This window comes from Tenrec ecaudatus, chromosome 5 (assembly GCF_050624435.1).
Source record: "Tenrec ecaudatus isolate mTenEca1 chromosome 5, mTenEca1.hap1, whole genome shotgun sequence".
Taxonomy (NCBI): domain Eukaryota; kingdom Metazoa; phylum Chordata; class Mammalia; order Afrosoricida; family Tenrecidae; genus Tenrec; species Tenrec ecaudatus.
Window position 1 is genome coordinate 67,362,447 of NC_134534.1, and position 288,358 is coordinate 67,650,804.

At 41.9% G+C, this 288,358-nt stretch overlaps 1 protein-coding gene across 1 annotated transcript; it reads left to right on the top strand.

Annotated features, from left to right (window-relative positions):
- Positions 1-39,356: 39,356 nt before the first annotated feature.
- On the top strand, positions 39,357-198,518 carry EYA1 (EYA transcriptional coactivator and phosphatase 1). The gene is made up of 16 exons (XM_075550654.1): positions 39,357-39,480; positions 64,653-64,730; positions 76,209-76,278; positions 76,593-76,738; positions 81,322-81,459; positions 97,182-97,264; positions 97,715-97,901; positions 126,433-126,572; positions 127,919-128,002; positions 148,751-148,840; positions 176,480-176,538; positions 176,636-176,796; positions 178,377-178,491; positions 178,616-178,737; positions 185,319-185,419; positions 197,371-198,518. Exons 1-16 carry the CDS (start codon positions 39,357-39,359, stop codon positions 197,449-197,451), a joined length of 1,779 nt encoding a protein of 592 aa, XP_075406769.1. The 3' UTR covers positions 197,452-198,518.
- The last annotated feature ends 89,840 nt before the right edge of the window (positions 198,519-288,358 follow it).

Sequence of the window (288,358 nt, forward strand, 5' to 3'; positions counted from 1 at the left end):
GCATGCATATGAAGTAGAATGAACTAAAGAAAGATGGACTGGGCAATTCAGGATGGTTGCTATTGACAGAGTTCTTCAATGGGACGTTGTGCTGTGTACAGGAATCTGTTGGACCACACACCTGCTCCTCCAGGAACTGGGGAAATGGTCTTTCCAGCTTTCTGACTTCATCATTCTTCCATTTGCCTTAGGGATGCTAGGACAAGTGTCAGTCTCTTCTGACCTCCACTTTGATCTTTTCTTTCTTTCCTGTCTTCTCAATGTGCTTCTGCTTTCGTCATGAATGGCGTTCCTGATGGCCTCTCACTGCTCAGCAGCTCTTCTTTCATTAGTGTTCAGGGAGTCTGTGTGCTGGAAATTCAGGTGGAATATACTCAAGGTTGTATTTGGGCTCTCATGGAGTGGCTTTAAAGTTCTTCAGTTTCCATCTGAACTGACATATGAGGAATTGATAGTCTGTTCCACAGATGGCCCCTGCCATAGTTTTCATTGCTGATATCAAACTTTTCCATAGTCACTTCAATTTGATTTCTGTGTTGTATTGTCTCTGGAGAAGTCCATATATAGAGTCACCATTTATGTTGTTGGAAAAAGGTATTTCCTATGAACAAGTCGTTGGTCTTGCAAAATTCTATCACTTGATCTCCAGCTTTGTTTCTATCACCAAGACTGTTCCTTCTTTGTTTTTCTTTCCTTCTTCTTTGTTTCCAACTTTTGCCTTCCAATTCCCAATAATTGCTAATGCATCTTGAATGCATGTTTGATCAATTTCAAACTGAAGGTAAGTGTTAGTAGGGGATTTGCTGAAAGAAAAAAAAAACTACATCTCAAAGCCATTTCTCTGTGTATAAAGAGCCAGTTCAGAAACACAAGTAATTCCTGGGACCGTCGAGGAAGTAAGAGCTCCTGGTGAAGCACGTTGGAGATCTCTATCTGAAGTGATGGAGGCCCCAGAGACTGTGAAGCAGAGGAGCCAGGTTGGGGACCAGAGGCTGAGGCAAGGAAGGAGATCATGAGACTGAACACAGGAGCAGTGGTGATCCTATGAGACTGTGAGGCAGAGGGGCTGTTTTCTGGCCCACAGGGGCAAAGACCAAGGCACCATATGCCTAAGAGTCTGAGGACTAGAGACTTCTCTGCCTGCCTCGGAGAGTTCCTGCTCTGCACCATAACCAGAGCCTTTCTGCTTACTAATCCTGATGTGTGGTGTCCTGTTAACGTCCCAACCTTGGTGGTGGAATGGTTACACATTGGACTGAGACCGGAAGGTTCAAAGTTCGAAACCAAGAGACACTCCTCTCCTTGGGAGAACGATGGGGCTTTCTGCGCCTGTAAATTGTTACAATCTTGAAAACTCACAGGGGCATTTCTACACTGTCCTATAGAGTTGTTATGGGTCGGCATTGACTCGGTGCTAGTGAGTTTGGTTTTCCTTGCTTCCTTAATAAACCCTCTTAATTGTGAGTAAAGTCTGGAAGTTCTGTGTGGCCTCTGCAATGAGTTCTCAAACCCAGAAGAAGTAGAGTGTCTTTGGAGGAATGGTTGGTGTCACAATAGGGAACGACACATGGATGGTGGAAGCTTCTCTGACCTCTGCCTCGTGGCAATAGAGAAGTCAGAGGAAGTCAGCTAGGGTCCCTCCACCAATTTTACACAAAGATAGATCTTAAAATTAATATGTATTGTTTAAACAACTTCTGGAATATCTAGTTTTCTTTTTGAAACCAACTCCAGTAAAAGGCTCTAAGCGGAGCCTCTTTCATAAAAGCTGGTTGAGGAATACAGAATTTACATTACTAGCTGCTTGCTGAAAATCTTGTCACGTGCAGGGCATCGGATGCAACTCATTAAAGAGGATTTAGAATACATTTAAGACCTTAATTAGCATTCTTAAGATGGTGCGTGTGTAATATTAACAGAGGAGAGAACACATATCATAGCTTTTTACCTCTCAAAAGCAGGAATTTGACAATATTACTTGCTGCATTTTTATATGTGTAACATGTTTAAATACTCCAGAGAAAGATAATCGAGTAAAAGCTGTGTGTGGCATGCCAAAGTATACTTTAGTAAAAAGAATGGTCATGTTAAATATAAAAACGACAATGGTATTTTCCTGCCAGGAATTCTTTAATTTTTTTTCTATAAAAGTTAAAAGGGGGTAGGGAAACTTTGTTTCGTTCTCTGTCTTCCTTTGTTGGATTGTTTGGGCCAGGTCCCGTGGTGAAGCGGACAGCAGTGCTGATGTGCAGGAGCGTGAGGGTCCCCGAAGTGGAGCCTTCTCTGTCTCCTGGCCCACAGAGGGCTTGTGTGTGGAAGCTGGCTGGCTCCCCAAATCCCTAAGCACTAGCTGGGTGCTGTGAAGTTATCAGCATGCTGTCTGATAACTTGATTTATATAATTCAATTCACTTTGAAGCTGATTTTTATTATCATTCTCATGCTTATTCAAATGTATTTTCTTTGACCCATGATATTTTGCCAAGAAAGAGCTGCTCATTTCCTCTCTCTAATCAAACATGTGTGAATAGAACTCAAGCATCAGAGAGGGTCACAGGATCTCTGTTTTTCTTTTTGTTTTGTTTTTTAATGTGAGATTGATTGGAGAATATTACCATTCTTTTTAGCTCCTGATCCTGAGTAACGGAGATTGACACTAGCTGCATATGATGAGTAGCCTCGAGGCTAAATTATGCATTTGCCCTCATAGTAACGGGCTCCTTGGGCTGCTAACTGCGAGGTAAGCAGTTTGAAACCACCAGCCACTTCAAGGGAGAAAGACCAAGCTTTTTAGTCCTGTAAAGAGTTTCAGTCTCAGAAACTCACACCCATTGGTGATAGTTCTACCCTGCCCTGTAGTGTCACTCTAGAGTCGGAATTGACTCGATGGCAGTGAGTTTGGGTTGATCAACAACCCCCAATCAAGTTCATTCTACCAACACTTTCATTAACCTTAATCCCCCTCCCACCAGCTGACAGGAGTGTACACTTGACACTTCCCTCTGTCAATGTCCTTGAGCCAGCAACTGGGGTCTCAGGAACCTTACTCTGTCTCTCTTTTCAATCTTTCTTCCATAATTCCCACCAGTATTTTCACAAATTCAAGCCTCTGACTTCTTTAAAAACAAGATAAAACGAGCCCTCCTTGTCTCTCAGATTTTAGTCCATGCCCCTTTCAGCTTTCGTTCTTCATAGCCATGTTTCTTAGGAGAGTGGCATGCATTTGCCAACTCTATTTCCTCACCTGCCACTCATTCCAGTTGAATGCTCCTGCCTGTGATTACCAGTGGTCTTCATATTACAACTCACACGGAGACCTTTAGATCCTTGCCATACTTGACCACGTTGCTGTGTGACCGTGGATGGGCAGCCTGTGAAGTGGAGATTGTTCAGGATTTGAAATGTGACAGGACTAGATTTGTACCTCAAATAGCTTATTCTACAATGACAGTGAGCAAGATAGTTCACCTTTTTAAGTAACCTGGTTTTCTTGACTAGGAAATGAGCCCAGTACAAGCTCAGGTAACTTCTGGGAGTAAAGGCAGTATGTGCAGGTTTATCCCAGTTCCTGATGTGGATAAATTGCCTTCATACTGCATCTTCCCTTCTTATTTTTCTTCCATAATTTTAAAATTAATTTTATTTGGGCTCTTACAACTCTTATCACAACCCATACTTATATCCGTTATGTCAAACACATTTGTACATCTGTTGCCATCATCATTTTCAAAACATTTTCTTTCTACTTGAGCCTTTGGTATCAGTTCCTCATTTTCCCCTCTGCTACCCCCCCTCCCTCATGAACCCTTGATAACTTATAAAATTTGCCCCCATGTCTTACACAGACCGCTGTCTCCTTTCACCCACTTTTCTGTTGTCCGTCCCTCTAGGAAGGGGTTATATGTAGATCATCGTGATCAGTTCCTCCTTGCTCCCCCTACCTTCCCCTTACCTTCCTGGTATCTCTAGTCTCATTATTGGTCCTGAAGGTTTATCTTTCCTGGATTCTTGTGTTTTGATCTCTTGGAAGTGTACATTCTCTGGTCTAGTCAGCTTTGTAAAATAGAATTGAGATCATGATGTGTGTGTGGGCGGGGAGGATCATTAAAGTACTAGAGGAAAGTTGTATGTTTCAATGGTGCTATACTGCACGTTGACTGGCTCGCCTCTTCCTCTGACACTTCTGTAAGAGGATGCCCAATTGCCTATAGATGAGCTTTGGATTTCCACTGGGCATGGTGCCCCTCCATTCACATTGATATGATTTTTTGTTCTGGGTCTTTGCTGCCTGATACCTGATCCTATCTATACTTCATGATCCCACAGGCTGGTATGCTTCTTCCATGTGGACTTTGTTGCTTCTCGACTAGATGGCCGCTTATTTACCTTCAAGCCTTTAAGACCCCAGACGCTATATCTTTTGATAGCTGGACACCTTCAGCTTTCTTCACCGCATTTGCTTATGCACACTCTTTGTCTTCAGTGATCATGTTGGGAAGGTGACTTTCATAAAGTGTCAGTATTCTTGCATTGAGGGAATACTGGAATTGAGGTCCAATGTTCATCTCCTTAATACTTAACATATAAATATAAGTACATAGATCTATCTCCCTGTTGTTATATAAAAATATATTTACATATGTACATGCCTGTTTTCAGACCTCTGTAAATTTCTTTTGTCTCCTAGTTCTTTCCTCTATTTCCTTTTACTTTCCTCTTGTCCCACTATCATGTTCAGCCTTCAAGCAGGTTTCAGTAATTCTTCTCAGTTACGTTGCCCTTGATCTAGCCCTACCAGGCCTCCTACACCCTTCTCATCATTGATTTTAGATCACTTGCTGTTCCCTTGTCCCTAGGTTGGTTGACACCCCCTTCCTTTCTTCTGCCTCCTCCTTTCCCATGTACCACCTGAACTATCAGTCCCGTTGTTTTCTCCTGGGAATTGTTTATCCCACCTATCTTATCTAGTTAGACCTGCAGAGATAATAATAAACACAAAAGCAAGGCAAAGCCGAACAGAACAACAAAGGAGGACAAAACAAAAAAAACCCAGAATAACAACAACTAAAAACAAAAAAAAAGGAAAAACCTATAAATAGTTCCAGGTATTTTTTTGATCGTTAGGAGTGTTTTCCAGTTGAGTCTGGTGGGGTGCCATGCTCTGGTTCCAACGTCTATTTTGGTATTCCCTGGGGACTTCGATGCTTTGCTCCTCTTGCTGCTCTGTTGTTTCACCCCAGTGTGGTGGGGTCAGATCAGGCACAATTCCCTCATTGTGTCTCCAGTGTTAGTCCCTGTGACACTATGGGTCAGTGAGGGATATCTGTGTCTCCTGGTGCCCCCTCCTTACCCCGCCCATGGTCCTCTGTGTGCATTGGCTGCTCTAAGCAGGAATATCATCCTCGGGGCTTGGTGAGCCAGGATGTGTTCCACTCTCTCTCCTTTCCTCTGTGTTTGTGCCTGTGTGCTCTGATCTGATATGCCCCTCTTCCTAGCGGTAGCTTCAGTGCTGTCATCTGAAGTGTATTCTTCTGAGGTGGGGTGGGATGAGTAGTTCATGTAGTTGGGATTGGGACCTCTCTTTTGGTTCCCTGCTATGTGCCAGTGTGATACTGCTACTGCTGATTTTACCTCTCTTACAACTATCCTTCAGGAAAATGTTATTTTTTTCTTAAACTTGTTTATGGATCCTTGCTGTTATATTGACAAGATAACCCATTGCGTCCATTTTCTGTGCCTTTGAAAATAACTGATCTTATAGTCTTGAGTGCCTTTCCCTTTTCCCAGTTAACCTGAATGACTTTTATTTTTTGTTTTTCTTTTTAAATAGTTAAGCAAAGGGTCACTATAAAGAATGAAGAAAAGACTGAAGTAGATGTCTATGAAACTTGTTCTTACAGTGTAGTTGTTACAGTGTAGCTAAAGCAAATGGAAGAAATGACGAAGTCAAAGAGCCAAATAGAACATTTCAAAGGATAGCTCAAGAAGAAAAATTAAAATATTACAGTGAAACATGCAAAGACCTGGAGTTAGAAAGGCAAAAAGGAAGAATACATTTAGCAGATGTTAAGCTGGGAGAACTGGAAAAAATATTTAAGCCTATTGGAATATTGAAGGATTTCATGGGCAAAAGATTAAATAATGCAAGAAACATTAAAAGAAGATAGAAGGAATACACAGTCACTGCATCAAAAAAAAAATGACCATTAACCATGTCAAATTTTACATGTGATGAAGAACCAATAGCATTGTAAGTAAAAATCCAAGGTGTGATGTGCAAGCATTAGCAACAAAGAAGACTCTAGAATATCAACTGAAATGTTTCCAAACTGATGAAGCATTGGAAGCACTCACTGGAAGATTTAGAAGACAGCTACATGGCCAACTGACTTGAAGAGGTTCTAATTTGTGCCCATTGCAAAGAAAGGTAGCCCAACAGGATGTGAATTAGCAAAAAATATCATTAATATCACATGCAAGTAAAATTTGAATGAAGATAATTTTAAAATGTCTGTAGCAGTACATCAATGGGGAGTTGCTAGAAATTCAATTTGGATACAGAAGGACATACAGTAAGGGATATCAACAATGATATCAGATCGTTCTGGGCTGAAGGCAGAGAATACCAGAAGCATATTTACTTGTGTTGTATTGACTAAACAAAGACCTTCAGCTGTGTGGGCCACACGAAACATAGCCTCGAGAAGAATGGGAGTTCGAAAACATGTGATTGTGCTTATGTGGAGCCTGTAAATGGACCAAGAGACAGTGGTGTGAACAGAACAAGGGATGCTGCATGGTTTACAACCAAGAAACGTTTGCATCAGTTTTGTATCCTCATGAATAAGCATACTTATTCAATCTGCATACTAATTAAATAATTGGTAAAACTGGACTATATAAAGACAACTGCAGCACTAGGATTGGAGGAAGATCTTTTAACAACATGGGATACATATAAGGGTTGGAGGAAGATTTTTTAACAACATGGGATATACATAAGGATTGGAGGAAGATTTTTTAACAACATGGGATATACATAGGGATTGGAGGAAGATCTTTTAACAACATGAGACATACATATGACACCACCTTGTATGCTGTAAGTGAGAGGCCATGAAGCGCTGTTGATAAAAATCACATGAGGGGTAGCCCAAAATAACCAGAGCAGAGCTGTGCTGGGCAGAGTTCTGTAGTACACAGTTTTCCTGCTAAGCGAGCATCAAGCGCTTTGCTTTGAGTTAGTACACCCAGTGGCATCACCTGGAAATGTTCTCTTTGGTCGCAGCGAATTTTTTCATAAAAACAATTTCACTCAAACCTCGTTTTTGTGATGGCCAATTTAAGAGAACAGTGTGTGGCTATGAAATTTTGTTTACTGCTCAGGAAAGATGCCGCAGAAACTGTTGTGTTGAACACAGCTGACAAGGATAGTGCTATGGGAAAAACTCAAGTGTACGAATATTTTCTCATTTCAAAAAAGATGAAATGTCTATTGATGACAAACCTCATTCTGAACACCCATCAAGTTCCCGAACATATGAAGATGTTGACAGAATTTGTGCACCTGTGCTCAAAGACCGACAACAGACCACTGAAGAGATGGGGAAGTTGTCTGGACTATCTTGGAACTCGGTTTAGCAAATTTTAACAGATTTGGGAACGAGAAGGGTCACTGTGCCTCAGCTTCTGACTGACCAGGAAAAAGAGCATCAAGTGGAAACATGCTGTGCTTTGAAAGAACAGCTCCAAAGTGAACCAGACTTTCCCCCCAAGGTCATTACTGCTGAGAAGACATGGTGCTAGTCTCATAACCACAAGCAAACATAAATCAAGCCAGTGGACGATGTTATTTTAACTTAACCCCATAAAAAAGCTCATTAAGTGAAATCAAAGATCAAGACAATGCTCATTTAGGGTTTGGTTTTATGTAAGGAGGATAGTGCATTTAGAGTTTGTTCCCCCAGGTCAGACTGTTAATCACGTTTTCTACTTAGAGGTTCTGGAAATATTGTATAATAGTGTGTGACCAAAAAAAGGCCTGATTTGTGGCAGACTGGCAACTGGTTTTGTCACCACCACAATGCACCTGCTCACGCAGCCATCTCAGTGTGTCAGTTTTTGACAAAATATAGCATACCTCCCATGCCCCATACACCTTACTCCGTGTGACTTCTTTTTGTTTCTGAGAATGAGCAGGAACATGAAAAGACAGTGATTTGACAATGTAATGGAGCTACTGGTGGTTTTGAACTGCCAACCTGTGGACCACAGCTCAACTTGTAACCACTACACGACCAGAACTCCATCACAAGAGACTAGTCCCTGGGAAAAAAGCATCATGTTTGGTAAAGTAGAGGGTCAAGAAAAAGAGGAAGACTGAGTAGGATGGTTGATGCAGTGGCTGCAACAGTGGGCTCAAACATAACAATTATTAGGATGGCAGAGGACCAGGTAGTGCTGCTTCATGTTGTGCATAGGGTTACTCTGCATCTTAAAGGGCTCCAGGGCACCTTACCACCATAGCAACAACAGCATCACCTGCACCAGTGATGTAACTCTCTCTCACATTTCTCTTTCCCTGTGCTCCTCAAATAATTGCCTATATTCCCTTGTTGCTATTTTTCTCTGTCAAGTTGATCCTGACTTGTGACCTTGCAGAATAGATCTGCATCTTGGGGTTTTCAAGGTTTTGACCTTTTAGAAACTAATCTCCAGGCCTATCTTTTGAATATATCAGCAAGGGTTTGAAAGGCCAATCTTTTGGCTAGTAGTGAGCCCTTAACCTTGAGTGCCATCCAATAACTCCCCATTCTTCCCTAGCAACCTGAAAGTAAGTCTATCACAGCAGATGTTTCTGTTGTCCACCAGATCGTCAGCGCTAGGATGTAAGGGAGTGTATTCTCAGCACTTAGCACAGTCTGGCCTCCATGAGGGACCAGAAAATGTGTATTGACATGAATTGAACTAACTCCATCTGCTCAATAAATTCCTCGTTAAAAACAATTTCACAAAGCCACTGGTCAGTAAGATGATACTAAGTAGTCTGCTTCAGAATGAAAATTTGTATTTACAGTTATTTTTGCATCTTTATAGAAGACTGTCATCAAATGGGAAAAGCTATAGCGTCTCTTTTTAAAATTTCTTACTCTTGGCTTCTTGTCAGCGTTCACTTATCTTAGTAGGAGCAACACAAAGCCTTCCATATTTATTCTGTAGCTCACTAACCTTGTAATGATGTTGGTGTTATCATAGTTTCTTCTAAATTTGAGTAGGAATGGAACTGTAACCTGTGGAGGAAGACTCTTTTCTCTTGAAATTTGTGCAAACAGCAGGAAGCTTAGAATAAAGACCTGAATCAGTAGCTCTGCCCTCAATGCGATCTTCACTAGGCATTGTTCGCACTAGCCATTCTTGCTTGAAGTATTACTACCAATGATTTGTCTACATTTAAAGATGAGACCATGGATTTCTAGCTTCTCTGAAACATTATAAATATCTTGCAACAGCGAACCATCATTCTTGTATTATAATTAGCTTGAGTTGAAGAGCAAATGGCCCATTTGTGAAGGCATGTGCTCTCTTTTGTCTGTCTCCCGCCCCCCTCCCCACCTTCCCTCTGCCCCACCCCCCGCTGTCTCAGATCTGTCTTTCACACGTCCTTGCCCCTGGAGGCCTTGCCCTTTGCCAACCACATCGCAGTTGTGGACGCTGGTCCTGGAGTCAGTGCTGACCTTAGATACTTACCTAGGAGTTTCAATATTGCTGAGGCTCCAAGATGCAGAAGATGGTACAATTAAAGAAAGTAGGGGAGTGTGACCAAGTAATTGGACCAATGTGAGAAAACGATCATTACTGCAAGACAGAACACATTTCTAAATGGTATGAGGGCAACGCTATCGCGTAGACTTTTCCTACCATACCGAGACAAGCAGAGCTACCTACACCATGACGAGTCAGGCACAGATTGTTCAAAGCACTAAGCGGGAATTTACCCACCTGATCTCTATTAGTGTTAATAAGAACCACCCTCCAAGGTGTTTGTCCATGAATATTTATGCAATCAGAAAGAAAAATGCACAGCCGTGTATAACCCAGCTAGACATTATTTAATTATAGCCGAGTCTCAAGTTTTGCTCAATTGCAGTGCAATGATCGCATTTAGAAACTTCTCTCTCTCGCTCCATTTCTGGGCATTTTTTTTTTTTTGTAAATAAAGGAACATTAACTGAGAAAAGTTACAGCATCACATACTTGAAAGAGAATAAAAAGTAAAAAAATTGTGTTTAGTTTGTCTTCTGGCACTATTTCTTTGCTTTCAGTTTCCTTGAGGCTTGCTTATATATTATTGATTGATTGATTGATTGATTGAGGGTATAAATCTCTCCAAGATTAGAAAATCTCATCTTTGAGGCTTGCTTATTTATTTATTTTTTGAGGCTGTATATTTCTCAAAGATCAGAAAACCTCATCGTTTTTATCATTTTACTCAGGGCTCATAAATCTTATAACAATCCATCATTCAATTGTATTAAGCACACTTGTACATATATTGCCATCAACAAGAAAACCTCATCTTTCTGAGTGGTGGCTGGCTGGTGGGTTTGAAGTACCAACCTTGCTGTTAGAATCCCAATACCTAATCCTCTAGTTCACCGGAGCACCTGTCTTTATCCAAAGAACAGTGTAACACCTAATCTTTTAAGTCTTGGGAATGCCGTGGACCTTCAATGAGATTGTATGTGTTTTCTATGGCGGCTAAAACGAAGCACCACACATTTGAGAATTTAAGATGACCGATTTTATTCTTTCCCAATCGGGACACTAGAAGCCCCAAATCCAGGTCACTGCGATGTTGTGCTCCTTTAGAAGGTGCTGGTGTTTTCTGGATATTATTGCCATCCTTGGGTTTTTAGCCGTATCATTCTACTTTCTGCCTCCCTTGACACATGGCGTTCTTCCCTGCGTCCTAACTACTTCCTTTAAGGGATACATCAATGATTGGATTTAGATCCTGCCTCATCCAGAATTCTCTCATCCTTCAATTATGTCTGCAAAGACCTTTTGCCAAATAAAAATACACTCATGGACAAGCCGAGGTTTTCAGCATGTTTTAATGCAGTTTTTGTGGTACTCAAACATCACAATAATTGTGAGGACGGTGCAGGACCACGTGGTGTCGTGCTCTGTGGTCCATAGGGTCACTGTGAGCCAGAACTGACTCGACAGCCCCTAGAAACCATGCAGGGTATGTGAGGGTCCCATGGAGTGCCCTGGCGTCAGCGTTCGTCTGCTTACCAAATTATCAGTGGTTTGAACCCACCTGTCTTGTCACTCTGTAGGAGAAAGAGGTGGCAGTCGACTGTTGTGATGATGAGAATCAAATGATTACTTTATTATAGGATCTTTCTGAGAACCTAAAAATCCTATACGTTCTGTGAGCTGTTATGTACTCTATTTTATGACACAGGCTGAAGTAGGGATTTACAGTACCCATTTTATGGAATTGTAGAACTGAGGTGACCCTACAGACATAGTCTGGTTCCAGTAGTAATTGGATCAAAAACTTCCAGTCTCGATCTATCTAATTCGATTCTTCTTGGCATGTAGGGTCCTCAGTATACCTACCGTCAGTGCTGCTTTAATTTCTGCTCTGATTTGAGAACTCTAATAGTCAATGAGAGAATGCCCTATTCTTTAAAACATGACATTGCCTATCAATTCCCTGTTAATGAGCATCTCGTATGGTGTTTAAATTGCAACGTTAAAGAACTGAAAAGAAATACGTGGTTTTCTCACTATCTGAAAACAGAGCATTCCTGGGAAACCATTCTTACTGGTGTAAGGTGAAGACAGAATCAGCAGTCATTTCCATGGGAAATGTTTAAAAGTTCCCAGACTCCAGAAGAAAATCCATCAAGCCATACCAAAAACAAAACAAAACAAAACATGGAAAACCTAAAATTGCACGAACCTATAGTGTTTGCAGACACAGTGCAAAATGACAGTGGCTTGATTGAGGCGCTGAATGTAGTTCTTGGGGAAGTGGCTTAGTGATACTGTCACCACTGCTCTGGTTTTAATGGTTTGCAACAAAGCACAAATGCCCCCCCACTAAAAGCAAAACTCCTTTTAGGATTTATTTTGTTGAACAGAAATAGGTACTGAACTAGGGCTTTTGTAAAAGTGAAATGATATAGGCAAAGTTTTGAAAAGTGAGAGATCCCTGAGCCATGTTGAAGCTCATACACTTGTAATGTTGTTGATGTTGACACTACCGTAATGGTACTGTCCAGTAGAGTAGGTTCTGACGACAGTGACCCAAGGCGTAACAGAACAGAAACTACCCAGGCCTGCCACATCCCCAGAGCCGATTGTCCTGGGCTTTCTTTAGTCATTCGGATGACAAATGGGATACTCGCTCCCTTAAGTTGATAAATCTTTTGACTAGAGAGCCTTGAAATATTTCTGTCACAAATTGATGTCTATTTTAGCAACATATCATGCAAATTAGTTCAACATTCTACATACTAATTTGTTAACACTGTGTAAGTACTGCTTCAATTCAATATAATAGAATTTTAATTACATAAATAAAGTTTTTATCTACTGTCATCTGGTTTTGATTTCTTCATTTTTATTATTAGATTCCTTCGTCAATATTATGTAATTCAGCTGTGGCTCTACTAAAATGTCTACTTTTACTCTTAACGAATGGAAGATCAGACGGTAGCCTTAAATATATGCATCCTGCTTCTTTTCATCTGGTATGTCATTAGTTAAAACTAAGGATGGTTGTGATGTGTAATGAAAATGCAGATTCATAACATGATTAGCTTTATGTAAAACAAATTTTAAGTGCCCCAGGGTTTAAATACATTACCCTGGATCTGCGCCATGTTGTGTATATAAAGTGCTTTTTAGATTGGTAAGAGTCTAGAATGGACCTATTAACTGAAATATCAATAAATCCCCAAACGACACATGGAAGGAGACAATTAAAAATGGTGTCTGCATACTCATAGAGCAGTGTGGTGTGTGTGTGTGTGTGTGTGTGTGTGTGTGTGTGTGTGTCTGGGGATGTATGTGAGCATGCACCTAATACAATGGGATATTCTCAAGAAGTTCAAAAAGAGGAAAGACTAAAAAAGGAGTGGAACTATTCAAAGCTATTTCTGAAGTGTCAGCATCATTAGGATCCAAGCCTGTAAATTGTTGGCTTTAGAGGAAATGCTATAAAGATAGCGTTAATAAGTCATGCTCTCCTTCAACTGGTCACCATCAGATCCTTTCCAGTTCGTGGCAGCCACACGTGTGTCAGAGGAGAACTGTGTCACCTGGGGTTTAACATTGTGATCTCATGGAAAGTAATGGAAGTCGAGAACAGAGCTTTTCTTTTCAAGTGCCTCTGGGTGGATTCGAACCTCCAATCTTTTGGTGAGAGGCTGAGCAAGTTGACCGTCTGTGCTACTCACAGACTCCTCATAAAAAATGGATTCTATTTTTCTCTTTCTTTCAAAAACTCAACAGTGCCAATCCAGGTGCCCCTAAGTCATTATAGACCGTGTCCGTTATCCCAGACATGGTTACCTTTTTTTTGTTTAGTCATTTTATTGGGGGCTCTTACAATTCTTATCAGAATCCATACATCCATTGTGTCAAGCACATTTGTACATTTGTACATCATCATTCTCAAAACATTTGCTTTCTACTTGAGCCCTTGATATCAGCTCCTCATTTTCCTCCCCCCTCCCTGATCCCCCTCCCTCATGAACCCTTAATAATTTATAAATTATTATTATTTTTTCATATTTTACATTGTCCATTGTCTCCATTCACCCACTTTTCTGTTGTCCATACCCCAGGGAGGAGGTTATATGTAGATCCTTGTAATTGGTTCCCCCTTTCTACCCCACTTTCCCTCCACCTTCCCAGTATCACCGCTCTCACCACTGGTTCTGAAGGGATCATCTGTCCTGGATTCCCTATGTTTCCAGTTCCTATCTGTACTACTGTATATCCTCTGGTATAGCCAGATGTGTTCGGTAGAATTGGGATCATGGTAGTGGGGGGAGGAAGCATTTAAGAACTAGTGGAAAGTTGTATGCTTCATAGTTGCTACCCTGAGCCCCCTGACTGGCTCATCTCCTCCCTGTGACCCTTCTGTAAGGGGTGTCCAGTTGTCTACAGATGGGTTTTGGGTCTCCACTCTACACACACCCTCACTCAAAATGATATGATGTTTTGTTCTTTGATGCCTGGTACCCGATCCCTTTGACACCTCATGGTCACACAGGCTGGTGTGCTTCTTCCATGTGGGCTTTGTTGCTTCTGAGCTAGATGGCCACTTATTTTTCTTCAAGCCTTTAAGACCCCATGTGCTATATCTTTTACTAGTCGGGCACCATAAGCTTTCTTCACCATATTTGCTTATGCACACATTTGTCTTCAGCGATCATGTCAGGAAGGTTTGCATCATGGAATGCCAGTTTAATAGAACAAAGTGTTCTTGCATTGAGTACTTGAGTGAGATCCAATGTCCATCTACTGCTTTAATATTAAACCTGTAAATATATACATGTAGATCTATTTCCCCACCAACATATATATATATATTTACATATGTACATGCCTGTATTTAGACCGCTATAAATGCCCTTTGCCTCCTAGTTCTTTCTGTTTCCTTTTACTTTCTTTTTGTCCCACTATCATTCTCAGCCTTCATTTGGGTTTCAGTAATTTCTCTCAGTTACATTACCCTTGCTGAATCCCTACCAGGTCTCTCACACCCTCCTTGCCACTTTTTTTGGATCACTTGTTGCTCCCTTGTCCCTGGGTTGGTCAACACCACCTTCTTACCCCCTTTTCCCCTTCTCCCATGTCTCCCCAGAACCATCAGTCCCATTGTTTTCTCTTCCAGACTGTTCATCCAGCCTATCTTATATTGATAAATCTGCAGAGATAATAATATGCACCAAAAAATAAGACAAAGCAACCAAAGAGAACACACTGATGACAACAAAAATGAAAACCAATGACCCAGAGAAGAATAAATTAATTTAAAGGGAAAAAAAGTTCCAAAAATTAAAAAAGAAAGAAAAACCTGTAAATAGACCAAGGTCTGATTTTTTGACCTGTAGGTGTGTCCTCCAGTCGAGTCCCATGGGGTGCCACGCTCTGGCCCAGGTCTGTCCTTTGCATTCCTTCAGGAGCTCCTTGCTCTGCTCCCCCTTGGCTCTGCCGCATGCCTTTAGTGTTTTGCTTCAGGGTCACGAGGTCAGTCCGGGCCAGTCCTGACACTGAGTCTCCAGTGTTGTCCCCCATAGGGCCCTGTGTCAGCGAGGTTATCTTAAACCCTCTTCTCCCACATTTTTTCAAGGTTCTTATAGACAAAATGTCAGAAGGTTGAGGAGAGTTCCTGCTTCTGTTAGGACAGAGAAGACGTGCGTCTGCTTAGAGACTGGGGTGAGGAGATCATTAATAAAAAGACTGAAATTACAGAGGAGAGGTTCATGTGTGTTTGTTCCCATCAAATCGTATCTGATATTAGATCATAGTCCTAGTTTTCCTGCTTTCAGTATGGTTGCTAACTGGCAGTTTCAAGGGTTGGTCAAAAAAAGGACATTCAAACGATGGAGGCAAAAAAGCACAAGCAGTTAGAGAAAAAAAAAACTGGTTTTCATCAAAATTGTGTGTGTGTGTGTGTGTATTCAATTATACTCAACAACAGAAAGATTAACAACCCAGTTATTTTAAAATATGCACAAGGACATGAATAAGTTCTCCAAAGAAGCTATACAAATAGACAATGGACACATGAAAATATATTTAATATATTTAGTCATTGATGAAATGCAAATCAGAGCCACAATAAGATACCACCTCAAATCCATTTGAATGACTATCACCCACAAAAAATGCAACATGAAAACTAGCCATAGTTGTTGAGGATATAGAAAATAAACACCTTCGGGCAGTGCTGGCAAGAATGCAAAATAAACTGTGCAGGACTGTGGAAAACAATTTGGTAGTTCCTTGAAAAGTTAAACAGAACACTACCATATAATTCTCCTGTTCCACTCAAAAGAACTGAGCAGAAATATGAATCATTATATAACAATATTCATGTAACACTGTTATTGCCAAAAAGTAGGCACAACCTCCATGTCAATCAGCAGGTGAAGGGATGAACAAGAGGTGCATGCGTACAGAGGGATATTATTCGCCAGGTCTGGTGTCTATAGGGTACTTATGCCTTGGCACTGATCAAAGGCACCTAACAAATAAAATAGTTTCAAACTAAAAGAAGAAAAAAAAATCCCACAACAAATGGGGCATAACTACCCTACACACACCAGGCCATAGAAAGAAGTAGATTTCTAATCCATGCCCCATAGGGTTGAACCTTGATAGCATTAGGCTGAGTGAGCTAAGTCAAACACAAAAGAACTTATATTCTATTATTTTCCTGGTGCAGCACCTTGTTTAATTTCTGATGCTGCTTCCATGGGTGATGATAGATGCAAGTAAAAAATGAATATTGGACTAAAATCTTTTCTCCATTCATCAACATGATGTAGTTTATTGGTCAGTTGTCAGACTTTTTATTTCCTTTATGCTGAAATATAATGCATACTTGGCAAATATAATGTAGACTTGGCAAAAGGATACTCCTTGACCTACCCCTTTCCTGATTTTAAATTACTCAGCATCACCTAGTCCCGTTGAAACGCCTGTCTCTAAGTCTATGTACTGGTTCCACATAAGCACAGTTAAATGTTATGAGATTCCCAATGGTCTCTCAATATTCTATGATCCACATAGTTGAATGTCTTTGCATAGTTAACCAAGTATAGGTAAAATATTTTCTGTGTTCAACCAACATCTCTTTGACATCAGCTATTATCGTCTTCATTTCATGTACGCTTCTGAATCTGACTTGAAGTCAGATTTCTACCCATTTCCTGTTGATATACTGCTGCAAATATTTTTAATTATTTCAACAAAAATGTTATGTGTATGTGATATTAGTGGTACCATTCAATAATATCTGCTTCCTGTTTGATCACCTTTCTGTGTAAGGTGACCAGATTTTAACATTGGTAAAGTGGAACACCATTGATAAAACTCATATCCTGGTGAAATAGCCACATGGCAGTCGAAAGCCATATGCTCTAGCTTGTCATTCATTCTTTCCAAAAATCGGGACTTTTTAAAAATGCCACGGGGCACAGGACAGTTTAAAATCAGGACTGTCCTGCCCAAAGCGGGACATCTGGTCACCTTAGAACCGGCATGTGTGTGGATATAGCTTCTAATCAGTTTTCCGAATGGTTGTCATCCAAATTTCTTGGCATGGGCATGTGAGTAGCTCATTTGTCTTAACATTTTAATTGGTGCATCTCAATTCCTGGATCCTTGTTTATGGACAATACTTTTAGTGTAGATTGGACTTTTTCCTTCAATACCATGTTTTTAATTTTATATTGCCTTCTGAAGTGATTGAAAGTTGACCAGTACTTTTGATAGAGTGACTCTATTTCTTTTTACCCTTTTGATGCTTCTTGTATCAGTCAATATTTTGTACATATAACCCATTAATATTGAACTCCAGGTTTGAATTTTTGTCTTCAGTTCCTTCAACTTACTTTTTAAAACTCCAAGTCCGTACCCTTCACTATAATAATGTAGTTTGCCTCATCAAACTGCCCTTTGACACCTTCTTATCTTTCAGTCATCTTTTTTCCCCATTTACTTTACAGGAGCAAGTTTCAGAAGTTTTGGAGTATTTTCTGGTCCCCACTAGAGGGCCATGCTGTTGGTGGTGGTGGTAGCTATTGACTTAGCTCTCAGCTTATGGCTTCCCATACACAGGGGAATCAAGACATTTTGATCCACAAGGTTTTCATTGGCTGATTTTCAATGTCGATCTCTAGGCCTTTCTTCCCAGTTCATCTTAGTCTGAAACCTCTGCTGAAATGTGTTCCACATCAAAGCAACACGTAGCCTCCGTGCTCTGCTCTTGGGATGTGTATGGCACCCCCACAATTGTTGCTGTGGTTGAGTCCATTCTTCTTGCCAATGCGTTCGTCTCATTGAGGACCTTCTTTTTTTGTTGACCCTTTACGTTGCCAATTTTGATGTTCTTTACCAGGGACTGACCGCTCTTGATAACATGGTAAAGTATGTGAGACATCATCTTACAATTCTTGCTTCTAAGGTGAATTCTGGCTGTGCTTCCTCCAAGGCAGATTTCTTTCTTCGTCTGACTGCCTGTGCTATTTTCAGTGTGGAAGGAGAGAATTATGCTACTGAAACTCTATTGTCTCCGACCATAATAGCATGGGTTTTGTGTATAGGAAGGAATACCATTTCAAATACAACTATTGCATTCGAATGTATAGCTGCTCATCCCAATTTTAAACTTAAAAGTCAATTTTATTTTACTTACAGATCTGTTTTTTCACAAAATAACAAATATTTTCACTTATTTGATTGATACTTAATAATTTTAGTAGTTAGACCTTTAATTAAAAATTAGCTCCAATAACTCAAATTTCTTTATCTATTTCAAAAATGCTTAAAAATGTATAATATCAGAATGTAATAAAGGTTTTCAGAATCCTCAAAAGTGAACAAAGAATATACAGAGTAACTCAATAATTATAAAATATATCCTCATCGGTCCTAAAACATAAGAGTATTAATAATAATGTTTTGATACAATAATAATTTACAATTTATCAAAGGCTTCAAAGAGTGGGAGGGCGGGAGAGGGAGGGAAAAAAAAGCTGATTCCAAGGGCTCATGTAGAAAGACAATGTCTTGAAAATGATGACGGCAACATATGTACAAATGTGCTTGATACATGGGTGAATGGATTGCTGTAAGAGCTGTGAGAGCCCCCAATAAAATGATTTATTAATTTTTTTAAAATTTGACCTAATGGCACTGAGTGAGTGAGGTCTCAACTTAAATGGCCTCTTTTCCAATAAGCCTTCCTTGCCTAGCTAAAATGCCACCCACCTCACCTCCTTGTTCCTCTCTGCCATAATTTACCTTAAAATTCATCTTGGTACTTTTCATAAGTAGTGAACATGCACGCATAAACACTTGAACAGGAACTTGTTAATCTTAATCAAAACCACAAGTATATAACATAAAATACCAAATGTGCAGAGAGGCATCTTTCTCTCATCTTCATTTCTTACTACTCCAAAACTACTTTTAGCTGTTCAGCTAAATTGTCTGTCAGACTACTTACTTGTAAGTTTCTTAAAAATTTAAATGATCTATTGACATTCTTCTGTGGGAGATGATGATTGGTCTCTTTCTTATAACTCCTGCCCAACATAGACCTATGCTTGCTGTCCATCTTGCCATCCTATGAATTTGGCTATTTTTCATTTTTCTTACATTTATGCCGTTGCATTCTTTATTTGGACATAGGTTCTCTGTAGTGTGCACGCATTTTGGGTTCTGACTAATCACCAATTTCCACGTAATGGTGGTGTTTGTTGCCCTTGATTGGGCTGTAATTCATGGCGACTTTAGGCACAACAGAGCAAAATGACACATGGCCCAACCCTACTCCAGCTTCATGATCACTGGTATGTTTGAGTCCATTGTTTTGCTTACTGTATGAATCTATTTCATTTAGGGTTTCCCTCCTTTTTCTTAACCTTCTATTGTACCAAGCATGATGTCTTTACTTTGTACTTGATCTTCTATCCTGATTACATGTCCAAAAGAAGTGAACCGAAGGCTCACCATTCTCACTTATAAGGAGCATCTTGGTTGTACGTCTTTAAGGCTAACTTGTTCATCCTTTGGGAAATCCACAGGCGAGTCAATCTTATTTTCCAATGCCATCAAACCCATCCATCTTCCTATTGTCTTCCTGTCACTGTCCATCTTTTACATGCATATAAAGAAGTTGATGAGATCATAGGGTGGGTCTAAGACATTATTCATCAATTTGACCTCTTTCCTGTTTGACACATTAAAAAGATCTTTTGAAGCAATTGCCAATGCATTGCATCATCTGATGTATTTGGTCCCATATTATCACCTAATCTCCAACTCTCCCTTCAATATTCAGATTAAACTATTGTGATGAAAACTTTGTACCACCAGGCCTGATGCATAGCTAGAATCTCAGACTGTCTCTTTACCATCGGTTGTGCCAGCACTTGTTTTATTGGTCCTCTTATTTGAGTTACTTATTGCATACAATTGAGTAGTCCCTTATATTTGGTGGAACACATTATCTATTATCTCCCTAATAAAAGCAATACTTGGGAAGTAAAAATATTTTTATCAAACATACAATTAAGTTGCATTGATAATTCCTCTCAATTGGAGGGCAATAATTGGAAGAAAATAGGCAGTGTCAATAGTTGGAAATAATGGTCTTGGTGAAAACATGATAGAATTTTGAAAGACTAATAACATCTTAATTTCAAATACCTTTTTCCAACCACATGTAGAAAGAAAAAAAATTAAGGCTCAATTTTCAATATTGAAGGATTCTGTGTCCAAAATACTAAAGGATACAAGAAACATCAAAAGGACATGGAAGGCATACAAAGACCCACGGTGCCAAAAAAGAGCCCAGTAGTACTGGAGGATGAAGTCAAACTGCACTGAAGACGTTAACAAAACAGAAGGCCCCAGGGATTGACGGGATGCTCATGCATGTGTTTCAACAAGCTTATGAAGTACTGGAAGCATTCCCATATGAATGTCATGAAATGTGGAAGACATCTAGCTGACCAAGTGACGGGAAGAGGTCCATATTTGTTCCCATTCCAAAGAAAGGTGATCCATCAGAATGTGGAAATTATCAAGCAATATCATTAATATCACATGGAATTTCAATTTAAAGATAATTAAATAAATGGCCACAGCAGTAGATTGATGGAGAGCTGCCAGAAATTCAAACCAGACTCAGAAGAGGACGTGACATAAAGAGTCTCTTTGCTGACGTGAGTTGGATCCGGGCTGGAAGCAGAAACATCAGAAAGATGTTCACTTGTGTTGTATTGAACGTGTAAAGGCACTCACTGTGTGGATCAGAGAGAACTCTGGCTCATGCTGACTAGAATGGGAACTCCAGAACACGTGTACGTGGACAACAAGGCAGAGTCTTGAGCGGAACATGAGCATACTGAATGGTTCACCTATGGATTCAATTTGTATGCTGAGCAAATAATCAGAAAAGCTGAGATCCATGAAGAAGAACTCATCATCAGGGTTGGAGGAAGGCTTCTAAACCACCCGGTATGTGAATGACAGACCCTTGCTTGCTGAAAGTGAGGAGGACTTGAAGCCTCTGCTGATGAAGATCAAGGACGACAGCCTTCAGGACAGATTAGAACCCAAGGTAAAGAAGCCAGTACCTTTACAACTAGACTGATATTCAACATCATGAAAGAGAGAGAGGAGTAAGGTGAGGGGGAGGCAATTTCAATAGTCAATCTGAAAATGTTTTAACCCACCTGTTTCCAATATGGCTTCCTTCTGCCCTCAGCATGGGCCAAGGGTTTCTAGGCTACCCCTTGTTTTACAGGCTGTGTAGACTGGGTGAGAGGGTCTTGCTGACCCAGGCCCACGCGTGGGGTCTTGCTTTTGCTTCCATGTTTATAAGGAACCTGATTCTTCCAACTCCTGAGAATCAGAGGCCTCACTGATACTTGCATTGCTTACTTGCTTCCCTCAGGGCCTGGTTTGGACTCATTTGCCAAGATCTGCTAAATTGGTTATTAATGGTCTGCCTGTTTTTTCAGTTCAGAAATTTGTGACTTTTAAAAATACCTGACCTCTTTGTCCTTGAGGTTTTATGCTTTAAAAAAAGAAAGGCTAGGAAGAAATGCATGCCTCCAGTCTGTCTTGCATTTTACTTCCTTCGTTAGAGGCGCAACCAGCACCTGCCACATGATGTTGTAGTCGTTTGGTTGCTGTCTAGTTGATTCTGACTCACTGTGACCTCATGTGTGCAGAATAAATTGTTCCATTTATATATGATATGTACTTGCCAAGCGACTTACTAATTACTGGCCAACAGAAGAATTTATTTTCTTGGTTAGATTACAGGATTGAATTAGTCTAAAATAGTGGTTCTCAACTTTCCTACTGCTGCAACCCTTTAATACAGTTCCCCATGTTGTGGTGATCCCCCTTCAACCATAAAATGATTTTGTTGCTACTTCATCACTGTAATTTTGCTACTGTTATGAATCGGGCAACCCCTGTGAAAGGGTCGTTCGACCCCAAAAGAGGTCATGACCCACAGGTTGAGAAGCACTGGTCTAAAAGGATCACAGAAAATGACAGAGTTGCAGATACATGTGTAATGAAAGATTTGGTAAAGGTAGGAGACTAAGTGGACATTTTAGTAATACCTTCATTCTATGGTGCAACTTTGAAAACATCTTTTTTTACATTTAAATGGGAAGATGTAAACCAATGTCAAATGAGTAGAGGATTCAGGTACGATTATCTGGCAATTTGTAGTACCGTGCTGGCTTGCCTGTTGCTGTAAGGCAAGTGTCTGTGACGTGGTAACTGCAAGGATCAGCGGGGTTGGCCATGGCAAACAATTTCAAGGGCATTTCCAGACTAAGGCAGGTTAAGAAGAAAGACCTGCGGATCTAGTTCTGAAAATTAAACCATGAAAACCCTACAACTCACAATGGAATCATTTTCATCCTCTACGCTGCTGGAAGATGAGTTCCCTGTAGTAGTAGACTCAGAGCTGGCACGATCACAAAGACGGTGCAACAGTAACTCAGCGACAAAGAAGAGCAGCCTACTGGATATCACTAAAGCAGAGTGGGATGTGTTTGTTGTTGTTCTGTAGTTGTTGTTTGGGGAGTGTTTGCATTTTTTACTGAGACTAACATTTCTTAACAGTTTTACTGACATGATTCACATTCCATGCTATTTGATGGCTCCATCATCTTCAGAAGAGTTGTGCAATCATTACCACAATCAACTGGAGAACATCTTTCTTGTACTAATTGTTATTAGCTGTCCACTTTCTCCCAACCTCCCTGCCATACCTCCAAGAAATCATCAATCCAGTTGTTAATCTATAGATTTACCTAACCTGGACTTCATAGACAGAAAAAAATATTTTTAAAAACAAACAAAACAGCAAAAAACAACAAACATAACACAATAAAACAGAAGAAAAACCTCAATCAAAAAGAAAGCAGAAGACAATAAACATTAGGACACATTTCCAATGGGTCAAAGCGGAGATCACTGATATTGTTGAATGTTGACTTAGCTACATCTACAATGATCTGCTCACATTCCAAGTCTTTGGGTAGCTGGGATCACTGGAAGCTAATCCATGTGGGGACGCTGCACATGGATTTTGGGCTTTCACTGGTACCCATAACTTACCGCAAAATGGGTGCTCAGAATTTAAGCTCTAATACCATCCCCTTTTCAGAGTGTGGATTTTATTATTTATAATCCTTGATCTAAGAACAATTAGTTCTTTTGACATGGCCCTACTAGATACTTGTCTTCATGAAGAGAGCACTGAAGATATGGATGCTGGAGAAAAACGTGGTGGAAAAGTCAGATGGTGTCCGGCTATCAGAAAGAATAGCATCTGAGATCTTAAAGGCTTGTCTTAAAACAAACCGCCGACTAAGTGAGGTGTCAGCAAAGTCTCCATGGCGCCACAGGAGCCCGAGTCCTAACTTTTTAACCCATTTTCCTGTCCTCTTCAAACATATCATGTGATCAGTGATTTCAGATCTGTTCCATTTTTCCCTTGTAGTTTTGTATCCTTTACAGTTCAGATAGCAAATTCCTAGTACAGTGTCAGTGACCCAATTTTGTTTCTTAAACTTTCATCTATGTGACCATGAGACTGAAATGAACTCTCCTCAAATGATACTACCCTAGCCAGTTCAACCTTAGCGTTTCAGAGGATGGAGGAATATAAAAATTTGTAAGGAAAATAAAATGGAAAAAAGGGGAACCAGGGAATATTTGGAAAAAAATGTTCTATCAGACATCAGGCCCATATTTCACCAAGTATCTCGGTGTTCATGGAACAATTAATTTCAAAACACATGTGTATTGAGCACCTACTATGGTTTCAAGCTTTGCTCCTTCCATGGCACTTAATTGAATACATTTGAAATTCTGTTTTCTGTTGCCGCATTACTGTTCATGTGATCATAACTACAATCTTAATATTTTTATTCCCATGACATTTTGGTACCGTGTGTAACCTTCCCACATCCAGTTTATAGATTATAAATTAAGAGGAAAAATTACACAATAACAAAGGTCAGAAGGAAAGCCATGGCTGAAACCAGAATTGACGTGAAGCTCCAGAGTGTCTGTTTTCATTCTGGGGGCAGTACTTGCTAGATTGTAATAATCCTGTACATTCAAGGAGAAGAACGGAATTTCAACCTGGAACAGTGATAGACATCCAATCTAAGCATACAGCAAACTAGGGGTGAGGGCACGGATCAGTATTATCATATGTTGTTTCGGGAAGATTTTAATGAGATTTGTCATTGAGAATATTCTTTTCTTTTTTAAGAATAGGTCATTCACAGGTTAGTAATTGGTATGATTTGGGGAAATTCTAAATAGGGAGCTTAGTGATGCTGTTCTTATTTCAGTCTTTAGGAGTAAATCATGAATGAATTTATTTGTGGTGGCTTAAATCATTATTTTTCCCCTTTCAGATCTATCAAATATAAAAATAAATGGGCATACTAGGGATGGTATTTTAAATGTATAAGGTACAAAATCTGCCTATCTAAGAAAATTATTGCGATCCTTTAGAATTTCTAAGTCAAAGATGCGCATTCTTTTTAAAATGCCTTAGATCTATGAGCTGGTTTTCTGACTATTGCCTTGAATTGCTTCTTACCTTTCTTTGCTTTGATTTTGGCCTGCCCCTCTCCTTACCCCTCTCCTCTCACACATTCTCTGCTCAAGGAGAAGAGCTGCGTCCTCGTCCTCCCAGGCAAGGACAGGAAGGAAAGTGAACAGTGCTCCCAGGAGACCTGAGCTAATGGGGGCTTTGTGGATCTTTCAGCAGAGGTGCTCAATGGTAATCGTGCGGTAGAGGGCTCCTCTACGGACACTCTGACCTCTTGGTAAACTATTTGTTTTTCTTGTATTGATTTAAAAAAATTTTTAAAAGCTACCAGCCTGTAACTCCCTCTCAATCAGGACATTGATTTTAAGAAGCTAACACTTTTTCAAATAGACTCGGAAACCATCCAAATACCTTGACTTCGTTCTACTTCATATTTCAGGATAACCTGAAGAAGCAGTGGATCCTTCCAGGCTCCTATGTTTGGAGAGACCGCACACTACAGTATTTAAAATGGAGTATAACACCCCAAATAGTAAGCTACACGAAATAAGCATTTTTCTTAATTATAAGTATCTAAAGACGAAAAAGCGGTCAGCCTTTATTTACATTTGGCCACAGAAGGTATTCTCTGTAAGTTTTTAAACAAACAAACAGAAGCGATGGTTTTCCTTAGCTTGTAGCACACAGCCCATTTCCTCCGTGCTCCACTGCAGCCTAAAATAAAATTCAAGGACCCGAGGCAACCCGATCCCTTGCTAGTATGAATCTAGATAAACTTTACAGTAGGGAGAAACCTCCAGGTTGGATACCTATTGACATTGCTTAATAAAAACATCTAGAATAATAGCGCTTCTGGTTGTGTTTCCAATAGCAAGGTGATTGCAGTGTGCTGTGGATTGGGTTACCGATCCTCTGAATTCTGACCTTCTGTCTAAAGCGGCTGTAGAGGTTATTCTTTTGCTCTGTTTTCCAATTTGGAAGACTGGAGGGGGAAAGTTAATGCTGTTTGAAGGAAGGGGGAAAACCCTATGAGTTATTAGGTTCAGGTTTTTTCCTCTCCCTTCCTCCTGTAGTTTTGTAATAGCAGTATTAGACCTTTTTGGTTTTGAATACTTAATCTTTCAAATATAACAGGAGACTTTGTGTGCATTGTGAATGTAATTATTTCCTTGGTGAACAAATTAAGTGTTGATGATGCAATTGCTAATAAGATCAAAGTACATCACAATGGGTAATTGAAATTAAAGGAATGCAAAAGGGAAGAAATTGATATAACTGTGAAGCAAGTTGTCCATATAATTGCTTGTTGTAAACTTAGATATTGAACATCTCCTGTTCATTATAAGAGAAAATTGGGGAGGAAACTGATTGTGGTAGCAATTGTACAATTCTTCTTGATGTAAACTATGGAATGAAATATGCATGAACTTCCAACTAATAATAAATTATAAAAAAGAATAAGGGGGAATATTTATGAGCCCTACTTCAAAAAGACATTTGCCTGATTTATTTTTGTTTGTTTTTTTTATAAAGCTGAAGATGGGGTGGGTGAGGGAATTTCTCCTGATTGGATCATTTCAAATTTAAAGAGTCACATTTCCCCCCCACCCCCCCAACTGCTTTTCCTTTCTGTCTTTTGGGAGCCTGCAAACAACTTGCAAATATGTTTGTGAGAAGCATATACTCAGGTCCATTTTGACGATGTTATTTCAATTTGCCCTTTTAAAATGTGTGTGTGTGTGCACGCGCGCACACGCACGCAGGCGTACATATGTACACATAGTCTGGGTATTACCATGTTCCAGAACAAGAAGCATTAATGTCAGTGCTCCATCTACTACTGAATGGTGATTTGAAGTAACTGGGGTGGGGGGAAGGGAGCAGATTACAGAACAGATGGGAGATGTGCATGCATATATTTATAAACAAAATTCATAAAGATATACAGCTATGTTGTTAATTAAAATAAACTAAGAATTCATATAAAACACCTAGCACCGTGCCTGCACATAATACGTGCTCAGAAAACACATACATCATTCCTTCTTCCATGCGAAAGCCTTGGTACCTGAAGAATTTAAAAACTGTGAGCTCAGCTGTCATGAAAACCAGAAAACACAAAGCAAATGTCCCGATCCTCTTACGTGGTAGGGGAGGTGCTGACAAGATTGGTTTTGCCCATGGCTTAGGGAAGGAACCTTCAAGAGGAGTCAGCCTAGGCTTTCTAGGTTGCTCCATGTCAGCAGAAATCTACTTTACAACGTGAGAAAACAAAATAGCGATTGCTGAGATTAAACATGTGCTTCCAAGACCAATCATTTTAATATTTCTGGCAGAGGGAAGAAAAAGAAAAGGTCAGTTGATTTTAAAAGAGTCAAACTGGATGTTACATATTTTTTCTTTGATTTATGTCTCTAAAGGCGCTCTCCCTTCTTATTCCCCTTTCTTCAAATATCTGCCTCTGCCCTTGTTATCATTGTTTGCCTCCAGAACTGTTGCTGAAAGTTTCTTCTAGGAATAATAATTTCTTATTTAAAAACTTCCTATAGGTAGTTATTACGACATAAGATAACAAGCTTTCCACCCTACATAAATAAATGGTTCTTATTCCTGTGTAATAACCAGTGTAGTTATTAGTGAGACAGGAAATAGGTTCTATTTTCATATTGTGTTGGTATAAAAACTATAATATTTATGAAAAATAATTTTCCCCGGTACAGTTAATAGTTGGTAATTGCCTTCTTAAATTCACTATTAAATGCTATTCAAGTTGGAGGCTGAATGGAAAACGTTTAGCAAAATACTGGTAGACATTCAGTTTGGCGGATTTCATGTCATTCTGAAAACAAATAGAGGATGTTTTACTTGGTTGCGTTTCAACAGAAGGCACTGGGAGCAGGGCCCTCATTGTGGGTCTCGTGCCAGTGGGAAAGCGTAGGTCATGGAAGTGACCATTCCAAATGCCAGCAAGCATCACAGTATCAGCCACCCAGACACCGCTCCGACAGGTACATAATGGAGCCAGGTGGAGTGTCATGGCACGAAACAAGAGAGAAAGAAACTTTTCTGCAAGGAGGGTGACTGCAGGAGAGCCCATGGGAATACTTTCCTTGCCGTGCTACTTTGAGCAGTTAAATTGCAAGATCTTGACATTTTCCAGATATTCTAGATTTTGATATTGTGGGAGAAATCATCACGAGAATTTTGCGTCTGAAGCAAAAGCATCAGCTTTGACTGCTGATCATATTTTTCAACGGACTGTCCTTTTTATTCTTTGGAAGCAATCATTGTCTCCTAAGCATTGTAGGCACGGAGGGGGAGTCAAGTAGGGAACTGGTGATAGCATTGGCTAGAGGCTTCTTTCTAAAGTTACCCAAATGTGTATTACATGGAAGAAGAACAACCTCTAAGTTCATCTTTTGGTGCACGCTTTACAACCATTCCAGAGAATTCTTAGTGTTAGTGTAATGGAAAAGAGAATGGCAGTCTTGGTGTTGTATTCTTTCGGTGTTTATTTGTTACACTTCATTGGACCCATCCACTGTTTGCTTGTATCGCTGTAGAAAAGTGCCAAGTCACCATTTAAACAAAATTAATTCTTCCTCTCTTTCCTTGTCCTTTTAAAAAATAAGACTTTTGTGATCAGACCATTAAATTAAATTCTTTATTACTCTAAATTCTTTAAGAGGAATACATTCCCCCCCCCCAAATTGCTGATGCCTCTGTGATCATCATAGAGTGACTCAGGTAGCACTTGCTCTGGAATATGAAACCCGCTTGGAGAGCGAGGGTATGACAGAGGTGGTCTCTTTGAAGGTATTTAAACAGTTTGTTAAGAATTGAATAGTTCACATGTTTTCTTTTTCCAGATAAAATTATGTATTCACTTTTGCTTTAGTGGAGCAAAGAGGGGTATCTAGGTTAGCGTTGGGTTGCCAACTGCAAGGTTGGCAGTTCAAACCCACCAGTCCCTCCACAGAAGTAAAACGAGGCTATCTGTTCCTGTGAAGATTTACAAAATCTGGGAAGCCCTAGTAGTGTCGTGGTTATGAGTTGGGCCGGCAGTTGGAAACCACTAGCAGCTCCTCAGGAGAAGCACTGGGTTTTCTACTCCCCCAAACAGTTACAATCTGAGGAACCCACAAGGGTCGCTAGGAGTGAGCAGTGACTCGCTGGCAGTGAGTTTGGTAGGAGAGTTTGGAAAACCCTGTACAAGGTCACTCTGAATTTGAGACAACTCAATAGCAGTAGATTTTTTTTAAGGGGTGGGGAGATAGACAGAGTTATTCATAGTTTCAGATTTTTAGATTTCTGTAGACAATCATCAGCTAGTTTCTTATTCACATCTATCTCAGCTAATGGCAAATGTTCCTAAATTTTATTGTGTTACGTGTGACTTTATTTAGGGGACACATGGGTTTTTAAAGTATGTGATTTATTATGTTATTATGTTTGGTAATTTTTTTAGAAATAGCAAGTTAACAGAACATTGCATACGGGGCCCTGTTGATTAATGGCTTAAATTTTAATCATTTTTGGCTAGACGAGCAGTTCTCAACCTGTGGGTCACGACCCCTTTGGGATTAAATGACCCTTTCACAGGGGTCGTCCGATTCATAACAGTAGCAAAATTACAGCTATGAAGTAGCAACGAAAATAATGTTGTGGTTGGGAGGGGTCACCACAACATGGGGGACTATACTAACGGGTCACGGAATTAGGAAGGTTGACAACCACTGGATTGACCTAAATTGTTGCTAATGGTAATTATTACTAATTATTACTTACTGTTGCTGTTGCTCATGCCATCAAGTTGGCTCTGGTCTGCAGCAGCCCGGTGGGTAAGGGAATGGAGCCTTGCCTGGGCATGCCATCCTCACAGTGCTGCGTATTCAATACTCAGAGCGTTTCCAGAGTTGATGGACAACCAAGAATATTTTAAATTCATCTAAGGTTGCATGAAGATAGGGACACTGTTTAAAAGTGGTATGTATGCCCCTGGGCAGTGCCAGGAGCCGGTGGCTACCGCTCTTTGTTACATGCGTAGTTAGGAAGCGTGAGCTAAATCACATCAATTCACAGTCACGTTGCTCCCAGCATTGTTCTCCTGATTTTCTTCATAATTACAGGCATCATTTCTCTAATGGCACTTTGCTTATACACTGGACAATAATTCCATTTCAATATAAAAACACATGTAATGTGATCCGTTTTATTATAATCTAGGTAAGTAAGCTCTAGAAATGAGTGACATATTTTACCTGATTATTTCTCGTGTTTGACTTCCGACAGTCTGTGGGGTTTGAATTTTGCCAGATACTTTGTGATGAGAAAAGTTGTATTTCATGTTTGTCTAAATAAAATACGTTTTAAACTATGGGAAGCATGAGTCTAATCAGCTAAATGTGAAGGATTAAGAATGTTGAATTTTTCCACCAGCATCTCAAGTTCTATATTTTACTGAGTTTTAATATAAGTATGATAGGAAACACAGTTAACGTGCCTGGTGTTAGAGATTATTGAATTAAATGACATTAGAAAGAAACCTCCACTCCAGGCTGTGTTTTGTTTTCTGCATATAGACTTTGGTATATTGCAACACTGATAGTTCTGCTCTGAGAAAGTGCTGTAGGTGGTACTGTAAGTCTATTTCTGCTGCCTATATGAGCAGATCTAAGAGCGAGCGACTGCTTTTTGACCTGGCTTCCCAAATATGGTAAGATGAATAAATAGCCTATGAGTTTTTGTCGTACTATACAAAATGAAATTCTAGGTGAGGGCACAGTGTAAGCTGCCTCTTAGGGTTGACCTAAGAGAGTCCTTTTCTGAGTAATTTAGACTAGAATCCCTTCAAAGGGGAGGAAGTGATGTGTGCATAGCATTTGGGCCATTAGAAGCTTGTTTCCTTTGTATTGGAGCAGCGGTTAATTTACAAATTAGCAAGGTAAAGGTAAGACTGTCTTTATCTGTTACATTCGTTGATGGTCTGGAAAGATGTCATACAATAATTTATGACATTACAGTGATTTCTAAAATGTGCTTTCACACTATGATCAGAGCCTTAAAAAAAGAGTCTGCTTTGTTCTTGTGTTTATTTTTAAAATAAAAAGTCCAGATAGAGAAGTATCAGTGGCAACAAAGAGATAACTCGAAGGAAAATCCAATAGCTATAAGGATTTAATATGAGAATACAAAATCAGTTATGATGAATAAGTGACATTAAAATAAACACTTGTATTCCAACTATGGCAGAGGAATTGCAGATTCAAGGGTAATGATTAGTCACGCAAGCCATGCCTTCTTTAAATATTTGAAATTAATACAATGGTTAAGTCATCAATCTTATAACTGAAGTAATTTATTTGCATAAAACATAATTGTAAGTAAATATCTTGAACGGAAACTATAATTTAGCTGTAATCTGAGGCGCTCAGTTCTCCAGGTAAGCACTGTACTAACTTCCACCCAGAAATTCCGACTAATGTGAAAAAATGGGAGTCTACATAAATTGAATCTTATCCTCCCCAAATAATTTAAAATATGAGCACTGAGCATTATCTCGCCCATATCCAGAAAATGACTCATGTAAAGACTTGCCATTCTAGACACCACGGAGCAGCATCACCCAGGCGTTGGTTTTCAATGCTAATTGTCGCTAATGCTAATTTACTTTTGTTCCTTTAGCCTTCCCCCACCCCCTCGCTCTGTATTTACTTAATGTAAATGGTCGATCTAGGTTTTATTTCCCCTGGTTCCTTGAGTGGGCACAAGAGGAGATAACTTTTTGGGGAAAAAAAAAAAAGATTCCCCACGTTTCAAGACCTGGGGGTGGGGTGGGAGGTGGGGGTAGGGATGTGTGTGAAGTTTGGAAAAGTGTGAAAGATAACGCAGAACAACGAGTCCCCCAAGATCTTCATTGGGAGCTGCCTTAGCAAGAGGATGTGTGTTGACAGTGCCTGGGAGAAGTTATTCTCACACAGCTGTTTATTCAGAGAGCATGGGGCGCGTTCATTTACATAATATATATATATATATATATATATTGGGGGTAAGCAGCTAGCCTGAGTCAGATAGAGCGGTGCTCCGTTCAATTGTTGCATTTAAACCAATAAGGCCAAGACAAGAGAATAGCTGTGGTTTGCTTCGCAAAAACCAAACACAAAAGCCCCCAGGCTGCCTGGGCAGACCGACAAGGCTGCGCAAACAACTCCGGGATGCGATCGGGCCCTTTCTTTGTCTGGGGCTCTCAGATGCTCTCTGCCGCAGCTCTTTAGTGGCTACACCGAACGGGGGGAGCTGATGGCTCCGAGGTTGGGGCGAGAGAGAAACTCTCCAGTGCCACTTCCGACTCTAAGCCTTCCTGTTGCAGTCCGCCCCGGCGCCTTTCTTGCCGGGGAAAGCCTTTGCCCTCCGTCGCTCCGCCACCCGAGCCTGCAGCGGCGCCCAGAAGGCTGGCTGTCCCTTTAGCCCGGCTCACCCTCCTGAGGCGCTCCGCTCCTAGAAGCGCTGGGCTCCCCGGAGAGCTCCCCAGCCCGCCCGCTCGTCCTTATCCGGGAGCCAAACTATGTCAGGAATGGACGTTTGCTCCAGCAGGCAAGTCGAGGGAGCACGTTAAGCTGGTGGATGCCGCAGATGTAAACGCTGTAAGTAAGTACAAGCTGACTGTTTGGGAAAATTGTAGCGACTGACAACAGCTGCCCTGTGGGCAGAGCCCAAGATAACAGGAGTACTTTGATTATTGTTTGGATTTGTTGTAAAATAAAAACTTCCTGGCAGGGGAGAAACGATGACACTTTGTACCTCGTGCTTTATTTCAGCACGGTGTTCTGTCAGAAGGACAGTATACTTCTTAGCGCCCCCCCCCCCTTTATCTGAGCGATTAGAATCATTGAGAGATAATTACCTATTAATTTTGCTAACAATTACGTGTGATGTCGCGCATATAGAAGCGATGGAATACAGGGCCTTAATCTCGTAGAGAGAATTCTCTATATCTCAGCTGACTGGCTGTACAAATCAAATATTATTTTTGATATTGAATAAAGAGTTAATGGATATATCCATGATAGCACGTCTATAACTTTTTCAGCACATTTCAGGTTGGTGTAGGGAAATGAGGAAGGAATTAACATATCTAAAGGACTACAGAAAACAAAAATAAATCGATGGTACTTTTTAAGGAAGGAAATCTGTTTTTGCTTCAATAAACAAACTTCCCAAATGCTATGTTCAATAGGCTCATCTTCAAAAAGTGGCATAATCAACACTAACCAAAGTAATAAAATTTTTCACTTATTGACACTTTATATGGTTAGAATGGACCTTGACATTAAAAACCAAGACTCTGAAACTTTTGGTGTTATCATTGGTCATTCAAATCAGTATATGAATTGCTAATGATTCTTGGGTTTTTATTTCTTGGGAGGAGTTTTGGAACACATTTAAACATAGCATTTCCAAGAATGCCTATATTTTAAACTGTCATTGAATTTAGTAAACCTTGATGTTATATATATTTTTAATGACCAAAGGGCACAGTATTGGGGTAGGGAAGTCCTTCAGATAGCTTGAGGTTTGGGATTCTCTTTTGTAATGTATCTTTCAGAATAGGTATTATTTTCTTGGTGATTTGCCTGGGTGACTCTTCCCTCCTGCTGCTTGGAGTCTGAGGACATGCTCACATGGATAGTCCTGCTTTTGCATTAGCCAATATTTGGTCTTTGACTCTCTCCCTGCTAGAGTTCTCCGAAGGCCCCGTGTGTTCCATGAGCGAGTGAGCAGCTATGGATTTTCAATCTTGAAAATTCTTTGCGGTGACAGACGTGGAAGTCTCATTGAGCAACTGTTCAGCTTTTCAGGGCCCAGGGAAGCCGACTGCTCTGAGTTTCTTCCACATGATGAATGAATGTTCTCGAAAAGAAAAGTTTCATTTGAATGAGAACGTTTATTTTATAAGACTATATTGGAGAGAAGAAAACAACCACCGGAAGCATAGAACCACTTCTATTTACTTTGGCCCCAAACGCATTTCATCCGACATTTAAGTAAAAGTAAATTTGGAAAGCAAATCATTGATAACTCTGGTTGAATTCGTGTGGCTTAAGTAATTATTCCCCGTTTCCATGGACCATTGTATTACACGAAATTGTGATCATTTTCTTTAACCAAGATCACTTCAAAAAGTGACGTGGTAGGGTACATATAAAAACCAGCAGTACTAACAGAGCATGTGTTTATGGAGTCTTTGTTGAAGAAGGAAATAATACCATTAACATTTAAAAGATGCCACCTTTTTCCTAGAAGGTCAGTTGGACTTTCGGTGTAGGTTTTTATTACAACACTGATCACGTAGTTGGACATTTGATTGAGGGAAAGTTTTAGCAAGACCATATTCTGCTCAAAAAACAGATCTGTGGCTACGGCCTCCCCCCTCCCATAAAATGCATTCTGATTAGAAAATTGCCATTGTCTTTGAGATTTGGGAGTCCCCAGGTTGATCTGTGGTTGGGCAAAACTCACTTGCCTGCCAACTCTATTTATTTAGATAAGTTCAGTACTTTCACTTTGAAAATTTCTTTTCAGTTTTTTTTTAGTTTTAAATTATAGTCATTTTATAAAAATTGCTTCTAGCAGTCCAAAAAGCCTATGGAAAACCCATAATTTAGACAAGTACCTACACTTTATTTGCTCTGTGCTGCGGAGATTTAGAATCCCTTTCCATTTACAGTTTACTTTTCACAGAACGTTATTAACTTTTTGGCTTCATACATGATCTTCTGTCAGATGCTTTTGATTTGTAATTTAGCAAAGTATAATAAACAGTGCAAAAGTCATGAATTTTACTCTGCATCCTGAGCTCTGTGGTAGGGAAAATGTGATAAAATGTGTACCTTAAGTCTTGTTTGATGATCTCTCAAAGCAAGTTTGCCTTCTGGAAATAATTTCTGGGGTTGAAGAGCATGGTATTAACAGATTTAATGTGGCTATTCAATGGATTGGCGAAGTACTATGCAAGGTTTAACAAAATGAGAGAGACAAATTGAACATCAACAAAAGTTACATCTGTGAAGAATTATAAATTTAATTAGAAAAAAGCCGAACTTAAAAGACCTCATTAACTAATCAGAAGTCAAAGTTACTAGTTTAGGAGTCGTGAGTTTAAATTCTAAGAAGTTTTGCTATCTGTGTGTGTGTGTGTGTGTGTGTGTGTGTGTTATTTACAACTGTCAATGTGCTACTATAAGCATTCCATATGCAGAGTTTTTAAAAGTGTTCAAGTCAAATGACTTTATTATAACAGAAGTTGACTGTACATTGAGGAGAAATATATTTTTTTGCATTCATAAATGCATTTGCATTAAAAATACCAGATTCGGGGAAGACACGAAATACACTAACTTTGTGGATATAAAGCAGAAAATGTGAATTTACTGAATGCTTAATAATACTTTTCTGAAAGCCATGAAATTTGTTTCTCTCTTGAATGGAAATGCCTCTAATTGATTAGCTTTGAAATGCTTTATGGTTTTAAACCTTGTAAACAGAAACTTCTATAGAGATTGCCAACATTAGAGAAAATCCACACCAATCAGAAATAGGTGTTCTTTTTAGATCAGTCATTATAAGAGTATGTTTTCTTGCTGCCCTGTAATCTTGTACTACACATAAAAAACTAAAAGCATGTGAAGTGTAGCATTTTGTAAACTGTAACTAATTTTGCTCACATCTGTGTCTAATTGTTGTCTGCATTCGCATTCTTGAGAGTAGATTTATTTTTCCTGGACCATGATGTGGACTCAGCTGACCAGCCTAAGTGAGGATTAGTTGTTTTAAAGTTATTTTGATTAAAGAGTCATTTTTAAATACAGTAACATACAACACATGGTTTAAATAATCATCTAGACACAAAAGAATATATCTGAAGTATACTTAATGAAATGAAGCTCATGGATGTGGACTTTCAAAAATCATAGTGTAGGAAAAATCTCAGTACAGACTGTATCGAACCCAACAGGAAAGAAATGCGTTGTCCTATAAATGTATTGTTTTCCCCAGTGAGGGAAGAAATCATCTTTACTCATTTTGGAGTTTATTATTATATTTATTAACAACTTGACTTTAGATTTTAAATCTGATAAGGTGAACTCTCAAAATAAGCATAACTGGACTTTTCAAAGCATATAGTGAAGATAAAATGTATTTTCAAGATGCTGCTATCTAGCTAATATTAAAATAGGAGGGCATTTGAATATCTTAGAGCAAGTATGCTTTAAGTAATTACACAAATTAAACCAAGGGGTTTTTAAAACCAAGTTGGTTCTCACTGAGAATGTATTCCAGGTGTATGAGATAAAGAAAAGAGAAACCTGCCCTTGAGGTAGATTGCTGGAGTTTTTAAGGGAAATCATTTGACTCTTGAGTGAGAAATTCATTTTAGCAAAAATTGTAGAAACGCGTTATCGCAGTGACATATCTTGCAGGCATTAAAATTAAATTTTCATTAATACTCTAGCATCTTTAAAAAAATTGTCTTCCACCCTGCACACATTATACAAATGCATCCATAGAAATTCCGTGTAACATTACACCAGGACATTTAGACACTGATGATGCTTTAGACTCACCAGAAAGGTAGTGTTTCTAAATTTCATAAATCATCATGAACAAATAGCGAGACTCAACAGTTTCGTTGGATGTCGTTGAGTTGCCTAACCTGAGTGCCGTCGGCGTTGCGTCGGCTCACATCTTTGACCTGGCACCATATTAATGTCAGTTTAAGTTGATAGAAAATGCACACTCCGAATTTGGAACTCACAGTCATTTCAAATGGTCTGCCGAATGTCCTTTCACTGCCGGGGGAGAGGCGTTTAGCCTGACTGTGCAAGCCAGCCATCTCTCTAGCCCACCTGAGTTTTTACTGCCTGCTGGCAGTTAGGGACAGCACTCCCAGAACGACAGCTACAACCGTGAAGTTCCAAAATGTAGATTCTCATAGGGACAAAAGTGACTAATGAGGTGAAGGTGCCACCTTGTTTATTAAACGACCCGTTTCCTTCCCAGGTTTCAAAGTTAGAGAAGTAACAGACAGACAGATAAAGCCACCTTTTCTGTTTTAACAGGGGGTGGGTGGGTGGGGAATGAATAAACTCCGAACTTTAAATGGCATGTGTCTAGAGCACATTGCTCCACGATGTCCCAGAAAACTTGCCTGTGCCAGGACAGCGTGTCCAGAGTTACCTGAAAGCTGCCCAGAAACGGTTTTAGTGCATGTTAAATGACAAATAGTCAATGTAGAAGAAAATCGCTGTGATAAGGATAAGGAACTGTCAGGAGTCAAAGGGGTGGGCGGAGGTCTAGTTCAGCTGGTGATAAGAGAAGATGAAAGATCTTCAGTGGATGTTGTAGCAGTACTGCTGGAACTCCTGTTAAACACACTCATTTTGTTAATACTGATTTTTTTTTTTCTTTCTCCAAACACCTTTTCCGAGCTGCCTGGGCCAGGCTGCTTTACATGTTGATTGGGGGAGGGGTAATCCTGTTTGCAGCTGTCATAGGCCAGTGATGAATCACTATCCCGTCATTTGGCTGCCTACCCCCTGCAACCCCCACCCCCCCTCCTGACAAGGGGAGGAGGATAGACCTGCAGGAGGAAACAACAGTTGAGACCTCAACTTAAAGACAATATGCCTTTCACTGCCGCAGGATCCTCCTTTTCTCTTTTGGTTAAAAGAGAGCATTGTTGTTTGCAGCCATGTGCTCGGTGTAATTAAGACCTGGCAGAGTAACTGAGGCAAAGTAACAACAGCTTCTAATTTTTTGCCCCCTGGTCACAGGTGCAAACATCTCAAACCAGTTCAGATGTTGCTGTTTCCTCCGGTTGCAGGTAAGGATATTATTGATATTTGGCATTTGGGGAGAGTGCCTTTCTTTGACCCATATCTATTTTTGTCTAGAATTTCTTTATTCCTATTAATAGCAACAGACTTGGTTGGAAATTACTTAGCAATTTATCTGTGTGTGTGTGCGCGTGTGTGTGTGTGTGCCCGCTTGTCAAAATAAAGCGCACGTCTGTAGAAAGGGAGTGGTAGCCTTATTTGGAAAATGATTATGGGTTATGGTTTCTGGTGTTAGGAAAATTGTGACTGTGTAATGAGAATTAGGAGAGAGAAATTGCATTTTATACCGTTTGCAGTTTGAATTCAGGAGACCTTGGAGCGAAAAGAACTTACTTTAGAAGTCAAATGGTGCATGTTGAGAACTTTCAAAAAGTTGTGTGTAGTCCTTTGAAGCACTGCCTCCAAATTAAAAATGACTGTAACTCTTATTGATGTGATGAGGTGTGGATCAAACAGCATTAGTAACATAAGCCACCACCCCCCTTTCAAAAACAGGGGGGGGGTATGAAGTTTAAGATAAATTGAAGGAGATTTAGAATTTCAAACAAAAACAAAACTTGGCTGTCACAAAGCAGAACAGCAGTGTGGAGGTGTGTTTGTGGAGACTTTAAGTAAATCCTCTCCTCCCTAAACAGAGCACTGCATATAAGTGGGCAGTGCATGCGTAGAGCTCCGTACCTGTTGGGGAATTTTTAGTTGTGGAGTCTCAGAAGTTCCAGGGGGTGATTTCATTTGTTTGATGGGGTTGGGGAGGGATGGAGAAGAAGATTGTGGGAGTCGAAATGTTCTTATTTCCCTGAGTGACAGCTGAGATATTCCCGTGTGCTAAGGCTCTTAGGGACTCGCTGTAGGTTGGCCTCCTCCCTTTTCAACTGGGCACGCTGTATGTAATCCACAAAACAAACAAGTGAGCCGCCATCCTCATCTTCTAATGCTGCATTTGTTTCAAGGGAAAGAGAGGAACAATTAAGTAGTTTACCAGATAAACACATGCACCAGGACTATCTCATTCCCTGTCACTAGACTACAGGCTTCAAGTGTTTTATTTGGTTTGGCGACCCATTAAATTACAAGTGGGAGGTAAATTCTAAGGAAGGGCCTCGTGCTAATCTATTAGATGAAACTGATTCCCTAGGAAAGTGATTTTTAAATTTCTGTTGTGGGCACATGCTTACATATTTGTCTTTTTGCAAACCAAGGGTGTTAGTTTTCTCATGCGCACAAAGAAAAGCATGACTGTACTTTGAAAATGAAGATGGATGTAACAGACTCACCTTGGATCTTGAGACTTGAGCTGTGGCAGAGGGTGGGTGGGAGGCGTTTATAGAACCCCATGGAAGTTTGTGGCAGAAGGGGTGAGACAAGTGAGCTCTCTTCAGTCTGCAGACGCCCATGTATTTGGCAGATAGGTGAGGCACATGAAAAGAAACCTGGAATCCAAATGCAAGAGGACGGATTTTGAGTCTGGGAAAATGGATACAATGGAACTTTTGTGCAAGCGTATTTCAAAGAAGGTGTCAAGTCGTTAGCACATTAAATAGTGGTGTGATGAATTTGGTACATCTGTCCAACGGAAGGCTTCTTGTCTCTAGGTCTATGGAAATGCAGGATCTAACCAGCCCGCATAGCCGTCTGAGTGGTAGTACTGACTCCCCCAGTGGCCCCAAACTCGATAACTCGCATATCAGTAGTAATTCCATGACTCCAAATGGCACCGAAGGTGAGTGTCTGCCCTCTGACTGTTGACCTTGCACCTTGTTTCTTCATCGTCCCCACTTTGTTGTGAAGTGGGTATGAGTTCACTTGTTAAAATCCGTGAACCTCCTGTGACTCTTACATGTCTTTCTCTTGTAGGTAATGTGATGTATGTGCTAGTATTCGCTTCCGGGTAGATGATGCATGTAACTACATGATTGTAATGTTCCACCAGTATGATGGTTCTATTGGGCACATATGCATGTATATGTTCATGTGTGTGTCTGTGCGTGTAACTGCAGCATTTTAAGCTTCCTGTTGAATCTGCCTTTGGTCATGCTCCAAAGCACAGGATCAATTTGCATTGTCTTGCTACATGAGGAATGAAAATTTTGAATTGTTTCCTTCACTTCGCTCTCCCTTTTGTTGCTAAATAGATCCAAATTTAGTTGCTTAAACACTAGACTGGTTCTAAATGTCAATGACACTATAGTGTTCTTTTGGCTCTCATCAAAATAGAAACAAGAAGGAACTTAGTGTTTACAAAATCCACCTTATTTGGAAGATATACACCAAAGTTATTTATTTTTAAAGGATTAACTAGTCGACTTTGAGCACAATACTATGATTTTTTTAATAAAATTAAGAAATGTGAATTTAATATAAGAAGAAATGCTGGTTTTAATTCACATATTCCTGTCTAGATGTGCCTCTTTCAATGCTGTACCCCAAGCATGGTTGTATGTATTGTTAGCCATTTTGCACACTTTGGTTCTACATGCAGTTTTTAAAAACTTCAACAGATAGAAGACTGTATTTTATATTAGATGGGATTTTTTTCTTTAGGTTTTGGGAGAATTTCTTCTTCGCAGATAATACTTGTGCCTAATTCATTGCTTACTAAACTTGGTCATTACCTTGCTTAATGTGCAACCTTAAGTTTTCCTTGAAGTGCCATGAATTATACACCTGGAAGTCCATCTACAGGCAACACTCTTAAGCATGCTTTCCTGATCCCCATGGTGCACTCTTACCACTTGGTTTTTAAGACAAATCAAGCTAAGTGCTGTTATATCATTGCTTGTGTGGTATCTATCCTATTCCAACATGTATTAATGATGCCTTTTGAAAATATTAAAGTTATAAAATTGATAACCTATCTTCATATTAAATTACTTACTCATGAAAGATCACTTCGCTTTCTTATACCAACAGTGAGAGTTTTGCATGTGTGTTTTTTGTATGTTCCTTTTAGCGTAAACACATTCATTCCTGTTGCTTATGAAAAGAAAGCACTTCTCTGGTCTAGCAAAAGAAGTCATCTCTTAATAATGTACCTTGGCATTGAAAACTCTTTTTCTTCTCACTGAGATAGGCAATTTAAACAGAAATGCAGATTTCTTCCAGAGAAGCAACTTTAGGGTTTCAGTTCACTCCACAGAACAAATCAAATGAACAGTCTTCTTTTTCCCCTTTTGGAATTTCCCTTCAGGAGAAAACCAGACAACTGCACATTGCAGGCGAGGCTGCACACTGTGTCACAGGCCACTGCAGCTCAGTGTAGAGGCGGGTCCCTGCAAGCGTGAGCCTGCAGGCATCCCCGATGGGACTGTAAGAGGGAGCAACCGCCTCAGTCTCTCACATGTCATCTCTATTACTGCCATCTCCAAATAAGGCGACCGTTATAGAAAATTTTGAAATAAAAAAGACAAACGATGATTAATTATTTGGCTTGATGAACTACACTCATACACCTGCTTAGGAATAATTAGGAGATGATGGCCTTCTGCCTGGCTTTTATATGTGCAGACATTAAAGAAGCTTGAAAAAGTCTCATTTTCTCATAATTCTACTGGCAAATCATTTCTTGAAAAATTAAGAATCACGTAGTATTCTCAATTAGAGTATGCTTTAGGGGACTGTCCCCTGGGCTGGGGCTGGGGAGTGATTTTCAGCTTGTTCTTTAAGTAATAATTGATTCCGGAATATTTACATTGAATAACAAGACTGTTTTCATGGTGAGGAGTATTGTACTTGATAAGGTTTGTTTTCATGTCTAAATTAAGTTCAGAATACAAAATACTTTAGATAAGCATGGAATCTGTGAAACCATTCAGTTGGGGAAACAGCAATTATCCCTCATTCTCAAAGCAAACTTAATTATCTTATGTTTGGGAAACTAATACTCTCCGACAGTATTTCATACAAGTATGCAGTTACTCACCCTGGCTTCAGGCATACTTTACCGCTATATTTGGGGAGAGCTGTGGTTCTTAGGAAGTGAAATTAGAAGATATCAATATAAATCATCAACGAATAAATGGAATTTTAAATCAATCTATTGGGATATTTCATGTTATATTATTTGAAAATATGATTTCAAATGCTCTTCATCATCCATGGTGCATGCCTACTTAAATGCAAGTAATCTTAGAGAAGTTGGTGAATCCATTTATACGGGTATATGGTATATTTGAGTGTATATATATACATATATATATATCCCAGAAGGTTTTTATTTTTCTTGAGCACTAAGTTTCAAACTGGCTAATTCATTAACATCTAGCCAGCATTCCTGGGATATAGTCATTATGGATTTAAATTTTTTTCATTTTGTTCATAACTTCCTTCATTGAATTGGAGGAATAGAAAACAAAAAAAATCATTAAAATTTAAAATAGCCTTTTAAAACATCAATTACTTCCTCAAGTCTACAGCAAAGATGACAAGTTGTAAATGCCATGATTTATATTTCAAAAACGTATCTACAACACAACTGGAAGTAGTCTCCTTAATCATGTCAACAAAATTTCCATTTGGTCTTACTTGATGGTTGGCCCTCCCTGCATTTATTCAGGTTGTCTTCTCCAGCGCAGAGCTTTTGTTTTGTTTTAACTTCTTGCCACCACTTGTCCCTATAATGAGGCTAAGAAAACATGAAAATCTCCTGTATCAAAAACCATAACTTCATCTGAAGAACAAACAAGAAGGGAATGGAATGGAGAGGCAGAAAATATTAAGTTTCTTCTTAGGTCTGTTGCCAAATTATCGTAAGACTCAGCGTTTGTCGGTTTTGTGCTCCTAGGGCTAGTGCCTATGTTCATGGTCCATCTGCGGGAGATAGACACACACTGAGCTACAGCCTCAATCAATTACTGGGCTTTATGTTTTTTCTAAGATGAAATGCTTTTCAGTTAGAAGAGTTGTGTGAATGTTTCATATTTCAAAACTTTTAGCTATTCACAAGTCTAGAGTCTTTTTCAAGCTCTCTCTGAATTGTTATCATTGCAGCTTCAGGTTAGTTTTACCTGGTTTATATGTAGCTGAGAAATAGATAAAATAAACGGACAAAACGTAAAACAGTAGCATAAATGAATGCTTGATTTGCGTCGAGAAAGAATTTGCTAGAAGTGACATGATTCCAAAAGAATTACTAAAAATTTTAGTTAGTCGTAAGTAGTTAAAGCGTAGCCTGGGGAAGATTAATGTATGTCTACAAAAACACCAACTGTGGTCTCTCTTTTAGCTGTTTGTCCTGGTCTCTGGGGCGGTTAGCCTTCCAGTGCATGACGGAATAGACACGTCACCTCAAAGAGTGCTCGTATGCTCCTCTCAGACAGAGACATTTTGGTGGTGTCGCTAATGGATGACTGTTAACGGGTTATAAGGGAGAGGATTTCTGATGTTGGGGGATTTTGACAAGCCTCTGTTTAGTAGAGTTTTGGTGTTGATGTTTAGGTTTTTCATGTGTGAGAAGCAGTTGGGAAATGTTCTTTCAGGACAATTCAGGGACACTAGCAGTAAAAGGGTTTTTATTTACGTACCTAATTAAGCCCTTGTTTGCAAAGTAGTAATTCTTTCCACCTTTGTTTTTTCTAGTTGTCTACAGCCCATGGGAGCCCACGGTTGGTCAATTCATAGATGACTCATTTCAGTGTTTATTTTTGGTTGTCTGTGAGGATGCATAGGGGTGAAAAAGAGGTGTGAAGGAACGGAATTGAGAATGCTGGGAGATTTTCCTATTGTAGAGTTAGATTCAAACTCCAGAAAAAAGCCTGAACTTGTCTTAAAACAGGTAACCTTATCTTGGAGTGACTTAAAATCAGATGCAGTTAAACCTTAATACCCCCCCAAAAAAAAGTTTCAGGAATTCTGATGGCATTCAAGTACTAATTTTGAATTGGCAGATCAGATTTCCAAGATGATAATCTTGATAAATCATGAATTAGGTGACTAACCCTTCAGCTTTTAAAATTTTAATTGTATGTTGCATATTTAAAGGTTGTTACCTTAATTCAGTTTTACATGCTTGTGAGGAGCTACTTTCCAGTTCTATCATTTCTATAAGAGAGCGCACAGACAACATTTTTACATTTGTTGTCTTTGTCTCTCAAATTTTAATGTAGAAAAATGTAGTTGTATCCAGTTAGGCTATTTTTAAGGAAGCTTACTTGAATAAAATATCTATCACTGGTGAATGCATATAAAGTTATGGTTTGAGGCTGCATTTTCAAGGCTAAGCTTATATATTTGTGGTCAGATATTCTGCTGTCGACAGAAACAGGGTAATCTAGTTTTATTGTTGTTTACATTCTGCTCATGATTTGGTTTCTGGAACATTAAGGGTCATTGAGATTAAAGAAGTTCCTCAGAGATTTTTTTTAGACTTGATTTGTACCCACAGAATTGGCCTCTTCTGAATTCCCCCTAAGCTAAACACATGAAAGAATGAAGAAAATAATTGGATTTAATATTTGCCATATATACATAAAGTGAACATATAATATGTATAATTGTCACATGCTTCCTATTAATTAATAATGACAATAATGGCTTATGTTTATGAACAACTTATTTTAATCGGTGATGACCAATCTCCATATTTCCTTTCAGTAATCTTCAGAAAATTCTGTTGAGACAGCCTGCATAATCATTAAGAGACTGGATCAGACTATGTGGGCTTTAATACCAGGTCCCTTTTTTAGCTGTCTGAACAAGGAAGCTTCTGTGTGCTGTGCGCTCACCTGTGGAGTGGAGATAGTAACAGACTCCATTAAGCTTGCTTTCAGCATGATACCTAAGATTTGTAGCTTACACAGAACCTAGCGGATGCTCTCTAAAGAGATATAAAGAGCAGTCACCTCTATAGACCCAATCCTATTTAACACACAAAAACACCCATGTCTTGACATATATTTATGGTTTGTATCTGGTACCATGGGCTTCTGAAGTGGTATTTGAATCAAGTCCCAGCTGAGTCCATAGCCTGAGTGTTTAAATCACCGTGTGATTGACGGAGAGAATGTGTGATTCTTAGCTTTAGCTAATGGCTTTTCTGATACCTTTAGACTCAATACTGGCCTCTGACCTGCCATGTTGGCCCCTCAATGAATGGAGTGGGCCAATGCCTAGCTGGCAACCGAGCTGGGTACGAACTTGGCAGAGGCTCTGATGACCACAGGATTTCATTATGAGGATGATTTCCCCGGAGGCAGCCAACCCCCGAGTCCCGGTGTGGGTGAGCGTGTGAGATTTCTTCCTGTGGGCACGCGTGCACAGCACAGTGCATCAAGAGATTAACATTGAGGGGATTGTCTCTTATTAGTTTCCAAAGGTTCAGACTTAATTGTAATTCCATCAGTCGTCTGTCTGCGTTCAAGCCATTCTGGGATCAATCGGAGAGGGAAGTCTCTGCTTTTCATTATAATAGTCATTATTCTGTGCACATTCGGATTGGAGCAGCATTGCTGTGAAATTAAAAAAGCGGTTGCAGTTTTGCTACTGCTCAGAGCCAGTGTTTGGTAACTCGAAAACGGTTTGTAAGTAGATGATAAATTTGGTTACATTTCCCTTGACCTTTAGAAACCATGTTATGTCAACCAAGCAAAATTATCCTGGCATCAGGCAGGGGCCCCACGGAAACTGTCATTTCCAAAGAGCTGGGTTGTGAGCATGTCTAGAACATGCTAATAACCCCCATAGTCTCAGGGGTGAAAACACTTGGTATGTTCTAGAAATAGCAAGAAGGTCTCAGCGGGGCTAGCGATCTTGGTGGTCTAGTGGTTATGTATTGTGTTGCTAACCACAAGGTCAGCAGTTCGAAATCACCAACCTCTCAGTGGGAGAAAGATGGGGATTTCCCCTACCATAAAAATTCAATCTTGGAAACCCACAGAGGCAGTTCTACCCTTGTCCTAACAGTATGACTGGAGGAGAAAGAGTGATAAGGGAGTACAGGAAGGGCAAAGTCAGAAGAGACAAGTAGAGTGTATAGTTTGACAAATATCCTCGGCTCTAGTACACAGAGCTAACTACATAGCATGCTTTGTATACTACGCATGCCAGGGGGCATTCCCCATAACCAGGCTCAACGTTTCTGGAGAGCAATTTTCCGGATAAGCTCTAGTTTGGATGTGGACAGTTGTCACCTACTCTTAACAGTCCAGAAGATAATAGTTCCATAGCCTCTCTCCTTTGGTTGGGAACCTTTGTCTAAGCAGAAGTACATCCCTCTAAAACTGTCCTATCTAATTGGGTAAACCTTTGATCTCTTCCAAAGAGATGTGCGATCCTTTCATGAGTGTGGCATTTAAACCCATCTTATCTCTCTGATCAGGGATTCCCTGCTTTAAGGAATCTTCATTTCTTACAGCACTCATTGGGGTGAGCAGCATGTAGACATTGAGGTGTGTTTGTGTATGTGTGTGTCTGTGTTTTCACATCGTATATTTGGTATAAGGATCGAGAGCAACTTATTCTTTGAGCATATCAGTTAAAATGAAGATATGCCTATTTCACCTTGATGATGGAATCTATCCAAGGTCGGGTTCTGTCTGAGCCTCTGATGAGGCATGCTCAACAGTTTGTAATTCCTATTACTTATTTTATGCTAGCTCCTGCCTTATTCTGGCTGCCCTTTCACGTACATTCTGCTGCCCAGCACGGGCCCTGACTGTCTGCTTCTGGTTGCTGACTCTTTCCTAAAGGCTTCTTTCTAGAATAAGCTGAATACTTTTCATAGAGAAAAAACAAGCAAACATTTAGCAGTGTTTCCAAAGTAGGTCATACGGCCCTCCAAGGGGGTGCTAGAGCAACCCAGGTAGACTGCAGAAGCAGATACCTACACTTTATCTTGGGTCAGAGACTATAGTAGGAAAGTGTTTAATAACCAGGGGGATGCTGAGTAATTGTTTGCCCCTTGAAAGGTGGCACCATGCCAAATAAGTTTGAGGGTCTGGGTGCTATGGTCATAAAGCAGTCTTCAGTTATTTCCACATATTGCCTTCTCTGAAAGAGAAATGAAGTTTTGAGAAGTTAATTAAGGATTTATGTTACATTTTGGAACCCAATATGGTCTATAAATAAAAACCTCTTATGATTATATACACACTAAGTTGCTCATTTTGTGGATTTTTGTAGTTTTTACCTCGTGCCTCCAGTGTCCCATTACACTCAAAAGGCAGGCAAGCTACCAAACTTGTCCCAAAGAGGACCGTTGATGTGCTCCTTGGGACACAGATTGGAAACTTTCTCTCATGTAAAATGAATCAGAATCTAAAGTGCTCAATTGGTCATTGCATGAATTTAGCAGCAAGGGGAATTTTCAGCGGGTAGAAAAGGTTTTTGTTTGTTTGTTTTAATCAGATAAAGGCTATGTTCTGAGTCCTTGCAATGCTTTGGGCACATGGTGATGCCTCGAATGCTTTCTTTGATTCTCCAAAATGATCCTTGGAAGGATGATTTTGTACCGTACTTGAAAGAGTTCGAGTGACTAGTCCAAATTTGCACAGCATTATTAACTTCTAGAGGAGGCTCCAAGTCACAGGTGATTTGGAAGTCTACTTTCTTGGTACTCTAGAACATGGGCTTGATACTTACTGAAATGTTTTGTGAAATGTTTGCTACTTTAACAGGGATATTAACCCAAACTTTTTTAAAAAGGGCATCCTACTTATGTGTGTGCTTTCCCTGGTTGAATGTGTTTCCTAAGAGGCAGACACAGCTATGTTCTCATCACTCCGCAGAAATCTTGGCAGTGTTTAAACCGTCAATATTTGTTGGCTAGCGGGCCCATATTAAATAATAGGAGAAAATAATAGGAGGGATTGCAAGAGAAAAGTATGCATTAATTTTATTTACAAAGCACTAACAGATTCTATTTACCTAAAGCCTATCTTTAATTTTTGAAAATAATCATTTCATGGAATAATTGATATGGCCACTATAGGCAGTCTGTTCTAAGACATCCACACAAAAAACCACGGGCCCTGGCTTTGATATTTAATAGCAATCTTGCATTTGAGCCTCTTCTAGTGAACTGTGTCGTACATGCAAACGTCATCTGTCAGACCTCAAGGTATGTTTGCAGTGATGTTGAAATTCTTTCTTCATAGTTCATCCAAGAAGCAACCCTGTAATATAAAGATCGGGCAGTTAGTACCCTGAAGTTTAATGACCTTGCAAGATGGTTAAAGAATAATCGTTGATAGTTAACATTTTGGAGGCCAGGAACAACTGAGGGAGCAAAGATGTAGATAATATGTGTATATAATAAGATAGCATGATGACATTTCACACTATACATCCAGTCTTGAATGATTAGTTCATTCAAGAAATGTTAAGATGGCCCAAGAGGTCCGCTTATGACCATTAAACTGAAGGCTAGTGTTTTAACCCACATAGTGGCAGCACAGGAAAGAGGCCCAGCAGGGAACCGTCACAAAGACTGCTTCAGTTCGGCTGGGTAACGCAAGGGCCCATCATGAGCCAGAATGGATTCCGAGGCAATAGGGCGCATCTAACAATTTCCCAAACACCATTCTAACCAATCCGTTCCCCGTCTTGTGCGGTGAAGTGACCCCTGACCAGATGATCAGCATCTGTTACTATAAGATCTATATTCCTTAGAGAGTGCGGCGGTGGTCAGTGGCCATGACGTTGATTCTAACTCATGTGCGTGGATGTCAGGGTTGAATTGTGTTCCATTAGCATTTTCACAGCTGTGACCTTTCAGAAGCAGCCTACCAGGCCTGCCTTTCCAGGGCACCACTGAGTGAGTTCAAATCAGCAGCCTTGCAGTTAGCAGTCAAGGACTTAACCATTTGTACATCCACGGGGCTGTCCCACTGCCCCGAGGGGTCACTGTGAGTTGAAATAGACTAGCACGCACCCAACAACGACAAGGACAAGCGTGAGGGGCTGCCAGGAGGGTAAAATGAGTTGGCAAAGCGCTTTACAAGCCCTGCTGTAAATGCTTCCCCAACTCATTTAACTTTAGAGAGAGCCTCCTATCCACTGGCTATTATTATCTGTTATTGCTGAGCCTTTGATTTCGCCGTTGTAAAAAGGAGAGTGCACCTTTGCCATAGGGTGTTTCGACATTTAAAGGAATCCAAACTACTAGCATAAAGTATGTTGTGTGTGTGTGTGTGTATATATATATATATATATATATATATATATATATATATATATATATATATATATATATATAGTCATTCCCTGGTGGTTCCTGATGAAGCGTTCAGCCTGTGAAAGGAAGGTTAGCAGTCTACTTCTGTAAAGATTTACAGTTTGAGAAACCCTAAGGGACAGTTCTATTTTGTCTTGGAGCAGCAGTTCTCAACCTGTGGGTCGCGATCCCTTTGGGGGGTCGAATGACCCTTTCACAGGGGTCACCTAAGACCATCAGAAAACACATATTTCCAATGGTCTTAAGAACCCAGACACCGCTCCTCTATCCGTCTACAGGCGGGTCCGCCCACATGCAGAGACGCCCACATACAAGTACCCGGCGTGAAGACTGTTACCCACGCAACACCGTTCTTCAAGACAAAACTTCATTGATTTGTCATTAGAAATCAATATTTCACAATGTATAATTGCATATGGTTTTTGTGATGAATCACTCTGCTTTCATTATGTTCAATGTGTAACCATGAAAATACATCCTATCAGATATTTACATGACGATTCATCACAGTAGCAAAATGACAGTGATGAAGTAGCAACCAAAATAATGTTATGGTTGGGGGTCCCCACAACCCGAGGAACTGTCTGAAAGGGTGGCACACGGGTCGGTATTGAGAACTCTACGACGCACAGCCCTACACTGACACAGGAGTTAGACTTCATTCAAGAGCTAGTGCAACTGATGGAAGAACATGGAAGTGTCTACTGTAGTGTCTGTGTGCGAGGGCGGCTGTTTCCTTCCTTCGAATTCTTCACATCCCTGAATAGCCTGTACAGCTCCTCGGAGTCCACGAGATTTTCTGTAAGCGCTGTTTGGCTGATACACACGGGGCAAGGGTTTAATGTGTGGATGCTTCCGTGTGTTGGTGAAGATAGAAAGGGAGTAGGATCCAAGATCAAAATTTGGTAGGTTGATTACATTGTAGGCAAGTTAACCATTTTTCCATAGTGATATGATTGAGGTTCTGAGTCTGAGCCAGCTCATCTGCTTCTAATCTTCATCCACGGGTTCGTTTTACCATCAGCTAATTTGCAACATCGACTGATACACTTTTTTTCGGAGGCTTTCCTGTTGCTACGCTGTGCTCTGATTGTGGAGGTCTCCATCTGAGGCACGATTATGGATGATAAAACCCTAATTCGAAAAGGCTTGACTTCTCAGTGGTTTGAGAAAAGATGCGGGGATTAAAGAAATCCAAAGCTAGCTCTGTGCCCCTGGACACACTGTTGAATGTCCTTCAGCTACAGTTTTCTCTTCTTTAAAAGGGGGCAGTCACACTGAATACCTCCTAACGTTTCCGTGGGGAGCGAATGAGTTATTGCTTGTGAAGCGCTTAGCACGTTGCTCCTCACATAGTGTGTTTCTAATAAACATAAACTCTGTTTTTAATAATTTCCCTTCCACTTTAATTGTGCTCCAGTACTGCGCGTGCTATAAATTAAGAACGTTTTTTACCTGAATTCTTAAAATGAGACCATCTTTTTAAACTAGCATGCCTTGCTTTCGTTATTAAAGTAAGATAAGAATGTGCGAGCTTTTCATTGGGTGAAATTCCACTTTGGAATTTACATATAGGAATGTGTTAAAACTCACGGAGTGACACATTTAGGATTTGTGCATTTCCTTCAATGTAAATTCACTTTAAAAAGAGCCAAACGAAAATAGGGACTTGAAAGGAGACGATGCCAAGGCAAAGAGGAAGAAAAAGAATGTTTAGAAACTGACTGTGGTAGCAATTGTACAATTCTGCTTGAGGTAATTGAACTATGGGGCGATATGATATATGCAATAACTCCCAATTAGCAATAAATTGAAAATACAAAGAAAATAGGATGCACATGCTGAAAATGTTTCGGGGAGACGCGCATTGTGCCTGCGACTTCTTTTGCTTCACTTTTGGGTCAAACATTTTGTTTGGAGGCTGAGGAACTTGGCCGCCCCCTTTATATTTCACACTAATTTTTACCTGAGAAAGGTGTCCTTCATTAAATTACGACTTCTCTTGTCTACGCAGAAGTCCACAGCAGGGTTTTGTGATGAAGTTGCTCTCAGTCGACAGATGATAACTGGGCTGTCCTTGGGGCTCTGAAGCATGCTGATGGGAGAGAGAGGCTTTCATTCTCAAGAAGGTGGGAAGCCACGGATACAAACAAAAGTGCTCTCTGAGTTGAGAAGAAAGAACTCCTCCACTTGCTGAGGTCGGCATGGGCTTCAAGGAGGCTGTAGGAGCTGAGCTGAGTGTTGGGAGATGGGTGGAATTGGAATAGGTTGAGAGGAGATGGAATGCGGTCTAAGTGAGGGCGCAATGAAAACACAGTCAGGATCATTTCGGAGACTGAGAGGAGCCCTGGAGCCCAAGAGAGAATCAATACTAGGTAAGGACGGAGGAATCAGCAGGAACCAATCCATGGAGGTCCCTGACTACTAGGTGAGCGAATGTGGACTTGATCTTGCAGCAAGTAGAAAATCCACTGAGTGTTTTGGGCAGGGGTGTGTGATCTGGTGAAAAGTTTTAGGTAATAATTTAGCCGAAATTTAAGAACAAATTGAATGGGAGGTTGGGGGTGAACAGAAGTCCACAAACTCATATCAGTTGCCAGATTTTGTGTATTAGGAACCTGAGCTAGTGTTGTTGGTGTTGTTGTTAGTTGTTGTCGAGTTGTTTCCAACCCATGCCAACCCTGTTTTATGTCCAATAGAACAAAACCCTGTGCAGTCCTCTCATTCTCGCCACTGACCTATAGTTGAGTCCATCTTTCAGCCACTGTCAATCCATCTTGACCAGGGCCTTCCGTTTCTCTGCTGCTCCTCTCCTTTCCCAAGCGTGACGGCCTTTCCCTGGCACTGGTCGCTCCCGATGAACATGTCTAAAGTACACGCGAGAAGATGGCTTGCCATTCTTGCTTCTAAGGAGCCTTCAGGTTATACTTCTTCCTAGACAAACGTTGTTGTTGTTGTTCTTTGGGCAGTTCATGGTACTTTCAATAGTCTTTCCCAGCACCACAGTTCAAATGCGTCAATGCTTCTTCAGGCTTCCATGTGTAATGTCCAGCTTTCACATGCATATGCGGCGGTTGCAACCTATGGCTTACGTACACCCTGAGGTAATGAAGTGGGAATTAAAAAACCTTCCTGCTGTCAAGTCATTTGACTCACAGCGACCCTATGGACAGAGTAAAATGGCCCGTGTGTTTCAGCTGTACAAGAGCAGAAAGCTTCATCTTTCTGACTCAGAGTGGCTGGAGCATTTGAACTGGTTAGCACCAATGGCCCAACCCACTCTGCCACCAGGGTTCCGCCGGTGGGAATGGAAGTTGTGAAAACAGAGTGACAGCAGAAGTACAGTCATTGCTTACCTGAAATTCTTTTGCAGAAGAAGTTAGCTACTCTGGACCTCTGCGTTGTTATTGTTAGGTGCTTTCTAGTTTGCTCTGACTCAGAGCGAACCTGTGTGCCCCAGGAGATACTGCCCAGTGCGGGGGCCAGCCTCAGAGTTGTTATGTTTCAATCCGTTGCTGCAGTCACTGTGTCAGTCCGCCTTGAGGAGGGCCTTTCTCTAGTTTGCTGACCCTTTACCAAGCATGATGCCGTTCTCCAAGGACTGGTGTCTCCTGATAACCTGTCCAAAGAAGGTGAGAGATAGTCTTCCTAGCCCTGCTTCTAAGGAATATTTAGTGGTACTTCTTCCAGGAAAGGTTTGTTTGTTCTTCTGGAAATCCATTGCATATGCGATAGTCTTACCCAACACTACAATTCAAGTGCATCCATTGTTCTGTGGGCTTCCTTACCCATTGTTCAGCTTTCCCATGCTAAGAGGCGACTGAAAATGCCATGGATTGGGTTAGGAACATCAAAGTTCTCCAAGTGCCGTCTAGATAAACAAAACAAACCCAGCTCTCTACCACGGAATCAATCCTACTCAGAGCAACCCTTTGCCAAGCCTGTCAGGAAGACCCTAACTGCTCCATAGCATTGCCAGGACTGGAAATCTTCACAGAAACAGACTTGCTGCTATGTTGTGACTGTTGGATTCAAACTGCTGACCTTTCTGTTAGCAATCTAATCCTTAAACTACTGTACTGCCAGGGCTCCCTGACATCTGCATAGTCTTGTAAAAGTATCCCCTAGTGTGTTCTAATTTCCTGGGATAACATGTTTTGAAATTAACCAACATTTCTCCTTGGCCATGTATACTCTAAGTTCAAGTTTAGTCTATCTGTGTTCATGTGGTTTTCTTAAGGCTATACTATCTTGAAAAGCTAATATTTTTCTACTCTCTTTTAAGAAAAAGATGACTATTTGAACTTTAAAATTTGAAGGGATAATTATCTTCTGCCAGACTATATAACTAATCCAAACATAAGGGGATCCCTCATTTTCCAAATGGGAATTGACCAAAGAAAAAACATTTAGTTCATGTCTACATATACTCTTTTAGATGAAGAGGAAATAGTTAAACAATTACCTATGTTTAATTTATTAATTCAATTATATGCATTTAAAATATTATGTCAAATAAAATATATACATTATAAAATATTGCTGACTTATGCTCTCATATTTCATGGACCGATTTTGCTCATTCTCTTCACATATGTCTTTGGTATCTCTTGATACTGTGTTTAGAGTCATCCGATACAGTTTTTGAAAACATACATTTCCACTTCTGCCTCATGGTTTTAGAGAGGCAGGGAGAGCCTGTAGAATCTGAGTGATATTGTCATTGACTCCAAACCATCCTAGACATGACAGTGGCTTTTCCCTTTGCCTTAGATGTCTGTGTCCTCTGCAGTGTAATCATTCGCCATGCTGCTTCATAAAGGACGCTTACTGCACCCTTACAGGAAGGTTTCGTCTTTTCTGTAAGGAGTAAGACAACACAAATAATAATAACGTCCATGACAGGTTTTTTAAGCAGTTCGATTGGCATTTCACCCACATAGTATACAATTCAGTAGCCCAATGTTTTTACGAGGAGCTGTGCAATGATTACTACAATCAATTTTAGAACATTTTCTTCCTCCTGATACTCATTGTTATTAGTATAATTATTTTTAATTGTGGCAAAAATATACACAACAAATCATTCTCCAATTGAATCATTTCTACATGTATAATTCAGTGGCGTTGATTATACTGTGTTGTGAAACCATTATTGATATCCTTTTCCAAATTATTCTACCCCCGTGAACCTAAACTCAATGCCCCTTCAGCAAAAATCTCTTCCTCCTTCACCTATATTAACCATTAGTCAACTTTAGTTTTTTTGTTTCTTTTTTTTCAGTAGTTTTCTTGAAATAAAATGTAGATATCAGACACTTCCATAGTTAAGTTGCTTTTTATAAATGTTGTATACACATGATCACAATCAGTTTCAGTCCTCCTTTCCCCTCCTGCTTTCATTATTTGTGCCCCAATTCCTCTCCCTCTCCCCCCACCTCCCCTGAGAAATCAATGTATTAGTTGTCGTCTCTAAGCATCCACTCCTTTTGTGCTTCATAAACTGGGAAACCTAACAGAAACAATTAAAAAGAGAAAGGAGAAAATAATCATATAAAGAAAAAAATAAAGACTAAGAAAAAAATGACCGCCAGCAATATCTTAAAAGGCGAGAAGAAGTATTTAAGCCTAGAGCAAATTGAGGTTGTGCCAAGAGGGAGGTCAACAGGCCAAGTATCATGAGACTAGAGAGCTTGGATCCACCCTACTCAAGTCTACAATCATCTCTGTCTGGTAGTAAAGCTTTTCAACTCGTTGCCTTGTGGCTAACGGGGATTTGTCAGTGGCTTCATCTGACTAGATATTCTGCAGACAGATTTTGGAGCCCCACTGCCCTCCGTAGCCTATTACAAATTGGGTTTTCACAGTTTAAGCTCTGATACATTTACCTTCATTATATTTGGATTTGATGTCATCATATTTGGATCACACAGGCTGATGTGTTTCTTTCATGTGGATTTACTTGATGCCTCCCTTAGATGGCAGCTTCGTTGAATACAAGCCTTTAAGACCCAGACACTATTCCGATTGATAGTTGGGCACTGTCTGCTTTATTCACCACCCTTATCTTCAGTGGACTCTTCATAAAAGAAAGTATTGAGCAGGGCCAAGGTACAAGAACTAACTGTTCTTGGATTAGGGATAGACTTCAGTGGGAACCCAGAATCCATCTGCTTCTCCATGGGTTATGAACTACTCTGGTTCACTTTAGTGGTCATATTATGACAAAAACCAACAACAACAATAACAACAACAAAGACAGAGAGAGAGAGACAGACAGAGAGAGAGAGAGAGAGAGAGAGAGAGAGACATTGTCGATCATCCTTCTTAGGTATAAAGCGATTGCATTGATAACATTAATAATTTATCCAATAGCATGAAATTTAAAGTACCACTGACATGAAGAGTTTATTTGAGTATAGTCCAACTGCAAGCGAATCCAGGAGGTGTTCCTTGGTACAGATTGATTTGATTACATTGAGCCTAGCAGTTGGTGCCAGGGGAAAATTTTCTGTAACATTTTTTTACAAGGGCAGATCCTAGCCTGTCAGATGAATAGCTTAGGACAACTTCTAAACACCATCCCTGACTTTCTATATGTTCAGTCTGGGTCCTCTTTAGACCTTCAGAAAGACCAATGATTGGCATTAGTTTAGGCTGTGTCTTCTCCAGAAAGTACTGAGTTGATACTATTATAACTGACACACATTCTCTAAGGGAGAGACTTAGCAACCATAGGCATAGAAAACGAGAGGTAATCTGAGAGTAACAAAGCATTATCTCATGTTTTAGCATGTAGAATGTTTTAGTTACCAATGTATAGTGGTATTAGGTCATTTGCAATATATATTTATTTCTAAGTCGTTTATATATTTCCCTCTCTTCTAATAAATTTTGACTTACCCAGCATTGTGCTAAATTCTGTAGGGAAATAGGCGCAATATAAAAGTATCTGTGTTTTTCCCATAAAGAAATGCATGATGTTAAAATAAATAACACTATAAACTTCTATAAATTGAGGTAGAGAGAGGCAGAGGGAGGGGGAGGGACAGGGGAAAAAGAAGGAAAAATGAGGTAGAATATATTTTTAAATATACTTTTTTTAATAAAACGTGACAACTCACTGTTACAGAGTCAAATCTAATTCAATGACCCTATGAGAAAAAGTAGAAACGCCCCTATGGATTTCTGAGACTATATATCTTTACGGTAACAGAAAACCTCATCTTTTTCTCGCAGAGCTACTGGTTTGCACCTGCTGCCCTTGCAGTTAGCAACTCAGGGGACTACCCAGCCCACCATCGCCATCAAGTTATTTCCAGCTCACCATGAGCCAATTCAGGGTTCCAAGGCTAGGAATCTTGACAGGAACCTATAGCTCCAATGCTTTCCTAGGAAGCAGCTGGTGGATTTGCCTTGCCAGTTTTCCAGTGGGCAGTCTAACACCTTAGTGCCACCTGGGCTATTTAGTGGGTACAAACGTCTATATATGGCTCATGGATGTTAGATTTTCCCTACCTACTGCTACTCGAGGGTAGTAGGTCAAGGAAAACCGAATGAAACAGATGGAATTTGGGTTGCACTTTGAAGGACCTACAGGCCTTAGTCAGGGAGAAATATTGTAGGACGTTTTGTTAGAGAGAAAAGAACCCGAGTGAAATGGCGGGCTTGAGGGAGCATGAAACATCTGGGTGAGCCAATGTGGTTCAAGTGTTTGCTCCTGTAGCACTTGAACTGTCAGATGAGACGAGAATGTTCCATTTCCATGAGACCGTATATTATAAAATGCCCTTGTAAATTCTTAGTTGCTGTACAAAATGTATATGGAAGTAATGAGAATAAGGAGAAGTTTGGTATTGGAGTGGAGAGGACCTTGAAATTATGATAGACGAATGGAAACATCTCAGGCAATAATGGAGAGAATCGACTGAAAAGCTCAGGGCCAGTCATGACTCCCTTGAAGCTAGACAGTGGGAGGACCCCTAGATGCCCTACTAGAAGTGCTCCATAGGGTTTCCAAGACGGAGGGAGAGTCTTTGTAGAAGCAGACTGTCACCTCTGTCTCCTGCAGAGTGGCTGATGGACTTGAGCCACTAGCCTTTTGAATAACAATCCAGGGCTACTTCACTATTCGGATAATGGCGGTGTAATTAGAGAGAAGACAATTATGGAAAAATTGTGGTTGCTGTTGAGTTGACTCCTAGCAAACGTTGTGCCCAGCACAAGGAAATTCTGCACTGTCTTCACAATCTCCGATGTGCTTTAGTCGATTGTTGTGGCCACTGTGTATTTGGAGTGCCTTCTAACATAGAGCTTAATCTATCAGTCCTATGTCAAGCTATAGACTGTTGGGATCAGTTGGGTTTTTATTGGCTGATTTGGAAGTAGAATTCCAGAATTTTCTTAACCTGTAAATTCTGATGAAACCTATTCGCCATGGGTGGTCTGCTGGCATTTGAAATACTGTTGGCATAGCTTTCAGCATCTAAGTAACATGGAAGCAAACAAAGTAGGACCAACTGAAAGGTGTGAGAGATCAGACTGGTAGAAATTACAGATCTGGCAGTAGGATGTAAAACAAAAGAGGAACTGGGAGAAATCAGGACAAAAGGAAATTTCCATCTACTTTTGTGATAGCATAATGAAAAAAGATATGACCACCAGTTGGATAAAAGTAATGATTTTATACTTGAGCAGAGTGAGTGTTTATTTAGACAACTACATTGTCCTGGTGGCATGTGGGAATTGACTTCCTATGTTCAAAGTTGTGGTTGTAGATAGAGATTTTAGGGTTGTCTTGTGCAGGTCATTTTCTTTAAATGATGGCCAGGAAAGACATGGTTGTGAGGCAAAATGAAAACAGGTACGAAGGAAGTGGAATTATGTAATTACAGGAGAAATAAGAAAATTGAGTTCAAAAGACTTATATGAAGGAAAAGGTAGAAATATTGCTTTGCTATGGTGATCAATGATGGGAAATTGGCAAGAAAGGAGCCATACTCTATAGAATTAAAACTTGAATTGAGAAAAATTTGAGTTGAGAAATTAATACAGTCATTTTAGTAAAATGCTAAGCATAAAAAGGTCATGTCAAAGATTCTAGGTGATAAGGATTTTAAGGCCAGTGATAAAAGGAGAGAGGACAAGATTTTTAAAAATGTTGAGATAAAAGAAGAGAGAGAAGACAAGATTTTAAAAAAATGGTTGAGAGAAGACTTAAAACATTAGCGGAGGTCTGTGCATTTGGGTAGGCAGAAAAGAAATCACATCTTGAGATGGAGTGATTGAAGACGTTGAGAGAGCAAACAATGGAGCGTTGTGGAAACCTACGCTAAACCAATGGCCATGGAGCCTGCTCCAATTCACGGCATGTCAGAGTTCAACTGTGCTATGGAGGGCTTTTTAGTGGACTTTTATTTTTAAGTTAGATTGCCAGGCCTCTCTTCTGAAGCACCTCTAGACGGAAAACTGGGAAAATGTCACAGGAGGAAAATGGAAAGATTTAATGCAATTTCAGCATTCTTTGTAAAATAGGAGGAACAAGCATGTGTCCAGAAAATGGGGAATGAGATGTGATGCCGGACTTGAGTCAAGTGGAAATAACTCATTGTGGAAACAGATTTGGCAGTGGACCAAAGATGGCAAAACAGTTTTGTCATGGAATGGGTCAAATGAATGTAGAAAAAATTGATGTCAACATCCTCACTCAGCATCTCCATTATGGCTTTCTCTACTATGCTCAAAGCCAAGAATAGCCACTCACCCAGGCAAATGCCTTCACTGTGGGTTTTCCCGGTGAATTTTTCATAATTCAGAGGCTGGCTCCCAATCTGGCAACTCAGACCTGTCCTTTGAGAGCAAACTTGTTCTCCTCGGCACCCTTTTAATTTATGGCGAGGAATAGAACTAATTAAATGGGCTGAATGCTTCTCTGGTTGGCCCACTATCTCTCTACAGATATAAGAGAGGCTTCAAAAAGTTCAGAGGAAAATGGAATTAAAAGATAATGAAATTCTTCTACCAACTTTTTGAAGCCCTCTAGTACTCGAATATGATCCTACATTTGAAGTCTAACACGACGTTGCTTGGGGAACATGAAATCAGGCTGTGGTATGTTAGCTCAATGGCCGTGGCACCAAGCCCCAATGGTCACGTAGAGTTTTCTTCCCTTCAAATTGTGCTGAAGGAAGAGAGACAGGTTCCTTATTTTCATCAGCGACAGCATAATCACCCAACAGTGCCAGAGCAAGATGGCCACATTTTCTCCTGGCATCCCCAGTGACAATTGCTGTGTACCTCACCTTCCTCTGTTAGCCCTCTTCTTTGGAAGGGATAGGCAATAGCTGTAATTATGGAGGTAAAACTTTCTTAATATAATCATGATTCAGTTCTGCCTTCTTGAGTTCTATCCAAGTTACCTTTATATAAATTTGGGAATGTCCTCATGGTTGATCTAATAAAGTCAGTTAACGATAGATTATTATAAATAATACTAGAGTTAAGAGAATACCAGATCATGTATAGGCTTTTTTCTTTTCAGATATATTAGACAACACAAAAGAAGTCTGTGGTCTTTCACAATTTACAATTCATATATATGTATGTATATATACATACTGTCAATAATTTAAGAGTCCCATTCCAAGCATATATATATATATGTATATATTTATCTGGTCAATAATATATCATATGGGTGTATGTGTAAATGCGCTAGTGTGGGTGGTAAGGTTTTGGTGTATGTGTAAATATGCTAGTGTGGATGGTAAGGTTTTGGTGTATGTGTAAATGTGCTAGTGTGGATGGTAAGGTTTTGGTGTATGTGTAAATGTGCTAGTGTGGGTGGTAAGGTTTTGGTGTGTGTGTAAATGTGCTAGTGTGGATGGTAAGGTTTTGGTGTATGTGTAAATGCGCTAGTGTGGATGGTAAGGTTTTGGTGTATGTGTAAATGCTCTAGTGTGGGTGGTAAGGTTTTGGTGTATGTGTAAATGTGCTAGTGTGGGTGGTAAGGTTTTGGTGTATGTGTAAATGCGCTAGTGTGGGTGGTAAGGTTTTGGTGTATGTGTAAATGCTCTAGTGTGGGTGGTAAGATTTTGGTGTGTGTGTAAATGCGCTAGTGTGGGTGGTAAGGTTTTGGTGTATGTGTAAATGTGCTAGTGTGGGTGGTAAGGTTTTGGTGTATGTGTAAATGTGCTAGTGTGAGTGGTAAGGTTTTGGTGTATGTGTAAATGCGCTAGTGTGGGTGGTAAGGTTTTGGTGTATGTGTAAATGTGCTAGTGTGGGTGGTAAGGTTTTGGTGTATGTGTAAATGCGCTAGTGTGGGTGGTAAGGTTTGGGTGTGTGTGTAAATGTGCTAGTGTGGGTGGTAAGGTTTTGGTGTATGTGTAAATGTGCTAGTGTGGGTGGTAAGGTTTTGGTGTATGTGTAAATGTGCTAGTGTGGGTGGTAAGGTTTTGGTGTATGTGTAAATGTGCTAGTGTGGGTGGTAAGGTTTTGGTGTGTGTGTAAATGTGCTAGTGTGGGTGGTAAGGTTTTGGTGTGTGTGTAAATGCGCTAGTGTGGGTGGTAAGGTTTTGGTGTGTGTGTAAATGTGCTAGTGTGGGTGGTAAGGTTTTGGTGTGTGTGTAAATGTGCTAGTGTGGGTGGTAAGGTTTTGGTGTGTGTGTAAATGTGCTAGTGTGGGTGGTAAGGTTTTGGTGTATGTGTAAATGTGCTAGTGTGGGTGGTAAGGTTTTGGTGTATGTGTAAATGTGCTAGTGTGGGTGGTAAGGTTTTGGTGTGTGTGTAAATGTGCTAGTGTGGGTGGTAAGGTTTTGGTGTGTGTGTAAATGCGCTAGTGTGGATGGTAAGGTTTTGGTGTGTGTGTAAATGCGCTAGTGTGGGTGGTAAGGTTTTGGTGTGTGTGTAAATGTGCTAGTGTGGATGGTAAGGTTTTGGTGTGTGTGTAAATGCGCTAGTGTGGAAGGTAAGGTTTTGGTGTGTGTGTAAATGTGCTAGTGTGGGTGGTAAGGTTTTGGTGTGTGTGTAAATGTGCTAGTGTGGGTGGTAAGGTTTTGGTGTGTGTGTAAATGTGCTAGTGTGGGTGGTAAGGTTTTGGTGTGTGGCGGTTATTCCTGTCCTTTTACCTTGCCCTTGGCTGAGTGCTTGGCAACGACAAGGCCAGAAGTCCTCTCTGCTCTTCTGGCTTTCCTTCAGAAAGTAGTTTGCACCACAATGGGCCACCAGGCTCTTGAGTATCAGGTCCCTGGTGCTCCAAGCATTCAGTTACAGTACCTGATAAAATCACGAATACTCTGGGAGTTAATGTACATCCTCAACAGTGAGGCCTTTTTAAAAACTGGATTCATTGGGAAAGGGGAGTCTTTATTCCTTAGTGTATATATATGGGTCTCTTCGGACAATGCCAAAAGTTATGTGCTTGGGCCGAAAAGAAAAAGTATCCTCCTCTTTTCTCTTCTGCTCTGTTTTTGCCCAATTTTAATGGGATTTCAAGTATAATTGAATGTGCCTCCTGGGAGCGAAAGCTCCATTTGGGTTGGCCTAATCCTATGGAGAATAGCTGAGCTGGGGAAATGTGTGATTTTTTTTTTAAGCCGCTAAGAATAGGAGTAGTCTTGCGAAGTAACCTTATAGCCCACTCTACGGGGTCCACAGGAGACCTTAGGCTTGGCAGAGACTGTGGAATCAAGCTGGGCTAGCATCCTGTACAGCGGAGGAATTGCTTCTCTGTTCTCCCCCCACCTAGTTGTGAAGCACATAGCTGAGATGGTCTAGTGAACTCCTTAGACTTGACTCGCTCTTGCTCTTGGAAAACCCACTGCCATCACATTGATTCTCACGTATTGCAGCCCTGGAGGACACAGTAAAACTGTCTCTCTGGGTTTCTGAGACTTTAAACTTTTATGGAAGCATACAGTCTGAATTTTCCCCTGCAGAGTGACTGGTGGGTTGGAACCACTGACCTTTGGGCTGGTAGCAAAATGTGTAACCCACTGCAGCTCTAGGAGGGCAGGAGCTATACAGGGGCTCTGCTTTGCTCAGCGGTAGAAAGTGCCACTGCTTGCCATGTCTCCAGAGCTTGCTCGTGGACCCTAGAGTCATAACCAAATCAGTTGCCTTCAAGACAACTCTTCGTCAGAGCAACCCTATGGATGTCGGAGTAGAACTACGTTCCCTAAGGCAACCAATGGCTACTTTTTTAAGAAGCAGATTGCCAGGCCTTTTTCCTCCATGCCTCTGGATGGATTCCAACCTTTCGCTTAATAGCTGAGTGTCCTAACCATATGAACCACCTAGAAACCCTTAGAGTTATAAACACCCACACATAAATCCCAGTTCTGTCATTTGCTTTGAGACATTGATTCATTTCCTAACCCCTCTGAGGATCAAATTTTGCATGAGAAACAAGCAGGTGATACCCAATTAAAAGGGTTTCTGGGCTGTGTTCTGAAATCTGTTTGTAGCGTTGTGTAAAGGATTAATCCCATGAAGAGAATCTGACACATCATAGGCACTTTCCATAACATATTGAGCCTAATTCTAGTCTTTTGCTCACCATGTTATGTTTGATTCTAAGTTCAGAACCCATGGTGGTCTGTCTAGTACAAAGTAAAAGGGAAATATTACTTAATTGGTACAACACAGATTATGATTTATTTTGTCTAATTTATAGTTTTGTTTTTCCATTTTGATATGAGTATATGTGTGTATTGTGTGGGTGTTCCTTTTATTCTGGGGTAGGGCAAATGAGTTAAGCGTTGGAGTATTAACTGAAAGGTTTGCTGTTCAAAACTTCACATGAAAGTGTCCTGTGTCCCACTCCATACACATGGGGATGCCATGAATTGACAAATCCGCTTGACAGCAACTAGCCACAACAAAATACATGTAACATAACAGTGACCGCTTTAACCAGTTTTACGCATCCACTGCAGTCACATTAATTGTATTCATATGCAATCTCTCTACTAACTACTCCTAGAACTTTTCCTTCGGCCTCAATAGAAGCTCTGTGCCCATTAAGCAATCACTCCCCATTGCAGACCTTCCACAACCCCAGGTAACCTCTAATTCACTTGCTGTCTCTATGCATTTACATATGAGTTCGTTTACAGGGAGGTGGGCTATGATGTGGATGGCTGGCTGAACAGGAAACTGCAGAACTATGCACCAGCAGTGGCCTACCTGCTTTCCCCAAACTATGCCCGCAATGGTTGGCGGAGAGAGAGATCATCAGGGTGCCTGGTGGCATAAGGGAAAGGGAAACGCAGGCTTATGTCAGACTGTATTAGCATCAGCTAAGATTGTTAACCCAAAACAACTGGCCAAAAGGGAAACTTCAGTTACACTGTTGTTTGGTCCACATTAAGATAATCAAGCAGAATGATTTCCATTAGATTTACTGTTCCTTTTTCTTTTTCTATTTTTCATTCACCCTTGTAAGGAAATAATTGAAATAATTACATTTTTGGTGATAGTCTATGTCTATGAATAATGCTTATTTTTAAGATATTCAGTATATTAATGAAATATTACAAGGCCAGAAGCTGCAGGGAGAATTTGCCCTTCACCAAGTGTTTGTAAGAAATTGGCAACGGTGAAGGAAGAAATGCCCGCATTTTCTCCGGCACCCTTTCTTTGCAGTACGTGGGAGGGGCCTTCGTGGGAGGGGCCTTCGTAGGAAGTAGTCTGTTGGAGTCTTCACTGTAGATTGCACCTTTGTTGGTTTTCGGGTGACTTTTAAGATATTACTGCATATCTTAAAAATGAATGAAGATGAAATGTGTCACCAATATAGGTTTAACAAATTTCAAGAATGTCATCTGAGCACTATTTTTGGGGGGTGAGGGGAGAGAAATGTATCTTGTTCACTTAAAAAGCACTAAAACACATTTTTTGGAATGATCACCAATGCGCTGAGGTGGTTTGGCTTTTCCACTTTGTTGTAGCGCAGTGATACGGAGGTAGAGGTGTCAGGAGAGCTGTTCGTTTAGGAGAAGTGACCATAAACCCACTGTTATGATTGTTCCACATTCCACAGGAACTTTACCAAAGATCTCAGAAATATTCTGCAAACTGCCTATGACTGATAATGTTTTTAGTGGAAATTTTCTGCTTTATTTTCACTGAGTGTATTTTTGTACTAATTATCCTTAAAATATTGACAAATTGATAGGTATGACTCACAGTAATTACTAAATTGAGTACTCTGTTTATCAGCTATGATGGATACTGAGAAAATACAGCTCTCTTCCTCTCTAGGTGTGTATGTATGTTCACACCCGCCCTTGAACGTCATGAAAACCTGCTCATGTAAAGACACTTCCATCTTTCCTTTGAGTCTTTTTGTTCTACTCTTCTAGATCTGATTGGTCAAATAAAAGAAACCTTCTTACCAGCTTTCAGGAAATCATTTTTTAGTCATGTTACTTATACTTTAAGAGAGAAACAATTTAGTAAATATTTAAGTTAACAATTTATTTACTTTAATTTGAAAAAAAATTCTTCTAACAGATGATTCACTTGGGTGGAGGAGGGGGAGGCGGTGGATAGCGTCTTAGACTTAAAAGTAATAATCTACCAGTAATTTTAATTTGATTTATATTCAAATAGGAGATTATCTTTTAAATGATGTTTGTCACTATTGTGCATGTTATATTTTCTTGACTATGCCTTTCCAAGTAAATATCAATTGGATATATGATGTATGTTGTTTATTTTTATAGTTAAAACAGAGCCAATGAGCAGCAGTGAAATAGCTTCGACAACAGCAGACGGGTCTTTAGACAATTTCTCAGGTTCAGGTAAGGAAGAAATACTAGATTTTGACATTATTATTAAGTATGACACCCTCTAGCTTATATGTATTCAGATATGTGTGTAGACATGTAGATAGGTTGTTGTTGGGGGCTGTGGCGCTGGTTCTGACTCACACCTATCATATAGATGGAAGCAATAGCCTCTCCTGTGCTAATCTCACATCCTTTTCTATGTTTGACCTAATATTGCCTATAAAACTATATATAATGTAGCTGTCTGTTCTCGTGAAGATTTAAGGCCTTAGAAACCCAAAGGGGCAGTTCTACTGTGTCCCATAGGGTCATTTTGTGTCAGAGTCATGTGAATCTAGTGAGTTTGACTTCAGTTTTGCTTAGAGTCACATATTGGCAACTGTGCTGTATTTATTCTGTGTTATTGGCAAATGCTGGTTACCTAGATGGGAAACAGGTTAGAAGTTTAACTCTAACTATTCGTTCTACTGAGTTGGCTTTATTGTGTTGGTGGTTCTTCCAAGTTCCCTCTCATTGGCATAGATTTTTCCAACCCTTTCAAGCCATCTTCTTAAGTAAAGGTTATGTTCAACTCTAAAGCTACATGAAATTTACCATTCTGTGAACTAGAGAGTAAATCCTTAAGTCATTTCTCACATTAATAAAGTTGGCTTCCAACAAACCAAATAACCCTCTTTCACATCAGTGATAATGAAGCGAATGAAAATAAAGTGATACTAAGATGTCAGTTATAATTTTTAAAGAAACAAAAACTACAATGACATGATTCTGCTTTTTTTGCCAAATTACCCAGCTTTAGCTATTTTAATTATCAATTATTTCTGCTAGAAAAATTTCTTAAAATTTTAACCCTTTTGACTATATGGCTTGTCACATTTAGAAAAGGTCTTAAATGGAATTGCTATATTTTCACAAGTTCGAGGTCAATTTAATCTAGTCCTCAGGATCATTTCATAAACACCACAACTAACTGGACCTATTAGTAGATATAAAATTATACACAAGATATTCAGTTATGCACAAATGCATAATTTTTATCATAATGATACCACGTAGAGACAAGGAAATCACAAGAAGATTTATATGTATTACTTATATAAAACACTTACTAAAATTTGGCTGATGCTGTGCAATATGCTTAGTACTGTTAGGAATTCTTAGATGTCTGAGAATTTGCCAGCTGAACAATTGACCAAACCATTTTAATGGTTCATTTTCATAATGCCAGTGACAGCCAGGAGGTAATTCAATGAGACCAGGAGAGCCAGGGAAGGTTTCCTGGGGCCAAGGCCTGGATACAAGCTTAACACATGAATGGGATAAAGCCCATATGACTGGAAAGGGGGTTACTGGACAGGGGGCCATTGTGTGGGAGAACACACAGGCAGGGAGGACTTGGAGGAACTGCTCATTGCTCATCATCCCGCGTGTGTAGAGTCTGAGCAGTGCGAAAGGTGGAGAGGGAGGTGGCTAGAATCTAAAGAGACGCGAATGTCCTGCGTGGGATTTGGATTTTCTTCGGAGAGCTGTAGGGTAGTATCAAACAAAGAGTTGCATGATCAAGTTTATAATATAGAAACATGGTGGTGGTGGTGGTGGCGGCGAGATGGGTCGGAAGGGTTGTAAGTGGAAATGGTGAGAGCAGGTACAGGTTTCTGGGTTCATTTGGACAAGAGGTATGGAGGACCTGAAGTATTAGGATGACCATGGGCATGGAAACAATGGATTCGAGAAGTGTTTATGAAGTAACATTGAAAACCAAAAAGTCATGTAGTCAAATGTAAGAAGCCCTGGTGGTATAATAAGTTATGTGTTGGATTCTACCCCCAAGAGGAGCATCTGAAACCACCAGCAGCTCTGCTCCACAGGGGAAATAAGGGGCTTTCTACTCCGGGAAAGTTGGCAGTCTCAGACACACAGCGGGACACTTTTACTCTGTCCCATAGAGTCTCTCTCGGGGAATTGGCTAGATGACTGTGAGTTTGGGGCTTGGGGGTGGATAAAAATTTAACAATGAGATGAAGGATGTCTGAAAAAAATTTAAATGGTCCTTTCAACTTTTCTGCAAGTCTCCAATTATGTTCAAAGAAAAACTACAGAAATGATTGAAGAGTGTCCATGAATTTTGCTCCTGGGAGACCCTTGCCAACACGTTAGGGCCATTTCAGAGGCTGAAGAGTTTTACTTCTGTCCCCAGTGGACCACATACCTCAGTTTTGCTTCTCCAACATAGTTCCCCGTAGATAAGTTATGCTCATCCAGTTTATTTAATAAATGGAGGATTTAATGATTAAGTGGAGGAAGTGGAGACCGAGAAAGGGGGTGGCTTGCAAGCTCCTAAATCGTCAAAGGAGGTCGAGAGAATGGGCAAATGCATTCGAGAGAAGTGGGGCTGAGAGGTGGCATTTAAAAGACTAGGGTGGGTACAGGCTGTGGATGGGAACTTCAGAGCAGTAGAGGTTGGGGTGTTGATGACTCAGGGATTGACTGAGCAGCAGTGGCAGACATCCAAAGCAGAGGCACGTGAGCTGACAGAAGGAATCCTTGTTGGACTAAGCCATCAGGAAAAAGCGTATGGAAAGCAGCACAGATTTATTTCAAGTGGAGAGGGTGGCAATGCGTTGAGGAAATTCCTGTTGTATTCTTCTGTTCAAAACTTCCCGTGGGGCTAAGGGGAAAAGCTACATCCCAACGAGAGCCTGAAAGCCACATGACCTCTTGCACCTCATTCCTGATATCCTCACTTCCTGCCACTCCGCCCACATGCCAGCCTTGCTCCCCAGGGGGGACCTTGGCAGGCACTCTGCTTGACACATTCTTGCCTGCTCAGCTGCCCGACTCCCTTACGTCCTTCAGGTCACTTCTCAGATCTCCCCTTCTCCAGGGGATGCCCACCCTGACCACCCTTCTCAGTGTGGCACCACCCTCTTCCTGTTTTCAGTCACTAAACCATTGGAACAGGTACAGCCAATGACAACTAGAACCCTGGGCAATGAAATGACTTATTTGCACATTATGTCTGTGCTTTGTGCCTCACCCACATCCAAAGAGAAATTCTACAAGGGAACACATTTTTGCCTTGTTTTGTTTACCTCTGTATCTCCAATTGCTGCCCTCCACCCCCCAAGGGACCTAGTACAAATAAAGCACTAAAAAATTTGGCTAGGTTAATTAAAGACCCCAAGAAGGAATGACCGCAGCCAGTTTTCTCTGACATGACTCAGAAATCCAAGTTTGAGGAGGTGAAGATGATTGAGCTGGAGCATTCATGAAGTGGGTTGCTAGGAGACTGTTGAGAGGCGGGCAGTGAGATGAAGGGATGGACCCAGATGGTGGAAGGTCCACACGGGCTGGAATTAATGGCGATGCTGTCTGCTGTATGGCATCACTTTTTCTTGACAAGGGCTCAGCATCCCCGGGATACAGGGCAGATAGCCGTGTTCAGGATTGAGGAAATAGGACATTGGCGAATATCGTAGGCAAAGATAAGAAGGTATCAGTGAGAGAATGGATTACTATAATTTTTCATGTGTGAAGGACAAGCAGAGAAGCGAGTGAAGCCGGAGGCTCATACACAGAAAGTGAATGTCCCGTGGGCCTTGACGTGGTTAGAGAAGATGTCAAAGAAGGCCAATTAACATTCCGGAAAGAAAGGACGTTCCTTCCGTAACCGTGAAACCCAGTACATCCAAGCTACATGTTTCTGTCGTTAGAGCTTTGCACTGCTTTCATGCCTCCCTCATCACTACTTCAACATTTAAAAATGTTTTTCTGCTCTGTGGCAAGAACAGATCAGAGGTACAGCCCCCGCGGCTGTCATAGTGTTGATGAATAGGGGAGGTTCTGTGATGAATGCATACATTGGCCAATATCATTTGGTCTAAGTTTTCGGAACAAGAATGAAATGAGTAGAAACGTCCTAAGATGTGACCGTGAGCTTGATGGTTGAAGCTGATATCTAGAGTTGAGTCACAAGGAGAAGTGTTATATGCACACCCCAACGTAATGTATGGATTTGTCAGAAGATGGTACTAAGCTCTGAAGGTCGTGACAAATGCAAGGCAGGGTGCTGGAGATGGGTTAAAGATCCCCAGGAAAGGACGGGCTGTGTGGGAAAGCAAAACAATAACAGTTTGGAAGGAGCAACTGGGTGATGAAGAGAATGTTTTCCTAATTTGGGGGTATCCGGATGTGAGAGAATGAGCAGCCTCTCTTGTGTGGCGGGGAAACAAATGTGGATGACTCTGAGTTTTGAGAAGGACTTAGTTGAAAGTGGCGATACAGTTTATGGGAGAGGCTGGATCTATAGGCAATTTTGTTTTCCTTGAATTAATGGTGTGGGAGAGACACCAAAGAAAGGTTCCCAGAAAGGGCCTGGGTGTTAGATAAAGGAGCAGGAGGCATACAGAGCGCCATCGAGGTGAGAATTCTTAAGACTCTCTTTGACATTTTTAAAAAATGGGTCGAGAATCACCCAGAAGTGCTTGAAGTCCTGTTTGCTTTCAGGAAGCATGGTGGGGCCAGCTACACGCTGAAAGTTGTATGTGAATCTTAAGCCCGTCCTCACTCCACAATCTTCTTTTAATAGTCCATTTCCTCAACTTGTTCACTCAACAAACTTGGGGAGGCTTAAAAAATACAGATTAAATAGATCTTGCTAGAGGGATCCAAGCCTGACACACAATTAATTTCCTGACTTTAAAGCAGGCCATATTCTCTTGGCCTGTTGAGGCAATTGCCTCTTGGTCTGTGTACGGGTTCCGTATGCGCACAGTGTTCTCAAATTACCATGCTTCATAACAATGCTTATCATGTGTTGTGATCCAGTCAAGTGCCTTTGCAGAACCAATAAAACGTAGGTGAGTGTCTTCCTCATATTTTCTGCTATTAGCCAAGATCCATCTGACAATGCAAAAATAATCCCCATTCCACGAACCTCTGCTCTCACCACCCTATTCCTTAAGAAATCATATGCACTTAAAAGTCTCCATTATGACTATTGTTGGTGCCTTGAGACAATGGACAGCAAGGATAAAAGTAGAAATGGAGCCACTGTCAGTGGTTACAGCTGTCTTCACCTCTGCCCTTCAAGCGATGCTACAATTTAAAGTTATTAACAAAGTGCTAGGTTCATTCTTTCCCAGGTGTGTTGGTGTGGGGCGCCTGGAAGAGAGGGCGTGGCTTCCAAAGCACTTGACAAGATTGAAACGGCAGTGTTGTTTACCATGTTTTAAAAAGTGGCAGTGTTGTTTACCGTGTTTTTAAAATAGAGGCAGCTTCTGCTCTTTTATTACTTGCCATCAAAAAGCAGAATTTTAGTGATTAAAAAGTTAAGAAAACTAGGGGTTGAAGAGAAAGCATTTTTAGAGATTGCAAGAGAACCTTGCCATTACTCCCCCAGTTCAGATGTGTCTTAGTTTCTTCTAAATTTGTTTTTAAATTAGTCATCGATGACGTTGCTCATTTCAAGCTAATATTTGAAAAATTAAAGATACGATCTCGTCTGGAAGAAAATGAAAAGGATCTAGACAGCAGCCCTGAATGATGACATATATGGTTTATGTCTTTGAAAAATTATAACTAAAGCTCCAGCTTTTAGAGTCTTATTAATTCACTTAGCAATTATTTGTCGTGTACCTACTAGGTGCCAACCAATGTCTGACACAGTTGCACATGTAGCGGTGAAGGGTAGAGAGGGCCCCTGCCCGCATGGGGCTTTCCTTCTAACAGGAAAGACAGGGGACAACACAGGCAAGTGCTGCGTGTGAGTGTCCACTGCCTCGCCCGCAATTTGTCCTCCTGTGGTGGTTTGTGTGTTGTTGTGGCCCTGGAAGCTAGTCCAACAGTATTTCCGATTCCAGCAGGGTCACCCATGGTGGACAGGGTTCATCAGAGCGTCCAGGTTAAAACAGATGGAGGGAGGGGTGGGTGGGGGGAACAAAAAATAAGTCCTGGCTATCTACTTCTGAAAAGTAGCCAGTGAGACCCTATCAATAGTATAATGAAGATGACACAACTTCTGGGCAACGTGTCATTGTGTGCTTCCCATGAAGTTGCCATAAGTCAGGGTCAACTTGAAGGCAACCACTAAACAAGGGTTAGTGTATGTAAATGGGCAGTGACAAATGTAGAGAAGAAATTTGAAGATGATAACAGAAGGGAACAAAAGAGTCTATGAGTTTGGGTTGATTTTTTTTGTTTATAAGGAGGGAGGTGCTCTCTGAAGAGAGAACGTTTGGGCAGAGGTCTTCCTGAAATGAGGGAGCAAGTTTGGGTCGATTTAGATAGGATGGTAAGAGAGCGAGAGGACTTTGAGACGAGGGTATGTTTTCTAAAGATCACTGTCTCGGGCTAGATAGTGGGGCAAGAGCTAGTGGAAGCATTTCCCTAGAAGACAGACTATCCCGTGTCCTTCTTTAACTGGCCACTAAGTGTCTATGTCTTTTTTAGGCGAGAGGAGTAGATGAAAGAGAGGGAAGGAAGGGCAGGTTAGATGGAGGTGTCCTAGACCTTTACCCAGTCTAAAGACATGACACCAAGGTCTTCGAGAAGTCCTCCAAGGAAAGTCTGTACTCACTGGAAACCTGCTGCCTTAGGATCCCTGACAACCACAGTGCCACTGGCTGGGAACAACCCTTGAGAACTGCGACCTTGTCACATTTATGTAGATGGGTTGCAAGTTTGGCAGTTGAGACTTTGTCCGATTACACTTTCATCCTGGGAGAACAGAGATGCATTCTCATGGTCTCTGCAGGGATGGTGACGGGACTAAAGCACAGAGAAACCAGAAATGAGAAACTGCCAGATTTGGGATATGTCTTTAAGTGAGCGCTGACTGGACTTATAATAAGAATATATGGAGAATAAGGAAAAGAGGAGAATAAAACATTACACTTACTTCTAGATTTGATCCGTTCATCTGGGCGAATAGTGTTGACATAAATGAGATGGGGGCTTGGTAAAAGAATGAATTGAGACCATGTTTACCTTGAAGTTTCTTCCCCCTCCCATAGGTAGTTAAGCTTGTGAATATTATTTTTCTTGGGTTCATCTTTCTCTCCCTACCGCATGATTGGGGACCTTCCTTAACTTATTGTATGCGAAAAGTCAAGCAATGAACTGAGTAATCCTAAACAAATGTGATCAAGCCCACCTATCAACAGGTCACCGTGGGTAATTCCCACTCACACACATACCCACCCTGCATGTCAGAGTACAAAGAACATTGCTCCATCGTATTTTCAAAGTAATATTTTTATGTATATATAAGTAGATCACCGGGTCTTTTTTCAGAGGTTCCTCTGGGTAGAGTCTAATTATTTACCTTCCAGTGACTAGCCATCCATGTGTGTTAACTACTTGCACCTGCACTACAGAACAAAGGCAGGGAGGCATTACTTGGCTGTATGTTCCCAAGGCCCTGTGGCTTGGTTGATATGGACTTTATTCTCTAAGGCTGATGGCAAGATGACCACTTTTTGACCTTGACAGATGATCTGGAGTCCTTTGTTTTATTATTCTGTTCCCATGAAATTTAGATTAATGTGAATCCCCAATTACCATTTTAAAAGTCAAATGATATTTAGAATATTTAGGGTGAATGTATTTGAGATGTGAGAGAACAGTTTCTTCACTTTGGGCCGCACAGACTTTGCGGAGGTTGGATTTAGAGAAAACAGTCTCAATATTACGTAACTTTAGAAGCACGTGGTACAAAATAGCCAGACACTCTGACAGCATTATGAATTCTTAGTTACACGTATAAGCTGGACAGTGATTAAGGAAGACCAAAGAAGAGTTAATGCACTTGACTGATGGGGTTGGCGAAGAGTATTAAATATGCCACGAAGTGCAAGAAGAACAAATAAACTTGACTTGGAAGAAATATAGCCAGAACCTCCTTGGAAGCAAGATTGGTGAGGCTTCTCACATATTTTGGACATGTTATCAGGAAGGACCAGTCTCGAGAGAGAGACCTAATTCTCGGTCAAACAGAGGTTCAGCAAGCCAGAGGGAGACCCTTAAGGAGTAGATTGATTCGGTGACTGCGACAGCGGACACAAACATCACCACTGTGAGGGTGATGTGGTGCTTTGTTCTGGTTTACATCAGGCCACTCTGAGTCAGAGCCAGTCTGTTGACACCGAACAACAATAGCAACAAATATTGACCGAGAGCTCCACCAAAGTTACTATGTAGGTGTATTTACAAATTGATTATAATACTTTGACCACCACTGATGTCATTGTGGGTTTAAAAAATCTATTTTGCATAGGATTTAAATCTTACATTCTCACTAAGCCACGAATGTCTCCTGATTACTTACCTGGATGTTCTATCGGCCGAGGAAACCAAAGCGAATGAAGAGGCACGTGGCCTCAGAAGCCCGGGGCTAGCAAAGGACACTCACATCTACGCACTAACTGTAATCCGTATGCTCAGTGTTACAATCCTGATATTGACCACCTTCTAAGAACATGCAGAGAAGTAAGGCCTGATCCTAAAGGGGAAGCGAGGCCTTATCCTAAAGTGGTCCCCGTGGAGAAGTAAGTGCCAGGCATCATAAGGAAGAAGGCTCTTGTAGGAACAACCGGACACAGACATGAAAAGACATGGCATATTTGGGCCATCCTGAAGTCCGGGGAGCCAGACGATACTGAACTCAGGAGGGAATTGAAACGGTAATCTCTTTGTATGCCATGCCAAGGAATTTGGAATCGTTCCCAGGGATAATGTGAGCAGTCAAAAGATTTTAAGCTGGAGAATGGATGTGATGAGGTTTGTCATTTGAGAAAGCTCGCCATGGTGGCAGTACTGAGGACTGGAGGGCCCTGGGTGGACATGGCAGAACTCAGTGACAGGACCCATGAGGTCTTATTACAGTAGCCCAGGAGAGAGGACATGAGGATTTGAGCTAGTCCAGGCAGGAAAATTAATGGGCATTTTCTAGATGAGGGATGAGTAGATGACCCGATGGTCATGAAAAGGGGGAATGAGCAGATTTTACATTTTCTGCTTAGGTGGATGGCCAGGAGGTGCAGTACATCACTGCAGACAGAGGCAGACTGGGTTCAAATGCCATCTTTCCTATGTGTGTCTTGGACTGGTTCCTTACAGTCTGCCAGCTCTGATTTCTTTACGTGAGAATTAAGGGCAAAGAATCCTACCTTTAGGGGCTTCTCTGGACAATGGAGTTGCTGTCAGTTGAGAAGAATTAAAAAGACAGGAAGAAGTACAACTTTGAGGGCAATGATAGTGGACCAATCATCTCATTTAATCTTTATGACAGTTCTATGACATGTAGCCCTCTCATTCCCACCACTTCACAGGAGACTGAAACCACATGGAAACATTGGGATTTGAATGTAAGCTGAAGCTAAACTCTGTTTCCAGAACGTGTGCTCATAACTGTCGCACTCGGCAGCCTCTCACATCTCTGTCCTTGAGCACGTGTGCACGAGCACCCATTGCACACACACGCACACACGCACACACAGCGTGCATGTAATCTAAAAGCCTCACAGAACACATCTTTCCTCTGTGTAACAATTCTGATCACTTCTATTCTTTTTTTAAAAGGTACTAAGTATTAAGTGCTTTTTATAGGTCAAGGTTTGAACACCATAACTTGACAAACATAACCTTGGAGCTAGAAAAGAGATAATACCGACTTCCATCCATAGGGGATATGATTTTTGTTGCTATCATGAAAAACAAACAAACAAAAATCAACAACAAAACCAACTATCGTTGTCCTGGAGTAAGATATTGCTCTGCAAATAACTTGCTGCATGATTTTATCGTTGTCTTCCCTTAAGGCTTTAAAAATGAAGATTGAAGAAGTTATCGCCTCACATGATCTGGGCAAATAGTTGCCCTGTACCCCACCTAATCTCATTAAAATCCTGTCCTCCATATCTCATTCTAACTACTGTTTAGTCAGTTCTGACCCATCATGCCTTATAAGACGGGCTAGCCCTGCCTCTGTGGGTTCCTGAGAGTGTCCATCTCTAAGGGAGTAGAACGTCTTCTCTTTCACCCAGGGCTGGGAGCTGCTGGTGGCTGTAAACTGCACACTTGTGGTTAGCAACTCACCTTATAACCCATTACGCCACCGGGTTCCTGCCACAAACCCCTTGAGTGGTGTTTGCGTGTGGGCCTCCCCGTGGGTAAGAGACACAACTTGTCTCTGCATATTTCCATCTGCACTACCTTGCAGCACACGCTTGGACTGAGTAATGAGCTCACGTGTGCCAACTGACAGGGGGAGACCAGCTGGGTTAGCCTGAGCTCTTTTAAGTACAAACTCTGTCCTTGCCAAACCGGCAACCAGATGGTGGAGTCTCCTGGCAGCTTGCAAGAGCAGTGCTAAGACAGATCGATTTGTGTGCCCGTGTGTCGGATGCGCTTGTTTTCAAAGGAAAGGATAGTTCATAGATTTTGAGGTTTCCGTCTAGTGCTACCCACCCCACCCTGGAAAGGCACACTTGAAGAACCTGTAAGGGAGTGATGTGACTTCCTGAGAAATATTAAACTGTTGAGTGGATGGAAGCTAGGAGGGGGTTTGAATGCAATTAAGAAATGGGAAAACCTTTAAAGACATGTTTTTGGTACAAGAGGAAAATGTAATTATTGCACACTAAGATCGTTATACCCAAAGAATATGGTTTTTAGGTAGTTAGAGATTAGAGAGACGGTGAGCAAAAAGACTACAAATCAAGAGAAATATAAATATAAATGTGTGTGTGCATGTACATATAGTCACAAGTTCCCATTGCCTTTCTTCACCATGAAAGAAGCTGAGAACTGGTGGGAGGTTTAAAGTTAAAAAGGACTCTTTGCTGTGTTAGTTCAAAATGACGCTCAGAGAGCATTTGCTAGGAGGCTGGTGCATTTTGGCAAATGTATGTGATTAGAAGGAAATTAAATTCTACTCAAAGACTTCTTAAACACAAACTCACGTGGAGAACATATACCTGACAGGCAAACGGGAACCCCAGATCAACACAAGAAAAAACAGGCTTGGCTTGAAACATGAGAAATTTAAGATACTCCTCGGAATGCATTATTAATTTAAAAAAATAAGTTGCTACATCCATGAAGACAAATGAGGATCTGTCCCTATTTTTACTCACCTGAGAAAAGAGTAGACCATGTTTCTGGGAAATAAAAGCAGCTTTTGGTGTGTGCACTCCCTTGAGGACAGACAATGGGCCACCTGACCTTTGGAGTTCCCGCCCAACCCTGGGATTCCATTCTCTGCCTCCGATAACTAAACACTTTGCTAAGCATTGATTTAAAGTAAGAAATAATTGGCCATTAAAAAAAATAGCTTAACATTCAAATCCTGTGAAGCTGAACTATATAAATTTGCCATTTCTGCATATCGGAAAGGTAAAATATGATCAACGTGTAAACTTTAACTTATAATAGGAAAGCTTTATGCATATTTGGTAGGTTGCTTTAATTTTGTGCTTTTTTTTTTAACAGCAATTGGGAGCAGTAGCTTCAGTCCAAGACCCACTCACCAATTCTCCCCACCACAGATTTATCCTTCCAAGTAAGATGTATTTTCTCTTCATCCACCATCATCTTTCAGTAGCATTCTGTCCCTTATTTCAAGTCATGCCCCTGCCCACATGTTGTAGCTTGATTTAAAATGACAGTGTGGGTCATAAAGATTTACATGTATTAACAACAATGATGTTGAATATCCTCTAGTCGTGACACGGAATTTTCCGGTATTGATGTTTGAAGGTTTTAAATGTGGACAGAGTCTGTAACTGGAATTTTTGATATGCTTGTTAATCAGTTACCTTGCATGTTTCCATCTAATGCATGGGCTTTCTATTTTCTGTCATTTCTGACAAATAGCAGACAATACCCACATATTCTCCCTACCCCTTCCTCACAAACTATGGCTGCGTATGGGCAAACACAGTTTACCACAGGAATGCAGCAAGCGACAGCGTATGCCACGTATCCACAGCCGGGGCAGCCGTATGGAATTTCCTCCTATGGTGAGTAACCGAGTATGTGTGGCATTATCTAGAGGGCATACATGCATTTTTAAAAGTTTCTCAGGAAAGCTGTTTATCCGTTGTCTCCTTGGGGGCCACTTTAGAGAGCATGACCATCTTTCATGTCTAAGTTCTTCATGTGGCCCCTTCTTTTTTAAAATTTTTTTTATTTTAACAATTTATTGGGGCTGATACAATTCTTTTCACAGTTCATACATATACATACATCAATTGTATAAAGCACATCTGTACAGTCTTTGCCCTAATCATTTTTTTCTCTTTTCTTCTTTTACATTTTATTAGGGACTCAAACAACTCTTACCACAATCCATACATATACATACATCAATTGTATAAAGCACATCCATACATTCCCTGCCCCAATCATTCTCAAGGCATTTGCTCTCCACGCTTCTCTGGAGGTCAGAGGCGGCAAATAGTCGGCGTGCTTTCTACGGCCGTTTGCTTTCCTTTTGCTCTGTTTGTATCCCAACTCTTAATTTGCCATTTGAGCCCTTGGCTGTGGAACCCTAAATATTTTTGCACATATTTGTGATAAAACTTCTGTGAATGAAGTCTTTTGGGGTAAAGATCCATTTCCTATTTATCAGATGCCTCGCGGTCGCGAGGAAAGAAGTACAAGCAGAATTCAGCAAACTCTTCTCTTCGCTTGAGCGTGGCACTGGTATCAAATGGCAACACTATCAACCATTAGGAAACGTGATCTCTATATCCGCCGCCTGCGCAGCCTTTAAAGAGGCAAATCAGGAAACTTTGGAAGCTCAGGTCTCCATTTGTTCCTTCCCACCTGGAGATTGTCTTTATCTGGGTATAAGAGGACTCGATTGTTACGGGGTCAATACCTGTAAATTAAAAATCAACTTAGCAAATCTCAACAGCTCATCAAAAAGTGTAGAATCTCAAAGCACCTTTTCATCAGCTGAATTTCTATCTGCCCCTCCACTGTTAAATAAATTGAACTATGCAGTAAAATGGGAATTATTGGCATATTAAGAAAAGGTGAACCTGGTGATCAAGGAAAATGCATGGAGATTCAGAGGAGAGGACTGATGGAACAGATACCCTGGTATGAAAATGCAATTTTTACCAGTTCAGACTGTTCATAATATGCACATGGCAAACGTCTCCTAAACCTGGTTTATTTTCTTAATAATACTTGTAGTTTATTTTTAATTGATAAAAATCAAAACTAAAGAAGAAGATTGTCACAATATCAGCTTTGGCATCTTTTAATTCTTGGAATAATTTTGTGCTTTTTGAAAAGTGTTTTTGTAATGAGTTTATGCTTTTGAGAATATTATTTTTGGTAATACTCTTGTCTGTCATACATTGAAAGAATTGTTCTTTATCAAGCATTTTATTAAAATGTAATTAGTTCGTTCTTTTACATTGTTCATTTTTTATCCAAATCAAATTTATCACATCTAAGTTTCTGAATTACATTAAGAGTAAGTAAGCTCTAAATTGAGCATGACTTCAAACTTTAAAATTTTATTTTACAAAACTATCAGAATTGAATGCCATCTAGCTAAATGTTTTGAAATCAGCCGTTAGAAATAGTCTTAAAATTGACTATAGAATAACCTTTCATTTGCATAACACCTATTCAAGTTTTTTCATAATATTAGATAGAAATCAAATTTGTCTCTATATAAATGTTGCTTTTAAAATATTCCTGAGCTAAAACAAGGTAAAGGGTCTATGATTTGAATTGAATAGCACTGTTTCCATTAGGAGTCAAGGCAGTCCCAGCTCTTATTCTCAAAATATTTTATAATTATTTAAAATCTAAGTGAATTTCCAGTACAAACAATACTGGTGCACTCCAGACAGCCCGGGCTTCCATAGGAAAGTAACCACTTTTGTTCCTGGCTTGTCTTCTGAGGACACACTTTCTCTTTGGTCTTCTTGTCCTTTGCCCAATCCATCACGATGGTGTGATAGGCCCTGGGTCTCCCCATTTCCTGGGTTGTGGGATAGGAACTCTGCCCATTCTAAACCATAAAGGAATACTCACCCACCCCCATCCACTCCCACCCTCCTTTTGGCTCTTTGAAAGAGTTCTCCCTGGGGTGAGGTGGGCAGAGAGCCCCAGAATAGGGTGCTAACTGGTCCGAAGGATGAGGTTTTGAAGGGAGAGATAAAGATCTGGTGAAGCAGAGAAAAGCAAAGCTCCCTGTGAAAGACTTTGGTCTCAGGGCCTCCCATGGTTATAAATCTCCCAGAGTCATTCTGAGTCCTTGGCACTTTCTGGTCCCCTCTTCTTCCTTCTTTCAGGCTTGAGTGTTAGGAGAATGCTCCCAATCCTTCTCATCAGATATCTCTGTGTCTTGGCTCATAGTCTATCATAACACGTTGGCGCCTTCTCTCCCATCTCTGGTCCATGAAGGAAGTGTGCCCAGCCACATAGTGTACATGCTGATAGTCATGGTCCAGGTCTTCAAATTAAGTCTTTCTTCAAGGGCTTGTGCATTCTGTTGCTTAGACCCTATAAGAAAAGAAAGCAATATTGTTTATCGTGGGGAAAATAGAGAGGGAAGGAAGAACATAGTGTTCTTCGCTGGATCAGCTTGGAGGTTCCCATCAGGATGACTTTGCCGTCTTGTGGATAGACACAATGGAGGGGAGCACCGCTAAGGTTGCTTATCACGTCTCCTTCTACTGTTCTTGTCACAAAGGTGCCTTCCCCTAACATCCAGGCCAAGACAAGATACAGATCAAGGATGGAAGAATCTCATTAAACCCTCAAATGCAGCGAGGAGGAGGAAATATTTCTAGAGGTGACAACATAGAAAAAGTCATAAAACCATGTGTTGTGGACAGGTGTTTCCCTTGGGACCATTTCTGTGTCTGGCCTTCGTGGGTCTTGGAAAGCCCGTGTGGTGGGTAGCAGGGGCTTGTTTGAATTCTTTCTTTCGGGAGCGCGGATGTTCAGACGTAAGTGGAGAGGGCATGATGAGGTTCTGCAGAAAAACTCCAGGATTAGAGTCAGCTCCCTCAGCCAAGAGTCGGATTCCTCCACTGCCTTAGGAAAGTTACCTAATTGCATTCTCCTGATGACATTCCCCCAAATGGAAGTGAACAGTAAGACTGCTGTGTGTTTTAGAACCGAAAGATATCGTTTATCTTAAGTGCAAAATAAAATTATTCAAAAATGTGGATTCCCTTGGCAGGAATGTTCTTCCCACTTTTCTGGGGGGAGCTGAGGGCAGTTGTAAGCTTCCATGATGGTCGGTCTTGAATTAGGAGCCAGCGCTGAGCCCTGTGTAACGCTGCTGCCAAGCCTTGTCCTGAACTTAGGGCATCAGCCTGGGGCTCTGGGAAATTCTTTAGGCCCACAAGTGCATTCATTTTATTACCATATGATAAAAGCAAAACATGCCTCGGGCTACATTGAAAGCCCAATATATTTGAATAATGTCCGAAAGTAGAAGAGATAAGCAAAGAAATCTTGGTCAATCTCACTTATTTATCGATTTAGAAATCACTTTATAAATGTGTACATCATTCCGGTGTTTTAGCGTATTCAAGTTCTGTAGTAGTCTACTTCCTCCTTTTTTTCTTTTTCATTCTTTGTTAAAGGCTCTTAAAAACCCCTTTCTTTTTTGAACAGTTTTATTGGCATTTCATTCACCTATCATACAATTCAATAGCTCACTTATATTAAGACGAGGTGTACAACTTCCTCCTTATTTTTTGAGAGACTCTAGATGTTCAGGAGAAGGATATTACTCTATTGCTTTGTTCTGTGCCCAATATGGTTTTCCTCTGACTTCAAAATGAGTTGTACTGAAATCAGCTTTGTATCATGCAAAGAGTCAAAAATGCAAAATGTGCTAGGTCAGGGTTCAGGAACCTGTTTTCTGCCAAGGGCCATTTGGATATGTATAATGTCATTTGTGGGCCATACAAAATAAGCAGCTTAAAATTTAGCCTGCTATATTTGGTCAAATATTCCATTAACTCACCCCCTAAATTGATGGCTAGACTGCTTCTCTTTGGTGAGGCATGCGATGTGTGATGTGAGCTGCTATTGATGGTTTTGGAGGCCTCAGATACCTGCTATGACTCAGAATTGACAAAATGGCATGGATTCTTCCTTCCTTCCCTCCTTCCTTCCTTTCTTTCTTTCTTTCTTTTTCTTTTTTGGAGATATAGCCTGAGGACTGGGCATTTCCAATCCCTGTTCTCATTATCCACATTTTAGGTAATAGGATTTTTATTTTGACACTAAGCAGCGTAGCAACTTTTTGGATGGTGTGCCTAGGATTCAATTATGGTCATGTCTCTGACTATAAAGGAGATAGTTTTAACTCATGCAAAACAGCTCAAAGAAACACACACACACACACACTATCAACAGGAAAACGACAATCAAGAACCCCCTATTCAGATCTGAAATAACAATACAATTTTAACTGGAAGTTGTCATTTATAGTATTTGCTATTAAGTTATTAATTAGGACTCATTTGAGACTAAACAGTGATGGGTGAATATTGTTTTGCATATTTACCAGCTTTTGAAAACGAGCAGATAGATCAGCTATCACTAACTGATTTAGGTGCGTTGTGGGCAGGCATCAAGACTGAAGGCGGATTGCCACAGCCGCAGTCCCCGGGACAGACGGGATTTCTGAGCTATGGCACAAGCTTCGGAACTCCACAACCTGGGCAGGCACCGTACAGCTACCAGATGCCAGGTGTGTATGCCGACTGGTGTTGCGCTTCTCATTAACGCTATGGGCTCTTAGTTAACCGCAGAAGTAGACTCTGATGTTCTGATGCATTTTGATAGAAATGGGGACTGGCCTTGGGGCCACGGCACTTAGTTCTCGGACCGTTTGTCACTTACCGACTGAATTTTCATATTTATAATGTTAGGGGGTTAGGCTGAATGACCTATAAGGTTCTTGTCAACATACTGTGACGTTCTCAGTGAAGCTTCTATATTCCACCTTTGCTTCTCTCAATTTAAAAAAGGATACAAAAACAGAGAAGCAAACACATACGGGGCTATGGTGCCTGTTTACTAAAAACGTGTGTACTTGGTGTTGCAACTTTTCTAGAAATGTTGCCTTTGTTTTCATTTGGGGAAAAATCGCAACTCTAGAAATAGGGTGTATGGTGTATGTGGACTACATCTGAGGACCAGGAGATCACATGCCTTTGATTTTGTTCTTGAAAGTACAGACAAAGCTTAATGCGAGAATCCCTGGGAGCACAATGGCTAACAGAAAAGTCAGACTTTATGTCCTCCTACTGTCCCTGGGGAGAAAAAACTTGGCCATCTACTGCCATGAAGATTGCAGCCTGGAAACATTCCGGGACACTTTCAGAGTCCCTGTGACTTGGGATAGACTCCGTGACGTGCGGCAACGGTGTCAGTGCAAGTGAAATGGAATGAGAACTGAAAGTTGACAAATTTGTGTTTCCAAGAACTCAGAGGGCATCCCTGGTCACTAGCAGATTACCATCATGTCGCTGTGTCCATCATGTTCCTAAGAATAATTCTCACACAACTGAGACATTCTCCTAAACCTCGGTTTGACCACAAAGAAATGTGACAAATCACTTTAGCCTCTTAGTTGAGCAAAACTTTACACACAGTTAAATTTAATCCATTCCTCATCATAAATCTTTGATGGAAGGAATTCTCTTTATAACATTGATGTTTTTCACTGTTTTTAAAACATTATTGCTCATTATTTTAATATGATTAGTTTATTGCAGATAAATTAGAAAAATCACTTGTTATCCCAAAGTTTACTATGGTCATTTTGATAGATATTTTTCTAGATATACAGCATGGGATCATATTTTCTTGTGTGATATTTCTATTTTTCTATATTAAGTAACCTTTCAAATCAGAAATGCTATTTGGTTGAATCATTTTAATGGTTGTATGATATTCATATGTAACATACCTTATTTAACTAATGCTCTGTTACTGGACATCTAGTGCAATGCTTAGAATACCTTATTTTTCAGAATAAGATTTTTTTGAGTGGAGGCGAAGTATGTTTAAATTGGAACTTGCTAGGGAAACTGTTTCATGGTTTGTGTTAGTCTGGGTATACTAGAGAAACAAATTCATAGATACTCATACATGTATAAAAAAGAGCTTTCTATACAAGAGCAATTGAATATTGAAAAAATATCCCAGTCCAGTTCAGATCAAATCTGGAAGTCTGATATTAACCCATATGTCCAATACCAATCCATAAATTCCTCTTCAGACTTACGAAACACATGCAATGACGCTGAATACAGGAAGATCACCGGCCAGTGGGTGGGAAGTCTTGTGGATCCAGTGGTGGTAGAGGCATCTCAGCACTAGCAGGGATCTCCATGTGGCTCCTTCAGCTCTAGGGCTCTAGCATACCCCATGTGTCTTGTCAGCAAGTATGTCTCACAGGGAGTAAGCATGTGCCCCACCTCCAGCGAGCTATTTATCTCCTGAGTGCCTCCAAATAAGGTCATCAAGCTGCAACCTGATTGACAGTCTAAACTCTACACCTTCACTCTTGAATCTCAAGTGACAACAGATTATGTAACTACCACACAGTTACAGTATTTTAGGACTTTATTATGTATTTACATAAGGCAAAGTTGTGAATTAAAAATGCAAGCCCTGGAGATCTTATTTTGAATAAATTGTATTTGGGTAGTTACAAGATTTCGTGATTAACATGCAATCTTATTAATGATGGGTTTTTTCCTGACAACAAACTAGAATTATATGTGACCTGATATGTATAATCTTTCATATGTGGCTTGCTATAGATATAAAATATCTGATTATGAATTTTTGGTGATTCTCGATTAATATTTGGTGGACTGTAGATCCAAAGCCTATGTAGTAAAGACAGTTCTTAAAGGGACTGAGCAGTCATCAGGGTATGCCAGTGGGTGAAAGATGAAGTTTTCTACTCCTGTAAAGAGTTACAGTCAAAAAAGAAAAAGAGAATTACTGTCTTGGAAGCCACGAGGACAGTTTTACTCTGTGCTATAAGGTTGCTATGAATAGGAATGGACTCTTATGGCAGTGAGTTCTAAAGTTTTCTTTAAAGTTATAGAATATGGAAATGAAGGAGGAGAAAAAGAAGTTAATTTGTAGATGGGGATTCTGAATTTTACAAAAATAAGTAGACCGTGTATAGCTATCACCCACAGCGTCATTGCTTGTCCACCCAAGAGTTCATTGCATCTGGCTCAATGGGTATGGCGCCGTTTGTTGTGTGTTTGTGTTTTTGTATATCTCCTGGTTGAGGGGCCATTTCCAGTGGGAATTTAGAACCCAGATATATATTTATTTTTTTACAACTTGAATTTATTTATTTATTTTACAACTTGAATTGTTATTTTTTGTTTCTTTTTTTATTAAATCATTTTATTGGGGCTCATAAAACTCTTATCACAATGCACACATACATCAATTGTGGAAAGCACACTTATACATTCGTTGCCCTCCTCATTCTCAAAATTTGCCTTCTGTTCGGCTTCCTGGAATCAGCTCCTCATTTCTTTTTATCCCGCCCCATCCCTTCCCACTCCCCCCATATTTTATGACTGAGATTAGCTCTAATGAATATTTTGATAAAGGTATTGTACTAAATTTTAGAAGATTAGATATAGTATGAATTCCACATATCTATTCAGAGTAATATGCTGCTGACTTGAAAGTTATCTTGCTAATATGATGATTGATGATGATAAATTATATGCTTTAGAATACTCATAGCTATATTTTGATAAATAATTAAATTCTGGCTAATATTTTTTAAAAATTGAATGCAATATGAAATTTCCTTACCATTAGTAAATGATATGTATGTTTACTTTTGGGAATTCATTTACCTTGCATGACTTTGTTAACCCTTTAAGAAAACACAGTAATTTATATAATATCTAAAATTCCTTTCAAAATTCCCTGAGTTGTCTTAGTCCTTGATAGATAACAATAATCTCTTATTTTTATTGCCTCTTATACCTACTTAAATTCTTAGTCTTAGATCACAGTGCATCTATCTATGTGTGCATATATATGTGTGTGTGTGTCTATGTATATTTACGTATATATGTGTATATGTATGTTTTTATATGTGTGTATGTGTGAGATTTAGAGGTATTATTATCTTTTTCTCCATAAAGATACTTCTAACCATTAAAATATTATATATGGTAATTGGTCATCAGAGATACTTATCTAATGGGAGTTCATAATTCTGAGGGTTCATAATACTAGAATACATATTCTAATAGCATAGATAAGGCAAATAAACTGAATTTCTATGTGAATGCTTAGCTGAGTGTGGTGCTGTTACAGAAAAGTTATCACGGCCTTTTCTTTGGTTCTATTAGACAGAGGAGGAGTTACTAAAGAAGCAGTGGAGTCCTGCACCCTGGTTAACAGCGCAAGGGTGCAGTCAGACAGGCTAGTTAACTACCCTTCCGTTTTTCTCTCTGGGCCTTCATCACCCTGATTATGTGTGTGTGCATTTCTGTTTCCTCTGTGATGGTACTTCAGTGTTTAACAGAGTGGGACAGGACTGTGTTGCAGTAGAAGCTAGAACTTACGATTTAGAAGAATTCTAGGTCTCTTCATTTGGAGCTATGCATACAGAAGTGAGCTTAATGGAGGGCTTTTTAGTAGTTTTATTGACATTTAATTCACATATCATACAGTTCAATTGTCAGTCACATTAATGAGAGGTGTGCAATCATCACCGCAATCAGTTTTAGAACCTTTTCTTCTTGCTTGTCCTCATTGTTATTAGCTCCCCGTCTCCCCACCGACCTCCCTGCCAGGCCCCCAAGAAACCATTAATCCAGCTACTGTCTCTGTAGATTTACTTTTCCTGAATTTCATAGGTAGAAAACATGCAAAAATTACAACAAAATCCAATAACAATAACAAAATGAAACAAAGACATTAATTGAAAAGAAAGTAGAAAATATTAAAACTAGAACAAATTTAAAATGCGTCAAAGGAAATGTATTTTTGTTTTATTTGAAACTGACATCTGTGTCCCAAATTATTTAATTCAGTTTCCGTTTCACTTTCCCTCCTTTTATAACCACCCTGACAGTGTTTTTGTCCAATGAATAAGAAATCAAGAGGGCTTTTAAGCCCGTGCCCTTCCTTGTTTTATTGACTTTAAGTTTATGCATTTTTGTTATTTTTCCCTTTTATTTGAGGAGTACGAACACAATAGAAATCTTGCTTAGTTTAATGTCTAAGTACTCTTAAAATAATCTCAATAGCCCTGGACCGGAGCACCTAGGAAAGCACCAGAGTGCAAGATGCCTTTCTGAGCATTTCATTGCCCCAAAAGAGCAGAGATGGGGAGGACATCCCTGTCGTTCTGCACCTCAGAAGGTGTGAGGAGTTTCCGTGGTAGATAGGAGGATCTACACAGACATATATGTTCTAAAGCCACTGGGCCCCGGAAGCGCTGCTTTTGTTTATTTTCTTGCAGGCTTTATTGCTCTTGAGGTAAATAACACAAATTCAAAATCCCTCTCTGTATGTAATGTTGTTTGTTCAGTTAAAGAGATTGGGGTTCAGACGAGTATAGGCTTGTGTAAAGGGACTCATCCCCCCACCCCCCGACATCGCCCTCGCCTCCACAATCTGGGCCTCATTATGAAGTGGGAATGATGTAGTCACATCACTTTTATTCCCTTAGCTCTGCTTCTGTGTGTGGTTCAGCTTATCAGTCATTGAGCACCTCCAAATTGTGTACCCAATGCACCGTTCCATTCTTCAAGGTTGCTGTTACCTATAGAAATGGTACGTTTCAAAAGAGAGGAACTGCCAAAGATAAGGATTTAGACTCTATCGATTAGGCCTTTTCATAAGAAGCAGAGGGCCCCGCTTTGATAGGCGTGAGTGTTCTGTTCTTGTATAAAGTGACGCGATGCAGTTGTACTGTTGCACTCTAGTGCATGTGCTTCACACGCTGCCAGCCCCTCTTCCCTTTGCGACATTGCAGGATGCTTTTGCCTCGGTTTGGTTTTTGAGAATAATGTTTTTCCAGTTCTCTTTGTCACTTGCTATCTCCTTTGACAAGTGCTGAAAGCTCCGTGGCGCTCTTTTGAAATCCAGACACACCAGCAACGAACTGCTGATCCGCACCAAGGCAGTGGCCCAAGTGGATTTGTTGTTTTTTATTCTTCGGTTTGTGGATTTTGTTTTTTCTTCAGTGAAAGCATATAGAAATATATCAGCAGGGATGAATTCACGGGCTTTGTGATTTTTCTTACCTAAGTTAACATTCTTTGTGGAAATGTAAACAGTTGCAGAGACAAAAAGGGAAAGCTTGATGGGTTAAAATCTGTGTTGGAAGAAAAGGGAAGTCCGCCTTCAGCTAGCCCGTGTGGCCGTCAGAGGCTATTCCCCCGAGAGCGGCTGACTTCTGCCACATAGATCGGGCCGATGACAGACATAGCTCATGGCAAAGAGGCCAGGGAAGGAAAGCAAACAGGCTTCTGTGGAAATACACGAGGGACAACTGCATCCTGCCTGCCGAGTATGTGCTAGGAAACACTCTCCAACATGGGAAGTCCAGACAGGCCCCAGCAGGTTCCAGCAGTCTCACGTTGGCTGGGATCCTGGCTTTTAATGTGAGCCCTTGTTCTCTGTGAAGTAGACCTTTGACCCACGAGGTGCCCTTCCCCACCCCCCTTCTGTTCCTTTTGTAAATTTTTTTGAAGTGCTAGCAATGTTCTCTAGGCTAAATCACACCCCCCAAAAATGTACCTTCATCTTTTCTATTTTATTATAACTCAATATAGCCTATTCTTTTTTGCAGTAGTTGTATTGGTAAATAGTTTACATATTTTTCTGCAATTTAGTAGCTCCATCCTATTGAGAAGAGTTGTGTAGTCAGCACCACGATCACTTGTCAGAACAGTTCCTTTTTTCCCATTCTCATTGTTCTTAGGTCCCATTTGCTCTAGCCGTGTCCCCCTGCCGTGCTCCTGTTCTCAGTGGTGAACAAGAAGTAAATATTGACGAGCTAAATTTGGAGCATTGGCTTCTTTTTAAACGACGGTTGCCTCTCGTCCCTGCAACGGGATGGCCCACGCAGGGTCTCCTACGAAGATGGATTCTTGTTGCTTGCGGTTGGCCAAGCCACCGCCATTTTCTCTGTAGAAACCCCTGACAGTGGCCAGAAGGCTGTGAAAACTTTGTGATACGTGTCCCTGGGTGACTTCGCCTAATTTAAATAACTTTACTTAATTTCAAATGCTTTCCTAGTCTACAAGAGTTGTAATGCAGCCTTTAGAAATGAAATGGACCCTAACGTTTTCCTTGAAATTCCTTAGGCACCCTTGTTTCTCCTCATGGTTTTTCTGGGCCTTTTGGGTAATGAGTGAAGGCCCCCCTTCACAAAGTACAATTCCCACCCAACCTGACTGCATTGGAAAACCTAAAAGGTGGCTTTGGTGTCAAGTGGAGGCAAACGTCACTCCCTCGGGGCAAGACCTTGAATGAGAAAATCACCACCTTCCTTATTCCCCGTTTTCACTTATGGAACATGGAGATCACGTGGTGGCGGAAGAAAGAAGACGCAGTGAGCGTGGAAAGAGAGCACTAATCCTTGGATTGTGAACACATCACATGCGACTGCAATCTGAATGGGAACATTCTCAAGCCTCAAACAAGGCCAGTTGCTGAAGCGATGATTCCCGCTCCTGGGCCCTCCATAGAAACTGGAGTAGAGCCTGGCGCCAGAGCTTTGCAATGGCTGAGATTTTGAATGACACTCACTAGGCCTCGTGTCCCAGGGACTCCGGGTGCACTGGAACGTCCAAACCCTCCAGGTAGCAGCAGAGTATACTGTTTGCAGCACCCATGGACTCACCTTTGAGTTTCAAGAAAACACCTGTGCGGTGCCAGTAGATGAGGTCGTAGCGTCCGGAGCCTAGTCGGAAGCCTGCATCTCTAACAGCAGGTCCGTGCGGCCTCTTGGAATGCTGATTCTTTACTAACAGGGCTCAGGAACACGTCTCACATTCTGGAAGGATGCCCACTGTGCTATAGAAATGAATCGCTAGACCATCTCTGGAGTTCAGCATATTTCAATCTCAGATCAGTGAGTCTTTGTGAAATGCCCCGTATCCATGCCCATGTTAAATGACACTTTGATTCAACAAATTTGATCTTATTTAAAATTCTGATGGACTTTCCTACTGGAGACATGGAGGCATTTTAATTCCTTTCCTAAAGGGAGTGGATGCTGTGCTTAATTTTTACTGTGTGATTATAATCTCAATAATAAAAAAGATACTCCTTTATGTGCTGTCTGGTTTAAACAGAAGGGAGTAAAGAGTTTGTCCTCTTGATAAAATCTGAGTAATAAACCCAATTACCATTTGGTTATTTTTCCTGTCCCATTTTCTTCTTTAGTGCTGAGCAAATAATAAAGTTGAGATCCCCCTCCCTTCATACCTCAGAGTCATTCTTCCAAACTGCCCTCATTCTTCCATGAAAAAAAGCTCTGGGAAGGTTCCGTCCTGCCCCTGTATCTGATTCTTTACAGTGGTCATGCGTTCACTGAATCCTTTTATTATTTAATGCAGGGGAATGGATTGAGCAGGCCACAGTTCCATCTCGTACGAGTCTATCTGAAATGAGGCGTGAGTAAGACATGATTGATTCGTCTCCATGCGAGGCACACAGGATAAATGTGACAAGTGCTTTTAAGAAAACATGATTGGGATTAGCAAAAAACAGGCTCCGGTAATTGAGAGGATACCAATTAAAATGCTTCAAACAATGGAAGTAGCAACGGAGTACTTACTAGCCAATGCCAAGCCATTTGTAAGTCAGCTACCTGGAGAACCGAGTAGAAGAGGTCCCTATTGGTGTCCAGTCCCTACAAAGAGGTGACCCACAGGAGGCCAAGATTATAGAATCATACCACTAAAATCCTATGCAAGTACAATTTTGCTAAGGAGAATGAAAATGACTGCAGCCATACAGAGATAGGGAGCTGCTGGAAAGTCAAGCTGAGTTCAGAAGATGATGTGGAATGAGGGGCATCATTGCTGACGTCAAATGAGTCTTGGCTGAAAGCAGAGAACGTCCATCCAAACACAGGGTCAATGAGTAGGAGCCAATTCAGTGTCACCTAAAAATAATATGATATCAAGTTATTGTGAAGTATAGATAAAATTATAGAATGCCAAATGGCCTAAGCTATATTAAGTACGCAATGAATTAAATCTGTCTTTTTTTATTATACTTCATCCTCAAGGGATATTAATATCCAACTCTTTATGTAAGTACCAAAGTTTGCTTTAGTTTTTTTATTCTGTTTCACAGATAAAGGACTAAATAATTTAAATATAATTAGCATTTTATTCTTATCAGTTTGTTAAATACTTCTTAATTTCATTGGTTACACAGTTTAAATATTGATTAGTAAGCCATATAACACATAATTGCCTATATTTATCTATGACATGTATCTATTGAGAGGTTGAGATCCTGTATGCAGTAGCCCAGGAAGAGGAGGGTGGACATTTAGAGCAGGCTACTCTGGGGAAGAGAGTTTCTGATCCACCTGGAGTCCTGAGGTTCAGTAGAATTTAAGACATGACAGGAGGAAGTAACAGAAGCAAGAGCAGCGTCAAGGGAAGTGCATGCTGGCTTGCTAGTGTTAGGATGGAATGTGGATGTGGATGGGATGGAGCTGGTGTTACTGAGAAAACACCAAAGAAATAAATGAGATAAATTTTGGCCAGGTTAAATAAGACCCAATACCTCAGTCTTGTACATTTTTCAAGCAAGGGATGAATAGAACCAAATATGCACAATAGAAAGATAATTCTACTCCCATGTGTCAAGCAGAATGGCAGAAGGGTAGGCTTAAAACAGTTTATTGTGATCATGGATGCTGGTGTCCTGGACCGTTAGCAGCTCTGATGAGCTAAGTCCCATGTGGATGCAGATGGAGCAGTCCTACAGATACAATTTGGGTGGTGAAAAATTCATGTCACTTGATCCTGACGTTTTAGTACATATACTTCTCCCTAAAGAAAGTTGGATCCTTTGGAAGTTGTATTAAGTCTCTGGGCCACCGGGGTGCTATTAAGTGCCTGCCTCAGAATACTAAACAGAATGGAATCCCAGTCTGCAGGCAGCCAGAAAATGAATGTAACGTATGTTGAATTCCAGCTCATGTACAGTCTTAGAAGTAGCATTAAAAGTCTGGAAGGTCACTTGGGTACCATCGGAGAACTGAACTGTGATTTACCTTGTCAGACCCTAGGGGCTTCTATGTGCTAATGTAGCTTCCACGGTCCTTCCTGCTTTGATCCAGGGAATAACCTTTGGAATGGAAATAGCCACTATTTTAAACATATTTTCCACATCTTACGCATTTTCTTGGTGGATAGGGATTATTGAGGTCAATATTTATAGTTCAAACTGTGTAGTTGAAATGAAAGCAACAAGTCATAAACCAAAGTAATTTTTCCTATTAAATGTATAGTATAGCTAAGGTGGTAGGAAAAAGCTGTATTGATAGTCATGCCCTTATCCAAAATAAATACTTTGTTTTATAAGAAATTTTTAAATACTCATGATTTGTTTTCTATACATTTAATATCAATATAGTTAATTGTTTACTGATATGGAAATATATACAACTTGAGTCATAGTTCCTGAGGTATAATAAAAGAAAGCTAATATTACTCTTTATAACTCCTTTGAGGTCCAAGACGATGTTTTAGTCATCTTTTTACCCTTATTTAGTTATTACCACAAGCCTGGAATTTAACACGTGTTTAATATGTATTTGATTACTACATGCAAATGGACAATATGAGAATGCCCGTTGTGGTTACAGCATTCAAGGAAGGATAAGTGTTAGCAATATGAGAAGTTGGCTTCTCTGAGATAGGTGTTTCGGGAATTTCGTAGAGTTGATACACTGGAAGCACACAAATGAAGAAACCTTGACTCTGAGTTTGTGTGCTAGAAAACAGTTTGAAATCACCACAGGAAACATTCCCCTTCTTAATAAAAGTAACAGATCTTTGCAAGAGGTTTTCAATGCTGGATTAGCAAATGCGAAACTAATGTTAGGTATGTATCCAATTTGGAAATGCAAAAAGAAGAAAAATATACATAGGTGCAGTGCAGAATTTTAGATGATGACATTTAATGTTTGTATGATACAGAAAGGTATTAATGATGTTTTCCAAAACTTTACCTCATTTGAGCCATTGGAAGTAGGGTTTTCTTAGAGTGGTTAGGTGAATGTCCGAAGTGCAGATACGTAATCAATTTATTTTTGGACTTTTGAGTCGTCCGTAAGTACCCAGTGGGATATAAAAGATTAGAATATATTAACGACCACATGTCATGTTCAAGTGCTTCTGGGAAGAACTAGTTCATATGAAAGTCTTCCCTACACTTCTAATATATTTATGTATTGTCTTAGATCCCTCATTTGCCATAAAATTTTTATTTAAAATAGTCATGTATTTCTAATTGCAAAAGCAGCCTAAGTCTCGAGTAGGAAATTTAGAAGTGTATAATTGATTTAATGCAAATTTTGTGATTAAACAGGTTCTCCTCCAGAAGCAATATCTCTTAAGAATTTATGCTTTTAAAAAATGCTTGTACCTTAAACATATTTTAAAGAAAAGAACTAAAATGCTGTTTAATTTTAGTTTACAAACCTATTTGTATTCTTGAGCATAGACATAGAAAAATATATACCAATTTTTACAAGTATAATTTAGTGAGATTATTTACATTATTCAAATTGTGCACGCATTTTACCCACCTTCACTGAGTCATTCCTCCCCGATTATCATAAATGCACTGCCCCCAAAGTTTCCTATCTTATTTTTAAGTTACTAGGTTCCATTTGATCCAATCTAGATAGATATTGAAATAGTGTTATGCTCAAAGTAAACTAACGTTTAAGTGTTTTTCCCCTGAAAATAAGATCTTTAGTTTGTCATCAGGAAAAGTCTGAATTTTAAACAGATTTGTGAACTGGTGGCTCGTAGCCATCAGCTCGTTCCACTCTAGCACCCGTCTCATCAGCTCGTTCCACTCTAGCACCCGTCTCATCAGCTCGTTGCACTCTAGCACCCGTCTCATCATCAGCTTGTTCCACTCTAGCACCCGTCTCATCATCAGCTCATTCCACTCTAGCACCCGTCTCATCAACTCGTTCCACTCTAGCACCCGTCTCATCATCAGCTCGTTCCACTCTAGCACCCGTCTCATCAGTTCGTTCCACTCTAGCACCTGTCTCGTCACCAGTAGCTTTTCCAGAACAACCACCTTCCCATGGAGCTCCAGGAGTTTGTCGAAGCAAACCTGGGCTTCCATAGCATTTTCACCTTTCTGCCGAACACATTGTGGAGAGGACAAATAGAGTGGCAGGCCTTTTCTATGTCCTTTCCAGTGCTGTCTGGAATCCGTTTATTGACGACTTCTTTCTTTTTCATTTTTTCCCCAAACCATTTCATTAGGAGCTAATCCAGACGTTATACGATTCCATGGTTCAATCATATCAATCAATTGTGCAATTTCTACCAAAATCAGTTTCAAAACATTTTCTTATTTCTTGGACTCCTTGATAACAGCCCCCCCTTAGCCCCTCCCCATGTCCGCTGCCATTTCCCCACCCCTCCAGGGAACCCTTATTCTAGCTGGTGTTTCTATAGATTCATCTAGCCTTGGGTTTCAAATACTGAAAAATACATAACAGAGTCAGGAAGAGTACCAACATGATGAAATAAAACAGAGATAAACCCCAATATGGAAAACACACACACACACACAAACACACGCACACACACACAATACAGATCAAGCCCAAGGTATACCAGAAGGGAAATCAAATGACAAGATTTTAACCATTTAAGTCAGATTTATCATTTTAATCTCCTATAGTTTTCTCTCTGTCTGATAATCAGGTTATTCCCATCCTTCAGTTATGATTAGAGAGAAGTCACCAGACGCGTATTCCCTACAAATGGATTTTGGGCTTTCACTGCCATCCATAGCCTTCTGCACCCCAGAATCTCACGTTGTAAGCTTTGACACTATTCCCTCCTCCTGATTTGGATTATATAATGTATAGTCCTTGGATCATCTTCCATGTGGGCTTAGTTGATGTCTCGCTTAGGTGGCTGTTTGTTTGAAAACAAGCCTTTAGGACCATAGACTTTATCCTATTTGATAGCTGGGCACCACCTAATTTCTTCACCACACTTTCCTATAGCACCCATATCTTCTCAATTTCCATCATGAAGGTGAGTCTTCAAGCAGAGCCATATCTTAAGAACAAATTTTTCCTAGATTTTGAGCTAGGATTTAATATTTGTTCAAATCATTTGTCTACTTCTCTGGTCATGATTCCCCTAATTTTCTTTCAGATTTGGTGGATTTGCTGGTACTGAGCATAAGAGGTTTTCCAAATCTGGTTGTTGTGTTTTTCAGTGAACCAATACAAAACAGATGAAGCAGATAGCCATCAGTAGTGTGACATCAGCATGAGTTTCAAACATGGTCTGCCACTTTTTGACCATGAAGCACATTTTTTCAAGAATCGTGTCCTGGAAGTTGGCCAGGCAGTGTCCTTAGTAATTAGCTTGAATTTTCTAAACGAAACTTCATCATTCTACAGATTGGCAGGATAACTTCAACATTTCAACCCCTGAGACCATCAGATACAATGCGGTCCCTTGAGTCCTGGTGACTGGGGTTTTTCCAAAGTGAACAGAGGTGGTACTTTCACAGCACACCAATCTTTCTTAGAAAAATGGATTGACCACTTTCTTCTTGACTCCTTTTTTTTGCCACCATCTGTAATCTTCCCAACCACCATGGTGCTACTCAGAGAGCCAAAAGGTTAATAATCATGCTTGGTTTTCAGAAGCCTCCAGGGAAAAAATTTGGTTTAGAGTTTAAAGATTATCTCAGGTTTACAGTTGTAAGTGTTCATTCACCTTCCTTGACTCCAGAAATTCTAAAGTCCACAAGAAAATGAAAGTATGTTGTAAATTTTCCTCCTTTTGATCAGGAGTTGCTAATAGAATCCTTGATCATAATGTTCTGTAATGGAGGATTAGAGGTCATAGTAGGGGACACCAAGGTCAGTCGGCAAAGCATAGTCTACTTTTGTGCCCAAGTAATACAAATTTAGAAATAAATACTGTATTATGATTGGGGGGGTGGGGAAACAAAGTCTACAAAGACAATGTTTTCCATTGTATTTTAGTCAGCAATAATTGGGATCTTAAAAGCTTGTGAGAGACCAAATATGGCACTACTATTAACCTCTTACTGTCCACGGGTGTGGTGGGGAGTGAAGAAAATTGAAGATGCATAGAAATTATGTGTCCAGTGAACAATGGACCATTATACACATCTGTTCTCCGTGGCATTAGGATGAGAATCACTAGATGGTGCCTGGCTACTATGACCAAGTGCTGTGAAAGGGATCACATTAGACAGGCGTGGATACAATGAGAGCAATCTGTAGAAAATGACAGAAAATCAGAAAGAAAGGGAAAAAAGACCAGCTGTACTTGTCAGTCTTTCAGAACGCTCAAGTTTTAATTGCCCTTTGGGTCTGAAATTGAACTCATCCCCTTGGCTCAATTTTCAGCCAAACAATAGACAAGTCTATGAAGGGAACAAAATGCATACCTTAAAATAACCAACTATGTGTTACCAATGGGCAGCATTTACCCAAGGATAAAGTTCCGATGGAATAGGGGAGGAATGTAAATAGGAAGCACAGGGAGGAAGTGGGATGTAATATTCCATCATGAGGATTGCAGTCAGCAGCGTGAAGCAAAATGTGCATAAATTGTCATCTAAAAAATGGATCTGCTCTGTAACCTCTTTTCAACGCACATTAAAAATTAAAAAACAAAAACAAAAAACAGTTTGGGGTCTCTTGGCAAAGAGGTAATTGTTCCTGGAGGCAGTTAGCCCCATGTCCCATCTCCTCCGGTTTCTGACTCCCATTCCCACATTACTGTGGGCTAATGCAGGCCATTGTGCTTTTCACGGCCACGTCCAAGCCCTGAGGACCTACTGATGAACCCGAAGGGAAGACAGAAACACTGAACACCTCATTCTGCGAACTGGGTGTCCCATGAAGCCCTGGCCCTAAACTGCCAAACCATGAAACCAAATACCAGGAGGTGCTTTGTTGTGCATAAGCAGCCTCGGGTGCTACTATTAAAAAAAAAAAGTTGTTGAAAGTATACCTATTGCACAGCTTTTGCCAGTTGAACTTTTTGTAGCTACCCAACTTCGGGGCAGCCATTGCCGAACCCAGCTGTGCAACCCTACCCATCACGCAATGTTCCCATCACTATTGAAACCTCTAATATTTTGTGTTTGTGTTACTAAATAAAAACACAAAGTCCAAATTCACTGCCATCTAGTCATTTTCCATTAATAGCGACCCTATATGACAAGGTAGAACTGCCCCTGTGGGTTTCTAAAACTAACTCTTTAAGACAGCCGTTCTCAACCTGGGGGTCAAAAGACCCTTTCACAGGGGTCACCCGATGCATAACAGTAGTGAAATTATGGTGGTGAAGTAGCAAAGAAAACAATTTTATGGTTGGGGTCACTGCAACATGAGGACCTATACTGAAGGGTTGAGGCATGAGGGAGGTTCAGAACCACTGCTTTAAGGAATAGAGAGCCTCATCTTTCTACTGTGGAGCAGCTGGTGGTTTCAAACCACTGATTTTGCCGTCAGCAGTCCCACACATAACCATTACACCACCAGTTGACATCTGTCTATTTCAACAGCTTGATAATATTTCTTTTTTTGAATAATACCCATTGAAGACTTGCATACTGTTTATTCTTGAATAAATATTCGAAATTCAACAACTAGAATGTTACCTAGACAGACAGACATGCATGTATTTAATAAAGCAGGAGTCACATTCCTTTTTGATCTTTGTTGTCTCAAGCCTGCAAGTACCGCAATTCACTCTTCTATGAAATGAAATCATTAATTTTCAGTGTGTTCTTATAATGACACAAGTGCAAGTAGAAAGTGCTTGGAAAGAGCAGCATCGATTTAAAGCTAGAAAGAACCTTAAAGATCCTCTAATTTGATCCCATCACTGTCTGCTAGACATGTTTCATATAAGTATCTGAAAAATCCTGGTATAGTTTACAAATTGAAATGGAAAGCTCCACGCCTGATATTTTTACACAAATGCCTTTATGATAATTTTTAACAGTGGGAAATTAGAAGTGTCAAGCATTTTAAAGTAGCAAGCTTTTAGTTGTGATTTTAGCAATGAACACCAACATTGCCCTATCAAAATGATATTTTAAAAAATCCTACAGCCACATTGTTGTATGTTGCTTAGTAAACTCTGTCTTGTTATCATCTCGTTTTAGGTAGCAGTTTTACAACATCATCAGGATTATATACAGGAAATAATTCACTCACAAATTCTTCTGGTTTTAACAGCTCACAGCAGGTAATTTCAAAGTCAATTTACTTGAAAAAATCATTTTATTGGGGGCTCGTCCAATTTACTTCTTTGAACACAGCAGATGGCTGGCTGTCTTTTATAAAGAAATATCTGTTTATTTTACACCGTACGTGAGTTTTCCTGAACTCTTTGATAGTTTTTCAGGGTTTTTGTTTTGTTTTTCTCTTCAGGCAGTCTTATATAGTGGGTGTTTAGTTTTTAGATTGGTTTCGTTTTCCCTAGCAATGCGTCTTGGATAGAAGAGGTGTGAAAAGCTTGTTTAATCTTCCATAAAACTTACGTTTGCAAGTGTGGGGGTTTCAGTCCAGTGTGTCCTTGTGTGACCTCCTGAATGAATTCAGAGTTGTGTGAGCACACACTTTGTACTGCTTCATGTGGATGCCTATAATTAATAAGTGACAGTGTCTGACTGACTTGTGTGGTTTGATTTGCCAGGATTACCCATCGTACCCCAGTTTTGGCCAGGGTCAGTATGCGCAGTATTATAACAGCTCGCCATACCCATCACATTACATGACAGGCAGCAACACCAGCCCAACAACGCCGTCTACAAACGCTACTTACCAGCTTCAAGAACCACCGTCTGGCATCACCAGCCAGGCGGTCACAGATCCCACAGCAGGTAATCATGCGGACTTCGTTAGTCCTGAAGGCTCTATTTCTGCTGGTCTAATTGCATTTTTCTCAAGTCATATGTTCATAGATTGGTTGCATTTTGGAAAGGCTTCATGATTGTGACATTAATTTTCCCTTTATTGAATTTTTGTTTGAGTAATTACAGTGTAAAGTATGTAAACTTAAAGCACTGGAGTCCAAGATTTTGCTTATTTGAAAATGTTCTGTTTTCAAGACTACAAAAATGTTCTGTTTTCTTTTGTGTGTGCATAATTATAAGTATTAAGCTAGAACTATTCATAATTCTAATTGGTCACGGTTAGCTCACAGCAAACACTGACTGTGAATGTAAATTGCATTGCCTACATTTTAATGTTTGTCGTTGTCATGTATTTAATGTTTTCATCCAAGCAATATATGTAGTTTCCAAATCAAGTAGCATCAAAGGGGGCTTGATGAAGAACACTTGTTCTCTGCTCGGTTCCATGTCTGTTCCAGTCATAGCCTTCCATGCATCTCATAACCGTGTTACTAACTGCGGGCAATCTTCCGCTCCTCACAGCTCTGGTGGGCCCTTTGCAGCAAAAACATCCGCATTTCAGGAAATGTTCTCAAATGTTTGATAGATCTTCTCCATCATTTCTTTCCAGAACTTGTAATACCAGATGCTAAATATCCTGAACTTGTCTCTACCTCTAGTTTCTCTCGAGCCTCTCAACTCCTTGTTTCGTTCCCTCTTACTACGGTGTTAGTGTTGTAATGAAGCATTTGGTATTTCAACAGTCTTCAAATGCAGTTGAGTAACCTTCATTTTGTTCCTCGTTTTGTCCAACCGTCAGTCTACCTGCGTTCCGCCTCTCACAGCACTCTCTTCTGTTTCTCTGTAGACTCTCCTTCATTGCAATGACCACACAGAGCTCAGAGACAATAGTCACAGTTAAAGGGTTCATGGAGGAGGTGAACCGTTGGCAATGCAGGTGAGAAATGCTCAGGAGACAGTTGTTCAGAAAGGACCTGTTCACCAAATTCTTTCAGGGCTCCCAATAAATGCCAGACACCATGGCACTCTGCTTGAAGCTTCCACCTGAAGGCATTCAGCTCAAGCTCCATGGGTCAGCCAACCCAGCTCCCTGAATTAAGTGCCCAGATGCCCCCAACTTCAGTAAATCACAACCTGAAGACACTTGGCTCCACCTCCAGCTCCCCCAACGAAGTGCTCAGAGGCACCCCACCTTACAAGCCAACCTCCTGTCCCAAACCACTCGACTTTTCTTGCTCTGTGGGCAGCCAGTCCACCACGATGCCTCATGCTCTGGATCAGGGAAAGGACGTTCACTGTGCAGGAATCTCAGGCTCCGGATGATCCACTCGCCTCCTGGCTCTTATTGGGTACAGAAATCCTTTCCTCTTGCTTCTCAGAGGGCTCGTTTTATATCTACAAGGATGGCAGTCTCCGTGAAGCATGTTGCCATTGCAGGTGAATCCTATCAGTATTTCCCCCACATTCTTACCCAGACCAATGGAGGCAAAGCGTTGTCAGGAGTTAGAGAAACTATGGCTAGAAGAACCATATTAAATAATCCGCTGCCCCTTCACTCTATATGCCCGGATTATATCATCATCGTTCACTGAAGCTGAGCCTCCACTGAGCACTGAGCCCTCCTTTCTCCCGTCTTCCCACCTGCGTCTGGTAACCACTAGGAATGAGAGTCCCTGGACACGTGCCTAGTCCATCGAATATTTGTCCTTCTGTGATTGACCTCTCACTCAGACCTGTAGGAGCAGTGAGTTACTGAATGTGCACTTCTAGCCAAGGTCTCCAACACCCATCAAATGCCCCTTTCCTGCAAGGGTCTGGTCAGAAGGTGAGGGGGAAACAGTGATAGGATTCACTTGTGAGTAAGTAAGGACAGGATTCCCAGGTGTGCTACCCAGCAGCATATAAATGAGCACTCGGAGGAGGAGGGAGAGGGATCTCATTACTCTTAGCAAGAGCTGACAGTGAAGTGTGTTCTCTGGACCTGAGATCCCTGTGCACCTCCTGGTTTCAGCAGACAGCTGTGACATTATAGGAGCAGCAGCAGAACCAGGAGCCAGAGCATGGAGTGATGGACTTCCCAAAGCACGGGGCAAGTCAAGCTGCGTGCTTTTGTGCAGGTAACTGGCTTGTGGAGTGTGGTGCCTCTGGGCACTTAATTGGGGATTCTGGGCTTGCTGGTCCACCAAAGTGGAGCTGAGTGGCAGGCTGAGGCTTACGTAAGGGAGGTGCCTCTGGGCGCTTCAATGAGGAAGTTGGGCTTGCTGACCCAAGGAAGTGGAGCCTCTGGGTCAAGACTTACAGCAGGGTGGTATAGCCCTTTGAGCATTTACTAGCAGGCCTGAAAGAACTTTGTAACATGTCCTGATAAACAACTCAACACTGAGCATTTCTTACTGGCATTATAGCTTGTTAACTTCCTTAATAAACACTTTAATCATGACCCACCCCCCCAACTCTGTAGTCATTGCAATGGATATTAGAACCAGGAGAAGTAAACAAGAGAACATTGATTAACACATATACTCAAGTATAAACCAACCCGAATATCAGCTGAGGCACCTAATTTTACCATAAAAACTACATTAAAAATGTGCTGAAAGACTCAACTTATGCATGAGTATGTGGTAATAGATAATTCCAGAGTGATATTTTAAGGTTCATCTGTGCTGTTGCGCTTGCTAGCGCTGCAGTGTCTTTTTATGGCCATGGTGTTTGGTTTATCCATGCGTCTGTGGGCAGGCAGTTAGACTGGGCTCACTTTGGGGATTGTGAATTGTGCTGCAATGAAACTTACTTTTAATATTTTGTGGCTATATACCTAGGTGTGGGATTGTTGAATCATTTGATAATTTTGTTTGCTGTTTTGAGACGGTATCAAACTGTGCACAATGTATGTACTTTTTTTTTCAATCTATCAGCAATGAATAAAGGTTTGAATTTCTTCACATCCTAGTACCAAGGTTTGTTTAAAATTTATTTTAAAAGTGTCTGTAATTCTAGCCATCCTAATAGATATACAGAAATATCTTAGTGTGGTGTTGGTTGGACTGAGCACTGGGCCACTCATTGCAAAAGTGGTGGTTCAGGCACCCGCCGGCTTGTGGGGATGGTGCCACGCCTTCCATCACGAGCTGAAGCCGCTTGCAGCCTGTGCAGTCACTGGGAGTCTGAATCGACTCCATGGCAGTGGGTGGCGGGGGATAATCGATTCTCGGGAACATCTTTTCATGTGTTTGTTGGCCCTTTATGTATCCTCCTTGGTGAAATGTCTACTCAAGCCCTTTGCTCATTTTTTTGACTGTGTTGTCTTTCTGTTGTTAGGTTGCAAGAGTTATTTGCACATTCTGAATATTAAACCTTTATTTGATGATTTACAAAAATTTTCTCCCAGTCTGGAGGTTGTCTCTTTCCTTTCTTGATAAAGGCCTTTGATCAACCGATATATATATAACAAATAAATGAAATCATATATATATATGATTTCATTTATTTGTCTTTTGGTGCTTGTGTTTTTTGTGTTGGACTTAAGAATCCATTGTTAAAACTAGCTGCCAAGCATGATCTCTGCTTCCTTCTGAGAGCTTTGTGGTCTGTATTCTTCCATGAATTGCAAGTGAGCTCTTATCATTAAATAGTCATTAAATAGCTAAAGCCCACTCTGCTTCGACAGGCCAAGGGAACATGGTCGTACATTTAGAGACTTAAATCTTGAACACTGATCACAGGCTGGTACTTCTAGGTGGTTTTCCCAACTTGTGGTGGGAGGAAAATATTTTATGGAACAGATACTAATTAAAATTTTGACAATAGGTTTATCTTAAATATAAGCGGAAGGCCTGTCTCAAATCCTCTTTACGTTTTTAGTGCTCTGTGTTTTCTCTCTTCTTTCTTGAATGTGTGCAAGCATTATCCTAGTCTAGTGTAGGAAATGATATCATTCCTAAGCTTGTTTTCCAACAAACTTCACATGCTGATCACTTCCTCTTGTACCCTTCAACTGAAAACTTTATTGTTTTGATCAAAATATTCTATTTTCCTTTTCAAGGAAATTCTTGTTATAATTTCCTTAGTTCATAGTTCACCTATGTAAATTGGGTTGCTCATGGAGCATATCTTTCTCTACTAATTAGATTTCATATCTATATAATTAACGCTGAAGATAAACGTTTTAAAAGATGTATTGCATTTGGTGTAGACTATTCTGTAGATATTTCCATTCTATCATAACCTTTATACGGGTGCCAGGAGGAAAGATGATGGCCTGTCCCTACATTTAGGGTAAGCTCGTGTTTTTACATGAACCACCTCTGTTAAAAGATGAAAAGTGTTGACATGAAGGTACCTGTGCGGGTGGGAAGTAGTGAAGAGGTTATTTAGGATCTGTGGAACAATCGAATGAGAAAAGGAGATAGCAGAGGACGTTTACTTCATCTTAGCAGTGCTCTTGTGAAGAGTAGGTAAACTGTACGAACAATCATGCTTCTTAAATGAATACTGATTATAACTTTTATTCTAAAGGCCATCCGCTCACATGATGAGTTTATCTAGTAAACATGATGTGTGGTGATAGGTGAGTTTTATTTTTAAAAGAGAAGCCATGTGAAAGTGTTTGGATGAATTGACACAAAGGTGTGCTACAGTGAGAAACAATACAAAACATAGTTATCACAACGCACTATAATCTTAGCCTTTATTTGAATAAATGTCTGATATTTGAGGTACTTATTTCGATTTCAGTATCTTCACAGCGACAGCATCATGATGGTTTGCACTGAGAAGACAATGCTGTTGCTCAGCATTTTCATACTGGCAGCTCCCCATAAAAGGAGCACTCAAAGGCCGTCTCTTCTTGTGGTGTGTCCTTAGAAGTGGAAAGTTCCATGTGTTTCCACAGTGAAAAAGAAACAGATGACATCAGAAATGAAAGGAAGTGTTGGTCTAGGCTTAATTTACATTTGTGGTAAGACCCTGGATTCAGACTACAATCCATCCCACTGGTTACAATCATCCAGTGTCTGACATCCTCCCAGTGAAATGAATTTCTATCAGAGAATGTGTTCACTGTCTGGGAAGGTTATTCAGATTCCAATATCTAGACAAGAAAAACTTTTCCCTTGTTGAAATCTAAGGCTGGAAGGTCATATAAAGTCTAAATATACTTACACAGTCAATTTTAAATGATGGACTCCACTCATTTGTTCTTTAAATATCATTCTTTGCAAACACCATAGTTTTCTTCGGTGGATAAAATCTTAGATCTAGGAGGGAAAAGAAATATAAGGTGGTTACCTTTCTTTTGTGCTAATATCTGAACTAACATATTATCTTGTTTATTACCTTGCTAAGGAGCCCTGGTGACATAGTGGAACTGCAAGGTCGCAGGTTCGAAACCACCAGCAACTCCAAGGGAGAATGAGGATAGTAACTCCTTTCATGAAGAGATATAGTCTTAGAGTTACAGTTTGACCTTGTCCTTTAGGGTCTCTCAGAGTCAGAATCAACTCGATGGCAGTGATTTTAGAGTTTACCTTGCATCGAATCTTAAAACATAGGACATCTTAACCAAATACAGTATTTTTAAATGAAAAGGAATGCAATGTCTAAGCATAATTTCTAAGAATGAACTATTAAAATCTAGTTACTGAAAGAACACTTCCATGATTTTCAATGTAGTTTTCTTGATTCTCCCTCACTGCCACCAAGTCTGTTCTGACTGCTCATGACCCAGAGGGCAGGGTAGAGTTGCTCCTGTGGGTGCCTGAGACTAGTTCTTCCCTAGAGTAGAAAACCTGGTCTTTCTACCAGGAAGCAGCTAGTGCTTTTGAACTGCTGACCCTTGTGCTTTGCAGTGTGTGACCATTATGCCACCAGGTTTCTTTATTTTCTCATATGTAAATAATCAAAATATAAGCGCTCATTGACAACTCAACCACTGAGTCAGTTTTAAATAATTTGGCTCTCAATGTGCCCAGATCCTTAGGACATTTCATGATTATGAAATCAATCATGGTTCCAACATAAAATAGAATAGAATTGTTATGCTTAGAGCTTTGTGTTTATCATCAGACACTGATGTGTGATCTTTGAACACATTTGCAGGGTAAATACCATTTTTCCCCTTTTTACAGACAATGGAAATAAGGCATGCTGGTCTTAAATGCTCAATAAACATTAGGCATTATTAAGGTAATTAAGAATGTTGAAGCTAAATACATTTGAAAGGACACATATTTTCAAAACATCCCTGACAAAGCCATCAGAAGGAGCGGAGGGGATAAAACAAGTGAAGAGTGAATGATAAACACAACATTGAAAGCTGCGGTGAAAGGGAAGCGGAATAATTCTTTACCAGGGATGCGTTTTATTGTGGATGCCACAGAAAAGCCACATTTTCAAAGGACTTGTTCATTTGAATTTATTACAAAACACCTGATGTTGAAATCCACCTTCACATGCACTGACCACATGCAGAAGATTTACTGGTTAAGGTGATGTACGGGAATCTTGCCAATATTGAATTTCAAGTGACAGAGGAAAAATCAGTATAAGAGGGAATTCAATATGCATGGGAAACCATTTGTTCCCTCTGCTGCTTTGATCCCTGCCAAGGCACAAGAAAGTAGAGCAAAGCTCCCGAAACACAGGGAGACATTCCTGTGCAAAGTTGCAAGGGAGAGCTGAGCCCTCACAGGAATTCAGTGTGACAGGGACAAAGCATAAGCTGTCTGTAGTCTTCCTTATAAAGAAATGCAGGGCTTTGGGGCCCAGGCTCCACTGCCTCACATGCCCAAGGCTGTTCTCTGTGGCTAGGTCCATGGGCTCCAAAGTGTATCCGTGCATCTTGAGTCCTGCATTTGGCCTTGCAAAGGAAGGTCTTGAAAATGTTTGGGCCACACTTGCCCATTCTCACAGATGGCCGGTAGACTTTGGGCAAATGCACAATTTGTTCAGCTCAAAAATAAACTATTTCTGCAAAACATCTTAACTAACATTTTGGAAACATTTGTCAGCAAAACAAATATTTGTATCTAAAATAGCCAGGCAATTAAGATGTGAGAAAACAAAACAGATGTTTGTTTGGGGTTGTCGGGTTTGCTTGGCTGGACTGTTTTCTTTCTTTCCTCCATTTTCCTTTGTTTTCCTGGAGGGCTGGTAGGGCTGATCTTACTGAGATTTTACAAGTCACATAAATAAAGTTCACTCTTGGTTCTACATTGTCAGGAATGTGATAAAAAATAATTTTGTGACCTGTGAGCGGATTATTTCCACTGAAAAGAATAGGTCCTTGAGCATTTATTCATCTTTTTGGGGTCTCCTTTTTTTTGGATCAGTATTCTAGGTAGCAGGCAGTCTTTTTCATTCCACATGGGTTCCATTGTGTAGTTCTGTTTTAAAATTTACATATATCGCATGGTCTGCATATAAATCATTGAAATAGAAATCACCATTCCATTCATTTACGAAGTCTGCCGAGTATTTATTGTTTTATTTTCAGTTGTATCGGATTGATTCATTATTTGAAAAGCTGCAAATTGTTAAGTGTCTCTTGGGACCAATGCAAAGCAATGCAGTAAGTGTCTTGGTTCCAGTTGGAGGTCATAAGCAGTCACTGCATTTTGAACATTGGACAGGGTCTGCAAAGCTCCACCTCACTTAATTAGAATAAGGTGTATCAGGGGATGGGTTTTGGATTAAGTTTTTAATACGATAAGGCCGATGGATTAGGAATACCAGTTTTATTCTTAGATTGGTATGTAAAACATAATTGGATGCATTGAATCGTTTTTAAGTGTACCGAAAATGAAGGTGACGAGGGTTTACAGAGAAAATAAAGCCTTCTTCATTTTCCCCAGAGTTCTGTTTCTTTCCAGGGAGACCATTTGAGTCTAGAAGCATCGTCCGCTTCCCTGCCCCTGGCTAGACTACTTTTTTAAAGAATTCAAGCATATGTTCCTCTTTTTTTGTATGTGTATTAGAATGGCATCTTTAGCGAGTTCTCTGCTCCTTGAGATGGGCAGTGTTGCTTTCATGATCCCCATGCTACCAGCGAGGAAATTAAGGAGAAGGCATTTGCTCCAGTGCTGGGATTCGGTTTCTGCAAGTTTGACTCAAAAACTTTGAGTTCTTAGCCAGTAAATCCCACTGCTTCTTGAAACCACCCAGCATTTCATGCTCATTAACCATGAGCTATGTGTGAGAAATGCAGGTGGGAGGGGGAAGGAAGAACAGGTAGAGAGTGAGGTATTTCGGGGACAGATTGTTCCCAAGCAGCCCCGGGACAGAATGAAGCCCTCAACACTATATAAGACTTGTGGGCCCAGAAGAAACTCAGACGGAAAGTTTCAAACAGGTAGAAAAATGGAAGTCAAATAAAGAGCTATAAAAAGTAGCAGCCGTGTGGTGTTCACTTTCTGTAATCATTCATAGCTCTTAGTCAAGTGAGAGGCATATATTAGGAGGTGTTTAATTAAATAGAAATTGGATATTTGATGAATTCTGGCAGATAAAATACTACAGAGCTAAAATGATGGGGACGTGATGATCTTGTACTATGAGATTTGCCCTGAATTATCGATCCAGGTTTTTGATACCTAGGACAATCCAGTGGCTGACTGCACTTTCCCCGTCCCTTCCACTCACTGTTGCACCCCCACACACACACTTTTGTGCTGCTCAGTTATTACGTGCCTTGGGCCGCTTGGGGAAGAATTTGCCATGAGACCTCTGCTATCTCATTTCCTTCATCGTCTTGCCTTCTCTCCTTCCCTGTCTTCCATTCTCTTCTTCATTCCTCTATCCATAAGTCACAAGGTCAAAGACCCCTAGGTGTAGGCTTAATGATATACATGTATCAAGAAAAAGAGTTTCCTTTGCATTCTTTTGAAAATATTTGTATGTCTTCTTCAGAAACTTCATAAAAGATCATCTTATCAAGTTAAAGTTTCATTTACTTCAGTGACTTTCTTTAAGATAAATCCTACTTATTCCTCATTCTCATTTAACTATGCATATTTAAGAGTCTGTTTTTAAAACCTTTACAGTGCCTAGATGCTGTCTGTTCCCTGGGTTATTGCGGGAGTTGACAGCCATGGTGGGGTTTGGGTATTCTTTCTGCCATTGTTTCTGTAAGGAAGAAATGCATTCTGACTTTTAAAAACTGATTTAAAAGTAAGCTGGGGTATAGTTGATTTGCAAATTGGCAACATGAGTATCTTTAACGCGAAGCAAATGGGCAAGAGAGCAGCTCTAGATTTTAAAGTTAGAAGGATTTAGAGTCCTTGGCCTGAGGCCTTCACTTTTCTGATTAAGAAGAAGGAATCCAGGTTGGGCGAATCTACAGAGACAATAGCTAGAATAGGGGTCCTGGGGGGTGGGGGGTAATGACAGCGGAGAGGGATAATGGGGGCTGATGTCAAGGAGAACAGGAAGGAAGGAGGAAAATGTTTTGAAAATGATTGTGGTAGCTATTGTACAGCACTGCCAGGTATGACTTAGTGAATGGTATGATGTCTGTACGATGTCCTAATAAAATGGCTTGAAGGAAAAAAGAGTAAGGCATCCAGAAAGGTTATATTCTTCAGAGCAGCATAATGTGGCCTGAGTGGTGGCTCTCGGTGGCACCTTGGGAAGAGTGGCAAGGTTGGTTTCGTCCACATGCTCCAAGCACACACTGCCCTGTGGTGGAGGTGGAAGCCATCGTTGACTGCGTTCTAAAGCAGCACCCATAAGGGACACACGTTGCCAAGTTTAAAATTATCAAGGTCCTTCTTTGGCATTTTCTGACCCTTTGACAAGGAATTGTTGGTAGCTGCAGTGGAGTCCACGTGACCTCATGAAAGCTCCGTGTGCAGCAGAAGGAAACATTGTCTGAGCCTGTGCCAGCCTCACAATTGATAGTATGGTCAAGTCCCATTTGCCACCATCGTGGGAAAGGAGCCCTGGTGACATAGTGATCACGTGCTGGGCTGCTAACTGCAGGTCAGCAATTCAAAGCCACCAGACAGGGCTTTCTATTCCATAAAGAATTCATCTCAGAAACTTAGAAGGGGACAGTGGGACAGTTCTACCTTATCCTGTAGGGTCACTGTGTGTCGGCATGGAGTCAATGGCATGAATATGGTTTTAGACTTGGTGTGTTCTGAGAGCCTTCCAACCCAGGTAGCACATCTTCTACACTGTATGGGACAAGAGCATCTTATGGTCCATCGGGTAATTTTGGAAGTAGATTGCCAGGCCTTTCTTCCTAACCTCTTAGTCTTGAAGCTCTGCCCATCACAGGTAGCCCTGCTAACATTTGAAATTCCTATGTCATTGCTGCTTTCCACACCATAGTAAAATGCAAACCACCATGGTGTGAACACCTGACCATACTGTCTGTTTAATCGGGTATTAAAAAGTTAAGTGGATCCTGACTCATGATGAAGCCTGCGTGTCAGAATAGACAGTGGTACTCCTGGGTAGTTCCAGTGTTAGTCTGGGTACTTTAGAGAAACAAATCCACAGAAACACATGTATAAGAGAGGGTTTTATATAAAGGTGAAGTGCGCATCAAGAAAACATCCCAACCCAGTGCTGCCCAAGCCCACAAGTCCAACATTAACCCATTAACCATATGTTCAACACCAATCCACAAAGTCCTCCTCCATCTCACAAAACACACGCAGTGATGCTGACTGCAGGAGGAAAGCCGAGTTAGTGAATGTGTAAGCATCTCAGCACTAGTAGGGGTCTCCACACGGGTGCTCCAGCACCCAGAGCTGATTCGAGGTAGGTCCATGTGGCTTCTCCTTAGGGATGTCTTACAGGAAGTGAACCTTGCCAGCTAAAACAGGGAACTGGCTAAGGCAGTTACACCCTGGTCCGACCATCAGAAAGCAAGAGACCAGAGAACTAGAAAGGCGAGGCTCACTGAGCCATTTATCCTTCTGCCCTTCAATTAACCCCACATGTTTACTGGCCAGGTTGGCACAATAAACTAACCAAGGTATGTCATCCTCCTGAAGCAGATGGCCAGGCTTTCTTCTGTGGTACCTTTGGGTGGTACCTTTGAACAGCTGAACAATCAGTCAGCCTTGCAGAACACTATCTGCCTGTGTCTCACAGACTGGGAAGATCATGGAGGATACCATTATCCTGCACACTCTTTCCAAATCCTATTGGCACTCTCACTTTCACAGGGAATGTCTTCGATCTTCTCTTGGACATTCCTCTTCTTTGAATATAATTTAAAGAAACTGGACCCACGGCGAGGGACGTGGAGTTGGGGTTGCCTACGTCTGCATCCTGGTTCTGTCATTGCCCCTGGCAGGTTATCTAGCTCTCTCAGAACAGCTGTTTTCAATATAATGCGGGGAATATGGAGTGAATAGGAGAAGTGATATGTGCAAATTGACCAGCAAAGTAACAGACACATTCCGGGCCCTCCAGTGCCCACTCTTCCCAGTCAGTTCTCCAGCAGGTATTTATAAATGCTTGTCGTGTGGCAGGCGCTCTGGTGCTGGGGACGAGAAAAGGCAGATTCCTGCCTCAGGGAGTGGATGCTTGGTTGGCTGTACCGTATTATGCTGCTGCTTTGCATTGGGCATTGTGCTTTGTGGGTATTTCAGAAACTGAAAGCTCCAAAGTGTCTCACCAGTTTCCTTCACCTAGAAAAACGGGAGGACCTTCAACCAGTGTGTGAAGTACACAGAGAGGATGATGAGATCCTCGGGGCTTGTTCCCTAGAGTACTGGAGCATGCGTAATGGCCTCACTCCTGGGATAATAAAACTCCCCTAATTTAGTTACCAAATCTTGCCTGAGGAATTAATTTACCTGGGAGACCTCAGTTAATGATGTGTGGAAGAGGGGCAATGGCAGTAGAATGCATACGGAGAAGTCAAAGCAATTCTCCAAACTCAATTCAATTAATAGTTATTGATCTCTGGCTTATCTTACACAAGTTTTTTAGAGGATGGTTCTATGGACTACTAAAGCTGTCAAGGCATCTCATCTTAAGTCTTTTTTTCTGATCCTGGGATAATGTCGTATTTGCTGTGGAGGAAATATGATTTATTCAAAACCTTGCTGAGTTCCTTTTGTGGCCAAGAGCTCAATTAGGGGAAAACAGTCGTCCAGGGTAAAATAATTGCAGTCATCCTCCATGACAACAATTGACAGGCTTTATTTTTATTCTGTGAATCTTCATGGATTCCATGTTTTTGGAGGCCTTCTCCCAGAACTGTGTCCTTCCCCACAGCAGTTTGCCCTGCTTAGACCTCCTGAGCTTCAAACGAGAATGTCACTTCTATTCTTGGAACAGCTAGTGTCGTCAAACTGGGTCTCCACGCCATCGAGCAACCAAGAATAGCTCTCGTGCGACTCCCTGTTTGGTATAACCTCTTATCTCCTTACTGCTTCAAACTCAAATGAGGAACTTGCTTCGTTCTGCAAACCGCCAGAAAGAGACAGGATGGCTTCCCTTTTTAGACATTTTTGGAGCTCGGGAGAGCAACGAGGCTGTCTACTCCCATAAAGAGTTGTAGTCTCAGGAACCCACAGTGCAGTGCTCCCCTGTCCTGTAGGGTCACCACGAGTCGTCATGGACTTGATGGCAATGAGCGTGTTGGTTAGTTTGTTGATGGTGCAGCAGCTACATGTTGGGCTGCTTGCTGCAAGGTCAGCAGTGTGAAACCACCCCCTCTGCTCCGCTGGGGAAAAGTCCAGACTTTCCACTCTTATTAAGTTCGTCTCACCAACCCAACGAGGGCAGTTCTGCCCGGCCCTGTAAGGTCTCTGTGGCAGTGCATTTATAACAAGCAGGACATTTTAGAACCTTACTGTGGTGCGATCCCCATCAAGGCACTTTCTCTGAGCGTTGATGTTCGGGGCTTAGCCTGAGAAGTCAGGTCCTGTGAAAGTTGCTAGTTTGTTATTGAGAGGGGATGTGCTCCCAGCATCCCGCAGCATGCCCGTGTAGCTTGTGTGTCTGGAACATTGGTGGTCTTGCGTGGAGAAAGTGGCTCCCTTCAATGGGAGCCGTGCCCAGCGTTGCCCGCAGGCCTCACCATGAGCACACCTGTCCACACTTCTCTCTCCTTTTTCTTCCCCGGCCCACTGGTCTCCGAACTTGCTCAGGATTGTTGGTTTTTTAAGCATTGCTATGTAGTTGATGTGTTGATTTCTGATAGGCTGCCTTAACGTCTTTTTTAGAGAATGTCGGGTATAAATGATTGACACAGTAAGATTCAGAATGAAAGAAAATGCCTCCTTCCGTGAGCACAGAGCAGAGGGAAGATTCACCACCACCACCCCGGCTCAGAAAGTGCTCCTTTTCCAACTTTGGTTCACATTTGTGCACAAAAATTCCCCTTCAAGAATCGCATATGATTGTAGTCTCCCCAGAACACACACCCTTCCTTGTCTTGTCTTGCATCCCTTTGAAGACCTAGACCGGCCCGGTAATGAACAGGCTGGTTTGAGTGTCCTTTGAGCCAACTGCTCTGAAACCGCGCACTGTCCATTGGAAGACTCGGCCGCAGAAGCGTTCATTTGCTCTGTGGCATCGCTGCCCACGGCTGCAGTGTGTTTCTCGCCCCCCGCAGCTCCTTTCTCCAGGGGGCGCTCCTCTGGGCGCCGCGGGTGGGCAGGAAGTCACAGCCGTTTTCACTGGCCCGTTGGCGATTTCCCTAAAGAATCTGTTTTGGTACACTCGTTTATCTGATGACCTCGCTAGCACTGTTAGCTTTGATAGTGATAAAGGTCGCCAAGAAAGCACAGGTCTCTGGAGATTGACTCCTTCATTGTGCGGGTAAATTGTCTTGCGCTGTCCTATGCTGAGGGGAAGGGAGAAGACCAGGTGGCTTCTGTGGATGCAAATGAAGGGCTGAGGAGGTGCTTCGGCACATCCGTAGCTAGTCTAGGCGATGAGCATCTTGTGCTAAGTCCGGCTGGATCCTGTGTGGTACAGAGAGCGGGAGAGTCATCTTTGTCCTCACAGAGCATTTTTCTACTCAAGACAAGTTTTGGTTGAACAGCCAAACGTCACATTGCTGTTTCTTGTCTTCGAGTTGATTCTGATGCCAGCCTTTGGATTTGAGCACGGGGCATGGCACTAAACACCTGGCGCCACCCAGGGACTCCTGGCCAAATCTAACCAAAAATTGAATTTGGGGAGAAAAAAATGCCATGTTACGGTGCGCAGAAAGAATGGACATTTCTTTGGAAAGTATTTTGGGGGAAATTTAACAAAGAGGTGATATTTATGCTCAACACTGAAAGAAGGGAATGGATCTGAGAGACAGAAGGCATATTTTATTCAAGGCTAGAGGGATAGACCACTTTAAGGGGCTTAATGACAGGGTCCCATTCCCATTAAAAAACACGTCAAAGATATTTGCATTTCACTGAAGAAGCAATACATTTTGGAGCTAGAAAAGTGCTCTATGGCCAACTTTCTAAAGAAAGTGACTGAGTCTAGAGAAGTGACTTTGAATAATGAGCAAGGCTGCATTACTGTGTTTGTATAAAATGTTTGTTTGCATGTTTTAGCATATATACGTGTCCCCACACTAGGACCACCCCCATTTTACCCCCAGGTGACAATTAGAACATTCTGTAACTACAAATTGCTGAGACTGTTCTGGATTGTACACATATTTTAATGCCTTGATCTGTAGTTTATACTGGCCCCATTTCCTATGTTCTGGCCTATGAAGTATAAAGATCAAAAGGGATGATACACCAAAATTTTACACAATGCACTGCCCTTCCAGAGAAGTTCACATTTCCAAAATCGGAGAGGGTTTCCTAATCCATCTGGCCACACGTTGTGTCTGGAGATGTCAGCCTTCCCTGACACCCGCCCTTTAGCAGGTTCTCTTCACTGCCAGAGGGGATCCCAGCTCAGAGAAGTGATGGCTGGCTCGGAAGACAGTCAAGTGGAGTCTTGGAGACAGTTGGCATGGGACTATTTGAGCCGGTGGGTCTGTGTTGAGGGCCTGGCTGCAGACCATGTTAGTTGGTTGACCTAAATAGCTTTTTGGTTTTTTTTTTTTTTAAGCTTAGCCATTCCATCTGCTAGATGGGGACAATAATACATATTTGAAAAGATCTGAGGTCAAATAATCTCCCAAAGCATGCCATAGTCTGCATTCTCTCCAGCCTGTTTCACGGCCATAACATGGTCACGCTTTTCCCCCTTCACTACTTTTGGGTAATAAATCGTCTTAACACTACATTGATGAAGTAAGCTGAACTCAGTGGATGGAGCATCTAGCCAAGTGTGTCTCAGCACTTTCCCTGTCAGGTCCTTTGTGGGTAAGTGAGAACGCATATCGAGTCCTTATACTGATGGGCACTTTCCTTGAGAAAATGATGTGACTAGAAGTTTCTATGTGAGGGGTAATGGGTGATGCTGTGCAATTTGCTGTGGGACCCAGGGAGTGGTGCTTCAGGTGCACGGTGGTTAGTTGGTTTTCTATAAGTGCTTATCGACCGTCTGTTTTGTCCCAGACACTGTCCTAGCTCTTGCGGCCTCACGGGGCACAACATAAACTCCCAGTCCGCAAGGAGCCCTGTTCTACTAGAGTGTCCTGCACCAAGGGAACGTAGGGTCTTGCGCTCACTCAGAGGAACTGGAAAGACACAGGCGAGGCAAGAGGAGCAGAGAGGAGGCTGGGAAGCCATTGGGAGCATGGCCAGGAAGGACCGGTCTGTGAGAGTGACATTGTAGCAAAAGCCCGAGCAAGATCAGGCACGTGTTTCCCAGACATCATCAAGGGATCAGCTGTGGCCGAGACGCAGAGGTGGAACTGTGCTTGCCATTTGCAGGGCCAAGAAAAAAGGCCAGTGGGGTGCGCGGGGTGGGAGGAGAAGAGGTAGATAGGTCATATCCCAGCTACCCTTGTGGGCAATGATGGTGGCGTGGGGGTCCTCTTTGAATAAGATTAGACGCGTTGAAGCAGAGGACGGATGTCTTTTAGTTCATTTGGAAACCATTCTCGCCGGCTGGTGGGTAACGAGCTGGAGCAAAGCAAGGGGAGAAATTGGAGAGGGGCTGCGTCAGTTGGGAGAGGATTCTGATGGTGCAAGTGAGAGGTAGTGATGGCTGCACTAGGGTGGGGGTGGAAGTTTTGAAAGTGGTCGGGTTAGAGATATTAGAACATTGAACTAGCAGGATCTGTCAAGACATCCAAGGAAAGAGGCTGGGGGGCGGCGGGAGGAGGAGGTGATCAGGAAGACTCAAAGCCTTGGGCCTACAGAGCTGGAAAGTGCATTAGCCCCTGACTGAGATGGGAAAGGCTGCAGAGAGAAAATGTTTAAGATTTGTGTTGCTCACTGCACTAAGGTCAACCGTGACTCATAGGGACCCCATAGGATACAGCCTAACTGCCCTTGTCTGCTTCCGAAGCTGTGAATCTTTCTGGGAGAGCAAGCCCCAACGTTTTTCCATGGAATGACTAGTGGATTCAAATTACTGACCTTGTGGTTAGCAGCCAGTACGTAATAAGCCACCACGGCACCATTGGCTCCTTAGATTGTGTTTGGCACATGTTAAGTTGGGGATGGCTATTGGACATGCAAGGGCAGGTGGTGAGTAAGTAGCTGGATAAATAAATCTGATGTTCACAGGATCGTTTAGAGCCTAACTCGGTGAGTCATCCTATTTGAGTATGAATGCTATTTAAAGCCTCTTGACTACATGAGTTCACCAGGGGAGTAAATGTAAATAAAACAGAAGGGAGAGAGCCAACTCTGAGCTCTGAGCCTGACAAAGAGAGGAAGCCTAGATAACATGTATTTGCAATTATTTCCTTCTTACGGCAGGAGGGGCATTTTACAGGGGAATGGAGAAATGGGGTAGGAGGTAGGGGGGGAATGTTAGGACTTTTTAAAAGGAGAGATAGGTCTAACTTTTTGTCCTGGATATGAGTCATGCAGAAGAGAGGGAGTACAGGCTGGAACAGATAAGAGGGGATGGGATCTAGTGTCTAAATGAGGTGTTGACCTAAGAGGTGGCGGGGGAAGCTCATCCATCCTAACAAGACTGCAGTAGACTGTATATGAATATTACCAGTGGACAGTAGGCTGGCAGGCCCATGATGGGACGGTGTAGGAATTGTTTCTATTGTCTCAGAGAATGAGAAGCTAGGTTGCTTGCTTGTGATGATGAACTAAATTTGCTAATGAGAGATGGACAAGCTGTATTGTACCGTTTTTTATGCCTTCCCTGGTCTGTAAAAGACAGGTAGCACTCAGCTTCTTTGAGGACAGAATGTGGGGTTTGCTCAGTTGGGTTCCCAGTGCCTGGCACATCATTGTTATTGGTGGTTAGTGGACACTGACTCCTGGGGGCCAGATGTGTCACAATGAAGCAGTACATAGGCCTTGGTCAGCTTCGTGGTCACTGGGACATTTGAGTCCATTATTGGCAGCTGTTGTATCAATCCAGCTTACAGAAAGCCCTTCATTTTTGCCGACTCTCTACTTTATCAGGAAGCCCTGAGTTACGTGTGGGCCTGATAACCGCAGATCAGCAGTTCAAAATAACCAGCCCTCTGCGGGGGAAAGAGGATGCTTTCTGCTCCCAAGAAAGCCCACAGGGCTCTGCTCCGTTAGAGTTGCTATGAGCCAGAAGGGCACTCGATGGCCATGCTGCTGGGTTTGTGTCTTCGCTCTACTTTACCCCACGTCCTAGTCATTGGTCTTCCCGGCGGCTATGTGTCCTCAGTCAGCTACACTAAGTGTTGATAGCCCTGCCTCTAAAAAGCACTTTTGCTGTGTTGTATTTCTTGTGTTACATAGTTTTCAGTCCTATCCCATAATCTGACGGGAATACTTCCCTTCAGTGCCTCCAATATTTGTGTCAAACACAGACAAGATTAGATGCATAATGTGTGGGAGAAAGGGCACACACACACAACTACAGGGGCCTTTGTTGAAAAAATTGTTTTAAATTCCATATTGGCACAGAGAATTGAGCAGTAGGCCCTTCTGAGTGGTGGTCCCTGTGTACAGGTACTGGTCGAATCTGATCAAACACAAGGGAAGGACGAATCTCAGTGAGCAGTGGCCAGAGAAATGATCTCACTGACCAGAGAGGCAATTGCATATCTCTCCTTCAAAAAGTTTAAGGGAGAGTTCACACAAAAACTGCTTTCTTCACAGAAGAGTACCAGAGAGGCACAGGAATACACTATGAGAGCTCGGGAAATGCGTTAGAGTGATTTAGAAACCATTGAACAAAAGCATCACCTAGCGGTGTCTCCTCAATCAGAGTCCCACAAATCCCTCTGGTGGGGAGGGGAAGGTGCTTGGTGGTGGGAAGCAAAGGACCATCGGCGACTTCACAGGCTGCAGGCTGTTACCAGTGTAGCTGTGGTGCTAAGGATCCTTTTAAAAGACATTTCCAAACCTTCACCATTCATTCCAAAACACCCACAGTGAAGAATTGTATGAAAGAGGTGAGATTGGATACATGGATCAAAGGATGTATTCTGCCTTCAGTTGATTTCTTTCAGAGACTAGAACACCAGTAATGCATATGCGTCTTTATAAAGACAATATTCAACAAACCCCTCTTTTTATTTTAAAAAAAGTTATCAGGGGAAAAAGTTGTATATCCAAACAATCTCTACCATGAGCATATTGACGCCCATGATTCTGTTTTGTCTCGTGTGAATGCAGTCTTAAAATTGAGGACTCTGTTGGAATGGCTTTGGAGCTCTAAGAATAGTAATGTTCACTGTCAACTCAGAGAGCTTGAGTCCAGGCAACCCTTCTCACTTTGTTACAGCTGAGGCACATCCATCTTGTCCAAGCTTGGAAGAGGTCTAGAGGTGGCCCGATAATGAACATTGGACAGATTCGTGGACTAGAACTCATGTGAGGTCAAAGGAAATATAGGTTTTCAGTGTAAAAGATCTGCATTCTCCTCTCCCACGGTCTTAACCTAAATGCCTTAATGTTACCTTAAGGTGAACGGCAATGGTAGGGCCTTTCCATTTCCTCTCTCCTTAGAAACATGGCTTCATCTTTATCTACCATGATGGCTGTGCCAACATGCTCTCGTTCATGTGTATCTGTGCACTGCTAAGAGAGAACCAGTATCCCCAAGGCCTTACTGACACAGCACCCACTTCCATCACTTAATGTCAGGCCGGTGCCTTTCTGTTCCCGATGAGAACACCAAACCACGCTCCAGATGTGTCTGTCTGGGCTTAAAGCCACCCAATGAGATCTTTCATCTCCTGAAGTTCAAGGCCACTACATTATTAAAAGAAAAAAAAAGCATCTTAATATCCGCTTGCCTCATTTGCTTTTTCAAGGTGAACAGGTTGATAGCTCAGTGCCTTTCCTTCCTGGGATGGGATCCTCATACAACACAATGATTTCCTCTTATTTTTAGCCAGTCCCAGAAACTTTAGCACCCATGGCTGGTTCTCCAGCTACCTCAACACATTGTACTTACTCTCTTTACAATTGTAGCACTTGATTGAACTCAACCCTGCAGCAGCGTTGCCCCATAGAAAGATGAGTATATAAAACCACAAGCACGACCTAGGCAGTGGCTGGCTGCGATTCTTCTGGAATTCCAGTGGAACCCTATTATCTTTTTTCATGGAGTCGAGTTCACCTCTCTGCAGTCTGTCTTGTAATCTTCCTGATTTTGCCTTCGGATACCATACGTTGATTTTTTTTAAGATCTCAAAGTTCAGGATAAACTCGGTGTCAATTTCTATATAATATCCATGTACTGTTCCCTTGTGCAATTACCCCCTGCCCTTTAATTGTTGAGTCTCCAACAAAACCACACCTGCTTTTTAGGGAAGTAATAAGCTCCATTAATTTTATCTAAATCCAAAATGAGCAGGAAATTAAATATTACACATTTATCATACAGTCAAATAATGATTCATTGTTGTCCTTGTGTTCACTAAGTCCAGCAAATCTTTGTTCTCACATCCAGCTTGGTACTTCATTGGATGAGCTAGTGCTAGTCCCTTATCACAGATATATTATTTAGGGTCCAGTCAAGACTCCCCAATCCTCTGGCCATCGTCCAGTGTCATTGTCCATGTGGCGAGCGCTTCCTCTTGGCTTGCAGTTCAGTTACTTCATTTACCGTTGGGGGAGGAGTCTTTTTCTTCAGTCAGATTCAGAAATGAGCCAGGAGGCCCCCATGCTCCCAAAGCGCAGAGACAGGGAGCCTGCAGGAACCCTGTATTCCACTTCCTTTACAACTACTATTGGCGCAGAGAGTCTCAGGGGTGTAAAGTCAGATCAGGAACTCCCTGCCACCTTGGAATAAATGTGAAAGCTTATCCCTAAATCTTCCAGGAGCCAACCAGGCTCTCATGCTGTGTAAAAATCAAAAGCTCCTGTGAAGGAAGACATGATTCAGGGAAATATCTCCATAATTTAAGAAAATACCAAGCTGCAACAAAATATCTGCAAATATGAAAAAATGGTTACAATCTGCTTTATATAAATCAGTAATATGAGACTATAAAAATGGGTAAAGGACTTGGGCAGTTCATAGAAGGAAATAGAATTTTCAAGCAAATATATACCAGTATCTCTATGATGTACTCTTGAAAGTCCCACACTGTAGTTTGACACTTAATAAAATAGCAATGACTTTTAAAATATGTGTAAAGCTGTAGTTAAATCTGGCCATTGAAACAGATATCATTCTGTTGAAACGTGTGTCTATGTATATGTGTGTGTATGTGTATCCAAATAGTATACCAAAGCAGCTTAGTTGCTGAGGCACGAGAAATGGAATTGGATAAAGAATTTGAACTAGTCATTATAGGCAAGAAGGTGTTATTTTTTTCCTGAAGGTTAGATTTGCCTTATCTATTTTATGTACATTTGTGTAAAGGCAAGGCTATAGAGTCAACAAAGAGGACCTAGAACTAACAGCTAGGACTGTTTGGTAAATGTGTATCCTGAGGCAATAGAATTTTAAGCTAAATAATCTAGCCTGAGTCCTCAGTTAGACAAGCAAAGAGACTAAGATCTAAAAAAAAAAAAAAACCCAAAAAACTAGAAGTAACTTACTTAAAACTCAAGTAGAAGTTGGGGTAACTAAGAAGTTGGGGTAATTAGATGGACTGTTCAGAATTCTAGTACCTTTTATAAGTTGTTATTGAAGGATTTATGGAAAGCTTCTATGGTATTTATAAATGTAGGATTTGAACGATTAGATCATTCCAATAGATGAATGTAATAAGGAGTAAACCTGAGAAATGCTCATTCTTGTTCTTGTCCTCAGACAGACTGCATTGGAAAGTAAACTACCGCAGGTGAAATAGGACATCGTACCATTTGGTTTCCCTTTTGACTCATTTTTAACCTGTTCTAGTTTTTATTATTTTTTTGCTTTCTTTGGATTGAGGGTTTTCTGGTTTGTTTGTTTTTTAACTCTATTTTTGAGGAGGGATTATTTTCTTTACATGAAATCCAGGCCAGGTAATTATTTAGAGATGAGATAAAAAAGACGGCATGTACCCAAGGATAAAGTTCAAAATGGTGAAGAATGGAGGAAGTGTAGAAACAGAAAATGCAGGGAGGAATTTGGGATAAGTGGTGTTACATTGGGGGATTGCAATCAATGGCATGAAACAAAGTATGTATGAATTGGTGACTGGAAACCAGATCCATTACGTAAACCTTCAGGCAATTCACAATCAAGTTTTAAAAATTCTATCACCCTAGTAATAATGAAAATTGTAATTAACCACAAAGATGACTGGGCCAAGACTTAGCTCACGAAAATACTTGAGCTTAATGGTTAAGGGTTAGTAGGAATTTCACACCAATCGAAAGGGCAGGTGAAAATGAAGAAAGGTCATTCTGGGAAGGGGACAGAATGCACCAAATCAAAACAGGGCCGTCAGATAACTAGGTAAGTCTATCTGAAGTGCGGCTAATTACTAATGGAGAAGTTACTGGTCCAGATCCACGCAGAGGTACGTGAAGTGACAGGTCTGGTGATGTGCCCGTGAACTGTCCCAACCTTGAAATTTGCATGGAGTGCAGTTCTGTCACACCTGGGGTCTCTGCCAGTTGAAATAGACTTTGACACAATTCACAACAGCAACAGCCACGTGGGAAGGGGAGAGAGCCATTAGAGATGAGTTTTGGGGAGTCTGACTCGGTGAGAATGTTTTTCAAGGTAGTGAATATCATCATAGAAGGCACCCTAGTGGCGCAGTGAGTTTAGTTTTGGGCTGCTAACTTCTAGGTCAGCTGTTCAAACCCACCAGCCACTGTGCAGGAAAAAGACGAATCTGTCTGCTCACATTAAGTTTATCATCTCAGAGACATTGAGGAGTTTAACTCTGTCCTAGAGGGTCACTGAGTTGCAATGGCTGTGGGTTTGGTTTGGTTGTGGAACATGGCAGAAAATGCTAATGGCATGTTCTGTTGTAAGTACCCTTAGGTGTATAGGAGGTTTTTCTTATTTTATCTCAGTTATTCCCATTTTGCAGATGATGAAACATTCATGGAAAAGGTAAATAGCTTGTACACAGAAGCATACTAGTAAGTGGTGTGGGGCTGGTAGTTTAAGGCCATATCTCAGGCTCCTCAAAAGTAGGCTGTCCTTCCTGGTCCATACTAGAGAGTTTGGAATTTTGAGTGATTTAAAAGCTATCTTTGATGGTCCTAGGAGGAATATGGTTGAAGTCTAGGAGTAGCAAACTCAGAAACAGCTGTTGTAAGAACCAGGATAAGAGGTTTTGAGAACCTGAAATTAGATGGAAAGTCATAAGGAAATAGAAGCTACAGAACTTAGTGTTAACTGGATTGATTCAGTGCAATAAATGGTGTGCGGGCCCATATCTGACCTCCCTCCGGCTTCCCTACTGGCCCAAAGCAGGAGTCAGCCATGCCTCCACCCTCCCTCCTTCTTTACCTACTGTAACACCAACTGCTTCTCGCATGGTACTCAATGTCTATGCTGGGGTCAAAAATTCATTGCAGTGGCCACACAGAACTCAGCCAATCCTCACAATGATGGGGGTTTATGAGGAACGTTAGGAGGTTACGTCAAGTCCAGATCAGTAAACAATAAGGATACCGCCCTTGGTTCTCACAGGACCACCTCTCCTTGGCCGGCAGCCTGGTCTCTCACTGATCGTCAACCTGTCCCTTGGCCTCTCCTCCTTGGACCAAGAAGCTTGCCTGTCGCTCATAGTCTCAGCACTGCTCCTATTGCTCCATCACATAGTCTCCTTGCCACAGTCTCTGGTGCCTCTGGTCTCATTCGCAGTCACATCAAGACAGAGGTCTGGAATGTGTGATTCCGATGATCTGAGGCCTCTCTCTCTTGTTCAGTGGGTCTGTCTGTGAAGGAGGGGCTTCAGTGGCAGTGTAGTTTTTGCCCTCTATCCGATCAAAGCCTACGTTAACAGAGGATGGAGCTTGGTTCACACCCTCTACTGAAGTCAGGTCTTAACCCATCTGACTCTTGTCCATGAGGATGGTGGAAAACACTGTCAAAATGGGCTTTGGGGAGAGCATGACAATCAGAGGATCCAGAATTGTAATGTCACATAAGGACCTGCGGCTAGAATGGCCATAGAACCTGACTACAACTCATCCAGGAAGAAGTTTCTAACTTGGGAATTTGGGTAGATGATGCTCTCGTTAATCAGAACTTTTAATATGAAGACTTCAGTTTAAGACAAATGTGGTTGTGCTGGTGAAGCATCCATGTAGAGAGGTCTAGCGAACAGTGGGTATTAATGTCAAGAAATCGGTAGCTAAAGCTTTAGAAGTTATCCACATGGAAATTCTAATTGAACTGTGAAAACTATCTACCGGTGAGAACCTATAGTGAGAGAAGAAAACAGCTCTGGGTGAGTCTCTAGCTCAGGGGTTCTCAACCTATGGGTCGCGACCCCTTTGGGGGGGGTCCAACAACCCTTTCACAGGGGTCGCTCATTCATAACAGTAGCAAAATTACAGTTGTGAAGTAGCAACAAAAATAATTTCATGGTTGGGGGTCACCACAACCTGAGGAACTGTAGTAAAGGGTCGTGGCATTAGGACGGTTGAGAACCACTGCCCTAGTGCATTGCTTCTCAAAATACCACCAACTCACTGCCTGCCCTCTAACTGTTAATTCCTGATTCAGTATGCCCCAAATTGAACTTGGGTTCTCACTCATCCTCCTCTCTATATTTTGACTTCCTAAATTTCTTCCTAAATTTCCTTGACTTCCTATATTTCTCTTCCTGAAAACCATACCTCCAATTGTAATCCACCCTATCATTCTTGATTTCCTCTCTCATCCTTATCCAATCAGTTACTTCATTATTGATTTTTACTTCTTAATAACACTTTGCATCTCTCAACCTTGATATCCCCATGCCTAGGTCCAAGCCACCACCACCATTCTTCCTCTGGATTGCTGACCTGTCGTCCTAGCTGACCCCCTCTCTGTCTGGACTTGTCTCCCCCACTGTTGCCACACTAGAGCTAGAGTTGTCTTTCTAAAATGATTATGTCCCTCCGCTGTGGGCTCCTTGCCTCCTACACCTTCCTCATCTCTGTGTTCTACCGGAGATTCAGGTCATGTTGAATTTTTTCTTTCCATTCTTGCCTTCTTTCTCTGTCTGTACCTTTGTGCATGCTGAGCCCCTTCCTGGAAGACACGTGGGTTTATTACATACATCTTGACTGGTTAGCTGTCTTCCATATTCAGGACGTTTTCTCTTAACTCTGTGAATTTGAGTCATGTGGTCTTTCTCCAAGTCTTTTGGCCTTCTACCTTTCCCTTTTAGAGAAACACATTGCTGTGTAATATCCGGCTTTGGCCCGTGACCTGTCTTCCTCTCAACTTAAAGCTACAAGAAGGCAGGAGCTATGTGTGTTTGGACCCTCATTATATATCAATTTCTAGCCTCTACCAAAGTGCCTAGCAGCGTGCGAACATCTAATCAATGTTTATTCAAGGCAATGAATGCTCTTCAGAGTGTTTTTCCCATCCATTATCTCAGCAGGGGTAAACTGAGCAATCTGGAGAGGGCTTTAATGAAACAAGAGATGCCAGTGGATTAGAAGATTAAATTATTTGTTGTTCCCAGTTGTTTTACACTAATAGAAGGAAGGAGAATTTAGAGTCAGGAAAGGTGGTTAGGAGAGAAGCATTAGTTCCAACTCATAGAACAAAGAGGAAGTGATTTTTGGACTAAGGTGCATCAGTTAAACAATCTCACCTTCCTTCTTATAAATTGAGGCCTGTACAATTCAAATATATATGGATATCTGTATGTATATGTATATATATATATAAGCACATTAGATATGATATTTGAAGGTATCAGATTGTCCACTTCTTCACTTTGTATTTATTTCTTTTCCCTCAACTTTGGGAACACTGCAGGTAATATTTTTAAAATATTTCTTTGTCCTTTGCTCATTGAATTTATTTAGAGAGATCCACAGAAATGAGCAATTGATTTAATTATATGTTGTCTCTTTCCAAAAAAAAGTCTTTGAGATAGACTGTATTTTGAAAGATTCCTTTGGGTTTTTAAAGTAAGGATAAAGAAATAAGTGCTATTTAATAGGACAGAAGCTAGGCTAAGAAAACTTAGGGAAGTTAAGCTACTTTGAAAATAATTTAACTCTAGAACTATCTAGAAATCAAGAAAAAAGGTAATTTGATAAGGTGCATCTACTTGTCAGAAATGGTAAACTATGGGGAATTTATTGTATGGGTTTTATTTTAAATATTGGGGGTAAAGTGGATTTTAAATGCAAAAATTTCAAGAAGGAATAGACATTATATAGAAAAATTTTAACTTATGTTGAATAAACATTAAAACATAATTTTAGCTTACAATTTTTGAGAATGCTTTATTTTGTGAAGATTACTAAAAATAATTCAGGTACCATTGCAGAAAGAAAAAAACTAAAGACACACAGGTAATAACTTAGTTCTCTTATTTACTATTTTTTGTCAAAATATTTAACTATTCTATATTTTTGTTTCATGGTAAATTGGGAATAAAATGTCATCTTCAATCTTCATTGAGCTATTATAAGCATTAAATCCACTGATGGTAAATCATCTTGAATACTTCTTAAATCAGCGGTTCTCAACCTGTGGGTCGTGACCCACTTGGGGGTCAAACAACCCTTTCACAGGGGTTGCCCGATTCATAACATAGCAAAATTATAGTTATGATGTAGCAATGAAAATAATTTGATGGTTGGGGGCCACCACAACATGAGGAGCTGTGTTAAAGCGTCACAGCATTAGGAAGGTTGAGAACCATTGTCTTAAATAATGGTTAGCTCTACTCACTAGAAGGGAACACATATATATACCTTTCTTGTTGTCTTGAATATATCTAAGAGACATACCTGGCCTATCTCTTGTCTCATTCTCAAATATGAGTTTCAAATATATCAAACGCTAGAGCGCTCATGATTCAAGGTAGATTGCAGTTAAGTACCTGAAATTCAGGTTAAATTAGATACCAACTGTGTGGATTGTGAGTGTCTGTTTTGAAACTATTGAAGCGTGTCCATTGGCAAATGTCAGCTTCTGCATGGAGGTGCAGAATGTGGAATAATCAAAGAAAAGAGGCCAAGACTTTTCACAAAGTAACCTTGAGTCCACTTATTTCCATAAACAAGAAAAAAATAAAAAAGACTCACTGCCTTTGAATCAATTCCAACCTACTGTGTCCTATTAGACGCCTTTGAGGGTTTCCAAGGCTGTAAACCTCTGCAGAAGCAGACTGCCACGTCGTTCTCCCGTGGAGCAGCTGGGGGTTCACACTGCACTGACATAGCTCCTGGATTAAAAGTATATTCACTGGGATCCCAACATCTTTCCAACACGTGGAAAAGCTTTTTGATTTAGAACATCTTTCGGAGAAGTGGCCCACCACTATCTACTTTTGTCCAAAAACCAGACCGACAAAATAATCCACCGTAAATTTAGCAAAAATGCTGAATGTTGACCAGCTGTATCACTACAGCCCTGTGAGATGTTCATTTAAAAATGCATCATCGTAAATAGATAAATCAATAATTGACACGAGGAGCAGCTGTGTTTCGAACTTTCTGACTGCAGTTGACTTACTTTCAGTTAGCATTTGGTGTCTGGGGATGAGGGTGGTGTGACTCATCCACAGGAGAAAGTTGCCCATCTCTTTTGCTGTGACAGAGGCCAGGAAAAGATTTCCTCTAAAAGTGGTAGGAAACCATACGGGTTTCCATATTGAACCGGTACAGAGTTTTTTTCTTGTGATTTACAAAGAGAATTGACCCTGTCAAAGACCTATCAGCCCTCGACTCATACAACTTTGGGGAACCATTGAAGCTTGGAGGTCACGCAGAACCAGAAGGTTTTACACCTGGGTCACTTTGTTAGTAGAGTTGGAGGCAGATAGAAATTAATCATTGCCACCCAGTTTTTAATTCTGCTCTCTATTTTTCGGTCCTGTGAACATGAGAGTGGGAATAATCATGCCAAATGACTGCCTACTCCTTCTATTAAGTTGACCAATTCCAACACACAGGGAGGACAGAAATCTGGCAGAGAATTTTGAGGGAAAGCAGCTTGTCACACCTTGACGTTGGGGGAGGTGGGGACTGTCTGCTGTGTGCATAAGCTCAAGGTCCACTGGGTGAGGGAGATATATTTAAAGGATGAGAGTAAAACGCTGAGTCCATTCTGGAAATTGGTCAGAGTCTCTTCCACCTCCACAGCCATTGCTAGGTATCCCTCTGACCTGTTTAGAGACGCTCTTTAGTTAGGGATGAGTCCTTCATTATTTTGTGGGTTCTCTATCATTATTCCAATGGGTTTTCTGATTTGATTTACCTGAGTAATTTTAATGTACTACCTGGAGTTGGAGCTTTGATTCGAAGGCAGACACCTGAAGGCACTGTGATGGGTAGCACTTCCTCTATGTACAGCATCTAGCTTTTCTTCATCTTATGTGAGAACGAGAGTACTAAGGCAGTAAAAGAAGGCAAGCTGAAAATGACCTCTAAATCTCTCTAAGATCACTAGCTGATGACTCAGTGTTCTCTACCTCTGAGCTGGCTTTCCTTTGTATGTCTTTTCATGAACTAGAATCCCTCTCCAGTTGGGAGAATGGATTCTGAGGTAAGCATGTGAATGGATCGATTGTGTGATTAAGGAGAGGAATGGGGGAGGGTTGGGGCTGGGCACGCTCATTGGCTAATCAAAGAGAACCATGTGGGAAATCCTCGGGAATGCAGTACAACGCAGTGCCTCCCACCACTAATTACATATCAGCTGTTGCTGATCATACTTTCTTTCTAAACACGTGTTACCATCATCTAACGGATAAATAATTTATCAATGCAAGTAGAAGATCCTGTAGGATCTAAATAGAATGAAATGCATTTTACTCTTTAAACCTCCCTTCTGAATTAAAACAAGGTTACTCCCAGCCCCCATGGTAGCAGAACTGAATGGACGTCTCTCTCTCTCTCTCTCTCTCTCTCTCTTTCTACAGAGTACAATACAATCCACAGCCCCTCAACACCCATTAAAGATTCTGATTCAGATCGATTGCGTCGAGGTTCAGATGGGAAGTCACGTGGCCGGGGCCGAAGAAACAATAATCCCTCACCTCCTCCCGATTCTGATCTTGAGGTATGTCATTGCTAACATCCCAGAGAGCAAGATAATTAAACTTGGCGGTGACCTAATCGTCCCTCCGATGTAATCAACAGCGATCGAGGTGTCTAAGTTTTTGGGACTTTGTCTTTCATGTTAGTGAAAGGTAAAACTTGTTTTCTCCCCTGTATTAATTATGTCGCAAAGCTATTCCTTATTGCTCTCTGATTAACTATGTAATAAAACACTGGCTTGTTCATCTGCAAGGAAACCTAGTAAATTGGGTGCGTCTGCTTGAACTAAACTTTCTTATCCTGCTTTATGTAATACCATTTCAATTAAGTAAGAGTAGGACTCAACCTGCTTAATAAAATCCCCCTTGAAATTAAAGACACGCTTGTGTATATTCAGAAAGACAACTCTGAAATGTTCCAAACTGAACTGGTAATCACCTTATAAGACAGGTTGTGGTGGCGTTCAAAAGCAGGAGGGATTAAACGAGGCCTGAAAGGGTGGTAAATTTCATAGCCTTGAATCCGCTGCAATTAGGTGGCTGCTTTTTGCCAAAGTGAAATCTGATGGTGAAAAACATGATTATTTTGGCTGGAAAGATGGGTTTTTCCAGTGGAATCTATGTGTCTGAGTGTGTACTGGTGAGAGTGGGAACAGGACTAAGGAAGAAGGCAGTCAGGAGGCTTTCTGTGATGTCTGAGAGACCCTTTGAAAATACGGTCTTTCAAATTTGATTCTAAACACATGGAGGGAGTGTCTAAGAGCATGTGTGTGTGTCTGCTTATATTATCAAATATCTACAGTCTGGAGGCTTAAAAACACACTGACAGGAACAATATATACTTCCTCTGTAAAATAGGTAACACAAGATGAAGGAATGATGTTAAATTTGTTTCTCCTTTGTAGCCATTAATGCTTGGCTTGATAGGGTAACCTCTGAGATCAGTTGTTCTCACACTTAATACTGGGAATCCAGGGCAAGGGAGAGATCAAGGTAATGATTTTCAAGTGATTCCTGCGTCTCCGTATCTTAGAAGTCATGAGCACCAGAGTTGCAACGTTCTATTTTAGCTTATTCCAAAATTGGGATGAAGTTCTACCACGGAAGTAGAAAACCCATTTTGTTTTCACTTTCCTGTGTTTATACTGGGATTGCTCAGGCAGTGCACTTCTTGCGCCTCATCTGAGGTGTTACCTGGAAGAGGGAAGTGTAGGAGACAGTCTTTGAAACAATTGTGTCCAAAGAAAAGTATGAAGTCCAGAGGTTTAATTTGTATCCTTTTTTAAGGCTGCCTTGAAATGTTGAACTTAACAAAAATAAGTTACTCAAAGCAGAGGTGGATTGATTGTGTTCGTTTTTGTTGTTGTAGCGGGTGTTCATCTGGGACTTAGATGAGACGATCATTGTTTTCCATTCCTTGCTTACTGGGTCCTATGCCAACAGATACGGGAGGGTGAGTACAAAGAGACATCCGGTTTTCATTTCTCTAGAGTACATATGCCTAGAATTGATTACTTGTGCCCAAATAGATTTCAGCTTTAAATAATAAATTTAAATTCTATAAAGAAAAATAACTTGATTTATTCACACAAGCATATATAATGTAATATTTTCTAATAAAATATATTTTATAATGTAATATTTTCTAATATAATTACACAAAATATATATGTGAAACAAACATATCAATGAAGGAATAAGATTATTATTTTCAGGTCCTTCAAAATAAGAAAAGATAAATTGCGAAGAGTTTCAGATCCCAAAGACTAAAAATGGTTGAATATTATTTAAAACTTTAAAATATATAGGAAACACAGAAAAAAATTTGGTGTTGAATTTAATATGTATTAGTCCTCTTCTTTGTATTAAGGAGCCCTGGAGGCACAGCGGGTTATGGCTCCTGCTGCTAACCTCAAATCAGCTGTGTGAGCCCACCCGCTGCTCCTTGGGCTGACAGTGGGGCTTCCTGTGCCCTAAACATTACAGCTTAAGAAACCCAAAGGGACACTTCTATGTCTGTGACTCGGAATTGACCCAGTGGCAGTGAGCTTTGTTTCCTGGCTTTATTTTTATTTTTGTTAATATTCTCTTCATCTCCCCAGGACGTATTCGGTGGGGCCTATATTTCACTGGCATTATCATCGGTGGTTAGCAGTATCGGTATTTTATCTTGGTACCTGCTAAATGGCTGGAGGCCCCTTTACTATGAGAGCTGAATCTATTTGAACTATCTGTGAGATTGAACCTCTAAGGGGCAATAGGACCAGCAAGCCCATGTTAGGAACGATATAATAATTGTCTTGTTGGTGAAGGTGAAGACGAATATTACAGTGCAGGCGAGGAATAAAGGAAGGTCACTGGTCATGACGAGAACCTTAGTTTCATTGTTGATGCACTTGGGTCTCCCACATCCTTGGATAGTCTTTTGTTGTATTGCTTGATGATGTCAAATGTAGGTTGTGTATCAAAAAGGTAATGCAATTTAATGTGGACACACTTAATTTCAGGATTAATCCTATGAGTATGGTATTTTCATTTTTTAAATCAAAGAGATAATATGGCACATCTTGGGTCCTGGATGCATTGGTTTTGCTCCTCGGGAACTGAGTTATTGTGTCTCAGAAACTCTAGGTGTTTATCCCAGTTAGGTGTTAAAATGAAGACCTATGAAATGTATGTATTCTCATTACAAATTTAATCAAGCATTCCTCCTGCAGCACATTTATTCCCACAAATATCATTTGAGTGTCCGCTGCTTTGGTGAATTCTGAAGGTAAACGTGGGAGAGTTGTAATTATCATTTGAACTTCATGGTCCAGCTCTCTGTCTTTTGGCCTTTAAAAATGCAGGGTCCCCCAAAAAAGGAGCAACAAGGTGAGAAATCCATTTGAACTTCAGTTCAGAGATAAGCGATCTGTAAAACATACTATACTCCACCTTCCTGTTAAAGCAGAAGCAGACATGCTATGAGAAGAAGAAGAAGAATATAAGGCCCCGAACCAATCATTCTTAGACTCTGTTTCCTGGCTCTCGCATAGTAAGGACACAGTAAATATGAGCCATGGTGTTTTTGTATTATTTCTATCAATATTCTCACAATTCCTGTTTCTATTGAAACTAGGATGATGATTTTTAAAAAACACACCCTAAAACTTAACATCAGAAATCTCCATCAGTGTTTAACAGGATGAATCTTGAGAGGATCTCTTTAATGGAGCCATTGCACTGTCATTAACCACTAATGTCTAAGAAGAAAGCTGGCTCCGAGACCCCACTCAGAGGTGGTGAGAAAGGAGAGCACAGAGAAGCTGGCCCTTAAAAAACAGCCAGGAAATGGTCACCCCTCAACAAGGGCCAGAACTCCTCACCTTTTGATGACTCAACAGTCGTCTTGATCAACGCTTTGTTATCCTTTGGAAAGGACCGATGAGCAGTGGTTCTCAACCTTCCTCATGCCGTGATCCTTTAATACCATTTTTCATGTTACGGTAGTCGCCCCAACCATAAAATTATTTTTGTTGCTACTTCATAAATGTAATTTGGCTACTGTTATGAATCAGGCAACCCCCCTAAAAGGGTTGTTTGACCCCCAAAGGGGTCACGACCCACAGGTTGAGAACTGCTGTATTAGACTAAGTTGAAGGGCATCCCAAGACCTACTGACCTTGTGTTAATCTTTGGCCATAAATTATTGGTTTACACTGGAATTCACACCTAACTTAGAAACCCCGGGAGGCTTTGAATTCTCTTAGGTTCTCAATGGCGTCTAAACAAAATAATCACCAAACAATACATTACAAATGCCCAGCACTGGTTTTGATTTTAAAATGTCAACCATGAGTATTTAGAGGCTTCATAAAATGAAACCTTTGTTTTCATATTAGGTATGTGATAAGGAAATTTATCGCATATGATTTCCAAAAGGTGAACAAGTTTCAATGTGAAAACCTAAATCCTTCATTTATGCAGTTACAGATAGTGATTGTTTTTCTATCTGGTTCCCAGAATTGTTGCAAATGGGAGCCTCAGAAAGTGGTGCTTTTTTTTAAATGTGCTTGGTTAGTTGGTTTTTAATCAGGCAATAATACTACCACAACTCTTGCAAAATGAATCTATAAGTAGAGCTGTCCACATTGAAAAAGATGATCTTGGATGCCATGTGGATGTAGCTGTGTGTGTACGTTTGTGCGTGTCAAAAGCTTTTGACACAAGTGTACTGTACTGGCAGGCTCAACATGTATTATATTTTGCTTTGGAATAAATAATTTTGCCTCCTTTCACATTAGAATAGGTAATGGGTTTTCTGATGGCCATATTCCCATCCCTACGTGCTTTGTACACTGGGTTGCATCATTTAAACCATACAGCAATTCACTAAACTAGGGGGTAGTATTCCCATCTTACCGTCAGCAGAGGTTGGGTTGGGAGAAGTTCTGTGGTCTTCCAAGTGTCAAGCACCGCACTAGTGAAGCGGTGGTTTGCCTAGCTTTAAGACCCATGTGCTCATTCCTGCTCTTCCACCCCACAGTACTGCTGCACCTAAATTGTGACAAGTAAACACTGGACCCCTGCTAGTCCCCGGTGCTGTTCTAAAGATAAGGTCCCCAGTGGTGGCCGGAACAGCCACTCTCCCTACTCTCACAGTTTCCATTCCAGTAGGGGGAACAGACATTAAGTCAACAGGGGGAATCAGGCTGGTGTGCGCACAGAGGAGGCAGGGCAGAGAAGACAGTGTGGAAGGTATGCATGGTTTGGGCAACGTCTTCCTAGGGGTGAGTTTGAGCTTGATATCTTACTGACCCAAAAGAACTAGTCATGTGGCAATCGGGGAGAGCAAATGCTGAAAGCAAAGGGAAGCGGCAAATAATAGATTCTGGAAAGAGTTTAAAGTTTGCAGGACAAGGAAGCCAGTGTGAGCAAGCTTCATTGACAGAGATGGAAAGTGGAGAGATGAGCAGGTAGAGATAGGAGGGAAGATTGTCAGAGGCTCTCTCCAGCCCTCGTTAAGAGGGTGACTCTATTTGGAGGTTCCACAGGAAGCCACTGGAGGACTTCAGAGCAGGGAGGAGCAAGACGTCATTTAGGCTTTGCCTTTATTTAGCTGCACTTGAAGTCCATGGACAGAAATGGTTTACCTGCTCAGGTGCTAACGGAATGGAAGTATGAACACCACATGTTAGTCCACTCCATGAAAGAATGAGGAGCAAGAATGAACGTGGAAGATCCAGATTGAGGTTTGCACAGTGATCGGATCCAGTACCAGCACAGATGGAGTGAAATGACTGGATGATGTTAAAGGTATCACCATCAGGAGCTGAAAACTCTTTAGTTTTGGGGAGAAAGAGGCGAGGAACAGAGAGAGGTAAAGAATGGTTTCCAGGTTCTTGTCGTAAGCAAGTGCGGAAATGGTTGTGCTGTTTGCGGAGATGGAGAGGATTCGTTTGGAGAGAACATTAAAGATTTGGTTTGGGACAAAGTTGAGACACCGGACAAAGAGGCAGTTTGGATAGTGAGCTTGGGGCACAGTGTGCAGTGCTCAGGGCAGGGCGCTGTCAGATTTCGCATTACTGGTGCACACCTCAGAATCAAAAGCTCCTTAGTTGTATTGCTTTCTTCTGGAACAGTGGTGCTTCGGTGGTAGGTCCTCAAGTTCCATGCAAGAGACCTAGAATTGATTCCCAGTCAATCATGTGCCCGGGCAGCCACCACCCATCTATGAAGGGAAGCATGTGTGTTGCTAATGTGCTGAGCAGGTTGCAGCAGAATTTTTAGATTAAGATGCAGGAGGAATAAATGCTTGATGATTTCCTTCCTGCAATCAACTCCAAACGCTCTCATGCACAGTGGCCTGGTCCTATTGTTCTATAAGTCGGGGAGCTGAATCATCAACAGAAGACGACCAATGTCTCTTCGTTGGTGTTGGACAATTGTGGACAGCTTGTTGGCTCATTGTCCAGAAGCCACACTTTCCTAGCAGAGTGACTTTCGAAGACATTGTTTGGGGTGCTGAATGGCAGGTACCCTGTAGCACGGGAGGAAGCTTACTAGCTTTCCTCCTCAGGGGAGAATTGTGATCCTGGATAGAATTAACTCTCAAATCTGACCATTATGCCCTGCAACACTGTCTGGTTCCACAAGGATCCTTCCTTACCTAGCTGATAACCAAGCTGATCAGAAGGTCTTGCTTGCTTCTCTTTTATTCCCCCAGCATGCTGAGAAGCGTTACAGAAGTTCAGGGGCAGGTCGTCTTTTTTGGAGTACAGATTAATGGTGTCCTTAAGCATTGTCAAGGCGAGCTCATGAGGCTGTGCTTTACTATACATGCATATAAAGAAATGAGTGCCTGACAATGTGATAGCTGTTCTGTTTCTATGGGAACCGTTACTTGAGAAGTAGCTTAGTCACAGTAGCTTAGGCAACTCATTGAGTAGGCCATTCAGTAAGGGGATACAGGATCTGGTTGATATAATGCAAAATTAGGGCATGTTACAGCAATATGTACCCAAAAAAAGTTTGAGCCTGTCCCACCTCCCATGTAATCCTAGCTGTGGGAAGAAGGTATGTAGGACATTATAAGGAAGTAGTGTTTTATAACAAAGGCTCTAAGAACAAAAAGAGGGTCCAAGGTACACAGCAAGCTTGGATGGGAAGGAGAAAAGAAGCAGCGATTCACTGGAAAAGTGTATGGCCTTCCCGTAAACTAAGATAATGACATCGGACCAGCCTGTTTATCGTTAATCCATTTTTTAAATAGTTACTTTCAAACTACATCCAAACTTTTGAGTTTCACTGCCGCCAACTAGCTATGATTGCTTTCATCAGATGCGCTCTTTAAAAAAGATGATATAGTTCAGCCATTAACATCAAAGTGCACGCCTCAAACATATATTCAACTGAGTATTTTGCTGATGTTCCAAGCATGATTTCCCTTTTGTGAGTGGATTTCCCCAAGGTATCTAGACCCATCATAGCTTGACTCTGTTGATCTTTACATTTTACTCTTAGCACCAGGAGTACTTAGACAACAAAAAAAGCTGAGCATGTTTAACTATTATGATAACTTAATTATTAAGAAAACCCTAAGCACCATCTCATTTAATTAAACCTAAATGCCCTAAACTTGCTATTATTGAGCTCATTTTAGAGATAAGAAAACCGAGACTTGGAAAGGTTATAAAGAGCCTATGAAAAACACTTAGCTCCCTGTCTGGCATCAAATACATATTATATGTGAATATATTTGAAACTATTTGCCAAAAAATGAGAGAGCATTGAACCTGGCATGGTTGGCCATGAATAACAAGGTCCTAGTGGCTTCAAATGAGGAAGTCCCAATATTAAAGAAGCCTGACTAGCCTTTCCTAGGAGGACGAGTAAGTGTCTACTCCTAAAAAGCTACAACCGTGGGACTCCTATAGAGGGACCCTGTGAATCAGAACCGGCTGATGGCCGAGAGTGAGATGTGACATATCTGATAGGAAGATATCCAGATCGGGTTCAGATAGATCTGAATTCAACTTCAGGCTTCAATTGGTCAGGTTCTTTGGCCTTAGGCAAATTATTTATTCATATTCGTCGTGAGGTTCCTCATCGAGTAAATCCGTTTTCTCATTTATAAAATTATACCGTGGAAGCTCTAACCCAAGTCCTCATGGCTTAAAACTGAATACACAAATCTTGTCTTAATCTGTCCATGAAATACTATGGTAATACAAATCAAAACAAAACCAGTCTCCTCTTCCTACTTGACTTACTATTCAATTCCCAAAGGAATTTTGTGTCAGTAATTTAAGGAGCCCATAAAGTGTCTTTTATTATCAGCTATCCAATTACAAGGCCTCTGGTGCACTGGTGATGTAGCCTAAGAACCAGGCAGCTCACCCATTGACCTAGTAGCTGCTGCCTGACCATGGGTTCAGTCATGCACTAGGCTTCTAAGTCTGGAAGCTCTCTGAAACCTGTTCACCTTGGGTGACCCTGCTGGTGTTTGAACTATCAGTGACAAGCTTCCATCATCACAGCAATGCAGTGTGAGAATGCAGCCTGACTATCAATCGGTGTCCTTGGAAACAGCCTTCCAGAGATCAGACACTGCATTGCCTTGGGGAGATCTGCTGTACAAGAAGACCTCTTTAAAGAGTTGAAACGCAAGGATTTTACTTTGAGGACTAAGGTGCCCTCATCCACCCCAATGGTCTTTTCAGTTGCCTCATATGCATGTGAAAGTTAGACATTGAATAAGGAAGACTGAAGAAGAATCATGCATTTGAACTCTGGTGCTGGTGAGGAATGTTGAAGACTGACAAAAGAATAAACAAACCTGTCTTGGAAAAAGTACAGCCAGAATACTTCTTAGAAACAAGAATGGCAAGACTTCTTCTCATGTACTTTGGTCATATTATCAGGAGAGACCAACTCCTAGAGAAAGGCATCGTGCGTGGAAAAGTAGACAGGCTGGGAAAAGGAGGGACCCCCTCCGTGAGATGGATTTCTACAATGACTGCAGCCCTGGGCTCAATATAGAAACAATTGTGATAATGGCACAGGAGCAGGTGGTGGTGTTTCTCTCTGTTGTTTGTGTTCCGTTGTACATCGGGTCATTGTGAGTCAGAATCAACAGTGACACATGACAACCACAAGACTTTAAGAGGACCTAGTTTGTCATCAGGAGTTGAGGTCAACTAACGGTTGTAATACTATAATCACTGAATGTATGGAGGGGAAAACATCTAGATCCGACCATCTGAACACAGCAGGTAGCGCCTAAAAATGGCTATTTCTATTATTTTTAGACGGCAGCAGTAACCTTGAGAGTCTTTTGAGAGGATGATTGCCTTTGATGGTGATTGGGGAAGATGCTAACCTTCAGCATAGCGCCAAAGCACTAAGACAAGCAATGTCTTTATGGGATTTTAGAGGATCTGATTACTTGACCCAATTGAGCTCTCTTTTGGAAACTCTAGCCTAGAGGTCAGCAAACTTTTGCTCTATGGAGTCATAGTATTTTAAGCTTTGTGGGTTATATTGCTCTCTGTTGTGTAGTCTAAAAGCATCCATGAAAAGTGAGTAAATGAATAAACACGACTATATTTTCATAAAACTTTATAGTTTACCAAATTTGAATTTCATGTAATTTTCACCTATCACAAAATATTATTTTGATTTTTTAAAATCTAGATCAGGGCTGTAGCCCAGAGGTTGACCATCTCAGGAGCAACAAGCTCTGGGTCTGCTTTTGCAGGACTTTCAAGAGGAAGAATCTATGTCACAGGCTCGGTTGGTCCACAAAACAAGGTGCATATTGTCTGTGCTTTTACAGAAAAAGATGATGGTGTCCAAATTGTGTTCATTATTTTTACTCTGAATTTTTTGTGCATTATTTTTATTCCTGTGTTCAGAGCACCAAGACCAGTAAACACAGCCACCACACTGTGACCGACTTGACTGTAAACTCCATGCAGCCATTGCGTACATGCGCACCTGAGACAGTGCTGAGTCACAGGCCAGCGCGTGAATGTGTGAGGGCAATGAGGCTGCTACAATAAGTAGGTCCACACTGTGTGTTGGCGCTCACGCCATAGACCATGTTCTTATTTTACAGTCTAAAAGGAGACATCCAGGTTGCTGGGTGTGAGGACGAGGTAAGGGTTGAGGATGTAGGTAACTGTTGTTGCCACCTTCATCGTGCTCTTGGCAATGTTTCTCTGAACATTGCTACCACTGTGCTAGCCCACTTGAAGGAAAACAGAAGCATGAGTGAGAGGCATTATGGGATCGGGTTCAGAGGTGGAAACTGCCACTGCCATTCTATGTCATTGCCCAGAGTGCGTCACATGGCCACAGTGCAAAGGAGGCTGGGAAATGTAACCCAGTTATATGCCCAAGAAGAGAGTGAATTTGTGCAGTCAAAACCCAGGTGGCAGTGCACTGAAAAGTGTTGTGCACTATCAGTCAGTTGCATTCAGAGCCCCCCTATCTGACCAAGCAGAATTGCCCCATAGGGTTTCCTGGGCTATTACCTTCATGTGCGCATACCAAGACCCTTTCTCCTGTGGGGCCTGCTGCCTGGTGGGTTTGAACTAGTGACCTTTGATTAGCAGCTGAAAACATTTAAACATTGCCCCATCAGGGTGGCCCATTCAACCCCTGAGGGTATTTTCCTGGGTTTATTTTTCTTTTTGCGTGTTCATTTAACACGAGATCAAAAGCATGAATTAATTGATGGCCCCAAATATAACCTTGGGCTACTGTAGCTAGCATGAGATCTAAACTCACAACCCAAGAAAAATGTCTACGTTTGGGGAACCTCAGAGGGATTTCCCTCTGAAAGCACTCTCTCACCTTTTCTTTGCCTTTATCCATAGCGGAGCTCTCTCCTTTTAACTGCAGGTGCCCCTTCCTCCCAACTGGCAGTGCCATTTAACTGAAGAGTAGGCTTTTAGCCAGGCGATTGTCTAAGGCCTATTCTCAGGACTAGGTACAAAAGGGAATGCAGAGAACGACTTGGACTTAAGAGTGCTTCTATCTCGCACACTGGTCGGCCCCACGGTCTGTGGACCGCTTTTGTCTGGTGCCCTTGCCCTTCTCTCTGAGTCTCATTTCGTCTAAATTTTCCCATCGATGAAATGGAAGGAAGGGATCCCCAAGCTGTTGAGAGAACAATGGAAAGCACCTAGAACAATGGTTCTCAAACCGTGGGTCGCGACCCCTTTGGGGGTCAAATGACCCCTTCACAACAGTCGCCCAATTCATAACAGCAATATGTCAGTGATAAAGTAGCAACAAAAATAATGTTATGCCTGTGGGGGAGGGGGTTCACCACCACATGAGGCACTGTATGAAAGGGTGGCAGCATTAGGAAGGCTGAGAACCACTGACCTAGAAGAAGGCTCGCAGACCCTCCCTAAAGAAGCGCTGTTATTTCCAACTTTGGGAGTTCGAGGCCTAGGACTCCCATACCAATTTTGACACATACAGTCAGAGAAATGCTGACTTCTACACACAAGGAGGCTGGATATCTATAAAGCCTTATTTTGAGCATCAGATTCGCACCAGATGAGCAGAAAGTGTGTCCGTCATAGTAATCCAGGGTCGACCTTGGTTCACCAGCTTACCAGGCTCCCTGCTAGCTCATATTGGTCATCCCCTCCGTTTCTTCTGCTTACCCCCTGGGAAAGCTGTGGATCTGAAGAGTTCAAAAGCATCCACCCCCAGAAACATCCCTGTTCACTGGTGAATGCAGGAATAACCTCCCGTCTTGTGGTTAGGCTACGGACCTCAAAGGTGGGCCGCAGGAAACCTCGAGAGCCAGGCTTGTGTGCTGTGGGTACTGGGATGCCAGGAGCAGCGTGAGCTCAGTGGGGCGACATGGCAGAGGTGTGCAACATGGAACATCAATCTGATGATCACCGGACCCCGGTAGGAAATAATGAAGGCCTGAGAGCACGGCTGTAATGCTAGAAAGGAATGAGAGACAGGAGAGTGGTATAAAGGAAATCTTGAGAGGCCTTTTGATTGGATCCAAGTGGTGAGCCTTTTCCTTGGCACCACATAGAGCCCGGTGTGTCAAGGCCAATGTGGCCGGTTCCACCCCGGTCCTTCCTCCCTCTTTGAACCTCTTCTTGGCAGTTGTCGCCCTGTTTGGAACTTGCTGGGGTTTCGCCATGATCAGAATTAATCTTTGGAATGGCAAAACTCCTTTCCTCGTCCTCCCCTTCTCTCCTTTGGTATTATGTTCACGACATTGAAAAGGGAGTCTCTTGAGTAAGGAGAAAATTAAGCAGTGGAGTATCACATATCTAATCAGCAAAAATGACCCATTTGCCCTGATCATAGGCTTGGAGTTTAATTATTTCCCTGTTTTTGCCTTCTTTATTATTTTTTTTAATCAGGCAATAGTTCGACTGTGGTTTAAGTTTTTATCTATCTTACACGCTCTCAGAGTAATCCAGGATATTTCTTAATTGGCATCAAAGCTGTCTCCGATTCCCCAAACCTGGCGTTTCATGCCAGCAATTCGGTGACAGAATCTTAGAAACATGTCAAAGGTTCCCAGTCCATCAAAGATCATTGATAACTTTCAACAGTTGCAAAGATGAGAATGAAGAGTGGGCTTTCATAGGTTGTACATCTCCTTTACCATGGCGCTTTGGTCATGTGCTTGAAAAGAAATCACATTTTAGCGCCTTTTGTCACCCTTCTTTTTCTCAGATACAGGAGTTAATTTGTAAAGTTTATCCTTAATCTCCCCCCCCCACTGTGAGCAGCCACATGGGGCCTTGAAAAGAGGCCACTCAGAGTGCCCCATCCTGTTTTTCAGCTTCTTTTTTTCCCCCAAACAAAAGCTTCCTGAATAGGGAGAATTTTTTCATGGCACACAGTCCCTGTTTGTGGCTGTAATATTAGGATTCTAAATAAGGAATTGTTTAAGAGGTCTAACTGGTATTTTTTTCTCTTTCATTGAACGGATCCCGCCCAGAGATTTGTACATGATTTGAACATTCTTTACAAGATTTTCATATTGAGCTACAAATCCTAATAAAGGTGCTCGCCTTGTTCGCCTGACACCTGAATGAGGCACCTACAGCTCTTAGTAATTACACGTCAGCGGAGGCTTAGCTGCCTGAGTAGGATCAGGGCAAGCAGAATTTAGGAACTGGATCTTGTATTCCACAAGGGGAAAATGTCAGGACTGGACTCTTTCAAGCCCCCACACTGCCGGAACGAGTCCAAAGATCTCCTGTCAGATCTTTCTAGTCAAAGCTAGATTCTTTCTCAAAACCCTTTAAATATAAATGCATTTTACTATGTGATTCCATGCAGAATAGCAATTGCTATAGATGTTGTACAGATCTTATCTGAACGGATTTAACGGGATGGATGTTCCAGTAGGAGAGAGAGAGAAGAATATGTATGGGGTGAGGTAGCTTCAAGAAGATCATGGGAAAGTTCCATTCTCTTTTCATTCCACTTTTCCAAGAACTCTTTGAAGCCCCTCACATTGAAAATGGTTTTGTACATGGAACATGTGATTCACAGTGGGATAGGACAATCACGGTGCATAGAGTAGTCATTGGTTGATTTTCAGAAGCAGGTTCTGTGTCTTCCGCACAGCGTGGCTTAGCCTGGAGGCTCTGCTGAAACCTGTTCAAGACATCGCAACACATCTGGATCCACTGGCAGATGGGTGGAGCTACACGGAAAGTACATTGGCCTGAAATAAAACTCAGGTCTCTGGCATGGAATGCAAGAACTCTGCCACTGGCCCACCGATGCCCATGTTGAACCTTAGAAAGAAGACACAAGGAAAGAAGAAAGAAATTTGACATCCCCCCACCCTAAGATAAACCGCCCACCTCATAGTTATTATGTAGAGCCTAACTGCTAGTTCACAATGGTGTAGCTATCCAGAATGGACCCAGTGACTTAAATATGAAAATATTTATTAAAGGAGTTCGACTTTCAGGAGTTAAATGTGTATTATTGCAAGCACTTATTTACTGTATTTTGCTGTTAAATGTTGAGCGTTTGGGGTTATAAACAGTAGATAATAAAAAATATGCAAGCATAGGAATCTAAGGACTGGAACGACATTAAAAATGGGAACAATTGTCCTTTTAATGCTTTACTGATATACCTAAGTATTAAAATAAAGGGAGCTGGCTTCCCCATTAACATTTAAGTGCTATTTTTAACTGTTTCTATAGTAAAGCTGAAAAGATTATGTCATTCTTTTTTGAACTACACAAGTTCTAATGGAATACTTGGCAATTGTGACCTTGTTAAATCAAACCTAAAAATCATGGGTTGTATGTCTTAAAACAGACGGTGTAAACTATGAAAATTAAAATAATTTATAAATTATCAAGGATTCATGAGGGTGGGAGGGTGGGAAAGGCAGGAGCAAAAAGAGGAGCTGATACTAAGGGTTCAAATAGAAAGAAAATGTTTTGGAAATGATGACAACATATGTACACATGTGCTTGATACAATTGATGTCTGGATTGTTATAAGAGTTGTAAGAGTCCCCAATAAATGATTTATTAATGTTTTAAAAGCATAGTTGTACAAAAGGTAAAGGTGTTTTCATGGTTAGAGGAGTAGGTTTAGCTTGAAAGTTTCTAGGAAAAAAGAAGGTATTTTGTTTTTAATACTGAAAAAATTGTATACGAAAACTTTCTAAAGACCCCAAAGAGATTGTCCTTGAAGGCCCGAGTATCCTGGACAGTCTGAGCCAAAAGCAGCATTTTTGAGAGAATAAATGAAAATGGGTTAGGAAAATCTTACTTGAAACAGCCTTAATCATGGTAGATGTTCATCTTTGCCGCCCCCCACCCCCCCACACACGGTTAAGTAACCATTTATAGTTAGAAAGAGGAGAGTTACAGTATTCTCTTGGCTTTTTCTGAATAGTTTGTTCAGTGAATAACTGTCTTTTCCTAGCAGACTGAACTAAAGGACATATAAGAGATGAGTGAGGTTCTGTTTAAATAACAAATATTTCATGAGAATAATACGCTTCAATGACGGTGGGTAGGAAGGGGGCTCCCGGATTGGGCAACAGCAGACATGTAACTGGTGATATGTTGAGAGCGAGCAGGAAACCACTGGGAACCATGCAGGCAGGTCTGTTGGGAACTGGAGGTGTTCTCTAACACCTGTGTCACCAGGTGATCCACACAGGCGGCTGGAGTCGGACGCTAAGTGGGGACAAGCCCGAACCTGATATAGTGTGGGCCTGATTCACTCTGTTACGCAGCTGTTGTCAGCTGGCCACTGACTCACTGGCTCCAACTCAATGGCACCCCCGTGGGCACCAGAGTACAGTGCCCGGTGCAGGGCCCCCTTCCCAAGTAGCCCGCATCCACTGTGGCAACCACAATGTAGTTTGAGTAGTTTTCAACCCTGTGGGCTAATCTCACAGCGCCGTGTCAGCTAATATGCTCTTGTGATCCATAGGATTCTTGTGGGATGGTTTTTGAAAGTAGAATGTCAAGCCTTTCTAACTATTTTGTCATAATTTAGAAGTTCCTCTGGAAGCAGGGTGACCAGAGGTGCCCTGCTTGTACCTGAAAATCTGGGCAGAGCATCCAGCTCATGGAAATGTGCAAACTGCCCCAGTGTGCAAAACCGACAGGCGGTGGTAGTGGCCCATAGAGGGAACGAACCATAACCATGACAGCACAGGGAGAGGGGCGATCTATTGTGGACAGTTCTCAGTGGTACCCAGAGGACATGATAAGGCTGTGACTTCATTGGAAAAAAATGTATGACTTAGGTGGAGAAAAAAATCCATTAATAGTATTTGCTGGACACAAGAGTTACTCATAGAGTAAATCTATACTGTTTCTTCACTGAGTAGGAAAAATGGTAACATATTTTACTGTATTTTCTCTTTTTCAGTCTCAGGTTTTCTAGCTTTCATTAAAGAAGCAACTTTCAGGACATATAGAATATATTTTAAAACATAATAATGTAAAACTACTTAGTTTGAAAAAAATAATTCAAATGTCAGTTTCTAATGTTATCCATTTCACTTAGACTATTATAAGAATAAATTACTCTTTAATCAGATAAATAGCATTGACTACTGGATATGTCTAATACTCTATTATTTGGATAGTATGGTTTAATTACTCAAATGCAGCCCATCCAGGGGTAAGTAGATTTCTTGGTTTCGACTTGATCAATGGAAACCTATTATTTTTATTTTTTTATTTTAACAGTTTTATTGATACATCCCATATAATTCCACGATTTAACCATATTCAAAAGAGTTGTGCCATCATCAACATAATCCATTTTAGAACACGTTCCTCTTTTTGTACTCATGATTATATTAACTCCCCTTTCCCCCTGCCTAACCTTATGCAATTGTCTATATGTTTACCTATTCTGGGTTTCAAATAAAGAAAAACATATACATGGTTTTTTTGAAAAAAAAACAAAAAACAGAAGCAATAACAAATAAAACTATGAAAAACCCCAATAGAAAACAGAAAATAACAAATGAGATCAAATTTAAGATGAGTCAAAAAGGAGAACAAATGAAAGGTGCTGAATTTGGACCTAACTATATCTGCATTAACCCCCTTTCCAATGTCCCCAAGCGCTGTCTGATAGAAAGGCTGTCCACCTCCCTGGTCACTGGTCAGGAGGGGTTCCCCAGAGGCTTAATCCACGTGGGGCCTCTGCAGAGGGATTTGGGCTTTCAACGTTATCCGTAGCCTTCTGCAAACTGTGCGCTCAGAATGTCAGCCCTAGTATAATGTCCTCCTCTGCTCTGCCTCCCGTGTGATGTACAGTCCCTAGGGATCTTCAAAGCTTGCAAATAGCCATCTTAGGGACAATTGGCCTCCACTTACCTGGAACAACGGAGGAACAGGAGGAGGAAATGGAGCATGTGTCTAAATGATTTCATGGACAATTGGCTCTTTTGCCACGAGACCAGAAGAGCTAGATGGTGCCTGGCTACCATTCCTGAACATTTTGGTCAAACACTCTATAGAAGAATCCTGATCCAAAGAGGGGAAATGTAAAACAGAATTCCAAATTCTCCTGGACTTCAGCCATGGAGGTTGGAGGAAGCCCTGAAACTCTTCCTGAGCTAGCCTTGAAACCTCAAACTAAATACATCCTTAGAACTCTTCTTAGAGCAGTAATTTTGTTTAACGTGTACAGAGCGTTGTGCATTTTTCAGATCATTTTATCAGGGGCTCTTACAACTCGTATTATAATCCAACATCAATTGTACCCAACCTATTAGTACATATATTGCCATCATTCTTTTCTAGACATTTACTTTCCATTGATCCCTTGGGATCAGCTCCTCCTCCCCTGCCCCTCATGGCCCCTTGATAGATTATATATTGCTATTATTCTCATAGTCACACCGACTGCTGTCTGGTGTGTGGTTATATGCCATTCATTATAATAGGTACCCCTACTTCTCCCCTTTCTCCTACCCTTTTGGTATCGCTATTCCCATTCCTGTTCCTGGGTTCCATGAGCCATGAGTTTTATCTCTTGCCTATATCTATGTACATGTTCCAGAGTGGGCGGCAGCACTGGGGTCATGAGAGTGGGGGGGGGGTGAGGGAGCATTATGCTTTTTGAAGAACTATCTTTAAGGGATCTTGCTTTAAAGGTTCTCTGGTGGCACAGTGGGTTAAGTGTTGAGCTGCTAACTGCAAAGTTGGCGGTTCAAACCCACTAACCACTCTGAAAGAGAAAGATGAGTATCTGCTCCTCTAATGAGTCCAAGCCTCGGGAAACTTAAGGAGCCACTTGATTCTTTCCTGTTGGATCTCCATGGATCAGAATAGATTCAGTGGGAGTAGGTTTCTATGGTATCAAATTGACAGCAGCAACTCAAAAGATACATAAGAACCTTAGGGGGCAGTGAATTTTTAAAAATAATTTTATTGGGGCTCATATAATTTTTAGCACAATCTATACATATATCCATCATGTCAAGCATATTTGTACATTTGTTGCCATCATCATTCTCAAACATTTGCTTTCTACTTGAGCCCCTGATGTCAGTTCCTCATTTTCCCCCTCCCTCCTCACTCTCCCCTCCCTCATGAACCCTTGATAACTTATAAATTATTATTTTGTCATATCTTACACTGTCTGACGTCTCCCTTCACTGTCCGACGTCTCCCTTCTGTTGTCTGTCCCCCAGGGAGGAGGTTGTATGTAGATCCTTGTAATTGGTTTCCCCTTTCTCCCCCACCTTCCCTCTACTCTCCCTCCAGGTATCGCCACTCTCACCACTGGTCCTGAAGGGATCATATGTCCTGGATTCCCTATGTTTCCAGTTCCTATCTGTACCAATGTACATCCTCTGGTCTAGCCAGATTTGTAAGGTAGAATTGGGATCATGATAGTGGAGGCAGGGGGAGGAAGCATTTAAGAACTAGAGGAGAGCTATGTTTCATCATTGATACGCTGTACCCTGACTGACTCATCTCCTCCCCACGGCCCTTCAGTAAGGGGATGTCCAGTTGCCTACAGATGGGCTTTGGGTCTCCACTCTGCACTCACCCTCATTTAAAATGATATGACTTTTTGTTCTTTGATGCCTGATACCTGATCCCTTCAACATCTTGTGATCACACAGGCTGGTGTGCTTCTTCCATGTGGGCTTTGTTGCTTCTGAACTAGAGGGCCGCTTGTTTACCTTCAACCTTTAAAGGGGACAGTGAATTTATGTTAATTGAGGAGGACAACTCAGAAAAGGAGGGGGAAAGTGGTTTATAATTCAGAGTCTCAACCCCATCACTAAACAGAACTTGCAGAAACTGTTGAATTGATGTCTGCTTTGCTGCGTGTATTCTCAATAACAAAATGAATTATATATATATTTAAAGTATTGTAAGAACATCTATTGCAACCTCCCCATGGCCATCAAGTTGATTGCAACTCATGGTAACCCTACAGGACAGAGTATAACTGCGTCTTAGCATTTCTGATATTGTAAATCTTCATGGGCGCAGAGAGCTAATCTTTTTCTCCTGGAGTGGCTGGTGGGTTTGAATTCCCAACCTTTGCAGTTAGCAGTCCACTGCTTACCCCACGGTGCCACCTGGGATCCCTAACTTGTGAAGCAGCACTGGAATGTAAAATCTGAATTATTTGTGACAACTCCCATTGCTAGAATATGGAAGCAGCTGTGTGGATGCAGATATCAATCTGCTCTTGTGCTATTAGGTAAGACACAGAAGGTTAGGTGGCTTTGCAGCCTGCCAGAGTTTTTATCACAAGTAGATGACAATACTTCTGACATTCAATTTTCCTGTATCTTCTTACATCAAAGAGTAGATAGCTCATTATAGTGATTAGTCACTGTGCAGTTGGACCCAGAACTGCGAGTGGTAACCCCATGTGGAATGCAGCCAAGTGATGCAGGACCTGGCATCCGTTGAGATCCCTAGGGCTTTCAGTGGCTCATTTTTGGAAATTAGGTGGTTAAAGCTTTCTTTGTAGTCCTTCTTACTCTGGAAACCCCACTGAAACCTGTTCTATATCACAGCAGCACATGAGAGCCCACTGAATGATGATAGGTACTGGCTGTACAATATTTGTACATTGGCTGAGAACTGACCCCAGGTCTCCTGCCTGGAAGGCAAGAGTTCTACTGAGTCACTGCTATGCACCCCAGCCAGTCTCTAAAGGGCAACCTTTCAAGCTATAGCTACCAACACATGAATAGATTATGAAGTGGAAAATATCAGTATACAGAAGCTTTCAATGTACGGTATCTGTGTGTGATTTTAGAAAGTAATGGTTTTAAAAAGATACACTTTTTACTTTGAGAAGTTGTTTCAAAATGATAGGAATCCAGTACTGCGAGAGTAGGCTCCCTTTCAATCCTAAAATTCTCTAATTTCAGGTAACTGTTGAACTGTTAACATAGCAAATCTTTCCAAATAATACCAGGGAGTGGCGAGTATAAAAACTACCAAGCAATGACAGCTCATAACAAAAGAGAATTGCATTGAAAGGTAAATTAGGCTGCCATCTGTGTTGTATTTGACCACAAGACTGCACAAGCCTTTAAAATTTATTAGTATTGCAACAAGCAAGTCGTTACTATAATTTATGAAGGAAAGCCGAAGTATGCTATACATTAAGAGACAATAGAGTAATTCTTTTGATGGCCATATAAATAAGCAATGGTTATCAAGAAGAAATAATACTTTTTCCAAAGTAACAATACCATGGCACATAAATTCCAGAATTGTCAATTAAGTAAATGAGGTGAGCCTCTTCACCCTTGCCACATAAAAAGATTCATTGACCTCCTTATGAGACAAGTCGGTGTGTTTTTATTGGCTTGAACTAGAGAGTAAACACCTTACTCAGGTGTTTTGTTTTAAGAACAGCTGCTTGAACTTCCCTTACTAGTTAATTCTGCTCTAGGGGGTTGGGGTTTTGAGGGGGTTGTATTTTGGGGGGGGTGTTAGGGGTACTTGAGTATTTGCTTTTTCCCAGCATGCTTTCTGATACATGAAATCGTGGAGTACACAATTTCTCATAAAGCCAAGATAAAAGGAGTTTCTCTTTACACCTTTGTAAAGTCATTGTGTGCCTACTTGGGAGATAAAAAATTCGTTTTTAGATGGGTGGGTAAAGAACCCTGATGGCACACTAGTTAAAGCCCTCCACTGCTAACCAAAAGGTTGGTGGTTCAAACCTACCCACCACGGCACAGAAGAGAGGTCCAACAGCGCCCACGCAGTCTGCTCCCGTAAAGAGCACAGCCTGGAAGCCTTGGGCGCAGTTCGACTTTGCCGAAGAGCAGTGGCTCTGAACCGTCCTCATGCTGCGACCCTTCCATACAGCTCCCGGTGCTGTGGTGCCCCACCCAGCCGTAACATTCTTCTCAGTGCTACTTCTTCATTGTCGTTTTGCCACGGTTAGGAATTGGGTGACCCCTGTGAAAGGGTCATTTGACCCCCAAAGGGGTCGCACCCCACAGGTTGAGAACCGCTGTAGAGGGTCACCTGTGGCTGCACTGACTGGGCGTCAGTGCTTTCCTTTGACTGGCTGCTTTGTCCGTGAGGAAACCCAAGTTGAAAGAGGTTAAATAGGGACACCAACGTTGGAGGATAAGGGACGGAGGTCCTGCTCTTTGAGGCTCGGGCTCCTCCTCTGTCAGTTCTTGCTACTTTTCAAAGAGCACAGAAGAGGTGGGATTTGAGGTGGGATTCAGGGACGTGACAGACTTTAGAGAAAGGGCCATGTGAGAGTACAGCGCACAGCCAAGTCTTTGGAATGAAGGTAGTGTGTTCTGAACACAATGCAAGCTTATCCTGGGCAGTATTGGATAGTGAGTGTCTTAGACTGCTCCCCGTGCTTCAAGCCTGGACAGTCATGGTGAGCAGTCACCCAACTCCACACAATGTCTTGCTGACATTGTGAAGAACACAGGGGAGATGCAAGTATGTACAACCTCCATGGTGTTAAGAACCAGTTACCATCAAGTTGATTCGAGTTCCTGGTAACCTCCTGTGTGTCATAATAGAACTGTTCTCCCGGTTATAGGGGCTGATTTTTCAAGCAAGCAGATAACCAGATCTGGACTGAACTGCCAGCTCTCAGGTGCACACCAGGTGTGTGAACCCGGAGCACCACCCCGGGTCAATCTCAGTCATTTCTCAAACCCAGGAAGCAAATTCATAGTTGAAGGTAATTGGTCGAAAAGAAAAATAATTTCTGTAATGAAAAATCTTCCACAGAGAAAGGGATATAAAATTAATAATGGAAGGTTGAATCGATAGCCTATAATAATAATAACTTTTACGCGGTGTTTAAAATGTTCTTTGTAGCAACTTTTGGTATTACTGCTTTGTAATCACAGCAAACTTGGGGAATAAATATAAACTGTACGTGTATTATCATTTAGTCAAGGGAATTGTAAGTAGAGAAACTAAGCCCTTACATGACAGCCTGTCTGACCAGAGACACGACGACGGCAGCACTAACAGTCTTTGCAGATTATGTTGTAGTATGCCTATCAGAATACACTGCGCTCCGTCATTGGGTGCTACTGGCTGCTGGAGGACTGGGCGGTACTTCATGAAAGTCAGCATCAGCTCCCTGAGCTGGCATGGTACCCAGTTGTCCAAGTGGACACCACTTCCTGCTTTGAGTCTCTTCCCAATTGGCAGTTTAAATAAATGCAGGGCACAAGAGAGAGATGCCATTAGACTAAAATGACTCTTTATTTCTCTTCTGAAACTGATCTGCATTGTATCTCTTTTCTGATATTTGTGGTGACAGTCTTCATGGATTGTGGTGTAGAGGAAGACACCAAGAGTTTCTGGGCTCACAGAGTTACACTTGTTCCTAAAAGTAGACAAGTACCACTGAAATTGCTTCTACTTTAGATGGCAGAGTGACATTAGTTTCTGTGATTTGAGTTTTGTTTGGGGTGATATTATATCCTACAAGTAATGTCTTTATTATGTAATGGACCAGCAACCATTGAGGCATTTGACTTTTTCAAGCAATTAGTTGCTAAAATTTGCCCACTAACAAAATCATGATCATCAAAAGAATTTGAGACCTAAGTCTTACCATTTGTCTCTTGCTTTTAGCCCTTTCTGATGTGGACTCCTCCTTCATGGGACACGCACCTTGTTCCATGTAACATGAAGCATATATGGTCCTCACTTTAAAATTCTTCTTTTAGGATCCTCCTACTTCAGTTTCCCTTGGACTGAGAATGGAAGAAATGATTTTCAACTTGGCTGACACACATCTATTCTTCAATGATTTAGAAGTAAGTCCTACTTCTCTTTCACATCTGTTACATGTGGTATGTGAGAACATAGGTGCTGGTTTTCATAGCAATGGGATATTATTTTCTAAGTATTTAACTGGATAATTGGAATCGTGAGTTAACATCCGTGATTATATAGTTATATGTGTTTACCATATTTATTTTGCTTTGCTTTGGCTGTTGGGTTTCAAGATTAGATGCTATGTAAGCCTTCATAAGAATTAAAGTATAATGTCAAGAATATTTTTAAATATTTTAAAAGCTTGGTTGATTGTCAGAAACTACAGATTTCTCAGTTACCGGAAAGCTGTGTTACCTTTGAATGCGTCAGAAATCACGATCTTCACATCTTCTCTGCAGGATCTGACTCTCGGCATATTAGCTTGACGGGTTTTCTTTTGGGATGGTCTGATCGTCTGGCTCTTTGAGTTGCCCAACTATCCAATGTCAAACTGTGGGTGATGTTATTTGTCCACTATGATTTGGGGGAAACTTTGTAAGACGGCTAGCTAAATGTTATGGGTACTGACAAACATGCTGATCTTGGTTAGCAGCATTCCTGAAAACGAAAGAATATTGTTTTCATCTCTCCATTATGAAAAAAGCATGACTACAACTACATTTCACTTCCTTCTTAATGGAGACAGTTGTTTATTTAAATCCTGCTGTTAAGCAAGCTTGTGGTAGGGCTGCCAACAGGCATTAATCATCAAGTTGTTGTTTTGCTGGATTTTATAAATGTATGTTATTTCAGACAGGAGAAGAATCTGCAAGATTCAAATAGAACTTTTACTGATCAAAGTTAATTGGCAGCAATTGGCCTTTAAATATTTCCTGATGTTTCCCCTTTTCAAAATCAAGCAAAATGCACCTTATTTAATAGATGAACCAAAATCATTTGAAAAATGCCCAGTGTGTGACAGAACTTAAATGCGGTTTGTTCAACATCTGTCCTGTGTTTTGATTTCTTTTCATCTGCAATGAAACTACTCACAGACGAATTGGCAACTTGGAGTGCAATAAAATTATTTAAATGTGCTTTTTATCCCACACCCCCGTCCCTCAATGCAGTGTTTATTTTTGCACATAGGTAAAATGCAATGTTGGGGGGGGGGATTGTCAAGTGTTTACTTTTCTAAAAGAAACCACCGTTTTTGAAGGTAGAAGGATTTTACATGAATGGCAAGTGCAGAATTACTTTTCAAAAAGCTTAATAATCATGCTTCGTTTCAAAAGCTGTTTTTGATTTATGGTTGTGTTTCACTTTAGTAGAGAGCAGCAGAAAAAATTCCATATTTTACTAGGACGTTCACATTCCTTTGCTCAGTTTCCGTTTGCCTCTGATGACACTCACAAAGTTGATCTTTTGTCCTGGTGCAAGCTCGCTACTGGATTGCTCTTAATGGGTGTTAATAGCACCCATCAAGAAGAAGGTAGCAATAATTTATTATTGCTTTAAAACCCCACTACCTGAAAGCCATACTTCTTTCTCCAAGATGTTGGTGATGAAACGTGAGGAGTCACCAAAACGGAGGAGAAAAATGAACAGTCGGGCAAAATAATAAACTTGGCCAACTCCAGCCCCCAAAGTTTCCCAACGCAGAGCTGAAGTAATAGTTAGATTTTTTTTCTTCATTTACTCATATTCTTCACACTGAATTATATCTAGACACTCTCTGAAATAGTATTCCAGCAAATATGTTCAAAGCCATATATTCAGGGTTCTAGCCTAAAAATTTTTCCCATAAACATAAATGAAAAATCAGTAACTACAGCCAACTTAATGTTGAAATATCAGGACTATTTCTTGCATAGGGTAAAGTAGAAAAGATAAGGCATAGATAATGTAACCAAATATATAAAAATAAAAGTGAAAACCTTTTAAGCCTAGTGAAAAATAATGTAAGCCAGCAACCTTATGCAAGTAGATTTTAAATTAGTTTCCTTGAGAATAATGTAAATGTATCCACAAAGGTATAAGATTTAGTATATGTCTTCAGAAAAAAAATTGTAGTATTAAAAAAAATAGTTGGCTCATATACTTACTTTAGTCTTTCTTTTTTTTAAATTCAAGAAACCTGGGTCCAGTCATGGTAAATATTCATTGCTTTCAAAATAAGTGAAATTATTTCCTGGCAAAATAATTTGTTTTGGCATAATGTGGTCCAGAAAACCAAAATTATCTCATCAGGCAGAAATGTTATGGTAATGCCTGATTTCACCCTCCAATTAGTAATGTGCTCTGGTAGGGGACATAAATATTTTAATGTATTTAAATTATATGTATTTAACTCTGTGAGGTGTATGGTCCAAGCCATTTTAAGGAGATTAACTAGCTGTTAATCGCTGTGGCATGTGATTTTCCAGCTCTTGAGCGTTGCCCGTTGACCTTCTTTTCTTCTAAAATCTTTACTTTTTGCTTTCTCCCCTTCTGTGTAGTTAGCTTAATTTCCATCTTGGATGTGTGAAAGAGCTTGAACAATAGCATAGACCGTGTGAGAGGCTGCTAGAAAGATGGGCTGTATTATTCATGTTGGTGTTTAACCTGGGTATTATGATCTCATTAAGGGAATTTAGCTGCAAAAGTCATTTTTTTTAGTAATATTGTCAAGGAATTGACTTTTATAAAATGATTTAGAGACATCTTAGTAAAACCATAAGAAATTTATGAAGTCCAGTATTTATTTTTGAAGCCTTCTGCATCATTTCCCTTTGGTGAGAAATTGGTGATAACTTTATTGCCCCCAAATCACATTTTTCTTAATTCTGCTGTTACTCCTGCAAAAGAATGGTGAGACGAAAACCTGTGTTTTTCCGTGTCCTTAAACTCACGTTCGGAATTTGCGTGACAGGGAGGTGTAATTATGACAGGAAATATTTTGCCCCCCACCCCCAGGAGGCCGGAGACTTTCTTTCGTTCTGTAGCAAGCTTCTGACTTTCCTATTTATAAGTTTGACGAACATCCTACGTATCATTTTACATACAGGCCTCCTGTGCGATCCAAAGATGCTTATATGGAAGTCATTTTTTATGTATAACAGCATGCAATTGGGGGGTCCACCCCAGCCCCACTTCTTACGTATTGCTCTCTCTGCGTGAGTGGAGAAAAGGGCCTTTCTGTTGGGTTCTTATTGGAAGTTAATCTGAAAATAGAGTTGGGGAAAGCCTGCCACATTCAATAACGATTCTGTTGAACCGAGTACTGGTCAGTTCTGTTAAAGCTTTCCACAGTTAAAGGAAAATTGCTTATTCAAATGGGCCTTTTTAAAAGGGGGCATGGAGCTCATATTGGATTATCTTTATCTAGGGATTTAAAGGATACCATTTTACGGACTCTCTGGGTGTTGTCCAGAACAATGGTACTGACAGTGGCCTTCAAGAGCCAGTGGGTTCCAAGCAGAGATGAGGCTGGGTAATAGTGGGGACCCCCTGGGCTTCTGAGACCCAGAAATGAGGAGGGCATTGCACCACTGTGTTCATCTTGTTAACCGAGAAACTAATTGTGTTGGGTATCGCCGCTTCCTGTCTGCTGAGCTAATGCTTTATTAGGCCGGACAGACCAACGTCATCGGTAATGTCTGGATTTCTGGCTTAAATTCTCCAGTGCTTCCTGGATGGAGTCTTCTTTAGTTTCCTGGTGTAGGGTTTTTGTTTGTTGGTTTTTTAAGCATCTGTATTTGTATAGGGGTGCTATGGGGTGCTGTGGGTTAGAATTGACTCGTGGCAGTGAGTTGATTTTATACCTGTATAAACTGCTACAAGGGCATTGTAAGAAGTCATTGGGAACCCAGGATTAAAAAGAAACAAGACAACCCTGTTCACACAGAACAGAACTGCCCCCAAAGGTTTCCGGTCTGCAATCAATCAGAAGCAAAATCATCACATTTGCCTTCTGGGCTACTTTTTGGTTTCAGCTCGGAAAACAGCTTTTTCCTATTTATTTCATCACTTGTGATAAAGTCAGTAAGGAGGAGGAGGACTTGAAATCCCGGGAGCACCCTTGCTAGAGAGCCCCAGAATATTGTTGTGTGCATGAAGGCGGTTAGATGATTTTGTTAGACGAAGCTCACGTCACGGTGTTAGAATACCAATGAATGTTTCCTGTCCCGTCGAGGACCATAAAGTTGACTCTACCGCCCTACATTTTTAGATTTCCCACCTTGTCTTTTCCTCTGTGAGGAAGAACAGCATCAAAACCTCAGTTTAAGTGGCAAAGTAAGTTTTCAAGCAATCAGTAACTCTTAAACGTGGTAATGTGTATTGAATTTCATCACACTGTAACTGATGTCAGAAAAGAGACGATCTCTTTATTCTTCATTATTAAATAATTTCATTCAAACACCACCACCAAACTCACTGCACTGAGTTGGTTCTGATTCCTAGTGACCCTACAGGTCAGAGTAGAACTGCTCCTGTGGGTTTTCAAGACTGAATCTTTACAGGAGGGAAAAGACCCTCATCTTTCTCCTGCTGAGCGACTGGTGGTCTGGACCTGCTGCGCTTTGAGTTGGCCTCCTAGTGCACGAGCCACCAGGCTACCAAGACGAGTGTTCTTTTAAGTTTCTTTCTTTTACCTAAGAGTCTGTGTCACTTATTCTACATGAAGTTAAAAGCATACTCGAAGACTTTCATGATTTTCATATTCATCAGATAAGTGGGAGAACTATATCACAATATAACGTAATAAACGATCCATGTGCTAAACAGCTAACATTATACTTAGAGATAAAATGCCAGAAGCAAATTTTCATTACAAATGAAACAAAAGTAAAGTTACTTACTGTCAACACTGTTACTCAGCATTGTCCTTAGAAATTTGGGGCAGCAAAATGAGACAAACTGTAATTCATGAAAGAGACGCAATTACTGTTTCCCACAGAGGATTTTGTATGCGCATATGTATGTGTGTGTTTATGCACACGCCACACCCACATACAGTTATATGCAGGGTGCGTGGTGGCGGTAGCTCAAAGCAACCCTATGAACAACAGAAGGAAACCGCAGTGACACAATTGTTCTTAGAGTTGAGCCCATGTGTTGATCCAGTTTGTGGAAAGCCGCCTTCTTTTGCTACCAAACATGCCATTCTCCAAGGACTGGTCTCTTGATAAAGTGCCCACAGCACGTGAGGCCAGCCGTGGCATCCTCACGTGGGGCTGGGTGCCAGCCAGTGCAGGGACTTGTGTTTTCCTGGCAGTCCACCAGAAGGGTCACCCTCTTCAGTCACACCATGATTCAAAGGCCTTGGCGCCTCCTCAGTCCTTCTTCTTCGTTGCTCAGCCTTTACGTGCCAGTGAGACCATTGAAATGCTCTGGCGTGGTTCCGCCCTAGTCTGCAAAGTGACATCTTTGCCTTTAACACATGGAAGATATTTTTTGCAGTAGATTACGATTTCATTGAAATATTTTAGAATTTCAAATAGGCTTCAGAAAGAATAAAGGATAGAAAATTAAATGGTTTGTTCATCAGTCTTCTTTATCAATGCTACATCACATTTAAAATGAAACTGTAATTTCAAAATAGTAACAATAGGGATGATAGGGAGTAGCTCATATAAGTAAGGCTTGGGAGGCCTATGTGAAGGAAATGCTGAAATCTTGTTGATATACCTAAACATTTTTGGCAAAAAAAATAATCTGGCTCAAATATAAAAAAAATTTTTATAAACCCCCTTTTTATTCTTCTATTATGAGAGCAAAAAAATACTACCTTTAAAAGGTGATTAAAGAAAGCCCAGAATTGAGCAAAAATATCTACAAGCAGCATAGCAGAGAATTCATAAGCCATGAAGGAAAACATGAAGAAATAGTTCAGGGGCAGAAATGAGCCAAAGGACATAAAGAGTGAATAAGAACACGCCATCGAATGATCAGGACACATAAAGATACATTTAAAAACCGGATTCCACTCTAGCAATGGAAATGTCAAGCATTAACTGTTCAGACCCCTGGCCATCAGTGTTGTCCAATGTTGAATGGCACGCAATGCAATAAGCTGGAATAAGCTAGGTACTTTCATCCACTGCTCATGAGGATAGGAGCTAGGTCAGTGTTTCTCATGTTCAGGTCTGTTCCATAAACTTTTTCATGCTGGTGTACTTTCTCCTGATTAATTCTGCCAACATTGAAGTCTGCATGCTCTAAATTTTGGTGACGTGCCCTGTGGCACACACAGTGTTGTTGATGTTGTTAGGCAGGTGCCATGGAGTGGCTTTCAACTCAGAGTGACCCCTGTACAACAAAGGAAAGGTCATCGAGCCCATGACATCCTCACAATTTTTCTTATGTTGAAGCCCATTGCTAACTTCAGATGCTTATGCGAAGCACTTGACAATAGGCATTCAGAACCGTAAGGTGACCAGACTTTTATTTCACTTCCTGCATCTATTCCAAGAAAATAGAAGTTGCAGATAGATAATTATGAAATGATAATAAGTATCCATTGAAAGTTTATTCTGATGGCATTTATATACATCACTCTATTTAATGTCCTGATAGCTCAACAGAGGCATTATCTCTTTTAAGAGGAGGCACAAAAAGGAAAGAAAATCAGTAAAACAAAACTTGTCTGAGGTCAGACAGGTATTGAGGGGCAACATTCTCCAGAAATCTAAATAAACCTCATTCTACAGAATACCTTCCATGCTGTGGTTTTTACAGCAAAATTTAGTAATATTTGAAGTATCTAATAATAGGTGACTAGTGAAGTAAATTATATTGCATCTTGATGAAAACTATTTTAAAACTATTGCCTAAAGGGAAAATATTCATGGCCAATTGCAAGTTTTAAAAATAAGCAATAAAATACTGTATGGCCTTGATGTTAGAATTCATGGCATTAAAATAAAGCACTTGGAGGAAATGGTATTTTTTCAAAGCAGCCTACAGAACGCAGGTGTGATCCCGGCTTTTAGAAACAATGGCATTCTTTAAAATAACTGGATAGACTGAAAAGTTACCTATAGCTATTTTCCCGTTACGGGGCTGTCAGTACTATTGCTCAGTGGTTGCATCCTCTACAGTCTGTATCTGTGTTGTTCATTCCGTCATTAAGCAGGCCGTTCGCATTACTGAAGGGGACACAGTGCTTGATGCTGGGTGTGCAGCTGCGACGGAGGCTGCGTCACCCTGCCCAAAGGGTTACCGCTGCAGTAGAGAAGTAGGCAATGGAAGCTTTGTAAACAAATGAGATAATTGCATGTGGACATAATATGAAGAAAACAAACAATACTTGGATCCGACAATGTGGGGACAGCATGGATGATCCGTGGCCCCGGTGCTCAGGGAGAACTGTCTGTGAGGAGATGACATGCATGCAGAAAACAGGACGTTCCAGGGAAATCAGTGTGCAACCATGCGGTAGCTAGCATCTAGGAGGAGAATGGAAAGTGCAAACGACCTGAGGTGGGGTTGAGATTTTCTTCTTCAAGAAACATGCAAGAAGATTAGTCTAGAACAGCATGAATGGGAGAAAAGTGACCAGGTCCAAATTATCAAGTGACCAGTAGACTGTGACACAGACCTTGGATGTTTTTCTGATGGCAGTGGAAACCACTGAAGCCTTTTAAGCGTGAAGATGAGAGAATTGTGTGTGCCCCTTCAAAACATTAGGTTATCAGATGAGAAATGGGGGTGAGCAAGCACCCGAGGAAGGCAGTTACTTAGGAGATGACTGCAGCCAGCCAGGGAGAGGTTAACCGTGGCCGTGGTTGTGCTGTCCTGGACTCTGTGATAAGTTGCAGATGCATTGCACTGCGGAGGAAGCCCAGTCGGCATTTGTGCGTGGATCAGATGAGGGAGGTGTGGGAAGAAGGCATCAAAAGTGATCACTAGCTTTTGACATTAACAACTGCATGAGTTGTCACATTTCTGAGGTGGAAAGAGTTGGTGTGGGGTAAGAAGGCAGGGAAGGGGGCAGGGGGCCTTTACCCAAACGTTCTGTTTTGAGTAGACTAAGTTTGAAAGGCCTAGTCAGTATTCAAGTCGAATTATGCCATCGTTTGTGAATATCAAAGTATTCACAAGCAGGTGAATTTAGAGATTTGGATCACCGAGAAGAGAAACACTGAAGAGAGAATTCTAGGAGTCATAACATCATCCCAAATGTGAATAGAGGAGAGGGCCTAAGAGTAATCATGAGGACATTCTAATCATTAGAAGTAAGATCAAGGTAGAGCCTTCAAGGGAGAATGGAAATTAAAAATTGTTAACATGGCAGATTTATTGTACTTTCCACAATAAGATTGTGGGAAAGAGAGAGGATGCAAGGTGATAGCGAAGGTGTACGTGGAAAAGCACCTGGCGTCACAGAACTCTAGAGAATCGAGGGTTTCCACAATGAGAACGTCTGTCCTGACCGTGCCCAATGCTGCCAACATTGAGTGGGATGAGGACAGAGAAATGGTGGTTGGATTTGGCACGAATGTTGGTCATTGATGATGCTGATAAACACCATTGCGGTAGAATGGCACTAAACAAAGGTTGGATAGCAGTGGTGGAGGAGAGGATGAGGATTGAGAGGGTGAAGACAGTTCTGCCAGCGCAAAGATGTAGGCGGTTTGCGAAGAAGGTAAAGGCATCAAAGTCAGTGGTCATTAGTGGATTCCTACCCAGGGTGACTGCCCTGTGCATCAGATCAAGTGTCCCTTCTTCCAAAGAACCGCAGTGTCCCAGTCGTTTGGTCAGTAGCTGAGTGTGCTGTGTGTGCACCTCCCAAGGATGGACAATCGTGAGAGTTTTGACCACGATAGAATGTAAGCATATGGTGTGGGTTGTGGAGGGCATAATAGGGTTAAGAGATGGCTGTTCTACTCTGTCCGCTATAGGGTACAACAGGCAGGCTTCCGGGTCCACAGAGGCAGAGGTCCACATGGCTGAGAGACAAAGCACCAGAGAGACTTGGCTGAGAGAGGTTGCCATGGACCCAAGACTGTGCCCTTACTGTTGAGTGACTCTGCTTGTAACCTGTTGATTTCCTTAATGAACCCCCATTAATTGTGAGTTACGTGTGGGAGTTCCATATGGCCATTGCAATGAATCAGAGAACCCAACATAAACATCGTGTGGCTGGTGTCAGACGGGTAACAAGGATGGAGGGAGGGATGTTTGAACCCCACCTTATGACAATAGGGGAGCCAGAGGAGGTCAGATATGGACCCCACACATTTTGCTGCAAAGAGGTATATAAAATTATGTACAGTTAGATCACAGGTCTGCTGTGCACATAAAAAAGACAAAAAGTTTCTCTACTGTAAAAAATTTCCCAAATATAAAATTGTCTCCATAAAGAGAACACTAATTTTCTCCAAGTGGTAGATGTATTGATTTTTAAATAATCTCTGTTATTATAGTCTCTAATTAATATTTCTTAATGATTCAAAAAATACTGAAGATTCATATAGTCATAATCATGGTCAAAACTCTACTATTTCAGCTCGACTCGCACCCTCTATTTATGGGGCTTGTTGTCTTCCGGCTCTAGAGAAATCAGAGGTTGAACAAACATAGGGCGCCATTGAGTCACGAGGGCCCTCTGGGCTTCAGCCTGTAGTGTCTTATGAGTCTGTAAAGACTGAGTGGTGGTGAGCTGAGGGGCGCGCGTGCAAGGTGGAGTCCAGGGCCTTGGGAGAGAGAGGCTCAGGCTTGAAATGGATTGAGATTTCTGGGAAAGAAATCTGGCCCTGCTGCATGAAGAAGAAGCAGCCTCTCAGAGAGGGAAAATCCTCTCACGGCAACAGTTCAGTTTGGAGACCCAGAATCGAAATGTATCTTGAAGATACCTAATTTGGAAATTTGAGTGACTGTGTCAGGCCAAAGTGGCCGTTTTGAGTATCACAAGAAAACTGGTGGTGATTTTTCGAAGAAAGCCCTTTCATTGAGTGGGAGAGGCCAAAGCTCCATCCTTGCACACCCCATCGTGTCTGGCCCGAGTCCAGCCGCCCCTAACAAGCTTCAGTAATGGGAACCGGGATGTTGTGCGCATTAGGAGAGGGAACAGAATCAAGTCCCCGGAACAAGCGACAGCCCCTGTTCTGTTAAACAGAACCACCACCGCGACGATCCAAGAGATGGCCAGAGGGTTGCTTGTCTGTTTCCAAACAAAACAAAACGCTGATGTTGGCCTGCTGGTGTCTTATATATGACAGGCGTTTTACTTTCGGATCCTTGTTTTGCTTGGAGGCTCACTCTTCTTGAACCGGGAGAGAGGAACGATATTTTGAAGTTAAATTGTGTCCCGTCGCCTTCAACGGGAGTCTGCTTGGTAGAGAAAGGAAGGCAAGGTGCCCGTCTCTTTCGCCCTCTTGTTTTCAGACTGAACGGCGCAGGGGGAGCCCTGTAACTTCCACTTCCCCCAAATGTGTTTAAGTTGCAGTCCCCAGAGGCTTCTCCCATTTCAGGGCAATTACAATGGAGCCTCTATCGGGGCTAGTTCAGTCCAGGCCTCTCCCGGCATTTCTAAGGAAAAGCTGTCCAAATCCGTGATTCTTACCACCACTAACTGTGTGCGGCTCCTTTGTAAGGCAGGTGGAGGCTGGGCAGGAGGAGAGGATGTTGATTTTGATCAAAACATTCGGTCAGCTTGTTTGCTTCTTCCAAAATGATTGAGCAGGACCCAGCTTCTGCTGTTGGCATTTGATCAACAATGTCAAGGTAGCTACCTCTGCTCCAGGCATCATCCTCGTCAGTTGGCAGGGATGCTTTGTTTTCAATGCATCTTCACGGCATTGCTCCTGAATTTGGAGACCAAGTATTTCTATTGGGCAAAAAATGAGCAGCTTGGAAAATTAACAGTTGTTTCTTGTGCGTAATAAGAACCTGGGAGAGGCATGGGAAAATACGAAATGATTTCCCCTCCTAACATACTCCTAATATTTGTTGTGGTTCATTGCCACAGTCAGCTCTAACTCAGAGAGAGCTCATAGGCAACATTCAAAATCATAAAACAAACTCATGGCCAGCTGGTTGATGCCAACTCATAGCAGCCCTCTAGGACAGGATAGGACTGCCCCATCCCATGAGTTTCTAAGATGGAATTCTTTGTGGGAGTTGAAAGCCTCATCTTTCCCCCAAAGAGCTAGCTGGTGGTTTTGAGCTCCTGACCTTAAGCAGCTCGATGTGTAACCACTATACCACCAGGGCTCCTATATGACATGCATGTTATATGTATACATAAAGATATGTAGAAAACATTGAAGAATGAAACATGACTTGCTCCTGGTCTGTCTTTATGATCCTTGCATTTTTGACTCCATTGTTGCAACTGCTGTGTTGTACTTTCTAACTAGGGACTCATTTTCCAGGACTGTATTGGAAAATATTTTGTTGTGACACAAACATTTTCACTGACTGAAGTTTAGGTATAGATTACCAGGCCTTTCTTCTTAATCTGTCTTACTCTGGAAACTGCACAGAAGCCTACCCACCCTGGGCATGATGCTTCTGGTGTTTGAAATACTGGTGGCATGCCTTCCAGCATGCGGTGACATGCAAGCCACCACCGTAAGACAAACTGGCAGGTGGTGGCATTTTAACATTTATTTCCTCTAAAGTAAAAGAAAAAATATCTCAAATTTAAACAGAAAATCATTGTAAGCGCTCACCTATTTAGATTTCCGTGTGACAACTCGTCATTGGCCGAAGCCTTATGAAAAGAGGTGAGAAGGGCTTTTGCAAAATGTGCGGTAAAATGTAAAACGTTCGTGGTGATGAGAAACAAATGACTTTTGTAAGGTTCCTTTTCAAGAGAATGGTGGTAAGCAAGGTGAGGGTACACCGGCTCTGCAGGCACTTCCGGTTGGTGGGAGACGTAAATGAGTACAGCTCTTAGTCGAGAGCTTGGAGGCCTCTGGGAGTAGTCAAGCAGGGCAGCCATCTACGTGTGTGTAAGAGTGGTGTTAACACTGCTACCTGAAGGTTTACCAAGAACCCACAAGGCTGGATTGGGTGGCAGGTTACGGCTTTCAAGACGGGTGCTTTAGGGAGACAGTACAGCATGAGCATGGCTCGGAAATCTCAAGGCTTACAAATATCACGTACATGGAGTCAGTGTGCACAGAGGAGCTGAGAAGCAATGTCCCAGAATGGTATTCCAAAAAGGCAGCCCCAATAAGTTTCTTGAGCTGAAGAAAGACTGTGAGTCACGCATTACTGTCCAAAAACTCCCAAGCCTACTGTTATCAAGTCAATTCCAACTCACAGTGACCCTTCTATCAGATTTGTGGGGCTAACTCTTTACAGAAACCAATCACCTCAACTTTCTCCAGGAAGCAACTAGAGGATTGGCCATTGGCAGTACTGTGCCTAACCCCCACAGCATCACCGTGCTAAACACAATATTGTGGGGCACAGTGTCCACCTCTGATATTCAGCATGCCAAGAAAGTATTGAAAATATCTGGGGCAGCACAAAAGGTTAACATGGTTGAGAGATTCTAAAAGCTAGAGGTTGGAGCTCACCCTGATTCTAGTTCCACAGGAAGTCTCCAAACGCCTGGCGATCTACTTCCGAAACAGCAGCCGTCAGAAACTTGGGGAGCACAAAGCTATTCTTGGCATGCGTGGAGTTGAAATGGACTCGGTGGCAACTGTTAGCTCCATCAGCCACTGGTTGGGACAACGGAATGTGAAACATGCACAAAACAGAGTATGAAGCATCCATGTAAAAGATCACACAAGTGAGCGGTTGACCTAAGAGGTCTTTGCTAAACCTTATTGAGTGGAGAAGCGAAGTGGGTTACAAAGAGCATAGTTCTTCCTGTGTTTTCTGGGCCTCCCTGCTAGCTTGTAAGCTCTGTAACAAACCGTCAGGAACTTTCGCTAAATGGAGGAGTGCATGGGAAGGGAAGGATGGACGGTAGAGCAAATGCTGGACAGTGGAAGGATCTTAACAGTGATTACTTGAGAGGTGGCATTGAGAGTTAAATTATTTGATTTTATTTTTGTATTGCATGAGGTTTCCATGTGAGTAGACATCATTTTATAACCAGGAAGGGAACAAATGTACATGCATTTACACAAGCTAACACTTTAGTGTTCCAGTGATAAGCTGTAAAGACATAATTAATGAACTTCTGGTTGGATCATTGATTCCTTCATATGGAAGCTCTGCAAACAAGGCAATCTGGAAGCTTGTGGTCTCCGTCATCTGTGCCCTCGGCCCACTGTTAGAACGCAAATAGAAAGGAAACGACTTCGAAACGACCTCTTCTTTCAAAGAGTGTGTCATCTGCTCAGGCACACACAGTTCTCTGTGTAATTCTGCATTTCCTTCTCCAGCCAAGGTGGGGTGTCAAGGGGACTGGAAATAGTGATTCGTTACACCGGTGGCTTTCAATAGCGGTGACTTTGATGATCCAGACCGCGGATGGAGAGAAGAGGGAATCAATAAAAGTACAGCAAGGGCACAGCCTTGAAGGAAGAGGAAGAAGTGAGACGGCATTTCCTCAAGCAGTAGACACAGCCAGCAAGAAGGAGCCTGGTGAAGGCCGGGCGGAGGCCACTCTGCTGTCCGTTCAAGTCCACTGACTCACAATAGGATGTGAGTGCCAGGCTCAGAGCCCATGATAGATAAGGCTGTGGCTCGTGGTAGAGGTCTTGCTCAGCAGTGGGGTTTATGCCTGATCTGGCAGACCAGCATTTATTACGTTTCACAATGGAATCTTTCCAATGCCTTTATCATGCACCACCTGGCACAAAAGGAGAGACAGACAGACAGAGGCAGAAGAGAAATACCTCTCTTGCCCCCAAAAGGTACATGTTCTACATTTGGGATGATATCCTCTAATGGAACAAAACGGACTTCCCGAAAAAAAAAATGTATCCCAGAGAGGTATACACGTTGGACTGAAAGAAGTGCTAGGGAAAACCCGGTGGATTTTATTTTCCATTCTCCTTGTTTTGCAAGAATCCTAGCTCTTTCCCTGTGAGAAAAGTATATCCTTTCTCCCAGTCATTCTGGTGTTTCAAGGGCCCTTTCATGGCCAGGCCCTGCATCTCGCTTAGTTTTGTACCCTGCCTCGTACAGTGCCTGGACTATATCCAGATGCTCCATTACTATTTGTTGAATGCATGAGACAAGGAAAGAAACAGTGTTTTTCTGAATAAACATGCAAGCCAAAATATGGCTATTATTTGTAGCTCCGAATTGACTTAGGAGCGGGTGGTTTTCATCGGAACGGAGACTATGCAGGTAGACAATGTTTTCCCTTGGCGTTCCTTTCAGACACTCCACTCCCTTTACCTGTTGACACCCAATCATTGGAGCATGCCGAGCTGTCCCACATAGAAGGATTTACCTAACAAGGCAGCTCACATCAAGGCTGTTGATGTGAGGTGCTCTCCCATTGCTTTGACTTGTGGCGGACTTACATACAATGCAACAAAATGTTCCTTGGTTGTGTGCCATCTTCAAGATCGTATCCGTGTCTGAGCCCCTTGTGGCTGTTGTGTAGTGCTGTCTAGCCCAAGGGCCTCATCTCCCAGCACTCTGTTGGATGGGACTTTGTCAGGATCCAGGTCTTTCTGTTGGCTGATTGTGGGAAGTAGAGAGCCAGGCCTTTGTTCTGTGTCTGCTGTAGACTGGAAATGGCACTGAATCCTGTCCACCTCGGGTGCCCCTGCAGCGTACCACATAGGAGCCACCACAGTCTAAGGAACTAGCCAAGCCGGCGATGGTCACACAGAGAAGTGGAGTTTAGACTAGAGCTTTCCCTGATCTCTCAAGTTTTTGCTTTACCAAAGAACCATCAAAAGGGCTGGTTCCCGGCGGTGGCATTTCAGACGCGCTGATCCTTGCAATGACACAGAGAACCTTGTGAGTGAGAAGCGACCCCCTCAAAGTCCACCGCACTCCCTGTGAGGGGCTGAAGGTGGGGGAAGGTGATGACAGGACCTTCCTGTGGCTCACAGGGAACCTTTTTTTTCTGTCCAAGTGCCCGTGTCCGGTCCTGCGTGCTTCCTTTCCTCTCAGAATCAGTAATAACTACACAGCAGAGATTATCCTAGAGGATTTTTATGAACACATAATCCTTGAATATTTTAGCCTGATTCATATTCTCAGAGTTATACATTATTTTATATGAAGTTGGGCACCTTTCAAAATCTTACAAAGTTGATCTAGCAGTTAAGATACATTAACCAAAATTGATACATTGGTATCTTTTTTATACTTTCAGACCTCCTCCTCTCAGTAAAAGGCACTTCAAAGAAAAATTCCATGGTTTGCTACTAAATAAAGATGAATCTATAGACATGGAATGATGATAGCTGTGACCTCTATTTGTTTCAAATACTTACTTTAAAAGGAGTAAAATATTACTCCAGAAAAACAAAAGTATTGTCTTAAAATATGACATAATTTAATACCACAACTTGGAGTGTAGTGTTTTACATATGACCAATGTTTTAAATGAGTATGTGACCAAAACAGAACCATGTCAGTGGAAATTTAAAGCATCTCATTAAACGTGTCGTGAAGAAGTTAGCAGATAATGCTTTGTTCTTCTTCGGATGGCAAGTAGGGTTTAAAACAAAGGACAACAGAAAAGTGGGTGAAAGGAGGCATCGGACAGTGTAAGATATGACAAAATAATAATAATTTATAAATTATCAAGGGTTCCTGAAGGACGGGGGAGGAGGGAGGGAGGGCGAAAAATGAGGAACTGATACCAAGGGCTCAAGTAGAAATCAAATGTGTTGAGAATGATGATGGCAACAAATGTACAAATGTGCTTGACACAATGGATGTATGTATGGATTGTGCTAAGAGTTGTACAAGCCCCCAATAAAATGATTTTTAAAATTTTAAAAGAAAGAAATGATTGCCAAAAAAAAAAGGATAAAAGGACTTCCTGGCTTGGATATTTTATCTACAGTTCTGGCAACAAGTGTGCAATCAAAGGAACGATTTTTATTAGAATGTGATTACTCACAGCCAGATGAGCACCGGGGTCACCGCGAAAAAGGCTTCTTTAGTTGATAGTCTCAGCAGGAATATTCGATCTAAAAGAAAGGCCACTGGAGCTACAAAGAACTACAGCTGCAGCCAGTGACAAACTATGTTCACAAAAATGATGAGACATCAGCTCAGTATTAAATTCACAACTTATTCTTTATTTTTATATTAAATACTTTGTGTTTTTCATTGGTGCTATACTGTACCCTGACTGGCTCGTCTCTTCCTGTGACCCTTCTGTGAGGAGATGTCCAATTGTCTACTGATGGGCTTTGGGTTTCCACTCTATGCCCACCCCCACCCCACATTCACATTGGGTATGATTTTGTTATGGGTCTTAAATGCCTGATACCTGATCCCATCAATACCTCTTGAAAACATAGGCTGGTGTGCTTCTTCCATGTGGGTTTTGTTGTTTATCGGCTAGATGGCCACTTGTTTATCTTCAAGTCTTTAAGACCCCAGATGCTATATGTTTTGATAGCCAGGCACCATCAGCTTTCTTCACTTCATTTGCTTTTTCACCCATATTGTCTTCAGCAATCATGTCAGGAAGGTGAGGATCACAGAATGCTGGATTATTAGGACAAAGTGTTCTTGCATTGAGGGAGTACTTGATTTGAGGCCCAGTGTTCATCTGCAACCTTAATTCTTAACATATAAATATGAGTACATAGATCTATTCCCCTCTCATTATATATAAATATATTTACATATGTACATGCCTGTATTTAGACCTCTATAAATGTCCTTTGCCTCCTGGTTCTTTCCTTTCACTTTCCTCTTGTCCCACCATCATGTTCGGCCTTCATTCAGGTTTAGTAATTCCTTGCTGCTACATTGCCCTTGATTAAGCCCCACTGGGCATCCTACTCCCTTCTCTCCATTGATTTTAGTTCATTTGTTGTTCCCTTGTCCCTGGGTTGGTTCCCCCTACCACCTTCTGTCCTTTCTCCCATCTCCCCTTCTCCCATATCCCCCAGAACCATTGGCCCCATTCTTTTCATCTCTGTATTAGTTATCCCACCTATCTTATCTAGATAGTCATGCAGAGATATTAATAAGTGCAAAAACCAGTCAAACAAAACAACAAAGGAAGGCAAGACCAACAAAATAATAATAACAAAAAAAAAACAAGACAGAATAACAACAGCAAAAAGAAAGCCACTGACAAAAATGGAAAATCCTATAAATAGTTCAAGGTCTGTTTGTTGGTCCTCACGGTGTTTCCCAGTCTAGTCTGATATGGTGCCACACTCTGTCTCTAAAGTCTATTTCTGGTATTCCCCAGGGATTTCATCACTTTGTTCCTCTTGCTGCTCTGTTGCATGCCCTTAGTGCTTCACCCCAGTGTGATGGGGTCAGATTGGGAACAATTCCCGCACTGTGTCTCCAGTGTTGGCCCCCGTAGTGCTATGGTTCAATGAGGGACGTCGTGTCTCATGGTGGGGCCAGCCATATGATCCTCTCTGTGGATTGTCTGCTCTGAGCAGGAATATCATCCTCTAAGCTTGGTGGGCCAGGATGTGTTCCCCTCCCTCTCCATCCCTCTTCATTTCTTCTGTGTGCTCTAATCAGATGATGGGCATCTCTCCCCAAGCTATAGCTTCAGTGCTGTCCTCTGACATGCATTTTTCTGAGGGTGGGGGTGTCCACATAGTTGGAATTGGGGCCTGTCCCACAGAATTCTCTATTGGTTCCCTGGAACATGCCAGTATGTTGTATTCATATCTTGACACATCTGGTTGAAGCCTGGTCTCTCTTTCCCGCTCTTTGGAGACATAAACAGTACCCTCCCCTTAGGTTAGTTACTGCCCTGTCCCCACCTCCATGTCTTTATTTTCCTCTTTCACCCTCATATTTAGTTGGCTTCCATATGTATCCCTGGATTGGGTTTAGCCCCTGCCATAGTACCTGGACCTCACCCCAGAAATGTATGTATATTTCTGTGTAGCTTTTCCTCTATGCCCCATTTTTTAAGCTTACCTCAGTGGACTCATATTGTACTTGTCCTTTTGTGCTTGGCTTACTTCGCTTAACATGATTTCCTCCAGTTCTTCCCATGTGGCACTGTGCTTCATGCATTCATCGGTGCTTTGTAGGGATGCGCAGTACTCCATTGTATGCATGCACCACAGGATTTTGATCCAGTCATCTGTTGATAGAGATTTGGGTTGTTTCCAACTCCTTGCAGTTGTGAACTGTGCTGCAATAAACATTGGGGCACAGATGTCTGGCCATGGTTCATTTCTTGGCCTCTTATGGTACATGCCCAGTAGGGGGATTGTTGGGTCATATGGTACCTCGATTTCCATCGGCTTTAGATATTGCCAGACTGATTTCCATAATGGTTGCACATTCCTACATGTCCAGCAGCAATGGATGAGAGCTCCTATCTCACCACAGCCCCTCCAACACTTGTTGCTTTCTGACTTTTTGAATTAGGTTACCATTCTTAGGAGTTGTTCTAACTAAACAATCCAAAGAATGACATACTGGATATATGCTGCATTTGTGTTTTTATTAATATTAAGAATAAGATTTATTTTGTATACTAATTCGGCATTTTATGTGAAGCTATACAGCTGGGTGCAAGCCTTATGTAGGGAGCCCTGTAGTACTGTCTGCTAAGCACTCCATTGCTACCTGCAAGGTGGGCAGTTCAAACCTATCCAGTCGCTTCCAAAGAGAAAGACTCAGCAGCGACACAATATTGTAATATTAAGTAATAGCAAACTACTTTTCCTCTAAGTAAGAAACCCTATGGGTGTGGGTCACTATGGCTTGAAATAAACTCAATGATACCCAACAACAACAAAAATATTTTCTTAATTTATAAATAATAATTTACAAATTATCAAGGGTTCTGGAGGGAGGGAAGGAAGGGGGAAATTAGGAGCTGATACCAAGGGCTCAAGCAGAAAGCAAATCTTTTGAGAATAATGATGGCAACAAATGTACAAATGCGCTTGACATAATTGATGGATGTGTGGATTGTGATGAGTTGTAGGAGCCCCCAATAAAATGATTAAAAAAACACAAACAACTTTTCTGTATCTTACCATAACATGGGCATGTAGAATACACTGAAATCTTTGATCTGCACAAAACAAATAGAACCATAAAACAAGTATTCTGCAGTACCAGATAAGAAGTTTTAGTATTTTTAAAGAAGATTACAAGTATTGATATAATTGAATCATTGGATCCAATGCAATTTGGCATGATTATCAAGGAAAGTAATCCATTGTCTTAGAGATACAACCTTGAATTTTTTTTAATTCACCTTTTATCCATTTTTTGTTGTTGTTCTGATTCTCATTAGAAAAACTTCATTTTCCTCATTCTAATGTGAAGATGGTCAATTAAGATACACATACTTAATATAATTATGTGATAAAGAAGGTATTCATGATGAGAGAGAAGGTATTCCCAGTGTAGAAAAGCTTATATATCATATTTCTTAGCACTGTACTCTCTAAGAACAAATTACTGTCACATAACTGGTAAATGAAATTCCAATAAGACTTTCTTATTTTTTTAATTAGTAATTTAAAAAAGGGATTCACAGTATGAAAAGATTGGCTCCCCATGCTTTGGAAATCTTGTTTTAATCATTTCTATAATTATTAATCATGAGTTTGGAGCCCTGGAAAAATTTTAGTTAATGATCTTAGATATTTATTGTAACTTCACACAGACCGCTCATAGCAGATGCATTCCGTGCATCTGTGCCTTAGCATACTATTTTCATGTGCTTCCAGTAAAACTGTATTCTCTACCTAGTTTATGAATATTAAAACAGGCAGAATCAGATAGAATCAGATTTCTTTTGTTGAGTTGCTGTAATCCAACCCTTGGATTTCTAATATGGGCACAAAATTGCCTAGCGAATGCACAATACAATTCTAGTAATCTCTCTCATTCTCACTCTCTCGCTTGCTCTCTCTCGCCCTTCCTCATAATCTAAAGGATATTGTCACATTTACTCTATCAGACTACTGTTCTTGAAAGAAACAAATATGAAAAGCAGTATTTGCCTCAACAAAAGCATAATGAAATATCTTCTCATTCTAAAGAAGAAGGAGGCTCATTTGTTAATGGCTTATACAGGTCAAGGTAGTGAGAGCACCTTGTTCACTGGGGGAGGTGAGAATAGTGACTATCCAAGGGAGCTTCAAACATTTTGCAGAAGGACGGGATAAGATCATGGAATTTTCTTCATACTTGCTTGACAAGGGGTATGTAGAGACAGAGGCTCCTATGATCATGTCCCTGCTTAGCCAACACCCAAGGGGCCCTGATGGTGCAGTGGGTTACATGTTGGGCTGATAATCACAAGGTTGGTGGTTCTAACCCACCAGTGGCTCTAGAGGAGAAAGCTGAGGTTTTCTATTTCCGTAATAATTGACAGTCTCAGAAACCACAGGGGCAACTCTTCCTTGTCCTATGGGGTCGCGATGAGTCAGAATCAATAAGATGGCAGTGAGTTTGGCTTTTTGGTTTAAGCCTACTCCTGCTTTCAGTAGGGCCCATTCAGTAAAGACACAATGAACATAGCTCACTTTCAAATGACTTTCCCCTTCCTTCTTTTCTGTTTTCCTTCTTTCCTTTGTAAAATACGGTATTGAAACAAATGCTTGGCAGTACGGCGTTGGCTCTCTCATAGTAAATTTGGACAACAGAGCAAAGATAGCCTGAGTCAGCAGAAATGGGGTTACGTAACTCAGCCTCTTCAAAGACACGTTTGTAATGCTTTCACATTGTTCCTGTCCATAACATGCTAACTGCCTCAGCGTTTTCTGAAGCGTCTCTGTTTATGCAGAGCCTTCAGATGTACTCAGCGTTTATGTTTCTAGTTTCGTGTTCAGAGTTAGAAGGCAACAGTGTGCCGGCTATTACGTCACTGAACTTGGCACAGATAAGAAGACCCATTGTAACTGTCTTAATTCTTTTTATTAATTTTCCTATACTCGCTTGAATAGTATGGTGTACTTTTACATAATTATGGTACAAGTGAACAGCTTAGGGGAAAAGTACAACCATTACGGTATCAAAGCAGAATAAATATTTGCAGAAAAATTCTGCCATAACTTAATATTTTGCATATGAGCCCCTGTGCAAAATCTGAGTTATTCCTGGGGCTTGGTCCAAAAGAGCATGTCTGGGGCCCAGCCCTGGAAATCCAGAGATGATGACGGATCAGAAAACGGTCATCTTGAGCCGCAGTGCCAAGATAATGACAGAGTGACCCAAAAGGCAGAACAACAGTGGAGCTGGCGTCCCGAGTGGGAGCATGCCGTTTGCTCATGGCTGGCAGAGCTCACCCCGGGGGGCTGCCTTCAGACCTCCCAAACCTGAACTGGCATTTAAGGGCGCCAGGTATTGGCAGCTTTTTTCCCAGTCCGCTTTTTGAGCGGTTTAAAATCCACCCTGTGAGTTCTTAGATGTCTGCGAGCTGAGAGCCAGGAGTAACTGAAGCTTGCTAATTTTATTTACCTGACTCCTCTGGGAAGCCCAGGCATGTAACATAAAAGGAAGCCAGGCAACGGTACACTCCGGCGCTCCGTCTGTGGTGTTTATCTGAGAGATGGACGCAGTAGCCTGTCATGTTAGAATGAAGGTTTGCAGGCCAGCACCTCTGGGCTCAGCACCGGATGTCTAATTGTTGCCATCTGCCTTCATTCAACTCCCCCACCGCCCTGACGGTGGCAGATCCATGTCCCTGTGCTTCCAGCTGCCTACTGAGGACCCACTGCGTCCATCACGTGCTGAAACCTGTATCCCACCGCCAATGACGGCCGTCTGTGGCCTCCACCCTGGCAAAGCCGCCCTTCCAGGATGACTTCCCTGGAATCGCGATGAGTACAGGAACGAGGAAAATGAGCTAAAACTGACTCCGATGATGACTGTACAACTCTTGGTTGTGACTGACCGGTTGAATTGCATGATAACGTGAACTACATGCCAATGAAACTTTCAAAACCCCAAACAGGGAAAATATAAAGATGCAGGCATGAGCTGTGTGGGGCTGTGGCCTGTGCTGGTGGGCAGAAGAGTCACATCAAAGCTCGCGCTGGCCACCAAAGCTCCTGGCCACCAAGACTGAGCACGGGTGGGAATGGGATAGACAAAGGGGAGGTGCCCCCTCTCGGAACAGGACGACAGTAATCTCAGAACAGTGACCGTCACAAAGGGCTCCGGTCATGAGGAAGTTGGCATTTGTTACCCAAGTCTTTTGTAGTTACTTTGGGGAAAAGAGGGGTGCTGTACAAGGCATATACAAGATGACTATGTAGCCCTTGGATAGCTAAGTGTCAAAAAGTGCTGCCTCGCCCTGGTTTGGGTCCGCTGCCCTTGAGTCAGTCCCTCAAGTCACGGGGGCCCAGGGACAGCAGAGTCAAACTGAGGATGAAGCCATTTGGCAACCCATAAGCCTCCCGCGGCAGAGGGGGGTGGCTGCACGTGAGGGGCATTGGCCAGGACTCCCGCAGGGAAGACCCAGTTGCCATCAGGCTGAGTCTGACTCATGGTGACCTCGTGTGTAGCAGCGCAGAAGGATGCTTGAGGGCCTTTTCACGGAGTGTCTTGTGGTGGTTGGAAGTGGGTCACCAGGCCTTTCCTCTGAAGCACCTTTGGGCAGACTCAAAGTGCTAATCTTCTGGCTAGCCGCCACATGCATTATCCACGTACACCCCCCAGGGATTCGTGCTGCTTGAGGCCATTTCAATAATGCAGTTTGCACACAGACTGATCACTCTAATCACATTTAATCACAAGAGAGAGAGAGACAGCGGCTGGCACTGCTCTTCCCTGAGCTTGCACTTCGAAATAGCATTTCAGTTCTTTCTTCCGGCCTCTGCTGCAACCTGCTTGTGCTGCATACGTTTCAACTGCTCAGCAGAAAACTCCGCTCATTTGGATTCCAGTTTTGCCGCACTTACCATGGTTGCAATTTATCATGTGCGTATCTACTTTATTAGCTTCGGGCTTTCTTGCTAAACTGTCTTGCGGACTGGGCCCGATAGCTGGGCCACTGCTTCCCTGGCAAAGCCCGGTCCTTGCTGAGATGTATTGTTTGGCATTTTCTCCTCCTCCCTAAATTCCAATGGTTCCCAGTCCTGTGCCACCTCTTGGATTTTGAGATGTTTGCCTCCTGTCTTCCAACCTAGAGGCCTCATCGTCCAGAACTATTTAAGACGGCATTTCGTGGTAACCAGGAAGGTTTTCATGACTAATTTCCCAAGAGTACATCACCAGATCTTTCTTTCTAGTCTTAGTCTGGAAGCTCCACAAACATGTTTTCCCCATGGGTGACTGCTGGTTTTTGAAGGGCTGGTGACATAGCTTCTAGGATCACAGCAACATGAAAGCCACCACACACAACAGATGGGTGGTGGGCCTAGGACTCAGTAGCTGCTTGGTAATCAGTCTGGCATGGGAACAAATAAATGGCCAGTTTTGTAGGAAATTTCTAGGCTAGTCACCAATTAGCCAGCGCCCCTGGTGCTAAGTGCAAACTGCATCCAGCCGCTTTGGAAGTAGCTAGAGGAGCCCCGAGTCGTGCTGCTAAGTGCAGGGTTGGCAGTTTGAAACCATCAGCTGCTCCTTGGAAGAAAGAGGGGTTTTCTACTCGGAACATGTCAGTCTTGGAAGCTCACAGGGGTCGTTCTACCCTGTCCTACAGGGTCGCTCCGCACCTACATCACCTTGATAGCAGGGTGTGTGGTTTGGAATCTCTACCTCCGCCCTCAGTGCAGCCCCAAGCCACACGCTGCCCCCAAAAGGCAATAGCGACAGATCACTTGGGCATCTAGTACCACCAGGACAGAGACTGCACAACACACGACAAGCTGGCTGACCTTGGTATGGCCCCTGGAAACATACATGCTGTCCCCAAGCTTGGATTCAGTAATGATTCCAACTCCTTTAGAACTATCACATACATATTGCATGGTTAGATTCAACGCACATTTTTCAGCACGTTCAATCTGTTTCTGAGATAAAAACTTGTTTTCCCAAGGAACTGTACGTTCTGCACTCTTGATCAAGCAACACGTTAGGGTTTTTAGGAAGATATCTTGGCACCTAACGATCTATTAAGCTTCCAGTCTTCTGTCTCTGTAATTTTCCCATCTGTGAGATGGTAAACTTTTCACTGTTGTTGCATTCATGGGGGCAGAGCCATTTCTGATTTAAAGCTGAGGTCTCTTCAATCAGCCTCAAAACCCTTCCCTGAGAGCAGTGGTTCTCAACCTGTGGGTCATGACCCCTTTGGGAGGTGAACGACCCTTTCACAGGGGTTGCCCAATTCATAACAGCAAAATCACAGTTAGGAAGTAGCAACAAAAATAATTTTATGCTTGGGAAGGGGGTCACCACAAAATGAGGAATTGTATTAAAGGGTTGTGGCATTAGGAAGGTTGAGAACCACTGCCCTAGATAGCTAGCCAGTTTTCTGGGGTTCAAGCTTATTTGGAAACTGCAAAGCCACCCAAGACCAGCAAGCATAAAGAAAAAACTAAAACCCGGCTCTGAGAGAAAACAAACAGAGGGCTGGGTGGCTTCGGAAAGGTATGAGGAGAGCCTGTCTTTCAGGATCTCCCCATGACAGTGACAGCAGGGGGGCAGGTCTCCCCTGAGAATGATTAGCCGGAGAACAAGTGGACCCACCCAGGGGAGGGCAGAGACAGCAGAGCTGCTGTGGGCTGGGATTTTATCTGAATAGTCGCCTTTCTGTTAGGAATGAAAGTTTGTAATATGGAAGCACTAAGATCATGGTATTATAATTTCTCATTAAATTCTTTGAAATGTAAAAGCAAAAGGCTAGTCTATTTCCTAAGGCATTTATACTAGTCTTCGTAGGTTTGTATAAAGGCTTAGAGTTCCTGACTGTTTTAGATTCTTGAGGTTTGTGTCATTAAGGATTTTCCTATGGTTCGTTCAATTTTATAAAACACATCATACAGACGGTTTTAGTGTTTTGTTTTTTAAAAATTAAAGAGGCTACTTAAAAAAAATCGAATAAAAGACCTCACTGCCACCAAGTCGATGCTCTCAGAGACCCCATAGGACAGAGTAGAACTGCCCCTGTGGGTTTCTGAGACTTTATCTCTTATGGGAGTAGAAAGCCCCACCTTTCTCCCACAAAGAGGCTACTTAGGCTTTTATGAAATATTATTGATTTTTAAAATGCATTCTTATTAAAAATGGTCTTAAATTTGTGTGTGTGTGGGGGGGGTGTATAAATGTAAGGAATGAGGGTTCACCACACCACTGAGAGGTGAGTTTAATATCTTCTGGTCAAAGCTTAAAGCTGTTGACCCTTAATTAGCGCTCACCAGAGTCTTGAACAATACTCCAGCTGAGGGCCTCTGCCGGGGACAGAAAGTCTGCAGTAAAGCTCACAGGCTAGAACAAGTACAGGGTGTCAGAGAGAGAACAATAGCAATAATGGAGTCACTCACAGTCATTAGAGATGAGAGACTTCTCCACCAATAATGGAGACTTAACAACTAAATGAGTTTAAGAAAAGGACCCCTACACCCTGCTTTCCCTGAAGCATTCTTTCCATACTGTGTAATTGTAGGTCGGCTTTGATTCCTCTCATCAGATGCTTTTTAAACATCTCTTTTCCTCTTCTAGATCCTCAGTTCCCGCCTTGCCTTCTCCCCCTCTCTGGGCTTTGTCCTCAGAGGGAAAATATCCCCAGCATGACACCAGGGCTCCCCGCTCGCACCTCCCTGAACTCCTGCCCCATGCCCCTACCTCCAACCCTCTAGAAAACTGCAGCTTAAAACAACTTAAAAATTGTATTTCAGGCTAGAAACGTGGCAGCAATTCTACTCATAGTTTCCTAAATCTTTACAATTAGAATCTATCCCAACATATCCCTAGCCTCCCGGAATGTGCTGAAATGAATGACTTTAAGTTCCCCACAGAGGGCTCCTAGACCTGCTTTTCCTCCTCCTTTTTTCCCCCCTTATCTGAGGTTACGGACCTCAGGAGAGGAGGAGAGGGTTACAAGGTCAAAGTCTTTTCCTTCTTGGAACTTGCTGCTTGCTGGGACAGGGTTGGCTGGAAAGTAGATGCTTTAGGAAAGAGGTTGGGGGGTCACCATTTTAATTCTGTTAAGGAACAGCTGGTTTGAGTTTCTTTCCACTTCTATCTCCTGCTCCCTTCTCACAAATCCATGGAGAGAAAAGAATTTGTTCAGAAGGAACCGGCAACACAAAAACATACATTCTCTTACGGGGGTGCTTTATATTTGTCATCTGTGCTCCTAAGCTAAATGTTAGCTGGCTACGGAGAGAGACAGGCGTTCCTAATGGGAACTATGCAAGGCTGGCATCAGAAGAGCCCTTTAAAATATAAGATGCCCACTTATGTGTCTATTTTTAACTAAAGTTTCAAAGGCAGTAAATGTAATAGCACCAAGGTGCCTGAGTATTTGGAGCCTGACGGGTCAGAGAGAAAGAACAAGAGCAACATGAAGGCCTGCCAAGGGCGTGTTCCCTGTTCTTGGACGGGAGGGCTTGCCGGGCTCCAAATCAGTGCGCTCTCATTCATTCAACAAGTATGTGCTGTGTGTCTGCCCTGTACACAGCCATGCAGCAGGGGAGCAGATGGATGAGTGCCTACAGGCAAATAGGTGCATAAACGATAGCGCTTCTCAGGAGCGTTTCCACATTGAGCACCTTCCACATCCACAGTTTAAAAGGGCCCTGCTGGCACAGTAGTTAAAGCATTTGACTGATTTGCTGTGTGCACCTACCAGTGGCTCTGTGAAGACTGACAGCCTTGCCAACCCAGTGGCCCGTTCTGCTCTGTCCTGTTGGATCATTCCAACCCAGAATCAGCTCAGTGGGAATGAGACCGGTGGTGTTGTTGTTTATCCAGATAGTTCACACTCCAGGATTTAAAATTCAGATCTGTCCAAAATAACATTCTTATAATAAACGGATGCATCTAATCACTTCAATATGAATATGTGGCACTAGCAAGCCAGGCATTATCTTTCTTTAAAGACAGTATAGTTTGATTGCTTTTATTTAAATTTTAAAGCCTTCCATTCTTTTTCCAGAGAGAGAGAAGCAAGTAAGAGAGAGAATATAAAACTCACATCTCTCAAATAAATGGCAAACCAGTACCAGATTTTTTGTCTGGGCTCCGTAGCATGCTGGCCTCAGGCTGAGTCGGTGTGTGGCTCAACAGCAATCAGAGGTCATAATTTCATTGGCAGTTAGCATCAGGTTTAATTTTTCTAGCATGTTACATTTACCAAAATGTCTGGTTTCAGTTATGCTTCCGCATTGACTGAATCAGCTTTGAGCAGCATGATGTCTTAAGGTACCTGAGGTTTATGGAACACATATGCTAATTGTTTTCAATCACTTTCCTTTTCAAACACACACACACAATGTGCTCTTTGGAAGCTGAACAACAGTAGTTGTTCGTGGCACTGCTTATTTCTTCTACAATGAAGGAGGACCCTAAGTTGGTAAAAAAAAAATGTCAGTTTAACAAGACTGCCACCTACTGATTGGCAGCTTTGAAAAAAATTACTCCAATTAAGGTCATTTTGTTTGTATGTTTACGTAGCTGGTGGTGGGGTGGGGTGGAGGGGAGAGCTTAAAAATCATTTTTAATTATCTATTTTAAAATGTGTCATTTCTACCCCGTTTGAGGAATGTGACCAGGTTCATATAGACGATGTTTCTTCGGATGATAATGGACAAGACCTAAGGTGAGCCGGATCACCAGCGTGTTCTAGCTTCAGTGCTCGGCTAATTGGTATGAACTTCCTGTTTGGTTAACTTTGGGCTTTTCTTGCATCTAAACAGCACGTATAACTTTGGAACAGATGGCTTTCCGGCTGCAGCCACCAGTGCGAATTTATGCTTAGCGACTGGTGTGCGGGGCGGTGTAGACTGGATGAGGAAGTTGGCCTTCCGATACAGACGGGTAAAAGAGATCTACAACACCTACAAAAACAATGTTGGAGGCAAGTGCCCATCACCCTGATCTCTTAGTGGGCTAGTTGAGACAATCTGGAGCAAAGGTTGAAAGGAGCTCACAGTGGTTTCACACTCTGCGGGGTGAGACCAGCGCTTTCCAGGGAAGTTTCATTGCATATGAATTCTTCCTCCATGAGTTGGCAGCAGAAATATCAGACGAGATGCAACTTCCCTGGCTCCATTACGTACCAGTCATATGTGACCTGGAGTCAGGTGGTTAATCTCTCGGATATTTTGGGTGTGCCCTAAAGGTGAAGTGGGATGGACAACCCTGGCGTAACGCAGGAGGGAGCGGGGGTTGTAAAGACCCGTCTCCTGAGCAGCCCTTAGATGGATTGGGACCCAGTCAACTGTATTTCACAGTGGGATTCCTCATTAAAGGGAATGTACTAACAGGGAAAATCTTAGGTATGGTCGCGGTTTCAGGCATGGCTAAACCCAGAGATTCAAATGATGCCCTCCATAATCTCTTCCCATGCCCTTCTTTGGGGAGGAGTCGCTGCAGGTCATACCTTGCCAAGAGGACCGGCAGTAGCTTCAGATGTGTAGTCTATTGAGTTTAGCAGTGTACTTCAATCCATTACCATTGGGTTGACACCAGTGCGCACCAACCCACTGGACAGAACAGAACTGCCCCGCAGGGCCTCCAAAAACTGAAAGTTTTTACGAAAGCAGTCAACCCCATTTTTTTCCCATAGATTGACCAGTGAGTTCAAACCCCCAGCTTATCCCTTAGCAGGAGAGTGCTTCACTACTGCACGGCCATGGCCCTTTAAGTAACAGAGGTGAAAAACAAAAGTAATACAAACTTTCCCAGAAGATTCAGTAAAAGTTCCCTGGTTTTCATTGGCCAAACGAAATGAGTTTACAATCAGAAAAGACAGTGCTAGGAATTTGAAAAGAGACAGATGCCCTTTGTAGTACGCAGTAGAAGGAGCCCTGTTGGCACAGTGGATTGTTCTCTGCGAGTCTGCTAAGACTCTAACCATAAGTTCGAATGCACCAGCTAATACTTTGGTGAAGGCTGAGGTAGTCTGCTCCCAGGAGGACGTATGGTCTCAGAAACCCGGGAGACAGGGCTGCTCGCCCCTATAGAGTGGCTTTGCATTAGAACGGACTCAACAGCAGTGGGTGGTTTTGGTCTAATACTTCTGGAGTCTCTGAGTGGGGAAATGGTTAATGCGCTTGGCTGCTAACTCTAAGATTGGAGGTTTGAGTCCACCCAGTGGCCCTTGGGAAGAAAAATCCAGCATTGCCCACCCAGTGGAGCTCAGTTCTACTCTGACATCCACTCAGTCCACTCGATGGCAGCTCTTTTTGTTTTTATTGACCATACTAAAGTATCTGTCCAAAGAAATATATGAGGCATGAACTCTGTATGGGGGTGGGAGTGGCGGGGGGGGGGGTTCTAAAAGTTCTTGGGAAAATGACATGATCTTTCCAATGCATTTCTCCAGGAAAGTTTTGAGTTGCCCACGGACCTTGAAGCTTGAGGGTGTGGTTAGCAATAAGGTGGAAGAGACGTGTTGGTTAGGACGTAGTTCACCATCTTCTTTTCAACCTACAGGTCTGCTGGGTCCAGCCAAGAGAGAAGCCTGGCTGCAGTTGAGGGCCGAGATTGAAGCTCTGACGGACTCCTGGTTGACTCTGGCTCTGAAAGCACTCACCCTCATTCACTCCCGGTGAGGCTTCTCGAAGGCACCCAGCTGGTGTGGGCAAGCAGGCTTGATCACACCCTTCCCGTTGGGAGACTTTGCTTTTCAAGTGCTCTTTCCTTTTTTTTTTTTTTTGTCCTTTCTGTTCTAGGACAAACTGTGTGAATATCTTAGTAACCACTACTCAGCTCATCCCAGCATTGGCGAAAGTCCTGCTCTATGGATTAGGAATTGTATTTCCAATAGAAAATATTTACAGTGCGACTAAAATAGGTGAGCTCTTTTTATTTTACTTTTTTTATACAGTCACTCCTACTCTTTCAAGCTACTAAAAACAAAAGTCAGTAAAAGACTCCCCCACCCCCATGCTAATATGTTGGAAAAGTAGAAGAAACATTTATCCAATTTGTTTTCAAAGTCAGCTTTCAATATCCAAACAACTGTAATGCATAAGCTACACGGTTCAAGTTGTTTTCTCAAGCATTGTAAGACTTGTACACTTGTACACATAAGGTGAAGTCAGCTTAACTCTCGAATTATTTCGATCATCTCAGGGATAGTGATGAAAAGTTAAATTATAAGCTTAAAAAACCAGGCTAGGTCTACATAAAATCACAATAAAACAACAGGAACATTATTATAACTGTAACTCTTAATTTACACATATAAGGCGGCATCAAATAATTAATGGAAACACAGAATTAAAAGATCATGGACTTTTCCCGCGAACTTTGGAAGCTCCCACATATAAACCGTTGAGCTCCACGCTGGCTGAGGACGCCAGAACAAACAAAGCAGCAGCCCCTTTTCAGAGGCTGGGAGAAAGGCTTGGCTTTCTGCTCCCTTGGAGAGTTCGTCCCACAAGGGTCCTTCTCCTCTGTCCAATAGGTTGCTGTTAGTCAGAATTGATGTGGCAGCAGGGAATTGGTGTTTCGGTTTGGTAAGAAGGAACCCTACTGGGGCAGGGCAGGGTAGACTGATATTAAGTTTCATGGTTCTGTAGAGTCCTCAGAGGGTCACAAAGGCGATGACTAGACTTCTTCACATGTGCCCTGGCCCGCATGGGTCAAAGTAGAACTGGGCTCCCCAGAGTCTTCTGTGGCTGGGATTTCTCATCGATTCTCTTACAGCGACTCTGTAAGGGCAGAAGTGTGGTCTTTAGATGAGCCAGGAAATGATTTAGGCTTTCAGATGTCTAAGAGAAGAGGGAACCCGTGAAGATGTTTGGGCAGGGGCACTAGATCAAGTAGTTATGTTTTCATCATCCTAAAGCCACCCTGTAGGGAGAGCAGAACCACCTCTGGATGGCCTTGGCTGTATATCTTTAAGGCTGTATGAGCAGAGAGCCTCATCTTTCCCCCACAGACAGCTAGTGCTTTTCAAACTGCCGACCTTGCTTTTGATGCCACCAGGACTCAGAGGCAATTAACTACCAGGACTCTGAATCACCTTAATGGCAGTGAGTTTTTATTTGCTGTTGTCGTTGTGTTTCAGGAAACACTATTGAGCCAAGGCAAAGCTCTCGTACACATGGATAAGCGAGGGAAGGCTTAGGGGGACGTGCCAGTCTTGATGTGCAATCTGTAAGCCTGAATTTGAAGGGTGACAGCAAGAGCTTTGGAGTTTCTTCTCTGAAAAGTCTCAAAGTATTTATTGATGGTATGACCCTTCTCTTTTCGCAGAGTAACATTTCATTTTTTTTCTCAGCGGAGAGACTGAATAAAATCACATTCTCCAAGCAGTGGTCTAAATTGGTGCTTTTCAAACTGTCATCTCCTTAACATTCAGATTCTGATTTAGAAGGCTCAAGGGGGGACCTGCGATTCTGCATCTCAAAATCTGGAACGCACTTTGACTTGCAAGTCTGAGCCACCCTAGGAAACCGACTGGAGCAGGCAAGCTAGGTAGACAGTGCTTCTCTCAGTGGCTGCCCAGGATCCCTGGTGAGCCTGTCCACAAACAAGCAGCCTGGTCCCCTCCCCCACCCACCACCCAGAGAAATCGTCATAGAGTCAGGTGTGCAGCCTGCACAGCAGGTCTTAAAAGCTCCCCCAAGTGATTCTGATTTGCAGCCAATGTTGAAAACCACTGAGTTATTTCAAAGAAGGGGTCATTGAATGTAGGCGTTTGATGGTTTTAGAAAATCACTTGTTTAGTCACACTTTCATTCTTTAAATGGTTTGTAGAGCTGTGCACCCGGCCCCGGTGTGCTTTAAACATGAGAATACAGACGTGCCCTATGAATTAAGCCAAAAACATTTCTTTTGGTCCCTACAATGAGGCCCTTTCATTAAATAATTACTTGAAGGTCTGCTATGTCCAGAGCTACTGGAGTCTTCTGGATATAATAAAAAAATGAATAAAGCAAAGAGTCTACCAAATTATTTATTATCCAGGGCATGTAAGAATAATATTCATACGTAGAAAGGAAGGATACAGAGGGAGACTATTCAATTCAAGTATTTGAAGCTTTCCTACAAGGACATAGGGATTAAAATGAAGATGACACGGGTCTTTTAAGAACTGAATGTTATTTATGAATAAATATGATCTGCAGGAGAAAGATGAGGTGTTTGTTTCCCTTGAAGGGTTACACTCTCAGAAACCCACAGGGACAGTTTCACCCTGTCCTGTAGGGTCGCTATGAGTCAGCATCAACGCTATGGCTATGAGTTTTGGATTTTATGATCTAATAAAGTACGCAAATGAATATTAAGTATCTAATTCATTCCCAGACTTATAAGCATTTACATATTATAGTCAGTCTTCGCAACCTTTCCATTTTACAAATGAGGAAACTGAAACACAGAGACTTATTCAAGTCAGTAAAGCCAGAAGTCAGGATAGGTTTCTCTGATTTCTAAGTCTACAGTCCTTTCTATTTCCTACTAAGCACTTGAATTTGCCCTCTAAGCTGACGGGAGGCAGCAGGTGAGCGTTAGTGAAAACCAAAAAGAAGGGCTGATATTTGAGTTGTATATAAAATAGTGTAGCGCTTCTCCGGTAGCTAGATTAGTGTGAGTATGGCAAAGAGAAATGAAAGGGTTTTCTGCTCAGGGAATGGGCTGTGAATGGCCCTGATTGGCTAGTGTGCAGAGCTCCGGAGAAACTGGAGCTGCCAAGGCAGAATCGGGACTGTCATAAATGGCCTCTGATTTACACTAAGGAAGCAGTCTTCATGTGTTGAACCCTGTGGGGGAGGAGAGGATGAGCAACTTCTTGGTGGGAGGAAGGCTGTTTTCTGGCCACTTTGCTCCATTTGATTTTAAAGGGTGGCAAAAGTGGATTCTTTCTGGACCTGACTCTCCATCTGGCTACACTCTTCTTCCTATCCTTTTCCTTCAGCGTACTTACCAGATTGTGGTTAAAATGTAATGTTCAACTAGAGTTATCCTGGGGGAGAGCCGAATCTTCCGCCTCCAGAGGTCGTTTCAGAACCCCCCCCCCCCAGGCAGTTCTGCCCTGCCCCGTAGGGTGGCCGGGAGGCGTTGGAATGGACTCCACAGCAGCGAGTGTGGGAGAGAGAGTTTCCATCCTTTTGCGGTTGGTTGGTGATTTCGCTCAGACTTCTTCACTAGGCTGTGATGTCGTCCGTGAGGACACAGCAGGCCTTGCCCACCTTGGTATCAGCAGTGGGCCGCTTATGTAGGTGCTCAGTGAATATGGATGAAATGGAGGAATGCGTTTGTGTTTTTAACTGATGGAGATCAGGCTGGTTGGGAAAGATAAGAATTTGATTTATAAATATCGTGTTTGAAGGGCCCAGGAGGCACAAACAAACAAGCAAACAAACCCCACAAATGTGAATGGAGTATGTAAAATGCAGGTTGCTCCCAAGAAAGCTCAAGGCTAAAACTCTAGAAAATACTTGTGAGAGAGGAAAAAAAATGGGTATATGCCTAATGAAGTCCTTGGGGTATGCAGATGGTTCCCGGGCTCCGCTGCTAACCTACCAGGTATGATTTCGAGGCTACCAAAGGCTCCTCTGAAGACAAGCCTGGAAATTAATTCTGAGAAATCAGCCCCTGAGAAGTTTGTGGAGCACAGCTCTTGGGACACCCAGCAGTTGCTGAACCCTCGTCAACTCAGTGGCACCAGACTAGAGTAGCGTTACTAGTAGCCTGCTGTACCTACCCGGAATGTTTATATATGCTCCGGTTACATGCAAGTAGCATTTATTTTACATGAAGTCAGGCATTGCTCCTGTTTTTATCTCTATTGATACGGATATATTGAATCGCATTGGTAGCCAGGATCAACGATAATGGCTATCAGGTTGTGAAAAGTGCGTATAGAACACAAAGGATAGTGCTTCACTTTCAAGAGGGCAAAGTGCCATCTAACGCATGACACGTCATTCGCATTGAACTTCACTCTCCAGTAATTTGGAAACGGTAGGCTAATAGGGCATTACAATGCCAATCTTGAATGCAGTGAGGGATTTTCGATGGCCATTTTACTTGTAGTATTGGATTTTTTTTTTCAGTAGAGCATAAAGGTTAGAGTTAAAATGGGATCTGGTAGAAACTTGTTTTACAGTAATTTTAATAAGAAAGGTAGGGATTGAAACTCCTACAATTATTGCTAATTTTGTCATCAAATGAGATGTAATTTGGGGATCAGTGCCGAGAATCCAGGAATCTTCACTGTAGACAAAATACCCACACTGGAAGGGGAGGCATGATTGGTCTGGTACTCAGCAGGCCCAATGGATTCATCAGAATGGATAGTTTATGTAAGATTCTGAAATAACTTCTAAATGCCCATTTTATTTTCTTAATCCTTAATTGTGGAAAATTTCAACATGCCCCCAAATTCACAGTGAAGCCTACAGGAGATAATAAGTTGGCAAAGACTACTTTTATTTTTGGGTCTCAGTACAACTATTCCTCTAAATAACATAGAATTTACCTCCCTTTTTGTCCCCCCAAATAAATTAGTCTTTGCTAACATACCTATACTTTCCTCTATAAAGAAGGGGGGAAAACAGTTTTATGACATTTAAGTTTGGAGCTGTATATTTTTTCAGGGAAAACTATACTTTGTATTTGTTTTGTAAAGTGATTTAATATTTTGCAGTTAGTGGGCAACTAAAGAAGCATTGAAATCGCATCCTTTGAATAAGGCTGGCCCGATTTCATTCTGTCAGATGCAAACTAGAGATTTTAGTGCAAAATACAAATATAAAGCAGACATTTGTTTAAGCAAACAAGCAATTTGTTCATGGGTATATCTGATCCTCCTTTGAAAGACATGCAGCCCCAGCTCAGCCATTCACATTTGAAAACTATAAACTGTCCCATTGTCCATGAAAATGACCCGATTGGCAGCCCAGGACTTGGAACACCAGTTCCTTCTCTAAGGAAAAACAATGGCTGCATTAACTGCCGGGATGTGCTGACAGTGTAGCTGCCACGGGAGCCCAAACCAAGTCATGACATGGGAAAGATGATAGACAGATAAAGGTGCTCTGTTACCTGTATCCTGGTTTTCCTCTAGGAAAGTGTTTTATTGAACATTAGATGCCTGGGTAAGGCAGGCCTGAGATCTCAGTAGCACCCCAAATTACCTGCCATTTATTTCAGGAGCTGTTTTATGAGAATGCACTCAGGTAGACCCAGTTGGCTCTGGGGGTCTTTAACTCAGATACCCTCCGAAACTGAAGACAGAGGGATCAATTCATTTTAGTTTTGTTTTCTCTTGCTCAGACAAGACTAAGTCTATTTTTTGTCATTCACAATAATAGTCTTTGGCTTAGGTATTATTTTTAGAGTTTGATATATGAAGACTTTTTTTTAAACCAAACTAAAATATTTTGTAAGAATGACATGCTTTTGTTTAGTCTCAGCTTGAAGGGTGGGTGGAAGAAAAAAAGACTGCTGGAAATAATACTACCTCCCTACCCTCAGTGGCTACACTGTGATTGACTGTGACTGATTTTAATATGAGTTATTGGCAAAAGAATATGAAAATGGCCAAATCACTTGCTAGTAAATTTACAATTTATAAAGCTATTGTGCCTTTTCACGTGCTTCCAGTAGGGTCATTTTTAACAGTTTTATCTGCATTTAATTTACATATCAGACTAATCACTAGTTCAGTCACATCCAGGGATCATCCTCACCACTGTCAGTGTTAGAACTCTTTCTTCATACTTGTACTCAGGGTGATGAGCTCCCCATTTCCCACCAGCCTCCCCTGTCATATTCCCAAGAAACCATTAATCTAGTTACTGTCTCTATCAATTTACTTATCCTCTCTTTCATAGACAGAAAAACATTGTTTTCATAAAAGTAACAAAAGCGATATAAATAAAACAGACAACCACTTCAATGGAAAAGAAAGCCGACAATATTAAAACGAGAATAAATTTAACTGGATCATAAGGGAAGTCAGGGAGATCAAGTGACAGCCTCACTACATCTTCAACAGCCCACTTTCCAATGCATGCTGCATGGTAGCAAGCTAGTTACAACCCCAGTCCATGGTCAGAGGGGATTCACCAGGGCCTTAATCCCCATGTATTTCCCCTTCACTCAAACAAACAAGCTGAAACAGCTTTAAAATGGGTCAAAATTGAGATCAAAGATAAAAGAATATATTTTGACCTAACAGTATCTGTCTTTATTGACTTTACAATGCTCTGTGTGATAACAGGGATATTCACACCTCTCTCTCTCTTAACCATGATGGGAGGGAACTCATCGAAAAGGAGTGTCTCCTATTTGGCATGATTGGGAAAATGTTGAATCAGAAGCCAGCAGGATTTTTTTTATAGCAAATTCCTATACTGTAGTATTGGATTACCCAAGCTTGACATTGATGATATGCTATACTTTATTTTTGTTCATTAGGCAAGGAAAGCTGTTTTGAGAGGATAATCCAAAGGTTTGGAAGGAAAGTGGTGTATGTGGTTATAGGAGATGGTGTGGAAGAAGAGCAAGGCGCAAAGAAAGTAAGTGTTCCTGGTGGGTGGATCCTGTGTCGCTGTCTTGTTCGACTTTCTCAGACTTCTCATTAACTGCGCAGTCTAAACAAGTTCCTGAAATAGACAGTGCATGTGTGTAGAGCCAAAAGTGCTCCAAAAGGACCGAGTGGACTTAAATGCATATGGAATGACCTTGTTGAATAGGGGAAGGCCTGTGTTAAGGGGCTGTGTGCCTGGTTGGTCTTCACAGAAAGTAGACTTCAGGAGACAGAAAGAAGGTCTTGCAGTGGAGCCACCGTGGCCATCCATGCTGCAGTCCTGTCCGCGTGCTCCTTTACCTGAACCCATGGCAGATAAGGCCAGTTCACTAACGCATTAACTAAGCCTGGACGCCACTTAGGGAGCTCTCAGAACAGGCCTTGTCGGATGAAGACGCTTTGCTCACTGGTGCCTTCTTTTATGAAGGTGGCCTGTACCTTGCTTTGCTTAGGATAATACTGGGGAAGAGATTGAAGGGAGTGGACCATATCATAAGCCCCCTGACATCACACCTTTATTTTAACCACAGAAGCCCTGCAAGTGTAATTCTATATCCTTGCCCTTAGCAACAGCTTCCTATGACAACTCACCATGCACCAAGCGGGGAAAGTCGTGACATTCTTCCCCCTGGCACTCAGGGTTCTCACAATCTGGTTACAGTCTATACTTGCAGCCTCTTTCTTCGTCACACCTGTCATGGCCCTCACATTCGTCAGCTTACCTCCTCTGACCGTGCCCAGGGTTTTCCTGCTGGGTTGCTTCTCCTCTTCTGCCAGTATCCTACTCATATCCAAAGTTCAGTGCTGCATGAACTGAACCTTGAACATGAGCAGGAAAATGACAGAAGGGGGAAAGATCATTCTGGAGAGAGGCAGCAAGTATTTTCCAAGAGCACTCTCTTAGACTTTAATTGGAGAAACTGGAGTGGTAAATGGTTTGGTTCCTTGTGCCAGCTGATTGACTTTGCCACTTAGTAGTTTGTGGCTTTGAATAAGTCACTTAACCCATCCACTTCCCTTATTTTATCTATGAAATGGCAGTATTCCTGTATGTCATATAATAATGATACTTCCATGGATATGACTATTAACAGGTAGATGACAGGGTTTTGTTAATATGTGTAAAGCCCATCAAAGAGAGATGGATACATATGAAGTATGCAACAAATGGTAGCCATTGTTTTTGAACATTTGTGTATGCACCTGTCTCAGTAACAAACTATAAGCTCCAGGGAACTAGAGATATCATTTTATTTTGCATGTTGGTTGAGACTGTTTTGAAAATTGTATACCCCTCCCAATATCTTGATAGAGTCGTACTCAATAAATGTGTCTTGAATTTAAAAGCATTAAATAGTTTATGACAATAACTAATAGTATAGCACTCACCTTCCTTCCTCGATCATAGACACCCCTGCATATGTTCCTAAAGGATATAGCAATTCAGCACTTTTGAAACATGACAGCGCATACCAGTAATGACACATGATGCTCAACTGTACATTTTTGATCTGGAGACTTAAAACATGACATATGGTCAACCTTCCTATCGACTATACAGCGGTGGGTTTGACTTACCTTCTGTGTCTCTGAAATCCAACGTAATCACAGGTGCTAACCTGGATTCTGTACATAGTAGATGATCTCATTTGCATTCAGAGATACAGAATGTTCCCAGAAACCAGAATGCCCTTAGACGCGCCCCAGATATGGTCAGTGATGATGGAATCGCATACACGTTCCAAGTCCAACAGTGCTTGATGCTAAACAGCATGCGCTCACCAAGTACTTACTTTTCGAGTCTTACCTCACCAGTGTCTACTCACCACTTGATTACACAAGTCTGCCAGCTCTTTGGACATCTTGATAAAATGAAATCTTTTCTCACTGAATGAGAATCACTACAACTCAACCTGGGACAGTTGAAATGAATATTTAGTAGGAATCAAACTCAAGTCTTCATCCTGAAAAACCCTCTGGATTCCCCAACTCATTCCTAGATTAGGACCATCCAGTGGCCGGGCAGAACCTTGATGGCAACATGGTTAGGGATGAGCTGCTCTCACGGGTCCGTCCGCAGTAAGGGTAAAAGCCCACCAACTGCTCCGAGAGCGCGAGAGACAGGGCATTCTACTCCCATAAAGAGTCACAGTCTTGGAAATCCTCAGGGGCCATTCTACCTGTCTTATGGGCTGCCGAGACTTGGAATCGGCGCGACGGCAGTGAGTGAGTGGCCAGGCAGTCTTGGACTTGATGTGCACCTCTGAGCTGAAGAACAGCTTTTTGAGCCAGGGTGGCCCTGGGCCAAGGTGTGAATCTCTCTTTCCTGGTGGTCCTTTTCTTGTGGTATGCCCCAAATCTTTAATTTCAAGGGAAGAGTGCCAAACCATAGCTTTCTCCCTTGTGTTAGGCAGGGGAATGCTTCTTACAGCCATTGCTCAAAATGCACAGAGAACAGGTGACCTGGTTGGACACCCTTAGCAAGGCTTGTGTGAGTGTGCATCTTTCTGAATTCTCCTGAGAAGTGTTTCTTAGAAGTTCGGCATTAGTGGAAAAAAAATGGGAGAAATTCTTGGTTTGACATTATAATTGAATAGAATTATACAATTAAGGATATTTGCTACCTCTGAAGAACAGTTAAAATTGTTCTCATTCTTTCTATCTCTAGATGTTTCATTCTCTCTCTATATGGCATGCTAACACACGTGGGAACATGTATGCTTATACCACAAGGAAACTAGGAAGCCTCCTGCAAAGAACATACTCTGACATATTCGATGATGAATGACTACTTTGAATCTCAATGCTCTCTTTTGCTTTTCTGGGAATGAGGTTATATGATAGAAAGCCAAGAGTAGTGTTTCAAACAAAATCGACACCTTGAGATTGGCCAGTAAAAGAGAGCTAATGAAACTCTAACCCAAAGTGAAAAATAGAAGGGTGTGTGTGTGTGTGTGTGTGTGTACTATAGATTTTACAGAAGGTTTAGATTCTTAATAATCCTGCAAATGATTTAATGGTTAGCAAGCCATCACTCAGAATGAAAGACTGACCATTTTGATTTTCTAACTTTATTTAGGGTTTATTTCTTCTTAGCCTCTTGGGGTTAAGGAAGTATTTAAATAGCATACTTTGTGAATAAAATGAAAGAGAAAGATTCAATAATTCAAAAGATAATATATTCAGCATCCTACATAGAACTAGGGAATATTTAATAGATGGGCGCTAACAATATTATTTGATTTAGAGCAATGACTTGACTTAAGGGAAGAAAACTCAATAAGTCAACATTTCTTTTTTTTTAAATTCTATAAACACAAGTTAGAGGTAGCTGAAGGATTAATGATAATGATGACTATTGGCAAGGTGGTAAGGAGTCCGGTGGCACTATAGGGAAAGCATTGGCTGCTAACCAGGGAGCTGGTGGATTCAACCCACCAGCTACTCTAAGGAAGAAAGATGAAGCTGCATGCACCCATAAAGCGACACAGCCTCGGAAAGGACCTAGGGTCACTGTGAGTCAGAATGGAATCGGTTGCCATGGATCTCAATGACCATGAATATAATGTAGGACCAAGCAGGGTTTTGTTCTGCTGCACACAGGCTTGCATGAGTTGAGACACTAAACCACAATACTCAAAATGCAAACTCACTGCCATCAAGTTGCTTCCACTCATTGAAACCCTATGGGGCCGACTAGAACTGCCTCTGTGTGTGTGTGAAGCTGTGACTCTACCGTCAAGTAGAAAGTCTTATCTTTTTCCTTCGAAGCAGCTGGTGGTTTTGAACTACCCTACCTTCCGCTTATCAGCCGAACACGTAACCAGACCTTAAAAGCAGCAGTGGAACATTGGCTGATGTGGTGCTGCTGGGTGAGCGTCCCAAACTGGAAGGCACTCCAAATACGACGAGGGAAGAGCAGCCTCCTGAAAGCGCAGTCCGCTGGACTGACGGAGATGGAGGACTGCTTGCAGGACAGACATTTACAGATGAAATCATCAAAACAAGGAACAAAGAAACATCCATCAATCATCCAAAGAAGGAACATGCAAAGTGTGAATTTCGGAAAATGGGAAGTTCATCAGAAATGAAAATGAACACATAAAAGATCAATATGCTAGGCATTGGTCAACTTAAATGGACTGCTTGGTATTGCTCATTTTGAATTAGAAAATCACAATGATTTTTCTATGCTAGTAGTGAAAGGAATAGGGATGACATCACGTTCATCATCAAAGAGAACTTTCCAAGTTTATCCCAAAGAACAGTGTTATCAATGAAAGGATAATATCCATATACTATGAAGACCAGCTAATACAACTATTATAATCACATTTACACATCAGCTAATGTGTTAGTCTGGGTAGATTAGAGAAAAAAATTCATAAAACACTCATGTGTTTAAGAAAGATCTTTATATAGAAGAGCAATTGCATATTGAGAAAACATCCCAGCCCAGTCCAGATCAAGTCCATAAGTCCGATGTTAGCTCATTATGCCCAATACCAAGCTATAAATTCCTCTTCGGACTCATGAAACACATAAAATAATGACCAATTCAGGAAGATCACAGGCCAGTGGGTGGAAAGTCTTGTGGATCCAGTGGCAGTGGAAGCATCTCAGCACTGGCAGGAGTCTCCATGTGGCTCCTCCAGCTCCCAGGACTCTGGCTGCCTCAGCGTAGCTCCATCAAGCTCTTCGTCAGTAATGTCTCACAGGGAGTGAGCATGTGTCCTGCCTCCAGCAAACTATCTCCTTAGCACCGCCAAATGAGGTCATCAAGCTGCAACCTGATTGACACGCTAGACTCCACCCTTTCCTTCATTCTTACGTCTCAAACTGACAGCAGATTACGTAACGACCACAGCTAATAATATCAAAGTGAAATCGAAGATTTTTACTAACTTCTGCCATCTGAAACCATCAAGCATGCAATAAAAATGCAATTGATAATTAATATTATTGGAAAATGAGAGTTAGAAACGAAGAAAAAGGATCGATGGTGGTGAATATGGTCGGGTGATGAAAATGATTCCAAAGATAACAAACATAATAGCGTTTCGTGAGGCCAGTGGCTTTTTAACTGAAAATGCCTGTTTCAATAACATAAGCAGTGCTGTACACAAGGACCTCTCTAGATGGACTAGAAAGAAGTCAAATCAACTGCATCTTTGCAAAGAGCTGTTGGAAACAGGTCATCAATTACTCCTATGCAAGTTTGAGAATATTGCAGAAAATGACAACAAATCCAGAAGAGCCAAAGTGCCTTGAGTCCCTAAACGTAGAGGCCATCTCAAGAATAGGTTTGACCCACTGAAAACGAATGGCCTAAGACCAGATTGTTTCAGGGTAAGGGCATCATAAATGAAGAAGAAAAAAAGATCATTAAAAGACAGATTCAAAAACGGATGTCAGAAGAGAATGCAATTTGTCCTTGAAATTAAAGTAACTAAAGCAAATAGAAGACATAATGAAGTTCAAGGAGCTGAACAGAGTTTTCAAAAAATTGAACCTGGACTTAGACAGTGACAAAGAGAGAGCACACCTGGTATTTCTCAAGCTGAAAGAAAAGACGCAAAAAAGTTCACCTTCGAATTGGAATCTAAAGGATTCTGTGAAGAAAATACTGAACACGTCCGGAAGCATCAAAAGAAGATGGGCAGGGTACACAGTGTCAACTGGGCCAAAAGTATTGGTTGATGTTCAATAATTTCAGGAGGTAACGTGACAAAGGGTCATCACGATGAGGAAGTCCAAATTGCACTGAAGACTGAGGAAAAGCAAGGCTCTGGGAATTGATGGAATACCAACTGAGCTGTTCCAAAATAGATGCGATGCTGAAAGTGCTCACTTGCGTAGGCCAAGAAATTTGGAAGACAGTGACCTGGCCAACCAACTGGAAGAGGTTCATGATTGTGCCCACTCCAAAAAATGTAACCCAGTTGAAGATCGTTTATACCACATAAAATTAAAATTTTGCTGAAGGTATTCTTTTAAAATTGATGTGCCAGTGCATTGACAGGGAGCTGCCAGAAATTCAAGCCGAACAAGTCATATGATTGCTGATGTCAGATGGATCTTGGCTGAAAGCATAGAACACCAGAAAGATTAAATTTGCATTTTACTGAGTCTGTCCATTCGGTGGGAATCCTAACAGATTATGGGTTGCCTTGTGCAGAATGGGAAATAGAGAACTCTTCAAGGTGCTCACATGGCACCTCTCTAGAGACTAAGAGGCAGTCTTGCAAACAGAATACGGGATACTGTGCGGTTTAAGAACCATGAAAGGTATGTCTCGGAGTTGAACCCTTTCCCTATACTTTTTCAGTGTATATGCTGAGTAAATCATCTGAGGAGGAAGGCAGCATCAGGATTGTTAGGAAGAATCCGTATACCCTGCACCATGCAGATGGCACCACCTTGCTTGCTAAAAGCAAGGGAGACTTAAAGCATTCACGAATTCCGTGTGGATGACACCTCCACATGAAACAGAAATCCTTGCAGCTCAACCAATCATTATAAATGGAGGGGGGGGAAGTGTAGTATTTAATTTTACTTTTATCTATAATCAACACCCATGTAAGTAGGAGTCAAGACATCAATTGATATATTGCCTTGGGCAAACCTGCAAAAGGACAGTAAGTATTGAAAAGCTTCATGCTGAGGTCTAAGGGGTACCTAAGCCCAACGGATCTTTTCCGTCACCTCCTATGTCTGCAAAGATTACACCGTGGATCAGAAGACTGAGTAGAATTGATGCGCATGAATGGTGGCATTCACAAAGAAGGAAGGGAAGCATCCAGGATGCTCCTTCGATGTAAAGGTGGTAAAGCATAGTCTGATATACTTTGGACATATTCTGAAGAGAAGGAAGTGTTCTGGAGAAGAAAGCAAGAAATAAGAGACCCTCAATGACATGTATTGATGTATCAAAGATGATGAGATGGAACTGGCTCGGATCGTTTTCATTCCAGTGTACATCTGGTGGGGTTATGATTTGGAATAGACTAAATGGCATCTAAGAACTGTAAGACCTTTCCATGTGCCCTCGATCCTCTATTTTGTGAAACCCTCGCCATTTTGTTGAGGAAAGAATTCTTCTACCCTTTTACAAATGAGCAAACAGCACAGGGAAGATGATGACGTTGGCCAAGGTTGCACAAATAGCAAGTGAGTAGACTTTCATCTGGCAGTGAGACGTAGCACAAAGCTCCATCAGGCATCTTAAACATGACTTGATTTACCAACAAGCATTTGCATCCTAAGATTTAGGCTAGTAGAATACATGAGCAATGCTGGTTTCTCTCCATTAAGGAATAACTCTTTTCAACAATCTCGGTCTAATGATTTTGAGGTTGATGACTAAAATGAAATAAATTGAATAAATACTTAATTTCAACATATGTTTTCTGAATCATTTAATAAAATTAATAGTGAGCCAATATAATCCTACCAGTTTGAGCACTAAAATGTTTTATCAACTCAAAACAGTCAGCATTTCTTCCAAATTGACCTTGAACCATTTAACTCACCTCCCTTAGTGCCCTGAGTATTTTAGAAGCTCTTACAACCTCCTTACCTGTTCCCTGCAGGGAGATCTTTCATCTCCCTCAATAATGTCCTTTGGCTAAAGATTGCTCCCTTTTTAAGCTCAGAAATGAGCGCCAGCAAGTATTCCGCCAGTTGCCATTTGTTAATAGCCAATTGACGTCTATTCTGTCATCCTTGTTCGCTTTGTCCACCCAGTCCCAGGGCTTTCATCAGTAATTTAATCTAATTCTATAATTTAGATCATAAAGAATACCCCCCTTCAAAGAGGGAAAAAAAGTTAGAAACACCTTTGTGTTTTAAAATACCAAAATCATTCTAAAAGGATCTCTTACAAGAGTCTTCCAGGAGAACTTCTTTGTTCCCAGAGCCACTGAACAAAGAAGAGTGTGGGAAGCCAGCTACTTACGGATGGCTTCCGTTGATAAAGGTCTCTGTTGTCAAAACCTGCCAGGGGAAGCTATTTTTCCTTCTCGACATCAAATTCTGTTAACCTAATAAAATAGTAGGGAACTTAATGGGTGCAAATAATTAGATATATGAGTGATTTTAAAAAATCAAAATGTAAGTAATAGAACCTCCTGCACTTCGATGGCACTGTCTCACAAAACCTTGAAAACCCGATAGAGCCGTCTAGTTCTACATCCATAGAGTCACCACGCGTCGGAACCACTAGAGACGAAACTATCGATAAGCCGAAGAGAAACAAAAGGCTCTATAACTTTATTTACTTTTCAGAGAACTACTGAAAATAAGCCTCTTGTGAATAACGCAGGAGAATAAAGCAAACTCCATTAGTCTGTATAATAGTAAAAGGCTTCACCACGCCCCACACCGCACCCCCCAAAAAAGTTCTCTTAAACCTGCAACCCCCAAACTTGCTGAAATCCAAAATGAAGCTGAGAACCTCATGAATAATGCCTACATCTAAGTTTAGTCGCAAGAAAAACATTAGCCACTTGGACAAAACAGATCAAATTCAAAACAAAAATTGTTCTACAAATGTTAGGTGGGACATACTGATTACAAGGAACCCCGATGTGTGACGCATTGAGCTGCTGACGCAAGGTCAACAGTTCAAATTCACCAGACACTAAGTGAGGAAAATGTGGCTTTCTACTCCTGTGGACAGTTACAGTCCTGGACACGCCCAGGGCAGCTCTCTCCTGTCCTGTGGTGTTGCTGTGACTCCAAATTGACTCGATGGCAGTGAGTTCGGTTCTCGTTCAAATGATTACAGATACAGTGTGTTGTATGTTCTAAGGGCATTCCTGCGTACAGTGGGTGAGGCCAGGCCATCAATTGGATTGCACGCTTGTCTTTGAAGAGCTGACTTCTGGCAGGAGGACAAGTAGAAATGCTGTACAATATGTTTCAGAAGGAGTTTTTCAAATAACTGTCCCCTGGGAGCTTTTTCTAACAATTTGAAGGGCAAGTGCTTTGGAGATAAGATAGTCAAATGGAAGCACAATATATTATTTTATGCTCCAGTGGTTTGAATGCTTTTGCTTTTATGCTTATGGCTGTCGTGTACATCCTTTTACTGCCCCCACATGTTTCACTTATTGATATATTCTGGCCGGTACTTTTGATCGACACGGGAGCTCTTTTAAACGACTGCGTTGGTATTCCATTCTGTGGATGTGCTATAATTTACTAGTCACTGGGGTTGGACGTACAGGCTGCGTCTAGGCCTCCTTTGCTATCAGTCCGGCAGTGAAAGGACTTAGTATGGTTCATGCACATGTCTGTGTAGGAGGAATCTTAGAAATGGAATACCTGTGTATGTGTATTAAAGTCAGAAAAACTCAGATTTTTTAAGCATAGAAAGCCCAGTCTTCATCCTGCAGAGCTAATGGTGGTTTCAAACTGCTGACCTTACAGTTAGCAGCCCGATGCATAACCTCTAGACCTCCAGGGCGCCTTCCATCAGAAATAAAGGGATATAAAATTAGACATACAAGTTAAATGATTAGGTAGTAAGAGTGCTATATTTTATCCGTTGAATGGATCCTTGATAACTTTGAAAATATTAATATTGTCTTGAAGAAAATGTCCAAAATGGACTTAAGATGAAGTCGTAAAATGAGCAGGATACTGGGAGTACACCTAATTTTAAGTAAGTGTATATGCATATGTGAACAGTTAGGAAAAAGCAGTTCATCATTGGGTTATCTTTGTGCATGAGGTTAGACATTATTTGTATTCCTCGCACAGCTCTGCTTTACAGTGCACATGGATTTCCACTGTAACACACATATGTGTGTGTGGTCACACATGCATCATTGTGTGCTCCAAGGCTGTGAAGGCTCTCACGCCGATGAACAGTCCTGGGATTGTGGTAGTGGTTTCTTTTTTTTAATTTTTTTTAGCTATCCTGTGCTGCTGATCATTTGCACTGTCATCTAAAAAGCCACCAGAGAGTGGTTAACGGCCTCGGAGTTCGTGGGACTCACTTGTTGTCAAATGTTTTTCTAGACAGTTCTCCTTTAGCCTCAGCTTTTCATCGAGCAAAAATACTGACAATCGAACTTTTCACTGTGAGTCTGAGGGCGCCGGGCGTAGAACAGATGGTTTGCACTCAACGACCAACCTCCAGGCTGCCAATTCGAACGGACTCAGTGGGATTGTAGAAGAAAAATCTTCCAATCTACCTCTGTTAATATTACAGCCAAGAAAACCCCCAGAGCAGCCCGAGTCTGTAACATGTGAGGCCACCATGAGTCAGAACTGACTCGATCCTGAGGTGTCTCTTGAAGGTTACTGAAAACCTACTGCGATCCATTTGATTCCAATTCGTAGTGACCTTATGGAATGTTTCTGAGACTTGACAGCTTTATGAGAGCAGACGAGTGCAGCTGTAAACTGCCTCGCACAGTTCTAGATCCAATTTGCAATCATGATTGTTATTAATAAATTCCTTAACACAGCTGGCCAAGTCCCCCATCCAATCATCACCAACCGTGTCTCATATACAAAGCCATCATTTCAACTGTGAACTTTTCCTCTATCCCCTGAGGCATCCCTTCCATGGGCACACTCCTCACAAGGCTCATTCTTTCATACCTAGTTCAACTGTTGCCTACTCTTCTCAGGAGTTTTCCTAATTCCTCAGGGAAAGGCAACTGGCCCTCCAACTACTACAGTAATTTAAATGGTAGATAAGTGATCATGATTATTGTACATATTTGGTACCTTACCCACCCACATTCTGTCAGAGGATAGACCATAGACTATCTGTGGGTCTTCAGCCCAGTGCCTGAAAACTCAAATATATATTATATATATTACATATATATTATATATATATATATATATATATGAATTGATGCAAGATAGTATACCTTTCGAGTTGCCAAGTGGATTAGCCTTCGGCAATTCTGCAAACAGACCTTTAATTCTCGGTTCTGGATTATTTTATTGATCATGGGTGACCTAAACAATACTTCCACTGCTCCTGCACATAGTTCTCCTCAGATCTCCGTAGATGCACTGTTTATTTCCATGCAAAATTCTATTACCCTGTACTTCCTAAAATTTTCAGATTTATAATTGTAAATTGTTATATACTCTGATCTCTAATATGTATCTTTATTTTCACACAAACAAAAAAAAATCCTGTTTCTATTTGGACTATGTAGAATTTTGTCCTCTGGAAGGTGGTGGCTTTATTTACAACGTGAATTTTCCGGATGCAGTATTATTTAATATTGTTCTTTGGAACAGTGAAACTTTGTTTTCACATTTCATTGATGAGGTAACTTGAGTCCCCTCCCCCATTTTTCTGGCCTCTGGTTTATTGAGGGAGTTTTCACAAGCATTTCTCTAAACTTCAGACGTTTAGCTGGACAATTTAACAACAGCAAAGCTTAGGCTTTCATTTCAAGATTCGCCACATGGTAAAACCATGTGAAAAAGAGCTGATAGAAGGAACTGTAGGCAAGTTGCTACGCGGACGAGTAAGATGCCATCTGGGAAAATGTAAAATACTACTCACCCGGTATAATTGCTTAAGCTCCTATAAAACAGCAAGCCGTTTACAGTTTCGGCCTGGAGAACACACAGGATACATATTTGGGAAGGCAGCTGGTTACAGCAGAGATTCATTCAGAATTGTGTTTTATTGTAAGCTGGGAATTGGCACGCATGTCCCAGTGTAGATCTAGTTGAGAAATAGCCCCCGCCTTCCTCTTAATAGAAACGGACTGCAGATTACGATTTAAATCGCATCCCAGTATTCTTAAAGGAGGATTATGTGTGAGTTTTTGTTTCAAAACAGAGGTGATGTGAAGCTGTCAGCTGGCAGTTTTTACCTTACAGGGACGGAGGGTGGATTCTCAGCCAGGGCCTCTAGTCAGAGCTTGTCTTCACTGTGTGTCTCGCCCTTCCTAGCATGCCATGCCCTTCTGGAGGATCTCCAGCCACTCGGACCTCATGGCCCTACACCATGCCTTGGAACTAGAGTACCTGTAACAGCCGCTAGCACTTTGAAACCCCGCCATCGCCCTGGGCCCGGGACAAATCCAGCGGCCCGCGTCTTGTGTAGGCGCTGGGCGGTGGATCTTAGCGATTTCACTACATGATGATGCTCAGCTGCTGTCGGTCTCCACCTCTTGCCCTTGTGGAAAATGGAGGACCTTGTCTATTTCTTCAGAACAGCTGTCAACTCTGGTACTGTGAACCCAATGAAAACAAGCCATGAGAATATTCTAACAGGGCGTAATGTGTCTTTGCTGCGTTAACTACACGGTTCAAACCTGTGAAGAAATGACCTGCGAAGCTTACGTTTCTAGCATCTTCAATGTGACATGAACAGCTTACACAGCCAACTTGATTGCACAATGTGCCTCCTGAATACCCGTGGAGTCATTTTCTTGTAAAGAAGGTCTACTTTTTGGTGTCTCATACCCAGGGTCATCTGTACATCTCTACTTATTTATGAACAGACTGGTTTTTCTTTGTTTGTTTGTTGTAAACCAACTTTATTGAGGTATAGTTCACTTGCCATACAATTCACCCAAGCAGATTCGGACTTCGGGTCATCGAAGGGGACGATAGCATAAGAAAAATAAAGTGATGGGAGCCTTTGCTGTGAGCCACGGCAAATACTTCTGACTTTAGCACATTGCGAAATAGTTTAAACGATGTCTAATTTAACATGTAATATGTACATCACTGAGACAATCGTGTACAGAAAGAATTTTTGGTGTAAATTTGTAATAATGGATGATTCTTTTACATATTGTTTAGGAAAATGAGATTGAAAGTTAGAAATGCCTTGAGCGTGAAGAATGAGGCAACATGTGCACAGGTTCAGTGCAGTGCCTTACTGGATGAAGTATTGGCTATAAATATGTAGATAATGGGGTTGTTTTGTTTGTTTGGGCTTTTTTTAGATAATGTTGTCAAGACCAAAAGCATGGATGTCAACTGTCAATACGGAGATTGTTTTTCCAAAAATATCCTCATCTCTCCCTTCCTTCCTTCCTTCCTTCCTTCCTTCCTTCCTTCCTTCCTTCCTTCCTTTAAATGCTGTTAGAAGGGCCTGGTAAAAATAATACAGCTGTTTCTTGAATAATTTGGGAGGAAACAGTCTTCTTCCCACCTCACATTTTCATTTTCCACATTAATGTATTATATGTAACTACTTAGAATAAAATGATTATTCAAATGCTTCTTCCCACAGAAAGAATGTAGATGATAGATATATTTTATTAATAAAAAGGTTAGATGCGTTGGAGACGAGCACAGCAAGGTTTTCACGTCATATGCTGTGAATTTTTTTCATGTCTGCGTATTTTTTTTCTCCTTTAGATAAAGGAGATGACCACAAATTTGGAAATCAGCACAAATGTGCATGACTTGCCCACAGTCAGTTTCTCTCTCTCTCCCTCTCTTCCTGAGGAAAGTTCATTGTCAGCAGTGGACTTGGTAGGTGCATCCTCACCCAGGAATTCATGTTCCTCTCCACATACCTGATGTATCACCGGACAATACGTAACCTGGGAAATAAAAAACCGTCACCTTCATCACACCATAAGAAAGCATTCTCCAAGGTGATCATTTGTCTGGGCACAAATGTCTCTCCTCTAAAGCCTCTCCTTGTCTTGCAGTCACTTTTGAGACTTTCTTTCATATTCTGTTGGGGTGAAAAACACCCCACCAGCTGCGGCCCAGCTATCCAAAGTAGCTGAAGAGCTACTGCCTCCTCTTCCCAAGTCCCATGTTGCTGCTAGAACTAGTCACAGGCCTTTGTGAAGTCTCCAAATTATTTAAATTAACAACTGGCTGGGCTTTCCCCCCCTTGTTTTGCTTGAAGTGCATACAAGTCGGCAGTTTTGGTTTTTTTAACCTTTCCCTTTTTTGGTACTCTGCAGACGGAACAGACAAAGTTTATCTTGGCCTTACTGTATAAAGGTGTGTTGTGTCCACAATTGTGGTGTACAGAATCTTTCTTCATTCATTTTGTGTTTAAATTAATAAAATTGATTTGTGAAATACTGTAAACTCCTGGATGTGTTTGTTTTGTTTTGGTTTTTGCTCTTGGCTATATGAAGGAGTGGGAGCTTGGTTGTAGTAGAAAGCACACAGTGGAACCAAAGGGACTTGTAGGAAGTAATTGCAGGGATGGTCTGGCCCGCCCTCAGAAGGCGAGCCTAAAGGTTAGAGGCTGTTTCTTTGATCACAGCAGGAGCTGGCGAGTGGAAAAGCACTTTACACCACCACCTCCTCAAGTGTCTGTCTCTGTCTCTGTCTCTCTCTCTCTCTCTCTCTCACACACACACACACACACAAATATAAGCTTGAGCTTCCTTTTTTTTAAAACAAGGGTGCCAGTTTCATTTAATAGGAAAAAGAATCGTCTTTTCAAACGACACTGACACAACTGTATCTCTATACACCCAAAAGTGTGAAGTTGAACATACCTCACACAACCTACAGAATAAGGGAACATAGCTGGACTATGTATGTGATGTGAGTTTGATATCGAGAATATATAAAGAACTCTTACCACTCAAAAGCTAGACAAGCAATGCAACAACAAAAAATGGCCAGTAACATGAAACGCTCTTTCTCCAAAGCAGATATACCAATGCCCAATAAGCACATGAGAATGGGCTCACCATCATTAGCCTGGTGGCATAGTGGGTTAATCATAGGGGTATGAACCCCAAGGTCAGCAGTTCAAGACCAATAAGGCTTTACAGCTCATAAAGTGTTATAATCTCAGAAACTCGCGGGTCAGTGGGTTGGCTATGAGTTGTAATCACTTTGTTGGCAGTGTTTTAGGGGTTTAGTTGGTTTGGTGTTTTATTTTTGTTTTTTTAAGTCTTATTGGCATATACATCACATAACATATAATTTAACTGTTCAATCATATTAATATGTGTGCAATCAACACCATGATCAATTTTTGAACCTTTCTTCTTGTATTTATGGTTAACTTCCTATCCCCCCGCCCTCCTAGCCCTCTCCTGTCATACATCTTGGCAATTATCAATCCAGTTACTGTCTCTATAGATTTACCTGGATTTAACATATGGAAAATCATACAAAACAGGAAGCAAACAAAAAAAATTGACTAGACACTATATAGAAAATAATAAAAGCTGAAATAACCTTAAGATGGGTCAAAGGGGAGATCAAATGATCAGGTATTACATTTTGACCTGATGATATCTGCCATCATCAACCTTACAATGCTCTGTCTGATAGCAAAGCCATTCACATCCCTGGATTGTAGTCAGAGGAGATTCACAGGAGGCTTAATCATGTGGGGACCATGCAAATAAATTTGGGGCTTCCATGGTCATCTATAGCTTCTGCAAGCCCAGGACTCACAGTTTAAGTTCTGGCATCATTCCCTCTATCGGATTTGGGTTTTATTATGAACCATCCTTGAATCACACAGAGCCTTGCTTTTATCTGTGAACAGAACTCTGCATAAAGTCTCTCAGCCAGCAGAGCCTAGAGCTAATCACTTAAGTACCCAAGGGACAGCAAAAGAAAACACTAATCTCTGTGCCCACACTTTGACCATGGTAATCATGGACAGAGCAGCTTGATTTGTGTTCTCTGGGGAATCTTAATGCAAGTTTCATACATCCAAACATGTGGAAAACACGCAGTGTGCTCGTGTATGTAGACCACGATATCCAAATACAATTTTCACATGCATCCACAGGGCCAGGTGGGATGAGCAGTGAGAGGTCTGAGCATGCTCCATTATCCTGCAAACGTAAAATGTTTGGGGAAAGTCTTTAGAGAAGGATATTTAGTGTCAGGTAAGGAAAGTATACACAAGAAGTAAAATGGGATGCATGTGTTTAGAAAAGATATGCTTTCTAAAGCACCTGATACCTCCCTGCTGAAGATGCTTCAAAGGCTCCCTTTTGAGCCCAGATTGGAGCCCTTATTTCTCCACCTGGCATTCTAGAACCTACAGATATAATTTCCATCTGATTCCTCCATCATCTGTCAAGTGGCTGTACTGGGGTGACTTGCACAGAGCATTCCCATTCCCGTGAATGGCCTTCCCTCCATCCTGCCTCCATTCATCTCAAACAGCTCCAGCTCCAGGCCTTTCTTCTTCGCAAAGCTGGCTTGTCAGGGCACACAGTGTTCACTCATTTCTTTGAGCGTCTCCTGTCTTCCACGGAAATTCCTATTATTCAAGGCAGTCAGGATCACTGGTCACCCACCGTGTGCCGCCACTCTCCTAGGTGCTCAGTGTTCATGGTCTCACCTTCTGGAGTCGCTGAAAGTAGACAATAATTCAATGGAGGAGTAAAGTTAGAGACGTTCTCTATGGAAAATAAAAATAGGAAATAGAGGTAGTTGTTAGGGCTTACCAACTTTGATTACATGGCCCGAGCTGAGACTTTTGAGCTGGAGTCTGTAGAAGATCAGGGTGTAGAAAGACAAAGAGAGGCGTTCTTCTATGTTCTAGAAACACCTCCCTCGAAACGGAAGGAGACCAGGAAGGGTGTGAAATTGTGGAAAGTAATTTGGGTTCTAGTTACCGTGAAGAAGAAAACCACTGAGGTTCGTCATGGGGATGACAGGACTTGCCAATGGGACAAATGACGGGAACAGTGAAGTGTCAGAAGACTCGAGTCAACTCCAAACTAAGAAGTCTCAGCACTGCTATAAGACAGCACAGCCTCGTGCCTCGGAGCTTGACTCCTGCAGATTGAGTGCCCAGCCTCTTGGCTTATCAAGTTATTTCGTTATGCCTGATTTTCTCCTCCTGTTAAAAATTAAAAGTTGGGTCTATTTCAGCTCATGGAAACCTCTGGGTTACAGAGTAAACATGTTCCAATTAGACTTTCTTGACTGCATACTCTACAGAAGCACCAATCATTGGATTCCCTCCTCTACTGGCAAGTTCACAATCCATGTACACCATTCAGGGACCATTCTGTATAAAAAAGGGATAACAGTAATATCCACTTCAGGGGGTTAGTATGTGGCTATAATAATTAGTAAATGTAAAGTGCTTAGAATCCTGTCTGGTAGCTTTTCTAGGTTACTGTGCCCATTATTATGTGAAGAATTCCCAGACCTTGGGTTCCTCATCAATTAAAGAACTGAATTGTGAACACACAGCCTCCTGAGCAGGACACTGGTCTAGAGACTGGACGTTAGCAAAGAATATTGAAAGTAGCATCGGCTGCCAGAGAACAAGCAAACTGGTTCATCTTGGAGGAAGCACACCTCAGAAACTCCTTAAAGCTGAGGGTGGCCTTCAAGTGAGTCCCTTCTGATCCCAGACCAGGGAGGTAAATTGCCTTGCTATCATGCAGAAGGTGGTGGTTGCTTGGACTTTGTTGTCTGTGTTCTTCTGTCTCTGCAATCCAGCATTGGCAGTGCTATAGTGACAGGGTCTGCATTGATGTTTGCTTGGAGGGCCTGGCGAGGGATGGAGGTGGGGGAGGAGGTAGGGGGAGCTGACGACACTGGGTGCAAGAAGGAAAATAAATGTTCTAAAGTCGATTGTGGAAATGATTGCGCAGCTCTTCTTAATAGGATTGGATGATTACACGGTGTGCTGTGTGAAATATATGCCAATAAAATGGTTTGAATAAATAAGTAAAGATTATTTTTGGAATTTGGGAAATACCATTCTCTGAAATTTAAATAAAAAGTGAGGATGACAAGACTCCTCCTGTCTCACATACTTTGGACAAGTTATGCGGAGCGACCAGTGCCTGGAAAGGGACATCATGCTTGGTAAAGTAGGGGGCTGGTGACAAAGAAGAGCTTCAATGAGATGAACTGACAGGGCAGCTGCCACCATGGCCTCAAGCGGGACCAGGGATGTGAGGATGGTGCAGGACCAGGTTCACTGGGGAGCGCACTCAAAGGCAGCCACAGGCTGAAGAAGAAGCTGAGAGAGTCTGGTCCCTGACCTCAAGGCTTAGGAAGGTGGCTATTAAGAAACAATCAGTCACAATTGCAGAAAACCTAAACCACTGCTGTCTAGTTGGTGTTGACTGGTGGCAACCTTGTGTGTCAGAGTAAAACGGGCTCTGTGGGGTATTCCAGGGCTGATTCTGGGAAAGAGATGGCCGGCTTTTCTTCGGAGACACTTGGTGAACTCTGACATCAGCCCTTTCGTGAATAGCTGTAACCGTTCACTGTTAGCACACCCGGGCACTCTACAATTATAGAAAGGACTTCAAGAAGCAGAACTGTCGGTGTGGGCCAATGCGAGCCCCGGACAAGCAGGAAATGTTGTCTTAAAGATCTGATATCTAAGCCACCGGAAGTCCGGGAGGAGTTGAATCAACCGGTGTATCAAGAGGATAATAGAGAGGAATGTGGCAAGTTTGAGAAGCAAGAACACAGGGCTTGAGGCTAGAGAGGGAGGGGTGGAGTGGGAGAGGAAAGGGGGGGCAAGGGCCATCCAGGAAAGACCCAAGAGACCAAGGGAGACTCTGGGTTTAACTGTCTTTCATCTCAGAGCAACTTAACCCAGCCTCCAGCTTTTATTATGCATGAGCTTGCTTGTCTTCCTCACCCATAGCCTTGACTTTGAGTCTGACTCCTAGCAACCCTCCACAGGGTCTCTGAGACTGTGAATCCCCATGAGAATAGACCTTCTCCCCTGTCCCCTGCAGAGAGGCTGGGGGGTTGGTCTGAGCCATTGATCTTGTGCAGCAGCTCCAAGCCTAACTCACAGGGCCAGCCTGGCTCCTTAGAAAGTTCACGTAGGTTTCTACATTAACACACAGCCTAGAGCTCTTCACCGTGAGCCAGCCTCTTGCTCAAAAACAGGACATGGCATGCTAAGTAAGCTTCAGTAGTTGAGCCCTTTTTTGTTGCTTTTATTTTACAGGTTGCCAAACTCAGGTTAAAGGCTTTGCTGGGAGGGGTCAGAGTCAAGCCTTCCCTCCTGGATGCACAATAAACCAACCAAACCAAACAAACTCACTGCCATCAGGTCAATGCCTACTCACAGCAACCCTGTAAGGCAGAGTAGAACCGCCCTGAGTTTCTGAGACTCAGAACTGGTACAGAAAGAGAAAGCCCAGTCTTTTTCCCTGAAGAGTGGCTTGGGGTTTCGAGCTATGGATCTGGAGGATCTCAGGCCACCGCAGAGCCAGGCCACCACCAGGGCTCATGACAAGAGGGTTAGGGGGGTTGGTCTTCCTCCATTGTTATTAAATCACAGGGTGGGCTGAGACTTCCACTTCCTGTCTTCATGGTGACTATAATCTCCCAAAAATGTTGAAATGGCTTCAACAATAAATAATCCTTAGCGCCTCTATTCTGTTATATTTCCAGAGGTTGGTTTAAAATTTGCCTCCCCCTTCACATTTACAAACGTCAAAGAAAATACACACACGTTTTTTAATAAGTTCTAGAATTTGTTTTTCAAAGCATTTGAGGATGACATGGAAGTTTCCCAATTCAAATGAATATACAGGAGGCCATTTGCTTAACAGAAGTTGAAGGTGGTTCCGGGGAAGAATGGGTCCCCCTTCGGAGTGGGGAGAAATTGCCTTCCGCATACTGGTGCTTGTCCACGTTGTGCGTAGCAACACACACTTCAGCCACCACGGTTCTACCTAACCAGCTCACGGGTGCTTTCTGAAAAGCCACAAAGACTGTTAGGGAAACACACGAGCCTTGAGTTCTGTGTCTCTGGACCTGTCTGCTTCTCTCCATGTGGTGTAATCTGGTCCAAACGGGCAGGATAACTTGTGACAGAAGAAATGAAAGTATGTGTAATTTAGGAACCCTCTGGCCCCACTGACTGAAAGCAGGTTGTTTGTAGAAAGGAAATCCTGACCTCAGTTAACTGGCAAACTCTGTCAGAAGCAATACACAGAAGCCAGGGAGAAAGAACAGAGCCGCGGGCTTGTATTGGCAACAGAAGGAAAGCGAATGTGTAGCCACAGGGAAACCCTTGGAGGGGAACTTCACCAGTGGGAAAGGAGACATCAAGGTCGCTGTGTGGGTGGACCCCACGTCCCCTTGGTGATTCGGCCTGTGGGCTGATTTACAGGGGTGTTTGCTGCTGGAGACAATGGCTAGATGAACAACCCTGAGAAGGCCACCCCACCCTGTCAGCTGAAGTTGCCATCTCTACTCCGTGGCCTCTCCATCCTCTGGCCTGGCTTGGCATAAAGCTCCATGATCTGCAGAGGACAGGGTGTGAACCAGCTGGCAGAGAAGTCGGGGCTCTCTGGCTTGGTACAGTGGGCAGAGGGGGCGCTGCTCCTGCTGCTCATATGGGCAGGGCTGGATACAGTCAGTCCACTCCCTGCCTCCTGCTCCTCTCTCAACTCCTGCCTTTGTCCACTCAGCTGCCATCAGGGCCCCTTCTAGGCCCTTCGGGGACCAGCTCCACTAGCTGCAGCAGCAAAAGCAATTGTGATGACGAGGACCACAGGCGGCCTCCCATGAGGTTCTACTACAGCGTTAGCACAATGGCCATAGCACATCTCTATGTGTATTATGTGTATGTGTCCCCTATGTGAATGCATGTAGGATATCTGACATACACACAGCTTATAGTTACACACCAATCTCTAAAGCATCCAATAACCATTGTTCCTGGATCTATTAGTCCCAGAGTGGTAGATCTCCAAATCTGTCGATTTCTACCTATACATTCTAATTCACGCCCTCCTCTCAGGCGACAAGCCTTGGTGAAATGGTTAAGGTGAGACAAAGGAAAGAAGGCACATGACATTCACTGAGTCACTGCGGCTCTGCAGCTGGTCTACCAGCCCCAGGCTACGCCGCGCACAGATCTTGTCCAGAAGCAGCAGTCAACTCCAGCCACCCGCCTCCTGATGGCCCGAGGCACACACAACGGTTGGTAATAACAAACGGACGCTGCTTTGTAATGTATGTCAGATATTATTATCACTATTATTCTATTATTAAGTTAAAGATATTTTAGTGTACCTGGAAGTGTTGCCATGTTTTTCATGCATAGAAAGGTACACCAGCTTTCATATGCACATATAAACATTGGACTAACTGATGCTGAAATGCATCATGTACAAACTGAATCTAAAGACAGATTTAGGACTAGAACTTGCTCGTTATCTGGGGACTGCTTGAATATCTGTTCCTGTGGGTATGTGCAGGGCGGGTATTATAGAATCATAGAAACCTTTGTTGTTTTTTTAAAAAGCTCTTGTTTCGATGTATCTTCCATCTAAGTCAATACACTTCTGAAGGTGATGTTTCCATATCTCTTTAACTCTTTGCCAAACAATTCTACATACTTCAATTTATATCACTTAAAAACGGCAGTTCAGGCATCCTCATGGGAGACAAATTGTGTTCCTTTGTAAAGTACTTTGAGTTTCTGGAATCAAAAGAAGTCTAAAGCTACCAGAAAGGACTGTAGGGTGAATGAAGTGAAGTTTCTCAATTAAAATATCACAGTACAGTTGTGTTAGTCTGGGTAGACTAGAGAAACAAATTCATAGACACACATAATGTGTTTAAGAAAGAATTTTATATCCAAGAGCAGTTGAATATTGAGGAAACATCCCAGCCCAGTCCAGATCAAGTCCATAAGTCTCATATCAGCCCATATGTCTAGTACCAATCTATAAAGTACTCTTTTCATTCACGAAACACATACAATGATGCTGAATTCAGGAATATCACAGGCCCGTGGGTGGGAAGCCCTGTGAATCCAGTGGCATTTGTAAGCATCTCAGCACTGACAAGAGTCTCTATATGGCTGCTCTAGCACCCAGGGCTGCATCAAGGGAGGTCCACATGGCTTCTCTTCAGGGATGCCTTGCAAGGAATCAGCCTTGTCAGTAGAGAGTCTCCAAAGGAGTGAGCAGAGAGAGAGAAGTCTTCTGCCTCCAAGGAGTAAAAACCAGATTCCCCCAAATTTTCAGGAGAAGGCCATGCCCACACAAAAGCCTCATTGACTGTGATCCAATTGACAGCCTAGATGCCACCCCTTCACTCTTCATCCTCTCAAGTCCCAAATTGACACCAGATGATGTCGTTACCACACCGGTCCTTGCTACCATCAGTGAGCAGATGATGTCATTACCACACCAGATGATATCATTACCACACCAGATGATGTCATTACCACACCAGATGATGTCATTACCACACTGGTCCTTGCTACCATCCGAGAGTGAGCAGGTGCATTGTCACGAAGCAAAAGAATTCCTCGAAGTAGCTCCCCTGGTCTTTTCCTCACTAATGCAACTTTCCATTTCTTCAAATGTCTTACTTATAAGCATTCCCCCCAACCCCCACCCACGATTGTTTGTTGTCCTTCTAGAAAAACTATCAAGATTGCCCCTTTGAAATCTCCCCAAAAAGTTTCCCTAGCCTTCTGAGCTGACCACTCTGCCTTGAACGTAACTGGTCCCTCAGAAACCACTGTTTTGATTGGGCCTTTTGGGGGTTATTTTTGGAAGGTACTGTAAGAAGCTCAATTTATTATTAAAAGAATTGTGTGTGTTTGTATGTGTACATGTATATATGCACACATGAAACATGTATAGATGCACACATGAAGGTGCTTCAAGAATTGTGGAAATATTCCACTATCTTTTCACTGATTTTCCATGGATTTTGCAATGGACCCTGGTATATCCTCCTGGTTCTACTTCCCTGAGCAGGACAACATGGGAGAAGTGCAGAGCATGGGTCCTGAGGAACCCCTGGGAGGCTGCTGCCATCATCCACGCAAGGGGTGGTGAGGTTCTGTCCAAAGGCAGCTCTGGCGAGGGAAACAGGGAATTGACACACCAGGTACCTCCAAAGTAGATCTGATGTTGAGGGCGTGGGACAGACTTCCACAGACTACTTGCTTCCCCATTCCCCAAGCCAGCACTGGCAAAGACCTGGCTGAATCCAGCCACGGACAAAGTTTTCCATAAGTAAGTCAGAGGGTTACATCTGAGAGGAGCATGCTATTGTCAGGTGGTGTCCCATCAGTTCTAACACATACATCACTGAACACTGCCTGGCCCTGAACCACCCTCACGATTGTTCTCATGCTTCAGCCCATTGCTGCCGCCACAGTGTCCACCCAGCTCCTTGCGGGCCTTCCTCTTTTGACTAACCCTCTGCATTGTCAAATGTGATGTCCTTCTCTAAGGACTGGTCTCCCCTGACAATATGTCCAAAGTACGTGAGACAAACTCTTGCTGTTTTGCTTCTAAGGAACATTCTGCCTGTTCTTTTTCCAAGACAGATTTGTTTGTCTTTTGGTAGTTCATTGTACTTCTAACATTCTTTGACAAAACCATAATTCAAATGTTGTCCTTATTCAATGTTGGAACGGACAGATGAGAAAGAGTAGTTAGCTCCTCTGGTGACTCTAAGGAGGAGCCTCGGTGTGTAGCATTTACACCTTGGGCTGCTAACCAGAAAATCACCAGCCAGTCCTCAAGAGAAAGATGAGGCTTTCTAATCCGGTAGAGAGTTACCATCTCGGAAACCCACAAAGGCCATTCCACCCTGTCTTATAAGGTCGTTATGAGTCAGCAAGTATCCAATGGCAGCAAGTTTGAGTTTGGAGATGGGTCTGAGAGGTCTATATAAAAGTTTAGGTAGGAGATAAGGCTAAAATAAATATACAATTTAAAAACATCACCATTTCAAATGGAACATGTAAATAAATATGGAGGCTTGCTGGAAGAAAACATTAAAGAAACTCAACCATCTCCAAGGAAGCCTTTGTTACCATCCTCTGTTTATTACTGAAAATAGCTTCGAGCTGGTTGCCCACTCTGGACTACCCCCAGATCTCCCTGGGCAAGACCTTGGCAGCATCTCCAAGAGCACACAGCTCCCCACAGTGCTCACCCACCCCTATGCCCCTCTTATTAACATGACACTGCCTCCCTCCAGATAAACCAAATGCCAAGACACCTTCAAAGTCCTTAATATCAGACCTCTGCCGCAAAGGACCTCCTTTAAAAACTTGAAGGCAACGATGTCCCTTTGATGACGGAGGTGCATCTGACTCAAACCATGGTCCCTTCTAAAGCATGCAGAAGTTGGGTAAAGAAAAAGAGTACAGAAGAAATGTGGATGCATTTAAAATGGGCCGTTGGTGAAGTGTATTAGAAATGCCACGGACTGCCAGAAGAATAAATAAATCAGTCCAGAAAAAAATAATGTCCCATAGAAGTGCGACTGCTGATTTTGGCTTGATTCCTTTGGACGCATCATCAGAAAGAGCCAATTGCTAGAAAATGACCTGGTATGAAGGGCTTATGATAGGAGCCCTCGGCTGAAACGGGCTGACCTGTTAGCTGCAGTGGTACAGAAGGTTGCAGGCGCTGGAGCAACTACATTTTTAGTCCCTGTTTAGCAGCACAGAGATCACTACAGACTAACAGCCATATCCCGAAGAATAAAAAGAAAAACAAAACAAAGTTAAATCAAAAAGTATGGGCAAAGAGAAAAGGAGAAAATCTGTTGTCAACCTGAACATTGGAATGAATAAATCTTGATGTGTGTAAGACTCTATAATTCTCATCCCATCACTGTCTCCGAGGCCTGAAGGAAGTAGGGAATCACAGTCACTGTGAGCCACTGTAAGAAGAGGAGGAATCTGTGGGGGAGATGCCCCACTACCTTCCCGGGCTCCTCCGAGCCCAGGAAGTTCTTTGACCACCTTCCTTCCCACTTTCCTGTCTGGCCGAACAGCGCACTGAAAAGCCACCACAGGCTCTATCATCTAACCTAGTTGGTAGTTTAACGCTATCAGTGATTTTGCAGACTCTCCATTCTTCCTAAAGTAGTCACGATGCAAGAGGGAAGGAGAGAGGGGGAGAGGGGGGGAGAGGGCGGGAGAGGGGGGAGCGTTGATGGAGGAAGCACACGCCCTTATTGGAACAGTCTTGTTTTGGAAAACTTCTGCCCTCTGGGTTTGAAAGCATTTCTTGGCCCAGTGAAATCAAGAGGTGCCATGATAGCTCCAGAGATTCTTCCAGCCTCTGACCTTGATATTTATTTGCAGAGCCTTACAGGAAATCGGCGTTTTTCATGTGTTCCATGAAAAACAAAGGGAAATGCAGGAATCAGGAAAAACAACAGACTTCTCCAAGCAGCCTTACATCAATAGACTCTAAAGAAAATAACATGCTGAAAATATAGTCTCCTTTGGCACATAAGCTTTCAACAGCACTGTGTTGAAGACCCACTATGTGTCTAGCCCTGCCTTACACACTGTGCCCCAAAGAAGCTCCTGGCTCCTGGGTGAAAGGAAGGGGTACTGCTCTTGTTAGGGACTGTTAGGCACAACAGAATGAAACTCTGCATGGCCGAAAGCCAGCCTCACTATTGCTGGTAACTTAGAGCCTATTGGTGTGGTACTTGCAATGCCGGGCTATTGAGATTTCACTGCCATGCTGTCAAATCTGGCTCAGAGCAACCCCTTAAGAGCAGAGTGGAATTGCCCCTGTGGGCTTCTGAGGTTGCAAATCTTTATGGGAGTAGAAAGTCTTATCTCTCTCTCTGAGTGACTGGTGTGTTTGAACTGTTGCCCTTGTGGTTAACAGTTCAGTATGTAATCCATTATGTGACCAGGATGTCAGATATTAAGCTAAAAGCTGCTAAATCAGTGCCTTGGACATCACCAGTAAGACAGAAGGGAGAGATTCCCATGATTCCGGATGACTCTTAAAAGAATGGAGCATTTAACCTGTGCTGTGAAGGTCTAGCCTACACGATGAACCCATGGTCTTTTCAATTGCCTCACATGCATGTGAAAGTTAGGCAATGAATAAGGAAGATCAAAGAAGACTTCGGTGCGTTTGAATGAGCATGCTGGGGAAGAATGTTGGCAGTAGCATGCGCAGACAGCAGGACAAGCAAATCTGTGAGGAAAGGAGTACACGCAGAATGCTCCTTAGAAGCTAAGATGAAGGGCATCTGCTCACGTACTTCGGACACGTTGTCAGGAGAGACCAGTCCTTGCTTGGCAAAGCCGAGGTTCAGCAGAAAAGAAGATGACCCTGGATGAGATGGATGAACACAGAGGCTGCACCAAGGGGCTCAAAGCTAAGGACAGTGGTGAGGGTGGTGCCGGATCGGCCAGGGTTTTGTTGTATTGTATGAAGGGTCCCTCTGACAGAGAACAGACTTGCCAGCACCTAACGATAGCATACTGTGAAGGACGAGTGAAGCACGCACAAGTTAAACCGAGGAAAGAAGAACAATGCTGGGAAAACAGAACCGAATGGCATCTAAACAGAGTCTAAATTGGGCTTTGGACTTGCTATGAAAACTGAGCATGACATTCGATGATCTCATAGTCATTTGAAACCATTTATGTAGAGTGTTTTCTCTAAGAAGTATAAGAAACTCATAGTACAGCAAGATAAATGGGCCATATACTTAAGTGCCGTGGAATAAATTCACCAAGTTTGCAAACCTAAATTCCAACAGGGCTCAGGTAGGTCTGAGTACATGAGTAAACTGCATGGGATGATTACAGCAATTAAGAGACGAGGCGGTAGAGCGGTTCAGCACTCAGCTGCAAAGTGAAAGCAGTGATCTGAACCCACCAGCCGTTCTACGGGAGAAAGAGGTAGCAATCTGGGGTCCCTGTGCGGTGAACCTTGTGGATCCAGAAAACAGCTGCAACATCGGAGGAGGATCAACAGAACCAGGAGCCAGAGAATGAAACAGAGTGCTGGACTTCCCAACCCACAGAGCAAGTGAAGCTGAGTGTGTTGATGCAGCAGGCTGGCTTGCAGAGTAGGATGCCTCTGGCACTTAATTGGGGAAGCTGGGCTTACTGGCCTTTGAGTTGAGGCTTACTGGCGGGAGGTACCTCTGGCCACTCAATTCGGGGAACTGATTTTGCTGACCCACAGAACTTGAACTGAATGCCTTCGAAATGAAGCTTACAGTGGAGTAGTGTGCCCCTTTGGGCATTTATGAGCAGACCTTTGTTGCGTGTCCTGATAAACAATTGTACCCTGAGTATTTCTCACTGGCATTAGAGCTTGTCAACTTCTCTAATAAACCCTTTAATCTTGAACAGTGTCTACAAGTTCTGTGTAGCCATTGCAGTGAATATTGGAAACCAGAGAAGTAAAAGAGGCAACACTAATTAAGATAGCACACTCCTCATCCCTCTTTTTTTATTTCCCATTTTTTCGATAACAGTGAGCATTTAGAAAGTTACCTCTACACTGTAAGAAAACATCAGCACAAGTATCATACAAATAACCAATAAGGCAATTGCCTTAAGAGTTAGGGAAGTGTAGAGCATGATGGGAAGTAAGTGAAACAGATAAAAGCATGGCCCATACAAGACCTGCTTCTCAACTCTTAACAGGGCTTCTGATACAGTGCACCCTGGCTTCTGCTTTTCATATTGGAGGTTCTGATTTTTGTGGGAATGTTAAATTTTATAGATAATGGCTCAAAATTTCAAAATTTGTGGACTAGCTAAAACATAACGGTAGACAAAAGTATCTCTCGGTTCTAAATAGTCTAAGAATATTTCTGTTGGAAATCTGTAGAAGATTCTATGCAGAAATTCATATTTAAATGAATATGAATGTTATATGTTTATGTTAAAATTGGACCTTGGTGTGTGTCGGAGGTGGTGGTGGTGGTGGTGGTGGTGGTGGTGGTGGTGGTGGTGGTGGTGGAGGTGGTGGATACTGCACTGAGGACCTCAGGTAGGAGGCTGAGGGGCAAAAGGACACAAGTGGTGGCCTCAATCAGACATTTAATAATCATCTAAGTCAGCAATCCTAAACTCCACTAGACATGAAAATTAGCCTATGAAATCATTCTGCATTTACCATATATTTGAAGCTGTATTTTAACACGTTATGAAGTCATGCCCATTTGTTTTCAGCATAATTGGGATATAGAAGTATGTACACTCATTCTTTTTTTCTTTTTAGATTTTCTTTTTTTTTAATTTTTTTAAATCATTTTATTGGGGGCTCATACAATTCTTATCACAATCCATACATCCATCCATTGTGTCAAGCACATTTGTACATATGTTGCCATCATTTTCAGAGCACTTTCTTTCTACTTGAGCCCTTGGTTTCAGCTACTCCTTTTCTCTTCCCTCCCCACTCCCCCCTCCTTCATGAACCCTTGATAATTTATAAATTATTATTAAGTTTTCATCTCTTCCACTGTCTAATGTCTCTCCCCTTGTCTGTTGTCCATCCTGGGGAAGGGATTATAGGTAGGTCATTGTGATCAGTTCCCCCTTTCTCCCTCTACCTTCCCCTTACCCTCCTGGTATGGATACTCTCAATATTGGTCCAGAGGAGTTTATCTGCCCTGGATTTCCTGTGTTTCCTGTGCTTATGTGTACCCATGTACATGCTCTGGTCTAGCCAGATTTGTAAGGTAGAATTAGGGTCATGATAGTGGTTGGGGGGAAGCATTAAAGAACCAAAGGAAAGCTGTATGTTTCCTCAGTTCTACACTGTACCCTGACTACCCCGTCTTCTCCCCACAACCTTTCTGTAAAGAGATGTCCAATTGCTTACAGATTGGCTTTGGGCCTCCACTCTGCACTCCCCAATTCATTCACATTATGATTTTTTGCTCTGGGTCTTTGATGCCTGATAACTGATCTCATAGACACCTCATGGTCACCCAGGTTGGTGTGCTTCTTCCTTGTGGGCTTTGTTGCTTCTCAGCTAGATGGCTGCTTGTTTATCTTCAAGCCTTTAAGAACCCAGATGCTATATCTTTTGAAAACCGGGCACCATCAACTTTCTTCACCACATTTGCTTACACACCGCTTTGTCTTCAGTGATTGTGTCGGGAAGGTGAGCATCTCAGAGTGCCAGATTTTTAGAACAAAGTGTTCTTGTGTCAAGGGAATACTTGAGTGGAGGCCCAATGTCCATCTGCTACCTTAATACTAAGCCTATGAATATATGTACGTAGATCTATTTCCCCATCATCATATATAAATATATTTACATATGTACATGCCTGTATTTAGATCTCTGTAAATACCCTTTGCCTCTTCTATTTCCTCAGTTGGTAATGGGACCGGCCCCTCAGGCCTCTCTATTGGTTCCCTGTTTCATGCCAATGTGTTGTGTTCTTGTCTTGGAGCACTGGGTTGAAGTCTGGTCCCTCTTTCCCTGTGGAGACATAATCAACACCCTCCCCTTGGGGGGGTTAGGTGTGCACTCATTTTTATCACTATCATTGAATGCATCTGCAGCTCATCAGCTCGCCCCCTTCTATTGTTTGTGCCAGAACATACTGCAGGGCTCCTCCCCGTAGGGTACTTCATACTCCACAGCCGCAGCTTTTCCATAGAATGGGCCTGGGTTCCATCTATTTACTCTAACCCACTGATTAGCCCTGTGTTGGTTCATAGCAGTGGGGTTGAGAGTAATAAGAGGGAAGCATCTATTTTGATAATAAATATCTCCCTTGAGGAGCTGATGCCTGGGGCTTCAGTGGAGAGCAAGTGTTTTGAGAATGATGAGGGCAATGAATGTACAAATGTGCTTTACACTATTGATGTATATATGGATTGTGATGAGTTGTATGGTCCCCTAATAAAATGATTTATAAATAAATAAATAACTATCTCTCTTGAGGAAGGTTAAATCAGCATTCTTCAGAATTCTCAGAGGATATAGTCTCATGACTATCTTCATGTATGTGTTCATTTGTGTGGGAGATGTGTGCATTTTAACCAGGTTTTCTGCTTCTTGGTTTGTTATTTTATTTAACCACCAAATATCTTCCTACTTCAATACTTATAGACTTAGTTCTTCATTTTTAACAGCTGCCTAGTATTTCACCATATTTGGGCACCAGAGTTTATTCAATACATCAATACTTAGTTTATTCTTTCATCCATATAAATAAAAATTGTTGGAGAAAAGGGGATTGAACTATGATCAGGAAAGAAAAGCTAGGAGCAAAACACAGCCTTTGGATCCGGGGTTCTTCTACTGAGAACCTCCTCGACACTGGGGTTCATTGGTACCAAGACACAGGGGTGCACCGATTCTGAGAGAAAATGAGGGCTCCCCCTGGATCTGAGAGAGAGCCTTCCCCTAGAGGTGGCAACATGGCTTTGGACTTCCAACTTACCAAACTGTAAGAGAATAAACATGTTTGCTAAAGTCATCTGCTTATGGTATTTCTATTATACCAGCACTCGATAACTAAAACACACCCAATGCTCAAACTAAAAGAGACAGATGCAGTGATAGACAGTTCTAGTGGAAGTTGAAATTAGTACAGGCTCTCTGGCAATACTTTGTAAATTGAATCTTGGAGTGTTCCTTTGGATTACTGATGATAGTACTATTTACGTAGTTTGTCTTCTATAAGGTTAGCCACTAACTGCAAAGTTGGTGGTTCTCCCACTCTATGGGAGAAAAATGAGGCTGTCTGCTCCCTGAATGATTTACTGCTTTGAGAACTATAGCGACCATTTCTATGCTGTCCTACAGGGTTGCTATGAGTTGAACTCAATTGGATGGCAGGGGGTTTGGGTTTTAATTATATTAAGGGAACTTGGTGGTAAAGTTAGCTTAACTGCTGACTGAAAAGTCAGCAATTCAAACCCACCAGCTGCTCCATGGGAGAAAGATGCAGCTATCTGTTTCCGTAAAGATCGACAGCCTTGGGAATCATACGGGGCAGTTCTACTTGGCCCGTTGGAGCCCTGGAGTGGGGAACTGACTCTACATCAATGGGTTGATTCCATGTGTTTGCTTTTCATTGAAAATCATAATGTTTGGTGTTTTACATATATATATTCTTTATCCTCTGCAAAACATGCCAAACTTCTTGGAGCAGAGATAATGTTTCATTTCCTAACCCTCCAGAGTACCTCACCCATCACCTAACAGAAACACAGAAAATATTGGTTGTAGGTGCTGCTGACTTATATTGTAGCGCAGCAAGTTTATTTTGAATATAATCCAAGTAAATCTGGATCCATGCTTTCATTTTTAAATCATTTCAACATTTTGGATTTCTTCTATTTCTGCTCTGTAATTCCATTTCTGGGTTTTTATCAATAGAAATATTAATTAATTAATTTATGTATGTACCAGAAATTGTAGCTGACTCTGAGGAGACAATGAGAACAGAGAAGGAGCAGCTTTGAGAGTTAGAACAATCAAGACCAGAACATAAAAACAGATGCTTGATGAATCCAATGGTGATTCTGTGAACAAAAAAGAAATATGCATACACATTAGGGACTTCTTTTGTATTTCAGGCAAACCCTCTAGCTCTCCTCACATAATAATGAGCACACTTTGCGTTGACTTGAGGACCTATATTCCCCTCTAACTCCTTAATTCTACAAGGGCGATCATATATATGTTGATTTAATTCATTATATCCCCAACGTATGATATGGCAATTATAACATATTACTATTGATTAAGAATAAGTTAAAGTACATGTCTTCAAAATATGCAATGAAATATTGTGCAACCATTAAGCAAATATGTATAAATGCCCATATATACTGTTTAGTTAAAGAAAAAACAAGGCTACAAGTAGCTATAATCCGCTGTCATTGAGCCAGTTCTCACACATTCTGCTCTTCTATAGGGTTTCCGAGACTATAAATCTCTACAGTCACAGCAGCTTCATCATTCTGCCAAGGAGCAGCTAGCTGGTGGATTCAAACTGCCAACCTTGCAGTTCACAACCTAATCCACAGCACCACCACATATCCATTACATGTAGTGGATACAAGTTGAATATATAAGTGAATATGTGTATCTGATAAAAGATTTAGATGAACATACACTAATTTATCAACAGTGATCATTTCTAAGTGGTGGAATTTTGAAGCATTGTAATATCTCAATCATATCGTGATTTTAAGTTTCCAATGAGCAAATGACATATTTAAAGTAACCTAATGGTTATTTTAATATTTCAATAATAATTTTTCTATTTCCTAAACACTACATTTGACAGGAGTTAGTTCAAACACCATGTCTTCTGCAAAGAGGTCATTTCTTTCCTTCCTGAGACAGGGTGTTTTGAGGGCCAGAGGGAAAGGTATGCACAGCCTCCCCATTGTCCCTAACCTCTGCTTTCCCTTCTAGCTGCCCAAGGTGTGGAAGAGAATAAGGTTAGATTACGGAGGTAAACCAGTCTCCTACAGTGCAGCTTTGGTTTATTTAAATCTATGGGAGTAGAAAGTCTCCCACTGAGCTTCAAGTGGTTTCAAACTGCTGACCTTATGTATAGCAGCCCAATACGTAACCACTATGCCACCTGAGCAGCTAAACACTCTCACTGCCATCAAGTCAATTCTGACTCACTGTGACACTCTAGGACAGAGCAGAACTACACTTGTGGTTTCTGAGACTGCAAATCTTTATGGGAGTAGAAAGCCTCATCTTTCTCCCACGGAGCAGCCCATGGTTTCAAACTGCTGACCTTGGGGTCAGCAGCCCAATGTGAAGCCACTACACCATCAGCACTACACGAGACCCTTAATTAGACAACATTGAGAAATGGCTATGCAAAGAGTTCTTGGCCACAAGAAGACACCAAACTCCCTGGGGCAACAAGGAGCATGCATGCACTTGGAGCACGCACTCACGTATGCACTAGCAATGAACAGGATGGTCCCTGGCCACCGCCTGAAGGCCAGATCTGTGCACCATCTGGGCAATTTCTAGCTGTTCCTAAAAGACAGTGTGCTACATTGACAGTGGAAAGCATTGACTGTGTCCAATCCCTTTAGCTGACGTTACTGCCTTTAATCAAAGTATACAAGTCTATGTCCATGGTTTAAGAAAATGAAAGAATATAAGAGGATTGTAAGTTAAAGATTAAATTATAAAAATTAAAGGTAAATGAAAATTTCAATGAATACAAGAATATAAAAAATTAATGAATTAACTCATGCATGATTTTTTCCGTGCAAGAAGTAACATTGTCACTGTTCCAACAGATTAGTTTTAACCCTTTCAGACCATCACACGCCTCCTCTGTGCGAACACCTACGATGTGGCAGAGCCCTCCAAGCGCTGAGGCAGAAGGCAGAGGTAGCACTAAGGAGTGGCTCTAGCTCTTTCCTTAAGAGCAGAAGCAGGAATTATTTCATTAATCCTTGAAATGGTATTATCAACCCAGAAGAGAAAGAAAAGCCCTCCATTATGAAACAACAAAGTAGCTTGCACAAAGTCACTAAGGTGGTAAAAGGCTATAACTCTGGAAAAAATGACCCCAAAGCCTACTGCTTATCTATAATATTATGTTGCCTCCCTTCGAATGAACAGGACAGGCTGATCATTCTAAGAACAAGCCACATATGCCAGCCCTGAGGCTAACCCTTTTGTTTAACTTCTTTATTGCTCACCATCAGGATTTTCAGTTTGTCTTTTACATATAAGGAAACTGTGTCCTGGAGAAGATCAATCCCATGCATAAGGCCACACAACTAGAATGTGGTAGGCTAGAATTTATACCCCAGTCTCTCTGGCCCCAGCCTCTAACTAGACTGTTCCTTTCCATGGGAACATGAAAGACAGCCCCAGCCCCGAGGGAGCCCACACTGACCTGCAACCTGATGATTAGCTTTCAATGCTGAGAGTCATCGATCTCCCCCACTGCACTGCAACATTTCCAGGATAATGTGCATCTTTGCATCCCCGCAGGATCTAGTGCTGAATCCTCTTCAGAGTTGTTGGTGTTAGCTGCCATTGAGTCAGTCCCTGACTCATGCTGACCCCAGGCATGGGGGGAGGGGAATGGTACATGATGCTCACTTGTGGATTGAGCTGTTGTGAGCTGTACCATTTTCAATGAACCGTTTTCAAAATATTGCTAGGTCTTTCTTCCTAATCCACCTGAGTCTGGGTGCTCTGCACAAACCTGTTCAACATTATTCCACGATCAAAAATTAAGCCCATCGTTTTTGAGGCCATTACGACTCACCGCGAGCCTACATAGGATTCTTGAGACTGTAAATCTTTATGGGGGTAGGTAGCCCCGTCTTCTCCTGTGGACCTTTTGAGGTGTCTGGATTGCTCGCTCCAATACGTACCTGACAGTACTCCAGGGCTCGTTGCTCTGCATTACAGTGGCACATAGCCTTCAACTAGCAAGTGGCAGTGGCTGTGCCTGCGATGGAGCTGAACTCAGGTCTTCCGCTCTGAACCTACCACTGAGTTACCGCTGACCCCATATGAACAGGGTAGGCTTCAATGAATATATCTGAATAAATCAAAATTCAAAACAATCATGACAAGAGGGCATTGTCAGCTATTTGAATCTGATTCAGACTGGCCCTATGGGACAGAGTAGATTTGCTCCCGAGGCTGTACAGGACTATAACCATTATGAACCACCATCACGAGTTCATGTTTTCCCTGCAGGCGTGACTTGTGTATTGCAGTAATGTCAGAAGCTTTGGTAGCAGTATTCTTAAACACCAGCAGATTCACCTACAGTAGACAAGCTTCTATGGAACTTCCAGTTTAAGACAGACCTGGAAGAAGGGAAAGGAGGTCCACTTTAGAAAAATTAGCCACTAAAATCGTAATGGATAACAGTGTAATGCTGTCTGATACAAATGCCCGAAGGTGGCCCTCTCAGCTATCAGGACACTCTACGCTGACTGCGGAAGAGCTGCTTCCTCAAGGAAGCCGATCTAATGATGCGGAGAGAGCAAGTATTCTAGGGCCTTCATCTGTTGATGTGGCACAACTCAAAACAAAGACAAACAGTTGTAGACACCACTCACAACCATGAGGTGGGACAGTAGGAGAATTCTAGTCTTCCGAAGTAAAACGGAACCATAAAGAACTCCTCGGCCTTAGTGTACCATGCTGGCCTTTTAAATGGTAAAACGTGCTCATCCTTAAAAAGGTCAAGAGGCATTCTGCATTATAACACTGTCAGTAATAAGGTCATAGCCATAAGCTTAAGGAAAGATCAGTTAACATGACTATTAATTACCCACTATGGCCAAAGATGAAATTAAGATTTTTACCAATTTCTGAAGTCTGAAATGATCGAACGTGCTATCACAATTCATTAAAAATTACTATTATTGAAATGGGAATGTTGGAAACAAGAAGAGTCAACAGTTAAAAAACATGACTTTAGTGATAGAAATTATGCAGAGATTACATGATAGAATGTTACAAAATTGATGACATTCATTGCAACTAACCATTTTCAATGAGAAAAGAGTGACTACAAAGTGGATCTCACAGATAGAAAGCACATGAATCAATTTGATTACATCTGTGTAAACAAATTGTGGAGAAGTTCGAAGCCATCAATCAGAACAAGACAAAGGGCTGAATGCAGAACAGACACCAACTACTCATATGTAAATGTAAGGTGAAGCTAAAGAAAATTAAAATGAGTCCACAAAAGCCAAAATATGACTTGGCATATACCCTACCTGAAAGGAAATTGATCATGAGGCTAGATCTGATGTATTAAACTCCAATGAAAGAAGATAAGACAGGGTTCTCTAGAAAAACAAAACCAGGACACTAATGATTTTATATATATAAATAAAACAAAATATATATAAAATCATTAGTGCCCTGGTTTTGTTTTTCTAGAGAACCCTGTCTAACATAACCAGATACTTAGAGCCTTATGTTAGTCTGGATTGACTAAAGAAACAAATTTGGAGACACTCATATGTATATAAGAAACAGCTTTATATAAAGAGTAATTGTACATTAAGAAAACATCCCAGCCTAGTCCAGATCATGTCCATAATTCTGATACTAGCCCATATGTTCAATACCAATCTATAAATTCCTCTTCAGATTCATGTAAAACATGCAATGACACTGAATTAAGGAAGATCACAGGCCAGTAGATGGAAAGCCTCGTGGATCCAGTGGCAGTGGAAGCATCTCAGCACTGGTAGGAGTCTCCACATAGCTCCTCCAGCTCCAAGACTGTAGCATGTCTCCATGTGTCGTGACAGCAGGAAGGTGAAGCAGAGTGTCTCCTGCCTCCAGTGAGGAATACAGGATTCCCATATTCCTTAGGAGAAGGCCATGGCCCCACAGAGGTCTCATTGGCTGCCCTGACTGACAGGCTAGACTCCAGCCCTTCACAAGTTGACAGGAAATTATGCAACTGTCATAGGCATACCTTCAATAGGGACATGTTTCTGGAGAAGGACATTTACTCACTTGGCAAAGCAGAGAGTCAGTAAAAAAAGAAAGGCCCATAATGAGATGGACCATTAATGAGATGCACTGACTGCAGCAGTAGGCTCAAACATATCCAGGACTTTGTGGTTAGGATGGTGCAGGTTAGTGCGGTGAGTGTGCTCTTGTATAGAGCTTACTCGATGGTGCCCAACAAGCAAACCAGCCAACTGTAGGGAAACAAGGTCGTCACACCTTTATTCTAGGAATCAGGACTATAGAGCATCAAATCCTTATTTCCTTGTCTGATAAGAGCTGAGGGGTTTTAAGAACCAAACAAAATGAACTGAAAATAAACAGATAACTTATGAACATAGTTCAAAGTTCTCTGTGAAGTAAAGCAAAATTGAACCTGGCCGGTAGACCCATCACAGTTTCCATGATGATATAAAAAGCTTCAATGTAGGCAAAATAAAGTGTGGATTTTTTTTCCCCTGCAATGTGAAGAACCCCTTCCCCGTCAAGCAACTACAGCCTAATAATATATAAAGGTGATATATACAAAGCCTGAACGTAAGGGGTGAGTGGTTTATTATTTCAAGGCCTGCATTACCAGCTGCATGCTTTTTGTAAATACTCAGAATTGGACATGGTTTATTCTATTTATAGCACGAATACAATTTTTTAATTTAAATAAACGAACAGATTGAAGAATTGAGGTTCGTATAGTAATGTTATGTAATGTAAAAGGTAAGAAACATGAACCTTTTCCTTCCTTCCTTCTGTGGAGTCTAATGGAACTGCCAGTTGTTTATTTTAGCACATGAAACTCCTGGCCTGCAGAGGACAGGAAAGAGACGAACAGCTTGCTTTGATGCCGCGAGAATTACCCAAGAGACCTGGTAAACCCAGATAATAAACCACCCTGGCTCTGCCAGTCCAGCACCACCTCCACTGTGGCCCCTTTTCTTGGCAAGGAAAACCTCGAGCTGAGGATGGCACCATCTAGGAGTGGTCACGCGGGCCAGGAGAGCTTAGCCTTTGTGGGGTATAAACCTTTTGGAAATCTGATGAAATATATGAACTATCATTCATCTCACGTGCTTGCAAACTCAAGTAAACTTCCTATTTTTACCTGTGATCTCAGGGGCTTCACAGGGTAGAACCCTCTCCTCTATTGAATGCCAACATTTTACTCTGCCCGGCGCAAGGTAGATGAGTAATACTCACTAATCTGGCAAATGATGTTTGGACCCAAGAGATAAGGAAGCTGCTAGTAAATGACTATTTTGTGGATTTTTTTAAGTGCCAAATAAAAACTTTAGAGGTAGAAGATCTTGGGACGGAAATAGAACCTACTGACATTTTTGAAACAAAACCAAGGAGCGGCCAGGATCTTGGTCCATCCGCTAACCAATCTCCAGAGATTTCCTAGTCCCTCTGCTTTTAGGCACTAGGAACCAAGCTACGGGGGGTGGAATGCTGACCGGTTGTTTTGGTTTGGCCTTTGGTGCAGTAATTCAACGTATTCTTTCCATTTTGGGTGCTTCCTGTGTCAGCCAATATTTTACTCGTAGAATCCATCAATATTTCAACTTGAGGCTTGCAATTTTTTTCTTCAGTTCTTTCAACTTAGGAAATGGTAAGCACATTCTTCCCTTTTGGTTTCCTAACTCCATGTTTTTGCACTTCACAAAGTTTTTTCGGAGCTGCCCTTTGAAATCTATTGCCTTCTGGTATTTCATGAGCTCTCCCTTTTCCTTTAGCAATTCCACATTCAAAATCAAGTTCCACTCCCTTCTAACAACCATTTTTCTATTTCTTCATTTCTTTTGGATTCTTCAGGTATGATATTTTTTTATGTCATCCCACAATTGTCTGTTTTATTGTTCAATGGGTTAAATTAATTCTTGAGACGGTCTCTAAATTCAGGTGGGATATATTCAAGGTTATATTTTGATTTTGTGGCCCTGTCTTCATTTCTTCCATTTCAATGTGAATTTGCAAATGAGCAGCTGCTGCTCTGGATCTGCAATGAGTCTCTGGCCTTTTGGTTGGTAATGCTGAGATTCTCTATCATCTCTTTGCACGTACGTATGCAGAGTACTCAGTTCCTGTGTATTCCGTTTGGTGGGTTTACTGGATAGGAACCATTTGTGTTGTAGACAAAAGGGATATGCAATGAATGATTCCTGGTGTTGTTAGGTGCCCTGTAGTTGGTTCCTATTCCCAGGGGGCCTTGTTGGCTTAAAATACGGTGATAGGCCTTGTCAGGTGCAGTGAATTGAGTCAAGATGCTAAAACGGGACTCTGCTCTGAAGGATTCATGACCTATGAAACAAAATAGAACACATACATTTGTGAATATAAGAAAAACACAATAGGTTGACAGTCATAAGAGATCAAATACCTTTTTTTAAAAAGAGAGGGACAGACAATAGATCAGTGGTTACCATGGGCTAGAGGTAGGCAAATAGGGAGTTTGGCTTAAAGGTTTTGTGTAACCCAGAGATTTCTGGATCAGAAGGTATTTCCATTAAACACCGGGGAATAGTTCTAGACCAGTGTTATCTAATGGACCTTTGTATGATTATGAACGCACTATTTCTGTACTATCCTATATGGGAACAAGAGTCTTCTATGACTCTGGAGCACTTGCAATGTTCATCCTGACTACCATATTGGAGAGGGAAATTCTGGAAAAAGGAAAAGACAGTCACGTATTAAAGAGCAATATAAACAGAATTCAAAAGGCCACACTTTTGAATAAACCCACCCCGTGCCATCCAGTTGATTTCAATTCACAGCAGTCCTATGGTGATTTCCATTTCTATGAGTTAAAGGAAATACATAGAATGTCCATGCTTGTATGTCTTTTCTTTCTCCCATGGGGAAACTGGTGGGTTCGAACCATTGAACTTTAGGTTAATAACACAACACACTTATCAGCCCATGATGCACCAAGACTGGTTTTTGAGGGCATTTTAAAAAGTAGATGAAAATCTATAAGGGAGTATTGGCCAGTCAAGGCCTAGTGTTTGAAATATGGGCTTAGTAGTATGGCCGTATCCTTCAAGAACAGAGAAATTCCCTGCATCTGGAAGGTAATATAATTTTGGACCATATGACCAGAGGTATATCATAGGTTTATATGAAATTTGAAAGGTTTCTGTGGTTTACTTTTTCTTTTTAAAATAATTTTTGGGGGCTCCTACAACTCTTATCACAATCCATATACATCTATTTTGTCAAGCACATTTGTAAATTTGTTGCCATCATGATTTTCAAAACATTTACTCTCTACTTGAGCCCTTGGTATCAGCTCCTCATTTGCCCCCTCCCTCCCCCACCCTCCCTCATGAGCTCTTGATAATTTATAAATTATTATTATTTTTCCATGTCTTACACTGGCCAATGTCACCCTTCATCCACTTTTCTGTTGTTCACCCCCAGGGAGGAGGTTATATGTAGATCATTGTGATCAGTTCCCCATTTCTCCCCCTACCTTTCCCTTACCCTCCTGATATCACTACTCTCATTATTGATCCTGAGTGGTTTATCTGTCCTGGATTCCCTGTGTTTCCAACTCTTATCTGTGCCAGTTTACACCCTCTGGTCTAGCCAGATTTATAAGGTAGAATTGGGATCATGATAGCAGGGGTGAGGGACGCAATAAAGAACTGGAGGAAAGTTGTATGTTATTGCACCCTGACTGGTCCGTCTCCTCCCCTCGACCCTTCTGTAAGGGATGTCCAATTGCCTACAGATGGGCTTTAGGTCTACGGTCTGCCCTCCCCCTCATTCACAATGATATTATTTTTTGTTCTTTGATGCCTGATACTTGATCCTATCGACACCTTGTGATCACACAGGCTTCCATGTGGACTTTGTTATTTCTCAGCTAGATGGCTGCTTATTTATCTTCAGTTCTTTGATAGCCGGGTGCCACCAGCTTTCTTCACCACATTTGCTTATGCACCCATTTGTTAGGTTAGTAGAACAAAGTGTTCTTGCATTGAGGGAGTACTTGAGAAAAAGCCAAATGTCCATCTACTATCTTAATACTAAACCTACTTATATATGTATATAGACCTATTTCCATATCATCATATATAAATCCATTTACTTATGTACATGCCTGTATTTAGACCTCTATAAATGCCCTCTGCCTCCTAGTTCTTTCTTCTATTTCATTTTACTTTCTTCTTATCCCACTATCATGTTCAGCCTTCATTTGGGTTTCAGTAATTCCTCTTGGTTACATTGCACTTGTTCAAGCCCTACCAGACCTCCTATACCTTCCTCACCATTGATTTTGGATCACTTGTTGTTTCCTTGTCCCTGAGTTTGTTAACACCCACTTCCATTCCCCCACATCCCCCTCTCTGATAGCCCCACCCCCACCCCGGAACTATTGGTCCCATTGTTTTCTCCTCCAGATAGTTTATCCCATCTATCTTGTCTAGATAGACCTTCAAAGATAATAATTTGCACAAAAACAAGACAGAGCAAAACAAAGCAACAAAAGAAAACAGAACAACAACAACAAAACTGACACACAAAAAGAAAAGCCTATAAATATCATATATACTCGAATATAAGCCGACCCGAGTATAAGCCAAGGCACCTAATTATTACCTGGGAAACCAGAAAAACTGATTGAGTCAAGTATAAGCCTAGGGTGGAAAATGCAGAAGCAATTTGGTGAGTTTCAATAACCAAAACAAATGAAAATAAAATTACTAAATATTGAGACATCCGTGGGGTAATGTATTTAAATATTTATTTTAAATAAAAAACATAAATAAAAGGACAACAAGTCATTTAACATTAGTAAATTAGCACAGTATGTGGAAAATAGTTTCAACAAAAACAATAAGGCATCAACAATGATACCATAAGAGTACTATTCCCTGAGCTCAATCAGCAACCAAGCTAAAATATAAAGAGTTGAAATCCTACAAAACTGTATTCCTCATTATCATCTGTATCCCAATGAAGAGCTTCAGCTGGTGTGAGGTCATCATAGATGCTGTCCTTACTGAGATCACTGTCATCACCATCACTGCTGTCATTTTCATACAAAGCGCAGTCATCACTGCCATCCACAGCATTACTAATACTACGTTTCTGGAAGGCATGTCGCACCATGTCTTCTGGAATGTCTTCCCATGCATCTCGAACCCACTTTGCTATTACCTCTATGTCAGGCTTCATGAGATTTCCTCCTTTTGGTAGGGCTTGACCAGATGACATCCATTCATGCCAAATCCTTTGCACACAATCTTTAAAAGACTTATTCAAAGATACATTCAGAGGCTGCAGTACAGATGTAAGCCCACCTGGAATAATGGCTAAAGTAATTTTACTAGATTTTGTCAATTTTTTTTATGTCATCCGATAGGTGGGTTCTGAACAAATTCCAAACAAGTAATGATGGCTTTTTCTTTAAGGCTGCTCCTGGTCATCAGTTCCAAATTTCTTCCAGCCATTTTTTTGTTCAGTCTTCATCCATCCAGCCTTTAACATGTGCACGCACAGTAGTTGTTGGTGGGAAATTGATCTTTTTAGGCAAGGTCTTTCTTTTCAAAATAATGACAGGACGCAGCTTCATTCCATTAGCCAAACATGATAGAACAACTGTAAAGTGCTTTTTTAATTTCCTGTGGTTTTGAGAACAATGTTTTTATTTTCCACAGTTCTGTTGCTTGGAAGATCAAAAGTCATGGCAGTTTCATCCATATTCCCAATATCTGCCAGGTCATAATTATAAATCCTTCTTTGTTTTATAATAAATGACTGGAATGGCATAATTTTTCTTCAAGGTCTTATGGCAATTTCTGGGAAATCATTGTTCTTTGTCTCAAACATAGTAGGCCAAACCTATTCATGAAGTGGGTACACCATCCTGCTGATTCAGCAAATTTTTCAATGTCTGGTGCTTATATTTGTCATCCTTAGCCATTTGTAGAGCACGTATGCGGATTCCCATGCGTGTTACGCAGTAACCATTTTGACAACACTCCATAATCCATTTATGCAGTTCACTCTCTAGAGCTCCATAAAAAGACGTTAAACCATAACGAGGTTTTTTAGCTTCTGGAATGGAATCTGTTCAAACTCAGCCTTCATTTTCTGCCACTCCCTCATTTGCTTTTCGTCAACACAAAATTCCCTACTTGCAATACTGTTATTGCTCTCTTCTGCTCTTGACACACCTTCATTTTGAAACCAGCCTCATATGACCAGCGTTTTTGCTTTGGTTCAAGAGTATCCATTTCTAATAGGATAAAAAAAACCAAGATTTTGAAAAAGAGCTTGCATGGCAATCCTCCCCCCTCACACCCCCCCGCGCTACCTGTTAGCCGGGAGGAGGGGGGAGTCCATGTGGGCAGGGGATGCAGGATGTGAATTAACACAGAGCCCAGAGGGGAGAGATGGAGTGCATCCGGAGACACATCCTTACCAGTTCAGCTGCCAGTGTAAGTAAATCACTACGGGTGCTTCTGCGAATTGGAGCTGTCCATGTCATAGGATGGCTCTGATTGGTTAGATGTCAGTAAGCAAACATTCAAAGCCCTGCAGTGTCAACGGGGCTTTGGATGAACAGCGGAGAAACAGAAATCACCAGTGAGATAATGGGCGCTGGTCCTGTTACCCCAGGGGGTGGTGCGGGGGGCAGCGAGATGTTACACCTCGCTGGGGTACCACTGACCCATGTATAAGCTGAACCCCAGTTTTTCAGCACGATTTCTTGTGCTGAAAAACTCAGCTTATACACGAGTATATACGGTAGTTCAAGGTCTGTTTGTTGACCTTCAGGAGTGTTTTCTGATGGAGTCTGATGGGTGCCAGGCCCTGGCCCCAAAGTCTATTGGTACTCCCTGGGGACTTTGTTGCTCTGCTCCCCTTGCTTCTCTGTTGCATGCCCTTAGTGTTTTGCCTCAGTGTGGTAGGGTCAGATCAGGAACAATTCCTGCACTGTGTCTCCAGTGTTGCCCCTCATAGTGCTATGGGTCAGTGAAGGACGCTGTGTCTCATAGTGAGGCTGGTCCTATGGTCCTCTCTGTGCTTTACCTGCTCTGAGTAGGAATGTCGTCCTCAGGGCTTGGTGGGCCAGGATGTGCTTCACTCTCTCTTCCTCTCCCTTCATTTGCTCCTGTGTGCTCTGATCAGATATGTCCTTCTCCCTGAGCTATAGCTTCAGTGCTGTCCTCTGAAGTGAATTCTTCTGTGGAGAGGAGGGGTGTCCACATAGTTCGGATTGTGGCCAGCCCATCAGACCTCTCTATTGGTTCCCTATTCTATGCCAGCATGTTGTGTTCACGTCTTGGAGCACCGGGTTGAAGTCTGGTCCCTCTTTCCCTGTGAAGATATAAACAATACCCTCCCCTTTGGTGGGTTACTCTCCTGTTTCCTAGCTACCCTTGTCTTGTCTTTTCTTTCTCCCCTCCCTTTTAGTTGGCTACCATATGTATCCCTGGATTTTTCTTTGATCTAAACACCCCATCAAGGTAAGGAGACCAGCAAGGGATTACTTTGCATTCTTAGTTCTATCTGCAAGTAAGTTAGTTATTTATATATTCTGGATTTGTTTCAGTGAAAATAAGGTTGAAAAAATTCTGTGTCTGATTTATACCTTGTAATAGTTACTGGGCTTAAATATTGAAACTCTGTAATACAGTACTAAAAAGAGTAGAGAAATAAACATATTCTATGCATTTCCTTATTAACAGCCTTTTCTTTTCCCAACAAAGGTAATAAATGTTCTAGAAGTATACAGGAAAATTTGAACCACACAAGATGCTGATTCAAATATGAACATTTCTTTTGAAAAAGAGCTTGTTAATTATTTTCTCAAATATGACTGACATGAGTGCTGACTTCTAATGGGGGCTACCCATAGGTATGAATATTCTGAATTCAGTCAGTGGAAACGACCAAGGGGGGAGTGGGGAGTGGAAGGCTTTCACTGCCAGGTTTTAGGCTCACAGTGCAACAACTATGATACATGCCAATCTTTACTGCTAAATAACTGATTCCTGCCGCTCTCTACTGCTAAGGAAAAATCACAAATACATATTTAAGACTAGCAAAACTATGGTCTTCCAATATACTCTTAAAGTAAATTTTAATTCAAATAAGGTAGAAAGTAAGTTATGGAGAGGAAATTAACCAGCCCAACATTAATAGAAAGAACATACTTGCTAAGAAAAGGGGGAAATGTGTAGAAATAGCCGTGGAGAGTGATATGGCTGGCTTTCTCCTCCATCTTTCCCCTCTCATTACTTGTATGTTTTCTTGAGTCTCGGTTTCCTACTCTGTAAAATGGGAAAAAAGAGTATATTCATGAAAGACAATTCTGCATTATTAGATTTAACAACCAACTATAACGTTTGGTGATTAATGTGAAAGGATACTTCTGGAAAAGCTAGTGATGCTTGAATTGGGATGCTTCGTTTGACAACATCAAATAGTTATTGTTAATAATTATGTTTAGAAGAAAATGTCTATTTTTTTAGAGACTAAGATATAGTGGTGACATTATATGAATTCTGGAATTTGGACACTTACTAATAAAGGAGGAAGGAAGGAATGAGGGAAGGAGGGAGAAAACTCGGCTAAGAAGGAAGGAAGGAGGCTGGAAAGGAGATAGGAAGGGTTCTCAAAGCGTATTTTTGGTACCACAGTCATTTCATCCAAATGCCCACCTCTAGAACACATTGTCATATGTAAAAGCTCAAATCTTCCTAAATCTTATGCAGTTAATTCTCCAATATTAACTGCATAAGATGCTGACTCCTCACGGGGGCTACCTGTAGGTATTACATATTCTCAAATCACTCACTTGACATTTTTACAGCATCACAAAAATCTGCACCTTTGCTCCAGATTGAATCAACAACAAAAGTCCGAGGTAAGACTACATGTATTCCAGAATCCTTGTAAATCAGCAGTTGTCCATAGGCTCGAGGGGCCTCCAAATTCGACCAGCTGCTCCAAACTTTGAAGCTTAATGGTTCAACATCCAACCACTCACCAGTGAGACGCACTTCAAAGTCACAAGCACTCAGCAACTACTGGACGAATACATTTTAACCTAACGTAGCCAGAATACTTCTGTATGTATGCATTAATTAGCAAGCTGAGAACCTGATTTATTGTCCATGGTGGGGCAGGGGGAGGACGAACAGCATGCTATTCATAAGTTTGTAGTTTTTTTTAACTTTTAATTCCTCCTTCCTCTTCCCTTTTATGATGAGACATGCTTTTCCTAGTGGAAAAGAATTGGTAGGGCTCTGTTTCCTAAAATTAAGGGGGCACTCAATATTTTTAAAATATTTATATGAATGTAATGTTGATTTGTTTTGATTCTCTGGAATTCCATTTAGTGATCAGGCTGACTTGGGCCTGACTCAAAAGTGGCATAATGTTTATTCCTACTGAAGAATGTTACAGAAGGAGGGAAGTTGTTTATTAGTATGCATGAGTTTTATTTATATAGCAGTAGTGTTTCTTAGCACATGCCAGTGGACTGAGTGGTTGGTTGGTAAGTGTACTGGGCATCTCAAATCAGTTCCCAAATAACTGTGAGGATGTACAATTTCTTTAAACATTTTTTTTTGCTTGCTTGGGGTAGGAGACAGAAGTGTTGTGAGAAGCTATTTACAACGTTTAGGTACCCTCTGATCCTTGGTTACTCCCAAGGATAAGATGCCGCTAACACTGTTATTTAACTCACCAATTTGCTAATGGTCTACATCAATCCATGAGATTGATATATCTAAGGTTGTGTTTATTTGAGGGATGACTGGGGTTGGGGATAGACCTGGACGGTAGGTAAATCAAGGCTGCATTTTAAATGCCGAGATCCATGTCACTCCTGGAGGGTGTCAGGGTGTCTGTGGAGAAGGTTACTTAGTGATAATGATGTTTCTCTTCAAATGGAGTAATGCTTCCTCACTACACATTTTCATGAGACAGCAGTAACAGTTTGTTATGCTGATGCCTACATTTGTAACTGTTGAGGCCACTCTGACTCAAGGCAACCTCCTATGTCAGAGGAGGACTATGCATCATAGAATTTTCAATGGCTGATTTTTTTAGAAGTGAATCGCCAGGCCTTTCTTCCAAGCTACCTCTGGGTGCTTTGAACTCTTTGTGCTATACTGGGCTTGAGGGTTCTTCACAAGTATTTGTTAAGCAAATTAATGAATCTCAGACTGCTTTTACCTGTTGTTTGATGGCATAGAAAATGATTCCTCTCACTGAGTTCACAAGATTAGCCCCAGAAGAGCCACTCTTTAAGACATTCTCTTGGCTTCCCCTTGCAAAGTGTCTCTCATTTTCATTAGATTCTTGTGTTTCATAAAAATGCTAATTTATTTGCATGCATGCCAAACAACTTTTTAAGAAAGAGCCAGTAAATTTTATATTACTTAGAAGCAACACCAAACAAACCACAGCAAGGCACCACCAAAGATTTAAATGGACAATTCCTGCCAGGCAATCGGCGTTACTTGGCAACTACTGCAAGGGGACCAGAATGGCTTCAGAAAGCAGACCAGAGACAGCATTCATAAAACTCTGCCAGAGTCTCACACAAGTTTTTAACATCATATTTGGTACAGATGAAAGGGTAATTAGAGGCCTGTGGAAACTCTGAGTCGTGGGGTCGCAGATTTTCCTTGGCTTCTCAGGTATCCCTCCACATTCTCGAAGGGAAGGAAGTGGCTATGTAATGTTATGATAGTATTAAATTCCTATTGTTTGGATGTGACTGCTAACCACCTAAGGCAGGTCGGGGTGTGGACTTGTCAGTTGAAGGAACCACCGTAATCTTGAATGTGTTATAATTCTTTTCTCCTTGAATAATCGGTATGAATTGAGCCGCAGCCAGACACACACACACACACACACATACACACAAATCTGGGATGCTTTTCTTCTAGCCCAGTGATGTGCTAAACAGGAAAGAGGAAATGAAATTAAATGAAAACAGTCTTCCAAAACATTGTAGTTACTGGCCAAATCAAAGTCCAAAAAATCTGAACAGGCCATGATTATATTCTTCGTAAAGGATGGTCCAAAGCATAATCCATCAGGAAAAAGGCAGCAGCCGAGTCCAAGATGTTCCTTGAAAGGGAATCCCAGCGGTATATGAAGTAGCTCCAACCTTGCTCGCAACAGGAAGGAGCAGCCCTTTCTCTCCCAACCTGGGATGGGAGTCCACCATGCCAAGAAGCTCTCACCAAGCCAGCTTCCCAGCCTGGGACAATTGGGAGGGAAGCAGCAGAGTGGCAGTGTTCAAGTCCGTGCACCAAATGTGTCCTACGGTGATCTAAGGAAAATGTAACCTTTGGTTAGTAAGCTTTTATATTAGCAAGCTTCCAGATGGGAAAGGCATTCCAAAACATGGATTGACATTTCCCCCACCTTGCTTACTCTGTTATGGCTAATATGATATCATCACCATACATTATGGTTCAGATATTGATTTGCTCACCTGGATCCTATTGGAGAGTCCCAGAAATTAGCATCCTTCTTTGTCAGTGTTTTATTTTCCATTCAGGTTGTTTTTAAATTATCTGTCTGATGGAAATTTTATTTCAAATATAGTAATAATATCCAAAAGATGGGGTAAGTATGATTTACTTTCTTTTTCTACCCTCTGCCCCGCCTCCCCACCCAGCCAGCCCCAACCAAAGTGGCTTTAGTTGTGTTTCTTCCTTCTCCAGCCCTCTCCTTCAATATGAACAGCTTGGGGAAGGTATATAAGTCCAGAGGAAGGAGAACTGGATGAATGGAATAGCGAAATGTAAGCTTATGAGACTTTTCATTTGGAGGCCCTTTGTTATAATAAAAAAAATAAAGTTAAGAGAGAGGAAACAAAACAGCGACAATAAACCAAACTCCTGTTTTGTTTGTTTGCTTGTTTATTTTCTGCTCCCGTGCCTGGTTTGGGGATTTCTACTGTCCCTTCATCCTCTCAGTGGTCATTCACAAACCTCCTCCAAAGGAATGTCAGCCCAGAAGACTGACAATGGTGACCTCAAAGGCTTAGAAAGTTATAAAGGCTCCAGGCTACTCATCCCACATGACTGTGAAATAGAAGAGGATGGAGGAATTCAGTTTTTATTTTTCAAGTTTGTAATGCTAACAAAAGATCAAGAAGAATAGAACACACAATGTGGGGTTTATTTGAGCCTGGAATCATTTAGTAATCCCATCATTCAATATTCCTATTGTAATGGCTTGTAAGGGGGTGGGGAGTAAATCCATTCTAATCAACCATACCATTGTGTTTAAACTTCTCATTAATGTAATTGAGAATTTCTTCTTGAGTCAAGATGTTTGGGTCATAGAATATTTCCCTTCCTTATCTTAATATACTTGTCAACTAGCTACCAGTGTTGCTTTGGTTGAACAAAAATTTCAAGGGACTCTTTTAAAAGCAATAACATCTCTTAGATTTTTGAAGTGTTCATTTTTTATTCAATCACCTATCATCTCTTAAGTCCCCAAAATGCAAATCACTTTACTTGGTTCCCAGAATATGAGCACACATCAGAATTTTACACTTAAGATATATATCTGTATATATATTGATCTAGATATATATAGATATATATCTTACAGTTCTTGTTACAAACCATACATCAATTATATCTGATATATTCATGTATATATTCCACCATTCTTTTCTAGACATTTACTATCTATTGAGCCCTTGGGATCAGCTCCTCTTTTTTTCCCTCTCTCCTCCCCCCCCCCCCAACCTTCATGGCCCCATGATAGATTGTAGATTGTTCATTATTTTCAAATCTCACTCTGACCGCTGTCTCCCTTCCCCTCTGGTTTCTGTTGTTCTTCCCCCGGGCTGGGGGTAAGTGGTTATGTGCCATTCATTGTGATTGGTGACCCCTTCCTCCCCACCTCTCTCCTCCTTCCCCCTACCCTTTTGGTAACTCTATTCCTATTCTTGTCCCTGTGTTCATGTGTTGTGAGTTTTGTCTCTTGTCTAAACCTATGTACATGCTCCCATCAAGTCTAGATTGGGAGGTGGCCCTGAGGTCGTGATGGGGGCGGGGGAGTAGGGGGAGGTGAGGAGGCCTCCAGGAAACATAGGTATAATTTGAGACCCATTAGTTCTCTACTGTATCCTGATTGACTCACCCCCTCCCTGCGACCCCCCTCTGTGAGGGGATGCTCCATTGTTTATAGGTGGGCTTTGGGTCTCCTCTCTAACCCTCCTCCCATCTCACCAATGCATTTTTGTTTGTTTGCTTACTGTTTGTTGTGAATCTTCTGATGCCCATTGCCCAGTCTCAATGACACCTCACTATCGCACCAGCTGCTGTGCTTCTTCCATGTGGGCTTGTTGCTTCACATGGATGGCCTCTTGTTTAACTTCAAGCCTTTAAGACTCCAGACACTGTATCTTTTAATAGCCGTGCACCATCCTCTGTCTTTACCACATCTACTTATGCACCCATTTTATCTTCAGTCATCATGTAGGGGGAGAGGGTGAACATCACAGATGCCAATTTGTTAGAATAAAATGTTCTTGTATTGAGGGAAGGTATGAGCCAAGGCCCATGGCCTGTCTGCTGCTTCAGTGTATTGCCTTATAAATATATGTACATAGACCAATACCGCTATTGTTATGGATTAATGTATTTGCATAAGTGCACTCCTCTGTTAATCTCCTGATCTATGCCTTTGCTTCCTAGAGATTGCCTCTGTTTCCTTTTGCCTCCTCCTGCCCCGCCATCACTTTCTCCTTCTTCCACCTCTTAGTGCTTCCTCTCCACTAGCTTGGTGTTGCTCTAATACTCACTGGATCTCGCCCCTCTCCTAGATGCTGGTTCTGCTTACCTAGTTGTTCCCCTGTCAATGATGCCGTCTGCTCACCACACACTTACTCCTACCTCCTTCTTCCCCCTCTACCTTCCAGGGCCATTGCCTTCTCCCTGAGCTGCCCTCCCTTGTCCAGCCCATATAATTAAGCAAACCATCCATGTCCTAGTCCAAACAATAAGAAAACATGCCATGGAAGAAAGAAAGGGAAAGGAAAAAGATGAGAGAAAAGAAAAAAAAGAAACCTTATATAGGGCCAGGTCTGTTTGCTGGTCCCCATGGGACCCTACGCTCTGGTCCTGAGGGAGATCTGCAGACTGCCCCTCCTCACCCGAAGTCCATTCTTGGGGCTCCTCAGGGGCTCTGTGGCTTGGCTTTACTCCAATTGCTGATCTGTTATACTCTATTCCCCCACTGTCTCCCTGCCATGTGTCCCCATTATTGTCCCCTGTCTCTGTATGCTCCAGTTAGGGGACAACATGCCTTGAGCTATTGGTAGTCCCACAGTCCTCTCTGTGCCCCAGCAGCTCCAAGCAGGGACCTCTTCCTCTGGGCTTGGTGAGCCTCTATGGAGTCTAGGCACCCCTTTCTCTTTTTCCTTCTTGGTTTGCTTCCGTCTGGGTATGGTAGGTCAGTTCCTTTCCCACACCAGAAGATCGTTCTCTGCGACACACACTTCCAGGGTGGGGGCAGGCTGATTCTGGTTGGGGCCAACCCTGTAGTTCAGTCTTTTCATGGATTCCTCCATGTGTTACACCGCCTTCCTGGTTTTGTGCATAATGGTGGGGTCTGTATGCACACTCCATTTCTGTGGAGACACAACCAATACTCTCCCCTAGTGTGGGTGTGCATAACCATGAACACACTAAGGGGAAAATGCCACAAGACAATCAGGTGTGTATTGATAGGAACAATTTTAGGCAGAGGAAGTTCAGTGAAAGCTTCTGAGAGAAATGTTTTGTTTTATTTTTAAGGTTGAAGAATGAGGTCCTCAACATAGGAGGGGGCTTCAAATCGTTTATGAAAAAATGGAATTAAAAGTAATGGGACTTTCCTATAAAACCTTGAATTATCTCACTGTATACATGTGTCTATCTATTTTCTAATGATCGGTCATCTATATATCTATGTTAGGTCTTGTTGACTAGAGTCACAAATCCAGTGACACTCATATATGCATAAGAAAGAGCTTTATATCAAGAAGTAGTTATAGATCAAGAACAGCCCAGTCAAACTCAAGTCCATAAGTCCAATACTTGTTCATAAGTCCCTCTTCGTACTCATGAAATCACATGCAATGAGGTAGAATGCAGGAATATCATAGGGAAGTAGGTGCAAAGTCTTGTGGATTCAATGGTGGTGATGCAGCTCCAGGGGTCTGGCCGGTCTTCGTGTCCTGCTAGCTGGAAGGTATAGGCAGAGAGAGAGAGAGAGAGGAGGTTCCCAGGCCCCTCCTAATGATAAGGCCACACTCACTAGGAGGCACCATCAGTTTATGCCCTGATTGACAGGCTAAACAACACCCCTACACTCTTATGCATCTTCAAGTTGACATGAAATTATGTAACCACCACACTATCTGTCCATCTAAGGGATTTCTGGGTGGCCTGGCTGTTACAGTACTTGGCTGCATAATGTAAGGTTGCCAAATCGAATCCACCAGCTGCTCTAAGGGAGAAAGATATAATGGTCTGCTTCTACAAAGATTTCAAACCATAACCCACTGCCATTAAGTTGATTCTGACTCATAATGTCCCTACAAGACATGGTAGAATTGTGTCATCGGGTTTCTGAGACTATAAATTTTTATGGGACCAGGCTGCCTCATCTTTCTCCCTTAGAATGATTGGTGAGTCTGAACTGTTGAACTTGTGGTTGGCATCTCAATACTTTAACCCAGTGCTTGACCAGACCTCCTTCCTATGAAGGAGCAGCGATGAGACAGAATTCTACTTGCCCCATAGAGCAGCGATGAGACAGAATTGGCTCAACAGTAATGGGAAACAGCTATAACTACTTGATGTTCACACATTTATCCTTGTATATGGAAACCAAACCAAGCCCATTGCTGTCCTATAGAGTTTCCTTTCAGGAGTGTGATCTATAATCTTTATGGAAACAGACAACCACAACTTTATCCCAGGAAGCGACTGATGAGCTGGAACAGCCACGTGGATGTGGAAAGATATCACAGGGTATTTTAATCGTTGCTTGTTCACCTTTCTCTCTCTTTTTTATACAATGAATTCCTTGAGGACAAAGGATAGTCTTCTCTTCAGATTTCTGTATGCCCCTCCCCCCACTTTCTCTCTAGTACGTAGGAAAGTGCCTGCAATGTGCTTACTAAATGTTTATTGAATGAATAACTGTATTCATAATTAACTAGAACTTGGCAAGGATTCTAGGCAGATGGCACAGAGCAGTGGATGACAGACAGATTCTTCTGATTCCGTAGTTTGGTGGCAAATACAGAACCCTGCAGCTAGGAGAAGCAAGGCAATATGTTTCTTGTTCCATTTTTAGAGTTTATTTTCATTGGAAACAAATGTTCTTGTCTTCTCCCCATGTCGTGCCCCATAGATTTTCTGGGCATGCCTGCAGATGCCGGGACACAGCACAGCCCAGGGTGGACATTCCCACTTTGCACCCAGGGCTCCTTAGCAGCTTCCTGACAGAGTGAGGGCCCCCATTCACAGCCCCTCCAAAATGTGGGAATGTTTCCCCCTGGCTACACTGAGGATTAGCCAAAACTCAGACAAGTGCTTGTAGAGATTTAGCTGGAGGTCCCCGAGGACCCACAAGATCTTAATGCAATGGAATGTTGAGAAAATCATACAGCTTGGCTCCATTCTTCAAACGTGGAGTCACTGTAGCGTTCCCATTTCCAACATCTCTTAGCCTTGTGACACGCGCAGGCTGGGAAAGGCCTTACCGGAAGAAGGGAAAACAGTTGCGGCCTATGGCCCTTCCCTATCTGTTAGTTAGAGACGGGGAGGGCAATCATTGAGAGGAGGAGTGGGGAGTGATAAATAACTAGATAGAGAGAATGACCTAAAGAGATTCAGGCTGGCCAAAAAAAGCACCCCTCCCAATTTTAATGAAGGCTTGGAAAAGATGGTTTGCTCAGTATTGTTGATAGAGGCAATTGATAAAGCAGGCCCTTTAGTTTTCATAGAGCTGTAAAAACAGAACTCTCACTGCCAAGTCCGCTAGATCTGCCTGTGACCCCCTGTATCCTGGAGGAGAATGGCCCCATAGGGCTTTGTAAACTGTGACCTTTTGGAAGCAGGTTGCCAGCCTTCCTTTCAAGGTGCCCCTCAGTGACCTTGAACTGCCAACCTTTTGGTTAACAGTCAAGTGCTTAACCACTTGTCCCTCCCAGCAGTCAATTCACTGGTAAAGCTTGTGATGTTAATGTTGCTTTCATCAAAAAATTTTTTGCTCAGAATAATACGGGAAGGACATTGTCTTGGCAGCTCTTTTTTTGTATTATTAAGTTATTTTATTAGGGGCTCATACAACTCTTATCACAATCCATACATACTTCCATTGTATAAAGCACATTTGTCCATTCATTGCCCTCATCATTCTCAAAACATTTGCTCTCCACCCAAGCCCCTGGCCACTAGCTTCTCATTTTTCCCCTCCCTCCCTGCTCCCCACTCCCTCATGAGCCCTTGATAATTTATAAATTATTATTATTTTGTCATGTCTTACACTGTCTGACATCCCCCTTCACCCACTTTTCTGTTGTCTGAGGTCACATGTAGATCCTTGTAATCGGTCCCCCCTTGCGTCTTGACAGCTCTTAACAAAGACATCGGATTACTGTGTTTGCTTGTTGCTCGTTCCTACTATGTGACTTTGGTGAAGGTTTATAACGCAAATCATTTCAGATTCAACAGTCCGTACATCTACTCTTTCATGTCCTCGATGATCATCCCCACGATGTGTCAATCTACATCCTCCCTGCGTGGCCTGTTTCCATTCTCCTTCTTTCTGAACCCTTCTTGTCTTCTGAACCTTGTCCTTGGGCCCCACATTTGGGTGACATTCGAAGCTTCGTGATCTTGTTCACATCTATAACTTTGCTGAGTCCTCACAAATACACTAAAAGGGACATCGGACAGCTATTTAACTCCCTTCCACAGATAAAGAAGGGATCGATTTAAAGACGTGAACTTCAATAGAACTCTTTCATGATAGAGCTTCTTTATACGTGCTATTTTATTTCATACTCACCCCAACACCCTGAGAGAAGGGCTATCATCCATCATTACAGAAGACGTCTTTAAATCAAAGAAATTAGGTACTTCGCTAAATTTACTCAAAAGCAAAACTCACTGCCACAAGGTTGATTCCAATACACAGTGATCCTACAAGACATGGTACAACTGCCCCTGTGGGTTTCTGAGGCTGTAAAGCTTTATAGAGGTTGAAAGTCTCATCTTTCTCCTCGTGTGAAATAGGAGAGTTTGTAAATGTGTGGTTCTATGAGGTTAATACAACCATTAGAGCATCAGCACTGTCCTTTAGACACATCCGGCTACTCATTCAACAACTACTAGGCATCACGCGCTCATCTGGGTGTGTTATGCAGTGTGTGGGTGTTCACCATGGAGTTAAGTTAGGGAACACAGAAGATATGGGTCCTATAGAAAAATGTGGTGAGGAAATTAGCTGGTGCCCGACTAGCTGATAAAATGGCATGCGGGGTCGTAAAGGCTTGTGTCCAAACAAGCAGCCATCTAAGTGAAATGTCAAGTAAGTCCACAGGGAAGAAGCACACCATCATCAGTCACGGAAGGATTGTCCATCCTGTAACCCAAAGCCGAGAGAGGGATTAGTGTCAGAGCCTAAATCGTGAGAATCTGGTTTTGAGAAGACTGTGGATGACGGTGGGAGTCCGAGATTCATTTGTGGGACCTACATAGGGGACCAGCCTCTGGTGGTCTTCCTCTGTCCAGAACAGAGGGATGGAAGGAAAGTGGTTACTAAACAGAGTGCATTGGAGAGAGGAGTATAGAAGATCAGAGGATAAACCTGACTTGAACAGTTAAAACTTTGTCAGTTGATTCCCCCTTTGGTGCACGCTGGAGCTGATCTGGTTTTCAACATTTTCTGTATTTTAGTTTCGTTTTGGTCTCTGTTTGTATTAGGGTTTATGTCGGAGGTGTTATGTCATTGGAGGTCACCCTCTTGAAGTTGTGTTATATGTTTTCTGTGTTTCGGTAGATGAAACCCAGGATTGATGAACCTATCGAGACAACAGTAGAGTAAGGGTCCCGGGGGCGTGGGTACAGTGATGGTGGTGGGGTTGGTAAAAGGGGGTCCAGGAAGGAAAAGAATGTTTGGAAACAGATTGTGGTAGCCGTTGTATGTTGATGTGATTGAACTATGACATGATATGATTTATTTATCAACTCCCAATTAATTTTAAAACATTTTTAATGGAGATCCATTATGAATTCATTATGCTTCCTGTGCGTGCGTGTGTGTGTGTGTGTGTGTGTGTATGCACGCACCCAGGTGTGTGCTCACATGTGCATTTACCTCCTGAGCTGTATGGGAAAATCCAGTCTGATCTGTTCATCGTGAATGTTCTAGGCGTTAACGTCATAGGTGGAAGCAGCATATGTGTTTTCAGTAGATCAATATTGCCCCAGGGCTGGCAGTAGCCTTTGACAGCATTTCCCTACAGGGAATCCATGGTTATGTCATCAAAGCACTACCTCCACAGCCACAGTGGCTAACGGTAACTTTTCAATCCTAACTCAGATGCTCTCAGACACCCAGATAGAGGAAGATTTAGGAGTAACATTAAAGGCATTTATATTAAATCATTCACTCCTCACCTTCTCTCTCCATCTGTTGTACTAAGGTGGCTTGTGTATTACTATGCCACAACTATTTCTAATAGCAGCAGGCTCACCAGTAGTGAACAAGTTCTGGTATAACTTATATAGTAAAGCAGACCAGAAAGGAATACCTAGTGGTCTACTTCCAATGAAGCCCCCCTGGATCACAACAGAATCTGTTATGATATAGTGCTGGGAGATGAGTCCTGGAGGCTGGAGAGTACTCAAAACACCCAGAGGCTGCACTGGGGGACTCTACCATCAACAAGGATTGTGACGATGGCGCAGGAGTGGACACTGTTTTGTTCTTCGGTGGAACAGGAGGTCATTGTGAGTCAGGGTTCGTGCTTTCTAGTGAGTCCAATGTATCTGATGACCCTGATGTAAAGTTGAAATTAAGATCCTTATTTTTTCAGTTTATTTGTAAGTCGTATATTGGAAAAATTAGCTGCAAACTTTTGTGCAACTCAGCCATCAATGGTCTCTGCGAGAGTTGGGAGCGTGTTGTGCTAGCATTTCAAATATGTCCTTTCTTTTCCTTTCTCCCTCCCTCCCTCCGCGTTTAATGTTAATTGATTCGCTCCATGAAACGCCCTGTAAAGTGGCAGATGTTGTAAGAGAATCTTGGTAGGATGGGAATTCAGCAGGAGACTGCAGCAGCACCAAATGATCCACAAGTCCCCTAGCTCTCAACTGAACACAAAAAAAGGCTCCAACTCTAAGTGGGATTATAAAGAAGCTCCTGAATTTTATGAGTCATGTCAAATGAAAAGAAAAAGTGTCCCCCTAACCATTTCACAAAGCACACAATAGGGGATTGTGTAAACACAGAAGAAAGCACCCTGGACCAGGAACCAGAAGAGCTAGGTGAATTCCTAATTCCGATGTTGTCTAGCAGTGTGACCCCAGATGAATCCTGTGTTCCCTGTGTCTCACTTTCTCATTTATCAAAATGCATGTTGAAGATGATTAGGTATGCTTATTTTGAGGTCTGAGCCTAGTACTGTGGAATTGTAGGGGAACAATGACCTCTCCCAGGGTAAGACAGAGAAAAATCTCACAGAAGAATGTGACACTTGGTCCAATCTTTGAGAAACAAGAGTTTTGCCAATAAAATACAAGGCAGGAACGAGGGGATAGGAGAGTCGTGAGGCAAATCTTGTATCATACTCAGTAGTCCTTTACAGAGACAATCAGGGAAGGGCATGGTATGATGGTGTTTTCATGCGCCAGGAAGAAACCCTGGACCACAAACTGCACCCAGAGTACACAGAAGAGCCTGTGCAAGGAATTCTGGTCGGGCTCTACAGAATATTGTCCCCCTGGTTCAGTTTAGCTTAGAGTCAGAACGTAACAAGAAGACAAAAGAAACGTTTGTTCGGTGTTTTCAAGGAGGACAAAACAGTTTTAGCGTAGGTAAATAGCTTATGCTGGAAATATGTGGGATGATTTAGGTGGGAATGTCACTGATGGTGAGGAGATGTAAGAAGCCATTGCTGTATATCAGATATGTGATGAGGCCTGAGATTAAAACCTGGCCAATTTTAGAGAATTTTTTAAGGGAGAATTAATTAATAAGACTGACGGAGCACAAGTAGTTTCTCATCTAGAGGCTATACAATGATTCCCTCTGGACAGGGCTTCTCAACCAGCAGCGTCCATCAGAATCACGTGGAGGCTCATCAATGCATCCATTGTTGGGCCTCATTCCTCACGGTTTTGATTCTGTGCACTGTGTTAGTGCCTGAGAATGTGTATTTCCAGCATGTTTCAAGAGATGCTGCTGGAAACCACACTTTAAGGAGAACTGCTAATTAGAATGTAAGCAGGGAGGAGGGAATTTAAAAGGGAAGCTGATGGGTTAACTTACAAGCACGTATTGTATTAATGGTATTGTATTGTATTGATGGATATATTTAATATTAAAAATCTCCTTAGATGTATACCACTAGAGATAAAAGGGGTCTTTTATCCACATCTATATGCTCCCATTACTTGGGACAAGGCCTGAACTATGTCCGAAGCTCAGTAGAGACTTGAACCAATGTTGAATTAAGCCAGTAGGAGAGGAAATGACTAGGAGTCAACTAGAAATATGAGGCCATGGATTCTGGAGAGAAGTTACATCTGATTTTATAAAATGTGATAGAGAAACTGAAGATGGGTGGTTGCAAAGCAATCAGCTAAAACCAATAGAACTGACATTTTTCACATCCATAAGAAGTCCAATAGAATGAAATATAATGAACTCATAACTTGATAAGCAAATGCCAACAGAGAGTTGAGGCTGCAACCATGTTGATGATCGCTGACAATTTGAACAACAAACTCCCAACCTGAAAGACTGAAAGTGCTTTCCCCTCAACATGAAGACACGCATCTTAGGAACATACGTGTAGAATAGTGAAGAATTTCAGCATTTAGGGGAAAACTGGACTTGCTGATCTCCCAGTTCCCCTCAACTTTAAAACACAGTAGGAGCCTATGACTCCATAAGGGGTAGGAAGCAATGTTGGATTGATGTACAATTGAAATGAGGGACATAATTGGATGGGGAAAAGAGGCGATTATGATTTATTTCAAAGTGCAGAAATCAAGCATAATAAAAATACAAATAAAGAGCTTAGACACTGCAGGAAGAAGCAGGAACATGTTAGACAGGGCATATCACAGACCCTGAACTCACCCCCACCGACTGCAAAGAATGGATGAACCATGACGCGAGTCCATTAATAAATGGGTGCACTGTGATCATATGTCAGACAGTGTCGCCTATAATATCATAAGCCTCAACAGGCTGCTTCTCTTCTGTCTTCTCTATCATACCATTAATCAATCAGAAATTAATAGATTTTTATGAGAAAACAGAACTCTTATGCATCAGAATATCATAGACCATACCTATGCTGAAAGGTCATAATTCCGCATCAGAAGCATAGAAATAATTACATAGCTTCTCATTCATATCTCACAGTAGATGATTTTTAGAAAGAAAGTATATGAATCACGCAAAATTTTGCTGAGAAGCAAATTCTTCTTATCAGTAAAGGAAATGTGTGGTCTGATACTAATAGAACATGACTCTCTCAAGTTAGAATCCACTTCTACCTCTGCTACTGGTTTAGAAAGGCTTTCGAAATACACAAAGGATTAAAAAAGAAAGAGAGAGAGCCGCGTGGTGCCTTGGGGAGTACCACTAGTTTAAATAACACATGAAAAGTATTTATGAGCCCTTTTTATGAGGTGGTCAAAGAAAAGACCATCCAGCATGTAACATAAGACTGGCTGAAGAAGAAAGTATTTCCAAACCACATTGGAGAGTTAAGCATGAATGGAATTTTATTTCAGTCTCTATTGCTTATTTAAATTAATGGCGTTTTCAGATGGGGCCTAAATGATAATACAGATCAAGGTGATGGTTGCCAGAAAGAAAATATACTAGTCTATTATTCAAAAAATGTTACTAGGTAATGTTGAAATCATCTGAAAGAGAGGAGCATTGCAAAAAGGAGGTTTCTGGAAAGAGTATACAGATGTAATAGGCCCAAGCACATTTCGAATGCTGTGGGTTAAGCATTTTCCTAGAGGAAGGACTTTGGATCTGCCCCACAGATCGGCCACCGTGGCTATGTCGGCTATGGTCAACAAGGCCAGGGCATTGTGCGCACCGAACCACAACATGTTGTTAAGAGCAGCTGATCCACTTGGCTCCAAAACATGCTGTTCTTCATTGAGTCCGTTGTTACATCTGGCCCCTGGGAAGAGCACAACCCTTGAGCTGTATTTTCCCCAAGTGGTCCTGGGCATGAGCTAACCTAGTGGCCCCCTTCTTCATGGGCCACTCTATGACAGAGCACGCCCTGGTGGGTGACAGCTGACAAGGACTACAGGTTGTGGATGCAGCCATGGCACAGAACAGAGATAACTAGGCCCCAGAGGCATTAAACTGATCCTTGGCCTCATTAATTCGCTGTCTTATAATGAGCATCTGCCCCATGAGTTGTATCACTAACAAATTGTAATAGTAAAGCGTCCCTCAGGCCCCAGTTGATTGAGTTCCTTAGCTGTGTCCAGAGTACTGATGTGTTTCGTTCTTCGACGAGCGCTAAACGGTCCCGGGCACTCATCTAATGCCATGCGCACGGACTGAGGACCAGCCGTGTCCCAGGGACCATGCTGGGCTACAGCCAAAAGTATGTGTTTGTTCTTCTGAACTCCTTTTGAAGCCACCAATATCATTCTTCAGAGACTACAAATACGAACTAACAAGTGAGAGCGTCTGGATCCAGAAAGAAAGCCTCGTTATGGTGTTGATTTTTGTTTAATAATTCTACATAGAATCCATCACATCATAAACACAGCATTCCTTCTCAAAAAACCCAGGCTTCCAAGATCAGGTGCATCAAGCCAACTTCTATATATTTTATAAATCTTACAATACTCGGTCAAAGTGTCATTGAATTCAAATGAGAAAAAGAGTTGTAGAGAGTTGCCCGTTGTGTATCTATGCAATAGCACCAAAGTATTATGAAGGTGAAGAAACAGGGCTGTGGGAGGCCGGCAATTCCGTCTTCCATAAATCCATTAAGTCATAAATCACCCTTTTTAATAGAACAGAACCGATTTTATTATAGAGCCCCCTCTAAGTGTTCCTTTATGTTTCTTTTCTTCATAATTTATCCTCCCTCCTCCCAAGAGGTTGGTTTGTGGTAGTTTAGACAATCCTGGAAATAGCTGGTATAAAGCAGGGTTTCTGACTTCGGTTCCTTTACAAGGGACGACACCAGTCAGCACCCAGTGCAGCTGGGACAACACAGGCATCACCACCATCGCTCCCTCCTCTGGCCTCGCTTCTTCCCTCCAGACTTCCTTGCCAGATGGAATAGCATTTTACCAGCAGGAGGGAGTCCCATCCTGTGACTGTCTCTCCGCTGGATCAGTGGCTGTCGAACAAAAAGGGGTCTGCCCTTCAGGGGTTGTCGAGCCCAACCCAAGTACAGGATCACGGCTCAGCCTTGTGGCGGGGAGAACCCTTCAGGGGGTTCAGGGCAAAGCTTAATTGGCTTTTACTGAGCGTCAATCTTCAGTTCCTTTTAAGTCTAGCAAAGTAATATTTTTTAGAAGGTATTCTGCCACATCACACAGATCAGGCAGACATGCTACATCTGTTGTTTTACTGGCGTCTTTGTCGTCTTCACTGGGGACCGGAGCCTTCTGCATCACTGCTTGCCCTGAAGATCAGCAACATAAGGTCACGCAGTAGAGGAGGGGTACAATCTGAAGATGGATTTCCTCCTATCCTGCTTGAAAAGCCATCACTTGTCATTCTTTTTGTAAACCAATCAATCTTACCGTTCGGTAAACAGATAATCACTTCTGAGTTGCCCTATCAAATAAGGGAGTACCTCAAGTATTTCTGACATATTTTAGGGCACCTTATTTGACTTTACACTCCAGGTTCACTCTCCTTCCCTAGAGCCAGGCATGCTGTTACGTTTAAGCTATTGGGAGGTTTGATAAGCAGTTTAAATTGTCAAATATGAAAGTGGTGATCTGAAATGTTAACTTCCACCTAATGGACAAAAGCAAATTAAAAATAATAATTGAAAGGAGAAGATATAATGGCTGAACCTGGAAAGTTCCAGTTTCTCCAAGAAGAGTTTGAATGAGGGAATGCTAACTTTATCGAGCCCATTCTAACATCATAGAAATCGAGAACATAAATCCTAGCAGTGCATTCTTATGGGATGCAGTAGAAAATTATTCATGAGGTAAATCTTCCAGTAATGTTAATTGTATGATCACTAAAATGAAAAAGAACTCATCTTTTTAGTGTTAGCTCCTTTGACAGATAAATTTGAAAAAAAATCTGGAGGGTGGATATTGGTAATATTGTTGTACAGGAGCCCTAAGGGCATAGTGGTTACACATTAGGCTTCCATGCAATAGGTCAGCAGTTCAAAACTACCAGCTGCTCCTCAGGAGACAGACTGGGCTTTCTACTCCCAAAAAAAGTTATAGTCTTGGAGAGTCACGGTTCTCCCTTGTCCTACAGCATGGCCATGGGTCGGACTCGACTCGGCGGCAGTAAGTATTGCTGTCAAGTGCCATCAACGGCAGTTGGGCTCCTAGCAACCGTGTGCCCAACAGAACTGAACACTGCCTGGTTGTTTGCCAGCCTCACCATCTGCTAGGTCTGAGCCCATTGTTGCAGTCTCCGTGCCCATCCAGTTCGTTGAGTGTCCTCCTCTTTGCTCTTGACTCCACACTGTACTAAACATGATGTCTTTCTGCAGGTACTGATCCCTACTGACAGCGTGCCCCCCGGGATGTGAGACAAAGTCTCATCAACCTTGCTTCTAAGGAGCACTCTGGCTCTGATGTTTCTGAGACAAATGTGTCCATTCTTCTGCAGACCATGATAAATGGAATATTCTTTGATCCTACGCAGTAATTCAAAGGCATCTGGATTCTTCTCTAGCCTTCCTATCTATTGCCCCAGCTTTCACATGTATATGAGGCAGTTGAAAATACCATGGGTTAAGTCAGGTACAACTTGTTCTTCTAAGTCATCTTGGTTTTGTAACTCTTTAAAGAAATCACTGGAAATACTTGTGCTGAGTGTAGTAAGTATGTCATTTGAAATCCTGATGGCTGCTTCCATGGGTATTGATTATGAAAGCAAGTAAAATGAAAAACCTTGACAACCTCAATTTTTCCCATATACCATGAGATTCCTTAGTGGTGTGAGAATGTTTGTTTTCTTTCTGTTAAGGTATTATCCATACTAAGCCTGCAGTCATTGATTTTCATCAGTGAATGGGTCTAGGCTTCTTCAGCAAGCAAGGTTATGGTATCTGTAGGGCTGTTTGCTAATGCCCTTCCGTCAACCCCGATGGAGTTTTTACAGACTGTTTGTCCGGCATACAGACTGAATGGATGTGGTGGAAGGAAGCAGTCCTGGTGGACACTTGTCCTGATTGTGACCCACTCACATCCCGTCATTTTATTTGAACTCCTGCCTCTTAGTCTGTGTACCGATTCCATGTGAGGACAATGAAATGTTCTGTAATTCCTAGTCCTTGTAATATTATCTATAATTGGTTATGACCATTTGGGTAGTGTTTTTTATTTATGGATATGCCACAAAAAAGAGAACAATTGCAACATATAGCTCAGCCATAGGACAGTCAGGAAAGACACTCTAGTTAGGCACCAGCACTGTGCTAAGTGCGGGACATTTGGGTTTCACAGATGGCACAGAGTCCCTGCAGCAGTCAGGGAGCACTGAAAACACGACAGCCCTGACTAGGATCATAAAGGGAGGCATACAGATTGTTTTTTTCTGCCCTGGGTATCATTCCTGGCAATTGTATGAAAGACTAAAGTTACCTTGGCATTTCCTGTGAAACATTGAAAGAGACTCATTGAGTCCCGGCTTCGTTCATTTCTTCCATAGTATTTTTTGAGTACCAGTTTCATATCGGGTAGCTTCCAGTCCTGAAGTCATTCTTCCAGCACAAACTGGAGTCGATGATCTTGGATTTGTTTGCATTTTATCAAGGTCCTTGCTACAGACTGAACGGAGCTGCTCTGAGACCACCCGGGTTGTCGGGAGCCAGCAGCTGCCATTTGACCAGATCCGATTAGTGGTATCGGTAGGGTTATGCAGAAGAACTTGTGTAGGAATCTGTTCTCTGGTCCGAGGTGGGTGGAGGTGCAGTTTCATAGACTAGGACTTTGTTATGGTAACATGATCAGTAATATCAGATTTCAAGATTGAGCCAATCATGCAGAGCCACTGGGGCCTCCACCATGGGCTCTGTGGACAACCTCTGCACGTGACTTCTGAGCAGGCTACACTGCTCTTGCACCACACATACGTAGGTCTTCTCCCAGCATTGTGCGCATGTATGAAGCTGCGGGTGGAAGGGAGAGCAGGGTCCATGGGTTTGCATGAATATGCTGATAAGAATGGGGCTCTCACATGCTGATTACATTTGAAGATAACTCAACACATAATGACAATCTTGGGGCTCATGGGAATATATTTTTTAATTTCATCTCATCATTCTGAGAAAAAGGAAGTCAGGTGAGAGAATGTGATTTTTTAAAAACATTTTATTAGGGACTCATACAACTCTGATCACAATCCATACATATATCAATTGTGTAAAGCACATCTGTACATTCTTTGCCCTCATCAATTTCAAAGCATTTGCTCTCCACATAAGCCCTTTGCATCAGGTCCTCCTTTTTTCCCCTCCCTCCCTGGTTCCACCCTCCCTCATGAGCCCTTGATAATTTATAAATTATTTTGTCATATCTTGCCCTGTCTCATGTCTCCCTTCACCCCCTTTTCTGTTGTCCGTCCCCCAGGGAGGAGGTCACATGTGGATCCTTGTAATTGGTTCCCTCTTTCCAATCCACTCTCCCTCTACTCTCCCAATATCACCCCTCACACCCCTGGTTCTGAAGGTATCATCCGCCCTGAATTCCCTGTGCCTCCAGCTCCTAACTGCACCAGTGTACATCCTCTGCTCTATCCAGACTTGCAAGGTAGAATTTGGATCATGGTAGTTGGGCAGGGGGCGGGGGGGGGGGTGAGTGAGGAAGCATTTAGGAACTGGAGGAAAGCTGTAAGAATGTGATTTTTAAAAAGAATATTTTATGATGTTTACGGTGACATTTTCACAGCATATTTATTGCCGCTTTTTGGTTTTCACACTTTGTTCAGGGCTGTCGGTTGCATTTAAAGAAATCATCATTTGGAAAGAGACTGCACTCGTGCTTGTCTGAATTCTAATTCTCATCAAAGTTTGTCACTTGAGTCTCCTGAAACAGTTCCTTAGCCTCTTGGAGTGTCAGTTCCCCGTCTGTCTATGACATGAAGATCATGACGCCGGTGCCTTCGGGCTGTTCTGAGTGTGAAATGAGATAGAATAGCTGTACTGCCTTCTCTTGGTGCCGAATACAAAGTGGGAGTTCAATTAGCATCATAATCGTCCCCTTTTGCAATTTATATAGCAAACATTGTATGCCTTCATAAATAATCAAGAAGCATAGTACTTTGGGGTCACGGTTCTATAGTTGAAGACATTAAGTAAGCCACTATACATTCACTCAACTCACTCATTTCGTCTACTATCTATCGTTTATGTTCTAACAGGAAGCAGTGTCCCCACACAGACAGCCTACAGATTGCTCATTGTTTATATCTTCGTCAGAGGTCTTCCTAGCTTTGATGTGAAGCTGAAGCCAATCACTTACCAAGACCATGTGAAGAAAAGAAACGATTTTTTTTTACACTTCCTAGTTATGCTCAATTTGTTTTTAAAAGGCAGGATTCCAATCTCACAGTTAGAAAATGTGGTGTTTAGGGTGGCAGTAATAATACTGTGACTATATTTTTCAAACCATAAATTGACATGTGGTCTGACAAGCATAAAGCGTACTCCTGGAGCGAGTGGGATAGAATATTTGAAATCAGGACTGGAAAATTCAGGACATATGAAGGCTATAAATAGTGGGCAGAGACTGGGCTGTTTCCAGTGGAGACTTGATTCCTACTAAGAACCACATAATTAGCCAGCCCTCATTTGTTGTATATATAAATGCCGGTACATAAGAGAGGCAATTGAAACCAGAATGGTAAACAAGGCTTGTCTGTGCCAGGAGGCCGCCTGGCATACATGTCTCCTTGTTCCCAAAGCTCAACTAAGACCGACTTGAGAGGGTAAGGGCCTTCACCCAAAGAACCTGCAATACAATTGAGCACCAAGATACACTGCCCTAGAGAGAGACACACACTTTGATCAGTGTAGGGTAGCTGTTAGTGGACATGAAATGTCAATCTTCATTGGCATGCCCACTGACAGGAAGTTCAAAGATGCCCATGGGATTTCCCAATGGGAGAATCCACTTTCCACTCAGGCCCTGGCCAAGAAGTGATCCCCTTCCTGGGTAGTGAGCCAAAGCAGGCAGCAGATATTTTACAGTTTGCATCCGAGGAAAGAGATATGACTTCTTTATTATCTTTACCTTATTTATTAAGAACAAGGCGAGAGATCTATCTGCAAAATAGATCTGCAAAAAGGACACTGCTCATGAGATTTTGGCGGCTCCAAAACAGAGTGGCAGCAGACAAGAAGTGCTTGATAGGCCAACTCTATCCGAATCATTCTAATTCAATCCATTTGATGAGATGTACTATGCAGCCAACACCTGGCTACGGGCCTTGCATACCTCTCCATCTCAACAACCTCTGGGTGCGTCTTCACTTTTATAACAAGCATATTGAGGCTGAAGCAAGATTAAGCAATTTGCCAGAGTTAAACAATTTGCACCATTTCTCATAAATTTCACAGTCCCAAATTGAATCCAAGTCTTCAGCCTCGGTGACTCCAAAGAGACAGCATGACATCCATGACAAGAGGAAACATATTTCAGAAAACAAAGCAGAGTGGAGACTGTGGTCCCAGCCCTATGGTCCCTAACAACATAAGCAAGCGCATCATGAAGAAGCATTTAGAAAATACAGACACTTGGGCCCCACCCTGGAATTTATGATTCAGAGGACCCAGCTCTATTTATTTTGAAGATGTAACTCCCTCATCCCCACCCCCACCACACACACACACCTCGGTGATTCTTATACTAACTTCCATTGAAAACTTCTTAAGAAACCCAGCTGTATTTGGCTAAGCTTTCTCATAGTCCTTAGTGAAAATGAATTTGAAATCAACAACTCATATTACTATTTAGCATTTGTTGTTTGCCCAAGACAAACCCATCTCCGATGAACAAGAAGTTATGGCCAAGTAGCTTTTAATTCCATGGTGGTGGCTCAGGCATTCTCTATAAAATTTTTGGCGATTTTAATAAAGTTCCAAGTTGGCACTCTAGGTATTTTATATTACTTTGGTGTCTACTTGGGGTGACACTCTCTTGACTACTGACATAAGTCAAAGTTAGCTTTAGCCCAAACCTGGTAAAACAGTAGTCACAGCACGTTTTCAGGGTGTCCGAGTTATAAGAAACTGGAGTGGAGAAGCAACCAGTAGCATTGGCGTAGCAGCAGAAACACTTGCAAATAAAACTGAGGTGGATTTTGCTAAGTGGAATGCAGACATTTAAAAGTACCATACCTATGTGTATACTCGGACTGAGTGTAGAATTCAAATAACACATATATTCACAAAGTACTCAGCCCAAGAAGGCAATTTTTTTCCCTTTCAAGTGTTTTGGTGCTGCTATCTTTGGAACTAGGAGCCCCTAAGTGGTGTAAATAGTCAAGGGCTTTGCTTGTAGCCCAAAGGTTGGCAGTTCAAATCCACCCAGAAGCACTTCAAAGCATAGGCTTGGGGATATGCTTCCAAAGAAACCCTACACAGACCCCTAATCACTGCCCTTGAGTCAATTCAAACTCATCATATCCCTATAGGACAGGGGAGAACTCCTTCAGAGTTTTTGAAACTGTGAGTCTTTATACCCTCATCTTTCTCCAGCAGCCTGTCAGGTGACTTTGAACCTGACCTTATGTCCAATGCATAAGCCACTGCACCCCCAGGGAGCCCTAGGGAGCAGTTCTACTCAATGCACACGGAGTTGCCATAAATCAGAATCGCTTCGATGGCAACAAACAAGCAACAGCAACCACTGAGACAAGTATAAAAAAGAAAAATGAAGAAGATGCTGGACCCAAAATACACCAGTCCACATTTCTGTATAAGTCTCAGTCGATTTATCTGTTGTCGAAGGTCTTAAATACCCAGTCTGAAACGAGTTGAAACGTGCTATTGGCAAACTCTCTTCCTGACCTTTTTCTGCTGCTCAGGGCCGTCGGGAAACAACATTGCCTTCGAAACCTTGATTTCTCAATCTGTGAAGTTGGGTCAAGCCAAGAGGGAGAATGTTGGTAGATGAGAGACACCACATTTGTACTATACTTATGCTCTAATTGCAAACTACCCACAGTTATGCACATTCTGTTTTATGTACTTTATAAGAGTCAGATGTGGAATTCCCTGTGGTGGTTGTTTTAACTCTCTAGAAACTTGAAAGAAAGTTAGAACTAAGAGGAAACTAAAGAAATCGGACTTAAGAATTAAATGCTTTGAATATTTTCTTTCCTAATTTGCTTTGTAGAGAATTGAAGTAGAGTATCATAAAAGGAGTGCTTTCAAGTGAATCATAATCACATGCATGTGCAAAACCATCAGTGAAGTCTAGATGTGTAATTCAATGCTTAATTATGCCGAAACAGCTCCCACATTCTTGCCTTCCCTACTACACCCCGAGGAAAGTACACAGTAGCCTTCTGTCTTGAGCACGGGTGCTTTAAGATGTTTAAATGCCATGAAAGTGCAACTGTGCACCCAATTAGGGGTGCAATTGCCAGGTCAAAGCATGAAACTCAGTCTTACCCTTGGCCATGCTGGCTAGCTCTCCACGTCTGGGTCCCAAACTATTCGTCTGCTTCTGCTGTCATCCTGGGACTGAATGGCAAGTGCTGGATATTTTTTGTTGACCTTAGGAATGGGGTTAGGGAGAAAAAGATAAACCTTGGGGGGGGGGGCGATGGGCAAGAATTCCTTAAAAAGTTTTTATTTTTGCAACAAAGGGATTGAAAATCACCCTTAGATATTGCTCTGCTATGGAGGAGAGAGGTAGTTAGGGTGGGGAGTAAGGAAAGAAGGATGTTCCATTCATCTCATTTCTGCCTAGTCATCCTGACGAGCCCCTTGTTCAGTCCACTAAAGAGAGCTCGTAGATTGCCAAAATGTACCCAGACACTGGACCAATATAACCACATGATCTGAAGTGTCATGCCAGAAGAATTTCAAATAGTCTTTATTTGAAAGTCATAGGTACACCCCTTTCATCAAAAGATCTTATATTGGTCCCATTTCCCCAGGCCCAAGTGTTCCAGATTTTGAAGTAACTGACAGATCCGGTCATGGTCAGTGGTGGGATGGGCTCAGTGGGTAAGATTTTGGCTAGGGGTTAAACAGGCGCACTCCACAGATAGGTAAAGAGAGCCGGCCCGGTGGGAGATCACAGAGATGGGTCCGAGTAGTGGAGCACAGTGTGAAGCGACATCAGACTTTAGAAGACAAAGCTTCGTGAAACAATGCAACAGGCAATTCAGGACCCTGACTTCTTAGTATATATTTACATCCTTCTTCCTTTTTTTCTCATTCAGGCTACTGCACTTCTACATTCCCAGTTTGAGAGAGAGAGAGAGAGAGAGAGAGAGAGAGAGAGAGAGAGAGAGAAAACTTTGCCTCCCTCATAGTTGGCTTAGAAGCAAAAATCCCAAGCAACGATCCCAGCTGTGGCTATTTCATGGCTTGCCATGGTACAGGGCGCGAGCGAGTTCTCACTGGCACATTTGCTCCCTGTCGTGCAGTGGGCAAACAGGGCTCCCGGGCCTCTCCAACAAACCTCATCCTTGCTGCTTCCAGAAGAACTCTGTGAGCTTGAGTCATGGGAAGAATCCTGGAAGTGCTGAGATGCGAGTACCAGTTACAAAGAGAAATAACTCAACAGAAAAATAAGAAGTATTTATGAATTAAATCTAAATTTTTCATTTTTTCCTTAAAATTGGGCAACTTTAAAACTAAAAATACGGCATGGCTTCAAGATATTGACTACCTTCTGGCACTTGGAATTGTAAATGGCAAGTAGGAAATATAGTTCTGGGCACAAATGCTTGCCCACCAGCTGGCTACACAAAAGACGGACACTTCAAACACAACCAAAAGCATCATGGGAGGAGAACCTGGAAAACTGCTTCCAAAGAGCACAACCTTGAGAAACCCTGTGCAGCAGTTCTGCACTCAGGGGTCACCACCCATCAGAACGGACTCTCCAGCAATGGGCAATAGATGACAGCAGAGAGTGGGGAGTCACCAGCTGGAGAATGGCTTGGTTATAGAAATCAATAAACTGCTGGGGTAAGCTCTTTGGGAAGATGTGAAGGTCACTTTGGCTGAGCCATGACTATTAGTGTGTGGGCAGTGATGATGTAGTCTGGTGGTGAGATAATGCTATAATCTGGCAGTTATGTAATGAGGAAGTCATGCCTCATTTCATGATAGAATACAATCATCCTTGGATGACATCTAAAATAATGCCATCTCCTCTATGACGAAATCTCTAGTTCTCTTGGGATTGCAGCCTGCATCTAGTATATAAATGGATGGTCCAACAAGACTCAGACTTTTATCTGGATCCTGCATTTAGCTCAGTCATCTTCATGAGACTTCGGGTTCTTGGGCTTCTCAGGCTGCCCTTAGAAACCGGTTTAGTCCATTTACTCGATCATTTCTTCCTTTTGTGTTCGCTATTCTGCATTCAGGAGAATTTCCTTCCCTTCTGACACTCATTTTATGATTTTCTTTCATTTCGGTCTCAATGACCTTTTGGCTTGTCCTCCTTGGATGTCTTTGATGGCATCGCCACTCAGCTGATCTTCTGTATTCAGTGAGATCCCTCCATTAGCATGGGGCATGCTCAAAGTCATATTTTGGCTCATAAGAACTTATTTTCATTTTCTTCAACTTTAATTTGAACTTGAATATGAGAAATGTGTGACTAGCTCTGTAGTTATTCCCTGGATTTATTCTGAGTAATGACATTGAGTTCTTCATTCTCTCTTTCTACAAATGCAATCAATTTGGTTTCTGTGTATTTTACCCAGGAAAGTGCATGTGCATAGTCATTATTTAGTCATTGAAAAGAGTTCTTTACAATGAATTAGTCTCCCCACACCACCCCCAGCTTTGGCATTCCAATAGCTAGTCATTATCAATGCATCTTGATTGTGTGTTTGATCAATTTCAGACTGTAGAGATTGATAAAAATAATCATTTTACTAATCTTTGGCATTAGTGGTTGGAGTGTAGATTCAAGTAGTACTTGTATCAGCTGGTCTTCCTGGTATACCTGTAAATATTATACCATCGCTGACACTATTGTGCACTGAAGAGATCCTCACACTTCATTTTTAATAATAACTCTTTTTAATAATAACTGTGATGCCATTCTTCTCCTATCCATCATTCTCAGCATAGCGGACCAGGTGATTAGTTGATTCAAAATGGCCCAAACCACTACATTTCAGCTCACTAGTACATCAATCTTTATGGGTTCTATTTTATTTGTTTATTACCAGATATTTCCTAGATTCATCCTCTGTACAGAACAGGTTCCTATAATTAAGGGCTGATTGCAGCTGTTTCATATCAGTTTCGGTTATACTCCACCAGCCAATGAAAGTCCTGAACGTTTTGCCTCGTTCACATCATTAGTATTGGCTGGAATTTGAGGAAGTAGTCCTTCCCACTTGTATTTTGACTTCCATCCAAGCTGAGGATCCCACCTTCTGGGACTGTACCAGACTATGTTCCACTGTTCCCTTAGTAGGAAACAACATCATGATTTTCTGTGATTATTTTTGTCAGAAATGAATCACCTTTTCCTTTCCTCTGCTCTGTAAGCTCCACTGACACCTGTCTTCCATAGATGATCCTCCTGGTATTTGAAACAACCCTGGCATAGCTTCTAGCATCAGAATAACACACAAGTAATCACAGTGCAGCACAACAAGCTGACACGTGAGTACTAGATAGCAGTTGTGGCTAGGTTGCAATGTTTTGCCTTGGTTCCTGTCATTGTCTTGCTGACACAGAAAGGTAGTGGGTTAGCCACTTTATCTATTCAATAGACGTGTGTGAACAAATCATTACTGGAACAGTTGATTAGAAAACTGAGCACCACAGAGTTGGAAGAATCTTTCCTAGACGTGTCCAGTTTGAGAGCGGGGGATTTCACTACTAGGTCTGTTTTATTGAAAATAGACCTCTTACCTAGCATTCAAGTCCTTCCACAATCGGACCTCAAATAAATGCATCCAGTTTTCTCTTGCATGCCCATGTGTTATGCACAAAGCAGATTCCAGAGAACTACGACCAGAGCAAGGATATTACTTTGAGTTCTCAAGCTTTCCTGGCCCAAACCATGGCATTTTAAATCACTTCATGTTCATGTGAAAGTTGGACATTGAATAAGGAATACCAATGAAGAATCAGTGAATTATGGTGCTGGTGAAGAATATTGAAAGTACCATGGACTGAACACACATCTATCTGTTTTGGAAGAAGAACAACCAGAATTCTCCTTAGAATGAAGGTAGTAAGATTTCTTCATATGTACTTCGACCATGCGATCAGGAGAGACCCTATGTTGTACATGGGGTCACAGTGAGTTCGAACTGATTCAATGGCACCTAATTAATACCACAAGTTGCTGTCAAGTTGATTCCACATGTGTTGGATTAGAGTTGTAGTCAGGAGAATTTTAGCACCTGAATTTTCAGTCATAGATCACCAGGAATTTTTTCATGTATGACACCTTTCTGGAAGACTGGGCCTCCATTCTTTCAGTTAGCAGCAGTTAGTCATCTTCCGTCCCCAGTGATTTCATATTGCATGAAATTCTCTGGAAATGCCAACTCCGATCCTGGTCTAAACCTCCTATTTTGGTGCTATTTCCCAGAATACATCTTTTCTAAGTAAACTGTATCTGGAGGCATGAAACACTAAAAGATTACTTTGCCATCTAGCCTTTCTCAGTAGTATAGCTGTTCACTCACACATCTATACATGACTTCTCCCTCTTGGTAGACCAGTATCACACACTGCTATGGCCTGTCATGAAAGAGCAAGACCACAACCTTGGGCATCAGATAAACATAGATTTGATTCTTTTTCCTTTTTCTCTTTAATCATTGTCTTCTTGCTTCAAAGAGTTGTTCTCCAACTGTGTGTGTGTTGTGGGGAGGCGGGGGGCAGGAATCTCAAATAATGTGTGTGCATGCTTGAGTCTTTTATCTGATTGTAAATTCTTTGAAGAGAGCAAATATCTTATTCAGCTGTCTATCTACAATGGACTTACTTGTGCACAAGAATGTTTGATGAATGAATGAAGTGAGGGAGGATCCAATCTATTTTTAAACCACAACTGATGGAATAGTTTTGTACAATGATACAAATGAAATTGAAGCAAGAATTTAACTACATGATGATTTAATTACTTAAGAACTTAAGCACATTTATTGTTAAATACATGCTTAAATACATATATTGACTCTGTGTTATGTAGCCTAATAAAATAGTTGTGACGCAAATCGATATCCACATCCCCATCCTCGTGGCAGCATTATACGTGATAGCAACGAGATGCAAACAACCTGAACAGTGATCAAGGGATGGATGGATACAAATGATGGTGCGTATACACAATGGAGTACTCTGCAGCCTTAAAGAATAACAGTGGGTCTCCTAAGCCCCTCGTGACATGGAACAACCTGCAGGACATTATGCTGAGTAAAATTGGCCAATCTCAAAAGGACAAGTGTTGCGGGAGACCACTACTACACAAAGTCAAGAAAATGTTCATACACAGAAAGAAATGTTCTTTGTTGGTTACCAGAAGAGGGAACAAAAAATCACTAACTAGAGAAGATACACATTCGTTTCAGTGAAGGGAAAATCCATATAGTAGGGAGGGTGGGGGGAGGTCAGCACAACCCGAACAAGGCAAAGAAATATGTTGAGAGGTTAACAACAGTCAACGGCAACACAAGTGAATGCTGTTGCTTGCATGATGCCCTAAGACGGATACTAAAAGCAGCGATTTATGAGTGGATGCGTAGGGAGATGTGCAAGCTGAATAGGTATGGGATGGTGTAGGAAAATACACTCGAGTATACATATACAGTGATACCTCAGTTGTCCAAGGCTCCAAGCTCAGACCTGTTGCTATGCGAACAGCAAAATTAGAAAGAAAAATCTATTCAGTTTCATAACTTTGCTAGAGAGTCAACTGAAAATATGACTTGAAAAAACCTGTAGGGGCCACTTCACTTCCGGAGTCGCTTGTCATCTCCTCGTGGCTACAACGGGGTGATGCATCCCTCTAAGCTTCATTCTCTCTCAGTCAGTAGACAGTGCTTGGGTTAGTGCACTAAACAGGCATCATTGTTTGTTTAGTTTTACTGGCATAAAACACCATAGCCACGGCTCCATGGGATACCAGCAGTAAAGGGAAGAGGGAAACGGTGAGAACCACGGTAGAGTTCAAGAGGGAAGTCTTGAGAAAGTTGACCTGATTTGGCAGCTGATACTTCTTAGCTAAGTTGACACTATGAAGATCTTTGAAGAGAAAACGAAGTGATCAAAGCGGCTCCTGTCGTGAAAGGTGTGGAACCATTAACCACGAAACAAAGACCCCAGACCGCTGAAGAGGTTGAAAAGTGAATGTGGATTTGGATAATCAGAATTGTCCGTGGCAATTGCGTATCTGCAACAGGGATATGTGAGAAGGCTGCGAGCTTCCACAGTGAATTTATAAGTGTAATTTCGGGCCCTCAGAAGCAATTCTTTGACTTTCCATGATTTCTTATGGGAAAAATATGTTCAGTTCTCGATTTTTTCGGTGTTGGAACATGAATTTGGAACGAATCGAGTTAGACAACTGAGATAGCACTGCTTAGGCTTGGCAGAGGATATTCTACATATGTATTTTTTATGTGCTATAAACAGAGCCATGTACATAGCAAAGCACATGAGGGCAAAGTTATGAACACTATGTAGCCATATGCAAATCGCTTGAGGGACTTGGATTTTTAGAACCATAGGCGCAGGGCACATCTAGTTCAGATGAAATAACAGTATCTACAAACACAAAACTCCTTATCCTACTTATAGTCTTAAAAAGGGGAGTGCTGATCTAGGATGCATCTCTTGATCCCTCCTTGTCTGGAGCAAAGAAGAACGAAGCAAATCAAGATGAGGCTCAAGGAAACCATAAGTCCAGAAGGCTACTTTTCAGGTGAGTAACATGCATGCTCTGAGAGTTTTTTTCTGGCAACTAGAGTGAACCCGTTTGCACATTATTTTATATTAGCGTGCATGCTATGTGCATTGTGTAAATTATTTCTACGGACATATTCTATGAGGAAAAAAATTAGGTAATGCACCACCACAAGCCAGAGAGGGTTCCTAAGTACAACTTCCAGTCTCTGGGATAGAGATCGCATCCAAAGGTCCTGGACAACGTGGCAGGGAAATGCGGGAAAAAATTCAAAATCATAAGAAAGACCAGGCTCCCTGCTCTGAAGGAAGGTCAGACGGAAGACTTGGGACAACCAGCATGGGATGGCCTCAGTCTCAGGGGGGTGCACACAGTAAGGAGGCCGACAGCAATGCTCTCTGTGACTCAGGGGCAGGCTCAGTATAAGGTGGACAGAAATAGGAAGGTGAGATCCAGACGATCTACAGCTATCACCCACTGTTCTCAACTCAGTGCCAGGCTTGCCTGTTGCTGCAAGGGGCATGCCATGCGGTGTTGAGACAAGTCTGTACCAAACCTTAGCTTGGGCCCGAGCACTGGCTGCTCTGTCATCTGGGTTTGTACAGTGCCACATCCATCAGTGGCACCATAAAGCTCTGTGTCCCTCTGAAGATCCCAGTCAAGGATGCTCCTGTAACTCTCGCGGGGTGTGCACACATTGCATTCTCATGTTCTTTCTCTGATGGAGGAGACCTTGTTTAAACGATGTTGAGAGTCATGGTCTCTGCAGCTCCTTGGCTCTATCACAGCACTACGGAGATGTCTTTCTAGACCTTTTCAGGTTTTAATCTCACCTTTGAACCTAGGAGGCTTCGTTTCTTGCATAGTCAACAAGAATATATTAATTGCAGAAAGGATAACTACCACAGTGGGAGGGGGATGGATTTCCTTTCAAATTTTTGAACCATTGACCTATCGACTAGCAATTTAGTGTTTTAACCACTATACCACCAACCCACTGCCATCAAGTTGGTTCTGACTCAGAGGGACCCTATAGCCTCCATGGTTCCTGACATTATTTCCATTGTCTGTGCAATAGAGAAGCAGAATCCTTCTTGGGAAGTGAACCTGTCCTCTGATCAATAACATGCCTAAATAACATCTTCAGTTACGCCCCTTTCCTGGCCTCCCCTCCCCTCCACTGCACTAGCCAGCACAGGGGGAGGTTTGGATGAAAATAAAGGGGTGTGTGTGTGAATGAATGATTTACCAACATGAAGAATTAATTAGGAATTTTGAGAATAGGAGACACAGGGAGACACGCAAAGACAGACAAAGAGACAGAGAGAGATGGAGACATGCTGAGAGTGAGAAACCAGGAAAGAAAAGAGGGATACCCAGGCGAGACAGAGCTGTGTGAGACAAGACAAGCAAGGGGGTTGTCAGAACACCATTCCCTTAAAGTGGGCTCATTTTAATGATATGTGAATGATAATTAAATAAAGCCCATTTCAAAAAATTGAATGTACATTAAGGATAATTTTTATGAAACAAATCTGTTTAGGAAAACCTTGAAGTAAATATTTTTTTAAATGTTACCAGTGGTTATTTCTTAATAGGAGGATTCTAAGTGGTAGATTTCTTAGGCTCTCTTGTTCTGTTCAGTTCCTACAATCATTTCCCCCCTTAATCAGAAAAAGTTAACCTTTTAATAAAGACAGCTGTTTTTCACTCAGACCAAGACTGACTTACAGGCTTCAGATAATATTTGTCCCTTGGGAGTTCTCCATTCGTAATCTTGTTTGCTATCCAACTCTGGTCTTCTTCAGAACCTCTGTTGGTCTTTGCCTTTAAATCCGAATAACTCCAAAGAAGGAATGAGGAGCAAGAAGAGTATTTATTCGGTTGTCAGAGCAGAGGAGTCAACAACTGGAGAGAGTTGCGATTGGGCTTTCTGGGTTGACTCTGCTGAAGAAATCACTGCGTGGCCTGTGGTGTGGTGCTTCTCCTGAACACCACGCACTACAGCCTTCCTCAGGGCGCCCTGAGGAGCGACACCGCACAACGTTAAGTGCCCCACGGGGAGAAAGAGGAACCAAAGCCCTACTCTCAGGGCGTCTGACAGAGATCACACCCCGGAGAAGCCCTGCTCCTAGCCATCTCACCCTCTCATCCTTCCTCCTGGGGCCGTGAAACTGAAGTGTCCACTCCCACACTTCTGCTCTGCTGGCTGCGGCTCCGACACCTCAAACCCTCTTGGTGTCAGATTGTATTCTGGCACTCGATGGCGGCTGAACCCTTTCCTCCGCTCAACGCTGCTTCGTGCCAGCAAAACTTCACACCCTCTCCTGGCTTGAAAGCTTAGAGGGCCACTCTGCACAGGCCCTCCCTCCTGTTAATAAACTCAAGAGGGGGCGCATCCACGCTGATTCCACTGCTGCTCGTACACAGTGATGTTGGCGCGTCAGGCCAACCCTGGGTGAGTGCGAGGCGGGGGAAGGCCCTGCAATCTCAATGTAATCAGACTCCTTTTAAGAACTACAGCCATTAGCCCTTGGCTCCATGCTCCCAGAAATGCCTGGCCCTGGAAGCTTTTTCTGTAAGGGCAGTTGGCCCGACTCACTTGGCGGGTCTTGGGAGGGGGGGGGGGATCATTTCAGTTACAGCTTTGTCTGCCAGGTCTGTATTCCCTGATGATCTAGTTTGGGATTTTAAATTTCCATCAAGACCACCTGCCTGGTGTTAATTAGTTATGGTTTCTTGTTTTATATGCAAAATTGTTTTAGCTTCCATGAGCTGGCACAGACATCTTGGGCCTCTCCCTGAGTTCTACTGTACAAGCAATGCTCAAAGCTGACTTGGCCTTTTGTAAGCCAGTTGCACTGGGGCCAGGATGCCAAACTGGTGGGGTGCAAACTTCCAGGTAAATTCCAATTCACCTTTTTCTCTTCCCCTTGTTGTTTTTGGAAAATCTCAAACCCACAATTGAGGGCAATTCTTTATCATTCCCCCACCCTGTACATGTACCCACACTGCGCACTAGTGGGACAATCTTACGAAGGAAAACACAAGCCTATTGGTTTGTAATGCAACTCTAGCTATCCCTGCAATTTTCATCTATCCACTGTGCATTTGCCAATTGCTAATTATTAAATCAAGTCAATTGATTTTCTTCTTACTTTGCCAGTTCTGGAGGCGAAATGATCTTTTCAGACTTACCTGCTAGCTTTCTTTTAGCATGAAGATTCAGTGGTAAAAAATGACCTTTTCCCATTGGTGTGGACATATACAAGTAACTTAGAGCACGTGAGCAGAGATGTTCTAAACAAATAACGTTCACCATGTCTCCTAAAGTTTTCCTCATCCAGCTGTCCAAAAGTAACCATGGCATCTCAAAATTGTGGATCAAACAGTCTAGGAAAAAAAACCAAAAGTTTCATTTTGACATATAAATGAAGTGAGACAAGAACTTAGGAAAGTTTTAGAATCCCTTTATTTTTCCCCAGGGGTTAAAAATGAAAATTGAATCTGAGAGAGGGTCAAGAGTCATTTTGCGGGGAGAGAAGAATGGAGAGTTATTGCTGAAGGGGTCCGAAGTCTCTGTTTGGGGTGTTGTAAACCACTGGAAATCGATAGTGGTACTGGCAACTCAATCTGGTGAAGGTCATTGATGTCAACAAAATTGGCAAACTTTTTGTTATACCTATTAAACCACCATTAAATTTAAACCAACCAACGAAAAAGAGTCACTGGCTCTCACAGAAACCCTTGTGTCTGGATGTATTTTGATTTTAAATCCAACCATTTGCACACTAGTTTTTGACCGGCATTAATGGGGGTGAACAAGTAGAAACTTTTTATCATATTTTCACAGGTGACTGATGTTGTTCTCCTTTTACACTGAGTTGCCACCGAAATTCCCTCCTCGCACTGAGAAATGCCTGCTTAGAGTGATGACCTAGAGAGTCACCTTCACAGGATGTCACTACGTTCCATGGGCCCCAGCCTATCTGGTTTTGTGTCCCACAGTGATAATGGCCAGAGCTGGGGTCAGCGTGGCTGGAAATAGAGGGTGTGGAATTATTTTTCTGTCATAACTTCATGGACAATTTGCTGGGTGCTAAGTGTGACATGGCTTTGAGGAAATGAGGAATAACACCAGCCTCAAAGATTGGAAGGATTCCACTTCTCCAAGGGCTCTCTTTTGGATCTACAAAGAATCTAGAATTCACTAAGATGAGAAGAAACCACCAGTCAGAGGAACCTCGTTTTCCCCCAGAACATAGTCACAGGGATGGGAAGGAGCTGTGATCAGTAGGCAAAACCATTCTATTGGCAGCAAGCTAACTTGATGCCAGATGATGAAAATACATATCTGGTATCTAACGGTTTCTTGAGCAGCCCTTTGGAAGGTAAAAAGTACCAATGTGCAACATATATTATGTGTGTGCATGCACACATATATGTATGCATATATAACACATAAGTATATATGCTTCAAGTATAAATATATATAATAACACAAAGGGGCTTCAAAAAGGTTGTGGAAGTGGAATTATAGGTAATACAGTTTTCCATGAACTTTTTGAAACCCCTTGTGAGTGTTCATTTTGAATATTAATGAATTTGTGTTTTATACGTTATACATATTAATAATTTATGCATCTTCTAGAAGCAATGGTAGACTGGACCAAACCGTTTGAGACAGTTAAGGTTTATTGTGCCAACCTGGGATGGCATAATACATGTGGGATTAACTGAAGGGCAGAGAGATGCTCATTGAGTCTCGCCTTTCTAGTTCTTGGGTCTCTTACTTTCTGATGGTCGGCCCAGGGTGCAGCTGCCATAGCCAGTTCCCTGCTTCAGCCGGCAAGGCTCACTTCCTGCAAGACATCCCTGAGGAGAAGCCTCATGGACCTGCCCTGATGCAGCCCTGGGTGCTGGAGCAGCCGTGTGGAGCCCCCCTGCCAGCGCTGAGATGCCTGCATGCTCACTGATTCGGCTTTCCTCCTGCAGTCAGTGTTATTTCATGTGTTTTGTGAGACTGAGGAGGACTTTGTGGATTGGCGTTGGACATATGGGCTAATGTTGCACTTAAGCGGCTTGGACAGGACTGGGTTGGAATGCTTTCTTAATGTACTCTTACCCTTTATATTAATATATATATGTTTCTGTGGCTTAGTTTCCCTAGCTCACCCAGACTAACACAGTTATTTACAATGTCTGTATCCAAGGGGGGAGCCCTTGTAGCTAACCACTGGGCTGCTAACTGCAAAGTCAGCAGTTCAAACCCACAGTCCGTGTGGGAGAAAGATGAAGCCCTTGGCTCCCATAAAATGAATCAGCTCAGAAATTCTAAAGACCAGTTCTACTATGTTTTATAAGATCACTGCGAGTTGGATTTCATGGCAGTTGGTTTGTCCTCAGCTTAGTAACCAGTGATACTGGTTACGGTTTAATGATTCCCAGCATAATTGGCTGTTTCCAGTCTGTTTGGATGGACTTTCATCCTTTTAAATGATTTTTTTTAAGCCACACTGGCATCGGGAGTGAGAAAACCATCTACGCAGCTCGGGTTGTAGCATTATGGCCCTTCACAACGCATTCTTTTCAAGGACAGCTAGGTCTGCTGACTTTCATGGCAAGGGTGCCATATGCCAGGTGCAATTGTCTGGTGCATCCATTTTTTAGCCGCTCCTGCTGCTTTAGGCTGAATTCTTTTACCTTCAAGTGACAGATGAGATTTCCTTTTTTGTGAATGTCACTTGCCCTGGTAATCACCAGCTTGCTGTTATTTTCTCACATAAATCACCCTGGTCTCTGAAATAGCAATATCAATTTTTTAATTCATCATTTCTATTTCCTGTAAATTAAAGGTCAATGTTTGAATCTGTTATTCACATAACAAGAGCACTGGATGGCTGTGTGAACCCCCATTAGCTGTCCTAATTCATCAAAATTGTAGAATCTGTTATTAACGAAAACATCTTTTAGGAGTATGTTACTTTCAGGTTTGGGATCATTTATTATTTTGGTTTAAATTTTTGTTTGAAATTATGCCATAGGTAGCTATATTCCATGAAGAAGCTACTATTAGCCTTAAATCCAGCCTATGTTTCAAAGTTTTCAGACTTCCCATGTTTCTTTTAAGAGTAGACCTTAACTCTTTTAGAAATGAGGCAGGTAAAGAGAGATGCTCCTTTCAAAAAGCAAAGCAAGGTAAGTATATAAAAATATTTTAAAACCAAGAAACTACAAATGTGATGTGCAAAGAAGACATTGCCCTGACCAAATAACTGTATCCTGAACGTTTCTGTTCTTAAATTTTAACCTATTAACTTCCCTAAGAAACCCTATAACTGTGAGTCTTGTCTGTGAATTCCCTGTGCCCATTTCAATGAATTTTTTTAACCCAGTCGGGAGGGATTATAGTGGCCAGAATGTATACTTACATTTTCTTCATACAGCATTCTATTTTCATACGACTGTAAAAATGGACCAGATGTCTGGTGGCATCGCGGACACTGTGCTGCTTCTAACACCATCAAGTCACCACTGTGAAAGCACCAGCAACTCCTCAGGAGAAAGACCAGGTTTTCCACAATCACAGAAACCGAGAGAGGCTGTTTTATGCTGCCCTAGAGAGCCACTGAGAGTCAGCGGGGTTTGATGGCAGCGGCAGTGAGGTAGGCACACTTGGGGACCTCTCTTTTGCCTGCCTGTTATAAGCCAGGACACTATCCATATTGAAGTAATTACCTTAAGTGCAAAGGAAATTTCCAGGGAGATTTAAGTCTTCCATCAAGCTAGTTTTATGTGACAACAAATTTTGCAGAAAGACATAGATAAGAAGGAATAAACTAATAATTATATAAACCACAAAGGATAATGTACTATATATGCATATATATGGATTAAAATTTTAAGCCACTATTGTTCTCTGTTGTGTTTTCATTTAGATATGGTAATGACTTGAGGGAATTTTGCCCATCACTCACCCAAAGAACTCACTGCCATTGAGTCAATGCCAACTCAGGGCCACTGTCTAGGACAGGGTGGGCCTGCCCCTATGAGTTTCTGAGACTGTGCCTCTTTATGGAAATAGAAAGCCTCATCTTTCTCCCATAGAGTGGCTGGTGGTTTTGAACTGCTCGCCTTGTAGTTATCAACCCCACTTGTGATAAATGTTGTACATTTTCAAAATAGCATCACAGCAATGCCCCAAACCAATGAACCCACAAAAAATAGTTGAAGCTATGAACAAATTGTCTGTAAGGATAAGCCAAGTAGACAACCAAGAACTAGAACATGTATTGGAGTTAAAAATGATACTTTCCCTTTAAATATTTTGATTGGGAAAAAATGTGCAGTTCTTCAGTTCTGTTTACATGAACAAAAATTTCTTCAAAGAATGCACATGGCTTTTTGAAAGAAAGAAAATTAAAATCAGAGGAGTTATTTTTTAATAGCACCCAAAACAGTCCAGAAACAACTGCTGTTGTATATGCCAATTATTCCCTAATGCTACCCAGTAACAAGAAGAATGTCCCCACTGACTGCCTCTCCTCAGCTGGCTGCAGCATGTGTGGCACTGCTCCCATGGCCGCTCACCTCTTTCTGTTCTCTCACTCTTTCCTGGGGTGAGAAACACTGGTCAGAACATGTAACTAAACCATCTGTGACTTATTTATCAGTGTGCAGGGAACCAACCAAACAAAAATAACCCAAATCCAATACCCAGTTATTAGGAAAAATGCACATTCAAATTGCATTGTATTGAATATATCAAAACAGCTGAGCATCTGTGTCACAGACAGAAGAGACAGGGCTTTCTACTCCGGTCAAGGGTGATGCCCTCAGAAACCCACTGAAGCGGTTCTACCCAGTCCGACAGGGCGCCCTGAATCAGAATGGACTCCGCTGCAGTGACTTTGATTTGGTTTGAGTTTATGTCACCTATGAGTATTCCTTAGCACAAATGATAAAGCTCTTGACTATGAAGGATCAATCAATTCACAACCAAAAGTTTGGGGGTTCAGGCCCAGCCAGAGTTACCTCAGAAAACAGACTACTGAGCCTTTGAAAGGCCACAGCCTGGAAAACCTAATACTGCCAGGATCCTCCACACCCATAGGTTCTTCTTATTTGGAGTTGACTGGAGAGCAGTCTTGTTTTCTATGCCATGGGTTTCTGGACAGTACCAAGAGTTAGTGGGTTCAGTTGCCAGCCAAAAGACTGGCAGTTTAAGTCTATCTAGAGCAGCAGTTCTCAAACTGGGGGTCAAACAACCCTTTCACAAGGGTCACCTGATTCATAACAGTAGCAAAATTACTGTTATGGACTATCGACAAAAATAATTTTTTATGGTTGGAGGATCACCACACATGAGGAACTATATTAAAGGGTTGTGGCATTAGGAAGATTGAAAACCACTGATCTAGAGGCAACTCAGAAGAACAACCTGACAACGTACTTCCTCAAAACCAGCCATTGAAAACCGGATGGAACACAGTTCTACTTTGGCATGTGGAGATTTTCCATGAGTGAGAGCAAACTTGAGGGCAACTGGTTTCTGTCACAGACAGAGTCTAAGAGACCAACTTCAATCTATGGCTTCAACTGGATGGTTTTTCATTGAGAAAAATGTAGCAATAGCCCAAAACAATTTGGCCACGTGTCATATTTTTCACTATCATCTAAAAAATTACTTTCTTTGAAGGAAGAGTGGTTATATCTGATACTTCTAGTTTATGAAACGTATCTTAAATTTCAAAAACAAAAACAAATCAATCCCTTATATTCTTCTTGGTTTCAATTAGAACCTCAGCTTTAATCTGCCTTAATAGTAATCAAGCAATTCTTCATCCTCCCAAGTAGAATGTTCTGCCTAACTGTGGTACTTACATAATCTGTTGTCAGTTTGAGAGGATTAAAAGTGAAGGGGTGAATACAACATGCCAGCATGAAGGAGGGCATCAGTACAAAGGTCTTAAAGGCTGGCCCCAACTACATGGACAGGCACCCCTCTTCCCCCCAGAAGAATTTACCTCATAGGACAGCACTGAAGCTACAGCTCAGCAAGAGGGACATGTCTGATCAGAGCACAAAGGAGCAAATGAAGGGGGAAGAAGAGAGAGCAGAGCACATCCTGGTCCACCAAGCCTTGAGGACCATATCCCTGATCAGAGCAGTCAATCCACCGAGAGGACCATATGGCCAGCTCCACTATGAGACATGCATGATATCCCTTTTTGACCCATAGCCCTACAGGGGACAACATTGGGACACAGTGTGGGAATTGCGCCTGATCTGACCCCACCACACTGAGGCAAAACACTAAGGGCGTGCAACAGAACAGCAAAGAGAACAGAGCAACAAAGTCCCCAGAGACTATCAAAAATAGACTTTGGGGACAGGGCGTGGCGCCCCATCAGACTCTACCAGAAAACACTTCAACAAACAGACCTTGAACTACTTACAGGCTTCTCTCTCTCTCTCTCTTTTTTTTTTTGTCATTGGATTTTTGTTGTTTCATTTTCTTTTGTTACTTTGTTTTGCTCTGTCTTGTTTTTGTGCATATTATTATCTCTGAAGGTCTACCTAGATAAAATAGGCAGGATAAACAATCTGCAGGAGTAACAACAGACCTACATTTACAGAGGGACATGGGAGAGAAGGAGGTGGAGGAAAGGAAGTTATGTGTGTTAGGGACAAGGGAACAACTGATCCAAAATCGGTGGTGAGGAGGGTGTAAGAGGCCTGGTAGGTCTTGATCAAAGGCAATGAAACCGAGAGGAATTACTGAAAACCAAATAAAGTCCGAGCATGATAGTGGGACAAGAGGAAAGTAAAAGGAAATCGAGGAAAGAATTAGGAGGCAAAGGGCATTTATGGAAGTCTAAATGCAGGCATGTACCTATGCAAATATATTTATATGTGATGATGGGAAAATAGCTCTATGTGCATATATTTATAGGTTTAGTATTAGGTAGCAGATAGACATTGGTCCTCCATGCAGGTACTCCTTCAATACAAGAACATTTTGTTCTATTAAACTGGCATTCCAAGATGCTCACCTTCCCAAAGTGATCACTGAAGACAAAGTGGGTGCATAAGCAAATGTGGTGAAGAAAGCTGATGGTGCCCGACTATCAAAAGATATTGCATGTGGAGTCTTAAAGGCTTGAAGATAAACAAGTGGCCATCTAGCTGAGAAACAACAAAGCCCATATAGAAGAAGCACCCCAGCCTGTCTGATCATGAGGCATTGAAGGGATCAGGTATCAGGCATCAAAAAACAAAAAAATCTTATCATTATGAATGAGGGGGAGCATGGAGGGGGGACTGAAAGCCCATCTGTAGGCAACAGAATATCACCTTACAGAAGGGTCATTGTGGGGGAGATGAGCAAGTGAGGGTGCTGTGTAGCAATAATGAAACATACAAATTTCCTCTAGTTCTTAAAAGCTTCGTGCCTCCCCCCACCCCCTCACTATCATGATCCCAATTCTACCTTACAAATCCGGCTAGACCAGAGGATGTACACTGGTACATATAGGAACTGGAAACACAGGGAATCCAGGACAGATGATCCCTTCAGGACCAGTGGTGAGAGTGGCGATACTGGGAGGGTATAGGGAAGGTGGGGTAGAAAGAGGAACCGATTACAAGGATCTACATATAACCCCCTCCCTGGGGAATGGACAACAGAAAAGTGGGTGAAAGGAGACATCGGACAGTGTAAGACATGACAAAATAATAATGCTTTTTTAAATTATCAAGGGTTCATGAAACTGGGGGTGGAGAGGAAGGGGAAAAATGAGGCGCTGATATCAAGGGCTCAAGTAGAAAGCAAATGTTTTGGGAATGCTGACGGCAACAGGTTTACACATGTGCTGGACACAATGGATGTATGTCGGGGCTGTGATGAGTTGTATGAGCCCCCAAGAAAATGATTTTTAAAAGAAAAGAAAAATCACACCGTTAATGTTGCTTATTGCAAGTGAGGACTCCAATCTAGAAGCAACACAGAAATATTTTAAATAACAACAACAAAAAAGAGTGAAGGGGTGGCATTTAGCCTGTCAATCAGGTGGCAGTTTGATGACCTCATTTTGGAGGTGCTAAGGAGATAAATAGCTGTGGCATGATGGGGGCACAGGCTCACTTCCTAGGAAACATTGCAACTGACAAGACACAGGGAGCTACACTCGTGCCCTGAGCTGGAGGAGCCACATGGAGACCCCTGCCAGCGCTGAGATGCTTCCACTGCCACTGGATCCACAAGACTCCCCACCCACTGGCTGTCATCTTCCTGCATTCGGTGTCATTGTATGTGTTCCAGGAGTCGGAAGAGGACTTTATAGATTGGTATCGGGTGTATGGGCTAATATCAGACTTGATCTGGACTGGGCTGGGCTGTTTTCTTAATGTACAATTACTCTTTATATAAAGCTCTTTCTGATACACATATGAGTGTCTATAAATTTGTTTCTTTAGTCAACCCGGACTAACACACTAACAAGCATACTCCCAATGACTTTATCAATAAAAACCCAGATTTACATGTTATAACCGATTGATATAAAATTTTTATAAAATGCAAAGTTAATTTACTGTGTTGGTAATGCAAAGGGGTAAGTCTATTTGCCCAGCAAGGTCCACGTAATTTGGAGGTGACACGATGGCAGGTGCGTTTGATTGGTTTAGGGCTTGAAACTTAGGGTGGGTTTGTTTTCCCTCCATCAACGCTCCAGTGGGTGAGAGTTATCTTCTCATGGGAAAGGCATGAAAATAACATTTTATTGGTTACCAATTCATGATCAAGGTCATTACCTGGGTCTTCCAATGAAGTTAGAGCAAAATAATCTTGGAATTTCAATTGCAGGAAAGGGGAAGAAACCTAGCCAAATTTGAATACTGTTCAAGGAATAAAAACATCAGATCAGCTCCATGAATTGTGTGTGCATTAGGACAGTGCCAGCTGCAATCTCCCAGCCAGGCTAGATGAAAGATGGGTCACTCCAGCCCCGTGACTCGAAGTTTTTATGATTAAAAAAGGGTACTTTCTTCAACATTATTGATTGAAAAGGAAAATAATAAACCCAGGTGAAAGGTTGGCCTTAATCTTCCTCTTTAGGGAGGCAGCAGACCGATCTCCCTATGATTAACACAGGGCATACACCAAACATCATGGCAGTGGAGTCGATTCAGACCCACAGCAGCCCTGTCGGACAGAGCAGAGCTCTCCCTTAGGATCCCCAAGGCTGTCGATCTTTAAAGACACCGACTGCCATCTCTTTCTCCTTCAGAACAGCTGGTGGTCCGAACCACTGACTGTTCAGTTCGCATCTGAGCACTTTAACCTCTGCACAATGATGGCTCCTTATGGAATTCCTGACCTTTGCTTTGGAGGGAGATATTATCTTTACTATGCTGGACAGTATTCTTGTGCGGGGGGCGCTCTGTTCTGAGGCCGTTTGCTATACAAACATTGTTGAAGAGTTAGTCTAGACAAAGGCTGGACTTTATGAGAACATTGGCTGTTTTACTTTCTGTGCTCTGGCTCTCCTTGTGACTTTTGTCTCCCATATCCTGTGGCTTCCTGTACAGGGGCAGAAGGATCACTGAGGAAGGAAAAGCTATCAGGAGGTAAATAGGTGACAAGGGAGAGAGCTGAGCCATAAAGGTCGCAGAGAGCTCTTCAGCTGGGCAGGAAGCTATGGGGTCTAGGAGACCAAAGTTACAGTGAGAAAAGGGGCATCGAGAAATGAACTTTTTGTTTTTCTTTTAAAGCCCGGCCTTAGTCTAGGTCATCATTTCAAAGATGTTTTATAGTAAACAGCTTTGAACACAGTCTTCTCCAGAAAATATTGTCCAGTAAAGACAAAGTCACCTTACCCTTCCAGAGCAAAGGTCGTGCAGGTTTGCCTGCAGCCCATGATAAAAGCTCGTAAGTCCCTAAGCTCGGGGTTTCTCAGCAGTGATGTAGTCCATTGTGTGTGCATCATCCACCAGAAACGCTCCATGTCATCTTTCTGGGATGTGAGGGCCAAGAGTAATCAACATGATCATAAAGCTCATGCTGCATGCTGTCCTGTGAATAATAGCATCTTCTGTTTCTGACCCAGAAGATGTGTGTGTTCTACCAGCATGCAAGAAACTAGGCAAATTTGTTAGCTTGCGAGTGTAGTCAAACCACACCCTTTTCAGAGTTCTAGGCAGATGATTAGTGAATGTAGTACCATCAAATTATATGGGAACTAAAGAATGAAATGGGTACTTAAGAGATGATGAGTTAGACTGTGTTCTAATTGAATTTCAGGTCATTGTTGAAGCAGAGAATGGTGGCATGAGTCTAAATCTCAGGAAAGAGATCTGGGCTAGATGTGTATATTTGAAAGCTATTCAAGGAACTTTGAGGATGAAACACAGAAGCCCAGAGAACACCAACATTTAAGTGGTAGTTATGGGGATCCAGAAGATGGATATTTAGAATAAGCAGAGAAATATATAGAATGGAATAAGGACAATGTGTGTCTCAGAAGCTCAAAAAACATTTCAAAGAGGGATTCACCTACAGTGTCATTCAGAGGGATACTATACTATAAAAAGTTCTACTCCTATGAATTTGACACCAAGATCAATATTGTCCTTGCATGCTATTGACCCTCAGATCCATCCCTCACCCTTTAGCTCACTCTGTATCCTAAGGTGGCTGATCTTGTAGACTACATTTCCCAGGCTCCAGTTTCAGGTTTCTAACTGAGCTGAATACATGCCCTGGAAGGCATTGGTGAGAGATTAGAAACAGGGGGAATAGAGAAGCAAGGGATTTTTTCTTCTACTCTGCCTTGGATGGTGTGTGTTTAGCAGATCCTGGACTGAATCCCTTCCATGGCTCTGGCTCTCACTGAACAGACAAACTCTTCCAAGGTTCTAGCCTTTCTAGGGGAGCGTAAGCCCAGAGTCAGATCCTTCCTTATTGCCTCTCCACTATGCATGTGCTCCTGGTTTCTGGGCAGGAGCTATCGCTGGGATACCTCACCATCCAGTTTGGCTTCTCAGTTCCTCCACCACCCCTCTATCAATTTTCTTGCATGACATTGCATTTTCTTACTTTAATAAATGAAAAGAGTTTTCTTTTTGCTTAGTTGGATCCTCATTGTTGCAAGTTGTGAAAATAAAAACCAAGTACCACAGAGCAAAGAGTGGAAAATGAAAGATGGCATCAGAAACATGCAGTATAGACCATTCTTCTACTTGTTTGGGTGAAACGGAAGAGAGAGTTGATGCTGGATAGAGGTAGCTCATGCCTGAATGGTGCAAACAATTGGCATTTAGCTGCAAACCAACAAGTTTGAGGCTCAGGTCCACGCAAAGGCACTTCAGAAGAAAGATCTGGTGATCTCTTTTCAAAACAACAGCAATAAAAACATTGAAAATCCCTAGGGCCAAAGTCCTATTCCCTCTAGTCAGAGTCAACTGGATGGGATAACATAAGTAAACTGGATGGCAGCTGGTGGTTTTGAGAGATCTCAGGTCTTCTTACTTGGTTTGATGCTTAGGTTGGGTAAAACATGAGTTTCTATGAGGACTGAAGAAAATATGTCTGAAAATAGTGAGAGATCAAAGGCAGAGTAGTGAGGTTGTCTGAGTAATAAAGCAAGGCATAAAAGGCAGTGGGAGATGGTGAGGGCTTTCAAAATCCAATTATTAGATTCAACCTTAACAAAGAGGATAGGAAGCTGGTATGAGTTCAAATCCCACTGTAAGCAAGGAGGCCAATATGTTCTCCTTTTTTAAAAAATTCATTTCATTAGGGGCTCATACAACTCATCACAATCCATACATACATCAATTATGTAAAGCACATCTGTACATTCATTGCCCTCATCATTCTCAAAACCTTCGCTCTCCACTTAAGCCCTTGGCATCAGGTCCTCATTTTTCCCCTCACTCCCCGCTCCCCCTCCCACATGAGCCTTAATAATTCATAAAATTATTATTTTGTCATATCTTGCTCTGTCCAACGTCTCCCTTCACCCACTCTTTTGTTGTCCATCCCCCAGGGAGGAGGTGACATGTAACCCTCTTTCCAAACCACTCTCCCTCTACCCTCTCAGTATTGCCACTCACACCCCTGGTCCTGAAGGAATCATCTGCTCTGGTTCCCTGTGTTTCCAGTTCCAGTCTGTACAAGCATATATCCTCTGGTCTAGCCAGATTTGCGAGGTAGAATTCGGATCATGATAGAGGGGGACCTGGGGTGGGGTTAGCATTTAGGAACTAGAGGAAAATTGTATTTTTCATCGGTACTACATTGCACCTTGACTGGCTTGTCTCCTCCCCTAAACCTCTCTGCAAGGGGATCTCCAGTGGCCGACAAATGGGCTTTGGGTCTCCACTCTGCACTTCCCCCTTCATTAACTATGGTAAGATTTTTTTGTTCTGATGATGCCTTATACCTGATCCCTTTCACACCTCCTGATCGCAAGGCTGGTGTGTTTCTTCCATGTGGGCTTTGTTGCTTCTGAGCTAGATGGCCGCTTGTTTACCATCAAGCCTTTAAGACCCCAGACACTATACCTTGTGATAGTCAGGCACCATCAGCTTTCTTCGCCACATTTGCTTATGCACCCGTTTGTCCTCAACGATCATAGCATAGAGGTGTGCATCCAACGATATGATTTTTTTGTTCTTTGATGTCTGATAACTGATCCCTTCGGCACCTCGTGATCACACAGGCTGGTGTGCTTCTTCCCTATGGGCTTTGTTGCTTCTAAGCTAGATGACCACTTGTTTATCTTCAAGCCTTTAAGACCCCAGATGCTATGTCTTTTGATAGCCGGGCACCATCAGCTTTCTTCACCACATTTGCTTGTTCACCCGCTTTGACTTCAGCGGTTGTGTAGGGAGGGTGAGCATCATAGAATGCCAATTTAATAGAAGAAAGTATTCTTGCATTGAGGCAGTACTTGAGTGGGGGTGCAATGTCCTTTTGCTACCTTAATAATAAACATATAAATATAGGCACATAAATCTAATTCCCCATCCTCATATATAACTATATTTGCATATGTACATGTCTTTATCTAGACCCCTATAAGTGCCCTTTGCTTCCCAGTTCCCTCCTCCATTTCCCTTGACTTTCCTCCTGTCCAACTATTGTGCTCCATCCCCACCTGGGTTTCAGCAATACCTCTTTGTTACATTACCCTAGATCAGGCCTCCCACACCCAACTCACCACCAATTTGGATCACTTGCTGTTCCCTTGTTCCTGGGTTTGTTAACACCACTTCCTTTCCCCCCACCTCCCCAGATTCCATGTCCCCCCGGAACTGTTGGTCCCGTTGTTTTCTCCTCCAGATTGTTCATCCAGCCTATCTTATTTAGACGGACTTGAGGAGATAATAACATGCACAAAAGCAAGACAGAGCAAAACCAAATAACAATATACAACAAAACAACAACAACAAACCACTGACAAAGAACAAAACAAACCACAACAATAAAGAAAAGCTTGTAGTTAGGTCAAGGATCATTTGTTGGCATTTAGGAGTGTTTTCCAGTCCAGTCTGTAGGGGCAGTGCACCATGCCCTGGCCACAAAGTCAACCTTCAGCATTCCCTGGAGACCTCGCCGCTCCATTCCCTTGCTGTTCTGCTGCACTCCCCCAGTGTTTTGCCTCGGTGTGGCAGGATCAGGTCAGGTACAACTCCCACGCTGTGTCTCCAGTGCTGTCCCCCGGAGGTCCATGGCTCAGTGAGGGGCTTCATGTCTCATAGTGGGGCCGGCCATGTGGTCCTCTCTGTGGACTGGCTGCTCTAATTGGGGTCATCATCCATAAGGCCAGGTGGGCCAGGATGTGCTCTACTCTCTCCTACTCCCCCTTCATCTGCTCCCATGTGCTCTGATCAGATATGTCCCTCTCCTAGAGCTGTAGATTCAATGCTGTCCTTTGAAATAAATTTTTCTGGGGGGAGGGGCAGGCATCCAATTAGTATTTGGTACTGGGGCCAGCTCCCCAGACCTCTCCACTGGTTCCCTATTCCACACCGGACTGTTGCATTCACACCTTGGGGCACTGGGTTGCAGTTTAGTCCCTCTTTCCCTGTGGAGATATAAACAATACCCTCTCCTTGGGTAGGTTAGTGCCCCATGCCTCCGCTACCCAGTTCTTCCTTGTTTTCATCATTTTTTTCCTTTCCCCACCTCCTCCTCAGGTGTCTGCCATGTGCATCCCTGCATTTGCTCTGGTCCCTACCATACTACACGGTCCTCACCCCAAGAATGTTTGTATACTTTAGCTTTTTCCCTATGCCCATTTTGCATTTTTAAATGCTTACCTCAGCAGACTCATGTTGTGCTTGTCCTTTTGTGCCTGATTTACTTCGCTTAGCATGATTTCCTCCAGTTCTTCCCATGCAGCAATGTGCCTCATACGTTCATCACTGCTTTTTAGCGATGCATAGTACTCCATTATATGTATATACCACAGTTTTGTAATCCAATCGTCAGTTGATGAAAATTTGGGTTGCTTCCAACTCCTTGCAATTGTGAACTGTGCCACCATGAACATTGAAGCACAGATGTCCGGCCTTGGTTTGTTTCTTGCCCCTTCTGGGTATATGACCAGTAGGAGGATTGTTGGGTCGTATGCTAACTCGATTTCCATCTGTTTTAGATATCGATTTCCATAGTGGTTGTACATAATTACAAGTCCGCCAGCAGTGGATGAGAGGTCCTGTCTCCACAAGTCCCTCCAACACTTGTTGCTTTCTGATGTTTTTAATTATGCTAACTTTCAGGGTATTAGGTGGTACCTCATTGTCTTATTTGCATTTCTCTTATGGTTAAAGATCAGGAACATTTTCTCATATATTTGTTGGCCATTTGGATTTCTGCCCCTGTGAAACTTCTGCTCAAGTCCTCTGCCCACCTCTCAAGTAGGCAATTAGTTTTTGTTTTTTTTTTCTTTTTGGAAGCTAGTAGAGAATTGTAGATTTTAGTAATAAGGCGTTTGTCTAATGTGTCATTGCTAAAGACATTTTCCCTGTCCGTGACACTCTTATTACTCTCTTGGTGAATTCTTTCTATATACACAGGTGTTTTATCTTCAGCATATCCCATTTGTCAATTTGTGCATCCTCTGTGTTTGTGTCCTTCCCTATTTCTGATAGCCTATGTATTCCCTGTGCTAAAGTTCTCAAGTTGGTCCCAATTCCCTCATTGATGGCCCTAATAGTTTGGGGTTTGACTTCAAGGTCTGTGATCCACCTTGAATTTATTCTTGCGCATGGAGTGAGATAAGGGTCTTGCTTCATTTTTCTGCAGGTAAATATCCATTTTCTCCAGCACCACTTGTTAAAGATGGCATCTGCTTCCCATTTGATATTTTGGGGGCCTTTATCAAAGATAAGTTGTCTATATGCTGATGACTTTATTTCTGGGTTTTCAGTTCTTTTCCATTCTTCTGAATATCTGTCATTGTATAAATACCATGCGGTTTTGACCACTGTGGCTTTATAGTATGTGCTAAAGTCAGGTAAAGCTAGCCCTCCAACTGTGTCCTTCTTCTTGAGGAGTTCTCTGCTAATTCTGGGTTTCTTCCCTCTCCATATGAAGTTAGTAATCACTTTTTCCATTTCTTTGAAGAAAGATGAGGGTAATTGTATCAGGATTGCATTAAACTTATATAGTGCCTTAGGCAGAACTGACATCTTTACTATTTTGAGTCTTCCAATAAATGAGCATGGGATATTCTTCCATTTGTTGAGGTCATTCTTGGTTTCTTGTAATATTGTTCTGTATTTTCCCCATATAGACCTTTTTTCTTTTAGTCAGGTCTATCCCTAGATATTTCTATTTGTATTTGGCTATTGTGAAGTGTACCACCTTTTTGATCTCCTCTTCTGTGGTCTTATCTGATGTGTATAACAGTCCGATGGACTTCTGTTTGTTGATCTAGTATCATGCCACTCTGCCAAACTCCTCTATTGCTTCCAGTACTCCCCTTGTGGGACTTTTGGGATTTTCCATATATAAAATCATATCATCTGAAAATAATGATAGTTTCACCTCTTCCTTCCCCAGACAAATGCATTTGATGTCTTTTGATGCATTTGATGTCTTATGCTGTTAGCTAAAACCTCCAGCACCCTATTATGTAAGAGTGGGGACAAGGGGCATCTTTGTCTGGTCCCCTTTTTCAGTGGGATTTTGTTAGTCTTTTCTCCATTGACTACCACATTGGCTGTTGGTTTTTCATATATAGCTTACGTTGTCTTGAGGAACTTTCTTTCCATTCCTATCTTCTCAATGTCTTTAGCAGGAATTGGTGTTGGATATTGTCGAATGCTTTTTCTGCATCTATCAACATTATCATGTGGTTCTTATAGGTTTTCATGTCAATGTGACGAATAATTCTACTGGTCTTTCTTATGTTGAACCATCCCTGCATCCCTGGTATGAATCCCACTTGATCATGGTGAATTATTTGTTTTATATAATGTTGTATTCTGTTGGCCAATATTTTGTTAAAGATTTTTGCATCAATGGTCATTAGGGTAATTAATCTGTAGTTCTCGATTCTTGTAGGATCTTGGCCTGGTTTTGGTATCAGAGTTATACTAGCTTCAGAGAAGGAGTTCAGGAGTTTACCATCTTTTTCTATGTTCTGGAAGAGTTTGTGTAGGATTGGTGTTAGTTCTTCCCTAAATGCTTGGTAGAATTCTCTAGTGAAGCCATCTGGTTCAGGGGATTTTTTTTTGGTTGGTAATCCCTTGATAACCTTGTCTATTTCTTCTATTGCTATGGGTCTGTTGAGATTCTTGACATACACCGAGGATAGTCTAGAGAGGGATTATTTTTCCAAGAATTTGTCCATGTCTTCCAAATTATTCAATTCATTGGAGTACAGTCCTTTGTAGTACTGTGTAACTGTCCTTTTGATTTTATTAGGGTCTGTTGTAATGTCCCCTCTTTCATCCCTTATTCTTGCTATTGAAATTTGTTCCCTCCCTTCTTTGGTTAGGTTTGCCAGTGGCGTATCGATTCTGTTTATCCTTTCAAAGAACCAACTTTTAGCAGTATTAATTTTTCCCATAGTTTTCTTATTTTCCCTCTCCTGAATCTCAGCCCTAATTTTTATAATTTCTTTTCTTTTGCTATTAGTAGGATTGTCCTGCTGATGCTGCTCTAAGTGTTCTAATTTTGGGCCAGCACATCAATCATGAGTCTCTCTTCCTTTCTCAGGTGTGTCTGTATTGCTATGAAACTTCCGAAGATAACTGCCTTTGCTGTTTCCCATAAGTTTTGGTACCTTGTGTGCTCATTCTCATTGGTTTCTAGAAATTTTCTAATTTCATCTCCAATCTGCGCCAGTATGCACTCCTTTTGCAGTAGAGAGTTATTCATCCTCCAATTGTTTGCTCTTGTTTTCTTTGTCTTCCTTTTGTTGATTTCCAGCCTTATGTCACAGTGGTCAAAGAGAGAGGTGTATATGATTTCAATGTGCTTAAATTTATGTAGATTCACCTTATGCCCCAGCATGTGGTCTGTCTTCAAATATATGCCATGTGCACTTGAAAAGAATGTGAATTTTTTTTATTTGGATGAGAAGCTCAAAATATGTATCAGGTAAATTGTCTAATTGTGGTGTTTAGATCTCTAGCCTCTTCGTTGAGTTTCTTTCCCTGTGATCTATCTTTCTAAGAGAGTGTTGTGCTGAAGTCGCCCACTATAATTGTCGAGTCTGGCCTGAGGCAGGCAGGGGCAAACTGTGGCTGTGTTGAGACTAAGCCCCCCTAAAGGCTCCAAATTGCCCCGGCCCCCGGCAGAGACAGTGGAGGGACCAAGGTCAAGCTCCAGTGGGCCTCCACTGAGGTAAGCCAAAAGTCCCCAGGCCTTCAAAACTCCATGAGTCTGTGCCTACTTATCATTATGATGCTCCTCCGGCATTCCAGCAGTGTTGAATTTCCCTCTAAGCTACTCTCCTTGGCTGGATTCTGCGGAGTCCCTCTGGTAGGTGTCACTCCATCACCATCTTCCCAGAAATCTGAGGCTGATATTTTCTGATGGCGTCCTTTTCACAGAGAATTTGGATGTAGAGTGGAAGCTGGGGGAGAGCGATGATGGGCTGGCATTGCCAGGGACAGGAACCCTGCAGGGATCTGCTCTCAGGAAATGGGAATCCAAACTGCCCAGGAACCTATGATAGGATTTTGGGTGAGACAGGGAGCCCAGAAAAGGTGGGGCATAGGGAATTTTAGGGGTGTTAATCTGTAAATTTTTCTATCCCTCCCCACCTTGGGTTTTAGCTATTCTTATTTGGGAGCAGAAAAGGAAATCTGGGACTAGGTTATTACTAGAAAAGCATGTTGAAGGGACCAATCAAGAAAAAAAGAATCACTTGCCATTGAGTAGATTCCAACTCACAGTAAGCCCATGTGTTATGGAGAAGAACTGCTCCATGGGGCTTTCTGGCCCATCATCTTTACAGAAGCAGATCACATGGCCATTCTTCTACAACACCATTGGATGGGTCCGAACCACCAACCATTAGGTAAATAATGAAACACATTAGGTTTTGCCACACAGAAATCACTGTGTGAGCTGAAAAACTTAACAATAAGGCAGTGACCTGGAGGATTCACTTAAACCACTGGAAAGTGGCCAGGTTGAAGAGCCTCACAGGACTGAATTCCTATCCCAAATGTGGAACCTTTCTACATCTCAGTTTCCTCCATTAGAAAATGAAGATAAATAACAGTCTTTACACCTCTAATGGCCACAAGACTGGGTGAGAGAACAGTATCAGTGGGCCTATTAGAGGTCCTGACACACAGAACTCAGTGGGGGACTATGAGGACTGGCATTTTCAGAAGATTCCTGCTCAGTGTTTAAATACTGAAACATGTACTATGGGTTTCCCAAATCACTCAGGAAAGGGCTAATAAGATCCTGGTCCACCTTCTTAAAGGGATAGCATTGTTGGAGAGATGTACATGAAGACAACTATCTAGAAGGAACATAAGCCTCTGGAGAGCCCTAGACCAGGCAATTCAACAAGGTGAGAAAAACGGTCCAGGCCTGGGAGGGACTCCTCTTGAGACTAGCAGCTCAGATTTGAAACTGGCTGAGAGTCCTTGGGAAACAGACCCTGGCACATTGGCACAGAATAGCTTTCAGGTCTGATAGAACCATGGTCCAAAGCTCTCATACAATTTATTTATAAGTAGTCACATGCATTGGGCTGCAAGGACCGCAGTTTGAACCACCAACCACTCCGTGAAAGAAAAATGAGGCTTTTTACTCCCATAAAAAATTTCACTTTTACAAACCCACAGGGGCAATTCTACCCTGTCCTAAAGGGTCTCCATGAGTCAGGGTCACCTTAATGACTGAGTGGCTGAATCACAAATTCTTGATTGCCCAGGCTTTGAGTTCTCTACTTACTGTTTTCTTACTCTTTTTTTTTCATGACCCTAACAGATGCTTAAGATTTTCCATAGAAATATCACTCTTGGATGAATCAGAATATATGAAACTCACACCAGCCAGTTTTACCACCTCCAAAAAATTGCTCAAGTATACTATCATTGCCTATAATGTGGTTTGGGTTGGCTTGTAGACTTACATCTCTTACATATAATCACCCTTGTTTCTATTTCTTTGGGGAAGTCGGAATTGGATGAGATTAAAAAGAATTCTACAAATTTATCTGTTTTTATTGCTCTCTGTTAAAAGAATAATAATAAAAATACTTGTAAATATTTCAAACCCCACAAGTAAAGAATTTCTAATGATTTGTCTCTTCGTTCCTTTAAGGAAGTTCAATGATACGAAAATGACACATGTCATCACTAATACCTAGGAATCAGAGAGAAAGTACATAAAAGGTTTAATGAACAGACGAAGAAAGGAAACTGGCAATTGACATTTCTGGCTAGGGAATACAACAAGCAACAGAAGGGCTACCAAAAAAACGCTAAAAGCTTCATCCAGAATCAACAAATGCCATGTTCTAAAGAGAGGCGTCTTAAGGGACAGATCTGTTAACCATCAGTGGGCATGTTTCATCTTACCGCTCACTGCAGGCAAGTTAAAGGAAGCTTTGTGTACCTGCTTTCCTACAGAAACTGGAACAGAGGCACAGGCAAGCCTCATGCCAGGCCCCAGGCCAAGTAATGTATATACACACAGTGTGTGTATAAAGAGAAGTCCACACTGCGGCCTTCAGACACTTTCCCTCAGGCCAGCTCCTTCCAATGGAGCCTGGCTCAATCAAAGGATGCTTCAACTGCAGGCCAGAAAGAAGGGAAGCAGAAACTTACTTTCTTTATTTATTTGAAAAATTTGTACTTAAACATAGATCTTCCTGTTGTGCATGATCAGATCTGCCTGTTATCATTCGCAAAAGCCGGGGACCCTATTTTCTAAAGTACAGTACGCAGAAAGGTAAATTTAAGAACAGTGTGGCAGCAAAGTCCCTTCACAGCAGGCCCCGTTTACTCAACACATTTTAGTTTCGTACAAAACAGTAGAACAGCTGCCGGTGCTCTTAAGAGAGTTGCCATAACAGTTCTCTGCTACTGTCTTCACAAGGACCGGGAGGAAGGACAATGGGGACTTTTCTGATGCAGGGCAGACAGCTGAGCCAGGACTTCTCATCATCACACGGCGGGGGAAATGCTACTGAAGTTGCCAAGGTAGAGCAGAGGGCAGGCGGAAAGACTCAGTGCTTCCCCAACCCCAGCCATGTGCTGACCTCCTGCTCCTCCTGTTGTAAAGACCCCAACCAGAGGAACCTCCTAGAGACTTTGCTTACAAATCTCCGCATGGGGTACGAATGGTCCTTCCTGAGCTCCTGAATGTCCAGGGAAAATTTTTTTAACATCTGGTCCTATAGCCCATTCAAACTAACCCACGTGTCAGTCAAAATCCAATCCCTCAGTAGCATCCAAACAATGCTTTGATCCCCACATTCTTACTAACACCTTAAACCAGAACGTGAAAAAGAAGGGATTTACCAAACTTGGCGAAGCAGAAACCCAAAGCTGGCAAGCTGGCACATTCTTCTATTATATCTGAGAACACCCAATGCTGTTTACCAATACTGTGTCTGAATCAATTTTGTTGGTTTTTATTTTGTTGTTGTTGCTGTTTTTATTTGTGTTTGGTTCGTGTTTTGTTTTGTTTTGTTCCTGCTTGTTTCCAGAGTAGGTGACTGATTCATCTTGGGAGAATGAGGCAACAAAGAGGAAAAATGAAAGTAAATGTGTTTTTTTTTAATTTCAAACACAGAATCAAGTGATTTAAAGGCATGTGTGCATATACATACAAGTTTGCCATAAAGTAACACCCCAAAATAGAAATCATCTCAATGTCCAGCTCTCGTGAATTGGCTAATAAGCTATGGTATATTCATGTAAAACCAGCGAGCCACTAACAAGGGCTTAACAGATTATGCAGAAGGTTCAATGACATAATAAAATAATATCACAAACAAGAGAAGACCAGCAATTGCAAAGGTGTAGAGTGTGTACAATACCTCACTTTTTAAAAATCCCACCCCAGACCCTTTGCTATTATTGAGTCAATCCTGCCTCACAGTGACTTACAGACAGTTTCTGAGACTCTAGGTCTTTCCAGGAGCAGGTCTCCTCCTCCTTAGCCCTGGGAGTGGCTGCTGGGTGTGCACCACTGACCTTGCTTACCCAACAGCACGACTTGGGCACCTTTCTAATACATACATATTTTTTACAGAAATATTTTTTAACATTTTATTAGGGGCTCATACAACTCTTATCACAATCCATACATATACATACATCAATTGTATAAAGCACATCCATACATTCCCTGCCCCAATCATTCTCAAAGCATTTGCTCTCCACTTAAGCCCTTTGCATCAGGTCCTCTTTTTATTTTCCCCTCCCTCCCCACTCCCCCCTCCCTCATGTGCCCTTGGTAATTTATACATCGTGATTTTGTCATATATTGCCCTATCCGGAGTCTCCCTTCCCCCACTTCTCTGCTGTCCCTCTCCCAGGGAGGAGGTCACATGTGGATCCTTGTAATCAGTTCCCCCTTTCCAACCCACTCACCCTCCACTCTCCCAGCATCGCCCCTCACACCCTTGGTCCTGAAGGTATCATCCACCCTGGATTCCCTGTGCCTCCAGCGCTCATATATACCAGTGTACAACCTCTGCCCTATTCAGCCCTGCAAGGTAGAATTCGGATCATGGTAGTTGGGGGGAGGAAGCATCCAGGATCTGGGGGAAAGCTGTGTTCTTCATCGGTACTACCTCACACCCTGATTGACCCATCTCCTCTCCTAGACCCCTCTATGAGGGGATCTCCATTGGCCGACACTTGGGCCTTGGGTCTCCACTCTGCACTTCCCCCTTCATTCAATATGGTATGTATGTGTATATATATATATATATATATATATATATATATATATATATATATATATACACATATATATATACACACACACATATATATACATATACACACATATCTTTTTTTTTTTTTTTGCATGATGCCTTATACCTGGTCCCTTTGGCACCTCGTGATCGCACTGGCTGGTGTGCTTCTTCCATGTGGGCTTTTTGCTTCTGAGCTAGATGTCCGCTTGTTCACCTTCAAGCCTTTAAGACCCCAGACACTATCTCTTTTGATAGCCGGGCACCATCAGCTTTCTTCACCACATTTACTTGTTCACCCACTTTGGCTTCAGCAGTTGTGTCGGAAGAGTGAGCATCATAGAGTTCCAATTTAATAAAAGAAAGTATTCATGCATTGAGGGAGTGTTTGAATAGAGGCCCAAGGTCCTTCTGCCACCTTAATACTTAACCTATAAATATAGACACATAGATCTAATTCCCCATCCTCCTATATATATTTTCATGTACATGTCTTTGTCTAGACCTCCATAAATGCCCTTTGACTCCTAGCTCTTTCCTCCATCTCCCTTGTCTTTCCTCCTGCCCTACTACCATGCTTCGTCACCACTGGGCTAGAGTATACCTCTTCTCTACGCAACCTTACCCTTGATCATTCCCTACCAGGCCTGCCACTCCCCCCTCTCTACATTTTGGGTCCCATGTTGTTCCCTTGTCCCTGTGTTTGTTAACACCACTTCCTTACCCTCCCCTTACCCACCATCCCAAGTCCCCCCGGAACTGTAGGTCCCGTTGTTTTTCCTCCAGATAGTTCATCCCGCCTGTCCTATTCAGACAGACCTGTGGAGACACTAACATGCACAAAAACAAGGAAGAGGAAAACAAAGCAACAGTATACAACCAGACAACAAAAAAAAACAAACCACTGACAAAGAACAAAAGAAAACACAGAAATATTTGTTTAGAATAAAAAGTTTGAAAGAATTTATTTGAATTATAGTAGCTCCTGAGTCTTAGTCATTAAATTATGAATGGTTTTTGTTTAATCATTCCCTGTCAATCCCCACCCCCACTGACAAACTTTCCAAGAAACAGGCTCAATAAAAATTAAGTCATTTTTTTCCATAGTCATTATCTGTTCAACTGAGGTCAGGAGAACACCGGGAATGGGCTCTTCCTGAGGCAATAGATGTCTCGGTCAGCTAAACCAATTCAATGTTACAGAGCCTCAAAAGGTTAGGAATAAATTAAAATGTGTGACAAGCCAAGATGCGGTCAGATACGTGTGCTGAGCTGACAGAAAATTGGCTGCATTGCTTGAGAGACAGTTTGATGGCTGCAGACCCAAGGCGCCCTTCTCACTTTCTCTCTTCCTCGTTCTCCTCTCCCAGGGCTGCTCTTGGATTGCTTTCTGGGTCCTGGGCTCCAGAAGCAGAAAGAGAGTTTCATAAACATGTCATGCTCTCTGAGCTATATACACTGTTGGGGTGGGTCAGTCTGTTTTGCTTGAACTTATAGAAATGGAGGTCATCCGTATTCATAACTTGAACAATGTAATCAACATCACTAAATGGTAAGGCAGACACTCTTGATTCTGTATTGTTTGGCGGTATCATCTCAGAGCCACAAAGAGACACAGAATAAAGGATTGTAGCCTTAGGAGACTAATGAGGCAGTGCTACTCTGTCCCAGGAGGCTGCTATGCAACAGTCAACTTGACAGCGACAAGTTTGTTTTGTTGGTTTGATACCAAGTGAAGGCGACTGCTTCAATATAATGCGCATGCAGACCCGTGTGTTCAACAACTAAATGAAAGGTTGATAACTTTTTTCTTTGTCCCTTTGTTCATTCATTTATTCAGTCATCCAAACAAGTGAAAAGAATTCAACAAGAGACTTCTTCCAAGATATGGGACAAGACATGCAGACTCTTCAGACCCCCTGCAACAAAGACATAAGAAAGCAAATGAAATAGATAAAGATGAAAATCCTGGGACCCTGAGCCTCAAGGGAAAGATACAGAAGTGAATCAAATGCCAACTGGGAGAGAACAACAAAGAGGGCGACAAATATAACAATGGATTGTCAACTGGCCTGACACAGTGGAGCTATTTTTTTTTTAATTAACAAACTTTATTGTACATTAAGTGGGTCTAGTATAGCCACTTTGAATTTCTGAAAGCAGCTCTTTGGTCAGGGCAGCAACCTGATGATCAGCTCCACTCACCTAGGACCGCGCAGTGCCCACACTGGTAGCTGGTTGCCAGAAATGTGCATTCTTACCATTATCCCTCACATCCTCTAGTGGCCAAAGATATAGCCATCCTCCAGCCCCATTCACCCAGTGGCTTGTGACAGTCCTCACTCCCACACTTAGCTACCCATGAAGCCCCTTTCCCACATGGGACCAGAAGAACACTCTAATGAATAGGACACCACAGACATGCCACCCCTGCATTTGGAGGCACATGCATTGTGGCCTACAGAATGCTCAGTGCCAGGCCAGGCACCCTACTTTGGGTGGACCTCTAGCCTCCAACCCAGACCACTCATTTGGTTCCCAATCACCTTTTAGACCAGCAGGGACTTCTTCCTAGACTCGATGTCAGCCATCCTCTAGATAAATTCCTTCTAGGACCAGACAGCCTGGTCTTAAGACACCCTCTGGTCCAACAAGTCCTCTTTCTGCAACCAGGTATCCTCTTTCCAGATGCCTTCTAGGTCAAGAGGAACTCCACCCCAGAGCAGGCGCTCCAGCCCCCTTGGACTTATAACACTCTCTACCTAATTTGTCT

Coding starts and splice junctions, on each gene's coding strand:
- EYA1 (XM_075550654.1), top strand. CDS start 39,357: ATGGAAATGCAGGATCTAACCAGCCCGCATAGCCGTCTGAGTGGTAGT. Junction 39,481..64,652: donor GACTCCAAATGGCACCGAAG/GTGAGTGTCTGC, acceptor TTATTTTTATAG/TTAAAACAGAGCCAATGAGC. Junction 148,841..176,479: donor TATTCTTCAATGATTTAGAA/GTAAGTCCTACT, acceptor ACCCCGTTTGAG/GAATGTGACCAGGTTCATAT.